This window comes from Notothenia rossii, assembly GCF_949606895.1.
Source record: "Notothenia rossii genome assembly, chromosome: 2".
Taxonomy (NCBI): Eukaryota; Metazoa; Chordata; class Actinopteri; order Perciformes; family Nototheniidae; genus Notothenia; species Notothenia rossii.
This window is the reverse complement of record NC_136904.1, coordinates 81,892,237-82,137,959: the sequence shown is the minus strand read 5'-3', so window position 1 is coordinate 82,137,959 and position 245,723 is coordinate 81,892,237. Positions and strand designations below refer to the sequence as shown.

The window sequence follows — 245,723 nt, the reverse complement described above, 5'->3', positions numbered from 1 at the left end:
ATTGTGCAGTCACATTGACCTTTGACCCAAAATATATAGTCACTAAAGTGCAACACAGGCTTAAAAATGTGCACACGGGAAGCCCAGAAATATTTCCCATAAACTTGTCGTCTTCAGGATTCTATATTTTATTGTTTAACACACTAATTAATTTAATTAAGATGTAACTTGTCTTGGCACGTTGATTATATCAGCTTCACTGTGTACCTGTCTTGAATTTTTAGTCACATCAAGTCTTACATCTTTTTTAATAAAGGAGATTAAATCAGTTCAGTCATTGATGATTTTTCAAGGAAAAACACAGAGACGCTCAGATAAAATTTGTCATTAGTTTATTCATTGGTCGAACTGTACATGATGCAGTGAGAGGGGGGCGCCATATGATGAGTAACATGGAGGATTACATCGATGCCAGTGCTATGGCAGCACCTGGAACACACCAACTATCAGCTGGACTGGAAATAATAGCCCTGCACAAGGAAACTGTTCAGGCCTCATTATGTACAGGCACCATACAGTGTGTTTGTGTACGTGTGTGTGTGCATGTGTGAGATAAAAAATATCAGACCAGATGAAAAACACACAAAAATAATTTTCAGTTCCACAAATGTAAAAGGGTGCTCTCTCGCTTTTTCATTGGAAATATCAATTAATTCCTTGTTTTCTGTTTGTCCATTCATAGTTTGAGTAGGTGGAAGCGAAGTGAAACGAGACGAGGGAGTGGCCAAATACAAAAGATTAGCTGATTAGCAGAAGGTTTTTTTGTAATTCCATGTTCTACATTGATATCATTATTACCCATACATTTGTGCAATATCTCTCTTTGCATAGTAAATAAAAGTTAAATGTTTTTGTCGTTGACATGCACCTATCTTTTGTAGCATATTTTTCTTGCTGATTTTTGGGGACTCCCATATAGATTTATAAGCCCACTATAGTGATTGCATGCAGCGTTACCAGTAGAGCTGACCTTGATTCTACTAAGAGTTTATGAGAGCAAAAGGTTAAGCCAGTATAGTGGGTGTTGATGAGGACTGTTACGTGAGACCTGGCTGGACACACTTCATGCCTCAGCAGTAGGAGAGGCACCACTGGCTGCAGACAGAGGGGAAAGTGCTCTGTGTGCAACAACATCCATATGTTCAGGTGATTGGTTCTTTGGCTTTTGAGTCGCGGGTTGAAGATACTTCCGGGGAGGGGGGGATTTTTTGTGATGTTAATCTGACATCAGTCCGAATCCCTCTAGAACCGGCATGCTTCTCCTCGACCACCACGGCTGCTCTGTCCGCTGAATATGAACTCTGTCCGAAGGAGGCTGTGTGCAGTGTGCGTCAATAATGTTGGCCAATTTTCTTTTAATAACATTGCCAAAAACACCCGCTATACAACATGCTAAGATAAAAAACAAAAGCAATTGATGTCTTGGTAAAATATGCTGTTAATTCCAAACCTGAACTCCTTATCTATGTACAATTCTGTGTGTCTGCATTCACATTGTGGTCTGCACTTCCCTTATGGGTCCTCACATGCAGCCTCCTAAACCTTTACAGCACCTAAAACGTGAGCTATAAGTCTTCAACTGCTTTCCACTGGGTTTGGCTTTAACAAGGCCATCTCCTGCATTAGATAATTCCGTTTTTTTTTCTCTTTGTATGTTTTTTTGCGGTATATTTGTAGCTTTTGTAGCCATGCAGAGCCCTGCAGAGAGGGCTCTTCATTCCAGGGGGCCAGCAAGCAGCACGCTTTTTGTGCGGATAATCATGCCAGGTGAGAGAGTGGTGTGGATTCCGCCTGAACGCCTGTGCACTGGCACTAAAGGATGGAAGAGGAGCTTTGTCACTCTAGAGATCAGGGTGTGGGGGGGGGGGGGGGGGGTTGTGGGTTTGTTACATGAGTGAGATGGAGTTGAAAAGGCTGCATTTCTAACGTCACTACGATGGAATTTGTTAAAATGTCCACTATGTCTTTTTCAAGTAAATCTAATGCCAAAGATCAGCAGCAATAAGTGCAGTCCAGTTGTCAGGTAGCCAACTAAGGAAGCCTTGGAAGAGTCCGTCTGATATTGCCATCTCTCCTTGGGTTAAATGGCTGAGGCGTTGGGGTCGTATCGACGTTTCTTCACATTTCTTTCGTGGAGACAAGAAACAGGAGTCAGTATTTGATATAATCACATCTATAACACAGCTAGTGCAACCTGGACAAGCAAGCACACTCATCTCTTCAGATTAGTAGACAGATAAGTAAAATGCCACAAACAGTTATTTATCTATTGGTATATTAAAGAGCTGAAAAATAAACATATTCTTTGATGACTTCACAAAATACTGAAGACAATGATGTGAGGAAAGGCTGGTCCATGTTGAGCTGGGTGGGCTTTGACTGCAACAAGGCAGTCTGAGGGTTTTATATTCACAAACCTTTACATCCCAATTGATAATATTTGACGGTAAACAAATATTAATTTCATTCAGGATCCATTCCCCTTTGAGTATTATTTGTGACACTGAGCTTTGGATAGAAGTCACCTCAATGACACTGAGGAAAGCACTTAATCTGTGGACCTAATGGACACTTTCAAATGAGCTAATAAATCATTTTGAAGGTTTATGAACATAAATCTCCTCTGTTGCCCTCTTGCAGACAACTGCCGACCAGCTTGTGCGTGCAACATCAGTTTACAAGGTGAAGAAGTGTAGGAGACATGTCTCATTACCAGTTTTGATGGGAAAGACATTAGTTCCACTCAAAACATAACCATCTGGGAGGAAAGAGCTAACATAAAATATATATAAACTCTATATACAGGAGGGAAAGAGGGGACAACCACAGAAACAACAACCAGAGCAGCAGCAGCAGCAGCAGCAGCAGCAACAATATCTACTACCACAACAGTGGGACGACAAGGAAGACGACAATAGGAGTGATGCATAACCTCCCCGTACTGTGGCTTGTTGTGGGGCTTCTATCACTCTCATGCACCTGTTCCAATAGTAGGCCAGTTGAAGGTGGCACTATTGCTGTGCGTGGTTCATGCAGTGCAATGCGCCGTGTCTGTACCAGGTCTGTGAAGCAGGCAGCAATGGCAGCTGGTGTGGGCGGGGTCCAAGAGTCCTGCTCTGTTCTAGGGTGGAGCCTGGCCATCTTAGGTGGGTGCGGCCAGCCATGGCACAAAGGCTGCGGCCAACAAAAAGGGTCCTGGCCTCTGTCTCTGTGTCGCTCTCACACTTCCATTTTAAGTCTCAACCTCAAACAATAACGGACTGAGAAAAAGATCACGGAGGTGATGAGAGCACGACAACCCTGGACCAGATCATCACCCATGGGTCTGGCTCAGCCTTTGTGCAATGAACTGACCTCCTCCAAATAAACAAGTCAACATGCAAAAAAAATGATTCTTATGCTGTTCACTTTCTTTCTTTGTGTTTTTGGTGAAAACCATGATGCTTCGCTACTTGGCATGCTTTGGTGGCTGCAGGATTGTATTTCTCAGTTATTTCTTAGTCCTATTTAGATTAAAATGTGTAACACCCCTGTTGCTCAAGACAGCAGGCTAATCAGCGGTAGATTATCATTTATCAACCTATTGTACTAACAAGTACATTTCCTTGCTATGCAGGGAGGAGTTAGAGGCCTATCTTTGGATTTCAGAGGGGAATACTTACTTATTAATACAAGCATACAAAAGTTTTCAAAAATAAATATTTAGCTATGAGTATTCTTTCCCCTCTTTCATGAAGACTGAACATGCACGTCAAGCTTTGAGCTCTGCCCGTCCAATCAGTTTGAGGTTCTACTACAGATGGACAGACGACCCCCACATGGAGCCCAGTGTCTGAAAGAGAAATCACCCTTTACACATCCTTAAGTTGAGCAGTTCAAATGCATGTTAAGCGTGTGTTTGTGTGTCCACCCTGGAGTCCGTATTCTGTAGCAGGAGCTCAAATCCTGGTGTCTAGAAGCAGCAGGGATGCTAGAGTTACAGCAGGAGAGGCATGCGGCGTGTTGCTTACTTAAAGCCCCATCCAGTCCCCCCCAGCACTATGGCAGCCACAAGGATGGCTCCGGCGATGGAGCCTATTATTAGATTGGTGGCACTAGGACCTGTAAAAGGTTATGGGGAAAAAGACATGAGTTTCTATACTCACTAAGTATAAATAACATGGAACTACACAATGAGGATTTCACAGGGAACAGAAAACATAACCATAAGTACTGTTACAGTAAAATGACTCTTAGTTTTGCATGCCCCCTTCAGTGTGTATTATGAAGTTTATAAAGTAGAGGCCCTGAGATTTTTTTTTAACATGTATCTGGTGTCAGTTGAAGTAGTGATTATCAGTGTTTGTTAGTCTGTTAAAGTTGTGTAGAAGACTAGACCATGGGTGTCCATCACTATAAAGGTTGAATCAAACAGGTTATATGTATATGTGGTATGAGCAGGAACAAATTCTTATTAGGGGTCCCAGTCACCACACAGCCTACCACTGACTGACAAGCCAGGTCACTAACTGGACACTTCTCAGGACTGTTTTCTGTCTAAATGCCCCACATGCCCCAGAAAGGAGAGGATCACAGGAGCAACCACATAACGACTAAGAATTAGAGAAGGAAAAAAGGGACAATAAGAAGAAGAGGGAGGATGGAGAAAGAGGAAACATCAGGAAGAGAGGAGGAGGAGGAGGAGGAGGAGGAGGAGGAGGAGGAGGAGGAGGAATCCATCAATCAATCACACGACACTGAAAACATCCAATCACATGACAATTATATGGTCATCACCAACACACAAGAAAACACAAAGCCACCGGGACGCACACACGGGCTCAGGCCGGCTCACGAGACCGCCCGCACACTGAGGCACCACTATGAGAGGAAGAGCTGTGAAAGGGTTAAAAATGCTTACTCTATTCCCCACCCTGTGCCTCCAAAAATCACCCCCAGGGCCAGAATGGTCCCTGCTACTGCCCCTATCAGCCTGTTAGTGGCCACGCTCACTGTGTGGAGGGAAAAGGAGCATTATTACCACGCTGTCAAAAACAAACAGCAGGCTTCTGCTTCAGAGTCATGGATGAAGAGACAGGCTTCCCGCTGTGACGCTTACCGCTGTGACGCTTACCGCCCCCCCGATCGTCCCCCTGATGTCAAAGTATCAGGTGTACAGCTGGACTGTGTGTTCATTTCATCTTCTAAAACTAAACAAATGTTAACGCTGCTTTTATTTTCTCCTTCCGCCGCCATTTTACATGGAGTCTTTACGACCCCAGTACACCTGTGAAACTGCGCGCTGACTCAGATCTAACATAGTGACAGAGAATGAAATTGCAGTAATGCAGAACAATGTATACAGTGTATTAGTCAGCATGCTAGGATAAATCAGTGCACATAAACATGAGTGTTATTCATTCTATCGGACGGCAGAGGTTGAAAAAGTTTGAAACCGACCCTTGGGTCCTTCGTCCTGAGTGGCCTCAGGCTCTTTAGGCGGGTCAGGCATGCTACAGTCTGTCCCCGCCCAGGTGGTGTCGCAGGTGCATGTAGCTTCATTGTTGCACACCTGCACAAATCAGACAGAAATAGATGAGGTGACGCGAGGAACAAAAGAGCTGTAAATAAAGGTGCTGACACACTGGGAGACTTTCTGGAAATCATCTCCATTGTTTATCCACAGTTAACAGGCTCCTACAAGGAGTGCTGCAGGAATCAGACAAAATCTGTAAAAATATTGAATAATGAAAAGTTAGATAACAAAAAAGTGTATTGTTAATATCATTGTACATTATTGAAGAAGTGTGACTATGCCAGGGTGCTTGTATTGTGCATGATGGACAGTTACATTATAGTAAAAGAGCTGAGATTGCATTATGCTGATGACTGAAGGAAGGAAAGTCCATAATTGATTGTACAGCCGAGTTAAAGGTAAAATGAGCACGATTTGTCTGTTGTGGTTTGTAAGCACATAATTCAAAGATGGACCATCCTCCCCGGCTCAATAAGGTAATGTTGCTCTCCAGCAGCTGAAAGCCAACCGCAGATTCTATGTTTAGGATCAAGCTTTGACCAACACAATATTTGCGCTTTTCTTTGGAGACTATTTCCAAGGCTACCTCTTGAAGGTGTGCTTAAAATCTAAATAAATACAAAATAAGACTTGGTTTCGCCTGAGCCGTTGTATGCCAAACAATCAGTCCTGTTGCAATTTACATCGATGTCTGACTAAAATGTTATCACCTTTTTCTTTCTGTCTTATTAGACTTTAGTGTGAAATTGTCACAAGTAGCATATTCATTCCTAAATTATGGCAACAAAATACATTTTAAAGTTACAGTGAGCTTGACCAGCTAAATCTAATAAATTCATCATTAAGTCCGACTGACGTTTCTAAAACATTTGAAGAAAATCCCTCTACACGTTCGCAAGATGTTGCGTTCATGCGACGTGCAGACGTACAAACTGAAAACAAAATGCCTCAGGGCAAAAAATCCAGGAAGAGGGCAGGGTCTCTGAACTACACTTCTACTGGGTCACACATCAGGACTGAATAGGATGTTTTTGTATGAGTCTGTACATAGTTTTTGTTTTATGAAATCCTACTCACTGTGACTTTAAATTGTGTGTTGATTTTCTTTACTTTGCTTATGTATATACCATTACACGCACAAGTAAATGTCTTGTTAGTGTGTCAACCCATTGGCAATACTGTGAGTGTACAGCATGACTCACCCCATGGGCAGAGCACACCTGTCCATTAGGTCCAGTAGGGCAGATGCTCATGTTGAGAGACTGGATGGGTAGACACTTGCGGTCAAGGCACATCATGGACGGCCCACAGGGAGAACCATCCTCCACGTAGCCTAAATCTGTCTCATCATCCAAAAGGACATGGCCGCCACTGTGAGGAAAGGTTGGAAGGAGGGAAAGGGAGAGAAAAATAAGGAAAATAGGGAAAGGGGGCAGAGAGAGAAGGAGAGAAAAGTCATACATGGAAGATTATACCAAAAGTGACAAAACGGGATGAGAGTAAACGGGGGGCTTATTATATAGTACTCGTGTTTACCTGCAGTCTACCAGTCTGCCTTGATGGTTGAAGGAGGCTGGGGTGATTTCTCCTTTCATAATGCCGATGCGTGGGTTGCGGCCAATGTTGGAACAGAGAAGGTAACCGCAGAACACATCGCTGAAAAACACCACAGAGAGAAGTCTGTACAGAATCCTATTGTCCATTTTATATACATTTTGAGGTCCTAACACTCGACACGATTGAGTTCTATCATGATTGCTTTCGTTACTACCATAAAGGAAGTTATGTTTGTTTGTCTCTTTGGAAAAATATAAAAACTGCTGGCCAGATTTTCATGGAATGTAGTAGAAGGGCGTGGACAAAGGAAAGAACCCATCACATCAGAGCGTATATCTGAATCACGGGGTTGTGAAAAAGGAATGTTCTGTGACTGTACCCTACCCATTTATTTAGTTTGAATTAGTTAGTAGCACTGTTTCAAATGTCTCGAGAATTATCTTTCATTAACTTTTTCATTGAACAAATCTGTTGTATAAATGTAGAAAGCATTTTCATGTTAAAAAGTGGCTCTGGTTTTCCTCATGGGTGTATTCAGAGAGCATTGCTGCCAAAACACGCAGCTGGAAATGAAAATGTGATGACAGAAAAAGCTCCAATTGCAAGTCTTTGGGCGAAGGCACTGATTATGAGATGACAGCTTAACACTGCAGCAACCCTGAAGTATATACAACTTGATGAAAAAGATTTTTATTGGAATGAGTAGCTTCCATCTTGTGGTCCAGTAATAGGTTCTTAAAATATATGAAATGCTTTTAGCGATTAAGTCTCTGAAAACAATGTTCCCTCTGTGGCCCTCTATTGGTTGATTTCAAAATAACATCACTTTCCTTCCTTGTCAGTAAAAAAACAAAGAAAGCCCATCCTCTGTTGAAATAGAAATCATTCTGACATGTACAGAGAAAATTCCATTGTTAATTTAATTTGTCTTAATTTGAAACTCACTGCTTGCTACACTGGATCCATTTGTCTCCATCCTTCCCACAGTTGCCCTTCTCTGTGCCCTCCGTGTTCAGCTTCTCGTAGCAGAACTTCTCCGAGCCTGCAGCCTCTGAAGGAAAGAAAGGAGGCGTTAATTGTCTGTTTAGATGTCTCTGTGTGATGATACTCTAACACTCACGACACAAGAGATAATGCGAGTCAAAATAATTGTTGATCTTACTTGACCCCCAGATGTATTTACACTGGCTTTCTCTGGTTTTGCACTCTCCGTTGAGGCAGCGGCCCTTCAGACAGAGAAAGAATGTTAATATATTTTCAGTCAGCTGCTCCAAAGCTGCTTTTCTGATTCATGTCTGCTGCTTTTCACCACTCTGCGTACCTGGTTAACCTGGCAGAGGTAGCCATCTTGTTTATGAAGATTGGGAGGGCACTGCAAACAGTTAAAACACAAGACTTCTCCTTAGCCATGCACATTGTCATAAACACGGAAGAACAAGGAATGAACAGTGTGAAACGGAAACAAATGTGCACAGTGCAACACAACAACACCTGTCCAGAGTCCCCAGAGCAGGTCTCTGAGATGTCACAGTCGTTCACATTATAGCGGCAGCTGTAACCTCGTGGATAGAACTGGTAAAAAAAAGAGAAGATAAAAGTCCGATTAAAAAAATAATAGCTGCTACGATATGTGATTTATAAGAATAATGTCAATGCTATCAGTCAAATGAATCTTTAACTTTTAGTGACTGTGCCTTTCTGGCAAATAAATACACGGAATATAAGTAAAGAGATTTGAAGAGAGCCTTTAACCATATTATCAACCAGATATTAGTGTTTTTTTATAAGCATTGCTTATTGAGAACAAATGTCAACACTGATGCTTTTTTAAATCCACCTTTAACATGACCGTACGTATATTGTAATTTACATGTAATTGGATTTTGTCATCTGATCTTCTTTAACTCTACTGTATATGCTTTTTACCTCAATGAAGTATGTTTTTAACTGTTTTGCATATTGGATTGATCATATTATTCTAGGATGCCCAAAGACATACATGTTAATTAAATATAATAACTCTGCAAATGCATTAAAGAAGAAGAAATGGAAATTATTTCAGTGATGCTGGATTAATTAAACAATATAATCCTATAAATAAATACTATATAAACATGTTGTGCTGTAAAAAAAAAGAAAAAAAGACCAAACTCATACCAGACATGTGTTATTGCAGCACGGGCCGTCACTGCAGTGCGCCCCGTTGGCGAGGGAACACTTCTTGCAGCAGTCCTTGTAGCACTCCTTAAAAATAAACAGGAAGAGCTTCATCCATCTGAACAAACAACACGACAACAAACAGACCTGACTTTGTGAAGTTAAATAAACTCACTGCTCTCGCTCCACAGTCACACTCCTCTCCCACTTCCACAAAGCCATTTCCGCACTCTGTGGACTCGAACAGCTAACAGAAGGAGACAGCAGGACAGTGTAAAGGATGGAGCTGGTGTCGAGGTTCAGGACAGGTGGGGACAACATGTGAGTCTTACCTTTGTTGGCCTGTTAAACAAACATGAGCCTCCACCTCTCAAAAGGAAGTCCTTGTAGTCTGTGATGCTGCATTTGGAGAATCTCCGTGGGTGTTGGACCCTGAAGAGAGAGAACATCAGGTGATAATTAACCAGAATTGTGAGGGAGGAAGCTTGGTCCAAAAGATTGTGGGATGCCATGTGTGTGATATGTTGTCTTATAATATGCAATACTAATTCTTCACAATGATAAGAGTTCAATTTAAGAGGTTTTAAGACCTTTAACTCATATTATTTGATGGTTTTACCTTTTTTCGTGATCTTACTGTCTAATGTATTTAAGTACTCTGTACAAAGACAAATGTGTAATTTGTGATATTGGGCTATATAAATAAAATGTGATTCATTGATAGGTTGACTCTCTAGCAATACATAATCATTCCTATATTTCTAATAATGTGATCAATGCAACTTAGACCTGGATAGGAGGATAAAGTTCTTGCTTAAAGAAACGTTCCCATGATGAGATGATGAGCTGCTGTAGCTATGACAGTGTTTGCGAAAGATCTTTGTGATCTCCACAAAAAAACAAAAATGTGCACTTTTACTTAAAGAGTTTTAGAATGTCTCCAGACAAATACAAAACTTGACTGCCAAAAACAGGAAGATTAAAGAACTTTGTGAATGAAATGGAAGCCTTTTTTAAACCACTAAATCCAATGCATTTTAGGACTTTTAAAGCACTGTAACAATACTGCCAGAATGTTATATAAAAAGAGAGAAGGCATGGATCAGTTTGAATAAAAATGAGGCCACTAAAATCACAACTGATAACTTTAGGTGTAGAGGCAGCATAGACTTTTCCCCAATTCATCAACAACTAAGGATGTAAATAAAACAAAAACATTGTGAGCAGATACAGCACATTTTGTGCCAAAAGGACAATTCATAATTAAGATTTAAAAAAAGCATGAATGTATTGCCCACTGTAAAAGAGTTCCTGGTACATAACACTTTTTGATAATATCCTACTGATCCCGTCTACACCTTGCATTAATATGCAATCTGTATCAGGTGTTAATGATTAGTATTCTTTTAGTGACTGCGGGTTAACAGTTGTGTAACACTGCAAAACAAATGGGTTGACACTGGACAGAGATTCTTAATCAGAACATTAATTCTGCATTAATTCCAACCCTCCCTGTGCGGTGACTACATTATTAAATGACAGTAAACAAGCATCTGTAATTGTGCCACTTCCCCTCTCGTCTGTGTAAACGTGTGTGCGTGTGTCTCAGGGGTGTGTGAGGTATTACCCAGTGTCCTCCATTATGCAGCCAGCCCACGGGTCAACACAGCCACATTCCTCTGCAAACAGGAAACAGAGGATGGAGAGCCACAGAGAGTCAGAGAGATAGACAGGTTTCCAATTCAAGGTTATATTATACACAATATATGAAATTGATTGTATTTCTACCTTAAAATATCAAAAATCATCAGATTTAATTGGTGGATTTAGCACCTGAATCCTTAAGCTTTCATCAGAGTATTTCTATTTTTCACTTCAACCTCTTCTCCAGCTCTGCCAGTTTTTTGGGGGCCGTAAAATAATCCCTCTGATGGTTGAGTATCAAACATGGCAGCTGTTCGGCTCTGACTTTGCCTCATTAGGAACTGTGATCTTAAAGCTAATGGCATGAGTCATTCTTCTCAAGCCTGGCTGAAAATCTACTCTTGGACCACTTTTTCTCTCCATCTGTTAGGTCTGGCACAGAGAAGAGTTGACAGTTTGTCCCAGTCAAAATGCACTTTGCTGTTTCATAGGCAACATTTCCTGCTTTTAGTGATACGGTTATTTACATTTCTAAACCTTAAATGACACTTTTTCTTAAGTGGATTACAGAAAAATGTACAGACCAATATTCAGGCAATTAATGTGCTTTTCAGAATGAACACAAAACCAAAAATATACTTATGCCTAGAGGGATCGAGGCATGCCAACAGCTTTGTTGTATATGCTGAAGTTGTAAGATTTAAACGGTCATGCCAATGACTTTCTGACGTCAAAGCACAAATCCAGAACAAAGATGCCTCAGGTCTGTCCACAGACCTCTCTGTGGACAGTTTAATTGAGACCCTTTGTCTACCGAACATTAAAAAAGTTGAAAAAAAAACGCCCAAAGTCTTAGTTCATGGCATCATAAATCCTTTGGCGGACCCCTTTGTCTTTTGTCCTCAGTAACTCCCAATAGAACTATCTGCTAAGTCGTATACAACAAGAGGAAAACATGTTTTTTGTCATTTTAATGATGGGAACGTTGTGATTTTGGCTCTGAATAGTCTGACATCCCTACGTTCTTTTAAACTAGCTAAAACTTGACATTGTGTGTGTTCATGTGTACTTCTCTTCGATGGGGGGTCCCACTGGATGCCCAGGTTCTGAGCCAGGCTCTGGGATAGAGACCCCGCCATGGACCAGGTGCTGCCATACTGTGGACACAGCAGAGGCGCGAGATTATTCACCTGCAGTCACTCTCTATGATACAGATACAGTGTTTAAGAGCAAATCTACCTCGTTGACGCCTACTCCTCGGCTCCCAGAACACATGCCTCCAAAGTATGCTGCGCTGCTCCTGCGGTAGTGGAAGGTCACATTTCTACAGAAATAAAAGGAAAACAAAAAGGCAGACATGAACAACAGATGAAAAGATAAAAAACATCACAGAAGATTCAAAAAGTGAGATGTACAAATGTGCTCCTGAAGACACAGCAAAACAACCAAAATACACTTCCATCAGAGAAAAAACCAATGGAAACGAATTGATATCTAACATTTATCTGTTCTTTGTGTTTATATTTAAAAATAGCACATAACAGAAATCAAAGAAAACATAACATTCAAAAGGATATGCAGAAAAAGCTTATTTTATTATGAATTTAATCCGAGTTATACAAAATGTGCAATGTTAAAAGGGTAGATGTAATAAACTAAGGGTTACGCGTTCACTATGTCACTCAGTATTTCTGTTGTATGTTGTATGAAGTAAGGATAATGCAAAGACATTAAGTGAAAATTAATAACTTACGAGAAGAGGTGCACAGCGTCGGCATGGTGCTTGATGCTCTGCTGCCGGTACTTGGAGAAATCCCGCAGCATCTCCAGCGGCCTCACGCTGACGGGGATCTGATCCTTGTCCGTCCAGATCTCCACGGCAACGAGCACCACGCGTGTGTGAAGTTGCTCTTTGAAGATCTGCCATTGAAGCGTGCAGTGAATGCCAGAATAATAAAGGCAGGGACAGAGGATAGAGAATGAAAGCGGCAACAGGGAAAGGAGAACAACGCTGGGTGTGAATATTAATCTGGGGATGCAGCACTCTGGGAAAAAGGAGGACAGGGTGTGTTAATGCATGTGACAAGAACACAGAGCAAACACCTTCACAATACAAAGATTAACACATACGAAAAGACAACTTTTGGGTCGACTCAGGGTTAGAAAGATGTACTCCATTATGAAACACAAGGCTGTCTTCAGCTGTACTAGTAATACATCAGCAAAACAATTATAAAATGTAACTTATGCTATGTGTTAAAGCATCAGTAATAATAGTAAGCCAATAGTTTCATCTATATAATAATATAACTCTCTGAATAGGAACATTCTGGCCAACAAGTACTTTTTCTTTAAAACAAATACTTATTATATTTGACTTAAATTATGTTGTTACTCAAGTGAACATCTGATACAGGGGATTTGTTCATGGAGAAGAGTATTTCTACAGAGTGGGATTACTACTTTGCTTAAGTTAAATGTAGGCATACTTCTTCCAGCGCTGTGGATATAAGCACTGTGAAGCTTTAAGCTAAATGCTAACATATTCATGCTAATATCCTCATAATCACAATGAAGTGCAAAAGTTCTATTATGGTTACATTTCAACATATTATTTTAGTGATTTAAGTTATTTTGCGTTTCCCAGAGCCAACTCATTTTTTGTATGTACATTCTTAGTGGTTGTATATAAAAAGAAATGAAGACTTTACTTACAGCATCCACAAAATTCACCACCGACTTGGCAAAATTCCTTGTGTGCTGTTTGGTCTTGTGTCGTTTATACTGCAGGCACAAAGAAATAGAACAAAGATAAATCAGCTGTACTGATTTAATGATGCTCACTAAATAAACTATTCTACATTCACTGGTCCCTCTTGTGGGAAAAAAAGCAGTGTAGGTCCTAAAATATAAATGAGTTGTTTTAATTTATAAAACGGACAAGTCTAATCAAGCAATCTGATTGGTTCTTAGCCTACTGAGCGTATACCACGGGTAGAATTGTAAGTTACTTTTCACAACAAGTCAGTATCCCTCCACGCCTGAGAAAAACAGTATACAACTTTGGGCTGAAAAGCAAACTGCCTGCTTCGCGTCAGGCCGAATCACGCCCCTTAGCTGTGATATAATGAGCATATACCACGGCCTGTCGTGAGCTATTGCTTAAATATACATATGAGAGATATGAGTATCATACCATACTGTGATCACTGACAATCATGATCTCCAAATACTTCATCTCCTCAAATACATTGCGAGGCATCTGCAAAACAAAAACATCGAACCATTTAATGTCATGCAAAGTTATTTAATTCATAACAATTCGAGGCTGTGTTAAAGTTTGTCACAACAGTACATCAGGGTTAGCTTAGAGGACAGACTTACTGCTCGCTTTTTCCTGCGCTTCAGCCAGGACAAGTCATCCAGTTCTGAGAAGAGCTGCTCCTCCTGCTCAACTACGAACAAACACAAAGACACAGTGACATTATGATGTATTTACAACTGGGTTTGCCTCTTTCGTGAGTTCAAGGCCACAGGGATTCGTTTTTATTATGCTCCAACTCAGAAAATCCCAAAGGGTTTTCCTGAATTGCCCCTTTAGTGCTGTGTTAAATCACGGTGCAGATGCTAGGCTGGAGTCATTCAACTTGGCAAACATTGTAGGAGGCAACAAACACCACCACTGTAAAATAAATTAAAGCAAATTCTCCAGGTGTTATTCCCTTTGTGACTTATCCAAAGTACACATTATAAAACCTTAAACTGAAACAATCATTGAATTTGTTTTAAAGTTCTATTACTACAACCTCAGAGATTAGTACTGCTACCTTACTTGTGAGCTTTGTGGTGGACTATCATAAGCGGAAATTAAAGTCAGGGTCATTCGAAATGTGGCGACAGTGAAGGAAACACTCACCCTGTTCCTCTACATCATTATTCCACTGAATAGAGGCTGTTCTTCTTAGTTTGTGAGGCCTTGCAGCTGTATCCTGCAGGGCGAGAACAACATGTGTAAATTGCTGAGAAATTGATCAGAAATCCAAAACTGCTTGATATGAGGTTACAGCCTGAGAATGTTAGATACGTTTAGCATTAAGACAGAAAACAGGGGAAACAGGTAACCTGGTATCGTCTCAAATTGACGAATCCACAAAGCAGCATTTGTGGATTATAGGCATCTTGTTACTTTATTGGATGTTATCTCTGCTAGAAAATCTTTCTGTTTTTTTAAACCAGGAACTGGTATCCAGACTAGATAGTTCCCTCTACTTTAAGTCTCTATGCCAACTGGCTGCTGCCTGTAGCTTCATATTTACTCAACAGATATTAAAATGTTTTCTCACCTAACTCTTCAGGACAGTGAACAAGCATATTCCACAAAAAGTATATATAAATATTGCAAAATGTACTGCTATTCACATATGAAGAGTTTAGCTTCATGTGATGCATTACAGTTACGTTTGTTGGACATCAGTTTGATGAGATTTTAGATAAACTTGAAATACTACGATGCATAGTGAAGTCATAAATACCCTTATTACTGTTCTGATATTGATATCAACTAGATTACCCAGTTCTACAACTGAAACTAATACAAAACAACAATAACAAGACTCAACATAACCACATGTCCAATGCATTAAGATAAGATAATATTAAAACAGAATTATGTATACTAGAACGTGAGAACATTTACTTGACTACTTTGCTGGCCAGTGCTTCATTGTCTCATGTTATAGAAGTGATTAGCTTATCATCAGTAGAAAATCTAAAAATCAGTAAACAGCTGAGGCTTGTTTTGCTTGCGAGGTGGAGGTGAGCAGATGATAACCTTAGTGTGCTATATATTTAGTTTCTCTGCGTATGGAATAACTTACGATTGAATGAGTCTGCTGTAAGGGCTCAATTAGATACACGTAGACTCCATCGTCAAACATCCCGCTGCCGGGCAGAGAGAGTAAAAAAGAGAGAGAAAGAAGTCGATAGTGAGTCAATAGGGGCTGAGGACCAGAGATGAGTGGATCCAGAAATATTCTGAACACGGCGAGGATTACACACAACACTGCTGTTCACTTACTGCAGCCCGTTGCAGGTAGATAAGGCCACATGGGAGTTATCGTTCCCTCTCACCTGGCCGTGGTAGTAACAGTGCTCACCGCCCTGAGGGAAGAAGACACAGTGCTCATGCAGCATCACAGAAAAACTCAGCTTTAACTTAAGCAGCAATCCTGGCAGCACCACACACAGAACTGAGCCTACAGTAATGATTCACCATTACATAGTGAATATGTCATATACTTTACTTAATGATCATGCGCTGGAATTTTCTAACATCTCAGAGGAGGTAACAGCTTGTTTCACAGATGCCGGCTTAGTACATTAGCAACGCATTTCTGCAGGAGGTCTTTGCTTGTTAAGATGTGAAGTTAAAACATTGCAAAGATGGGTCCTGGCACTATCAGTGACTCAGCTGTCAGATCCAGGCAGGTTGAGCAGAGGACATTCATCCCCCCTCTCTCTCTCTTTCTCTCTCTCTCTCTCTCTCTCTTCACCCATCCCACGCTGCACTGATACTGCAGAGGGCTTTCTCTCCCTTGTCATGTGACCAGAGCTCCAGCAGCAGGAGTCTGCAGGAGAGCAAAACCCTGCTGATTCAGCTACAGCTCGCCCAGCCCTGTTCCTGAATCAGCAGCAGCCGCAGCAGCCGGATCCAGCTCTCATTCCCAACCTGGTCCCCCCCACCACCCCCCCCTCCTGCTTTCCATCTCCTCTTTCCTTCAGTTCTAGGAAAACCATGTACGATCACACTTTATTCAACCTACGCGAGTCCATCTATCAACCTACCTATCTCTTTTTGCTGTACAATTTGTTATTTTTCTTATTCTGCATACAAGATTGCCTTGGTGTAATTGTAGTTATGGGGATGACATGACAGTTGCTGATTTGATAACCCACTTTCAATAGGTTTGATGATAAGAGGTGAAACTGGACTTCAGGAAATCAGCACTCACATCTGTTCCTGTCTTTTTTTTCAAAGTCTATAACCTAAAGTGGAGACCAAGCATATTTGTGTCTTTTACATACCGTCAAACTTGCGTGACAGTGTAAAATAAAAACAGCAGCTGAAGAGAACAAAGACTCCAAAACAACACAGATGTGTCCTGTACCATTTTAGTCACACAAAAAAAAAAGTTACCTTAGAAAGAACAGGTTTCCCCGCCTCATAGTGGATCTCAACGTAATCGGAAGACAGCAAGTCACTGTAAAACACAGATTTGATTTGGTTAATGTGGACGGATGTGATGCAGCGACAATAAAAACAAGTCTGTCTGCCTTTACTTTCTGTGACTCACATATTGTGGTTTTCACTTAGCGGTGAGTAGTGCTTTGGTTGGCGTTTAAACAAGAACACTCATCACCACTGTGCCTGGATTAGCCTGCACAATCACTCCAATGGCTTTTCAATAGTGCGAAAAATACGTTAAATGTTGCCTAACCTCAGGAAAAATGATGACACACGTTATACAATAAATACTGCTACAACAAGATGCGCAGTTCCCTCACAATTTTAGCAAAGTGGGCAGGATTTAACCAAGTGAACCGAGAAGTTGAAACAATCATTCCGAAAACTACATTTTACAAGAGTTCATGGACAGGACATGTTCCTCAAATGTCCCAAAATTGAGGAACAGCTCTCATAACAGGAAAAGAAAGAGATAATGTTTTCTAAAAAGCTACCAATGACACCTAATGTTGTAATGATTTCAAGGCCTCGGCTTCACCTTGAACACAGTGATCCTCCCGGCAGGTCCCTCTATCTGAGTCAGCGTCCCTCACCATTTATCACATTCAATCTGTTAGCCGACAGCTGACTTCAAGAGACTGCCATTTCTGCCACAATAGCGTTTTTTCCCCAGAGTAACCTTGCAAAAAAAAAAAAAAACTCCTCCTCTCCATGGACATGTAGTGTCATCACAGCAACAACAAAAAAAGGTGTAAAACAGATAGAAGTGATGGATCTAGTGCTGTAACACCAGCAGAGTGACATTTGTGAGTGATGCTCGGCAGCATGTGAGCCGGAAGTGCACCATTATGAGAGGAGAGTCCAGGTATGAGCGCCGTCTGTGAGAGATTCCTGAGTGAGGGGCTATTAATAGGGAAACAGATGAGGCAGGGCCAGGAGAGTGGGCCACACTCGTGTATCGGTGTTCGTATGAGTGTGTGAGTGGGAAGCACTGCAGAGCATGGAGGAGTAAAGGCACTACGAGTGAAACGAAGTGTGTGTGCGTTTAAAATGCATGTGAACGTGTGAGGAGACCATGAGAAGCAAGCCCTGGACTGAGGTCTCTCAGTTCACGGGAGACTGCAGCAGCGAGACAGAGGCGAGGCCCAGAAAAACTGCAAAAGAGGCTCTTTCGTCTGACGCCAGATCAAATGCAGTAGTGACACTTAATAATGTTCATTACTCCAACACATGTAAATAATTTGTCTAGATAAATATAGATGCTCGGAAGAAGTAGTTTTCCCTTCTGTTTCAATTATATCAATTTATTTCAATTGACTTGTCTTTAAGTGGAAAGAAACAGCCACCTTGATTTGCAATCCAGGTACAGTAAAAGGCGAGTAGATAAAGTAGCACTCATTGGCAGGTTGTATCTATATTTAGATCGGTACTGTCGCAGCTACAACACCAAGCAGAATTCAAACCCCTGTTCTCACACAAAAAAGGCACACACTGTGTTAGCTCATGTATCTCACAGATAACCTACAGAACAAGCAAACAGCTGGGAATCAAGGTCACACTTTCAACCCTCTCTACTGCTGCTGCAAAGAGTTGCTCCTCTGTTAAGTGGGGATCATTGGATGTGTGGAAAATGTACAGGACAACATCTTTTAGACATGATGTGTGAATGTGTGGGATGGGAGTGACATGGCAAGGGTTACGTTGTACATGTATCTTTCTCCATGCTACTTCACGTAAGCTGCAATCATTACATGGACACTAGAAAGTGTGACTGTATTCACTCTGCTTATATTCGTTTAAAAACCTCCCTGAATTCCTGGAGTATCTCCTATATTATCTAACCTTGTACAGTTACACAATAACACACACTTCACTGCGGATAGTTGCTTGCTGATATCTGCACTTCAGTGGCATTGAAATAACACTCAAACTACTTAAATAGATAGCAAAGCATCCAGAGTAATTTCCTTTCAACACTGTGTTACTACAGCTATTAGCAAGAACCAAAATGTCCAACCCAGTAAAACCTTCCATAATTACTTTTGTTTGCTGAAGTGATCATATTTCCAACTTAAATAAAGCAACCAGACACAGAATACCAGCAAGTAGATAACAAAAAAAACTGCATTCCAACATGCAGATAATATAAATGTACAATATTATGTTACAGAATCCAGCTTGGAATCACATTAAAGGACATGGAATTCAATAAGCATTTTAAAGTCCTTGTACACATGAACATTAAGCCTTCACACATGTAGACCGGCTATTTTGAGAAGACGGCAAATCAATTGCATCGAGTGTCCAAGAGCATCGTGTCTCCAAACGGGACAGTGATCAAACACTACAGACTAACTTTCTCTCTGCAGCTTCTGATGCAAACCGATTAAACCTCATTAAAGATGAATATTTGTGTTTCCAGATCTTTTTCTCAAATAGTCCTAGTAGTCTGGATGCTGAAATAAAATACCTTTAGCACTCTGGAAATGAGGATTCTAGAAACTAGGGCGCTGACCTATTCAATTACAGTTTCCATGATTACATTATCGTCGACCGGCGCTGCATTAATCACTGATCTGACATATAATAGTACGTATCATTTACAAACGTCATCTACAGATGGGAATCACAAGTGTCGTGTGTGTGATGCCCTAAGCCAGGTGTGTCAAACTGAATTTCATCGCGGGCCACATTAGCATTATGGTTGCACTCAAAGGGCCGGTTGTAACTATATAAATATATAATATATATATATAAAATATCGATTATATTACATTATTGCCTCTGAATTGGATTATAATCGGATAGGGTAATAACTGACTACGTTTGAAAGCAGAAGTTCTAGATAAGTCTCTTCAGTGCGCATGTCACAAAATGAGATGCATTGTGGAACATGTAGTTTATGGGCAACCTGCTTCTGTAAAGTGGCATGTAACCGTATAATAAACGTATTATATTCTTTGCAAGCTCTTGCGGGCCACATAAAATGAAGTTGCGGGCCGGATTTGGCCCCCGGGCCTTGAGTTTGACACCCCTGCAGCCTAAATGTAATTGTCGCCTATGAGGGTGTTGATCTTTCCATAGTAAAAAATGATGGTTGATATATTATGTTTGATGTTAGTTTGTACTTACTGGCATGCTTTTTGAATCTTTCTAATATCCAATCTAACTCTATTCTTAATAAGCGTACTAAAGCTCATATTAAGTTTACACTAGGCCTTCATTTAGTACAACTAAATAGCCTTGCGATAGGAGATACAATCCTAAATCACAGCTTTCATATTATGCATTTCTAAAAAGCTTTTTTACAGTATTTTTCTACAATATCCATATGGTGAGTCCAGGTGTGGATCTGTTGTGGCAGGAAGGTTTACACAGCTTCTCTTTAACCCCCTGATGAATGAAAATACTGACGTACTGCAATTTTCAACCATCTGCACATTACTGTCAACATGACCTTGACAGAGGATAGACGTTGTTGTAAAAAACAGATCAACCTCACTGTAACTTCAGCCACACATATGGACGTTTGTAATGATTAAAGGGAAGGTCCGGTTTATTTAATCGGTTTTCTTCTCGTAAATGTTGCTATTATGACTCTATGAGTGGTGCCAACTTTGCACTTGCCACATCTGTTGTAGATATTCAGGGGATTCATAATTTCACAACCATGTATCTGAGTCAGATAGAAAAGTAAAAAAACGGGCCACAGTAGCCGCCTGTGCATGCATAGGGGTCAACATCTGGAGTTTAGCTTTAATGACAACACCAGCTAACTACATCTAAAATCACAAGTTTTAGCTAACCTGGAACCATATGAACATGGTTAGTAGGGATACTCATTTGTTGTTTTGGACTTAGATGACTATAGTTTTTAGTCGTACTTTTGAATGACAACATTGTAGACAAACACAACAGCCCTATAGTTACTGGATAAGATGAGATGGACTTACGTGTTCAATGCTAGATCCAGAGCAAATCTGGAGCCAAAGGCCTCTAACTGGAAACTGGCTTGAGCGAGGTGGACCGGCTGTAAAGGAGAGTTGTCATTAGAGGTGATGCAAAGTTTACGATTATTGTCGTCTACAAACTGAAAATCCTCTAGGGTCCACCTTCAACATCCTCCACAGTACAGTGCACTGATGACAGATGCATAGCAGATGGTAATGCAAAGTGGGAATGCTGGAAGAAAAGGTTTCCTTTAGCTTTAGCATGGTGGCTCTGGCATCCTTCCAGTTTATAAATGCATAAACCGTAATGTGCTGCTTCTTACTTCTAACTTCAAAGCCTTGGCCACACAGCATGCTATTAAGTGAAACACTCCTGCTATTGATTGCCAAGGTATTTCTAGGAAATAACTTCTGACCACATCCCAGTATCAATCACTCTCCCCCCACCCTTCCTTCTTGCTGACTTACCTGCCCGTCTGTGGCTTGGTCTTTGATCCGGGTGTCCAGGTCATGGTAAGTACTCTCTGAGTCCTCGTTTAGGTAGTATATCAAACGGGAGGGGTAGGTGATCACATGCTCTACTGCATGGTGGGTTGTGTTGTCTGTGGCAGGTGCTGCAGTTGCCTGTTGCTCTGGCGGGGCTGGCACTGCGTCCCATTCAACCTTGTCCCCTACTCCTTGAGAATCTGCAAGACAATTGCCACCGCACAGACATGAAAAACCTGACAAACACATACACAGCCAAATGTCATGCTTTATTCATGAAACGCATTGACAATACTGAGGGAAGTGGCCCTGGCTTCATTGCGATTCTTCAGGACATAGTTCAGGAAAATTGGTTACATGCTATCGTATACCGACAGTCAACCACATACGGTTGATTTACAATACAGAATATAAATAGCTTCATTTCAGTAAGGCTACTTGTGCATTGCCTAAGTCAAAAACTCTGCATCAGATGGATTAATGCAGTGTGTATTTTGCAATATAAATCCAAACAGCCTCAGACAACAATAGCATATAATACAATGCACCTAAAGTAAAAAAAAAACACTGTTAATTCATTGTGATACTTCAACATACTAAAAAGCACTATCTGTTTTAAGAGCTGAACGATAGATGCTGAGATGCTGTAATCTGTCCCATGCACCATCACGCTGTAGATGCCGCATATTAAATCAAATATCGTTTTTTTGCGGGGGAACACGATGTTGTGCACCCGCAGTACATTTTCAGATGTTATTTTAGCCCGGCACATAAAGTGAAACGCCTATTTAATAAGATGAAAGTGAGCAAAAAAGAAAGCCAGCAGGCTATTGCAATACATACCGGATGACGCTAGTGATAGATGAAGCCAAGGCGAAAGGATGCTGACGAGCAAAGTGGCCAGAAATATCAAATGCATGATTCATATTTGATAACTGAAATATCTCATTATCAACACAACAACGCAGTATATAGCTTGCGGCCCATCGTGGCAGGGGAGGTGCCGTGCAGGGGGGGCTTCCTTCATGGATCCGGGAGGCACCGGGCTGCTGCTGCAGTAGCGGATGAGGAGGAGGAGGAGGGGGGGGGGGAGCAGAAAGAAGGCGGTGGCCAGGCAGCTACTGGAAGTCCACCAACAGACTCCTCCTCGGTGGAACACAAACGTCCTTCCTCCCTCCTGGACCACAGGAGGCTCCTGCAGGTGACCTCGAGGAGACGGCTGTCAGTAAACATCGACCAGAAAACAAAACAGGAAATGACCCTCTCAGCTCCCTTCAGCCATAGGGATTTTTGTAGGGGTATCAGGAAAAAAACATCTATAAAAATGTATACATACATACATACATACATACACCCACTCACCCACACACACACACACACACACACACACACACACACACACACACACACACACACACACACACACACACACACACACACACACACACACACACACACACACACACACACACACACACACACACACACACACACACACACACACACATACATACATACATACATACATACATACATACATACATACATACTATACATTGTACAATAATGAATTTGAATATTTAAGTTGTTCCTACTTTAACATCTGGGGAACAGACCTATGGGACAATTTTGACCTTTTCATATGTATCTTATGGGAGTCCAAGTCATTCTCGTCAGATAGAGTATTAGTGAGACAAATCACAAAACAGAACACCTTCTTCATATGCAGTAGAAGTTTATTTTTATTTTATTAAATTGCAATCAAACAGGTTTTCATTAATTATAAACGAGTAATAGTTAGTTGTTGTACAGAGAATTTAAGTGACACAATCCCCTCAATGCTATAGTAATGATTTTTCAGCACTAAAGAAAAAGACACTAAAGGAAAATGGATAGAGGTTTCCCACAGAAAACAATTGTGGCTGATCAAACCTGGTCAATTGGTAACATTGAACATTTCTTTATCAGTGGTGGACCATAAGAAATGAATTCAAATATACAATACCATTAAAAGACTCAGTGCAGGCTCTAAATTCCCCCTTTATTCTCTTTCTGAGATGGCAGTGAGCTACATGGGCTTTGAATTGGAAACACACTGCACACACACTCTTGGAGGATGTGACAGCTCCCCCCTCAGGGCTCACAGAGGGATGAGATGCTCATTTTGGGTCGCTGGATACTGAGACAACTGACAGGGCATTCTGGCCATCTGATGAAACAAAAAAGGAAAAGTTAGCAGCAGATTCCACATGAAAGGCTTGAGTCTTTGTTTGTTCAACCTGATTGAAAATGCAAATTTCATTACAGGTCATCTTTAGAAGACCAGAGTGAAAGCCAGACTGGGGAAAATGCTGACCGTGCTCTGGGTCCAGCTTGTTATGTATTTAGTCTCTGTGAAAACAGTTGTATTTGCCTTGTGTGGGGAAGCTTTAGCCTCAGACTTGAGGGTTATCTTTAGTGCTTCAGGCTTCGCATTTTCTACATTTTTAAAGAGCAGGATGTAGTTTAGGAGATGATTGATTTTGAATGTGATTTATATTATTGTTTTGGACCTTCTTTTAAGGCGTCTTGCAGGTCCTCAAACTGTATGGAAATGCGGTAAATAGTTTTAGACATAAACTGTGATGTATCTGCCACATACATAATTTAAACATTGCCACAGAAAACTATTTTATGTCTGGGAATAGGGTTGAAATAATTCTGGATTCATCAAGTTTTAACAAACTTAACAGTGCAATAAGCCTGCTTTCACATAGATTCAAAGCCTCATGTTATATTTTGTTCAACCATGAAGCAGGCCTGCCACAGACAGGTTTACTTTCTGTGTTAATGAGCACCAGTCAAACGTCTGCATAATGAAAGCGATAATGCACGGTAAGAGGAAATAAAATGCAGTTAAAATGTATATGACAGCCGAAAAATAAACTTTGCCTTAGTTGGCACTACATACAGACTGAAGCAGTTTGTGCATTTCAGGGAAAAACAGACACATTTCTGCAGCACTCACACTCACTTTTCCGTTTGTGCACTGACGGGGGGAAGCGATGAGGGTTTACTCTGCTGTTATGAAAAGCAGCCGCTGCTCTGCTGAATGAAAGCATTCTTCAGTGCGGGTGACCAATAACTTTTCTTCACTCCGTGGTTGATGTAAGACGCGTCAGCCAGGCGCGCCCTCTGCACATCACAGCTCCTCTGTACACACAGCCTGGGACGGGTTTTGATCTGGATGGACGCACGGAAACATTACACATGCCGCAGAGAGGCTTCTGCAGCCGAATCGGGACGTTAGGGACCAGGCCCGGCAACACGGAGCTAAAAGGCTAAAAGTTAGCAGTCACTTTCATCTAGCCGGGAGCTGTCGCTGTTTTTCAGCCAAATACTAATACAAGGGAGAGCTGCACTTTTAGGTAAACCATGCTCTGTCTTTCAATCTGAAATGGAAAGCTGTTTATCCCATTAGTATGCGAATAGTGTGTAGCCTATGTGGCACTATGTCTACTATGAGCTACTATTTCCTACTCAACAGGCTATAGTTATTTAAATAATAAGTGTTGATTGCAGTGATTTGGCATACAGTTTCCATCTGGTCTGATGGGTTTTCAACACATGTTCATGTCAAAGTCTGATCTGTCTATTTAAGCTTGTCTTTTTTCTGTGATGAGTGTTCTTATTCTTCTGGTAGTTACTCTTTTTCATGATGCTGTTTCCTAAAGACAGTTTATATACTATCACTTCATGTGTGTTATGCAATGTAGACTAGAAAAAACAGATTATAACACTTATGTGACATAAACATCATTGGTAAAAATATATATATATATGGCTATAATAAAAGGTGTTGTGTTGGCTTTATTCTGGCCTTAGTGATGGTTATACAAGTGTTTGTGATATGTGGAAAACATCTAGGAATGTTATAACCTTGGAAAAGTTGAACAATGAAATGAAAACGGTGCAATGTGTAACAATTTAGTATTTGGCAGATGTTTCAGAGCAAACACTATGAATCATGCAGTTTGATGCCTCTTTTTATCTCATCTGTTGGGCATTTAACTGACCACATTGATGATCCAAATGGTTGTTGACATTATGTTCCAGGGTTACTCGGAACACACCCTTATCTCACTTCAACACAGGAACTGATTTATCAGAGACTGGACAGATAACGGGATCATTCCGGGGAACAGCCCGCCATAATCACACAGTGAGTGTGTGAGGTGAGAACACAGGAATATTATAATGCATTGGGATGTTTTGAATTACTGTGTTTACAGATCATCTTTAAGGAACATCTAATCTTGAGCTTTTCCTCCCCGCAGATCGCTTCACCAGAGGTTAAATCAACAATGGCCGAATTGGATGAGGACTATGGAAACTACACCTACGAATACTACATGGAGTACGGTGACTTGGAGGAACTTAAAGTAAACCACAGACAGAAGGAAACTATGCACATAATCTCAGTGGTCATCTACATTATTTCCTTTGTGCTCGGGCTGATTGGAAATGGAACTGTTATTTGGTTGGTAGCGTTTAAAAGCAAAAAGACAGTCAACAGTGTTTGGTTGCTCAATCTGGCATTGGCAGACTTTGTATTTGTGCTTTTCCTCCCTTTCTACATTGATTACATACTGCGAGACTTCCACTGGGACTTTGGGTTGGTCATGTGTAAGCTTAACTCATTTGTGTCCGTTATGAATATGTATGCCAGTGTGCTGTTTCTGACAGTGCTCAGTATAGACAGATATGTTTCTCTTGTCCACCTGAACTGGTCTCAGAAGTATCGCACTATAAAGAGAGCCTGGGTTGTATGCGGTTGCATATGGCTGCTGGCTGCTGCCACAAGCTCCCCTGCGCTGATTTTCCGTGACACAGTGCGCCTACATGACAAGGTTGTGTGTTTCAACAACTTCCACACACAGGACGGACATACTGCAGTCATGAGGCACGTTATGATAGTGGTCATTCGAACTGCTGTGGGCTTCATTTTGCCTTTTACTGCCATAAGTGTGACGGGCCTTCTTCTGACAATCAAGGTGAATCAATCTGGTGGCTCGGTCCGGGTGTCAAGCTTCTCTAAAACAATCTCTGCAGTGATTCTGGCTTTCTTTTTATGCTGGGCACCTTTTCATACTTTTAGCTTGATGGAGTTATCCGTACATTCCTCATTATACCTTCACAGCATACTGAAAGCTGGCTTTCCTCTCGCCACCAGTTTAGGCTTTTTTAACAGCTGCATTAACCCCCTCCTGTATATGCTCCTAGGCAAAAAGGTGCGTCGTATCCTGAAGCATGCATGCCTGGACATTACTAAGAGTTCACTGAGAGAGCTCAGCCAGTCCATCTCTGCCACTGAGACGGAGTCTGTGCCAGGGGTTCAGCAGGACAGTGTCCCAGAGGAGCCTGTGGAGTCATCCGCTCTATGATTACAGCCATCCTCAAACTGTAGAGGTGGTGTATGAAAAACATCAAAGTAAGACCGGCTATTACTTTGGAAAATGATCATAGCTGTCCCTTCCAGCTGTATGCTAAAGACTGTCTTTGCTTGTTTCACTTCACTTATGGATAATAACTCTCAATGGACAAGCTGAGTCGAACTATGTATAACATGCACATTGAGTTATTCCTAAATCTAATCTAAATATATTTATATTTCATTTGCATAACGCAAAATGATTTGCGAAAATCACAGCTCAAGAGGGCTAATTAGTTAAAAAATTATAATCCGCAAATATTTTGTTAAATCCTTTTATTATTATTGTTTTTTAATAAATTGTATAATTTCATTGTTCCAGTTTCTCATATGTAAGCATTTGATACTTGATAGTATTTGTCTTATAAACAGAAACATTTTGCACATGGACAAAACAAGCATTTTAAAGATTTGACCATTTTCATAATCTTCTCTCAAACATTTTCTGACAAAAAATATTTATCCATAATGTAAGTAATCATCTGTTGCAGTCTTTTATCAAATGTATCTTATGTTTACTATTTACAGAATTGTTTTCACTCTTGAGGAACGACATCTTTGTTTCTTAGAGATGAGATATGTTGCATAGATCTATTGATAGTCTAACATTATAATGTTTTTATATTGATTTACTGATGGCTAGTTACCTATTAATGTGTTTTGAGATATTTAAACTGGTTGAGATTTGTATAGAAACTTTATTCTAATATATTTCAAATAAACAACATATGTCGTAATACATTTCTTATTCTGAACACCTGCTGCACTTTGAATACTTTCTGTATATTGTTTGTCTATTCTTCTAAGAAAAAGAATACACAAGCCTGTCGTAAACCCAGATGTGCTTTTCCTTCCATTTCCTGAGGGTGTGTTTACCAGACGTATCCTGTTATTTCCTTTTAGTGAACTCTGATTTGGAGGGATTACATCACTGTTAGGATAACAGATAGATAGTCAACAATGCTGCATTGCTGCCTAAAAACAACAACAAATAATGAACATCATACATTTAACAAAAGGTTGGTGGTTTTATTTCCTGTTATAGATGTAAAAAAACATGGACCGATGGCATTCTTCAACAACTACAACAGGGGTGTCAAACTCAAGGCCCGGTGGCCAAATCCGGCCCGTGACTTCATTTCCTGTGGCCCCACGAGAGCTTGCAAAGAATATTATATGTTTATTATACGGTTACATAATGATTTACAGAAGCACGTTGCCCATGAACTACATGTCCCATAATGCATTTCAAATTACACTTTTTTCTTCTAAATATGCCTTTTTTCTTAGAATGTGCACTTTTCTCAGAATTTGAGTTTTTTAAAATTATTTTGTGACATTCTCACTGAAGAGACTTGCAATTATTTGCCCCACACTTCTGCTTTCAGACGTAGTTAATTATGAAGTTATTACCCTATCTGATAATAATCCAATACAGAGGCAATAATGTAATATAATAAATTAGTTTATATATATATATATTTATATATGTATTTTGATATAGTCTTAAAGTTACAACCGGCCCTTTGAGTGTAGCCATAATGCTGATGTGGCCCACGATTAAATTGAGTTTGACACCCCTGAACTACAATCATCATGCCCTCGTGGCACTATACGGACAACTCAAGTGGACCTTTGAACCTCAATTTTATGAATTAAGTGATATTTAAAGGGGCTCATGAATGGCTGAAAAGGCGAATTATCCACACTAGATAACATCTGAATACGAGGGCAAGCCCTGCTGTTACTTCCACTTCACCACAGATTGTAACAAAAGGGTCTAGATGAGGGAGAGTGTCTGTTAAAGAGCAGAGATGGGAGAAGTAGCCTAATCATATAGGCTATTATACTTCAGTAAAAGTATCAATACCACAGGGAAGGAATACTCTGTGACATGTCAAAATCCTGCATTGCAAATGTTACTCAAGTAAAAGTACAAAAGTATTAGCATCAAATGATACTTAAAGCACCAAAAGTCTCATTATGCAGAATGGCCCATTTTCGAATAATTATATGATTTGATTATAATTATTGATACATTAATATGTGTATAACAGCTGGTAAAGGTGGATCTAATTTGAATTCCTTAGCTTCTGAATTTAGAGGTGTAACTAAAATAATATTCAGGTGTGGAATATATTTAATATCATAATTTCAACTCTGCAAAGTAATTTAATATATTAAATAAATGCAGTGGAGTAAAAGTACAAGATTAACCTTTGAATAGTAGTGGAGTAGAAGTAAAAAGTAGCAAAACATTTAAGAACTCAAATCAAGTACAAATCCCTCAAATTTGAACTCAAGTACAGTAGTTTACTTGAGTAAATCAATTGAGTTAATTTACACCACTGCACTTCACCGTCCACAGATTGTCACAAATGGGTGTAGATGAGGGGAGTGTCTGTTAAAAGTAGCATTCACATTACCATCATGGCACATATTGGATACCCGTATAATTGCCTTAGTCATTATTTACACAAAAGTACTCTTGGATTATGGTACACGGGATTACTTAATCCGTGACGCAGCAGAATAACAACAGTGCGCCATCCGAGTCGCAGGCAGTTTTATGACACACACTGGCAAGGTAAGCAACTGGTCACCGTGGTGTTTAGTTTAGGGCATATTATTATTACATTTGTAAATAGTGTATAGTCCGGACACAAGAGCTAAATGAAGGTTAGAGTCGAGAGTTTAAAAACGAATAAAGTTTAGTCGATTTGAATTAGGTTGACGTTGCATGTTAGCAGCAAGGGTACACAGGAGTTTGACGTTAACGTCACAAACGTTAACATACTTTTTAACGAGGTGGCATTATTTACCATTAACATCACACATGTTTAATGCATCAATGTTAGACAATGGTTTTAGGACGCAAGCTATCAAGGTTAGCTAATGCTAAATGATATCCATTGTTTGCTAACGTAAACGTAAACGTTAAAGTGGTGTTTCTTTACATTTAGAAGGTAGTTATTAACAGCCTTAAAAAGTGCACGTCACAGCATTTAGCTGCTCTCTAGTGCTGAAAGCCCTGCACGTTATATCTCAGCTAATGTTAGTAAACGTAACGTCTGTTTTTCTTTTGCTAACGTCATTTACATGGAGTTTTTACGTTTCTCCAGGGTTAAAAAAACAACACAAACTTCGAATAAAGCCTTGGCACTTAACAATGTGACAACCAGGAGAGTTAAAGTTTACACCATGGTTTACACGTGATGTTGCCTCTTGCAGCATGTTGCGTTTGCCTGTTGTGAGCCGCAGTCTCTTTCCAGAGACACTTATCAAAGGAGGTGCGGCTGCAACAAACAATGGTACGTTAACAATATGTTGCTTTATCAATTGATTAGCTTAATCATCATGCTCTGATCACTAATGCCTGTCTTGTATTTCTGCAGAACACCCATGTTGTGTGTTGTGTGAAAGCACTAGAACCTTTTTGACTTTGATCACTGATGGATTACAGGCAGGATTACAGATTTGCCAGTCACCATATCTGGTGCCAGGCTTTTGCTGGCTCAATTTAGACAATAATTGTCAGTGGCAATCATTTGCTATTGCTTTGGAATACCAGGGACTCAGGCTGTCTGAGGGGAAAAGGCGAACAATACCACTGTCTTGCAGGTTTCGTTCATTTCATGCATTTAATCACATAATATTGAAAGCTGTGGAGTCTTAATATCAAATGTAACACTGTGATTCAATTTCGTCACAGGCATGCGAGAAGGTAGGAATGCAGATTCCTCGCTTCTGCTACCATGAGCGCCTGTCAGTGGCTGGAAACTGTCAGATGTGTCTTGTGGAGATAGAAAAAGTTCCTAAGGTATGTCATGTCTGTATATGAATTACAATATGTATGTTTTGTTTCCACTCTGGTAGCCAAACTGATCATGCTGTATTCTTCCCCTTTTATGACGCATGAAATTACATGAAATGTTGTTCATTTGCTTTGTAGCCAGTGGCAGCTTGTGCTATGCCAGTCATGAAGGGCTGGAATATTTTAACCAACTCTGACAAGACAAGAAAGGCCAGGTAGGATGAAACTCAAAAGTAAATATATTATATTTGCTGTTGTTCTGGTATTGTAATAAATACATCTAATTATACTTAGTTGTCTTTTGGCAATTTTTTGTGGTATTATGATAACTCACATCTCTCCAAAGCTAAAAAAACATTTCACACTTTTTTGTAGAAAAGCAAATATATATATATTCAAATGGTATGTTTAATTTTAAACAGAGAGGGTGTAATGGAGTTCCTACTGGCTAACCACCCACTAGATTGTCCAATGTGTGATCAGGGGGGAGAATGTGATCTACAGGTAAAGATAATCACCACCAGATGTGAATTTGTAGACCTGACAAAGCATTTTTTTCTTTGGAATATATACATTTAATACAAGATTGAATGATACAACCAATAACTATTTTGTTTGAAGGACCAGTCAATGCAGTTTGGCAGTGACAGGAGCCGCTTCACATAGAGCAAAAGAGCAGTGGAAGACAAAAACATTGGCCCTCTCATCAAAACCATTATGACTCGCTGCATCCAGTGCACTCGCTGCGTGCGGTGAGACACACATCAACAGCAAGAGTGGGTTGAGTTGCTCTGATTGTCTAGACCAGGCCTATTCAACTGGCGGCCCGCGGGCCAGATGCGGCCCAGAACCAACTCCCGAGTGGCCCAGCCTCCCGTTGCCAAATTCCTACACTAGTACAGACCATAAACGCAACACTCCACGTTGCATAGAAACCACCAAACCACAACGAACCCCCTTTTTTTCAAAGTGCATCAAGTGGTGCTAGTAACGGTGGTCCTATGATAGCAACTCTAAAACATGTCTCTCTCAACTCTGAAGCGTAAACAGAGACAAAACGGTCATTGATCTTGTGGATCAAATCCAAGTCAAGCTGGACCTTTTCGCGACCGACTTGAGCACGGGTCAGATGCTGCATTTTCCGACGCTCCCCAAACACATCACATCTCCGGCACAAATCACGGATGTGGTGACAGATTTCATTGCGAGGTTGAAAGAGAACTTTGCCGGTCGATTGGATGGACTTGCTCTGCCCACAGAGGTGATGATGGACTTTGCCATAGACCCCTTCACTGTTGCAATAGAGGGGGACGTATCAACTAGAGCAAAGGAAGTGGTCCCCTGCATCGACAAGGGGAAATATACACTGGAACGTATTGACATGCAGCGCACTAACGGGCCAGCGAAGTTTTGGAGTGATGTCAAAAAACAGCAGTTCCCTAACGTTCAGAAAGTAGCGATCTGTGTGCTCAGTATGTTTGGATCAACATACACATGTGAATCAAGCTTTTCACACATGAACTCAATCAAAAGTAGCACTCGCTGCTCCCTGACTGACAGCACTCTTCACCAATGTCTTAGGATTGCATTGACATCCTATGAGCCAAAAACCACTGCTCTTGTTCAAAACTAAAAATGTCCCTTCTCCCATTGAGAAAGTCAGCGATGACAAATCACAAATGAGGCGATAGTAAGCACCTAGTTTACTATAGTAGACGTGTACTGTAGTACTCATTCATATAGTTACCCGTATCCCTTGTTATGGGTTTGTGCACTGAAGGGTTTGACAGTTCTTTCTGTATTCATTTAAATGCACTTTGTAATGTGTCTGGGTCAAATGTGACCAAAACGTGTGATTTTTTTGTTATTACTTGAAAAGTGAAAAACTAGTATTGCTACAGTACTACCTCTTTGTGTTGCATTGGAGCTCTTTAGCTGTTTTTTTTGTATGTCAGGAAATGTATTAAGACTGCTATTATTGTATTCAGTAAATGCACTTTGTGATGTGCCTGGTTCAAAAAACATAACCTGAATACTTGACTTCTAAAGCAAACAAATGTAATGCTACAACTGTGCAATTTTTTTTCAGATTCTGTTAAATTAATGCTAATTTGTTGTGTTTTTATGCGCTTTTTGACGTACCTTTGTTAGATGAACAATGAATAAAAATTGCATGTTTTTCATCGTAGTAATATGTGTTGGTTTAAAATGTGTCACTACCAGCTTTTTACAGGCCGCTGAATGTCTGGCCCAGCTGAATTTTGTAGTTATAAAATCTGGCCCAACTGAATGTGTAGTTGAATAGCCCTGGTCTAGACTATGTAAATAAATCATTATTTTGCTCCTACAGCTTTGCCAGTGAGATTGCAGGTGTGGAGGACCTGGGTACAACTGGCAGAGGCAATGACCTGCAGATCGGGACCTATGTGGAGAAGATGTTCATGTCGGAGTTATCTGGGAATGTCATTGATATATGCCCAGTGGGAGTCCTGACATCTAAACCATACGCATTCACTGCTCGTCCTTGGGAAACCAGGTTGGTGCTCAACATTGTGATTACAAATGTAGGGTCAAAGGTTAGTTTTACCACTCATGATGTTTCTCTGCAGGAAGACTGAATCCATCGATGTTCTGGATGCTGTGGGTAGTAACATTGTGGTGACCACACGTGGGGGTGAAGTGATGAGAATCCTGCCTCGCCTCAATGAGGATGTTAATGAGGAGTGGATCTCAGACAAAACCAGGTTCCTTTCTTATCACACAAGTTGACTTCACAGACAACAGAGATTTTTGTATGCCGTTTGCATCAAAGCTAAAATCTTCCTTGCTGCTATTCTGACAGGTTTGCATACGATGGACTCAAAAGGCAGAGGCTTACTCAGCCAATGGTAAAAGACGAGGCTGGGCAGTTGGTTCCTGCGACCTGGGAAGAGGTACTGACGAGAGCTGATCGAGCGGTATGTCATTTTTGGATTAAATTACTTCCTCTAACTGTGTGTGATAGTGTGCAAATACTTGTTTCAGCTAAGGCTGTTCTGATTAACATCTGTTTTCTTTGACAGTTGCAACGAGTTCAAGGAAATGATGTCGCTGCTATTGTCGGAGGCCTGGCGGATGCAGAGGCTCTCATTTCCCTGAAAGATTTGCTGAACCGTTTGAATAGTGAAAACCTGTGCACTGAGGAGGTGTTCCCAATGGCTGGAGCTGGGTAAAGCCACAGAAAAATAAAGATAGGACAAAGCATGTTGAACTTTCCCTGTTGATGTTATGTTATCACATAGGATGAGGGTCAGTTTGGAAAAAAAGGAGTCCCAGCACAAAAGCTAAGCAGTGTATTGCTGTAGTTTGGGGCAGCAGCTAAATATATGGTTGCCACTTAAAAAAAAGGCAAAAACTAAAGAAAAAAACAGTTTAAGTGTACACAATATTTAAATAATTTTCACTTCACTGACAATTATGTCAGAATTTCCTCACCGACAAGGAACTGAGATGCTCCATTAACAACTTTGGCCATTACAAACTAACTAAAATGTCACAATGACACAAACAGACTGATTTGGGCAGTGGTAGACCAATAAAGGGAACTTGTGTCTTTGGCAAGAGCAATGATAACTGCTTTAGTTCCCAACCGAAAAGGGCTTAAACTATCACTAAAGTTTTTAACCTTGTTTCCTCAGATCTGAACTGCGTTCAAACTATCTCCTGAACACTGGGATTGCTGGCATTGAAGAAGCTGACTTGCTGCTTCTGGTTGGCACAAACCCACGCTATGAGGCTCCACAGTTCAATGCAAGAATCAGGAAAAGTTACATTAAATAATTTAAAGATTTTATATGTGGTTATTGAGCAACATCAGACCATTGAATCTGAGTTATACTGAACAAAAATGTCCTTTATAACGATGTTGGTATCTCTGATTCAGCTGGCTTCACAATGAGTTGTAAGTGGCTCTTTTGGGAAAGGAAGTGGACCTCAGTTACACCCATCTTGGGGAGTCTGCCAAGGTTCTGCAAGACATCGCGTCAGGAACTCACCCGTTGGCCAAGGTCTGAGTCCTCTTAGTAATTCTAAAAATGTTAAAAGTCAACTTGAATGTCTTCCACCTCTATAGGTCAGGTCTTGGCTGAAGTGAAGCATCCTGTTGTTGTGGTTGGAAGCAGTGGCCTGCAGAAAGAGGATGGAGCTGCAATAATGGCTGCTGTGTCAGCCATCGCTCAGAACGCTCGCGTCAGCAGTGCTGCAGAGGAAACATGGAAGGTTCTCAATGTGCTTCACAGGTCAGGGTCTTCTTGGACAATTAGAGGGAAATCTTTCAGGTACAGGGAAGTGGAGGTTTACTGTATTATATGGACGTTTTTCCTTTCCCACCTCAGGGTTGCCAGTCAAGTGGCTGCCCTTGACCTTGGTTACAAACCAGGCAACTCTGTCTCCTAAAAATTACGTTCCCACAGAACTAAACTGCATTCTGAATTACGTTTAGCAAGAAATGTATTTTCTCCCACGTTACGTTCGTTATAAACGTATCTTAAATACGTTTATTTTCTACATATCTTTGCCATTTATTGTCTTGCTTATAATAATGATAATAGTCATTTATAAATATCATTTTAGAGCACACCTTTGAAATCGACAATCGGGCTCGATATATGGTTAAATTGAAATCAGTAGGCAAGGCTGTAATTTCGCCAGCTGTTACTCTCATGAGCGAGACAGAAAATATTTTTAACGTTCGAGTCCAGTTTTGAATAGTCTGCGTTCCATTTCAAAGAGCTTGACGCTCGGCGTAACCTTGGCGCACTGCCACTCCAACATCCAATCCCAGAGTTTGAAGATTAATCACGGGGTTTGTCAACGGGACTGTAGTCCCAAACGATAGCTGGGGATTATGGGTAGTGTAGTGTCTTCGGCCATCCTAAATCTTGAAATGTCCCGTCTGTTTCCGGTGACTTTATTTACGGCTAAAAAGCATGCTAAAAAGCCCAAGATTATAGAATTAAACGAATAAATAAAAACAAGCATAATTGTGTGTTATTCTTGAGTAAATAACAGTGTGTTATTTAGAAAAGAATAATAAATTAGAAGGAAAAGATTTTTAAAAAATACAGATTTCAGTATTTTGAGGCTCTAAGCCCCATTTCGGCAAAAAAAGTTAGACATTATACGATTTAAAATAAAAACAAATAAATAAAAAGATAAAACACTGGCATGTAATTTACGTTAGAATAAATAGAATGGTTTTGAATAATAGATGATAGTAAAATCTACGTCACTTTACAGCCCCGCCCACTTTTGGGGAAACCAACACTGTCATTTGAACGGCGATCAAGCCTGAAGCCACAGAGATCTTCTGTTACTGTCCTTTCTTAGAGGAAGTACAGAAACACGTAACTCTGGATTTGTTTTAATGTTGCAATAAATGACACAGCAGCTTTTTGTCATGATAAAACTATTATTTTCTGTTTCTAGAAGATATGTAGAAAATAAACGTATTTGAGATACGTTCATAACAAACGTAACGTGGGAGAAAATACGTTTCTTGCTAAACGTAATTGAGAATGCAGTTTAGTTCTGTGGGAACGTCCTTTTTAGGAGACAGGGTTGAACCAGGAGTGGAGGCTAATCAGAAAAAACCCTCCAAAAGTCCTGTTCCTACTAGGAGCTGATGCTGGCTGCATTACTCACCAAGACCTCCCAAAGGAAAGCTTCATAATTTATCAAGGTCAGCAGTTTTACTGCACGGCAGCATAAGCTCTTTCATTTGCATTAATGAATGTATGGCAGCTGTGAGAGGCAGCAGATTCCCTGACTGATTATTTTGTATGTTAAAAAAGGAACATTTTGAAATCCAAATAGTCCCTTTTAATTAAAGAGACATCCAATTAAGTTATTTGTGCCATAACTGCCCAGGTCACCATGGCGATGTCGGGGCACCAATGGCTGTTATCTTGCTTCCTGGAGCTGCATATACTGAGAAATGTAGCACCTATGTGAACACTGAGGGCCGTGCCCAGCAGACCAAAGTGGATGTGACTGCACCGGGGATGGCGAGGGAGGACTGGAGGATCATTAGAGCCATTTCTGAGGTGAACCAGAAAAAAAAAAAGGCTTTATTACAACAATCAGCTTAATTTTTTAGGTCTAGTTAAAAATAAAAAGTTCCCGTGGTGCTAAAACTGCTAATAGTTAGGGTCCATTAAATCTTTATTTACCTAACCAAAGAAAAACGCTTAAAGAAAACTCAATGATAACTTTAAGTTGTTAGGAAAAGACTCAGCCCAAATTAAAATAACAAATAAAACTGCTGGTAAAATTTCCAATTGATGAAGATTTGTCCAACTCAAAAACTGTCTTTTCAATGCAAATGTATAATCCAATAAAATAAATATGTCAAAAGCAAAAATAGAATCCAGTAATGCATTGCAAAATGAACAACATCCAAAAAGGAATTGAACTCTCCGGCATTTAATGAAGGATGGCAAAATGATTCAGGCTCTGGCTGGGTAAGCTGCTCAACCCTTATGGTCCTCAGGCTCACTGGATTCACTGCTGCTACCTGTTTCTTGAGGTACCACTGTAAAAAAGAGCTAAACATTTTTATTTGTTTTACCTTCTTGGGAGCTGCAAGGCTCCCCTCTTCCTCCTTTATCGCTTCTTTCCAAAGTAAATAAAACAAGCATCCTTCCCCCCACAATTCCATCTTCCTTTGTTCCCCAGGTCACACCCCCTTGTACCTGTAGGGAACAACCATAGGGAACAACACACCTGATTATTGCATTTTGTGGGAGGCGACAAGTCCAGCAAGGAGAGGACCAAACTGCATCAGGAGTTTAACCTTCCCAGGTTTTTAACATGTATTCCCCTTCATCTGTGGAACATAAAACTGTTTCTTTTTTGGTCTCTTTTTAAGCTTGTTGGAGTCACTCTGCCATATGACACCCTTGATGAAGTCCGTCAAAGACTGGCAGAGGTTTCCCCAAATCTGGTTCGATATGATGACGTTGAGGAGGCCAACTACTTCAAGCAGGCTAATGAGCTGTCTAAGGTCAGCTGCTATCTTCCTCTAACATGTGTTCAGTTTATTACATAAATCTTATTTAAGTGTAAGCTAATTCAGTTTATTGCTTTACGCTGTTCTCTCTGATGATGGTTGTATCTGGATTATCTCTTTCAGACAGTTGACCAGGCTGTCCTTACCGGACCTTTAGTCCCTCCACAGCTTACTGTGAAGGACTTCTATATGACAGGTAGGTCACTAGTGCTCTGGAACTGCTCTGGAACTGCTCTGACTAAACCTAGTCGAAATGTTTTCTCTATTCCAAAGTCCTACAGGAAGTCCTGCAGCAGTGGTGTATCATCATCCTTAATGTTAATATAATTGTGTTTATGCTTTTGTAGTTGTTATAAGGAAACTATCTAATATTAACACTAATTCAACATAATATAACTATATATATATATATATATATATATATATAACTATATATATATATATATATATATAATATAATATATATATATAAAGCTGCATCAAAATCACAATGTGCGATCATTTGGCCTTTTTTATTTTGATTTGACATAAATACAAAATCTGCAATTTCCACAAAAGTGTTACATTAAAGCTGAATAAAGTAACAACGCAAAATAGTAATGTATGATATGGGGATGTAATAAACAAATTTGATTGATTTAAATGACATCAAGTAGTGATTAAGCACTTCTATAATTATTTTTTTCATCAAATGAATGTCATGTTCTAGTTCAGAAAAAATTCCATTGCAACTTTAGTATTAATTTTCTATGTACATTTCTAATTCATAGAATAATCAACACCCATTTTCCTCTAGTTAGACTCATTATACAGGTAAATGTTGGTCTTCACAGTAATGTTGTGTGCTAGTTTGAAATGTGCTTTAAATCTTTACTCACAGATCCGATAAGCAGAGCCTCCCAGACGATGGCAAAGTGTGTGAAAGCTGTCACAGAGGGAGCACATGCTGTGGAAGAGCCAGCCATATGCTAAAGCACAATGGATAGACAATCATTTAAAAACTAAATATATTCGCACAAAGCTGCAATTTGCACATTTCTAGAAACCTATTTGTTTGCACTGTTTATAATAGCACATGTATTATTATATTTACACCTAATGGACCTAACATACTTTACTAACCTGCAGAAACGTGAATGTGCTCCTTGCAGAGTGAATATATAAGCTTAGGGTTTACCAAATGTCCAAAGATGCACCTTAAATGTTTTCATCTGTTAGGAAGTTGACATTTGTATTGTATATGATCGAGGTTTAAAATGATTATGCTTCAGATTTAGGTATAGTGTTGTTTTTTAAAATTACCAACGTGTACCATGTAGAGATTATATTTTCCTTAAATATGATGTGTATAGTTATAGAGGTATTTGTATAATATTTAACAAACCAGTTTGATGTAGCAGACCACTTATTTTACTTTGTGCTGTTATTTATAAAAATAAAGATAAAAACATTTGAAAAGTGTCAAAATATAAATGCTGGTGCCATGAATGGCACTATTCTGTTTTCATGTGAATACACTTCTCTCAAGCTCCTGTATTTCCTTGGCACGTGGTCCATCATCGGGGAACAGCCGGCAACAGTGACAGCAGGGCTGGTAACTCACTCACATGGAGAACGAGAGCCGGGGTCCAGGTGGATTTTACACTTAGCAGAACCTCTCAGTCGTTATAATTTAACTGAAATGATATAAATGTGAAAAATGTAAAACGGCACACACAAACTCTTATTCCTGTCATAACGATATCAACATAACACTTCTACACTGTAAGGGCTTTTAACAAAGTTGCATTTCCAATATGGTAGGAGAGGTTGTTGTTGTTGAGCGGATTGTTGTCATGTCCTCGCAGTGCCTGTAGTGGTGCTGTGTGGAGTCGGCTGTGGATCCAACAAAAATCCTCAGCAGCCTGCCTACTGCTTGATATTTGCTCTGGATAGCCTATATTTAAATGCATCCTTATTTCCAGATATACCGAGCTCGATGAAGATCACTGCTATTATCTTGTCTTCGATATCGATGCACAAATAGCCTAGCAGATTGCAATAGACATTTCGGCCGTCTATCTGGAGTGAATACCTTACACAGCCCATACCAATTCAAGGTAAGCGAATTCATCAGGGCCTCGGACTCGATTTCTGAGTGTGCCGTTTTGCGCAGGCCTCAGACGGCCAGGCGTTCAACTAGAAGCCGCTGTGCTATCGAAGCTAATAGGCCTCCTTTTAATGGCTAATTTATTTTGTAACTTGTAACTGAATAAATGAGTCCGTGCCTTAAGTACATATGGGATGTTATGCAATGTTGACATTCTCAAGTCCTGTTACCTGCTAATAAGACTCTGTAACGATAAAGGCTATAATTCATATTGATTATTACGGAGGCCTTCGAGGACAGGCCTTAAGCCTCGTATGTAGACCCTTTGTTCGAAAGTATTTGGCCACAAATATATCATATTTATTTATACAGAAACTCCATGATTATCCCCCATTATTGCTTGTAATCTAGGATTCATCTTGCATTTTTTCTTTATAAAAGTAAACTGAAAATAGACCTTTGTATAGTGTTGCCATTTGCTGATGTTTCCGTTTCCTGGTTAGCTACCGCCTACTAATTTGTGTTTTTAGCCTTGATAGCTTGTTAGCTAACTCACCAATTTTACGCTTTGTTCATCATGATAACATGTATTTCTGCCTGAATATGGATATACAGTTGCTTTAATATATTATGATACAGTAGTATAATACGCGTTATTGTGTTTAGAATTTCATTTATTTGTGTTTTACATCTGTCCATCGGCTCCAAGCTAATGATGGCTAGCTCCCCAGGCTCCAAAGGTAGTTCGTTACGCTAGCAAACGATAGTTACCGTTTGCTGTCTGTCCGGTTCTCCGTGACTAACGTTGTTAACGTGACCCCAGGCTACAACAGATTACACGTAGCCAACACGATATTTTGTGTACAACATGTACCTCGGGTTTTACAACCGTAGTGATCCCTAAAACCATATTTTAAACACACAATTATAGTTAAAAGTAGCAGCTAAGCTACTGGTGAACCTCGGCAGCTAACGCTAGAGTGTATCGTGATATATCTATAGCATCCTCCTGTTTGCATGTGTGTTTATTATGAAGCATTAAAAAAGGCAGCGTTCTTGTTGAAAAAAGGCAAATTTTTGATTGAGTTATTTAAGTCTTTATCTTTTTTTTAATTGATGGATGCACGCACACCAGCAAGTCACTGTTTTGAGCGTTAACTTGAAAGTGTTGTAGAACCATAATAATTATCTTGTAAGTGCTACCTTGAAAGATAATACCTGTTTGATAAAATTACATATTCTCTGTTTACCCACCTCAATTAGATATTTTGAGAAAAAAAATTGAAGGTATGAAAGCGTGTCTACTAGATTAAATGTATCTCATAAAAGTATTAACATATCAGTGCATTATACGTTTTCATAAAACAGTCAACTGATAGTTGAATTACTTTATTAATATATATATTCAATAATCAGGTTGTAGTTTATAATTATGTTGGTTTACAGAATTAGTTTTCTCTAAGTATTAGCTAAGAGCTTGGTAAACGGTCACAAGTTGTAGAGGTGGCTATTTTGCATGCATGGTTACCTCCTCAGTATTAAGTGTTAGGGATGTAATTATAGTTTTTTCCCTGATTTACCCCATCAGCTGATGTTGTCAAGAACAAGAGTCACGTGATGTATGAAGGCAAACACATACACTTCTCAGAGGTGGACAATAAGCCGTTGTGCTCGTACAGCCCAAAGCTCTGCAAACAGCGCAGACTCAATGGCTATGCTTTCTGTATACGGCATGTTCTGGAGGATAAGACAGCCCCCTTCAAGCAATGTGAATATGTGGCCAAATACAACAGCCAGCGGTGTACCAACCCCATCCCCAAGTCAGAGGACCGCAGGTGTGTAGTGTCATGTTAATCACTTAAAAGAACATATACCATACACATATATACATAACACCTGTATGTTTGTTTAGAATATTCTTCCACACCCTGTGCTGTGTACAGTTTGCTGAGGCTGTGTTCTTGTTTTCCAGATACTGTAACAGTCACCTGCAGGTTCTGGGCTTTATCCCCAAGAAGGAACGGAAAAAGAAACATGACGCTTTTGAGGAAATGCGCTCACGGGCTCACCTGGAGTCAGTGGCTCTTAACATAACTGTGCCCTCTTTAGCTCTGAAAGCTCAGAATGGTCTAGATGATCTACCGCCATCTCCTCCCTGTTCACGCCTGTTACCCCTCCCTGACGGGGAACTCCTGGACCCTTTTGCCTTTTATGAGGATGACACTGATGGTGAGGAGGTGGGTTCACCTCGGAAGGGCAACGCCATCAAGAAGAAACTACAGAGCCGGCTGGTGCTCAACCAGAAGCTCTGCCATGACACGGACCTCTTCCAGCCACCTCCTGAGCACTTTAATCCCTCCCCAGGCCCCCGTGTCCACCCCTCCTCGCCACTCAACTCTCATCTCCCACGGCAACAGTCAGGTCTCCTCCAGCCGCCCCAGCACTCCAGCGTGACTTCCTTCATTTTCCCAGGACAGCAGCAGGGTTTATTATGCAATCCACCACCACCTCAGACGGTCAACTTTCTGCCTCCAGGGATGCCCGCTAATGCAGCACCCAGTCCAGTGCAACCTACTGGGCCATCACTCAGCAGGAAAATGCCTTTCAATGCTACTCACTTGCCTGTCAGTTGCAAGGACAGTGGTAGTAACAATCAGCGGCACATGGTTGTCATGCGTCCCGCTGCCTTCTCACCTTCTGCCAGCTGCCTGGCCAGGTTGCAACATCTGGTGCAGCTCTGTGCCAAGACACACCAGGAGCATGGAGACCTGTTTCCTCATCTAGGTGCTTGATTTTAATTTCACACTAATTTTTGTCCCCTCTTACTTATACATTAATATGCATTTTCTTTATAAGAAAGATAACATACAGTGTAGCAAATTTAGATTTGAGCCTGCCAAGTACCACGCTCTAACAAGTTCTCTTCCAGGACTGGACTGGTCAGAAGACAGTGCTGATGATGACGATGAAGAGGAGACAGAGACATTTTTTCCTTTTCAGAGCTCTTGGAGACCCCAGAATGGGTCAGTATTTTATGTCTTAACCCCACAGTGTAAACTTTAACCTGACGCTTCCCATCATGAGTGCTATTAACTTTTTTCTTTGAAAATAGGTTGGAAGAAGATAGCGGCTCCTCGCGGCGAACAAGGCTACTTCGGCTTTGCTCGTACCTCCAGGAGAAATACAAGCACATGTGCAGGCAGGAGAGGGCGAGCATCCGCCAAAAGAGATACCGCTATGTCTTCCGCAAAGCCTTGCTACATGCTGCCGGTAACAACCCCAGCTGTGCTGGGCAGCTCATCCAGGAGTTACGCGGTGCCTCTCGAAGCTCCTCAAGGTAGTCTCACAAATGTTCCATTTGACTTATCTGAACTAATCACAAACCCTCCATCTCCCTCCTGTGATTCATATAAGTGCACACAGCAGATGAGACGTGTTGTCAGTGATGTTGCTTGCCTGTATGTTTCTGCAGTGCGGCTCCAGGAAGGCAGCAGAAAGCAGACACAGGGACCTGCACTGGCAGCACAAAGGGCCAGGCCTGCAACAACAGGGCTCTGCCCTTCACACGACACTGCTTTCAGCGTATCCTTTTCACCACATCACTCTTCACATGTATAGCTGGCTGTTACAAGTGAAAAAGAACGGCTGTGATTCTGTTTTTGGTAGTTAAAAACATGATTTAATCAGTTTCAGTTGTAAATGTTTTGGTTTGTGGGACCGGAGTTCATGATTAAATGCCCTCTGCATAGTGTTTGGTGTTATTTCCTTCATTGTTCTCTATAGACATTCTGTTGAATCGTTCCCAGCAGCTCTTTGCTAGTTGCACAGCCAAATTTGCAGATGGTCAGCAGTGCTCCATCCCTGTGTTTGATATTACGCACCAGACACCACTCTGTGAAGAGCATGCCAAAAAAATGGTGAGTTAAACATTTTTAAATGCCAATTTTAACATTTTGAAAATATCCTTTTGAATGTCAACAATAACTCAAGAAATCCAAAAGCCTGATTTCTTGGTGACTGCGTTGTTGATCTTCATTTGGGCTAATGTTACAATGATTAAGTGCTCTCTCATACATAACACACAGGATAACTTCCTGCGAGGGGATGGTAACCGACGAGTGCAGCACCAGCAGCAGCAACAGCGGAAGCCACGTAAAAAGACCAAACCCCCGGCACTCACCAAAAAACACAAGAAGAAGAGGAGGAGAGGGCCGAGGAGGCCTCAGAAACCCATCCCCCCAGCGTTACCGCAGGGGAACCTGGGAATGCCTTCTATAAGCCTCGCAATGCCCTCGCAGGCCAGCATCAGGTCTGCTTCACTCTACACTGTTAACTTAAACATTTAGTGTGCAGAGATCCAGTGTCTGGGAGCATGAGGCTCGTTCACAGTCTCCCATGTCACGAAGCATGTGGTTTTCTTCACTAAGCATTTTGATCTCATCTTTCTGGCAGGAGCCCCTCAACTCCAGACCTGAGTGCAGAGGAGCTTCCTGACGATATCACCAATGAAATGGCAGACATTCCAAATGACCTCGAGCTAAACCAGGAGGATTTCTCCGATGTGTTACCCAGACTGCCCGATGACCTACAGGACTTCGACTTGTTTGAAGGTTGTCATCCAGCTTATTCTTGTGTGTGTCAACAAAGTCCTCCCACATCATCTAATGCTTTACTTTCATTTAGGAGGAATCTATAGACCCAAATAAACACATTTTGTAATAAAATAAACACCCAAATAAGTTTTGAATGTTTTCTATCCACCAGTCTCTGAAAGAAAATCTCAAACTGTCCAAATTGACCATAGCATAAAAAACTATATTTTTGCATAGTGTCTCGCCTTAAGTAAAGACAATGTGTAGAGAATACTGTTAGTCAAAAAATCTCACTTAAAATCATATAAGTATAAGCATCAAACTCAACTTTAAATATCAAAAGTATAACTACGCATTATGTGGAGCAATATATGTTATTATTATGTCATTAAATAATGATTTCATCTGTTTATCACTTTAATGTTGCAGCTGGATATCCTTTGAACTTTTTAATATACTGCTGTGAAACTTAATCTATAATAATACACTATTATTTATTTGTTTTTTTACATTTGTGTTAATAAATGAAATCTACAAAGGAGCCAAAGCTGTCAACCAAAGGAACTGTAAAAGTGAACAGTCCATTATTTATGTCTGAAAGGATCACATTGAAACATTGAAGTACTTTTATCTAAATATTTTACTGCAGTAGTTGAGTTAATGCACTTTTATGACTTTCCATCACTAGATTTCATAACGGTAATTGTTGTGTATTTATAGGGAAGAATGGGGACTTATTGCCCACCACGGAGGAGGCTGAGGAGCTGGTGCGAGCCCTGCAGGCTATGGGCTCCTACCCAGACTCTTTGGTGTGCCTGACCTCCATGGGGGACTTGGCCCCCTCTGAAGGAGTGGACCACCGAGCCATGGCAGTGTTCCCTGGGCCGGTGCAGCCGGGGGGGATGGGCGACCTGCTCAACAGCCGCATCCAGACAGAGAACTTCAGCAGCCTCGAGCTGACGGACAATCTCCTGCAGTCGACAGGGGGTCACTTTACCCCCTCGCCCCCTTCTCAGCCCGCTAACCTGCCCCAGACGTCGTGCTCCAACCTGACCTCATCTTCCTCTACGGTAGCCCCCTCCACCACCTCCCTGCTCACTCAGAACTCGTTAACGGAGCGAACGTTTCCCCGCACACACGCATCCCACGTCCTGGCCAAGTCTGACACACAAACATCGTCCCCCCAGGGCAGCCATTACAGCAGCGAGCACGGGCCCTCCCCATACAGCGACCACATATCTTCTCCCCACGCCAGTTCCTTCCAGTCTGACACCCCCCTTCTGCTGGAAGTCCCTCTCAGCGGGCTACCAGGACCCCCACGCTCTTCATGGAACAATCTCCCCCTCCCCCTCACAGACCCAACACAGTTTGGCAATCTCATAGGATCAGAAAGTCATCTCATATCCACCTCTCTGTCAACGCCCCCGGCCACCACCCACTCTGTGACGCTGCAGCCCATGGCGGCCCTCTCAGCGATGCCTCAGAGCGGCCTGACTGGTTTAACCACGGCCCCCGCCCCCTCATCCTCGCTCCCATCCGCCTCACACGATCTTCTGACCTGCACAAAGCCCAAGCAGCAGCTCCCACAGTTCAGCGCGGCCTTCGGCCATCAATTGGCCTCCCACAGTGGCATCCCGAAAGACGTGCAGCCCAGCCACAGCTCCATAGCGCCCCCCGCTGGCTATTCCATAGTTAGTGCCACCGCTGCAAGTGCCAACAGCGCCACGCCGCCCTTCACGCAGAGTAAATGAGAGCCTGCAACGGTCTGTTGACTCACAGTCACTTACAATCCAGTCCACTGGCTCCGGTTTAACCCCCCCTTTTTCATCTGCTACATATGTGCAATGTGGTAATAGTGCACTATTTGATAATGAGTTTGCACAACCTCAGATTTTCCACAATATTTTCTATTTGTTTTTTTTAATCCTGTAGCCAGGCGGTCTCTCGGATTTTAAGTCAGTGTGAGTCGACTCGTTTTGATGCCTTGTGGTTTCGTCAGCAAGGGGGAAACGATCCGTTCTGAAAAAAACGGGTGAAAATTGGCGAAAGGACCTTTAGCCGAGATTATCTGTCAGTGCTCCGAATTAATTGACGTAGAAGCCTCAATCAGTGGTTGGTTTGTTTGCTTTGCCAGTTCAAGTCGTGTCTTTAAATGATCAACTATACCCTGCCTTGCTCAGATAGCCATTGCATTTTCTTATTTTTCAACCTGCTTCACACACTGCTTCTGTCGCCCTCTGACAAACTAAGGGGTACAGGTTGTGATATTTGTGACCCATTATGTTTCAAGCTATTTAACTGTTATCATGATTATAGAATCTTACTGAGTCCGATTTGTCACTCGTATAAATTTACCAAAATACTTTTAAACGGCTGTTTTTTTTTTTTTTTAACTGTGTATACTGTATATGTGCTCATTTATTGGTTAGCTCAAATGTCTGACCTCACCATTGGTTGTGGCACTCTGAGTGGCCTAGTAGACACTTGAAGGTCAAAATAGTTTCTTAAAGCAATAAACACATTAACATAACTCTAGCATTGTAAGGTATTTTATTGGTCTCATCACATGTAGCTTCACTTGCTGAATCCAGACTGGATCAGGAACATAGTTTGGCCTCTATAACTGTTGTATTTTTTACTTTACTCCGAAATAGAGCCTGCGAAGATCAGTGATCAGGTCAACCCAACATCACTTTTTCTCTCCGGTCATCCTGAGTGGATTTCTAAAGCTAATACATGAGCTTTTGTTAATGATGGTGTAATCCAGGGACTTTAAGTGTCTACTCTAAAAGGTGCTCTGTGGTCCACATATACAATGGTTATTAGTGACTTACATGTGAGGCAATGTAGTGTCAAGACTACAAGGCAACCCACTTTAACACGTCTGAATACCCTGAGATGGCTAAGGTAGGTGATTTAAATGGTTTTGAGGAGTGACAGTTTCACTAAAACTCACAATTTTAAGCTAAATGATGCAATCCTGGGGTCTGGATTTAATTTTAGAAAAATAAAAACCACCCAGAAGCTCCTCCCCTGTCTGTTACCGGCTCATACAGCAGCACAACCATGGCTTTTGATGGAAATTATTATATAATTAGACATTTGACAGACATTGTTGATTATTAGGTATATAGAGCAAGCCTCGATCTTGGGGTTTGTTGGTGAAATATTGAGTAGCAATGGATTGAAATTGGTATTTGCAATGTATTCAGTGGAACATGTGTCTTGTAGAATGAGTCTCTTGTTTATTAATGGCTATCGAAATGGTTGAATTTGGAGGGATCAATGTTTGTATGCTGTCACTTATATATATACTGATTGAGAGTATTTTTGATGGCTATTAAACTCCAGGGAGAAGTCTTGAGATTTGCATGGTGCAGCAACCTTTGGTCTGAGAGCACTATAATATTATTAGATTATGGTCACTGGCTTGATTCTTGGTGGCATAACATTTCATTTTGTGGAGAAAAACTAATCAACGTTACAGTTGTTGTTTTTTCAACATAGATTTGCACAGGAGTGGTTGAGGCCGCTGGTGTTTCACATGTCCCCTGTCCGTCTTGCCTTTTTCTTTTTATATTCTTTTTTTTTTTTGCTTGGACGCCCAATAAATGAACAGCTGCCATCATTACCAGCTCTGAGTCTGCACCAGACTCCCCCATTTCCAGCTGTGAGAAGGCCCAGTTCTGTCTCTCCCTTCCAAAGAGAAAACACACAATGAAGTGTGAACCCGTAGCTCCGCCAGAGACAGCTGGGCCTCTCAGTCACTGCAGTGTTGTAACTAAGTCATAAACAAACTGCCCCAAAAGTTTAAAAAATATATTCTAGTTGGGTGGAAATGTTTGCAAGGCATTACTGTTGTATCCACATAGCATGAGATTAGTCACTGCACCAGTTTACTCTCCCAGAAACCAAGTAGAACAAATTAACAGGGCTTGACCGTAGGCACATTTAACTGCTTGAATTCAGAGATGGCCGACAAATTCCTATACTCATTGAATGTACTGTATTACTGTTTTTAAAGATAGGATGAACTAATCTAGTCACCTTTTGTTATTGGTCCTTGTTTAATTTGTCTAAGGTATTTTTTGTATACAAAGGTTTACATTTTTATGTATATTTTTCTTGTGTACAAATGATGTAATATGTGTACAAACACTGTATGTAATATCTGTATATAGTGTGAGAAATTTGATCTTTTGTTTTTGGATGTATAAATAAAACTTGCTGTGAGGTATTTGCTGACAGTTTGTGGTTTTTTCTTTACTGGTCACTTTAAATTAATTTCCACCAATTACAATGAGGTGAGGCGTCACTTCCAGATGTTTCCATGCACATTGAAACCAGACATTCTGGGTTTTAGTTAACTGTATGCCAGATAGGAAACACAAACCATAAGATAATGTATTTCTAACCTGCTGAGCATCTAATTGTCAAATGTAACTACTAATCAATATTGGCTGTTGACATTTAAATAATGAATTGATAGCATATACTTTACTGCAAGTGTGAGTAGGAATCCCCCTCTTAATGTAAACTATTCTGCTTTGGTTGATAGAACATGGTCTTTGTTAGCAGCTGAAGTCAGGGTTGTCGTCACAGAATTGTAACTTTTGTCACCTTTTAAGTCAACTTAGCTATTTTTCACAACTATATACAGCAACACATTATGCAAGAATGACACAATGTAAGATGAACAACAGGTCTTGTTTAAATGTATGACTCAGTCAAACAATGGCAAAACTCTATGAAATTTGTACTTGATTTTTATTTTTATCCTTAATCATTTGACAACTTTCAATAGACCCAACAGCACTGCCCTGAATTAGCAAACATGTATACTGGACTATAAACTGTCAGCAAAGTCACACAAAATGAAATGCACATTTTAAGTGAGTGCTATCCAGTGTTTACTGAAACTTTAACACACCACAGAACCAAAATTGACTCCCTCTATTACATAATACCGCTCTTTTGGGTTACAAAAATAGTTTAATAGAATATATGCCTACTTGTGCTAAGAAATTACTCCTGGCGTTCACACTGCTTTATTGCCATACATCAACATACCAGGGAGGGGAAAGGAAATAAATCGAGTGTAATTGCAACATAATATTGTAGCTTTTTAAAGTACCATTTTTAAAAAACAAAAATAAATCTGCAAAGTGCCACACATTTGAGATAAAGAGTCATAAGAGACCATGTAAAAGGTGCAAATTGTATTGAATGCGTCTCTGTTTTGGATGGAGGGCTCACATGGCAAATTTCACATGAGAAGTTTGAATGGAGAGTTGAGATGTTCCTTCACAGAAGAGTCAAAAAAAAAAAGAGTGAAAATGAAAATCATTGAATCTGGTATCTTTTCTTGATTTGACTTTTCCTTTAAACATTAACATAAGAGAATCAAAAGAATAATTTGACATTATGGGAAATACTCTCATTTGCTTACTGGTGGAGGGTTAAAGGAAATATAAAGCTACAGCTAGCATAGCAACACATCTGCAGTTTTGTTGAGACTCTAGGAAGTTACTGGTCCAAGCCAAGAAACAGTCCAGTACAAAACCTCTTTTCAAATTACCGCACTATCCTTTCAGGTTTTTACGAATAAAACACACAAAACCTATAACATGTTGATCAATGAGCTTTAAAAAGGTGCTCGATGCGTTTCTTCTGGACAGAGCTAGGCTAACTGTCCCACCCTGTTTCCAGCCTTTGTGCTAAGCTACCTGACATAGCCATATATTTAACAAACAATTGTATTCCCGTACTGTTGAATTCTCTCTTTAACTTGCCCTGTCTCATGTTGTACCGTGTATTGCCCATAGAAAAAAAATATACATCATCTGACTGACTTCATAAGAATCGTGAAAATTCCTCTAGTCTGAGAAGATGAAAAAAATGTGTTCATGCATGCATCATACTGGCAAGGAATTCAATAAATTATTTTTGATCTTTTATCATTTAAAAGCATTGCTGCATGTGCATTTCAATGCAGGCGCAGGAGGGGACAAAGAAAAACAAGAAAAGCATCGGATCTAACATTTTAAAGCTGATACTATTCATTCCATTCATCACAAATACTCTAAGGCTGATTCGACTCTGTTCGGGAGGACTCAACATTCCTGCAGTCCCGCAGCAGTGTGCTACAACGCATACTGCTGGGGCCAACCAATAGGCTTTTTACTGTTATACCATCATGCACATTCTTTTAAAACTACAGTCACAAGTAGACGCAGTGCCGCTGGTCTCTGAACACCGCGTGGCTTTATGTTAATATGTACATCTGACAGCAGTGTTATCTACTATGTGAGAAGTCTTTGTCTATGCATTTACTGTACAACTGAACAACCTATCAGGAGTCCAAATGGAAAGATAGAGCCAGGCAAATATTACACTGCATGAGTCCAAGCTGTGAGACTTCAGGTGGACTTTTTTTTTAGTCCCGGACAGCATACCTGCAAAATACTTTTAAGTCTCGTGCTACTGTTTTATGGCTACTTTGTTTATAGTCAAAAAGGCATTTATACTTGAAGTGCAATTAAAGCTGTAGGTACGCTGAGGAGATAGATAGTACCAGGGCAGCTCCTAGGAAGACTAACAGAGTCTGCGCTTTCATAAACTTGATGATGACATTGCCCTGTTAATGGAATGAATGGACGAAACCTCAGTCGGTCTAACCAGTCGAAACACACAGCAAAAAAAAGAAGGGATGAGGCAAAGTCCAACAAACCAACACGACTCGACGCCTTGTGGAGTCGGCGCTGGCAACAGAGCATCCAGTGTTCAAAACTGGCGGGGGCTTCATGGATCCAGCCTTTTTGTTTTTTTACATTCTCCAACAATATTAAATCCACAGCATCGAGTGTGAAACCAAAAAAGTTAAAAGAGAATCAGGAAGTATAGAATAAATCAAAAGTAAAACATGATAGAGGGCAGACATTTTCATTCACTGGATGAGTCATTTCAAAAGTTTTACAGCTGGAGAAATCAAAGACTGATATACAAAAGAACAAGTAGAAAGGCAAGGCAATCTCATGTATGGCCATTTTAGTCTCTCAAAATATTTACCTCACAACCATTATCTACAGTTTGCATTTGGCCATTTGTACACAGTGGTTCCATTACAAACACTCCATTATTTTTTTTCATGAATCTGTAGAAATTAGCTTATTTACAAGACTGTACAACCACCCTAGAGCTCTTTCCATCTCCCAGAGGAACCAATCCACTTAAAGCAGGATACCTGAGTTTTTCAATAGAATGCTTCACCCCACTCGTCACTCTTCACCACACATTTCACAGGATATCTCGCACAGCCACACACACATGCACACAATTAATCAAGCAAGGTACTCTCTCCAGAAGGATGCCGAGTGTAAACCTTATGTGAAAAAGCCACAAACTCACCAAAACCAATAACTCAAGAGTCCTTGCAGAAAGAGAGCTGACTCCATCATTAAAACAAACAACAATGTGAAGGAGGTATTGAGAGGGGGCATCTTACAGCAGGTGGCAGTCATGGAAGCAGCAGAGCGGCTGGCCACGGACTGTCCTTAATAGGACCCTCTGGTGATGTGCTAGCATATAAACAGACATTAAGTAGGCCAGGATTTGCTTCAGGCAAATGGGTGATGGAGACCTTCCTGGGAGACTTCATCCAGGCTGTGGAGGTCAGAGGGAAAGATCTGACTGCTGCCACCAGGGTGGGGAATAAGAGCGGAGCCGGGTGGAGCTCCTCTCAGTGACTGGCAGCTGACTGGGGCACAGAATACCTGACAAACATCGGAAAGGAACATGTCAAGATGTCATAGAATAAAGAACACATTATCATATACTGTCATACAATCTGGGTTAAAAAGGTTTTTCTTCATGCTACTTCCTGTTTCCCTTTACATGGTCATAATGGGGTAGAACATTCAAATGGCTTGAGTGTCATTTGATTTGACTACATTCAAATGGCAGTGTTTTTATTTTACAGCCACTTTAATATGCCCATGTGCTTAATCCTTTTCCCCCCTTGTAGACCACAGCCTTTGAGATAGCCTTAACGTTCCATTTGAATTTGAACACATACATACTTTAAAGAGAAGAGATATTGTGAACTCTGGTTACCTCTGAAGTCTCTGCACTAGTTCAGCTACGAGAGAGTCACAGATGCCTGGGTGCTTCTCCTCTGCCAGGAGAATGGCCTCCCGCAGCTCCTCTGCTGCCTCCGGCTTGCCATTACGGTTCTCGCTCTTTTCTTTCAACTGCAACAAGGACATCATTAAAAAAAATAATAATAATTAAAAGTGAACTTCCAAATGATTTTTGAACCTGGGATAACTTATTAGAGCCATTACCTCCGTAAACACTGGCAAGAAAATCGATGATAAGCTTTGTGACAAAGGCTTCTTTGGACTCTCCTGCACCTGGAAAAGATGATTTGAAAGAAGTTGAAATTGAAGATACCTTTGACACAGGAAAGACTTGCTCAACAACTATTGCATTACTTTTTCCTCCACAGTGGTGTGTGGCCTCACCTCTTTCTCCTTTGGCTCAGCATGCTGTGCTGCTCCGTTCTGATACTTTTTGAGGTCTTTCTCCTTGATGGTGTTGAAGATCCAGTCGTCGCTGCCAGAGTCATCTCCTCCAGAAGCCTGGCCGTTGGGCTCCCTGCAGACACACAGGGTTTTTATTAGTGTGCTATTAATGTTGCTCAGGTTTAAAGCTCCTTATAGCTGGAGCAAACCAACTCCTTCACACTGTACACTTCACATGTATATTTCATTTAATATGCCATTCTTGCACACTAAATGTAAATAATATCCTACTTTTATATTGTCTTAGCTGTAATTTGGCCCTTTCATAGTGTTTGATTGGTCAGAGAGTTTACAGATTTCTATCTTCACGGTCAACTTTTATATTTCCCTTTTTTAGTTCCGTTTTATTTTCTATTTTGAGATGTTTATATTGTTTAAACATCTCAAAATAGAACTATCTTATGTTCAGTGGCAGATACCAAAGCAAATTCCTTGTATGTGTAAACGCAACAAACTTGATTCTGATAATTGTTTATTTTCTACTCTTTTTTTATTTCCAATTATGTGCAATACTTTGTTTTAAATGATGCTGCAACAATAAATCTCCTTATTTTGGTTCAATAAAGTAAATCTCTTATACAACTGCAGGTTTGTTGCTAATTTAAGGCTGCCGCTGCCTTTTAATAAATCAAATAAGTATTCGAACCTCACATTGCACTTTAAGTCTTATTCTTGTATTTTAAACCAGTCTTATTCTATTTGAGCTTTTTAACATTGAATTCTCCACTATTTCTTAATGCTGAGAGAGTTTTGAAAACCACTTTGAGTTGCATAGTGTTGTAATGTGCAATATCAATAAACTTGCCTTGCCATAATCTGGATGTTGATGGGTGCAGACAACTTACTCATCAGAATCGTCGGAGCTGGACACTTCCCGAGACTGCTCTGACTTCCACCGCTTGTATCTGTCAATCAGCTCCGTCAGATAGGACGTCTTTTTGGCCTGCCTTACAATATACTTGTGTTTTAACAGCTCTTTGGCAGTTGGCCTCTAAAGGAACAACACAGCAAACAAACATAGTAAAGGTTAATCTAAAATAATGGTGTGTACTACTGCTCATACAGCATGAACGAGTCATTTAGAAACTTACAAAGCTAGGCTCCTTATTTAGGCAGGCTTCAATAAATTCTTTCAGTGGTTTGCTGTAGTTTCCTTCCAGTGTCGGGGGGTTGTTCTTTGGGATGAGGAATAAGACCTTCATGGGGTGCAGCTCAGAGTGAGGCGGCTCTCCTTTAGCCAGCTCTATTGCTGTTATTCCTAAAGACCAGATGTCTGCCTGTAATACAAGACAGTTCAAAGAGAAGATCACGTTAGAAACATTCTCACACATTCGCCCCAGAAACACAAACACACACACTGACCGGTGCTGTCTGAAATGACTCGACTCACTAACGCAGCATGGGTGTATTTGAGGAAGCTCTGCAAACTCTAGACACTCACATCGTGGTTGTGTTGACTGACTCATGTTGCGGTTCTTCCAAAAATACGTATTTGGTCATTTCTAGTCTACAAAAACAGTCTTTAAGAGTTTTTAGCACACAGCTGTACACAGAGCATTTAGAACAAGGACAAACTGTACCGATGTTATGTTAGCTATTTCAGACAGATCTGTTTTTCACCACTATTATATTTGTAGACGTGAATGTTGATTTTATTGATGCCACACACACACACACACACACACACACACACACACACACACACACACACACACACACACACACACACACACACACACACACACACACACACACACACACACACACACACACACACACACACACACACACACACACACACACACACACACACACACACACACACACACACACACACACACACACACACACACACACACACACACACACACACACACACACACACACACACACACACACACACACACACACACACACACACACACACACACACACACACACACACACACACACGTTTCCCCTGGGTGGGACAAAAGGTATGAGGGCCTTGGGCCAAAACACACCTTTTTATTACAGAGCATAGTTTGGGCTCACTTTCCTAAACTCCCCTGACTCCAGATGTTCAGTTTCACAGCCAACGTGTTAAACCCACACTAATCTTTTGTGACTCAGCTGTCCGACTCATCGACATGTTGTTACTGTGTCTACGAAAGTTCACTTAAAGTTTTGTTATAAAATGAAAGAAAAAAAATGACCGTATAAAATTCAAATTAGGTCTGGGCAAGTTAACGCATTATTAACACCGACAATTATTTTATCGCACATTAACAGTTTTTTAAAATTATATTTTGAAAGTCTGTTGCTTACTGGCTCTGAATACACATACAGACAAACCATGGGTCAGTGGGATGTTGATCAGTATTGGCTTGGGATGGGCGTCAGCACACGTCTCAACCAATGAGAGCATTTGGGGCGGGGCTAAGACGGCTGCAGCGCCCACATGCTGCAAATGTGCCTATTATAATCAGGGGTGCACATAACTTTCTCAGTGAGGTACTCAGATGAGTCAGCTGGAGTCAGTGTTTGGTACTCCCACTGCACCAGTTGGTGCTAGTGGAGTACTTCATGACCACAGAGCGTGAACGTTGTGATCAGCTGTTTTAGCGCAGTTCTCCAGTGAAGGGGGGGAGTCTCCCTCCGCAGCCGGTTGGCGTAGTTTTGGCTCAATTCCGTGGTACAGGCCGACGTTAACAGCAGCCCTGTCTGTGCACACGGAGACCGACTGTCGTCCGGTGATCTAACCGCCTTCTGGAAAAGCTTCACAAGTACGTCGGTACGCAAATGCGCTTTGTGACACAAGTGACGGTACGCATTTCAGATTGTTGCCGCGCATGCGTACCTGCATACCAGTTATGTGCACCCCTGATTATAATGTTATGATGTCGCCCTGGACTCTGAGGGTATCTTGTTATTCTATAACAAACTAGATAAAACGTTAATGCCCTGGCAGTGGCAAATATATTTGATTAGATAAAAAATTGTAATGGTTACCAAGCACTAGTTAAAATGTCTCGCCATAAAGAATGTATAGTCGTTGATTGAAGCATTTTCTCCAGAAAACTAGATTTGATACCCTGTGATAGCAATACAAGCTGAGATCATTCTGACCTTTGAATCGTAGGCCGACTGCTTTATGACTTCAGGTGCCATCCAGAAAGGAGTACCAACGAATGTGTTTCGTTTTATCTGGGTGTCGGTCAGCTGGCCCGCCACTCCGAAGTCAGCCAGCTTCACTTCGCCTTGTTCTGACATCAACACGTTGGCGGCTGAAAGCATAGCAAACGGATACAAATATAACTTCCACACCCATGATTAGGTTATTGGACCTGATTACACACAGCACACTCAGCTGGTGATTCAACCATAGACAGGACTCAAGCTAAAACAGAGCAATGCTATGAGCCAGTCTAACCTTTGATATCCCTGTGGATTTTCTTTTCAGAGTGCAGATACTCCAGACCTTTCAGGATCTCTCTCAGAATTGTGGCAATCTGCGTTTCATCCAGGGATCCTGGTTCCAACTAGAGGAAGGGAGAAATAAGAGGAGGAAAAGGTGACGTTGGGTCCATCTTTGAAAGATACATGGCTCAGCTTTTACACATCAGAGAACTGTCATAACGGCAAAGCAATTGTGATTGTGATCTGAAGAAAGGTCATCGATTTTATTTTGCTATAGACTTACCAAATCCAGGGCTGATCCTCCACCCAAATACTCCATAATAATCCATAGTTTTGTACCCTGAAAAATAAAAACAGGAATTTAGTCGGATAGTGTTTGATAAAAACAATTAAATAAAAAGATGTGCCCAAAACATATGCAGATTTAGGTCAACAGCTGAGAAACCTTTTGTTTGTTTAAATAAAATGCTCCATTGCTCACTTGGTGGAAAGAAGACATAATATACAGCAACATAGTGGCGACACCAACTCTATGAATTCTAAAATATTCTATAACGTTTTAACATTTACAACAGACTGGTTTATGGTTGTAAATTCAATGATAACAGCTGTGTTAAACCGTAGGTTCAATTTGTTAAAAAGAAAAGGAATATTAGATTGTATAGCAATATGTTTAAAAAGTAGGCATTGCCTTGGGACGCCCTCTCCTCTACAGGCTGACTTTAGTTGGAGTGAAAGCTGCACTAAAAAACACTAGAAGCATGTCTGCGGTCTGGTTCAGTTGTGCACTAAACACTTGGGCAGCACCTGTTTCCTGTACAAGTGCAATGTTGAGAATAAACAACACCTGTCACTCACTACAACTACAGATCTGTGGATGAGGAATCTACGCTTGTGGGTTGAGATTTCCAGGTGCACACAGAATATTTCGAAAATATAATGTTGCCTGGGATACCGTCAATTATTCCGTTGGGCAAAACTCCCTTTTATAAATGTTATTTGTTTACATTTCAGCTACATTAAAGTATACAGAACTAGCTACTAGCAGTTCCTGTTTGCTATGTACAGTACCCACCAATCAGACAACTATCATTTAGGATTACTAATCAAAACAATTTGAAAATGGGATCATTTTTAAAGTTCTTGGGGTTGAAAGTAACATCCTATGCCTGTGATTTCTCAGGAGATTTATGAGCAGAAAGAAAAGCCTAAACTACATCAACCGAAAAAACACAAAACAAACCAAAAGCACTAAGAAAATCTTCCTATACTGGCAACAATTCTTGATTCTCCTATCTATGTGATCTCTAGCAAGGGTATTGATTTGAGAAAGAAGATGGGAACTAGAAAACTGTTGATCACAACAATACCACTTTAAAGTTTGTAAGAAATGTAAACACATACATACAAACAGCACAAATACCACGCTTATGTACGCACAAATAAGCCTTAATTCTCTGCTTCAGCCTGCAGCATAACTTGAGGTAATGGACCACCACTTCTCTGCTTACTGCTGTTAAGTACCAGAGCACTGTAAACGCTGTGAGAGGCACTCTAAAGCCGGGCTCAGACTACAGGACTTTTGAAACCAATTTATAAATCAGGTTGCAACACGCACATGAGAATACAATTCACCAATGTTTTTGCTGCAATAATGGCACAGCACACACAACAGAATATTATCATATTTCAGGAGGGGGTTAAGACTGGATCTGGACCCCTCACATGGTAATATATTATGTGTTATTAATTTGTAATGACCAATGAGTTTATTCTCCAATTGTCAGGGGGGGTTGAATTAGGCCAAAATCGAGACATCTTAAGCACCATCACATGTAGCGTGACTAAAAATGTAATTGACTATACAGAGATGTTAAAAAGCTGACTTCCAGCTCTGCTGTAGTTTATACAAACATGGATATCGCCAGATCTGTCCTCCTATAACTGTTAAGCTTCTTTCTTCTTATGCATAGGCCTACAAAAGGCGATGATTCCTTCCCTGTTGACTTTGTTTACACATGAACGCCCTGATATTAAAGCTGAACACATTGACCTAATTGTGATTTCCAATCCCAAAAAATCTGCTAGAGTATAGAGAAAAAAACTAAAACATATGTCAGTGTCCAAATACTTACAGATCGCACTGTTAAAAGCCCTCAAGCTACAGCATATACCACAGCAACGTTGGCCTAGTTCTTTTTGTTCAACAGCAATCTGTGCAATGTTACACAGGAAATGCTTGTTCCATCGCCCATATGCATTATTTATTGACCTACATTGTACAAACTTGCTTGAAAGAACACACTACTGACATATATGATTTATTTGGAGTATGGGCTATCCCAAATTGAATAAGATATTATTCCTGAGGTCACAGCTTACCTTCAGGTAGGATCCATAATACTTGGTGATAAAGGGACTGTCGCACTGGCTGAGAACGGTGATTTCCTGTTGTATGTCTTCTATCTCATCCTCTGCTTCTTCCAGATCAATAATTTTAATGGCCACAACTTTCTGAGTCCGACTGTCGATGCCTTTGAAAACTTCCCCAAAAGAGCCTTTCCCTATCCTGTCCATCTTGGTGAAGTACTCCTCTGGGTCAGCATGGAAATTCTGTGTGACAGAGAGACGGATGGGAGAGAGAGTAGAGCGCATTTTAATAACACAGAACAAAATGTGACTGACAAGGTTCACGTGTGTTCGGAGATAACACTACACCTTTTCTAGTTGTTGTTACACGGGACAACAGCTGAACATACAAGCAACATATCTGCAAACTATGATGCATTGTTGCAACCGGAGGTATGCCATTTATAATTATTTGATCTGTAAACAATTTTTGCATAAAAAAAAAAATATATATATATTTAAAAAAACAAAAAACAAAACAACAATTTTTGCAATTAATCGTTTTGTCTAGTAAATATGTATATATCAGAGAAATTATTGTAGAATGGTCAAAGTCAATACAACAGAGATCAAGATATCCTCCGGTATGGGCTAAGCTAAAAACCCACTGGTTCCTTTCCACGATGCAATCAAATCAAACTCTTTCTGATATCTTTCTGCCTTTTCAGAGCAAATTGTGTGGCTGTGAGAAACACTTAAATCCTGAGATAATGTAGAACAAACCAAACTTAGCTTAATGACCTCCACCACACAGGCTACACAGAAACTGAAGGACTACACCCTAACTTATTGACTGAAATAAATGGCCTATTTCCCCATGGAGCACCGGGGAGAGTGTAATGGTCTTCATGTTGGCCGGTTCAATTTCACTTCATGCAGAACAATTATTAGCCTAAACCGTCTGAGTCGTGTTTGCATTGTCAACATTTCTAAGACAAATGTAATGCACAGTCTCTTCTGAAAAAGAGTAGCATTTGTAATACACACTTTATATTATGAAGATTATCTGGAAAATGTAAATGAAACACATTTTGCAGTAGCTTTAATAAGAAAGAACTATAGCAATTAAGCCCAAAGTTTGATTTGCTAGGTAATCTAGCACTAAGACCATGATCTGTTGGCTGGCGCAGTATAATGTTGTACAGCCCCCCAGAGAACAGTTTCCTGTAAAAGTGCTAATGGTGGTCAAACCTATATGGAAGGGGAGAAGAGCAGCTGCACTTTGAAAAATTGGCAAAGAGGTGGCTGCTGATTTGATAGCAACGGGACTTTACAACAAAGAGACAGAGCGGCACAGAATAAAGCAGAGTTGGAACAACACCACCAAAATACTATCATAACACTGGTGTGATCAGTCATCCAGGTGAAAATGATAATGTCGAGGCTGACCTGAAACAATGGGAAAAACAACAAGGGCGCTGCGACCACGGACTACACATGATGGGAATGTACTTGCCATATCCACAGTCAGCAGGTTTACTGCGACAACTAAAGCTGCCTGAAGTTCGCTCTAAAAGCATGTTTTTGATGCTCTCCATCTGAAACACACAACTGAGTAGTGTAGCGTCATCCACACACCACACCCTCAGGACACTTCTAAGAAAAGTAACCTCAGGTCTATTTGTTCCCCCTCTGAACCTGTATTTGTCTGTGCATGTGCTAAAGAAGCATTCATAATTGAAGAGAAAGAGTAGTATTGTGTGCAATCAATAGAATAATCATGCATGTGACTGGTTAGGTCACCATACAAGGTTGTCATTCTTACATGGGCTGTGGTGTGGCCTACTTCATGTCAAGTCTTCAAACAGGCCAGACTGGTTCAACTAAAAAAAATTATGTTAAATTGGACACAATACTATAAAAAAAAATAGAAATACAATTAGCCAACACTACAATGACTTTTTTAAACAACTGCCAAAAGCTGCAATCTCAAAACTAGAGCTTATTCTCTCATTTAATATACCTGTCAACCAACATAATATTAATCATCAACTATTTTCTTCTGATAGTAAACTGACTATGTTATAAGAGGTCATCTGATATCATTAGCCCCTTTAATGTGTGGATCAATTATTAAATGACAACTATTTCATAATTAATGAATGATTTACTTAGTTTGTCATTCAAAATGGTTTCAGCTTCTCAAACTGGAAGACAGGCTGTTTAATATCATTTTTGAGTATTTACTATTGTATTTAATATAATAATAATAATAATAATAATAATAATAAGAAGAAGAAGAAGAAGAAGAAGAAGAAGAAGAAGAAGAAGAAGAAGAAGAAGAAGAAGAAGAAGAACGTCATTAGTTGTAGCATTAAATGGAATGGGTTCCACTATTTCCTGAGGTTTCATGCACCAAACAAGTAATTGATTGAGTGACACATTGATCCCCAGATAAATCAACAATGACAGTGACTTTCATACCAATGTGTGTGATATGTAGAGTGCTCTGTAACAGATGACAAGCAGGACTCATGTCATTACTCACCAAGTACTGGCAGTGAAGCGTCAGTTCAGTTGATGACAGTTAAAGAAGGCAGCTATTTTGAAAATTGTGTAGCATTTTTTAAACTGAAAGGCCACACAATGGATGTTACCAGCTACTTCAACTTGATCATGTGTTATTTCCCTTGCCTTAAATTGGAATCAACTGTATACTCAACAGTTTTGCACTGTTGGTCAAATTAAAACGGTGAATATGGACTAAATAGTTGGATGTATCAACTTGTGCTTTAACTGTGATGGGCATTTTAGCCTACAGTGAATGATGTTAATACATTAGGAGTAAACTCAGTCTGAATAGACGGTATACATGTGGTTTGACAGCTCTTCAGTCATTCAGTACACGTTAGATTTAACACATGATTAAACAAGGTGTCAGGCTTCTTATCACATTCGTTCATAATGGACTTTGACAAATAGGTGCATTTATTATACCACAAGAGATAGTGTTAATCTTGATAACGATACAGTGTTCCCGTAGATAAAGTTGTTTACAGGCATCGAGTTAAACTTCCGTAAAGTAAAATGTCGGCTGGCTCTGAACCAAACAAACTTCACTGCGAAAGTTAGCTTATAATATAAAAACATGTTATTTACCTGAATCCCCGTCAGTCCACTCTGAAGAGTGGAGAGAGCCATGGCGTCAGATCAGCAAAAATGACGCCTTTCCTCGTCTTTTTCAGCTTTCCTGATCTGATAATAGTTTTCCGACCGACCCCTGGGTTAAATGTGATGCAAACTCTATCAAGGACAGTGAATGTATCAAACAGAGAGTCGCCTGATCATAATAAAACAGCTTGTCGGTTTGTACTTCGAGCTTCTCTTCCGCAGTTATGCGAACGTTAGCTACGCTAGCTACTTTAGCAGCTAGTTAGCAAACAGTTAGCGGAATAATTATATATCTGTAGACCCGTGCGGTCCCTCGACAGTTGCTGTACTGTGTACCGATGATCAAATAGAGCTCTGATTAAAAAAAAGTCGCACAGGGTAAATAAATGCACCCTGTTTTTTTTTAGTTCTATCGCTTGTTGTTCTATTCTCTCATCACTTTTCTCTGTCGCCCAGCGCCATCTTGGTTAATGTCATTTTCATTTTCCGGAGGACCAATCAGAGTAGAGAGTACATTATGTCGTCATGCGTTAATCAAAAAGCGTCACGGGAAGAAGGACGTTTTTATGAATGTATGTTTGTCTGTATATATTTTTTATTTTTGTACTAAATCCCATTTTACTTCAGAATCAGAACTTTGTACCACAGCGGGGAATTGTAAACTGTTATAGCAAAAGTGGCAAAGCAGTCAAAATAGGCATGCAATAACAAAAAAGAAAAGCAGACTTAAATCAAAAGAAGATTTTTCCAAGCATGGTCAGGTATTATTCGATACCACATCAAAAGAAAATCATCAGCATACAACACGCTGAATGTATGTATTCAATATTTTTTTTTAATCATTCACTTAGTAAAAATATATATATTTACTGGACAATTTTATTGATTGTAAAATACTTTTGAGTTTGAACCTCTTTACTTTTTATGGAAAATATGTTATGGGTCATTCCAGAATTGGAGGACATTTCATGTCCCCCATAAAACAAATCTAATAATCCATGCCCAAAATGCTAAAACATGCACTTGTTGTGTTAAACATACTTGTCTTGAGACAAAATGTATATAAAGTTGTCGAAAAAGTGGTTTCAAAATATCATTTAAATTTCAAATAGCTCTCGAACATACTCTAAAATGGCATTTTACTCTTGTCCCCGCTTCTTGGTGACCAACTTGCATGTCAAATATAACATTTAAAATAGGGATTTTATTTACTTTATTTGGTATTATTCTATTGATATATGTCTCTTGTAAAGGTAAAATCTATTTGTTAAATCATAAACATATTTTAAATAACAGTAATTTTGCACAGAAGGTGTGTCCCTCAACATGCGTTCAACCCTGTTACCCAAACCTTTTTAGATTGGCACAGGAAGTGAAAAAACTGTAACTCAGATGACATAAGCAAGCCATGTGCTAGTGCCATGGGTAGACCAAAACTAAGTCCTCTCTTTTATTTTTCATATTTTTACAATCTTTTCGGTCTTAAAAGAGTGTGGCACTCTGACCCACTCAACCCTGTTACTGATATTATCAGAATAAAGCATATTAATTTCAAAGTTATCTTTCTTGCACTAGATATCCAAGTTTGTCTTTGCCTTGAAAGTAGCATTACATGCTACATCTAGCAATAATTCCTGAGGTTAAAGCTCAAATTAGCATTGATTTTCAACCCTGTTACTTTCAACCCTGTTACTCTAATTATAGTAGAATTCTTTATTGGAAAATATACATTTGATGCCTAGCTGGGCAAATCACTTTTTTTGATGATTTATTATCTGTTTTTCCTAAATACATACAAAAAATGTATAAAATAAAAGGTTCATCTTTCAAAAATGTTGGTGTCTAAATTGTCCTCCAATTCTGGAATGACCCTTATACAAGGGACCCCCTTGAAAACGAGATGGTGCATCTCAAGGGGTTTATCCCTATGAATAAAAATGTCTATATATACTTTTTTTTTTTAATTGTCCTGACCAAAAAATCCAATCATACAGCAAGTCTAAATCATAGGTCTAAATACAAATCAGTCACTGTATTGTAAAATCACATGGACTAAGAGATGATGATGGGATCAAAATATGTAAAACCGTAAATATAATGTAGCCTATTTGCCGCATCACTCCTTGGTAGCCTTTAAGATTTTGGCTTATCCTGTATTTTTGTCGATATGTCGACTTGTGTTTGGTTAAAAGATAATGATTTGGATTATACGTGATACAATAAAACAGTTAAAACAAAGAGGGCGGATGAAGTTCACATAGGTGTGGTTCCTAACATTTACAAGGATGCAAGTATAATATGTGTAAAACACAATGTTTGGCAACCAAATGCAGTGGTTTAATATGGGTAAGGCTTAATTAACAACCGGGCAAACCAAGCAGCTGTCCTGGAGCCCCAAAGGCCTAAAGTTCACTGCATGTCAATTTCGCTGTGGTAATTAGATTTTTTTTGGGGGAAAGCAACAGTCTACACTACAGTAAATTGAGTACACTTGACTGACGAGGACATGTTGAAAGATCCATACAAATATGGGAAACGGATATTGAGTTAAGATAATGTTGTCAAACTACAACGTGGAAGATGAAGTATTGAACTTTACACTCAAATAAAGATAACCGTTGTTGGCCTGACATGTTTTATTAATGCATTCATTTTTTTCTCGTAATCAGAGATCTGTACCAGCCAAAACATGCGTCTTATATAGCTGTAAGATCAAAGCTGAAGATGTGATGTCAAAGTTGAAATAATGCTCAATATTTACATTGTTTTTTGGGCAAAAGATGAAGACAACAATTGTGAAAACATTTAAACAGGATTTATTTTGTATTGCCTACTTGAACACAACTTAGATAAATATAAAACAGCAAGTTCATCCAACGATATGTAAATGGTTCATCTGTAGTTAATACTATAGGCAGACATTATGTGATTGTACTGGATATAATACTAAATAACTTTGAATGCACACACACACACACACACACACACACACACACACACACACACACACACACACACACACACACACACACACACACACACACACACACACACACACACACACACACACACACACACACACACACACACACACACACACACACACACACACACACACACACACACACACACACACACACACACACACACACCTAAAATAATTGTTTTATATATTTGTCTCAATGTTACATGTCAGATATAATTGCATTATGTCTAATCTGCTTTTTAAACTGTTCACATTTTGGTTTGTTTGCCTGGATCATCTTCATCTTTGTCACTTTTATTTGAGTCTTTCCAGACCATCTCTATCTCTGCCTTCTTTAGACTTTTATCATCGTCATCATCTTCATCAACCTTCTTCATGAACTGGGCCTCAATTTCTGTAGGGTCAATGTAGGTGTAGAAATGCGCCATGATGGAAAAGATGAAACACACTGCAATCAAGAGAGAGGCAAACAGGACGTACTCTGCCCACTTTGAAAGAGGAGGAGAGAAGCAGAAGGACACACGTTAATGATGCATGATCCTTTGTTATTGTCAATACATGAAACAAATCCAAGACATGCCAACTAAAAATATCTCTAAGGTTTAGTTTGATGTTCGAGTTTTTACCTGTTTAGGAAGCTTTGCAAGCTCAGCTACAATCAGTACAATGAAGTTGCCGACAGCAACAGTCAACAACCAGCCTGCTTGCAGCACTGCTTTCATGTTACTAGGTGCCTTAAAAAAACAAAAGACAAACACAAGTTAAATAAAACCATAATCAAAGAATGGAAGACTATTAATTATACAATTCAAATCCCACTTCTAATTTTCTCCTGAAATAAAGTGTGAAAATGTGCTTTCTAACAATTTTACCTGTGAGTAGGAGAACTCCAGACCAGTAACCGAAAACATCACTTCACCAACAGTTATGAAGAAGTACTGTGGGATCTGGAGAGCCATGTGAGCTGAGTTGGGCTCGATGTCTTCTGATTCAGTAATCGCCCCCTGACACTAAAATAAATAATCACAATTGGTCAGTTGAGGGCCGTGTTTCTCAACCCGTGAGACTAAAAAGAAGGCAGCTGGATAGATTTGAGCATCTTTTGCCAAAGCGAACACATGACAATATACATGACAATTTGTAATAGGGTGTTTCATCCTTTGTTTTGCTGTATTATTATAAAGAAAATCCCATGAAAAGACCAAAACCAATAATGAACCATCCATCCTGACCGTGTCTGACTGTGGCACTTAAACCAATGTCTACCTTCTTAATAATAATAATAATGATAATAATACATGATACTTGTATAGCGCTTTTCTAGACACTCAAAGACGCTTTGACAGAGAATAAAAAACAACAAAAACAAAACTAAGGAAAATACAAAAAGAGATAAACAAAACAGAAAATAGTGTGGGGGGGGGTGGTCAGTGGTTGAATGCAGTGTTGAATAGGTGGGTTTTGAGTGATGTTTTGAATGTGGTGAGGGAGGAAGAATCGCTGATGGATTGGGGTAAATCTTTAAACACAGGCAACACAAATTAAGTTATATTGTTTATAAGGAACATTTTCCTAAAACAGCTGGGATTTCTGGCTTTTCACTGATATTATTTTTAAGGGATTTGTTGATATAAGATAAATATAGAATATCACCAATCATGAAACTTACATTTTGTCCAATGACTAAAGTGCTGGGGATAAAGAATGTGTATGAACTTCCAAATCCAAAGTCCTTGCTGTATTCACATGACTGTGAACCACTCTGTAAGGTGAAGATGGCTCTGTTCATTAGAAGAAGAAAAATCTGGTTAATAAACAATATTGTCATTTGCATTAAATAATGACTGATATAAAAACAGTGGTGGATTGTCAATACGTTAAATGTCCTTACTTTCCATATTTTAACTGGGAGTAGTTGGAAAAATGAAATGGCTGAATAAGTCCAAAGTCAGCTCCAGCCGTTGAAACATTCAATGTTGTATTCATTCCATTGATAAATCTGAAAAGGGTACATAATGGGTCAGAATTTAAAAAACAACAACAGCAGTATAATCCCATTTTTTTCAAGAATGTACTGTCTGAAACTCTCTAAATGTAAATATGTTTACCAGGTAAGAGCCTGAAACAATTGATTGAATATGAAAAAAGTAAATGACTCATACTATTGGTCAACTGATCAATTAATTGTTAAAGTATAAACATTTGAAATTAAACTTACCGGATTGCATTGTTGCCTTGTTGTGGCTTGGAATTCAAAGCGTCAGTCTGAGGAAATACAAAAATGGATGTTGATTATCATAGCCATTTAAAGTCCTCATGTTTGCTTTGACCTATGTTGTGATTCTAACTCACCAACAGCCAATTGTCATTGATATTTGCAGGAATGAGAAGCTTTTGTCGCTTTCCTTTGACCAAGGGTATACTTTTTGTCACTTCAGGGCTGACAATTTTAACAGTGATAATATCTTCTTTAAATGTAAAGAAGTTCTCGCTGGCCTGCAAAACAATAGATATAATATGTGTACCAATATGAATGCATAAACATGTTGTTTTGACTTTCATGCAACTTTTCAAAATGTCTCAATTTGTGTTTTTGTATGAGGACATACCTGAGCTGCAGGAAGTACCAGAGGTCCGTTGCCAGGCAACAAGCAAGTGACTGGAGTACTGCCCATGTTCATTAATTTCAACTGACTCTCGGACGCTGACGGGAAGATAGGGTATGTTATCTGAAAATTAAGTGAGTTTGAAATAAATGAATTCCTAAACGTATGGGTAATGTATCAGTATATGAGCAGATTATCACAATATCTGTTTTCTACTTACATCGATTTGAAGCTGAACCACAGCAGCGCAGACAAATGCTATGGCTGCCATTACCATCCCTACTGTCATTCTTTTCAGAGGTCTGTTGAATTAACAATAAATCCTGTCAATAATTTGTACAACATATGAGATAACTAAAGCACCAAAGGTCTCCATATTTATAAATGCATAAAAACTATGTATGACAGTAATTTCAACATTTTTAACACTATCGTGGATATTGTTAGGCCTGATTCAGATGCAAGTGCAGTTCCACTGGTATTATATCGAGGTATCATTTTTAGCTTTTCCTGATGAAATTTGTTTGAATACACACTTTGCTGCTGAGCAGCCTTCACAGCTGAAGAGTGTATAACAGGCTTAGTCCTTCAGTTTAAGGAACAGTTTGACATTTTATGAAATGCTAATATTGATACCTAAATGCTAAAACTGTTCCCTCAAACAACTGGCAGAAGAAAAAAAGTGGGGTATTCCAAAACAGATAAGTTTTATTTATCCAAAAACAAGATGACAACTAGATTAGACTTGACTATTGTAAACGAATGTCCACAATCTGAGTTAAAGCAGTACTTACGTAAAGTTTAGACCACATTTTTTGATCAGAGGGTAGATAAGGCTGTCCATGATCGGCACCAGAGTCAGGATCAGGATGGGGTTGACAGTCTTTCAAAACATTTTAAAGAGATTTAAAAAAAGAAAAGGCGTAGTACATCTGTCCGAGCTTACATGACAATATCATTTTATCTCACCTGCATCTGGTCAGGCTGTATGACAAGAAGCCCCTGCAGAAACAAAATATCTCATCAAAACATTGTCACATTGCTTTAGTTAACTCAAATATATCAGTAGTCGGTTTTATCACCAAACTTACAAAGTTTCCATCCATGTTGGTGGCTTGCAGAGTCCATCTTGAACCCTTTAATAGAGATGCAGAGCTTAGCACAGTTTCCACAGCCTATAATTGATGTTGCCTTTTAAAAACAAGAGTAACTTACCTTTTGGTCAAACAGGGTCCAGAACATCGGAAGTGGGATGTATAAAAACAGGACCTTCAGCACCATTTTGATTTGAGCAATGAGGAGTTTCTACAGCACATAGACAGAAAATCAACTGCAATTCACCCCACTGAAAAAAACACTTGTTAGAAACTTTAGAGAACTCATTTTAAAATGCAACTCACTTCATATTTTTCCTCTGACCAGTCCATCCAATGCTGCCTCTTTGGGTATTGTTTGCTTCTGTGTTTGTAGCGATTTTTAATGGCAAACTGATTGACAGTTGAAAAAGGGATAACATATGTTTTTTTTTTCAAACACAGCTAAAGCATCGGTCGTACATGAAAGCAAAAATGTTTCAATGCAAATGTTGTAAACCAGACTCACCCCGATACATTTACACACGGACCCCATGATGTTTCCCTGTGGTTCAGCTTTGTAGTACATACCACTTCCAACGATAAACACCACTGTAAAGGGCATCACATTCACATCATCATTATCAGTGCCTAGTTTGCCATGTATAGAATCTGATTTTAAATAATTTAGACATACCAAGTGCAACCACCATTAGTGCTGCAGGGACACCGAAGGCCAGAGAATAACACTTCTGCTTACTGTAGATGCCACAGTCCTGAGCTGCAGATACATAACCATCATTAAACTACAGTTCAAATCACTCATACTCAAGGACTGTTATTAGATGTTATCAAATGCAGTCATGTTTATGGTTTCTCAGAAACGTTAGGATCTGTTCATATCTACCTCTCAGGATCGGAGTGATAATGGTTGACAGGAGACTCCCACCATTGATGCACAGGTAAAATACGGAGAAGAAAGTTCTCCTTTGCTTTTCCTGCACAGAGAAATGTCAGTGATCTTCATGTGTTGCATGGATGTTCTTTATACAAAGTGTAACATCTTTCCAATGTTATATCTGTTTATGATATTAAATGATTCAATCAGAAGAAATTATAAGCGGCCACTGATAAGACTTTAGGGACGGCAATGTCCAGACCGAGGTATCTCTATTGGATGGTTTGTACTGACATGTTGTACAGAAATTTCTCCAGAGGACAAATACTAAGGGAATTTGGTCATTTGATGACTATTAATTTGGTATTGCATGAATTTGTAATTTGTAATTTTGACACAACTATTGGAAGGTTTGTCATAACATTTAGTGCACTCAATCATCGACCTTTGGGCAGCTTTGATTTTGCATTGCACTGATTGCTGATTTTCCCATTTTTTGCAGACAAATAACAAGATCAAATATATCAAGTAACAGTAACTTCCTTGTCAAAACTGGCTCCTGCATTCCTCACAAAGCCCCTTGACTGCAGGAATTTCCTTATTTGGGCGCATTATTCTAGTAACAGCAAATGTAGCTTAAAGTCACCAGCATCAAGAAGGGATGGACCAGACCAGCATCATGTCATCCAAAACTTGGTTTTAGGAATTAAAATACATTCCTAACACACCCACCCACCCACCCACACACACACACCCACACACACACACCCACACACACACACACACACACACACACACACACACACACACACACACACACACACACACACACACACACACACACACACACACACACACACACACACACACACACACACACACACACACACACACACACACACACACACACACACACACACACACACACACAATCAGCCTAAGCTGTTGTTTCAACTAATTCTCAAATCTATGACATTCGATACAACACATTGTCATTGTCAAGGCCAGAGTTAAACATTAGTGGAGAAGGAGAAATGTTCTAACCTGATGGTTACCAAATTGGTCTCCACCAAAGGCAGCAACACAAGGTTTAATGCCACCAGTGCCCAGAGCGATGAGGAGGAGACCCACCATGGACAGCACGCTAAATGTGAAGAGGAATATGTACATGAGCAGAGAGTACCATAGAAATAATTATGTGAGTAATCCCACATCCTGTACTTAATATGTTGTGTAGTTGAATAGAAACCCACACATGAAAGGTCATGTTGTCTGGTGTCCCGTCTTTGTCATAGTCAGTGATGTCATGGATTGCACTGATAGCCATTGTAACCTGGCCGATCGCATACACAATGGACAAGTAGATGATAGTCCTGCAAAGAGAAGATGGAAAGAGAAGCAGCGTGGAGTTAGTGCATAGTAGTAACCCACTAGTTGTATTAGGTTTAGCTACTTAATAAGTTACTTAGTTAAGTCTAGGGTTTAAACCTAAGGATTGCAATTTGTATTTTGTCTTTGTTCTTTATTAACTGAATTGAAAAGTTATTCAATGAGACCATCTGAGAAGTTGAAATGTAAAACACAACTCATAGCAATTTTAAAAGTAGCAAGAAGCACTAATTAAACAATATTTTTTATAAAGGGTCAAAGTGCACTATTTTAAAATGTTGTGGAGGAGAATTACAAAGTAGAAAAATGTATATACTCAGGTAAAGTATAAGTACACCCATTTCTTACTTAGTAAAAGTACTAGTTAGACCCTTTCCACCACTGACAGATAGTAATCCACTGATTTCTTGCATAGGTTTAATGACACATTTTTTAAACTCACTTAAACTTTCCCAGCCAGGAGTCAGCCACAATGGCCCCAAGGATGGGGGTCAGGTAGCACAAGGCCACAAAGACGTGGTAGATGGAGGTGGCCAAGTCATCGTCCCAGAGCAAGAAGTACTTGAAGTACAGCACGAGTACAGCTGTGGACAGGTAGGTGAGATTATTCTTATTTCACAATGCAACACGATAAGACTGCACAGGGTCAGCTCTAAAACATATCTGGTCATGTTGTGCATGAAACATCAAGTGGCAGAAAAATAACTTAGATATTTAATTGAATAAAAGTATCTATACCACGGTGTAGAAATACTGTGCTACAAGTTAAAGTCACAAATGAAAAGAATGTTAGCACCAACAAAAAACTCTTAGCCTGTATACTAAAATTAACTATTATTTTACAATAGCCCTTTTAAAAAGAATGTCGAAACATATCATCAGATTATGATTTTTGATGCAGTAATGTGTACATCATATATGTAATACTGCGGGATCATTTTTCTTTTTTAAATACATATTTTCATTTCATTTATCTTTTTCGAAGTCTTGAGACTTTATACTTTATATTACTTTATAGGAAGTTTTATTTATATGATTATATCATCATTTTTATGATTATATTTTATATAATTTTAATCTGAATCCTCGAAGCAACTCATATGTTATCAAATGAATACACTGTCATACAAAGTACAGAGTTTGCCCCTGTAGTAAAGTGGAGAAGTACTTCATCAGGTAGCAGAACATGTAAATAATCAAGTATTACCTTCAAAATGTTACTTGAGTCAATAACTTGTTTTTCAAAGCAGCAAATATCCAAACACTCAAAACAAATGTATTATGTTTTTCGAAATCCCTTTGAAAAAATACAGCAGTTTTCTGTTGGGACAACGCTCTCATTAAAGTCTGGCTAATTTGAGGGAAAAATGGTGGTTTGGTTTAAAATAAGTAGTCATGGTTACAAAAATAGTCACATGGTCAACGTGAGACGCAGTTTTCTCACCTCGCATGCCATAGTAGGAGAACCTCTCACAGAACTCATTCACAACAATGAAGAAGATGCTGAGCGGGTAACCAAACACCTCTTTGCTCTGATGGATCAAACAAACAGCAGCATGGTGTTCAGCAGGGAGGACATCTTTTTTATAAATCATATATACCACAGCAAGAACAAATCCATTACACATTTTAAAAAGTGAAAAGTTAAAGCACAAAATTGTCAACAAAATGTACTTTGTGTATACAATTAAATGGGCTCATTTAGCATGATCCCTGCTATTTTATATTACTGGATCCACATTATAAATACATTAACATGTAAGCGTCATTCCATTACTTTAGTCAATTGAGTTGGAGCTAAATTTCAATGCTTTAAAAAAAAAAATAGTACTAGCTGTAGAAATAATTGAAGTGGAGCAAAAGCCCACCATTTTCGTCCGAAATGTTACAGATTAAACTACTTGCTTGGTATTCACTAACTTACTGTAATGGCATATTGAGATGGTTGCTTTGTTCCTATGGATTATCATTTAGATTTAGGGAACAAAAAACCCCACAAATCATTACATCAATGACCAATAAAAAAGATTAAGTACATTACCGTTCCTCTGTTCTTCCTTTCCTTGTTAGGATCCTCGTTATCTGTGGACAAGATTGAACTAGCTTTAATAAACAGCAAGTAAGGGCTGCAGTAGCCTTCATTTTATAATTGAAAACAAATCAATTTCCCCAATGTTTCAGATTGAAATTGAGAAAAACAATACAGCTGCAGTTCAAAGGTTTCGACAGGTTTCGTTCTGACTTGCCATCGGGTGTCGGAAGCTTCTGCAATTCAACATATTTCTAAGGGCGACCATGGAAATTCACAAAAACAAATGTTTGCAAACCTACCCGCCATGATGTTTGAGTGAAACGGCTGCCCTGCAGTTTAAAATCCCTTTGAGAGAATACCTGCAGGGAGCAGTTGACAATTGATCCCTCACTGTTGGAGTGTTTCTGTAATATTGCTTCTTATTAGTACCTTGATCTGTCGTCCACTCTGCTGACTGCGTTGATTTTATGATGGGTGGGAACATGAGATATAGGAGATAGGAAGTGAGCTATGTTCCATAACTGACACCTCATAAAAACTCCACAATTCAACCAAAACAAAATGCAAGAACACACTTTAATGCAAGTGGAAATAAAGTCAGACTTCATGAAAACAAGTGCAGAGAGATGAGTGTGTTTTATTTAAAAGAAAAGCATTAGGGTACATCTCTGTTTACAGCAGAACAGTGACTTTGTGTTAAATAAAAATAAAAAACCCATTGCTGTCCAAATATAAAACAATTTCTTGAACATTTCAATAAACACTAAAATGGTAAAAGCTTCTTATTACTTCCACAGTAGGCGTAGTGTTTGTATCCACACCTCATCGCTTTGGCAAGAAGGTGAACATCATCTTTACAGTGTATGAGCCCCACACAGCAAGATACAAATATTGCACACACTCCTTTTTTATATACATTAATAAACATTGTGGAATATACTATTTTGTTTGCAATGGCTTTAAATATTTAAAAATGCTCCCGTTCTAAGACATTGAAGTGATTTAAGGTTGAACGCTAACACGTGTCATAGGAGGCCCTTTTAGTAGAAATATAACTTCATGTACAAGGAGAGGAGTGTTGACGCAGCATATACTGTCATCATACAGTGGTATATAAAAGTGGAATACTGTACATACAAAAAACACAAGTGAAACATTATCAAAATAAACATAAAATGGACTGTTGGGAGGGTGGTGGGTGTAATGTAAAGACATGCATGTTAAAGGTCCCAACAGGAATGTCTCCTTGGAAACACGGCCCAGTCTTTTCAGGTAGAAACAGGTGACACAATATGTCTGGCCATAAAACAGGAACAAAGTCTGTTCTGCAAGACCCTCAGGCTTCACCTCAGTACTGTCACAGACCTCCAACACAGTGACCAGCCGTGGATATATTAATATATAAAGTAGGTCCAGTGCCTTGGTCATGGTTCTCGAGGAAGGTGGTCAGTGGTCGGTGCCTTTTACAGTTTCTCTTCAGCTGACTGAAGAGAAGCAGGATCAGGGTCAGAAGCGACAGTATGGCATCACCAGCAGGCCTGGTTGGCGAGTATAGCGGGCGCTGAGTTCAAGGCTCAACCAGCATCATACCACAGAGGAAGAGCTGGGGATGCCGTGGATGGTGGCACTGGTTGGCGTGCGGCTGATGGCGTTAAAGATGTGAAGAGAGTCTGGAAGAATGCTCTTCATGCCATCTTCCACAGGACTGATCTGGAAGGGAAGAGAGAGATATTAAAAAAACTATTTTAGATATTGTTAGGTCCCTATTTACTGCCATATAAAGCTTTTATTACTAAATCCACCAAGGAAGTTTGGTTTTGGTTTGTTAGTTTTCCGCAGGATTACAGATTAACTAAAGGCCTCATTTTCGTGACACAAAAACCCATTATGTTAGGACTGGGTCTCTTAAACCCCCTCCATGAAGATCAATAGAAAATAAGTAAAAACAACCAAGCTTCTTAACATTAACACACAAATAAACAGACAAATCATGGAAAGTATTAATAAGAGTGTGCATATTATACAACAACACATGTAAGTATATAAGCACACACTTTTTGTTGAATGTAAATACTTAGACACACGCTGTTTTAAACATGCAAATGTATATGTTCAAATATACATTTCAGTCCATGCATACATAGTACACATTGTACACACATGCAGGAATTACATGTCAGCAATCAAAAGAGATAAGTCCAGAAATGATTGTTGATCTAGACAGCTGCTGCATCCTTAGTAGATAGGTGGGTTTTGAGATTTGACGAGGCTGAAACTATCTGATGATTTATCAATTATTCTTCAACTATGCTGACAAATACATTTTACTGTAAGATGAGAGCACTTGCTGCTTATCTTCGTCTTATTTTAAAGACTAGGAAAAATACTGAATATGACTGAATATCTTTTTAGATAAATCGTTTATGAAAATAACTTTTAGTTTCCTCCAAATTAAAAGAGGTTAAGCCTTTCTTAAGGACAGTGGGCATGCCTTCAATGTGTGACAATACGTAATGTTAGGCTCCTTTATTTATTACAGGTATGTAAAGATAAGGGCTTGTCTGTGATTCATTCAGATAACTCAGGAATATTATCTATGTATTCTGTGCTTTTAAAGTTCAATAGAAGGGCCATAGCTGGAGTTTTACATATTTGTTTTGGCAGGTTAGGAACAGGTAAACTGAGATTTATGATTAAGCCAATCACCCAATTTGACAGATTCTAGAAATGTATGAAAGGTCTACATAGGTCAAAAGGGACTTTGAAATCAGGATTTGAAATGGTTGAACATTGCCACATCCAATAGCTGTCAACATTGAGGGTGATATCTGAAAACAGATGCCCATTGTCAGGCTGGATCAACAAGTACCAACTCAGTCTTTATTGCATTGTGTGCATTACCATCCAATCTGCTCATGTAAGCACAAGGGAAAAACAGAGAATGGTGTTATTAAAGAGCATGTTTTCAATCACAATATTACTTTTAAAGAATGGCAGTCACACTTGCCAATTAACAGTTGTACTATTAGCAATGCAGAATTGAACTCACTTGTTCGTGCATGATGATTGACAGCTCTCTGGCCAGGTCTCTGTAGTTTGCTTTCATCTCATCGTGATACTCCTGTTGGTCTTCTTTTATCAGACGCTCATTGATACCCAAGCCGTGACCACAGGCTTCCACAAAGTGCCTGTTCAACACAAAAATGGTGTGTTTAATGAATTTTACACTAAAAAGTAAAATCACACATAATAACCCGTTGACATCTCATCTCACCTGAAGAGCTCTTTCAGCTGTTTGACCTTGTTATCTGGGTTCTTCTTGGCGCATGCTTCGTCCAGGAAAGCTCGTGCATATGCAAGCGGCCCTGCGTTAACCTGAGGGAGGAAGCAGGACGTGTCATGTCATGTTTTCTTTTTCATGATTATTACAACAGATTATGTCTAACGTATGTGCATGTACATTTTGACACATTTTAAAGCAGGCACCTGCACGCTGATGCTGCCCTGCAGTTTGAGCTGCAGACGGATCATGTCCACGTCAATGGAGGAGCACAGCTGTTTGATCTCGCCCACCTTCTTGCTCATCTCATCGATGGCCACCTCGATGGGACTTAGATCAGTGTGGTGTTGATACATCACTGCGATACGTTTCTTTACGTACGGGAAACAATGTGTGGCTGGGGGAAAGAAACAGGAAAAGAAATATGGTAAACAGCTGGCTTTAGTTTGGGAATCTTTTCTTCTTGCATGTGCCTTTCTGAGATTCACATCTCCGGTTTAACAGTGCATCTGCGAAAGCTGTCAGATAATAAAGATAAGAGTGTAAGGTTGAACTTTTGGACTTTTTGAATGATAAAACAATATTACTGTGATTAGGACAAGAAGTCCTTGACAAACTGCTGACATGTTCAGAATTTAATCAAGATCTTCCAAGAATGCACAGGAACTTTCTGCCGAGTTATGTAATGCCTCAACAACGGATTCCCACGTGACAGACATTCACATGGTGCTTATTTAAAACCCGTTTACGTAAAATGTATCAATAGGCAGACAATTGGAAAGGGTGGTCCACAGTTTGGGAGGAAAGGGAAACATTTACCTCAGATTTCGAAGCAGGACACACTAAATAGTCTATTTTCCCTCTGGGTTCCATAATATAACACTTAAAGATCAGTTCCCTAGTGATGAGGAGATCTACTCAGCCTGTTTTAACACAATCTATTCTGTCTCACTAACTGTTCTGCACCAATATTGACGCTATTTATTATATTTTGTTTGCAAATCCACCAAGAGATGCCGTTTTAAAAGCTTATGTACCACTGCCACCCACAGTATATTTAAAGGTTACCTACTGGTTAGTATCGTCCTGCGTTTGCACTGCTCCTCCACCCCGCCTTGCTTTTTGCCTGATATGGTGAAAGGCATCTCAAACACAAAGCGGCGGATATTGTGGGACTTCTCGAAGTCTGTCTTCCTGTCTACTTCCTCCTTCTCCTCCAGGTAAGGGGTCACATGTGTCACTTGGATGTATGCATACTTGGAGTCCAGGTCTTTGGGGTTAATCTGCAGAGAATCGAGTCATCACAACAGATCAGTCCTGCATTTTAATAATCTTATAAATCAATCCTCATCACACATTACAAATCTTACCCTGCCAGAGTCCTGGATCATCTTCACGTTCTCTTGTCCAAACTTGTCAGAGTACAGCTTAAGGAGCCGCTGAGATACCTCTGACAGAGGAGTGAATTTAGGTTCTTTGTAGATGTACTCCTTACCATCTTCATCTTCAAAGAAGCCCTAAAACAAATGGCCAAAATGAGTAAAAAACAAACACTTTTTCTATTTAAAGAGATATAAAGAAGCCACATCAAACCAAACAAGGAAGGCGGATGGAGAGTCATTCAAACAATTTGCTAAAAGAAAATGGTAGACCCCTTTTTACCACCAAATAGCTTTGGACTGAAATATCGTCAGAATCCACTCAACCCTCTATCTAATGTCCAAGCATGGAGACAGGAAAAGTAAAAAGTCCACTCCAAGAAACCAACCAGTATCAGTTTGATACAATGAGACAGAGTAAAGAACACAGGTGGGAGCACAGATTTCACACTATCAGTGGGAGCACTTGGATCACTCTTGTATGTAAATAGTCAAATGGCCCATGAACAGATGGGCGAATCCATGTATTGACCCAGTGATAGGTGAATCCAGCTATTAGCCCTCTAAGGGTCTCAGATTACTACAACACTGCAGTAGGAGAAGTAAAAGGCTAAAAGATACGCAATACAGATAAGATATCACCGACACAACACAACCTAACACATCACTGCAGTCTAACAACAATGATGGCTTTCATATTGATTTACCTTAGCCTCTGTGTTTGTAAAGTGGTACTGCTACAGGAGTGTGGACAGCAGAAAATACATTCATTGTTATTCCATGACAACTCCTTACAAACTATGAAAAATTCAACACACTGCAACTCACACCAATTCACAAATATGACCATCATGTCAAGATCTACAAAGAACACCATCAGATGAAAACCACATCAAACTAAATATTTATAAACCTAAAAGTCCTAAAATCTGTAACACAAAAGTAGAAAAACTTGTATCAGGGCAAAGGTGAAAGAGCAGCTCAGTTTCAAAAACAGAAAGCTTCAGTGGTGACTGATGTTATCATAAACAGAAAACTATGACTGAGAAATGCAATGATTACAGCTGCAGAAAAACCACACAAAGACTCAGGCTGCTCTGAAAGGCTAGCAAGGTCTACTGCACAACTTACCGCTGCCTTCAAAGAGGATAAAAAGCAGAAAGGGGTATTAGAGCGGATCATAAAATGCCACTGCATGTGATTATGCTACTACAGAAAAAACAGGGTCATTGTGCATTACTTTACAACACCAGTGACCTAATTAATCATTGTGCTAGTTCTTGAAATAGTTAAATCAAGCAATCTGATTGGTTCTTAGCCGTGATATACTGAGCGTATACCACGGGTAGAATTGTAGTTACTTTTCACAACAAGTCAGTATCCCTCCGCGTCTGAGAAAAACTGTATACAGATTGCTTTTCAAACTGGGACAAGAAAACAGCAGAGAAGTAACATATACCACGGCCTGTCGTGAGCTATTGCTTAATTATACAACACTTTTGGTTGTTTAACTCACCTGGCCGAAGAAAGCCACTCTGAAGTAGGTGCCCAGCAATCTCTTTCCTGTGTGCATCACCTCTGTCACTTTGCTGTATGCACGATGCAGCGTGTCATACAGGTGGGCCAGTTTCTGTGCAAAGAATAGTTTGATCAGAATGTGTACACACAACTGAGTAGGGATTGTCGTGGGAGTATAAAAAGTGAAATGTACCTCAAAGTCCCTGCGCTTCTCATAAATGGGTATAATGAGCTTGTAGATGTCAGAGATGAGCTCGTAACGCTCAGCCTTCCACAGTCCATCTGCACACTCCTCCAAAAGCTCCATTAGGACATCCTGAGGGAACGTGAGAAGGGGAAACAGAAATATAACTCAAATAAAGTGTTGGGTCTGCTAAGCCTGTTCTTTCAGGACTAAAGGGGACTGCGGGATGTGAGGAGAATCACATCTTCAATAAGGTAAGTAAGGTGCGGCTCACATGTGTGTGTGATCAGGACAATGAGACAAATGGTTTGTCATCATTTTTGCTAGGATCTCAAAATCACAAGACATGTAATTAAAAAAAAAAAAGTCATTATAAGAGTACTAATTATGTATTTTAAAACAACACAATGTCTTTGATTCTCAGGAAATGTATCTATTTAGTCAGCTAAATCTATGATAAACTATAGAGACACAGTTATTATTACAATGATGGTTAATTATTTTAAATCTGGATTATTATAGATCTGAAGATAAGATGTCAAATGAGTTTGTATTGCATTCACTTCGCAAATACTCTTTTCCAAATATGGTTACAAAAAGTACACTCAACCTCAGTATCTGTAAGAGCAAGGCTACATTGTAATGCATATTTCTGAATAACAATGTAATCAAATAAAGTTATGATGTTGATCCCACAGACTGTCTATGAATTCATGATATTCTACATACTTCATTGAAATGGACGTCCTGCATGCCGACGTCCTCCATCATTGCTGCTTCTTCATCAATGTTTGGAGTCACCACTCTAAAAGCTGAGCAGCCCTGTTTGAACATGCCTGCAAACAGAATAAGATGAGGCAACATTTGAACAATTAGCCAATTTAGGAATATAAGAATCAAACAAGACACACAAAAAGAGCTGCTGTATGGCATGCAAGTGAAAATTATGAAAGTACCTTTTCTCCGAAGATATTCTGCCACAAGTGCTGCAACGTGCACATAGCACATGGCCGCCTGTCAACACACAAAGACAAACGTAGGTCAGAATATACATAGTGATTGTGATAGAATTAATTATATTGTAGGTCTAATCACTCGTATACTGTGACAATAGCCTAAATAACTTTGACAAATACAACATAAATTCAGTCAGTACTTGATCACGCAACACAAACCTAACTACTTAAGTCTATTACATTGACCACAGACCTCTGACATGTCTCCGTTCTTCACGTGGATTCGGGCCATGCTGTCCAGCCAGGTCTTGCGTAGTTCAGGCGTGCTGGCGTAAGACTTGGCGAGGCTGTACTGCAGGTCCACCAGCATCTCTGGATCCCTCTCGTGCTCCTTCATCTGAGCCGTGGCCATCAGGACCGTTCTGATGCGTTTGGTCAGATCCTTCACATCTGATGGGAAAGCTGTGTTCTGTTTAGGAGGATGCAGAAACGGGAACAGTCAGTCATGGCATTGCTAGTTTAAGCATACATGTATTCAACTGTTTCAGTGGAAGCAGGAAATATTCATGCACATCAATTAGTTTCTGACCTTTATAGTTTTGTCACTGTTTGCACAGTTGTTGATTATCGACAGAGACTGCTGGAAGCGAGTACTGCCGATGCCAATCACATCAGCTATCAACTGACTGACAGCAATCACCACCTAAAGAAAGAGAAAGACACACATTATAATCATTATTAAATTATACTTAACCCATGTGTTTTGTTGACATTGTCCTAACGTTTTATTGTTTAATTGACCTTAAGACTGAATGCGTAAATAAAATAAAGATACAAATTGCACTTTGGCTTATGACCTTAAGAAATGTACTAATGTATTGAAGTAATAACAGTTCTTTTTGACAAAAATTGAGCTTCGACATTTGTTGGAAGGTTTAAAACTTATTAAAAAAAGGATTTTAACTTATTTTTGTGATTTTGCTGTGACTTCTCTAACATTACTGTACATCACTTTAAGGCCCTATTAATAAACCATTTTTATTTCACAATAAAATGAAAAGCATTACATATAAGATTGAAAAAACATTACGGTTTGTTATTTGGGATGTTAAACTGGGCCCAGGGTCTTCCACAACACCAGATCATTTTGGTGAAATAATGTGAATATGAAAGATTTATTCTTTTTATCCTCTGGACAAAAGTCCATATATCCCCACCTGTAAGTGCGTCCGGACAAAAGACTTGCGCCCTGTGTAGTCAAAGTTGCTCTTCATGAGGAAGTAGAGCAGATGGGCTGCGTCGCTGCGAATGGAGCTCAGCTTGGAGTTACAACACTTCAAGATCTCACAGCAGAAAGCAGCACACATGTCAGCGCGCCCCTCAAAAAAAGTGCAGGGAAACTAGAGGGTGAAGAAGACAGACAGATCGTCAGTAACAAGCCTTAGACCATAAAGCAACAACAGAGTATTGCTAGGGAAATCAACGCCTTCTCACCTTGTAGATGAAGGTGCGCAGTGAAGTGAAGACCTGCTTGAGGGCCGTCTCTGACTGATTGATCCGGAGGAAACAGAGGTGGACTTCAAACACCTTCTTCATCAGTGGACTGTGGCCGTGGTCTGAGCACAGCTGGGTCTGTGGAGGAAGAGAGTATTATTACAGAAACTCATTTAAAACAAAGCAACCGAACATCACATTTAAATGTAATATAAAACATACATTAGTAAAACCTAAACACTGTATTTCAATTTATGAGTTAAGTCATTGTTTGACAAGTAAAATGTAAGGTATGTTACTTTGAATCCCATGATGAAGATGCTTAGCGTGTCCAGGACAGTCAGACACACTTCAGTGGCGATGTTAGCCTCCAGCAGAGACTGATTCAACACGTCTGCATCCGAGTGACTGTAGGCTGAAGGAAATAAAACAGAAAGCTGTAGTTGGTTCACCCTCACCATTTTCAAATATCATAACTGATATGATAATATAAGAGACCTGTATATATGAGTGTTAAAGGCAAAGCTATAAAATGTCATTATATGATGAAAAGCTTAAGTTTCATTCCAAACTTAAAAAATTGTTCTCTACAAAATCAACACCTTCTGTACAATGAATTGTAATTTGTTGGTGAGGCACATATGATGTGTACAAATTGTAGCAATCATTTAGTGAAATATATATATATATATCATATTTTTTATGAAATACTCATTTTGGAATGAAACCCTTCATGTTTTACATGGTCTAGTTTTTTTGTCAGAAAATGAAGTGTAAAATGAGGTTCAGAGCAGATGTGCTGACCAGAGGAATGGAAAGATTGTCCAGTTAATGTCCAGTTATATTAATAAAGTAGACATGCTCTTAATTTAAACCAAGTGAACAAAGCCAGTCTGCAAACTGCCTGCCAACCTGACACATTCTTACCATGGTCTACAGATATTCCAAGAATACTTGAAATCTTTCTTACACTGAAAACACAAAGAGACTGTGTTAAATCATGCCATTTAACAGACTGAGAGATTAAGCCCTGTGGATAATACCAATATAATGCCACACACGACTACCTTAACCCTCATTAAATCTAATGTATGTGTTCTGAGGCCTTTTCAGCAAGCTGGGTTCAAACAGAGGATGAGAATGATGTTGATGATATTAAAAAGCATGAGGAGATTACACAGAGTGAGGCGGAGGGCGGTGGTCCGCTGGTGGAGGTTTGATGACAAGTATTGAGAACTTACTGTGGTTAAAAGTGTTTGCGTTATCCAGGCTGCTGAGCTGCTGTAAGCGGGCATGCATCATTCCCGCCCTGTTACGGGACACAGGCAGAGTCTGAGACTTCCGCTCATGTGCTACGGGTCCTGCCCCATCCTGGTTCCTGATGAGGAAACAGGACAATGTTAGATGGATGGCCGGTTAGTGAAGCAGGTTAGGGTGAATAATACGCTATTCTTGACACTTGAGTAGGGTAAAGACTACTCAAACGTTTTTATTTTTCTAAATCTAATACCTAATACTCCACTTAGTTCACTTAGTTTGGTTACTCAGTTTACTTGCTGAGTTGCTGAGTCATGATTTAGTTATTTGATCCCATATGCACACATCCATTGACTACAAGACCACACAAAATGCATTAAAAAAAGGCCTGTCCTAATGTATTTATTAGCTTCTGACCCTGGGAAAGTGTGACAAATAGTACATTTCCCCAAAGTTACTGTATCTCTAAACTATCTCTTTAACCAAATGTAATATGTTTCCACTTAAATTCAGTGAGCCCCCCCTTATACAGTTTTGACTCCTCGTAGGGAGGCCAGACTCACACTTTGAAAACCTCTGGTCTAGTTAAATATTTAACTTAGGAGTTTTAAATGTATCATAATTAGAAAGATATTATTCGATCATGCAGTGAAGTTGTCCGGTTTATATTGTATTCCATGCAGTTCAATCATCAAGCAGAAGCAGCATTCGAGCAGTGAGTTACAGAAAACGTCATGCACATTAGGTGAACAGAGACAAATGCTTTAGATGATTTTAAAGCCAGTTGCTGTTTCACAAGTCTCTGCAACTTGTGTCGAGTGAAAATACATCATGCATTAAGGTTGAGAGTCAGTTCCACCTTTAGTCTTACCCGAGCAGGAGAGGGCAGGAGCCAGGTTTTATTTCATTGTGTTAAACTTGCCAGCATTTAAACGAATAGAGATGGAAAGAGTGGTGGGAGGTTAGAGAGAGTGAACACCCAATGCCCTCTGGGAGTTGAGGCCAGAGCTCCCCCATGGTGGAGTCAGTACAGCGTGTGTGTGTTGGATTTTAAATACTCAACATACAGTCGCACCCTTTGTCACACATTATGAATCGTTTTACACTGGGTGATTAAAAATGAAGAAAATAAGTAGCTACATCACGTCGGACATAGACATTTAAATGAACACCAGAATTTCATTTATTTGTATCATTATGTTAAGGTATTCTATCTATATATCTTTAAAAAGACATCATAATATGTATCCATTAGAACTGCAGTTTCCATCCAAGGCGCTTTGACTATTGCTGGAGTTGCCAGGGAGTTTTCTTGAAACAATTGTGGAGAATCTCTTTTTAATAATATGAATGACATTTTCATTGTAAATCAATCGATAATTTGATTAAAAAAGACTTTCAAGAATGAAATTAATGAACCAGAGTCAGATACTAACAACAACATTACCTTGCAATGTATCTCTTCCCCATGTATTTGAACTGATGGAGGCACACTCTGAGAGAAAAGGAAAGTGAAAAATCAGTCACAATATTTTCATAAGCTTTACTCAGAATGTCATGAAAGCAATAGTAGACGTCTTACTCGACTAGAGTGAAGAAGTCCATTAACTCAGCAGGTGATGCCTTGTTCCAGTATGTGAACAGAGCATCTGGAAAAAGACAGATTGACATTGAAGAGACAATTCGTTTTGTTAATGTAGACATGCGAGTAAATTGAGTGTTCAAACATCAAGACAGAAAGATGGTGAGTGCATTTATTTAGGAGAGAGATGTTACCTTCAGACATGCTTTTGAGCACATGTAAGAAGCACATGAGGAGGCTCTTGATCTCTGCCTGGTCCAGTTTATCACATCGCAGCAGGGAACTGCCCAGGTTTGAAGCAGCCTGGTTCTGAGGGACAAAGAATAGGGTCAGAAAGAAGACAAATATATTATTGTTTTAGGGATCTTTGTTCTCTCTTTCTCCTTTTGCTGGTTTAAGATAAACCAAAAGTTCTGTCTACAGAAACTAAATGGGAGTTTTTATTGTGTGATTTTCAAAAGGGAATTTTCCATGGCAATTACAAATATATTAAGATTTTATATCCAGTTTTGTGGTGATTGTCCAACATCAAGAGACAACTGAGGCTTGAACCTGTATTGCATTCAAATACAAATTACATTGAGGGATATTTAGTAAGTGTTTTTTCTGATGGCCTGGGATTTCTGTGTTCAAACTACACTAGTTTTCATTCACTCAGATGTTGCAGGGCTCTATGCATCGTGGAAGACAAACAGCATTTCTCCCAGCTGAAGCAGAGAGGAGGGAGAAAACTAAAACCAAAGCAGTGGAGCAGCCGCTCTACCACAGCGAGGGGTTGGCCACGCATCAAGCACGTTCCTTTGCCAGCAGTTAGTCTAGACCATATAACTGGCTGGGGATGACTTCATGGAAAGCATGAGGCCATGGCCTTGGCTTCTTATTTTGGAGAGTGATTACTTCAGGGCTAAAGATAGTTTTCTCGGAAAGGTGGATACAAACTATACAGCTGTGGTGGAGTCAGTTTCATTTAAATGTGAGCAATAATAACACATGACTTGAGTGTCCTCCTTTTCCCCTTTAGCCTTTACACACACAGCATCTACCGCATGTAAAAACAGAAGATGTTTAATAGAAGATAAACAACACAAACACAGAGACAGTTAAAATCGTTTGTGTTCAAAGGACTTCTTCTCAGATTTAGTTGAGGGTGTTCTTTAATGAAAGCAGAAAAATGACACAGCACACGTGAGAGGAACTCAAAAGGGGAGAATCCCTTAACTCTGCATGCTTATCAACATCTGGGGAAAAAAGCAAAAACAAACCCTGTGAGGCCCTGAACAGAATCTCTGCTTTATGGCACCAGAGAACAAACAGGCCAACGCCTGAGAATCATCTGGCAAAGAAAGGGCTTAGGGTTTAGGAAACTCACACACACTCTAACATTCCCAGATGGGACACTCCTAAGAGGGATGAGGATTTTTGTACTTGAAGTGAAATGATGGGCTGCAGGGCGCTCTCTGGTACACAGGGGACAGAAAGCAGGGAGAAGTCCATGGTGACACGCTTGGAGCGCAGGGAGAGCATGGACTCATCAGTTTCCATAAAGAAGCGCAGGACATTGACAGAGTGTCTCCGTAAAAACTTCTCCGTCTGCCACGACCAGATTAGGTGGGGGAGTTAATGGTACAAGTTAACAATAGGGGACTTTCTGGGGTACTTTGTCACAACAAGGGGACCTCTGTTATGTCTAAGGCACACTGAAAACAATGTCACAGGAGCCTAACATTGATTTCTAATACATTTTGTATGAAATGACTCTCACAGCCTCTTGCAGCACTTTCTGGGAGTTACCTTGTCCAGGGAGTTGCTCTTGTCATTGTGCTTCTCATGTAGGCTGTTTCCAGAGTCAGTGCTGATGAGTGAGCCGCGAGAGTCTGCGTGACGAACAGAGTTAATGTTGGGCGTCGACGATGTGTGAGGTGAAGCTATCAAAAACAAAAAAGAGCAGTTTTATATTTGCATAAAACCAAAATGCTATATATTTATTAATTTTCAGGATCATCTGTCCACTCACATGTGCCAGAGATGACTCCAAAAACATCTTTGTGCAAGCTGGCGTCCAGAAAGGTGCTGGATCTGGGAGGTGTCATCAAGATGTTGGTAAGAAGAGAATCATCCTTTCCATTCTGAGGAGAAACAATAGTTTAATGATTAAAGAAAAACACATATTATATGGGGATGTATTAAGAAATGGAAAACTAGTACATACATATAAGTTGTTGGTCTTATGAGGGCTCTGTAGGTCCTAAAATGTCTTTGGTTGGTCATTTCAGTTAGCAGATTAATGTTTTAAAGATTCAGTATGGCCTAGTAACAGTAAAGAAACCCTTTATTTTGTTATAATGAAATCCAAAGTGTTATAAAAAAATATGACATAACACAAGATATGATGCAGATGTTAAAAAGTGTTTATTGAAAATAACTGAATATACTTTATTGTGCTAAAAGCTTATCATTGCTGTATTTTTGAAAAGATATGTGTTGTGTGTTGCTGAGCATGCTAAATGCAATGTCAAAAAGAAACCACTAGGAGGCGCCCTTACATTGTTGGAGTGGTTAACGGTGAATGGAGATACTTCCTTCACATTCAGCCTGTTGACGTTCTCCTGGAGCAGACCAAACAAGGGAAAGTACAGGGTGGCCAACCTGGCCTGCTGGCTCTGCAAAACAAATAAATCATCTCAACAAAATATCTCAGGGTTACTCACGTCAAACACTGAAGAGAAGCCTCGGCTTACCTTGGAGCAGTAGCGCTCATCAAATGTGTGTTTCATCATCAGGTTCTTCAGCACATGGATGGCTATCTGACGGATCTCCCTGAACTCCTGCAGAGCTGTACTGACCTCCCTGAGCAGCAGCCCGACCAGGAAGTGGTTCTTACAGAAGTCATCTGTCAGCGAGTAATCCATCTGGAGGTCTGAGGGAGAGAGACGAGGACAAAGAGATTAGGTTTGGATGACAGAGAGGTTAGTGAAGGATGTGAAAGGTTCAATGAGTACATTTCTAAATGAACATAAATCAGACCAAATTAAATTGACAAGAAAACAGGAAAGCTTGGACGAGCTACAGATTATTGATGCTATTAAAACCTGGCGAAAAATCTATTATGACAATTGATTATTAGATGCTTTCAGCTATTGATCTATATGACGTTTTGAGTTGGCAGATTCAGGCTGTGTAACAGAGCTGCTGCTCCACATCAAAAGTGATTATTTTGAAAAAGACAAATAGAATAAAAACGTTTGATTTCCAACAATATCAAAAACACAAGTAAAGCATCCCAAATCAGAAAAAGATCTCCCAGAATGGCGGTGAAATCAAGTTAAACGCACCGTTTTGTCTAATCATTAAAAAAAGGTATTTTGGAATCATTGTAATCATTAGTTATTAACTCCAAAGCAATTTAAGATTTAAAATACTAACTGCACACCCATATCTGCACACTCAGCTTATACACACATACAAATTATGAATCAGTATCTTTCTGTAAAGTGTTAGAAAATAGATAAATACTGCCACCTCAACAAGGACGAAGCAACGTTTGGAAATAAGTGACTAAATTCAGATTTTGGAGCAAATCATGTGACCTTCTCTGGTCATGATTGAATGATTAGATTGGAGTCTGCTCTTTTTGGAGCAGACATGAAAGCAGCACATCCTCACACCTACCTACTAGAGTATCACATGACTCCACCGTATCATTTGGAGATAATAAAGCTAATTGAGGAACACAAAAAGGACAAAGCATGTTCTGTAGAATTAAAGACTGCAGAAAACCTGTTTCACTGCTTTTTAAATGCACTTTTATTTAATATCCATTAGATAAAAACAATTACAGCTTTTACATTTTTGCTGGCTTTTTTACAGTTGTAGCGTAAACCACTTTTGGTTTGATTTCAATATTTTTCTACTCAAATTCATGCAATGTTAGCGAACTGGCATTTAAGCACTCTACCATCAGGCATGGTACTTCAACATCATGTACATTTGATGATCTCCTCACCTTGAAATCTCATTATCCGTCCCTTTCCAAAAGGCATGGGCAGGTTTAAGGGGACGTAGTGCTCGTGGTTGCACACCACTCGCAGAAACTCAAACCTGAACTCAAACAGCGTCTGCATTCAGAAAAGACAGAAACCAGGGAGGCCACTTTAATACATCACTCAAACACAAACTTGTCCAAAACTTGCCTGAAGCACACCCTGAAATCCTTCATTAGGGCGCTCGCAAGAAATATTACAAAACTTGTCTCCAAATGTGTTAGTATAAAATCTGTAACTGTTTGTACTGTGTACCTTTGGGTCTCCAGGCATAAAACAGTTGAAATAGTGGTTGATCAGCTTGAACACAAAGCCTCTGTCCATCAGGTTGAAACAGCGCTACAGGAGGATGAGGAAGAATAAATAAATAAATATACACTCGTACATTTTAAAACACACGGTTAAAACCATGCCAGATACAGTTACTGTAGCCCCTGACCTTGATGAAGACCGCCAGACTGTGGTTAGCGTTCCTGGCAGCATCGAGGTTGTCTTTGTATTTCTGAGTGATGTGTGGCATCATCATGTTGACCAGAGTCTCCACAGTGTGATGGAAGGCTGCTGAGAAGCGCTGATTCCTGGACAGCTGCTTAACACATCACACAAGTTCGTACAAAAGGTATTATATACCATAAAACAGCCCAGTTTAAAAGAGTAGTATGGAAATACTTCCAATGAAAAGACCAACATCAACAATTCATAATTAACATATATTGCTTTTGTAGACCAAATGTTTATGATTGTAGGCTGTATACAAACAAATGATATAAGGAGTCAAGGAAAAAACAGAAGTCAATTAATAGTTTTTAACCTGTTAAACTGCAAATAAGGGTTTCTAGACCAAATAAACAAATGACATTTCTAAGTTTGCCAATACGTAACCCAAAAAGTTCAAAGTACTTTGTATATCTAATTTATGGCCCAAGTCCCCACTTATATTATGATGTGTAAATCTCTAAAATGAGTAAAGTTGAAACAGACAGAATTAGCCAAATATTGGTTTCTGTTCATGGCCTAAAGTGCCAGCTTAAAATATTATCTCTCTGTGCCATATACTTATTTTTTGTCCAAATCAATCACTGACACTTTGGTCTTTAGCAGGATTTGTCTGTAGTACAGAATATCCCCAACCTTGTACTTTAACCCTAAGCTCACAGTCTCCACTGAGGCCTCTACTTTAGAGGCCAGAGGCAGTTAGACACGGGGATGTGGTTGCTTATGGGGTACGAACAAATGCAGCCAATAAAACTGCACAGTAGTGCGGGACAGTCTGTGGATACATAACACTTTGGATGTGGTACTGCGGCTGTCCACAAGACGTGGCATGTTGTAAACCACAGTAAAGAACCTAAGCCTTTATGAAACAGACACCCTGAGTCAAACACACACATGTTGTGGCAGACTTACCTTCACTTTACAGCTCTCTATCAAGTACTGAGCCATGGACTTCACTAAGGCTTCAAAGAAATACCAGGAGTACTGCGAGGCAGACAAACATAAATCAGAAAACAAGAAAGAGGACATTCATGGCAGTTATAATCACACACCATATACCCTTTAAAAAGTAGAAATATGTTACCTTGAGGAGTTTGTTACTCGTGAGGAAGTCAGTGGAAGGCTTCAAGATGGCAGTCATGGCTTTAGCCAACTCCTCGTGCACTAATCGGTTGGAGGAGGATGTTTGTGGCTCAGACTTAAATACAAACTGTAGGAGACACAAGCAGAGAGAACTTTGAGTACAAGCACTAACATATAGACATTGAAATGTGACATATGGTTTGTGATTTTTACCTTTACATATGACCTCAGGTAGTGCTCCAACCCCTCCTCGTGGCACTGGGCTACAATGTGAATCATGACTCTAAAACAAAACAATTGCAAAACAAAATGTGTGTTAGGATATGGTCCTGAAAGAAGCTGACACAGCAGGAGGCATCACTTATTAATAGCTTATGGAAATAAATGTTGATATTTAGAAAATTTCCCATGAATATCAGCCATCTTCAGAGTTTTCTTTTGACATTTTAATCATATTCATTTAAATGTGATATATCAACTTGTGTATTGTTATTAACATAAAACAACTTGATGTTTATGATGTTGTTAAGAACAGGATTATCCCAGGTAAACTTGCCTGGTTACATTGACTGCTACATCCTCCTGGGTGGCACTGGTTAGCACCCTGAAGAGTTGATTCAGGGTGGTGGGCAGGAACTTAATCATCACATGGCTCTCCATGGCATGCAGGCTCTGAGGGTAAAACATTGCAGATATATGTTTATGCAGAGTTTGAGTACATGTATAATGAGGTGAATACGTGGGGAAAGCAATGAAATAATTTTCTCGCACCACTTAAAAACAGAGCAGAGAAGGCTAAAAAGAATATGCAAAAAAAAACGAATTCTAATAACAACAAGGGGAGGAAGAGGACATAGAGGAAAAACAATCTGCTAATTACCCACAGCGTATGCTTCAGTTGCCGTTAACATGGCAGTGAAGAGCATCATAATCGTGTACAGGAAACTAACATAGGCGCTGCCAAGTCATTTGGACAGCTGCCAATCAACATGGCTGACCTGCTGTTTGACCCTCTGGCTATTGTTCATGTTCTCTGCTGTGTTTACATTTGCACCCAAGAGATGCATTGGACCAAGTGTTGCTCTGCATGTCTATCTCTGCCAGGGAAACAATTAACTGATATTCCCAAGGATTGGAATAAGAGTATGAGATGGAAAAAAATCCATGGCAAAAGGATGTTTGCACGTGAAAAGGAATTACATCTCCAGTAGAAAAAATCTCTTCCCAAACCGTCCAGAAGAATGCGCTGTTGGCATGCCGCAGCACAAAGCAGAACATTCATCTCTCTGCTGTTCAGCTCTAACCAAGTGTGACTGTCTGCGGTTTTACGGGAGTATGAGCTACGGTTAGCAACAAAATAAAATTGAGAAGACAGTTCTGACCTTTCCCTTACAGATATATCAAATACCATTCTGTTCAGAGTTAATTCCCAATCATACATTTATTCATCCTTGTGCACTCAGTTACACAGCATATGCCAAAACAGAAAAGTAGACTTTATGTCAACATTAATGATTGTGGTTTAAAACATAGCCCACACAGTGTAGCACAAAAAAAGGCTATTTCAAGCATGTACACCGAATGCTTACCAATTAATTTACCTATAAAGCAATAATGCCTTCAATAAAGACACAAGGTCTACACATTTTGTTTGATCAAAACAAATGACATGTTTTACATTATCTCAATTGGCATGTATTTAAGTTACTACCAAATGAATGGCTTAATTGTTATTGGTTTACCTTCAGGTATTTGACCAATTCTCCTCCTGGCACCTGGGGTGCAGCTTCAGTGCTCTGACAGTGATCAAAGAAATTGTGCAAATGTTGATCCTATGAGAAAAAAAAGAATGTCAGACTGTATACGTTTATTCCATTAAACTGCATTTAATTGAATCCACATCCAAAGTAAGAAGGTATGCAGATCAGACAGGTACTACACTCACAGTTTGTTGAAAACCGAACTAACCTGAGTGTAGACAGTGGACACGAGGTGAGTGGCAACCTTAAATAAAGGCTTGCCTCCATCCACCCATTTGACCTCAGGTCCTGAATGCTGTAACACAAAGACAAATCTTTCTTTCAATAACTCAGAATATATCCTGCAGTGAGTTCATGTCAAAATAAAAAATTGATTTTTCCGATTGGAGGTTTTGGTTTTTGGCTTGGCATCTCCAAAACATATTATTAAATCAGTTTTTCACTAAATAATGAAAATAAGAGTTCAGCACATGAACTTTTGAGGCCAAGCCATCACTGCTTCACTTCTCTACCTTGCTGGCCCCCTCCTGACAGCCGAGGTATCCAGCAGGCAGGTTGGCAGCCACAGGGATCTGGCTCTCATTCATGGTCACCCGGCCATCTTTCAGCAGGGGGAGCCAGGCGTAGCCCACTGAGAGAGGAGACCAAGGCAAAGTCAAAATCTGACGCTTCAAGGCAGTCGACATTTACAAAACACAGATATTTTTTTGGTGTTTTTGTGATCTGGCAACGCTATGAAACATTATTCGAGATCTGGTTGCAGTGTGTTACCTTGAGTCTCAACCAGGTCTCTCTTTTTGGTGCTGGCCTTGTTGTTGCTTTCACAGCTGACGTGGTAGAAGGTGAAGAGCAGATGGTGTTTTTCGTGGAGCTGGGTTGGCAGCTCAATCTTAAACTAAGGAATAAGAGATAAACATTCAGTATTTGATTATATGGACTTAACTTTTTGTTTTTATACATTTACTGCAGTGTGTCTTACCTCATCGTAGAACTCAGGGTTATGCTGGTGATGCAATACTGCAGCGAAGGCATTTTTGGTAAACAAGGGTCCTCCAGGTCGGCCATAGATGCACTGTGGAATAATAATAATAAAAGCTAGTTGGCTCCTGTGACTGGAGAGTTTTGCTTTTTTTGGGATTTGGAAAAACGTCCAGGAATGATTTGAGTTTACCTTTAGTGAAACAGCCTCCTCCTCATCTGAGTCCTTGAACTCAATGCAGACAGCTACGTTTCGAGCCTAAAGAAAGACACAACAGACACAGTTAGCCAAACCATTAGTGAAGAGGTGCTGTTACTAGTTTAGACGACAAGAAAAAGGGAGAGTCGTTCCAGTAATAATATTTAATTTGACTGTTTAACAGAAAACTGTGAGGCAACATATGGAGGACAAAATCCTCAAATATCCTCCTCCTGTGTCAATTAACCTACAAATTAAAGATTTTGTGTTACCTTTGCAAATGACTTTTGGCTGTCATACTTCAAATGCCTCGGGTACACATAGAGGTGATTGTTGTAGATGGTGAAAGGCTGAGAACATTTGGCTAAGCACGGCACAAACTCCTCCACTTCAAAGAAGATGTTGGTCTTCTGGCTGACATCAAACTGCTTCACAGGAATGTAGGATGAGGTAACACAATCTATATACAGAAGCAGGGGGGAGAAGAGACCAAATAATCAGCCTGCAGACATCGTGACAGATCTGCTGTGAGCAGGAACAGCTTTCATCTCTCATGTTGACCGCAAGGAACACATTCAGAGCCTTACTTGTCAGGTCGGGGGCTACATTGTCAATAGTAACATCAAGGTTTCCGAGGATTACAGGCAGCTTGGCCATTTTCTCTGGCCTGAGGAAGAGAAAATAAACTCCAGTTAAGCCTTTGCTATCATCTTCAAATAGTTTATATACACACACACACCACATTCACAGATGTGGGCAAACATCTAACTTTTTAAAACCCAACAACATTTGTGTTCCACATTTGCCTTTCCAGAACATCTGTAAGACTACTTATACGGTTTCCTTTGAGGGATACTAACTTTCTGAAATCAGCCAGCAGTTTGAGCACATCGTCATTGGAGAGCTTGTTGCTGTCCTGTCTGTACAGAGGGGAGAAACGAGCACTTTTGTCCAATGTCCCTGAAGCATCTTTAAACAAAGTCCTGCAAGAAGGAAGAACAAGAGTCAGGAAGGTTTTTATTGTCCTGAAAACCCTCATGTAAACTGTTTGAATAAGAAAAAGTACTAAGTATCATATCATAGTACCATATTTTATGAATCTATATATTTGCTCGATAAACCAATTCATTATTTAGTTTGTCAAAAACCAAACTACTAAAAAGCATCGATCCCATTTTCATAGAGCACCAATGAGACATTTAAAACAAATTAAATGTATACTGATATAAAACAGAGAAAGCAGCCAATCTTCACATTTCAGAAGCTAAAAATAGTGTTATTTCTGCTGTAAAAAACAAATCAATTAATTATCCATATGGTTAATGTGTTATTGAAAATAACCCCCAATGATTAGAATGATTAAATAATGTTTAATTATAACGAAAAAATATATTTATTTTTTGTCACTATGTAGTATAAACTGTATTTAATTATAATACTATGATATTTGATTTATATTTTCGAAGCATTCAAATCACTACTGTGACTGTATGTTTGTATGGGCTGTGGTTCTGGTGTAAAGTACACAGAACATGTTGCTGAAAACTGATGGAAAAAAAGCAATGATTAATAATAAAAAGAGAATAAATACCTTGCTGCCCAGGCAAAAGGCATCCTGTACTGCCCCAGCCGGCAACATGCCAGCTTTGCATTTTTCAGGACCTTCTGTGCCACCTAGTGGAAAACATGAACACAGTGTGAGCTGAGCTTCATCACTTCGACAAACTCTCAGCCCTGCAGCACTGTAACATATTCAGCACGCTGCCACACAGACGCAAAGCACATTTTTCTGAACTGAATTTCATTACTCCACACCACGGTCCCCTCAGGGGGCACAACCACATTTGTTCAGCCAAAGTCAATGCTTGTGTTAGATGTCTTTGTGCAACTGGTCAGCACATAAAAACAAGGATGATTATCTGTGTATAATGTGGAATAATATGGTGGAATCTGCTGAGTCTGGGAGACTTGCTGCCCCGTGTTGAGGACAGTGAAGGGAGTTCGGGGTCGGGTCAGTACCTTGGTGGAGTCTGAACTCTTGGTGTACGGCTCGGCACAGTGGTTTATTCCTCCCTGCAGCACCTTCTCTATGCGAGCCACCAGGAAGATATCTGGGTGGGGGCACGTTACTGAGAATACACCCTGTGGAGACCATGAAAATGTTAGAATTTCCATAATGTGCACTTTCACATTTGAATATAAAACAGGAGACATATTTATGTTGGGAAGAGCAATTATGATGTTTTGTTTATTCTAGAGATGTCAATTTCTGTTTCTTAGGATATAACAAAAAATTATTGGCTGAATGACTGTCATAAAATATACATTTATGTACATCAGTAGATGAATCTTAATGACTTCACATTTGTAGTTTCTAAGAAATTCAACATCATTTGTAATAACTTTTGTGAACCCCCTCCTTTCCTGTATAGTACAATCATAAGGTCTACATTTTATGTTTTCCTAGTGGTTTTAAATACCTGCAAAATTAAAATAATGTTATGTGGTTAGTGTTCATTTGCAAAAAAAGGTGGTAAACATTGCAAACATTATACCAGTTAAACCTCAGGGTGTTAGTATGTCATTGTTAGCATGCTGATACAAGCATTTTGTCCAAAGTGTCACTGTGTTCAGTAAAGTGTCACAGAGCCACAAGCATGGATGTTTTAAAGTTTAAAGTTTTTCTCTGTATTTTCTGTACCTGTCTCGGATACTGCATCGCTGCCTCTGGCACCCCATGGACTAACCGCTGCCCTTCAGGGTGGGTGTCCCCTCCCCCGTTCATATACTGACTGGTGTTACTGGGCAGCATGCCTCGTACAGACGGATGGTTTAAGTCCACGTGGAAGTCCGAGGAGATCTTCCTGCCGTTCTGGATGTCAAACAGTGACAGGGTGACATAAAATGGCTCCACCTGGAAATGAAAGAGAGTAGCAATTGAGTATTGTACGGATGATGCTGATTTTTTAACTTGTGCATTTTGTCAACCAGGCTGCTTACACACTATAACTTAAAGAACATAGGAACTGCATTAAAATTAAAACTTAATAGGTGCTCCAACAGCTGTAAAACAGGACTCTAGATGTTATACGCTTTCACAATCACTTATTGTGTTACATGGAACGTTTCACTCAGCAAACTAAATAATGAATGAACCTATGGGCAAAGTGTTATTTTCAGCATTGTTTAGTTTCACATCTGCACAAAATGTAAAACTCTAAATATATTACTACTTTACTAAAATGAAATAAAACTCCATAAAAATAAATGTCATCTTACAGTCGTTGAACAGTGTTTGTTTGTGTGTGTGTGTGTGTGTGTGTGTGTGTGTGTGTGTGTGTGTGTGTGTGTGTGTGTGTGTGTGTGTGTGTGTGTGTGTGTGTGTGTGTGTGTGTGTGTGTGTGTGTGTGTGTGTGTGTGTGTGTGTGTGTGTTGTTTTGACATGTTGATAGACTGTTTCTGTAAGGAGACAGAGCAGGACATCAGGCTCCCTTATACAGATTGCCAACCATTACTGAGCCTCTAGCCTGGTTGCTATGCCAACAACAGTCCTTCCGCAGCTCAAATAATGACAGGAATTCATCCGGCTGCTCTAACAACGCGTCTCCTGCATCTTTAGTCAGCCGGATAATGCTATTTCTGTTATTTAGGGCCTATTGAGGCCAGAGAGAGATCAGCCTTACGTTAGTGGTGGGTCCCTCCTCGTTCTCGGCCACACAGCTTTGCAGGTTGAATGAGAGGTCATTGCAGTTCACCAGCACACGCTTTCCAAACTTCTCCTCAAACTGCTTCACATCCGGCTCTATTCCTGAGAAATCTAGTTTCTGAAGACAGCACAATGGAAGGTATTTCATTTCATTAGAAAGTGTGAGGTTGGATCTCATTTCCACACGGGACTAAGTGAACTAAAATGTGCTTTAGGTTTTATTTACCTGTGTGTCGGGGTCCAGGGTGAACAGCTTCAATCTGGTCTCGTTCCTCATCCTGGACTCGATATCTCTTGCACTCTGAGGAGGAGAAAGGTATTTTTTAAATGGATCCAAACCACAAACTGTCTGAAACGTCAAAAGCAACGTCTGAGACATTTCCAGTCAGTTGGTTTTATCATTATGGCTTCATATTTTACAGGCTGATCACACTGGGCAGACTCAGTGGTGAGGGTCAGGTGGTCCCGGCACACACTTCAGAGCAGCACACTGTAACCTGTCAAACTGTTCCCATTAAACTCTTACCACCAGTTTCCATGCACATATGGCTTTACTATTGCGTGCCACTCAGCACTGTAACAGCATGAGAAGCTGAAATAAAAGGTTTGCAGTCTGTAAGTCATCAGTCAGTTAATCATTTAGAAAAACAGATGTTTTTATCCTTGACATTTTTTATAATGCTAGATGCAGGTCTCATGAAGTAAAAGCATGTGTTGGTTTTGTCCACTAGCGGATCTCTTGTGTTTCTATTTTATTTGTATTTACTATTTTAACTATTGTATCTGTTTTATTGTGTTGCACTGTTGGAGGAGCCTGTGACCTAAGATTTTCATTGATATATCTATACTGTAGCTATGTTCACATGACAATAAAAGCCTTGAATCCTTGAATGCATGTTTAAAGAAGACTACAGTAGAGGTAAATAGCCTAAACAACCTGTAAGGATCCACATTTCTTCTTCCATGAAGAGGATTTTTTAAGTGTTATGTTTCAATAAGTAAATTATATTCAAGGTTCCAGGTTCTTTATTTGTCATACGAACATAGCTACAGAGTAGTTATGTCGATGACAATCTTAGGTCAAAGGCTTCTCCAACAGTGCAACACAATAATACAGATAAACAGAAAAATATAGTGCAAGTAAATATTAAAAAGTAAATACAAAAAGAAAAATTGTTTTAAAAAAAGTGAAATTGTGAAATAAGAGTCTATATGCAAGCTATTGGAATGATATATTAGATACTGACTTGTTGTGAACTTATAATTCTACCCGTGGTATACGCTCAGTATATCACGGCTAAGAACCAATCAGATTGCTTGATTTGACTTGTCCGTTTTATAATAGATAAATAGATACATAATTACTAATAAAGTAGCAGATCAATGCTATGGATGTTGTTTCAACAGTTCAGGTGTTTAACAGTCTTATTGCCTGTGGGATGAAACTGTCTCTGAATTTATGAACAAATGTTGTATATGCTATATATATATATGCTATTGAAGAGATATTGAGAGAATGAGAAAAATATATGTGGTATAAATTCAAAACATCTTTAGAAGTATTTGTTTTCTGAAATACTACGTTTAAACGTGCTAAGGAAGCATTATCTAATTATAATGTCTGGTGGGTTTGGGAGAAATCTGCAGACACAAATAGATAACGTGCAGTGAGATAAAAACCAATGTGTATATTTTTTCCCCGTAAGTCTGACAGTGGTTATAATTTCAGATCAGACCTACAAAAACAAATGACCAACTGAGAAATTAGGTGTGTAACCAGCGACCCTTAAATCCAAATCCAAGCCACATGTTTGTGGCAAGAGGCCCTCTTCCTTCAATGAGGACCAGAGATTTCATGCTGCAGCTCCATGAGATACTTTACTGAATGTGTGAGCACCAGCTGAGAGAGGAGGACCTACCTGAAAGCTTTCCATGCTGCCGGAGGAGCTGTCGGACTTTCCAAGATCATCATCTAGAGGAAAAAAGAAGACACCATTTGATGCAGGCGAAAGTTTGCAAAGCATAAACAAAACCTCCTTGTGTTTTTAAATCCTGCTTAATCACTTTCTGACGGGAAAGTTCAGTAAACAGTAATTCAGCTGCACATGAATCAGTAGGATTGAAATGGAGATACAGCAGGTCTCAAAGGTACATTTATGAAAGCTCGGAGATTACCTCAAGAAGAATTGTGTTTTCTCTGATGCGCAGTGTGATTAATAAAAGCTGAGGAGTTAGGGAAGATTAGTGGGCCGTTTTGTTCAAAAGCATTCAGCCTTTTTCCTCCACGGCTAAGCCTCCTATGAGACAGGAGGTGAGTAAAAGTCTGGGTGGTCTGGTATCACATCACTGCAGGGCAGGGAGAGGTAGAGGAGAAGTGAGCCGCGAGAAGTGAGTGGATGTTGATGAGAATGATCCTCAGGTACAGTATCCCAGAATAAATATACTGATAGTGATGAATGCGTTAAATGGATTTTCAATATCTATGATTATTATTTAGGATATAATAACTGAGGGTATTTGCATTCTAGAAGCTTTGTGTACAATATAGGAACACTGTAACTACTCAAATTAAACAGCATTAGTAAAGTTATCACATGTTTAGGTCTGAAACATGGTTATTTTCATTATGGATTATCCTATTTTTCTTAATTAATGCGTTGTATATAACAAATATTTGGAAGATGTCCATCACATTTTACCAAAGCCCAAACTGAGATATTTAAATGTCGTGTTTTTTCCAACAAGCAATAAAAAACTCATATATATTCAGTTTACCGTCAGAAGATTCAGGAAACCAGTCAATTTCAAGAAGTATGAACTGGACCTTATTTTCTTAAAAATGTACTCAAAGAAATTAATTAATTGTCAAAATAGTTTTAGTTAACATTTTTGGTTGATTGACTAAGCAATTCATTATCACTGAAGCCTTCGCATTTCAAATTAAAATAAATTAAAAAAATTCTTTTTTTAAAAAATTGATAAAGTTGTCTAAACTATGACCAAAAACTTAAAGAAGCAAAACTCTTATATTATTCTCATCATTCTGCTAGCGTCAGCACACAGACTGCTTATGTTTGACATATTTTAGTCTGCAAAAAACTAATTTCATAATTAAACCACAGATATTTTTACAAGACTTTGAAAACACATAATATTCCTTATCATGAACTGGATAATATTTTGACGAACAAAAAAATGATATTCCATTTTATATTTGTGTTCTTTCAGACACTTTAAGAATATGAACCGACAGACAAACACACCATCATGAATGTCTCCATTCCTCTTCTCCGCCATGGCGATCTCAAAGCTGCTGTGCAGGATCTTGTTGAGCAGGTTGATCCAGTCGTCCATCTCTGCCTCGCTTTCCGAGGCCAGCAGGTAGGTGCTCTTATCCTGCATCTTCAGCTCGAAAGCAAACCGTCGAACCTTGGTGTTCTGCAGCCACAGAAAGAAGAGACAAAGGGGGTGTTAAGAAACATTTAAATAAAACAGTTAAACTTGAAAGATACAACATAATTCATCTTTTTTATGCCGTAAAGGTAGCAGCATTCATGTTTGCCATATATAAGTACCTGATTTGTAATGATTGATTTACTTTGTTGAGTTTAAACTAAACTACAATAATAACAACTACAATAACCACCCCAAAGTTATATGCCGCCACCAACGATCCAAAGTGCCGTTTATATCCATATCTGTCCAACTGGAAATGTCATCACTTCATCTTTGATCCTAGATAATTGTGTGATTTTCTTATAATGAGCCTATGAATTATTGAGATATGGCCAAAAACATGATGTAAGGTTACATCGACCGTGACCTTTGAAATGGACCTTTGTGAGGAAATTCCCTCAACGCGTTCCTGAGATATCGCATTCACAAGCAAGGGTGGATAAGCCAAAAAACTTAATGCCCTCTGCCTGGCTACATAAAAAATAAATAAATACCCAAGTGTGGATATTGCAGTCTTTTATCTCACTATCCAAAGCCAACATCTAACATCTGTCGGCTCATCAGAAGGCAGTACATACAATCTAACGTTTACGATCTAAATCATAGCCTGTTTCATTTTAATTCTACCCTCATACTTCCTTGTATAATGCAGTTTGAGCCTGCTAAACAAAAACAATATACTGAGACCGTTTGGCTCCAAACATTTATAAAATGTGAGTCACTGTTTTGAAAAGAAGTGGGAGGCTAACTACAGTTTTAATTGAACTGCCACAAAAAGCTCATGGACAATGTGAGGGAGGGAGGAACAGATTATTTCCATCTGCTTAACAAAACCTCCCTCTCTGCCAGGACCACAGCAGAGAAAACGAGCTGGATCTGCAGCGGGACTATGACCTCAATGATGTCATCGGCCCATTCAGGCTTTTATGTCCCATTTGCTACCTATAACTGCTGATTCAGCTACAGTGTGTCCATGACAGTGCGTTTTATAAAAAAATGAATTCAGTAAATCTTTAGCTGACCATAGACGTCAGCTCATTACTGTGAGCACTCAGTGGATTGTTATGCTTTGGTTATCACTGTTGCTGGCTGAACAGAGGGGGAGTGATAGGGAGGCAGACAGGCCGAGTCATGGAGAGGGGGAATCAAACTGGACTCTTGATAAACAGTCTGATAAGTAGGAGGACTGGTCTCTGTTTCCTAGACAAAACAGCTGCACACATCCTCGGGGAAACGAGTGGACAACAAAAAGAAAGTCATTTTTTATGATATTATTAGCATCTGTGTTCTAAGGAAAGAAAAAATAGGAAAAATGAAAGTTGAAATCCTCAACATTGACGTTTTAAGCGCGTTTTGCTCCTTGTTAACCTACAGGGACTGCCCTCCGAGACCTCATTAATATGTGGGAAATGCTTTGTGCGTTTGAGCATATGTTGGCATCTTTACAAAGGGCATGGAGCAGCTTCAGGCTCAGTATGACGTCACTGCACAGGCCATTACAGCTGCAGAGTTTAACATCTGCATCTCCACAGTCACTGCTGGTTGAGTACCAGTTGCATGATGTTTGTGACTTTAACAGAGCAGAAAGCTCATCAACTGTCTGTGTTACACAGGAGGCTGTGCAGTGAATGCTGCTAAATCACTGCAGAAAATGAATCCCCAACAGACTGGTTTATTGAATACAGTACAGGTCTGTATCAGCGTATAAGCAAGTGAATCGCAACATACTCTAAGCATCTACTTAATTTGACTTAAAACCACGAGACATAATCCACAGGTTTGTTTTTTTATGATATGTACCGTACATGTCGTGTACACCCTTTCTGAACACATTTCCTTTTTAATTTCCTTTTTGTATGATTATTAACTTTATTTCCAGTTTTCATTAGCAGAGTATAACCAATTAATTTTGTTGCAATAAATCTAATATTATTCGTATTGTGTTTAAAGTAATGTGTTTTCTGATAATATAAAGACATACAAAAATGTTCTGTATTTTCTGGCCTTTTCTTAAAAATGTATATAAATGGCACAGAAAAGCGGCAATGTAATCCTCTAATGTTTCCAGCCTAGCCCGATTAAATCAGGAGGTGCTTCCAAAAAAATATAGAAAAAGCATTCAAACATTTAGAGTAAATCTCTCCTCCTTGTAGACATTGGCCTGATAGCTATTCCCATCCACTGATAGGAATCAGACAGTCCTGGAAATACACTCAAATAATATCTGACAGATGCCAGCTGAGTGCCTCTTCAGAACAATCAGCTGCTCTCCATCTATTGAGCTGATAGACAGGTGATAATGCACCCAGTGAGTCTTGGCCTGCACCGAGATATCTGCACATGGAATCGATTGAGGGGCTGATGGAAAGTGCACGGAAGTGAGACATCAGCATTCACCTTGTTTTACAATGTGAGAGTCAGCAGTAAAGAATAACCTTGGGAAGGAGAGCTCCGGTTTCAGGGAAGTGAGCAACAGCAGCAGCAGAGAAATGTATGTTCAACTTTCACCTTTTATAGTTTACATGTTACACTACAAGTCGGAAAATATGTTCAGAGAAGAATTGTGAAGAGGAAGTTGGTATATCCGTATTTCAGTTTATTTCCTGTAAATGGTGTTTTAATATCCATGAGGGACCAGGCCACAGGATATCCCGTTTGGTGAAGTAGGTCATCCAATTTAACTACAGTTAAAAATGTACTTCCTTTGTGCCACAGAGAAATATTTCAGAGCGTACCTGAACCACACCCATACAGGAGTCCAAGAAGATGGTTCCTTTGGGCTCTTTGGAGATCTTCTCATCTTTGTAGAAGTTTAAATTATAAGAGCCGTCCCCGAGCTGAGTAAGATGGAAATACCTCCTCTTGAATGACTGGAACAGAAAAAGGAAATACCATTCAACTTCCATTTATTGGAGAAAAAAAAAGCAATGTTTTGGTCAAAACAGTCTTCTACTCTATGCATTATACAGTATAAGTGTAAGCTGCCAGGAATAATAAGCCTTCCTGTAAAAAGGCAACACATATTGATGGATTTAGAGGTAGGGGGTATTGCATGCTGTACTGAGAGAAAAAGCTTTTGAAGCAAAATTGTGACTATGAAATATATAAACAAAATGGATTTAGGGAAAAAAATGTGATGGAAATTATAACTAAAATAATGAGATGATAATGTTTTTGATGTATAATTAGTAATGATGATAATGGGTGATATTTAAGTTAAGATAACTTTCACTGCAAACACATCAATGTTAACATACATGTCACATTTTTTTTTTTCTTAATTTAAATACACATAAAACACATACACTTTTTCCAATTAAAGCATTGTCGCTGCAGCTTATTTTTATTATAGATAAATGTGTCAATTGTTTCTGGAATTGTCTTGTATATAAAACGTCAGAACTTCTCATCACATCTTACCATCACAAATGAGACATCTATAAACCTCCAAAATCCAAAGCAATTTTGTTTGTCATAATATAACACAAAGAAAACCAAATCCACACATTTTAAGGTGCCATTTTTATTTTTCCTTAGATAAAATATTCAACTAATTGACTAATGGTTTAAATTGAAAATCCTGTGTCTCACCCTCATGGTGACGCTGATGGCACTGTTCATGTTTCCTTTGTACAGCCAGCCATGTTTGGAAAACCCGCCTTTCTGGGATCCTAGGGAGGCCGTATCCTGCAGGGGACAAAGACACAAGACAATGAAATACACACTCATACTGCAAGGAAAAAAAGCCATGTAGTGTGTCATTGAAACTTGCTTATCATATTCTGTCCTCTCCACAAATGTACACATGTAGTTCACATTTTTTCCATTTTGGAACAAGTCTTAATACTTTTATCAACACAAACTAGTCCACTGTTTCCAATAAATTACCAAAAAGCAGAGAAAGCACATTCATATAAAAATGATGGTTTTGCTTGAAGCAGAATGTGAGTTATTACAGATATTCTTTCAGTGGATCCTCATATATTGACATCAGATTGAACACGCTGCCAAAGCCTCGCCTCATTCTGGAGAAAACCCCTTGATGTTGTGGTTTGAGCTGACACAGAGCAGAACAAGCTGTAGGTCCATCTCAGTGCAAACAAGCACGCAGACGCACATTAAACAAACTACGACTGTTAAACTAAATAAATATATCTGTGTTCACAGCAGATCTATGACACACGGAACAAATCATCTCACACTCAAAAGGAGGGGAGCATGAGATCACACACGACAAAAAAACAAAGCTTCTAAGATCCGACGGCTATCGTGATCTGTAAAAATAAACCAATTAGGAGGGTAATGAAGGAAGAAGCCCGGTCCTGGTTTGGATCAGCCCTGTCATTTACAGTAACACTTCCTGGCTTTAAGAGAAGTCAGTAAGAGAACCGTATTCCTGAGAAATTCACAAACAGAGAAGATTGCATTTCAAGATGTCTACATCCTGGTCCAGCACTACTTCTTCTTCTTCTTCTTTTTCCCCAGTCTACTAAAGTAAAATGGGATTTAAAAGTGCTGGGAGGAATTCTAATATTTTCATGTGCCTTGTGGAGTGATTTAAAAAGCAGCTGGGAAGGTAAATGTCTAGACAGAATCACTGGTTTCTTTCTCTATGAACTCCAGAAAACTAGAAACATCTAAAAAAGAAAACTAAACTCAAGTCAGACAAAGAGAAGATGAACAAAATCTCACAACCAATGTTGCATGTGGTCCAAGAACCACCACAAAGAACAATTATCTTAGAGGATGTCTTTAAACGTTTTTTCAAGCTAATTCCCAGTTTATAAATCCTGTTGGAAGGAGTAGAGGCCAGAGAGAGGGCTTGAGGGAATGAGGAGTGATTTGATCGTGTCAGGTCCTGTCAGAGGTGAAGCTGACGGTGAGGCTGAGCAGGACAAATCCTGACCTGTTGCCACCGGGCCCAGCCTTCCTTAATCCCAGCTGCATTAAGCAAACACACAGTTTAGAAGAGAAAGTAAACTTCGTAGCATAATTTTCTATAAAACCCATGAGCCCCTGTGTGTAAACAGAGTATTTCAGCCGGGGTTGGAGCACATTTTGTTGCCTATAGGAGGAGCAGTTTGACATTTTATGTGAGGAGAGAGGGTCAGGATAATCATCATACATCTTGTGAAGGACCTTTATAGTTAGATAACATATCAGCCACAGCTTTTGTATCATCTTTGAAGACTCAATTCAGGAAATCCACTCATTTAACAGGTATGAATAACCAAACACCCACTCCATCATACATGAACTAGAAGAGGGTGAGAAGATCCAAATGAGGCTTGAGAAAATGAAACTTTGTTAAATAAAGCTATTTTGAGAATGGTGAATCAGCAGAAAGTATTTAAGCCTGATTATACTTAATTCCTCCCATTAAATTCAGACCCAAATCTGCCTCTTACTTCTTCAACAGCTGTAATGAAAACAGGAAAGGCAAAACTGACGACTGGAATTAGACGTATTTAGCTAAGTGCTGTGTTTCCTTTGGGCCGGGTTTCTAACTAAGAGATGTGAGAACAAATACACTTATATCAGCTCTCTCTGCTGTACTGTAGGTCGAATATTTGGGGGAATTCAGGGTCGACAAATCTAGACATTGTAAAGAAATAAACTCAGCCTCACCTCATCTTTGTCGACATCTTCATCTACCTCAAAGACATGGACAGCCAGTTTGTCAGGCCTGGACACTTTGCTGTAAAATAAAGAATTATTATGAACAGGCATGTATAATATTTATTTACACAATCAGAAGCTACAGTACAGTGTCAAGAAATATAATAGATTACTACTGTATGTACGGGTAAAGTAACTGCACACTATGCTACTGCACTTGGGTTAGTTAGTTAGTTAGTTAGTTAGTTAGTTAGTTAGTTAGTTAGTTAGTTAGTTAGTTAGTTAGTTAGTTAGTTAGTCAGTTAGTTACTTGACACCCTGAAGATATGCTCTTAATTTACCACTTTGGAAAGAGACAGTCTTCTCAAAAGAAACATTTATTTGGCAGTACTTGGATATGCATGGCAGTTTTGCTTGCTCGCTTTATTTTCAGTTCAATATGTCTAGCAAATGTGATCTGAAGTTGTGTGACTAATGTTTCTCATTATTTTGTAGTTTACTTTGATTAAGTACATTTGTATATTTGTGAGTGTAAAAAAAAAAAGGCTGCATAGACACAAAAGCAAGTTCCAGGAGTGTTAAAATGGAAATACGCTAAGGTGACTAATGCTTGATGGAAAATGAAAATGTGCCAAAGGTAAGAATAACATTCAAAATATTGTGGGGTTTTTAACAGGCGATCCAGGTATTGTTTTAACTTCCCCGGATTCACTACAGTGACAGGACATTTGGCGGCAGTGACAGTGTCGAGATCATAAGGTCATTGTCAACTCATATTCCAACACATTGGCAGTACAACAGATATTCTTCAGGGAAGAGGCTGAAGCTGATGACACAATCTAAAGACAATGAGGGTGGTTTCCACACTGTCTGTAGCCGGGAATTATCCAGTGCATCATTAAAAAGGAAACGCTCTTATGTTGTGGGGAAATAAGAATTATTTGCACGCTGCGTTTCCCTGTAATTAGGTCACAACAGCATTTTGTCAAAAGTAGGAAACAAAAAGGTGACAGTTTGTCTAGGTGACATGAAACACAAAAACATGCGTGACTTCGTGTTTTATTTAAAAACCTCCGGCATGCCTACATTATATACAGAAGCTGTTCTTACTTGGCCATCATAAGAATACCTCGGCACACTACAAAACTATCTCCTCGAATATATTGTACAGAAATGCAGAGGTTCTTCAAACACAGACTTACTTTGGAAGCTGACGAAAGTCTCCAGAAAAGTCCTCATACTTGTAGTTGACAGCATGCCAGTCAGATTTGTAGGTCTTAATGCACTGAGGAGACAATGGAAACACATTACAGACCATTATAACAAACTGTAAAATACACAGGAGAGTTGTCCATCAGGGTTTTGTTAAGTCGTCAGGGCCAAAATAACTACTTTGTGTTGTGTGAGGATGGGGTTTTAGACTATTTTTAGACCACCATCTGCCCTGCACTTTGATTGAAGCATACTGACTTAAAAAACTACCCTGCATGATGAAATGATGCAAAAGATCCAAATATGTATCGTCTTTATGTCTCTGAAAGACATAACCCACAATGCAGCTCAACCGCAGAGAGCTCTGTCAAATGCTCTGGTGTGCTAAGCTAAAAGCGGCTAATCATTTATTTTCAAACTTGAAGGGAAAACGATTTTGCACAGCTTCTTCTGGATCCACAAAAAGCAGTAGGCAGACAAATAACCCTTCCTTAAACCATTCGACTATTTTTTTAATGCACTATTTGATGTATTTTACCTTTATGTCAAATATATTGTGTGTTGCAAGAGCTTAAGACTGAAGACTTTCATTGCCAAAACCTTGATGTAGCTAATGTGAATATGACAAATAAAGCCTTTAAAAATAATGTATAAAGTATTTTCCTACAGTTGTTTTTATGAATCCCAAGAGCGCACACTCAAAATACATTGGTTGTTTTGATCAACAGTTAAAGCCTTTATGAAGTGAAATTCTTAAGGAGTGTACTGTCAGTGGTCACGCTCTGTCAAACCATCCATTAGTACAAACTGGGAGGGAGTGTATCTCTATCTCCCTTTACTTGGAAAACATCTGTTCATTGTTAGAGTCAGTGATGGGAGCAGCTCTCTGGTATCTGTTCTGCAGAAATGAGTGCCATTTACAAGAAATACCCTGACAGGGAGACCAAGTGCAACCTGATCAGGACAGCGATCGGAAACAGAGAGGCTCCTGCTGGGCTGACCCACACAGCTGTCCCGGTGATGTCACACAACACTTGACCGGGAGTTTTGGTATCTTTATGACTTCAGACAATGCTGCCTAAACCCTGACCCCTAACCTGGGAGGTGAATTGCCAGTTGGTGTCTGGCATGAAAAGACAGTAAAAGCAGTGTTCATGGCCGGATGTTAAACTAGTGTGATGTTTAAAGGAAGAAACATTTCCCGTTTTGTAGACATGATTTCTAATTTTAGCTGGAATTAACATTGTTTCAGTCCAACTGCAATGAAGTTACCCAACATACAAAGAAGCGTCAATGTGTGTTTTTAAAAACCTTTGTTTAATAGTAATGTTCTGCATTATAAACCAACACTGACAGACAATAACCAGAAGTGATGATAAACTTTAGGACTGTAGAAATGAATTACACTTATCATTCCTACCTCCATGCTAGATATAACTGAGGAAACACAGTAATAGTCTGGTTACAGTACCTCCTGCAATGATCTGGAATGAATTAAGATACCATTTACAGAACACTTAAAGTTAGATGAATGTTTTTTTCGCTGAAATATGTTGGAGGAGCCTGTGACCTGAGATTTTCATCGTCATAACTACACTGTAGCTATGTTCGTATGACCAATAAAAGCCTTGAGCCTTGATAAAGAGGTTTCCTTATTAGCTGTGATGTCCACATTGCTGCTAATGTTAGGTAACAAATTGGGTGATCTGTCACATTAGTGTCACGATTCGTTAGCGGTGTGTCTGTGTTGTTTACGTGAGAGTGATATACTTTCCTAACGACTACCTAATGTATTTCTTATAGATTTTCGACCTATTGATACCAGTTTTGTAATGCTCTGTATTTAAAAGAAAACATTTTCTATACTTTTGTATTCAGTTGTAGTGCATGAAGTATTTTTTAATCAATTGTCTTGTGTATAATAGATCTTTATTTTGAGAATCTTTTTTATTTGTGTTAATACACACCTGAACAAAGTATATGGCATAATCATCAAGATTATACAGACTTAACAGTGTACATTTCCAAACTGTTCAACATTTTTTTTTTTTTTACTCAAGTCCAGATTGGTTCACTTTCTTCCCTCTGAGCTCTTCCAGGACAAAAACTAAAACACAGATATCTCTAACGTGAAATAACGAAACTGGCAGGCAAAGGTTCTGTTTACATATGACCCCATTAGTCACACTAAGCAGTTGATTAAGTAAATGTGTTTTTAGGGCCTTTAAGTCAGCTTACCTCCTGGACGAACACACTCTGGGCCTCCTGCTCTGCATTTTCCGGCAGCGTAGGGTAGAGGGTTCTCCCTTGGCGTCTCAAAATTGAAATCTGCAAAACAAAACAATGTTTTCTTTCAATAAGAGAAACAGAGCTGGCGAATTACAACAACTATGACTGCAAGAATGAAAGCGAAATGTGGAAGACATTGCTCAAGCTGGACACCAAGTTTATAACAGTTTATGGTCTCAGCTGAACACATTTGATCTTGGTGTTCTTTTAAATATTATTGTATGATTGAAAAATGGCTTTCTGAGTGTTCAAAGGGGTAGTGTGTGAGGGAGGCAGGACGCTGGTCCATACTGTTCAGCTCCAGGAACCACAGACACACCCTGAGTCTGGCTCTCTGCCACTGTTGTACAGCAACACCAATCAGCATCTCAGCACTGCTAATGCTTTATTCAAGCCTCGTACTAATGACCAACAGATCCACAGTGCACTGTAGTCAAACAGCAGAAACAATCAAGACATCTATCTTGTTTTTTTTCATATTAATATCACAAATTACACATTTTTCTAAGGGGGCTTTACAGTGTGTACATACGACACCCTCTTTCTTTAGACCCTTGCAACATACAAGGAAAAACTCCCAAGAAACTCCACAATTAGTGGGGAAAACAGACAACATAGAGAAGCCAAATGTTCAAATAATAATGTGAATGTATACAAAAATAATTAAAGATGGATCCAGGTGGATGTCAACTTACAGGTGCCTCCAAAAATAATAAGGTGGGCATCATCAAACAAGGGGCAACAAGAACAAGACAAATAAGTTAGAGCCTCAAACCAAGACTAACAAATGAATCAAACTTGAGTAAATCTCAGCTGTAAATCTCCCTCTCAGTGTAACCACAAGGCCAGTTTTAGCCAAGTGTGAAACTGAGTAAAATACCGCTTTGTGCAACATCATCACTATGAGGTATTAGCAGGAGGATTAATTTAAAAATAAAGTGCATTTGACCACACATAATCCCTGTAAGCAAGAGTGAAATATGAATACAACCATTAAGTGAAGCATTCAGCTGACTGAGTTAAAAGGGTTTGTGGCTTTGTGCGAGTCAAATGCCGGTCAGCTGTGTTTTCTGGGATGAGAGGGATGTAGACAATAACCCCATTATCTTTTCCCCACACATTTATATGGAAATGAGAAGCACTTTGAGTAGAAGTATTCCATATCATAAGGTTACTGTCCAAATTGCTACACACTTAATCAAATGAAAGTACTTTGACCACATAGTAGTGTGTGTCGCAATTAAAGAAAAACACATTAGTCAAGTTTCTGCCACAATCAGTCAAATGTGTTTATAATCCCAAACCTTTAAAGTATAAATTCAATCCAACTTTCTAGCTTCTATCACAAGACCTCATAGTTTAAGTAATTGTAAGGATTATTAACACACTACGGTGAGTTTTTACCTAATATTTTTCACATTAGTATCTCTTAGAGATTTAAAAACAGTAAACCTCTTGTTTGAGCTTCTTTTAGGCGAGGGTTTGTTGCTGCCTCTCTTTTCTTTGTTTAGACTATGGCAAACTAATTGACTTTGGTCTTTGGACTTTAATGCACATTTTTCACCATTCTCTGACATTTTAAAGACCACATAATTTATGAAGATTACTCAAGGTAATAATCAGCATATTCATCTATAAGGACACTCAAATGCTAATATTTCAGTGTTGTGTCACTCTCCCTATAAATGACCTTGTATTTCCTCCGAATGACCTTGTATTTGACTTAGCGCTGGTTGTGTCAACTACGACAAATTCCACACCGAACTTGTGAGTGTAAACCTGACGTCTCCCTTTCCTCTAACCTAGCCAGGTTTCCTGCAGGGGAGATGATAATCTTTACAATCCAAGCAGCAGAAATAAACAGGCATGGAGGTAAGAGAGAGCCAGGAAGTTGGCAAAGGAAGCATTTAATCGGGCTACAGGTCAACCGGGAGAACCGAGGGATTATCTGATGAAATAAACCCTAAATTACAACATTGTTGTAGTCGATTCTTATTATCAACAAATCCCATTAATAAACTAAATCAATAATACCTTTTCCAAAAATAAAATCATATTTCTATGTACCATAAACCCCTATTGTTTAAAAAAAAAAGAGAAGACAACATGAGCTACTCGTTGCACTGGGTGTTCCTTCATTTATAGTCAATTCCACAAACACTTTCCAACTGCTGAAGATTCTTAGGTATCAATACTAATGCATCAAGTCTGTTGCCGAGTGTAGTCCCAAGAAATAAACATATAACTACAGTTTGAGAAATGTTTGCTAAAAACTACGTATGTTATATTAATAGTAAATGTAATACCATTTTTAAAGAAAGATTAGGAGTCAACACTCATGCTAGCAGCTTTGCATACATGTACCTAAGCACATCAGTCACATGTGCTGGTTTGTTCTCATACAAATGTTATTATTCACCACATAGTGAGGCAAAAGGAGTGCCAAAGTGGCATTTGGGAACAAAATATTAAAAAAAAATGACCAGCTTTGTCCTTTCAAGACATATAAACTGTAATGGCTGAGGTATGGAAAAATAACATTATCCTGATTTGTGGAATTTAAGCTGGGGATGGGCCTTACACCTGAGGGAAGGAAGGGCCCCATCCCCCGGTAATCCTCAACAAATTTCTCCAGAAACCTTGCGGGTAAAGCACTGAACAGAGCTGACTTGTGCCAACAACTGTTCAAATCTAAACCAGATGGAGATTATATAAATACTGGCTCACACAAAAGCCGTACCTGACAACACATGACTCGTAATGTGCCAGCTGGGATAAGATGAGGACCTGATTGTAAATGCTGTCCTTGAGGAGCAGCCAAAAACAGGTTTTACACAAGAATAACAACACAGTCAGAGGAGCTATTTATGCCTGTTTTGGTATTCATTCATCCCCAAGTAACACATGTATACTTTCTACTGTCTCTATGCATTTGAGTTTTCTGCATGACTCCACACTGCCTGTCTCCTCGCACTAAAATCAGCTAACATCGAAAAGGCCTCGACACAGAAGCTGATTGAAACCTTGCTTGAGTCCGTGGGGGTCAAAACAGATGTTTAGTTCAATCACTGTGACTGTGGTGTTTTATTCTCTTGGTCAGAATCACCTGTCAGTCCCTGACAACGCACTGTTTGTGTGTAAAGCTACTATGTTATGTTCATAGCAGCAGGCTGGAGGAGCATGAGACAAGAGAGGACAAAGTCAAGGCTGCCATGCCTTCACCGAGCACACAGCTGCCAGACCTTTATGATCTGTAACAACCAATAGCTTTAAACAGAAGCAAACACATCCATTATCAGCAGTACAGTAACTTAAATCCCTGTTATGCATATCCTTCTGACTTCCTGGAAAGAAAAGCCTTTTGCGTGAACATTTTGAAACTTTTTGTCTACTCTATCGGAGCATTTGACTCCCACTACAGCTGTGGTGGAAGATTTTTAGAAAATGTCTTTATGTCCTCAGTGGCTTTCACTTCAAATCAAAATGCAACTCCTCCTTCCACATGACCATCATGGCACTTTAGAACGTTTTGTAAAATGTGTTCCTGTAAACAGTAAAAGCATTACTGCTTTGTACTTTGTACCGTCTTATGTGGTCGTTCAGCAATAACAATAAAAGAACATTTCAACTGGATCGTGAGACAGAGCTGCAGGGTTCAGATTTGGTTCCTGCACATCTCACCTCTGCTGTTGGTAAAAAAACAATTTCGATCAGGTTTCATTTCCTGAAGAACCAGCACTGGGCCAGATTTCCATTTTAGATTTTCCATCCTCACCGTGGAAAGTGTGGGGGGAGCGTACGTCCTGTACAATGTGGCTGGAGATAACACTCGCTTTGTCACAACATTGGCGACAGAATGAGCCAATTAAACAGATGGCCCCTGACCCCTCTCTCTCGCTACAACGTGGAAGGATGTAAACAAAAATAAAAACCTCTGTGAACAACCCCACCCTGCACTCACAGCGCCGGCCACGCCTGGGCCAACGGGAAAGACGCAAACACATAAAACAAACAAAACACGCAAGTGGGTGGGTTAAAAATGATGTTAGAGAAGCAACAATAAAAAGAGCATCTTCTAAAAAATTACTCTTGAATCACTTACAGTATAAGCAATTAGGCTTTGACTTTTCTCTCCCGTTATTTATTCGATAGTTTCCACCACAAACGCCCCACTATTCACAGCATGAGTAGACACACTGGAAATCAAAGCCCTAACTCTGGCAGTGACCAGTCCCTATACTAAACACGACTACTAACTATACCTCACTTCCATCGTTAAAATCATACTCCTCAGCTATATATTACCAGCAACGATACACACAGCCAGATTTCCTGAATGAAACGGGTGTGAAACTCACCTCAAAGTCCTCCAGGGGGAACTGTAGCATGTCCCGGAGGACATCACTGAGGATCTGTGTCTTCCTCTGCACCAACACATTTTCATATTCCAGCGGCTCGATCACCTTTGGCTTCACCTGGAGAACACAGAGAAAGTACTCGGTTACTTTTCATGTATGCAAAGACATAGGAGGAAATGTGGCTATTTTATTAACTGGATCGAGGAGAGAGATGACAGGAAATGAGGGAAGAGAAGGATGACATGCAACAAAAAACTGGGCATGTTGCAGTTCATTGTTGACACATTCGCTGATACATTACAGACAAAAGATATGGCAGATAAATCCCCCCCAAAACTTAAGCTCAAAGTGCCAAACAACAAGAAATAAGAATATAAATCAAATTGAAAAAAGGGGAAATGTGCAATGACATTTTATTGATAACCAAGTAGATGATAAAAAAAGAAATGAAAGTAAAAATAATAGAAATTAAGCATAGAGTTGTGCAAAGGAGTAGAGCTAATAGTTAGAGTTTTGCATTGACCGGCTTCTACTGTACATTGAGTTTGATAGCCAGCTGCTCCCACGTTGGGCTTTACTAACACATGCTATATGTCATATTCCATAAGTCTATCAGGGCTCCATCTGCTAAGAGTAAATGCATCCGCCTCAGCAGTGGGAAGGTCTTGATGAGCTTATCCCTCCGTGAGAGCGAACACGCATGACATATATGCCAAGGAAACAATCACACTCCACTTCAATTACATGCACCATATGAAACACAATTATGCTTCACATCGTTAAACAAACAAACAAACCTCCAACATCCTCTTTTACTTTCATCCTACTTGATGAGAATCCCTTAGTTTCTAAATGTTGTTTTAAAGCCGACTCTCAGGAGCAGATGTGGTTATTGAGAGGTGATTATGGATTTATGGTACATTACGTCAGTGTCTGCATAATGTTAAAGTATCGACCCACTAAAGCTGAGGATTGATAAAGCTTACACACAGTTATAGTAGCCATTAGATGGAAAGTCAGCTGTCAACACCTTTAGCAGGACGGGAGGATAAATCTTGCGTCCCGAGAAACAGCCGAGTGCAAAATGAACAGTGACGTATCGGCCGATTTCATAGCTGAGCGACGGCTCAGCCCACATGTTGCCTCCACATCTGGGACTGATAATACTAGCATGATCTCAGAGGGAGAGTCATGGATATTGACCTGCTTGAATACATGTTGCTAGCAACTTTGTTAATAACAGCTCACATTGAGGACAGAGGAGGTATGACTGGTTTCAAGGACACGGAGGGGATATCAGAGCAGGGATGGTGCCACCAAGTCTACCAGCTAAAGCATGCTGGGACATTATCAGTCAACCGTCATTCACAGCTTAAATTGAACATAACACAAATAGAGTTACAAATAAACACAATCACACATCAACAAACTGTATTCTCTCTCTTCCATTGAAGGGATTAAGTAAAGGTTTGATGCATATCTGTTTCCAGGCAGGACAGGTACGTCAGGAAGGATTTAAAGATGTCTGAGAGATAAGATGTGTGTCTGTTTCTCGCTTGAATTTACCTAAATTGCGTAAAATCTTTCTACAAACACCAGCCTGTATCAGACAGTGAACCCTTAAAAAACCCAGGCACATACAGAAGCTTTGTCGTTATTTACTAGGTGAAAAAAAACCTTGACTATGGCAAGTAGGGGGAATTAACCAACGCCTTCTGAAAGTAAGAGGGAGTTAAGGTCCGAAGTGAAAGGAGTTGATAATGTACAGCCTGGGGACGTTCAACACCCTCAAACAAAGACAAAGGGAGAGTCACGAGAGAGAAAAACAGCAATTAAAAAGGGATTCTGATATTCAAAGTAGCTTCTAAGATATTTGACCCCATTATAGAGATAGTGCCCTTTTCTCACCAGTGATGGATTCCTGACCTCACGCTGTTGTTGCTGACTATTGTTTCACTCCAAACCCCTCTGGGCTCTCCCACACTGTCAGTGGTCAGTGAAGGTGGTCGACCACACAGTACACTCAGCACTGAGCAAGAGAATTAACAAACATACAGTGCCATGTAAGCAACTGCTCTGTCATTCCCACAAAACCAACATGATGACCCTTGTGAAACACTTTTGTTGTATCATTGTCATACCTCAGAATAGGCTTATTAAGAACACTTGTTGAGTCCATGTCTCTGAAAGTGACAATAGTCCTGTTTTCTAGTGTCTTTATAATACACCATAAACTATTTTGAACACAGTTAATGGTAAAATAAGTCCAGAACAATGCAAGCTGTATGTTTCACATCTGTAGGGTTAAGTGAACAGACAGTCGTGTTTGGAAAGCCTATAAAATAGAAACTTCTGAAGTCATCTCTCTACAGTGATCCAGCAGCTGTTTAGCTGCAGCACCACTCCTCCCATCACTGCACCCTCACTTCCATGAACAATGGTGCTGTGTAGTGCCTCTCCACTCACTGATACATTCAATCTTGTTGCTACTGTCTTCTTCACATGGCCCTGCAGATTTAACACTGGGACACCTTGTTCACAGGGGAGGAAGTTAACACTGTTGTCAGAGTTGACTTTTGATCCAAATAAAGATGTTTTACAAGCCAAGGTTATCTTAAAAAATAAACTTGAGGAAGCTGGTTGCTTCCAGGTGTTGGTAAAGTTCAACATTCCTCTATGCTGGTGCTAAAGTTGCACTTTCTGATAGTGAGTGCAAATGAAAGAGATTTGAAGCAGACGTTCACATGACACCTGTTTTGGGACTTTATGACTGTGGTTAACCTTTGGAGCGATGCACTCTAAACAATCTCCTTACAGATCATAACAAGCTTTTTTAAATAAATCAAAAAGGTCTCACATGTTTTTTTAAATGAAAAGTCTTTCAATGACTTACCACCACCTGTGGCACCGAGTCTACCTCAGTCTCAGCTGCAGCCAAGCTTGTGTACTGCTGCGGACTCTCAATGACCAACTCCTTCTTTGGAGATTTATTAGCCCTTCCTTGCATTGTCAACAGCTGTGGTAAGATATCTCCGAGCTAGATCCCAAAGAGAAGTGAGCAGCCAGCATATCCGATGGAGAAAATCCTAGCGATCAAGTTTGCATTTCTCCTCACAGACTCACACACCCTCCCTTCTCAGACTGCTCTGTCTGACTGAAAGCAGTGGACTCACACACAGACAGAGGACATGGCCCCTCCTACACTCAGCTGTGCTGCCTGGGGGAGTTAAAAAACCTCACACACACACACATACAAAGATATCTGACCCCACACTATCCACCTGCAGTGACACAGGGTTGACAAAAGGCAAACAAAAGATATGCATTCCTCAAGTATTACAGTGTGGTCAGGGACTGTCCACGCCTTGTGTGGGACAGCTGTAATAAGAGCTGGCTTGAGTTTCATAAAGGAGAACAAGCTGGGAGAGAATGGGACAACAATGGGGCACTTCGTGTTACATTCAAAGAAACCGCCCAAGCGTCTACATACAGTGTGAGGGCACCAAGTGAAGAATCGGCTGCAGCGATTTAAAAGTGATTTCTCCTGTAAACATCACAGATAAGCTGCCAGGCTCATCCGATTGTAGCAGGCGCTTTAGAGACAACATGGACAAATCTTGACCCGCATTAACTGCTAAAGACTGAGGAGCAAATCATTAAACTCAATCTGAAGCAACGCTGCTGTATATATCAAGTTAGTCATTATCAGTGTAGCCTGCAATCTTAATGTAGCTCAATGGATAGTCCACCAAATTGCATTTGCATTGAACAATAAAATGTCTACTCCTGTTCCTGCAGACTTTGATTGGGCAGAATGCAAAGTTGCTTCTGGCCATTTGAGGGAAAACTGTCTTCAACCCTTACATAAAAACAGAGTGTGATATGGTAAACAAGAATGTGTTTTACAAATATGAAACTGTCCAAAGAATTGTGGTTTGAGGAGGGGTGGGAGTGCACTGCATCGTCTACAGTGAGCATCCAAAGTGGAATTTTGGTTAGGATAAACATCCAATGAAATGTAGCTCATAAAAATCCCAAATATAATCCTTTTTTTTCTACCATTTTTCTTTCTGGAAAGCACCTGCTTGTGATTCATCTTACTTTAGAAAAATGTCATTTCAACAGTGATATGTACATTATAAAAAAAGTGACTTACACCACACAGGTATGAGACAGGAAGTGTACCTTGACTCACTCTGACGCTTGGTGAGCCCACATGCACAGGAAGATAATCATGTGTAACTCACCCTACGGAGCCTGCTTGCACCTGATGTGGAGGATAAGCTTATATCTCTAAAACACACACAGACAACCAGCACAGATGTGGATCAGTGACAGAGGGCAGCTCACTTTATATTCATATTTTCTGATGCTGTCATCCAAATGTTCTTTTTGATGTGCCAGACAGCAGTGATATGATCTCTACGTCTGTCTGTGAAACCTTGAGGGCATATCATGGTGCACCCCAATACCAATCCCTGTGTGGGGCCCATAGGGTCATGTGACTATGAGAGGGGAGCAGCTGACCCCCCCCCCCCCCCCCGGCCTTAGGCTTAGATACAGGCGTGAAAAGACAACATCCTCCCCTGCTGTGGCCCTCTGAGGAATCTGCAGGTCGGGCCCACTCCTCTGTGGGTCGACTGGGCTGCGTTGTGCTGGAATTCCCCTCAAGCAGTTGCATCAACAAGCAGCGAGACAGAAGCTCGACCTAAACACAATCTCTCTGGTTACTAACGGTTACAATCTCAGCTGCAGTCAGAGCCAGCCGTGAAAACGTCAGTGACTCATTTGACTGTCATAGTTTGTGATGATAACTCACTTACATTGTTGGACATTTCCTTTAATGTAATTGTGCATAGAGAACTAATTGTTTGACTTTGATCTTTGAGTTTAAATAAAGACAGCTTCCTCTCCCAGACATCTCATATCTGCAGTGAGAAGAGGTAACTATCTTCAGACACTTCCCTTTTACTCCGCAGCCCTGGTATAGAGGTGTACACATGGTTGCCGTGGCACAGTTCTTAAATTAAATTCCGACCTTGTAATGTCATGCAGATTTATCCATGGAAACCATTTCAAATGTGTTTCTTTGGGGCGATTTGGCTGAGCAGGAGGGCCCACTGAGCCTTTTAGTGGCAGAACAAACACTTGTGTTGAGCAACAAAGTTTTCCAATGGCCAAAAGCAGATGGACAGGACGTTTTAGAAAAAGTGTTTTTTCGCTCAAAAAAGGTTAAGTATGCCATGTGTTGTAATGAATTAGAAGTAACTATCGGACACAAATAGATTGTTTCTTTGATGACTCAGTACAGAGAAACACAACTGAGGTCTGTAACTGGGCAGAATGTCATTTTTAATTATATTATTCTTCTGGTTTTGGCATTGCCCTATAACGCTATACAAGACTGTGATGTTTCAATTAAGTCAACACTAAGAGCAATAGTGGCTTTATTTGAATTCCCATGCAACATCATCTTGCACAATAATCAAATGTAATCAATCTTTCTTTATACATGTACATATAGTAACATTTGTTTTTAATTACGGTGTTGTTGACCAGTCAGAGTGTAATAAAGCTCCTTTAACATTACCACGCCTGAAGTAATGCTAGACAATGTGTCCCTAGGAAGACATTTACCCAAACATTTTAACTATACTGCTGTTGTATGTACATTACAACACTTAGTGCATAGTATTATAGTTGTCTGGATTGAGGTGGTTTCTTGCTCTCATTGCAGTTTCATTTGTTTGTCGTTATTATTGTGCAACTCTTTTACATTTGTATTTTCTTCTCCATCAATCATGTTGTAATGCTCAGCTTGGACATGACTATGGCCGGGCCTCTTGATTACATAACACAGGCTTGATTCAATCTCCAGGCCATCCCAGCATGAGCCAAAACAAAACAGGGTGTAACCTGGAATGTAACAAAAACACGGCCCACCCCTCGCCGCCCCACTACAACATCACCAGGACCCACCATCCTGAAGCCTGTTTTCAGTCCGTCCCCGAGAGAGGCCTGGACTGTGAGCTGAGAATGAGATTTTAACATGGAGGTAATAATGACACTGTAGCGTGTCTACACCCTCTGTTAATAACGTTACTGCTGTAGGACGTGGGATACAATGGCATCAGAAACAACAGGATGTAATCATTAGGCAAAGACAGTCGTCTCACACAACAATGCAGTTTTGATCAGTGCACGCCTTAAATGTAACAAAAAGTATTGAATATTAATAATGCTGCTGTGTGCAAAACATCTAACTGCTGTTGCCAGAATTTATTTTAAGTATGAGCCAGAGTGCTGGAGATAATGGGCCAGTGTATCAGTCAGCAGGACACACACACACACACACACACACACACACACACACACACACACACACACACACACACACACACACACACACACACACACACACACACACACACACACACACACACACACACACACACACACACACACACACACACACACACACACACACACACACACACACACACACACACACACACACACACACACACACAACAATCCTGAGAACAAAATCAGGGTGGCTGAAACGTCTCAAAAGAAGGATGCAATCACCAAGAAAAACATCCCTGTCGCCAATCAAAGGTTGTTTTACCGTTAATCCATTAAGCTAATGCATACGAGCTGTATTGATGTAATTGGTTGTCAATGTCACCAATAATGTGAGCACGGTTTGAATGTAATGCTAGGTCTCTGTCAAATGTTACATCTTTAACAGGGTATGTGCAGGAATCATGAAGTCCAATGTAATACCTTTTAAGACCTTTTTTAAGACCCTTTCCATACAAGACCTCATCGCCACTTTGAGTTTTAACCGGTTACATTGGCAACACTTTACCTCACATTTACTATATACAGTATTGATTCTCCTTCCTCCTTATCTTCCAACCATTTGGACCCAAACTAGCATTTCCCCATAACAATGTTGTTTAACAACCGGCGTAAACGGACCGTCGCGCGCTATCAAGCAGTGAGCGTGCGATGTCCTGTTCAGATGAGGTCAAATCCAACGGGATGCCATAAATAAACTACACAGAATCACACTACACACCTACGCAATGATTACATTCAGGCACACTTTAGAATACAACCTCTTTGGACAATGTATATACTTATTGAAAACAAGCTACAAAATGTAATACCTTGGAAAATGCCGTTTAATACTTTTTAATAGCCTTCATTTTCAACTTTTAATAGTTTTTAAGACCGATCAAAAATAGCAGACTAAATGTTTATTTTGAGATATAAGAGAATTACGATATAAGTATTAAGACTAAAGTTGATCCATATCGTAATTCTCTTATATCTAAATAAACATTAAGTCTGCTATTTTCGATCGGTCTTAAAAATGTATTAAGAGTTGATCCTCTATGAATAAACAAAAACAAGCAAATAGTAAAACCATTCTTTACAATTGGATATTTCGGTATTGAAATGACGCTCATTAGTGAGGCCAACTTCTTAATTGACATACATACACATTAATACATAAACTGAATACATGTAAACATTTAAAAAAATATATATGTTATTTAACTGCTGATAAAGTTTAACCTTTTTTAATTGAATATTGTAAAAAAACTCATTTATTTATTTTCGAATGTATTTATATATATAAATAAGTAATATCCTCCATTTTATGAGAAGAGGACAACAATTTCACAATGCCATATAAAACACACATGTTTAGACCAAGAGTATGACGCATCTTAGTCAAGAAAGAAAGGAGAGCATTAGTCAAGAAATTCAACTAATTAAATGGATAAAATATGTGAGTGGTTTCTGGTTGATGAGATGCAGACCTGGTAAACTCCCCAAAATGAAGAACTTATAAACAAAGCACAATCGACTCATTAGGCAGGGTTCATTGAAAGGAAAACAATCACAGGTCCAAGTTAGAAGAATTACTCCCCAAACATAATCGGATAAAAAACGCTTTTATGTGTGACCAAGCTGACGTCACAGCTTTCCCTTTCTTTCCCAAAAAAACCATCGCTCTGATAAAACTGGCAGACGATTCAGCGCTTCAGTTACAGCATTCAAACATTGCATAGAAATAAAGGAAGGAAACTGAACTTTTGTGAAAGCAAAGAATGACGATACATTAACGCTGAGAGGTGTAATTGATAGCTTTCTCAAGAGCATGAGAGAAACACAACATTGTCGAAATAGAACAGCATACACATCCATGCATTATCTCAAACCAGTGACTTTAATTTGTGGAGGCAGATCCCTTCCTGAGGGAGAACGAGATGCGAGTTTCCACAAGGAAGGAAAAGGCAGAGCTGTTGCAATCAGCGAGTGAAATAACAGAGCAGTGTAAAAAGCCCTAACAGGTCATTTAATTACTTATATCCATGCATAGAGAGTACAGATCACTTTCCCACACACAGCTTTGTCTCTGAGTGTGTGTGAAAGTGAGTGTGTGCCTGGCCTCCAACCCCATAATCTGGTTTTAAATTCCCCCAAATAATTACCTGCTGCAATCAGAAGGATTGAAAGGATAGACATTAGGGTGTATATCCTTTTATAACCTAATGGATTAAAAATATGCAAATCGTGATGAGGAAGGACATCCTGTACCGGACCGTGTTTAATGCTGCTGTTGAAGTCAGTGTCACAAAATAAGATTTGGACCCTATAGAGGTGCCCACAAACTAAAATAAAATGTTGTCAGATGAGTCGAAGCGGACAACATCTTCAAATAAAACAGTTAGTTGTGTGATAACAAGCACAAAATCGTCATTGCTGTGATATTGCATGCTTACACACACACACACACACACACACACACACACACACACACACACACACACACACACACACACACACACACACACACACACACACACACACACACACACACACACACACACACACACACACACACACACACACACACACACACACACACACACACACACACACACACACACACACACACACACACACACACACACACACACTTCATTTCAGCCAAAGGGTGGGGACATTGTTGTGGGACAGAGCGAGCTATAGAGCTGCAGATAAAAATATGGCACACCTTTGGAAAGGTATGCATCAAATCATTAATGAAGTTATCGAGTTTATTCTAATAGGCCTATATTTGACATAGGAAGGGGAGACAAAGCTGAGTGGCTCGGCAGCCCGCAAAATACTAACTGGTTTGTCTTATTGTGGGATGGTAGGCACTCCTGATTCACATTTGAGTGCACACGCATTGAAAATTATTCGAATACTTCCTATCCATTCGTATTATTAGACTAACTCCATTATTTATTGATGGATTAATTTTTTCGTCTATTTTTGTCTTGGCTAATAACCTTTAACTGCCATACAGTTGCAAACCACATCCTCTGGTAAAACTATTGATTTACCAGACTACGAAATGCTGACGGAGGACTAATTGACCCCGTCCGGATAAGACCATCCCTGAGCCAAAGAAGCAACCATGCCCTTGACCTAAATCCCTGCTCTCAGCCAGGGCCACTGTCACACTGCTCTCTGCTGTGAAGCCGAGGAACCACCGGCGGACACACACACACACACACACACACACACACACACACACACACACACACACACACACACACACACACACACACACACACACACACACACACACACACACACACACACACACACACACACACACACACACACACACACACACACACACACACACACACACACACACACACACACACACACACACACACACACACACACACACACACACACACACACACACACACACACACACACACACACACACACACACACACACACACACAGGAAGCAACACAAACAAGAAGGGCAAGGCAAGCTGGTACGGAGCAGCAGAAGCCCTGCCAAGCCCGCTGGTACGGAGCAGCAGAAGAGCGGTGATTGATTTCCAGCAGACACAGAGCTCACTGTCCCCCCAACACCCCCCCACCCCCCGGCCCATCATCCTCATCCCAGCCCACAGAGGCTTTAACCCATTCAGCAGTGCAGAGGCAAGATCCAGCCCTCCCACTGCCCTACATTTCACACTTGACGGTTACATTCTCAAAAGGCTGAGTGAGGACGATGATGAGTGTTATTGCTTTAGTTGCGTATGTAATCAATCAAATGTGACAGACACCAGAACCAGTGCCAGTAAAATGAGTGATTTGTTGATGTGGTGAAACGGTTGCACATCAATATTCTAATATCAGAAACATTTGAATCATTGATAACATTTATGTCCTGCATTTTGCCGTCCTAATAGAAGAAATCAGGGAAGGAATGTCGCATAAATAATTTGCAAAACATGTAAAAGTGAAAGACCCACTCAGGCCCAGTTCTATAGGAGGAGTAGTGTTTATGTTTTAGAAATGAAAAGGGCAGCACGCTATAAACAGCATTTCTGTGATGATGATTACGAGTTGGATTAATGAGCAAAAAACTATTTAGAAAAGTATATAATTCATAGATTACCGCTCAATCACTAAATGGACACACACACACACACACACACACACACACACACACACACACACACACACACACACACACACACACACACACACACACACACACACACACACACACACACACACACACACACACACACACACACACACACACACACACACACACACACACACACACACACACACACACACACACACACACACACACACACACACACACACACACACACACACACACACACACACACACACACACACACACACACACACACACACACACCTTGAGTACTCTGGGTGTTGGGAAAGCTCTGGACTCTCTCCGGCTCAGCGCCCTCTCAGCCTCAGACGGCCCGATGGGCTCCCCTCCCTTACAGATGTAGTCGCTACAGTTCCTCTCTAACACTGTGCGCAGCCCATCAAACACCACCGCGCTGGTGGTGCACCCCATTCCTCCAGGTCCAAACAGGCATCAGTCAGGAGTGAGTGACCCAGTTTCCTCGCTCGCCCCCTGCTCCTCCCTTGTCCATGATCTCTGACTCTGACCTGCAAATCCACAGCTCCCGACCCGGGGAGAGTGCACTGGCATCCGGGCAAAAATGATCCAGAAAAGAGAGCCAAGGAGCACAGCTGGAGGATGAGTTTATTCAGTCTCACTGTAATTCTTAGCTGCCCCAGTCTGAGCTCGCAGGAATACCTCAGTCAGCGGACGAGATACAGTGAGTGAGTGAGAGAGAGAGAGAGAGAGAGGTAGAGCAGAGAGCGAGGGATGGGGGATGAAGGATGCTGTGTGAGCTCCACTGCAGCTCCAACCAATGCTGAGCCTCGCATCTCGCTTACTATTATGTACTATCTAAATTCTCCCTATCTTCATTCTTTCATATCCACATTTACATAATGTAAAATTGAATAGACATTAAATGAATCAATCCCTTCAATGTTTTACTCCACAAATTGAGATTCCTTTTGGGAGGCGGATGGATAATTGTGGGATAAATAGGTTAGAAAAACAGAGTCTTATATCCAGAGGGAGTCTGATTCCATGGTCAGGCAAACAGCAATATGGCTGAATGCTTATTTAGTTCAGCTGACAAACTAGAGCCACTGGCAGAACAAATGTATGATGAATCACATTGAATGGTGGCATATGATATGCAGTAGTAAAGTAAGCACCCTACTATATGTTGGAGTACAACAACATTTATTCATTTGTGCATCAACTGCTGCATAACATTTTGTATTAAAACATCAGCTATTTACTGCAGTAATATTCAATCTGTTGGGAACCCTGTGACCCGAGTGGGGAGCCTCAAAGAAATCTGTGTTTACAAAACATACCAAGGACATGGGAGGATTTAAACCTTTTAGGCCAAGACATCAAATAGGGAGTTTTTGTTTTTTTCCAGAAAAAGATTAGCTGCTGCTTGATCACAAGCTGGCCGCTCTGCCAAGAACACAGATATATTGTGAGTGGAACGACAAAATGTGATCATACAAGGGCTTTTAAAAGGCCAGGGAAGGATTCATTCGCTAGCTTGGCATTTGATTTAAATGTCTCTGGACTTCAATGAGGAGGGCAAAAGATGAAAGCAGGAAGGCAGCGAGTATATTGAAAAAAGATTCAATCTTGGAAACGGGCTGGAGAAACACTTTCCTGTCTCTTTAGTTTGTCTTTCTGAAGGGCATCTGAAAAACACAGAGTTCCATATTGTCCGTATTACAAAAAGACATTCACCTGTGGGATATATGGAGTTCAAACTTCATTTTTTGGAGAAAAATATTTAGAAAACCCAATGAATCAATTATCTCGAATCTCTTTTACTGAACCTGAAAATAAGCCTCTGCCAAAAGAGCCAATCAAAATGATTTGCATTCACTTCTCCTCCAGCAAGAAGATTAATCCTGTTAAATGTGATGCAAGCCTCCCTCCCCCAACATTTAAACACTGGATCAGAGATACTTGGGGTTCTTCAGCTCAGAAAATATTTGCTTTTCATTGGTCTACTGGCAGATTCTTTAATGTGCTGAAGCCTTTTAACACATATAGTGATTTCCATTTTACTTAGAAATGGGAATTATTCCTATTCTTGCAATCTAAATCCAAATAAGTAGATTTTGGAAAAGACATTTGTCAGACCCATGTTGTCACCCTGCTGTCGTTGCCCGTGCTTCACCCTCTGATAATGAGGACGAGGGGGGGAAGACAAGGAAACAGGGCAGTGTTCATCTTGGTTTATTTATCTCTGCTTCTTCCCTTCCTGCAGCTGCAAGTCGAACACTCAAAGACCCCTTATGAACTCAATGGGTATTGATAAACATAATCCTGCATGTCAGAGGGGCACGCACATGCTGTATTTACTGAAACGCAGCAAAGTCCACCACAGCCTCCATTACGCTTGGAAACAAACGCATGCAGGCATCTATCCAGAAACTTCCTTTTAAAGGTGAAAAACATTCACCTTTTAACAGGTTCCATTAAAAGGTGCTGACACAAGCACACCCTTAAAAATGTTAACACAGGTAAAGAAAAAGTAAAGATCCCTAAATTCATGATGGTGCACTAAGCCGTAACTGCCTGCCTGCGTTTCAGCCTGTGTTAATATTTCAGTAGTGCTTGACACACTGAACTACATTCGAATGTATGATGAAATGAACTGAGAAAAGCAGCTGAGTATATGAGGGGATCCAGAAAGAGAGAGAAATGTAGAGAGATACTGAGAGAAGAAGGGACAAGAATTGCATTATGCATCATTGATCTGTTTGGAAATGTATATCCTTTTTGGTTTATCCCTTTTCCCGCACCTCGGATCAAAGGGATTTTGGGCTTACTCTCAATAAAATAACAAGAGGCAATCATGCAAGAACCGGTAAAACTGCAAAGTCATAAATCCCCTGTTTCAGGCGAACAGAAACTCTTTCTTATTTGTACATTGAGTGCAGATTGCTAACCCAAAATGCGTACATTATACTTAGTTGGAATAATATGCACGTGCCAAAAATCAATGTCATGTGGAAAGTTTGATTAATCTTTTAACGTTATGTTGCATTATCAAGAAGGAACCATCGTTTTCTAATTCAGAATAAATTGTTAGGTTTGCAATAACAAGCTGTGAAACTGCTGCCAGTAATTACTAAGTAGGTAATTTAAACAGGACCTAGAAAAAGAGATCAGTTATGCACAACTGCACACAGACATTGTTTCAATTGTCACAGCTGCTGGGGATCATAAATATTTAGCTCTAAGGACACAGAGTCTTCTTAAACTTGTAGAAACATGACTGTAACAATGCAAAGTGCTTCTGATAATAACTGCTGGAAGGGTGTTGTATACCATTTCATAATACCTTACATAAACAAAGGTCCGCTGGAATCAAACCCACGATGTGGCTTTTATATGATATGCACCTACTCCCTAGGGCCTAGGCCCTCATCACTCAGACACATCTGTTTTGTTGTATGCATGTATCCTAATATAAGACATATATTGCAGGAATAACAGTTGAAACCAGCTGGTCAAGGCCCAATTCTTACAAATACAAAAACATGGTGTGCCAATACATATTTCCCCTCACACCCCAGTAGAAATAAAGCCCTCCAACATAATTCAGCTATAAATTAAATTGACTTGTTAGAGGAACGCCCATGAGGCGTGACAGCTGGTTATTTGCATTTCGAAAAGACCTGTGCTTCATCTAATCAGGAAGCTAAGTGAGCGTGGGGTGGTTGTGACTTAAAATGAGCTATGAAACATTATGGAGTGTGTTGTAGGATCAACTACAGTATGTAACTACCAGGTCTTAGGTTTGAATCCAGCCTTGTCACTACCATGTTTTCTGTCTACATGTTAAACTATCTAGTGAAAAGAATGACACCATAAAGTTTTGCTGTATTCTGCAACAAGCATACTCTACTGGATATGAATTATTAAGGTAAGAGAGAGGATGCTGAGTCATTAGGCGAAGCAGTTTTGTCTACCCTTGTTTCAAGAAACGCTGTCTGCAGCAAGTGCCTTCAAAACAAATGCTTCTAGGAAAGTACAAATATCGTTTAACAGTTTCACATCTCTAGTTGGCTGAGACTCAGTTGAATCAATATAATACGGTTTATGTTACTGCCTGACCATGTGTCCATTGCAGTGCCCCTGTGCAGCTTGAGCACATCTACTGTATACTGTGCATGTCTGTAGCTGACAGATGAAGTGGTTCTGTAGCCTCTGGCACAACACAGTCGGACTTTGTCAGCCATACTAAATGTTGAGCCGGAGCTCCGGGCAAGGCTACAGTGAGGATGGTAGGGGGGTCAAGTGAACTGTGGCAAAGAGTGAGTCTTTCTGTGGTTGGTCAAGTGTGAAGCTCCTCTGTGGGATGGGGAAGCTCTGCAAGAATCTGCAGCTGCTGAGGAGATAAGAGCGGGGCTGAACCACTGCTGTGAGGAGCTGCATGGATTACTGCTGCTGATTAAGGCTTCACTCCACAGAGTGCTAAACTTCCTGGCTTAGTGTTCAATATGATCCCCACAATGTGTTTGACAGTAGGAACTTCTTATAGTTTACAGCTTCAAATTAAACATTCAGAAATATGTCATATTAAGTAAAACATGATCTTCGTCAATATATAATTTAAGGTATTACTTATTCTTTCATTACTTGAATATTGGTAACAGCCAATCAGAGTCATTATTGGAAATTTTAAACCTTCAACACTTCAAATCAAATCACCCTTATCACATAATATTTTCGCAAAACATTCGATTGTTAAAATGAATATATTCTTTTAAAACTGCCTAATATTCTCTAAACAAATATATGTTTTGTTTAATAAAATAATACAAATATACCAATTGTTCAAAAGATTCAGCTGATAGAATGTATTTACTTTCCTCAAATAGCCAAGGTACTTGACAACAATAAGTAAAATGCAAAACCATATACAGTATTATACAAATGTACAATATCAATTATACTTTCAAAGGATTAGCTTATAAAAAAACAGCCTATCTGCTGCATATGGACACCATCACTGGCCCGCAGTAACCTCCAAATAACACCACTTGAACTAACAGAGCATTTTCAAGCTGTTAGCAGCAAGTGGTGGGTGTAGCTGCACAGACAAGATCAAAGACAGCACATGTGGACAGAGAGGGTCAGCTTGAGTTTCCCCTTTCACACTAAGGAGTGGACAATCGCACAATAAAGACAGAACGGTCCCTGCGTGGCTCGGAGGAGGAGAGGGGAGTTTAAGAGGAGCTGGCATCTCATCTGAGGAGAATCCCCAGGAGTAAGGTCAAGTCCGCAGCTGGCCATGTTTCCATGCCCAGGGTCTGCTGTGGCGCTCTGCAGTGTGAGTGTGAGTGTGAGTGTGTGTGTGTGTGTGTGTGTGTGTGTGTGTGTGTGTGTGTGTGTGTGTCCAGAGAGAAACCACAATGTGGGGCACCACAGTGACATCACCCACATGTCCAACAGTGCAGGGCAGATAAAACCGGCACGGCTCCCAGCTGGAAATCTCTGGGGACTCCAAAAAGGAAGTGGCTGTTTCCTGCTGATGTGTGTGTGTGTGTGTGTGTGTGTGTGTGTGTGTGTGTGTGTGTGTGTGTGTGTGTGTGTGTGTGTGTGTGTGTGTGTGTGTACGCTCCCATAACAAAAGCCGCATCTCTCTGACTAATGTCAATAAAAAGTCCTTAACACAAGAGAGTTTTATGGATATTTTGTCAGAACAATGCTGACCTCCTCCAAAGTTCAACAACAGAGATGGAAAGAAGTAAACGTTTTATTGAAGGAGCACAAAGCACCAGAGAGCTTTTTGAGAAGCGTGCTGCCTCTAAGTTTCTCAATAGTTTGTTTGACAGAAGGGTATAGTTACACATGTGGGTGGGCTACCAAGATAGGCCTGGAATTTCAATAAGCCAAATGCTTCACATTTTACATGCCAAGTTTACATTACAATCCCAGAATACTTCTCACGTAACTCAACACACAACAGAGTGGACTGAATAGGATAGCTACTGCACACATTAAATGTAAGTATTTCTTTGACCTGGAGTTGACATCAGGTTATCCTGTCCCTCTTAAAATGTTACAAACCAAATAGGGGCCACATCCTTTTCCTCTTTACTTGGTATTTTGGGATGGTTTATTTATCCGAGGAGAAGAAAATGACCCATTTTCCTGAGGGGTACCGCTTCCTTTTCTTTGTTGTGGTAGGTCGACCAGGAGCAGAATAAGTATATGTTCCAATAAGAACAGAAGCACAAATTAAAAGTATACAACACACACACACACACACACACACACACACACACACACACACACACACACACACACACACACACACACACACACACACACACACACACACACACACACACACACACACACACACACACACACACACACACACACACACACACACACACACACACACACACACACACACACACACACACACACACACACACACACACACACACACAGTTCCTTAGTGAATTGCAGCCTTGTTGGATATGTAGTGAAGTTGTTTTGTAGGTTTGGTTTATCATTAATAGATGTTACTAATGAAGCAGCAGCATCAGAGATGGTCTGAAGGGACGCCAAGGCCCGAGGGCCTGCCGTCACCCTCTCACCCCTGCCAACTGCAGTTTGGCTCCACAATAAAAAACACAGAGTAATTCCATGCAAGAAATTGCTTACTCAAACCGTCAGTGCATGACAAAACAAACCAAACCAAATTGTAAACTTTAAATCTCTGGGAAATAAAAAGCAGTTTGTTTTGCCCATGAACATGAATGCTAACTGTCTGCACAGCACACAACAACAACCCACAGGGGAGCAGTTAAGAAAAACTAAAGTAGAATTGATTTAATTTCTTATCACATTTCAGCTGAAAGCAGAAGGTGGCACAAACACAGACCCCAGCACACAGAGCATATTGAGAGGGTCTACTCAGATGTAAAACATACACATTTAATAGTGAATGAATGATGTTACTGCCACCTACAGGAACATAATGATACTACACTAACTCCGTTTTCACAGCATATATCCCGTGAAGTAATAATTCATTTCTGTTTCATTTCAAGATGATTAAATGAGGGCCAAAAACATACTTTATAGGTTTTGCAAAGCCAAAAGAGTAATTTACTGTAGATGCAATGATGGTCCTTTCTTCAGCTACCCCACCTCCACCGTGAGATATAATACTCTATCGAGACAGAAGAACACTTTCCTCCCTGCACTCAGATTGGCTATTGGTACAATGCAGCCAGTGTTTGTTACATGTGTGTCATTTCCAGCAGCTCAGTGTGAAAACAATCATTCCCAACAATCACTAAACAGGAAAAAGAGGTGACCGTTTACAGACTGGACTGCAGAGGAAGAGAGAGTTACAACAATCCTGCTAACAGTATGTTCACAACTCTAATAACTCAAATCAAACACACAGGCTTAGTGACAACTGTGATAAGCTGTGGGTTTTCACTGAATTTGCTACTAGTTTTGGTTGATGCTTGTTCAATACAAGCTAGGAAACCAAAACATCCAGGTGTTCTGTGTGGCACCAAATAAAAAAATTGACAAGCTGTCATCACTGTGGTGTGTGATTTAACCATAACGACCCTCACCAGGTCAGCGGCCTGCACCCAGGTGTGAGGAGGTTTTAGAGAGAGTGCTGTCATCATGTTCAGGCTGTGACATGCAGCACTGCAGCTGAGAGCTGAGAGATCCTGAAACAAGCCCGTACTGGCACGAGGTGACGCGGAACAGCTACACCATTAGTCACGAGGCCAAACATTGTTTTAAAGGCTGTAACTAAAGAAGGTACTGTACAGCACACAGTGAGCTTCCTCTCTGCATGTATCAACCAGGTGTGGTAATGGAACATTTCCTGCAGTAACAAGACTCATTATGTCACAGAGGGTACTCTATTCATTTGAAATAATTTCGAAACCATTCATATGTGAAACCATATTACTCATTTAATACAATCTACCAGAGAATACATTAATGTTGTTTCACTAAATGTTGATAGTTTAAAAAAAAAAGAGTGAGTAGATTTAAGCTGTATACATCTGGCTAGCTTTCTTAAATGTAATAATAAATAACCAACTACTGAAACATAATACGTATGTTTAAATCCATCTACCAGTAATTGCAGGCTTCAGTTGAAAAAATAAATGACTCAAAGCCTAATCATTAACAGCTAAATGACACACTAAGTAAGAATTCTTAAAAGAAAAATGAAGCAATCAGCAGTTAAACCATAATCCAGATATATTGTTTTCATTTTAGAGCAGTTTATGGATAATATCCTCAAATAGTTTTAAGAAACAGATTTACTCAAAAATGCATCAATGAAGGCCAGTTGGACTGAGCAGATGAAATAGCAGCAGTTGTCTCAGCGTGTTACTGTATGAACATTTAATATTGAAGGTGTCAGGTGAGGAATGAAAAGGCAAACTAAGGAAGTTATTGTTAATCTAATCTAGGGCATTCTGGGAGTTAGGTGTAATTCTGAGCTGTAGTGAGAGGATGGATTAATGTATATAGCCTCTAAACTGCAAAACAGCATGAGACAGGATTTAATGCGAAAGTGGAACCAAAGACAAATAGGATGAGACATAAGAAGAGCACACTAATGGAGATAATAGGTAATTAAAGAAGGAGAAAAAATAAAAAGGTAATGAAACCTTTAATACCTAATTCAAGATAATCCACACATTTTATTATGGTATGGGAGCGACTTGAAGGCGCCGTGTTGCAGGGAGATAATTGGGGGGTTGGAGGGTTTAAGGGGCAGGAGTGTGGGGACCTTAAAGGATCGGTTAATCTTAGTTGGCTCTTTGTTTGTAATCAGTGGCAATCCTCTTGAGTCTGGTTCAATGAACGCTGCTGACAATCAAGGGAGACAGAGAATGGAGGAGGAGATGAACGCATGTCCCTGCACCTGCACCACTGAAGTGGCGGTGGATTTAACCGTAATAATACCCAGCAAAGCTCCCTGGGGAGGACCCAGTCAGATACCAGAAGCTGTCATCCATCATGGTGACTGCAAAGAGGATAAGATATTTTTATTTTCCAGACCCAGGAATTGTTTTGTAAGTCTAAACTGCATCAATCTTGCATGTAAAATCAGATGATATGATGATATATATTATACACAATAAGGGGATGAAAAATGTTTAACCATCTATGACTCACAAGCGCAATATGGTTATTTTAACGATACACCTCGATTACATCTTCTAAAACCGGTATACAAAATAATATACTTGACACTCCCATTAGTATGTTGATGTCATTTGAGTCCCTGATACGACAGCTAAATGTATTATTTTTGAAGTGTAAACTGTATTGGGACAATGCGGCATTGTTATCGGTAAATAAAATAAATTATATAAATGTATATAATACAATACATACTGGCAATAGACTTAGATATCATGATCATTTTGGTGATTATTATTTAATAATATACGTTATCATTAGGTTATCTCTCCTCATAAGATTGGTATTGAAATTGTTTTAGGATATCCAGGAATGGCACCTCGCCTTCTTCCTGTTGTAATCACACTTTGTTGGCACAGCCTTAGCTCACCAATCTGTGCACCGACAACCCCTCTCAGAGCCCCCCACCCTTCCTGGCAGAGGAAACATGTTATGGGATACATTCCTATTGTAGAAAATTCTGTCAATATTGAACTGAATTTGGTCTCATCTCTGTCCCTTGATTAGACAACTTTTTAATGATAGGAACACCCCTCTTCGTCCAGTAACACACCGTGTCCTGTGAAAAAGAACATCTCATTACTTGTTGCTGATCCCATCTCTGTTGTTAGCATTTTGTGAGATTTAACCAGCATCAGGGATCAGGTTAATACCAAAATGAGCAGGGTGGCTGCTATAGCAACTAAGATGGATTTGGATGCATTAGACATTTTGAAGTCTTAAGTGACTCACTTGAGAAAGCACCATTTAAGAAACAGAAAATGGATAATAGCTGCAAAAAAACTATTCTACACTAATCTTAAAGAGTCCAAAACTTTTGTTTAAGACATGTTTGACTTGAGAATGAAATATCCGATATCAGTGGGGGATGGTGTTGTTGGTTTTCAAAGACTGAGTGGAGACACTAAAGGAGATTAAGTCAAGTCAGGGATACTGAGCCATTTATCTGCACAATAAAGAACAGGGATGTGATACTGCATGCTTATGATGTTACACCATGCAGGGCGTTTTAGGCACATAATACAGCCTAACACGTGCCGAATGTCAACAATGCACCGTCCAGGAGCACTTTGTCCTCCTCCACCAAACAACTGTGATTAGGAGCAGGCCTTCAGGCACACAGCCACACTGCTGCTCCTCCACAAACACCACACAGCTATCTTTATTTATCCACCCAGGCTAGGGACACTTCCACTCTGTAGTGCACACTTAGCCAATCCTGCCTTACGATGCTAAGTCCCTTGAAAAACAAACGGGGAGCAAACAAAAACAAAGGCCCCAAAGAGAGCTCTGCCTCCACTGTATGCACAGGCTTTGACAGAAAAACCAAACACTGGCTACCACAGTCATTTCATTTCATACTGTGTAAGACTTTCATTTATTTCTTCATGCTTATGAACACATTTTCATCCCTCTCATTTTTCTGAATGTCAGCTGAAATAACTGCAGACGAAAGGGATTTATAAAAAATAAAGGGCCACAAATATCAGTGGATTTGTCCCTTTAACCAGAACTCATTTGTTTATTGTGGGCAGCGAGTGCACAATGGCCTGTTTCAGCTTTTTAAGACGAAAAAAAAAAGAGCTCAGCGTTCATGTACATTTTTCTTGAATGGGAAAGCAACTCATCAGGATTCCTTTCCCATCTGACAGCTTGCCAAAACTTTGTTTTGTGAGTGCTTATCATTGAACATAATGTCTCTGCCAGTGGAACAGTACATTTTTCTAAAGTACTCCATTTATGAGCCTTGAGGGAATATTTGATACTTTATGTGTCAAGCTTATGAAATACAAAGTATTGCTAGTAAATCACAAAGTTTTTGGCTCAGCAGATTGTCAAAGAGAGATTTCCCCTCTAAAATTCATAGTCTTTTTTAATTCAAAGTACAGCCCAGCAAAGGATGACTGAAGCACTTACCTGTTGTACTGTTATGTTCCCTTAAAGTGGACCTATCATGCTATATTTGAATAATATCGTGTAGGACCATACCTATATAAGGCAAATTTATACTTTTTATTTTTCAAAATACCAAACAGATCATGCATTTGAGCCATTCCTTATTTCACTCAATTTAACACTGTCTTTGCATGGGCTGATTCTGTGAGAACAGCACCATCTACAGGCCTGGCATATGTACTACAGCGTCTCCAGCGCTTTCCAACGGCAATGTCCGTGGCTGTCTCCTCCTGATTGGTGGAGTTGGCCCAATAGCCGTAGCGCCACTTCTGTGACGTCATAGAAGTGTTCAACTCTGGATCAGTCTGTATCAGATCCGTTGCAGCCCCTTTTTAAGAGATTTGGGTATGGAGGAAAATAGAGAGGGTTGTGTTTTCTGACTCTTGGTGAGTTCCCTGGAACACCGGGGACACATATTGATGTATAAAAGACGTACAAAAGTGCATTTTGCATGATAGGTCCCCTTTAAGTAAATGATCTGAGTAATTCTTCCATAGCTTAAATACATGTTTTGCTAACTCAAAAATCTCCCAAAACAAAGTTAACATCCAAAGGTGAGATTCAACTCCTGCCCAAAACCACCCAGGCTAGGCCCGCCTCCTCCAGGTTGAGCCCCTCCCCCTCACTCCCTCTCTGCCTACAGTGTATCAGAGGGAGGAATGTCAGCTATGCAGCCGGCCTGGTGAAAAGTCATTAGAGTGTATCCCCTCCGGCTGTGGCAGGTCCCATCCACACACTGCACAGTGCACAAAGCCACAAGAATGAGCGCTTAGACGAGCAGAGATTCTCTTTAATTAAGCTAACAGCATGCACTGTGGGAAAGAGGGAAACTTCCCTTAGAGGAGCCTCTTACTTTTTTCTATTTACTTAAATACTGATGCATTTGCCCTCCACTGCTTTGGTACTTTGGGGGAATTTAAATAAGAGCGTGAAACTTTCAGGGAAATCCCATATGAACGCCGATAACCTCAGTGGTTACTTACACTTTCATCTCTGCATGCTGATAGCAGGGAGGCAGCAGCGCAGCAGGAATTTTAAGTAGTTCCACAAACACTTCACAGCAGCCCTCAATCCTCATCACAAAAGAATATACATATTTCACAATCATTTCCAAACACACCTAATATTTGACTCTTCTTGGCAATTCTTCTTGGTAATCCTTGTATTGTAAATGTTTAAACATTCAGTATTCTCTTTTGCACAGATCCCTTATAAAAGGTTTAGCTCTAAATCTCAGTACCGGAAACTAGCTTTTGTATTGGCATATTGTATGCTAATCCATCCCTCAGTGTTACAACACATCCGACAGCTGCTGATCCTGGGTTGATCCGCGTAGCGAGTGTGAATGGGAGGTCACTGACCACAACCAGGCAATGTCAGAGGGAGAGATATGGTGAGTAAAGCTGATTAACCTACTCTGGGAATTGGTTGTTAGCTTGACACTAAATCCCAGGAGTTACACAGTAGAGTCAGAGATACAGTAATACCACAGGTGCACAAATAACACAAACAGGAGGGTTTTTTTGTAATTATAATTAGCCATATTGTAATAGTGATAGCTGTAACGAATAGTTCAAAGCTTGATAAAAAAAAAGTTGAATTTTTTTAATTCGGCACAGTGCAGATAAAGATTAAATACTTATACTTAATAATAATAATAATAATAATAATAATAATAATAATGGGTTTCATTTATAAAGCACTTCATATTTTACTTCAAATCCCGAATACAATACGGTAAAATTTATAAAAAGCAATAAAAACAAACAATAGAAATAAAATAAAATAAAAGGGGGGTAATAAATAAATAAATAAGAGGTCTAGGGAAAGGCTCTATTGAACAGATGGGTTTTGAGGCCTTTTTTAAAAAGGCCTCCATGGTGGCTATTATAAATACTATAATACTTTAATAAATAGAACTGCGGCTGCATAGCACAATTTGTAGTTGTATTGTGGTCCAGATAGTTTCGATAACATAGCAATGTAAAGTCAAAAAGTGAAGATTTAATAAAAAAATTGGTCGGCATGAACGTGTATTCTCACAGCACTTAAATGTACCCTTATATAATCACAAAAATAAGAAAATGTTGAATGATTTTTTTAAAGCTTTATTTGGTAAAGCCCTAATATGCTGAAAATGTCACTACATAAACCCACACATGTCAAACTCATGAGGCTACATAAGTGTTTCTAAGACTTAAAGTTGATCAAGGTTATCATGGCTCAAAAGGTTCAAAGTGCTAAAGTGTAGCATACATCAAGGGAAGTCACCTCCACACACATCAAGTAAAGAATTGAGTGAATGCAATTCATTGGGTGGAAAAAATAATGACAAGGTTAACAGAGTTAGAATACCCTCCAATCTCTTCTGTCATGGTAACAGCCGTTTTCCCACAATTACAAGTTAATGGTCAGTTGCAGTGAAAGATGGGAGGGTTCATAAAGCATTACTTTTATAGACAGCTCAAGGAGGCTCTGGGAGTAAATGCACCTCACAAATAACATACAAGGACTTAAAAGGAAGTCTGTTAGTCATTAGTCTGCTCTTTCTAGACATTTCTCCATCAGCCGACATGGATGTTGTTGTTCAGTCAGGAGTGCTGTAGTGGTTTACAGGCTTTAATCCAATGAGCCTAATCTGTAGGATAGTGCATGTGTGCAGAGGAATGATGGCTGCCTTTGGAGCTTTATGCTTGACCAGTTTCACCCCATGGCAAACACTCAGGGCGGCCTCTTTCAAATCTAATGAATCAGTGGTGGCGCGAGAAGCAGTATCCACCTACACTTTATATATTTCTCTCATTCACTTGCTCATGTGTGGGCTGGGCCCTGTAAAGACCTGTTGTACTGCCGCAATTCATGTGACTGTTACAAGCAGCTTGGGGCTAATGTGGACTCTTCATGTTTGACTGCACTCCCTCACAAGGCTTTGCAGAGTAGAGCTGTTGTTTCCAATCAGGCCCTAAGTTAAGATGAAAATAGGTGACAGGAAGGGGATATGGAAAACTGCATTTTGAATTGTTAACACACTCCAACAAAGCATTGTAGTTTCTTTTATAGTTTACCAGCATTTAGAAATGGTTAACTGGAAACCTTTTTGAGATGGTCTTGACTTTTGACATTGTACGAAAAAAATTCCTGTTTCTCCTACCTGGCCCATTCATTAAGTATGTCTGAGAGAAATTTTGATATTTAGCTGGTGTAATGTTTGTACAATGATTACCATCTTAGTTTAACTTGTTGCTTAGTACCAACAGTTATTGGCAGTAAAGGTGTGGCTGATGGGGTGATCAGGTTTACATATTGCATTAAATGGAATAATGACTCAATAATTATGCTATCTGACACATTCACCAACGTTTTCCAGAAGAGAACACAACACATAAACATGATGGCAATCCTTCTTATAAACGCAGAGCCGAGTGGTTGACAAACTGACAGAACGACCAAAAAGTTCATGACATCTCTGGAGCCACAGAGCTAGCATGAATCATTATCAGCTAGATTTGATTTCTCCATAAAGATACCAAAGATATGTTGTGCAGTTTTTTGCACATCCTGTAAACTGCATTCTCTCACCAATCTCATTCTTTAACAGATCAAAGACGATGATGAGTTGATATCAGTTAACAGAGCAAGGCCAACTGGATTAACCACATAGCTGACAAACCTCAGAAATAGCAACCTTAATGACTTAGAGCAGGGGTTCGCAAAGTGAGGGTCGCGACCCCCGAGATGATTACAAAATAAAAATGAAAAAAAAAAAAAATGTATAAAAAAAAATGTATGATTTTTTAAAATAATTTTTTATTATTATTAATAATAACGTTTGCATAGACATTTTCAGGAGCGGACTAGCCATCTGTATAATTTCCCTGCAACGAGGCTCCCCCTTTGACAATCCACTAGTCTCTGGCACTGTTATTTTGGGGGTCGCGGGCTGAAAAGTTTGGGAACCCCTGACTTAGAGGATGGGAACAAAGCAATACTTCACTTGATTGCTAAGCTGTTGATGGTAATGTGCTGCAACCAATGGCTCCAAAGCAGGATGTGAGAGAAAGTTTAATTCAGACTGATGTGTTGTGAATGTATGGAGGGACTTAGACAAAGCAGCGTTAAAGACTTCCATAACATCGACCACCCAGCAGCTCTATTATTCCACACTATTCTCCATGTGTATAGAGAGAAGAGCATTCAAGCTAAACAAACCAGAGGTGGTAGTATTCCAGCATTCAAAACAAACTTCACCTCAGCAACAAGCCTCGACTTATAAATCACAAATATAGTTGGATAACAGGGGTGTATATGTTCTCAGGAGGTGAGTGTAAAACAAGTCCCAGAGTGGCATGCACTTGCTAACAGGAAAGGACACACTGGCCAGGCTCTTCTGTTATGGTAACCTCCTCCATAACAGCTCTGCTCTATCAGGCAGAACGCTCAGACAGAGTGGGCGTTTTAACAGCGAGCCCTGCCTAAAACTTCTGGTCAGTCCAAATACAGCCACAGGAAATCTGCTCTATCTAGTAAGCGACAGGCCTCTGCCTCTCCCACAAGAAGATGAAGGACAGGAAGTCATGGGCACTTCCTGTTCAGGCAGGCAGGATGGAAAGAGATTGGAGATTTGGGGGTGGCAGTGGCCAAAAAGAGCCCTTTTCTGTTTTGAGAGAGTCCAAATGAACCATCGTGTTCATTTCTACTTCTGCTACCCAAGCATATTGTCTGTGTAACTGAAATAGCAATACAAAAATATATATAAAAATAGCCATGAAATAAGTACACGTTCATGGATGCCTGTGATCAACGGCTGAACTAAATAAATCAACGTATTGCAGATTACACAGTCAATGGGAAACAGTAGTTTCTCATTTCCCACGCCGACTCGGAAATTGTTAAATAATCTTGTGATGTGACCACAAACCAAATCCTGGGATTCTGTCTTGGCTCAAAATTCATATTTAACACTTATTTTTAACATGTGGTTAACATACTTTCTGGCACACCGAGTGGTTTGAGAAAAACTAAAAAACGCCCCAGAGAAATTGGCCAGGTGTAAATCTAGTCCATTACATTTAAGTATTTTCTTCATTTTCACTGGAACAGATTATGTCTGTCTGGGAATTTGATCCTTTGGGTTGGATTTGCTACTGTAGTAATTTGATATGTGGACTAACCAGGCTTGGTCAAGGCTGGATGAAGGAAATCCTTTCAGTTAAAAAAAAAACAAATATCTATATTATATCAACCTGCGTGTGCAAAATTAAGGAATCCTCCCAAGCCCAGCTACTCCGACTGCAAGAGCATTGAGTGGCAAATCTGGTTTAGATTATAACCGCAACTGCCAAAATCCATGCCCAAACCCAAGCAGACACATTTTATAGTGAATTTGATGGGTGCGTTTTATTTCACACTTTCCCTGAAGCGTTTTATCACTGCTCATATCTGGAGTTTAAATGTTTCCATTCCAGTTACTGTAAGTTACACATTCAGAAACGTTTAGAGACAATAGTGGGTAATTACTGGACTGTATAACAGCTGACAGTTGGAAAAGCAGGGGAACATGTGTCTTGACATGCCAAGAGGGGACTGTATCCCTGCTACAACATTCACCCGTCAGCTGTTAAAGTGTACCCGTCAGTATTATGCAATACAACTCAACAGCACCACAAACATGATCAACAGGGTAAACCAATGACGCGCTTAAACTGTTATAACAAACAAACCAAACATTCCTGTATTAGACTGCATTCGTTTTTTCCCAAATGTGCATGAAAGACTTGAAAGAAAAAGAGTAACAGAAAAAAAAAATCCTCCTCGCTTTACACAACATATGCGATAATGTCAGGCCCTTACACACTGGGGATATTACAACAAGCATTAACCAGACTTATGGTGTGACCTATGAGGTGTTGGAGAGTTTGATAGGTTTTGTGGTAGTTTTAGGCTTGTTTAATTAGAGAGAAAGAGAGAGCGAGAGAGTCTCTTAATCGGTGAATTGGTTACAGGAGCAGCCTCATGTATTATTGACCCATTCAGAGAACTCATCTGTTCTCCTAGCCCCCTGGGTTTGTTTGTGTGGAGTACCATTTACCATCACAGTAACAGAGATAGGCAATGCACCCTTTTAGCCTGATACCAACAGGCCTTAGAGGTAGAGGAATAAAGAGGGAGGTCAAGCTGTGAAGGCCTCACAAAACACTGACAACCTTCTGACCGGCAGCATATGTTTGGGGCCTGCTCCCATCATGCAAACAACTAGAGAAGTTGTTTTATTTTCAGTTCTGCTAGACCTAGAATCAAATCGACTGAGCACATGACGGTGAGTGGCATGACTAACAAATCCGGTTCACTGCATGAGAGGACATGTCTTCATCTCAGTGAACAAACTAGGAAGAAACATGTTCTTTCAAAACCAAAGTTGAAAATAAGTTCATGGCACACTTACTGAAAAATACACTGAGCACTTGGGGTAATCCTAGGACTCACACATACAGTACATGTATTGGGACATTTCAGAACTATGAAGATAAAAGCAGAGGCGATACAGATTGGATCAAGAGGGCTGTTTAAAGTGAGGGGTGTTTATCATGTGAAGCTGAAGGGGAGGCCATGGTTTGTGCAGTGATCTCACATTTGGTGAGGTCACTGCACAAACTTCATATTCTGTGCATTGCAAAAGCGGCTCGTCATTACCGGCAATGTTTAACTTGAGTAAACGCTGGCTTCAAAATATAGCCACATGATTCAAGGGGAAATGGAACAGGTAAGAAAAAGGGATTATGAGATAGAGGACATGGGGTGATTACATGCATGAAGGAAGGATCAATGAACTCTACTTGTTTAAGTCAAATTGTAATTGGGTGAAACCACAAGACAGGAAATGCTGTCCACCTGCCAAACAGATTAAGAAGCATCTCAATTGTCCATCGGCCATTTTGACAAGAACGAAAAAGCCTAAGAGGCGCAGAGAAGCTTGTCAATTGAGTTTGCAAATAGGACTTTTCCCACAGGCTTTAATTCCTCACAGCGAGGTTAAGCAGCAACATGTGTGCTCTATTGAATATTGACCATGTTGTCAATATTTTATTCATATTTTCTGAAGCACACGTGAGACCTCCACTGCTTTCACATTAGTCAGTTGTGTGTTCAGTGGCCATGGGCAGCTAATGGCATCACTCCTACATAATGATACCCATCTGGTGTACAGCTCCCTCGGGTCAGGAGCACTGAGGATCTGAGTGGCAGTTAGGACTATTAATTACAATTGCCCTCCAGCTGTTTCATACACCTAATACGCTAACTAAACATTTCCAACTGCTATTGATTTTTTATGTACCCATCAGTCGATTAAAAAATGACATAAACAAAACTCATCATGTGTTTTAAAGAAGTGAATCGGCAGTAAAACAAATTCAAAGCTGTTGACAGCCATCATGGAGCTAATAGTGTTCTCAGCATGCTGTAAGTGTGGAGAAATAGAGGGAAGGCACAGCTGAGAGCTCTGACCTATCACTAGTCTCTTCACTCTGCACTCAACAATAAACAAAGAGGCTCTTGCCAGTGTGTGTCTTCACGAAAATGCACACATTGTTAGAAGAGGAAAAGAGACGCTTACTTGACTTCAAACTGTGTTGAGAAATTGTAGTGTAATTGTCAGTAGGTATGCATGTACTATACTGTATGTTATAATCTAAATAATATGTTTCTGGGAGTTTGAAAGGACAGAAAAATGTGTGTTTTAAATCTGTGTGTGTGGTTAAAGCTACAATCCCCCCTTTATAGCCCTGGAACAGATCCCTCTATTCCCGCAGAGGTATTTACATGTTTCATGGAGGAATTAATTAAAATTGCGTGGAAGGCGGTCTCGTGTACAGTCACATTCTTGTCCCACTGAAAAGCTGTAAGAAACACTTGAACAACACAGCAATATGTTCACTCCAACAGATTACATATCCACACCAAGAGCCAGAGGGGTGGCCAAAGGCGACATGGACCCCTCTGAAATCAGATTGGCCCCTTTGATGCCCCACTACCGTGCGAAGATGACAGGTAGTTCACTGGTTTATAAGTAACATGGAAGGATTACCTAACAGGCCTACCAGGTAGGATGCAAAACAATTCAAAACGACTCAAAGTGACCACAAAGAGACACATCACAACTCCTAAGAGACGCGAAACAACGATAAAGACACAAAATGATCAGAGAACGATGCAAAACAACCATGAAGAATCATTGTGTCTTCTTCTGCTTCTGTGTAGGAGCATTTGATACATTTTTGTATATTTGGACTAAACAATGTTCAGTTTACTTTTGAGTTTACTTTTCAGTTTACTTTTGCAAATGTTACAAATGTTTCCTATATACTTCTTTAACACTGTACACCTTTTAAAAGTGTCTAAACCTTTCCCCATAAGATATCTGGATGCCTGCTTATAATAATACAAAAAAAAAAGTTCAATGCCGTTTCGTCACATTAGCTCAGTCCTCCTTACATATGTTGATTACCCAACATGCATTCTTGTATTCATTTCTGCTCTCCTCCCTCAGGCTTCTCTGGCAGTGGACCCCAGTGAGAATGAATAAATAATACAAAGGTGTGGTTGGTTGGATGTCTGTGATCCTGACTCAGGATTCCATTTCCCTGACAGAGAGCCTGGACGGTGTCCATTTCTGTTACCTAGCAACTTCTTCCAGGAAAGCTGGAACAATCAGCCGGAGCACCAAACACACTCAGAGGCAACAAAAGGGCCGACTCCTTTTTCCTCCTGAGCGCAGAAGAAAACTGATACTGAGGAGGTAGGTCCTCGTCCCCCAGATGTTCCAAAGTGCACAGTCCAATTCAGTTTCATGTCACTGTCACTGAACCCTTTAGATGTGTCTGAAGCATGAAACTGAAGCCACATGCTTTCTCTGGTGAGGAGGCATTATGTCATCTCGTTGAAATTGATGCCCTCATTGACACCAAGTACAAAACACCTCGATCAGGCACTGATTCGGTAGACTTTCCAGGAAAAAAAACACTTGGAATAAATAGAATAAGCAAGCCTGAACGTTTTCAACCACATTGTGGCTTTTTACGAAGTGAGGTTATATGCTAGAAATGCAATCATGACAGATAGTTGTATTGTGCAACAACAGTGTATGAAAAAATCTTACAATATCTTATCATTTGTTCACTTCTATTCAGTTTCTCTCTCACATATTTGTAGATCAGGGGCACACAATCAATAATATGATATTTTTTCCACACAGAAATCCAACATGTGCTCCCACCCAGCTAATCTGAGGTCAGCTGTATGAGGATTCAAAGGATGTAAAGAACTCTGTAGCCTATCATTGCTCACATTACCATTAATACACTGCTTTATAGTTGAACATACTTTTTATGATGTGGTTATACAACGGTCCATCATTTCGTTTTGTAAAAGTTCCCCTTTGTGTATATATTTCTGACAGGCACACGCCCTTATCCATCCACTCCTCACCACTCTCTTGAGGTAACTACACATTTCTGGGCGTACACATGTGTAAAGGTCACACACGCAACAACATGACCTGCCCTTTTCACCCAGCAAAACCCACATGTGCTCACCAAGTTGATCTAAAGTCAGCTGACTTTTTGCTCAAAATGTGAGTAAAAGCAGGTAGTTCCCCAGGGCAACAAAGGTGTAAACTGACACTATACCACTAACCGAGATTAAGGTGGACAAGAAGAAGAGGGGAGGGGGGGAGAGATAAGGTGTGTACTTACAATCAGCACGGAGGTCCTAACCACCTCAGAGACACTTTGCCTGAGTTCAGCCGCGGTGCCAGGCTTCCCCAAACCCCGCGTAAACCTCCTGGTCTCCGGATGCGCTGGAGTACCCATCGTTGCGCACCACTTTGCATCAATGACCGTCCAATCCACAAGTTAAACAAGGTTTAGAGCAGAATCATTCCCGGTGTATCCGCCTCCCCGATCCCCGCTAGTGAGCACGAGTTTGAAGCTGAGTCATGTTGTGGTGTTTCGGCTGATTCACTCCCACCTCTCGATCTCTTTTCACTTTTAAAATACAACGCGTGCTGCATTATTCCGGCGCGCTACCTTTTTCCATCGGATTTAATGTTGTCATAACAAAGTATCCTCTTGAGAAGTGTCTCATTGGCCGTGCAGCGCCAGACAGGAGGTGTATAATCTGTCTCCCCAACGCACTCCGCCCCTCACCGGTTTAAAGGCCTGCCCACTGCCGGCTGTGTGAGCTGCTGGGCCCGGACTTTGGACTGGCAGCACTCTGAATGACTGAACCAATATTATCATAATACCACCACAATTACACCAGAGTTCAAGTTTCTGGTGTTACAACCTCTGTACCTTGTGGCATGTGAATTAGGGTAGACTAGATTACACTTTCACAGAATAACCAGATAAAAGGCCAGATCAAATTGGGTCATATGAAGTAGCTGGTTCACTGACATTAGATTCTAAAACAAGATAAGATAAGATTGACTATTTTCTCTGCTTGTAAGTTCATGCTTTAGGATTATTTTCTGATGTCATTGGTAAAACATATTTTAACAACTTCAATTAACTATTTTGGTGTTGAGGAGAAGCACTATTTAAGAAAAGAGGTGCTAAATCTGGTCATATTTCTTATTTAGAGGCAGTAGGTTCATTATGAAGATGTGGAGCCTAAATCACAGAACTAAATAGTTTTACTTCGTTTAATTTCCATATTTCAACATTGCTAAATTGTTGCTTTAACATGCGTTGACCCTTATTTCATGAAGAACTAGATGCAGAATGACATACACATGAAGTATTGGTGTCAGTGTGCAGAGCAAAAATAATACTTTCTATTGGTTTTACTGTGTTTACTAAACGAGGCTGTGGTTATGGTTTGACTGAACCAAAAAACTTGATCAATGATGCCCTCTGTAGGTCACATGTGTAAAAACACTGAAGGGCTGCCCTGCTTTAGATTTACTTAACATATTTTCCCTGTTGAAAACATCATCCTAGCCTCTGGAGCTTCATCAAAAAGACACACATAGCACAAATCCAAGTTTGAATACGTTTCTTTTATTGCTTTCATTTCCAAAGAGCTCTCTGTTGTCTGCGAAAAACATGCTGCAATTCTAAGAAGAACTGAGGTTTTCCATTTCATTTTCGTCACTGCAAAACCCTGTTAAATGCATATTTCCATTCATTTCGACCCATAAAAAGATCTGGTTTCTGTATACAGGAGGCAGCCTAGTTCACTGAGGGCGGCAACGCTTGGAACTGAAAGTTTCTATTTCGTTTAACACATAATCTTTAAAGCTTTCACTTACACTCACCTTCATCACACAACGATTCCGAACAAGTCTCACATTTCCTCATACAGCTGAAGTCGAACTTTAGTTGATAAAAAAGAAAATCTAAACAGTCTGAGACTTATTCATACAACAAATATCAGCGAATAGAATATTTACTTTACTTGAAATGGCATTAACCTGGGATGGCAGCTACCCATGGCCACATCGTGAGCAATTCAAGGGTAATTTAATAATACAACAAAATAATATTTTCATTATTTCTTTTTTAACACGAACACATTGTGCTGGGCCAGGTGTGAGCAGAGCATTCACCGTTAAAGGGTTGCCTGTTTAAAATGTCATAGAATACAGTATAAGGAGACACTCCCCAATGTTATAAAATAGCATTAAAAAGTCCAGGACATTGATAGAAACCGGTTTGGCACTGAAGTTGCAGGATATTTTCAAAGCAGCAGTTTTCAATAAGATGAAAAAGTGGAAAAAACATTATGACAATGCAGTGATAGTTTAACCATCCAAGAGGGAATGCTGACTATCTAAATATCAACATATCCTGCTGTAAAACAACAATGATCAAATGTAAAACCAGAAAGATAGGAAGTGGTTCAGACCATTAGAAAACAGTATAAAATGACATCCTTCAAAAGAGGTTTCAGAGTTGAGAGTAAAAATGCCAAAAAATGCAGTCTCTGATGCAGTCTAAACCAGCGGACATGTCACCATTAAAGCATTAAAAAGCACTAAATGTGCATGGACACATAATACAAATGTCCCAGATATGTGTAGAAAATAAAAGCAAAGAGTCCAGAGGGGGAAGAGCAGAAGACACCCGAAGGATCTGTTGTTTTTGAAACAAGGTGAGCCATCTCAGAGAGGATGGGACTCTTTGCTGTTCGGGACACGAGCGCCCCCGGTGGGGACCGTGGCACTGCGGATCACCTCCATCCACCTGCGGGAGGAGAAGGGGTTTTCATCCGTCCTCTAAATACCAGGACTCAACATAACTGTGCATTTGAATGATTATACAATAGCATACCTCTCAAAAGTGTATTCGCTCTCCGATCGGAAATAGTAGACGTGGGACTTGAAATGCAGTTTGAAGACGTAGTCCTTGTGGATGTTTTCAGAGTCTTTGGGGACGGTGACTGAGTAACCCAGCAGAGGAAGGCTGGCCAGTGGATAATCATCCTGAGGAACAAAATAAAAATGAAATTAAGATGCACGTTTATTTGGGTCTGTTATTAATTGCACAAACGATTTGTTTTAAAAAATTAACAATAAACAGATCCATTGCTCCCAATAAAACGGTTAATCAAAAAATCATCCAACATTGGAGGAAGTATACATGAAGTATCAATGAAGTACTCTGCCCCTGCAACTCATACATTTTCATAATACAAATATAAGACAGGCCCAACTACACTAATCTCTATTTACATTTTGGAAGTTTCCCCAACTGTTCTCTTTTTGGAAAAAAAAGGTTGGAAGGTTTTACTTCTGTGAGCTTTAGACAGTTATTAAAATCAGGGAAATGTCTCTTTCAACCATCAACTCAAACACATCTGTAACATGACATGGAGCCTCAACTATTCAATGCGATATTGTAAGGGGTAAAGCCTTTAAAAGAAACTGGTTTTATCTTTAGAAATGACATTTTTTGTTATAAGCCTTTTATGTTATAAGCCTTTTATGTTATAAGCGACATTGACTTTCCTATATTTCAAATATGTTGGAACCTTTAATTTAAATAAAACAGTGGATTTGTTGGTTCTTGATAAGCAGTTGTTCAGAACATTTGTTACTCTTTCCAAGTATGAAAATTGGTTTTGTATTAGTTTCATGATATATTTGATTGAAAATCAAACTTGCTTGTGGAAAATTGACCAGCCAATAATTGTTTTGGTGGAAGAAGTAAGATTTAAAAAAGTTAAAACTGCATGGGAAAGCCTGTAACCCTGTGTCATGGCACAGAGATGAGACATTCTACACAGAGATGTGATGAGAGGAGAGTAAACACAGCAGAGCGGGGAGGGAGGTAAATGTGTGGGGGGGGGGGGGGGGGGGGGGTGGGGTGTGGGGGGGCTGTGATGCGTTCGCTGGACAGAACTGAGAGTGAATGTCCATCACCTGGTGGGACTTGTAGAAAAACAGGCTGAAGTTGGTGAAGACCACCCAGAGCTTCTGCCAGCCGTTGCTGTTCTTGAACTTCCTCAGTAAGTTTCCAGACAGCTGATTCTGCAAAGACAAAACACAGCCTTACATCTAGAGCTATGGAAAACAAATACATATCATAAAATCATTTCTAGCGTTAAATACTTTGATTTTGACTAAAAATGTGAAAGAAGGATTATTAAAGAATATGTCTGGTTATTCTTTCAATACTTTTTTTATTGCTAACAATAAAAAGCCAAAACCAAAAGATGACCGATCCTCTGAAGACTGATATAGATTATTCCCTTGTGCCATAAACCTCAGTTATTGTCTAAAAATGATTAAAGACACACATTTCATTCATGCGTGAGAGTGAACATATGCACTGTTGTTTATTTTGAGTTAATCCCGCATTCACACTCCTGCTGCTGTAAATACTCACTAGACTAGAGGATCGAATGTGAGTTAATCCGCTGCTGAAAATAGTCATGCTGCAAATACAGTATTAACACCTGTCTAAGAAACCTTTGGTAAGAACTATCGCCTAGCTGTTAAAGGAAATCACTTGTGGACAATATATTTGTGGCCTGATTTTAAAGAATGAATGCTGCAAACACTCCAGGAACATCAGAAAGTATGAAAAGATCAGCTAATATCTTGTTGGTTTTGGTCATTTTATGCATTTGCTGACGATTAAATAAATATAAAATATGGCCAGCCTCCATTTTCCTTGTTTGTACTTCTACATAAGCTATAAATCTACTGTTACTAGCATGTTTAATGTGTTTATATTTGAATAGTTTCCAAGCTAAAGTCATTTTAAAGCAAGGGCTGACCTGAGAACAATATCAAACAATTATTGGCCCTTCTATGACATTATATTTCATAATCATAGGAATACTATTGTAAACCACAAGGTTGTATAAAACTAATGAATGTGTCACTGATCTATATGTGTCTTCCTATGGTGAAGTTCAGGGGAACACATACACAGGGCCTCTCCTCTCTGCCTGACTACTTTACCTCTAGACTCCTGCAGGATTCACTAAAGGAGAGGCTCTGAACTCGGTACCAGCAGATAACAGACAGAGGAACTGGTCCCTGGCCACTGGGGGACCCCACCATGGGGGCCTTATTCACACTGACTGGACTAGGGTCCTCTACCACGGAGGAATGCACAGACGCATGGGGAGAAGAGAGAGAGAAAAAACAGACAGGGAGGGAAGGACAGAAACACAGAGACTGAGTCGGTGAAACACAGGCATGCAGTGGCAGGGTAAACACGGAGGCCGACCACAGTGTGTCCAGGCAAAGCTGTGAAGAGGACGTGGTTACAGAGGAAGAGCAGAAGTAGATCAGGGCAAAACAGGATCCATTCTGTGTTAGATTAGGACCTTTAGCAAATCTACGTACTGCTCTCTCTCTCTTTGTATAGACGGTCGGAGACTTCAGGTGCCAAGGGAGGAGAGAAAATACAGAACCACACAGGAGAGCCACACTCTGAGTTTAGATTAGGACGTCACGCAGGCTGCTGTTAGCCAGAAGAAGGAAGGGGGAACAGTGTTCTCACTGAGGCTGCAAATAGAGCAAATCGGAAGCTTTCATCATATTATCTGGTATAAAGATTGCAAAAACTAAATTGATTCAAATTGTATAAGTTCAATCATTTTCAGATTTCGGGATAAGATGAATTTAGAATGTATCGTATGGAGTTTTTGTCCGTTAGTAGTGGTTCCATATTTTGTTACAAGAGTATGAGGAAACAAATTCATATGTGCTACCAAACTGTTGTTATGATTCTTATCCAACCACTGGTTTCATAAATAAACTGCACCAAGTATAATTATAGAAATGTGAAATTTGTCACCAATTTCCTATCATAAAAATGTGACTACGTATTTTGAAAAATAAACATTGAAATTGATGAGCCTTGAACTCATTTCAGTTCATTTGCCCACAATTCGCAAGAAAATGTTTCAAAGTAATACATATTTAGTTTATGGAGTACAGCGCAGGAGGATACTGTTCCCACTGAGAGAGAATAAAGTGAATTAGGACACAGCACACTCAGACACAGAGAGAGGAAACAGAAGCAGGAGGGGAGCGGTCTGAGGCGCTGAGGTTGGTCCGGTACCTCCACAGCTACGCTAAAGTCCACCATGGACACACTGGTGTTCCTGTGCCAGCATACGTGCACCATGGTGTTACCACGGTGAGGGCCGGGCTTCTCCAGCGCCGTGTGCAACGCTGTAATGTCGTCCTCAGACTCCGCCTCCAACGAGGAGTCCTCAGGGCATTCTGGGAAAGTCAGGAGGTTGTTACTGCTAGACAATAAGCTGGGTGATGAGGGGAGAAGGAGGCTAGAGCAGACACAAGGTCAGATCATTCACAAATCAAACATGGTCGCATGTATCTGGAATTACAGTTGTTGGTACTATAAAATGTATTATCGAATTGCTAGTGTATATCCACTGTTCATTTTAGTAGTATACATTTTATACGTGAGTGTATGTGTATGTAGTAACTTACTGTTGTCTATCAGATTGCAGATCAGTAGTTCCGATGTCCCATTGCTGGTTTTCGACGTATCTATCGCCATCTGTATGTCCTCCATCCACTTCTCCCTCTCTATCAGTGAACTAGAGTAAAAAAGAAAAACACAAATACATAAAGTGTCCCATCATTACTCACAGCAGGATGGCCTTGAAGTGAGAAAGAGTCCAGGGAACAAGAATGTCACAAGTTTGATCAAAGTGCGTCCAGGTGTCCTCCCAACTTTTGCTCAAAAGACACTTAGACGCCATCTGGTCATCCATGGAAGACTGGATTAGCAACATGTAGTTTAAAAGCAGTAAAGAGAAGGAATGTTTTTTTCCATCTAACTGAAACAAGTGGAAATGAAAGTACTTGAGAGCAATGTGCATAACAAATCATTTCCCGCAATAATTTATGCGACAAGCCTCAACATTTCTACACAAAAAAATGCTACACAGCCACTTTGGTGTCACATTTAGGTTCCAGGTACAAGGTGTCGAACGCCGCTCTTACCTTGCTGCTACCACCACAGACTGCTGCTGTCCAACCAGCGTGAAGGCGTGTGGTACGCCCCACTCATCCTCACTCTCTCTGATCTGGAAGAAGAACACAGAAAAAACATTAGATAGCGGCGGAATCTGGGACAGCAAGGACCAAAATAGACTGAAAGGGAGAAACGGAGGGAGGGATGATGAAAGGGAAGAGAGACAGAAGGACAAGTGAAGTTATCCTGAAAGTGTGTGTGTGATTGCGTCTGTGTGTGTGTGTGCAGGGTTGTGGGAAGACATTGGAAAGAGCTCAGCTCTTTGAGGCGGCTTATTTGCAGTAATGACAAACTGGTGACAGCTGTTTGAAGCACTTTGTTTTCAATTGAGAGAAACAGCACTTACTGTCATGCCATTGAGCAGCATCTGCCCGTGCACTTTGAACTGATTCGTCGCAGTCATCCCTCGACTCGTGTACAAAATGACGTCGTTGAACTAAAACGAGAGAGGCGGGGAGAAAGAAAGTGAAAAATGTACATTAACAACCTTTCAAACCAAGTGCCATTAAGCCTGTTTTTGTATGAATTATTACACTGAATGTATATGATCTTATTTATAATCCCAGAGAAGTACAAACAACTTGTTCTCAACCACATAAATACTTTAAAACAACTGTCAAAGTAACATGCGGTACATTTCCCATAATTAAATGTTGTAGTACATCTGCTATCACCACCTGAGTGTTGTATAGCTGAAAAGGAACAAAGCCTAATTACTTTTCTACTGAGATCATTCCACTAAATAATTCAATAAACAATATGACATGAACTAAAAAGAGAGTGGGTGTTACCAGGAAAAACATCCGTTGCTGTAGGCCTTTTCCAGACAGTTTGTTGAGGCAGCCTAACCTGATGAACTCCTGGGAAAGTAAAAAAAAAAGCATGCATCATTTATCAGACTTACTTTATCTTCAGAGAATCAAAAAAAGATTTGCCCGTCTTTTCTTTAAGCTTTGAACTCACCCGACTAGGAACAACAAGATCGTTGATGCCAATCAAATCCTTTTTCAGCTCCAGAAGTTTCTGGAAGTTCTCCATCTTGTTCAGGCTTCCCTGGAGCTGCTCCACCACCTCGGACACATCCGCCAGAGCAGCTACAGACACATCAGGGGTAAGAGAGTATTGGAGATACATGCTACAGCTCCAGAACACCTACATATGCCTCTATGTTCACCAGCCTGAGCGTAGTACCTCTGCAGTCCCTGAAATCCACATGAGTTGCCGGGTAGTGTTTGCACAGGCGCTCCAGGATCTGCTTGTAGTGACTGAGGCGGTGCAGAGGCCTCAGGATGAAGACGTTGAGGGGGACGTAGCACACCTTCTGCAGCTCAAAGTCCCTGCAGAGACCCTCCAACCTGTGGGACCCCCTGGTCGCCTTCTCCAGCTCCAACAACACTTCCGACTGCTTATGCAGGTTTGCAGTCAGGGGCTATGGACAACATCAAAACAAGGCACATATAAATACAATATCATTCATAACTGTAATTGCAGATGTTCAGGAGTTAGGCCTCACCTTTAAGCCTTGAAGGTTCTTATACATGACATCTCCAATGCGCTGGTAGTCTCCCTTTATGTGAGCATTGGAGCGTCCTTCCCTAAAACAGATAAACATCAGCAAGTTGTTTTATCTCTTAGACATTGTGCAGCCATTTGTAGACACTGAATTAATTAACTAAGCAGCGCAAAAGCACTTTAGGCTTATTGATTATTTAGACAAGCTTCACTTTAGGCAAGTGAAATTCCAATGGAGTTCACACGGGCTCTTTAACTTTGATAAAATTATCCACCAGCAGGTGTCTCCCTCGAGCAGAGTGAAGGGCTGCCATTACTGGATCCATTCAGAATATTTTTTGTTTGATCCAGAAGTTACTTTAAGGAAACATATCCAGTCTATAGAACACCTCCATCCTAATCTATGATAGGAAGCTTTCTTTCATCTCTCGTATAATTTTTGAGTATGCAAAGCTAAAAAGGAAACACATGCAGCGCTAGATCATTTGCATACACATTTAAATGCGGTTCTTATCAGCAGTTCGCCTCTAATATCACTCTCTGCTTTAATTTAGAGTTCTCAGGATGACTAGCGAGGCTTTGAAATAAAAATAATTTATGTCTGCAGTTAATGAAAGTACATTCTGACACTCTAAGAGACTTCTTGCATCACTGCCTGCATGGCTGTATGCATGTGTGTGCGTGTGTTTTAGTGTGTGTTAAATAAAGCACAACATCATTAAAGGGGATCAGACAGCAAAAACCCACAGGCAGGAAAAGGCCGGCCTTGGTGCAGTAAGACTGTTGCCATGGAGATGATAGCTCCTCGGGTCATTGAAAGGGTCTGGGTCGCTCTCTTAGACTAAATGCCAATAAATCTCATTAATAAAATGATGATAAATTGGGCTAGAACCAAACCACCCCATCTCTGGATGTGTTTTCAACCCACAGGGAGTGAAATGAGTCTCACCACAGCGCCAGCCTCTGCTCCACCTCCCTGAGAAAACCTGTGTGGAACTTGTGCAGCGGCTCGAAGGTGGAGAGGACGGTGTTCTTCAGAGACTCCGGAGTCGCTTCATCTTGTCCTACAGCGCTCTGGAAAGACTAAGATTACAGAAACATGCATCAGAGTACAAGTAGGGAAACATGGCCTAAAGCTAGATACATTTCCAGACATGTTTTAAGGTAAATACAAATACTCTGCTGTTAATATAAATATAATATCTGATGTGTTTCCCACAAAAAAGTTCAACCACAGAGGTAATAATTATGAAAATGATATCGCCTACTAGATTGTATATTCAAATATTTTTCATTTCAAAGATAACAATTCTTCTACTTCTATAAAAAGTAAACTCTCAGTTGACACATCACACTTGTCATCACACAATATTATACATGTGAAGTAACAATATTGAGTGGCATGTGATCAGCTCATAACAGACCATGTAGCAAAGCCAAAGTTATTCCTAATTTGTAAAAGGTGAAACATTAAGTGTTAAATTGCAGTGCACGGGTATCTTTTGATGACATCAGGTAAGTTCTGACTTTCTGATCACAAGCTTGTAAAGATAATATTTCTCCCGAGTAGGACACCTCAAGACAATGTGTTAAATCAGATATTTCCAGGATATAACCTAAATACCTTTATCTGTTTCTGCTGTTGCACTTCAGTCTCATGATGTCGATTAAATCATTTAATTGCCTGACTGATGTGAGAATCCATATCCAATCACTCCTAACACTATTATTCAATGAAGTCAGATCTAAGTCAAATGTTGCATGTTGTGTGTTTGGCCACAGCGGGCATGAAAATAGCTTTATTTAGCTGACGTGATGGGAAATGGAAGTTGGTTTCAGGAAATCTGAGTGTTCCTAAAAGGGTTGGACAAGAAGTGCCAGCTGTTGTCGGGATGACTTCATCCCAACAGCAGCCCCAACCGGTGAATGAGAAGAGAGACTGCACACACACACAGCTGTTAAAATAACCACGACACAAGCCAACCCAAATATTGATGAGATGTGTGAAAGGATTCTCTAAAGAAGCTGCCACTTTTAGGAAAGCCAGATAAAAGGGGTGCTGCATTTCCCCAACATGTGTGTGCCGAATCAGCAGCGCTTCACTACGGCCTTGTGAGAACTCCTTGCTCGTTGTTAAATGAGCAGCAGCGCGCGTTTAATATCCTGTTTTCTGCTGCATTTCCTGTGGGATACAATCAAATGAAATGGTGTCCATATGCTTGTAACCAGCCGGTGAAATCTAAAGGAACAGACTGAAATGACGAGTCACATGCAGAGGAAACAAGCGGCAGATTAGTATTCACAGCCTTGAGTTAGACCGATAAATGCATTTCAGAGCGCGGATGTGGAATAAAAAATAAAATTGGATCTGCCAAAATATCCCTATGTCACTGCCTGACTCTGTGTTTTGGCGGGCCTTATGCAATGGAGCAGCTGAGCGGAATAATCAATGTTTTCTCCCCAGAGGACAGTGCAGGAGAAAACTAACAGTGGAGCAGCACGCTGGTGAGCAGACTTTTTGTTTTCTTACCACAGTCACCACCTCCAGGTCCTTCACATACGTCCTTTCTGTGGTCAGCAGCTCCTTGGCGATGAAGTAGGCTCGATCTGTTGGGAACCTCTGCAAAAAAAACAGAAGAGAGAGGAAATTGTGAGCAACTAAGCCAGGGGCGGCCAAACATTGTTCACCGAGGGCCATATACAGAAAAATATATATGAAGGTCTGGGCCACTCACTAGAGGTATATTGCCTCATATGGTAAGTTATAAGTTAGCAAAATCAATAAAATGTAGGTAAAGTAATCTTGACACTTGAAAATGCTGTAAGAAACACAGCAGCCTTCATCACAGCTTTCCATAGGGTTTCATTTAATTTAGTTTGCAGCTCATGCCCGCGGCCGATTTCAAAATGGGCCGCGGGCTGCATTTGGCCCCCGGGCCGTAGTTTGGACACCCAGGAACTAAGCAATTCAAGTTAGGTGTATTGCCTAACCTATTTCTGTAAGTAGACTTGGAGAAGATACTCTCCTTTACTCCCTGTGGAGTTATTTAGGACAGGTAATCTAGGTCTATGCTATTTTGAGTTAAAGTGACTAAGTGACATAATAATGAAATGGGGTGTTTTCTGGTACTTTTATCAACAGAAGCTGAAGCATTTTATCACAAACCTTCCTCCGCACCTCGTCTTCATCGTCAGTGCGGATGCTGCCGGCGTCGTTGAGCAGTGGGCTGGTGAGGGGGGAAGGTAGTCTGCCGTCGGGACTGTGACTGCCCAGATCCAGAGACTTCTGACCGTTGACCATGCCATGGGAGTGACCAGAGGACGCAGACAGGTGGGGGCTGTTACACACCACTCCTGCAGCTGCACGAGGGCAAATAAAGAAAAAGTGAGTTATTCTGATAGAGATCGAAACACAACAGGAGATCAGATACATTCTTATCATTTGCATTCAGTCTCAGATGAGTGGAGTTTGGGACACTGTGAGAATTCGTATGAAGTCAAGGCCACAGTAAGTTACAGCAAAAGCAGCTACTGTTGTGAAAGGCAAATCATCCCTGATGTAATTTAAGTACAAGCTCCTTTCTTTCTCCAGTTCCAGCTTTTGCAATAAAAGGATCTATCGCTTTCCTTTTATATATTATTTAATATCTGTGGATTGCTGATCAGACCAAAAATTCAAGACGTCACCTTGGACATTTTTCATTATTTTTGGACATTGTGAAGACTGAAACTGTGATGGAAAGAATCAGCAGATAGATAATGAAAATAGTTGGTTGCAGCTCGAAAGTAAAGTAAATTCAAAAGACACTGGTCAAATGTTGATAATAATGAAGCTTTCCAACATTGAACTCAGCGGCGGACTGGCCATCCAACCCCCGTTGACAATTTACTAGCGGTAATTACTTGCGGTACCGAGGTGGGCCGGCGGTACCGAAGTGGGCCGGTCGAGAGTCCCGGGCTGATTTGTAGTCCCAGTCTGCCCCTGATTGAACTCATACTCTAACAAGGCAAACGTCACCCGTTGGTAGACTTAGCAGGCTAGTACCAAACTCTCTTCAGTATTTACACACACAGTGACCCTGGATCAGTCTTCTTATGCCACACACGAAAAACTGCATTCAGAAAGTGAAATATCCGCCATGACTCACTCTACAGTCCAGACAGCTCTGGCAGTCTCCGTTCAACGCCAATCAATACGTGAGCCGAGACACATACCGCAGGATGATTAAAAGGAATAGCTTACTTAGTGTCATCTTATTGGACAACTTCACTGAGATTACTTACTATGTTCCAGATGCAACTTGCTCACCTCTCTCTGCTGTCCTCTGGTGTGTCGAAACAAACACAAACAGTGATTACTCGCACACAAACCAGCTAAAAGCACCAGCACAACTCTGGGAAGGATTTACTATACACTCTACGGAGGGAAACTACTAATGCACATTTACACAATTGCTAGAAATGGGACCAACCAACACTAAAAAACGACAGGGAGGATAAGCTTCAAATACGAGTACCAGACAACAACTAACTGGGGTCTCAAAAAGAAGATTCAGAAAATCCTCACTTCATAAAGGTCATCTTTATTGACTCTAAAAGAACATATATGTACACGGTTAAATGATTATTAATATTGAGAAAAAGCAGCATAAGAGAGACAGTCAGTGTGTGAGAGACAGAAGGGAAGGTTTAGTAAAAGAAGTGTGAATTCCCGCAGTCTCCTTCACCTTACCTCACATTACAAATAAAAGAGACCTTGGTGAATATTTAAATAAACAGCATTTTGAGACTTTTACGATTGTTATTGCGGTGCTGAAAAGTCAGTTGGCAATGGGGGGAAATATGCATTATTCAGCCCATGAATACAAATCGGTTTTAAATCCATCTACTTGTAATAGTGAAACAGTGAGCCGTCAAAGTACTTGATATTAATGAGCTGTTTTGAAATTCAGTCTCTATTCATTGTGCATGATTTCCTAGTCATGAAATCTGCTTTAACCTCACATTCTCCAGTCTCTTCTACTAAATTAGGAAGTAAGAGTGAAAGGACTGACAGCGTTACCTTTAAGGACATAGAGTACATGCAGAGAGCAGACATGGAACAACACGATGTGCACCACGCCTCAGTCCTGATTTAGCGCAGCATGCATTGGAAAAACACCCTGAAGGACACCAGTGGTTGAAAAATAAACCCACAGACCCGGGACCTTGAACCAAACCAACATATTTGATGGTCAGGAGGAGCAAGTTCACACACTGGTATTTTCAAAGTGCTCCAAGTTACTGGGTCTTTGTGTGGCAGAGCGTCATTCCCTATGATATATGGTTGAGGTTTGTTTACCAGAGAGGGTTTCCTAACACTGCAGTGATCCAGTTACTCACACAAATGGAGATATTTTCTTAGCTTTCTTAAAGCTGTACTGATCTATTTCGTGCAACTTTGAAACTTTTGCTATTGCCTATAATCATATTATCAGTAGAAGCATGCATAGTCCAAGTTGTTTGCAGGAGCTGCAAAATGAAATGCTGCTTTGTCATATTGGATTTGTCATATGTTTGACTTACTTTCAAAAGAGCATTTTTTTGTTGCATTTAATTAATAGATGAAAGTGGAGAGGCAGACAGAAAATAGTAATGTAGTCAATAGCCACTTAAATGGTATCTGTATTTAAAAAGGAAAATAGAGAATAGATATTGACCTATAGAAATAAAACCACAAGCTGCTTCACGTCAATGCTAAAAATGGCTTGGGAGCACAGACAGTGATGGATGAGCCGAGAGACTCGGTGCTTTAATGCTGTTACCTTTAAATTGCCTTTCACACATGTGTACACACATACAGAGCACGATAAGCCTTCCTCTATTTCCCTGCATATTTCCAAGCTCCTGTCATGTTCAACCTGACGTTATATCTGCTCTGGAAGAATTATCCGTGAGCTGGATCATTGCAGAGCAGGCAACCCAGATACTGGTAATCTCACCTCTTTCCACAACACAGACAGAAGTGAGTAACAAAACAAGTTGACATGCAGCTGGAAAGAAAAAGAAAGAAACTTAACAGAAATAAAATGACAGTTTCATGCTGACAGACAAGTGCTTACATTGGACAAAGACAGAAAAGAAATGTGGAAACACTTTGTCAGAAACACACATAGGGCAGAAGTGCAAATTAAATCTGGAAAAGTGATGAAAAAAAGAAAGTGCTGTGCGGTTTTGTAATGAAGATTGAGAACTTTGCACTCTTTGGAAACGAGTAAATTGTTAGTGGACACCATAGCTGTTGGAGGACTCAGCTTGATATCAAATTACACCCAGAGATATTCAAGTGTGAGTCAAAAGCAGGGGGGATGTCAATAGTGAGTAAAGAGCCGTACGCTGTTAACTCAGCAACACCTCAGCATGACCAATAACCTTATGAGACAATATTCACAACACTATTGTAAGCTTATATTTACGCCTTTTGGTGAATTCCTTACAGATTCCTGCCTCCTCAGTGAATAAAACATGATGTTTCTGTTTGTCAATGGCATTGGATACAAATGAGGAGTACAAATTAGTGTTTGCAGCATGCCATATAAATTAGTATCCACTCAACAGCAAATAATTCAGACTACTCTCACAACAATCACAAGCCAGATGCAGCATCAAGAGTGTCAATAAATCAAACAAGACAGCAGGACTATTCTGTACAAAGTCAACCATTAGCGGCACAATTATACATCCACAGGCTTTTAGGACTCCACAGTAGACATGTAATGAGTACAAAGTGTGTAATGCACAAAACTGTACAAGATTTTACAATCTCTAACATAAATATCTACGGACAATAAAGAAATGATATGTATTTCCCTATGGAAAGTTGTAAGGCATTGGAGACATAGAAATTACATGACTCTCACTAAGGTTGCCTCCTTTTTAACATCCAAGCGAGTGCAAAGTATGTGAGTAAAGTGCAACAGTAATAATGAATAGTCTTCTGATCAATCAAGTTTAAACCGGACATGAGCAGAGTCACTAATTCTCTGTACTTTTTGATTAGTAGCTATTTGGTGTTCTAACATGGCACATGTTATCCCTGAAGCAACGTGCTGAAACGATCAAAGAACTGTGAGGCTGACAGATATCCGCCTCTATGTAACAAACAAGAAAACCCCTATCCTGATTCTTCACTCCATCATCTCTCGCAAAAGGGAAGCTCCACTTTATAAAAGAGAGACTGATGCTTTGCTCAAAAAGTGCTTCTAGTATCTGTGCGTTAAAAGACTACTGTGAACATCTGTCCCCCATTGAACCCAGGTTTCCTTACTCTATAGATCCAAACCCTCCTGAAGAGATCTCTCTGTGCACTAACAGCTAAAAAACTGTCCGCCATCCTCATCACTGAGCGCTTGGTATTCGTCCTCATCTGCCTCGTCATCCAGCTGGAGGCTGCCAAAGGAATACTTGTTCCTGGGCAGAGGGGACGTGGAGTTAGCCCCCACTGGGTTACCGACCATCAGGGGGCTGCTGCAGCGCCCCCTGCTGGTCTCCACCTCAGACTCACTGGACTCTGACCCGCTGGTGGAGAAGCAGTCGTTCATTTGGACCGCTCCCACATGTGTCCCAGCATGCCTTAGGGGTTTCCTCCCCGGACTGGCTCTGGACCTGCTAGCTACCGTGAGGCCATTGGCCACCATGCGTCGCTCAAGGGCAGCCATACGTTCGGCCCGAGAAAGAGAGGGAATTAATTCATTCCCCTGGGAGGACGTTCCCGGGTCTGTCTCAGAATGCTGGCGTACTTTGTGGCGCTTTTTTTGTAAGCGAGGATAGTGGCCTGAGGCGGAGGAATGTATACCCTCTTCGAAGTGAGGCGGAGTGGCGCTGTAGCCATTCTGCTCGGAGTAATCGAGGGGGTGATGATTGTCCATGGCGGGACTTCTTGAACCCGAACTGGGGGATGTGAGAGGGCTGCTAATGTGCCTCTCGGTCTTATGGCCACTAAGATTAGCCATATGGAGAGGATTTTGGTCAAACTTTTGGTATGTGGAAGTTACATGCATGTTGAGGGATTGCTTAGAAGAGGAAGGGGCCTCCCCGTACTGCAACCCACAAGAAAAGTGCTTCTGTTGGACCTGCAGAGGCCCGTTCGTGCTCCCAGAGCCGGGCCCATGCAGGACCATGGGCGGCTCCCTATGGCTGTGATTCAACCTTATAGTCTGGTTATATTCACTATCTACATCAGCGCAGTCAAAGAAGGGGAGGGGGCTTTTAGCACCCCGAGTTGCTGGACCTGTATTCGGATGATCTTGGTGGGCCTGTCGTGACGAGCCTCTTCTTTCCTCGGTCCTGGACACGGACCCTGCTCGGTTCTCGTGGCCGTTTCTCTGGAGCGACGGGCTGGCCCTCGTGGTCCTCAGAGCGGAGGGGTCTTCTGCACTCACCAACGCCGACTCCTTCCAGTGACTCCGAGAAGGAGAGTCTACTCTGTCCCTGGGAGCACCACTCTGACAGAGGGAGAAACAGGAACAACATTAAACCATTTAAAGGTTTTATTTTATTCATGACTATGTTTGATTTGATTATTTATAGTAACTTAAAGCTGGTGTTTTGTGGAGGACCAGCTGTGGGGCCATGTGGTGCGGTTTAAATGAGCACGTTAGATTTCTGTGCTTCAAGTTCTTTTCAGATGACAAAATACTACATACAGGATGCAAGTTTAATATTGATTGTTAGTAAAAAAAAAAAAAAAGGTTGACAGGGTACCATTGAGGCCTTGGTTGTGTAAATGTAGGGCAAATATAACGACCATACTGAGATTCATAATGCTGATAAATGTGTGGTACAGATGCACTGAAAACGGAGACACTCACTTCTGTTGGCCCTTCATGGTGGCGTGGCGAAGGCAGCGGCGACAGGCGGATGTTTTGTTGGACCCGACTGTGTTTTCTGGCAGACAGGATGTTGGAGGTCAGTGTTAAACACTCACATCATCATCGCCTACACTAAATGTGTAAAAAATGTCTGCAGTCTTTACCTTTCAAACGGGATTTTCTTTAACTCAGACTCCCTCACATAATCAATCACCTGCTTCTGAGTGAGGCCGCTGCAGAGACAGGTACAGGAGGGAAGATAATGAGCTCTCTGTAGTAGACTGTTAAGTGATGGGGAGAGCTGTGTATCTGCAGCTCTGATAGTCAAAGAGCAGCTTTGGAATAAAATCTCACCTGAATCTGAAGGAAGAGCCCCGGGTGAAAAGCATAGGCTTGGGTTTGGGCTTTGGTTCTTCAAAGAGGCGGAAGAAGGCGTGGTATTCGACACAGATCTTCCAGAAGACTTTACAGCAGTCCCTGCTGCCCATCATAAACTCCAGAGTGTCCTGATATGAACTCTAGGGAAGGCATACACAGATAACTTAAATCACCAAACACTGATGGTTTTTTATATTTTCCACAATGAGATTCAGAGACATCACTTACATTTAGATCCGGCCTCAACTTGATGAGGAAACGCTTCCTCTTGAAGCTCAGTTTACGCACTTTAGACCAGTTGAAGGCGTTAATCTTTGTGTGTCCCTGCAGGGATGAAAAATAACTTTTATAACTCAACATTTAAAAATGATAAATACATGTACCAATACACTTTCACAACCAACCTTATCTTTATAGGTAAGCACAAATAACTTATGTAAAGCTGCAACAAGCAGTTATATTGCATCTTTGATGGTTAACATTTTTTTAAATCCCAGTTTCTCAGATTTCATGATGATGTATTTAATGTCTTGTTCTATCAATCCAGATCCCAAATATAGTCAGTTTGATATTATGCAAAGCTGATATAAGCAGGACATTTTCCATATTTGAAAGGCTAGAAGAAAAAATTAGGCAATTTTGGAATAAGAACTTAAAAGATCGATTATCAAAATCGTCGTCATCGATCGATTCATTGATTATTTGACAAATCATTACAGCTCTATCCCCAGGTTTTTTTTTAACATCTGTACCATAGAGACAACTTATCACGATAACCTTCATTAAACACCCCACGAGTTGATCTCCAAACGTGTGACTGACCTGAAGGACCAGGACACCGGTGTGCGCCACCGACAGGCTTAGCCTCGTGCCCTCTCGGTCCTTGGCAGGATGGAGACGAATCCCGTACATCTCCAACCTGCGCGCCACTTCCAGTAACTGGAAGTCTGATACTGCTGGTGTTTGACCTCTGGAAACACAAAACACAACAGAGACCAGTTTAAATGTTGTCTGAAAAGGGTTGGAAACACAATTCAGCCTGAATGCTACATTGGGCACGCTAGTTTATTTAAACTTATTCTAAATACATCATCCTGCTGCTGTTAATACCCCCTTGAGCACCACATTTATTCATATGCAGCTGAAAATAGTCCTCAACAAATGCACTGCAGCTGTGTCATAAACCATATATTTTTACTGGGCTTTTAAAGATTTACATGTAAGAATAATTGGTGGTTGAGAGCCACAGAAAGGGCAGGGAAGTCAGGAAGTATTGCATTTTGGACGAGCTCATTATTGGGTTTAGTTGTTTCATGAGAATTGTTGACATTAAGAAAAATATACTGAATAAAAGCGACCTTATCCGTAAATCTATATATTGGTATTGTACAAAAGTCAGTGGGTGACTAGAGACACAGCAACATTAAAAGAGCTTTTAATATGTCTTACGGAGTTCAAACCGTAGCATTCATTATCCTTTCCTCACATTTTTTTGGGACAAATAAATGAAATCCTGGCTTGTCTTCCTGCTGTGTTTCTCACTAATTGAGGTGAAAATAGCAAGTCTGGGTGGAATCGAGGTTTCTAATGTTTATCAGAGTTTTTGGAGTAATGATGAAAGGTTGATTTCTAAATCAACCATCCACTTATCGGTGGATAAGCCTTCCTGTTTCCTGTGTGTTACTTAATGAGAGGTTTAACTCAGCCTGGAACCCAGTGAGAAGAACCACAGTTACAGTTATCAACTAAGAAGAGCCCTGGTTGGAAAAAGGGCAAGTCAGAGACAACAGTCAAATCTAATGGAGCTCCTTTCATGTAGCAGCCACCCACTTTGTGTTCACCTCTGGCATGCCCCCATGTAACGTAGAGGTGAGACAAGGTTTGGCAAAGCTTGGATTCAAATATGTGCCCTGATGAGGACCTTTGAGTCAGGATGGTAGGAGGAAATCTGGAAAGTTTCCAGCAACATACTCCGAGCAGCGTACCACTCTTAAACTTAAGGCTGATACTTAACTTGACACCAACTCCTGCATTAGACTCTTTGTTTTTTAACCTACTAACCCAGCTCACAACAGCTGTGTGAGTCATTCGCTTGCTAGGAGGAAGATGTGAGTTATTTTTCCAGAAGCAATGCAACCTTAAATTGATAGAGTGTTAGAGAAACTCATATCCACTTCTGGCCAGAAACTGTAAAATAACTCACAATGACAAGCTTTTTCTAAGTTGATGTAGTATAAAGAACTGCACACAGCACTCTTGAGAAAAATAACTCATTCATTCTATGTTTGACTTCCTGAGCGTGTCACCATAATAAAAATTGCCCGTGGGACATGCACAGGCTCTGCAACAATTGATCCTGTTCATGGGTGAAGAGAAATGATGGTCGTTCATTCAGCCATGGTTCAAGTGACATTTTGAGCAGGGCTTAAGAAAGTAAGAGTGGATCAAAGAAACTCACATATTTTTGGAATGAAACTCCATTATCTTGTCGATCAGGGGCATTTGATCTTGGATGTAGTTGTTGTTGAGGAGGTGGGACCGGGACTGGCTCTCCTCAAAGTCCCCAATCTCAGCTGAAAATGAAGAGAGCAGAAAGGAAACACATATTTTAATGAAGCAATATATGTTGCTAAATAAAGCTAGGTGATTAATTTAAGAGAAGAATAACATGAAATGCCTTCAGTAGTAGCCTAAATGGCACAGATTCTCCAAGTCTCGGAACTCTACTGGGATAAACACCAACATAAATGTCCTTGTAAAACATAATTGTGGTAAAAATACACTCTTTTGGCTAAACATCTACATATATAGGCACAAACTGATCCACGTCAACATGTATGTTGTCTTTGATCCCTTTTTGGAAACAGAGATATCAGGTTAGGAAAATGTTCGGTATTTATGTGCGAGTTTGTTCTGAAGCAGTCTTGCAAGATTATTTTCAAGCCTCCGACTCAAAGGTATCCATAGCAACACACAGATAATCAATTTGTAATGGTGCGCAATGTGCTATATGACAATGTTTGATGATAAGCTCTGTGTGGGAAAAAAAAGAAGCATAATGTGTCATCAAAGACTTATCTGATTAGTCTCTGGAGCTAAATTAAGAAACAGCCATGGGGAACTCACACTGGACGATATGGGAGACCATCAGAGCGGAGCTGGTGTCGTTACTGGTCAGACGTCCACAGGAAATATCCTGCTTGATCTGGAGGGCAAACAGGTATCTGGACACAAACACAAATAGCCGTTTCAATAGAAAGGAATGATGATAGTTTCCAGCATCGGTGCACGATCAAATGAAACTTAATTAGAAACACCATGTACTGCTGAATTTAAACAGGAGATCCTAGGGAGTTGCTGTAACGAAATATCTGATTAAATCAAATGTATCCTGCTGGCTCTGTTAATTTCACACAAGACGTCTAAAGGATGTTGGCAAAGGTGCGCAATTTGATTCAGTAATAATAATAAGTTAAGTGAGGTCATTAATCAAATTGACTGACTGCCTGGTGTTACGGTGCAGCTTGTCTTGGATATAAGCCAGAGCAGGAACCAATTTCGTCCTAATAAAGGGTATAGTAATAACTTTGAAAAATGATTATTAAGTGATAATTTAAAATACAATTGAATGGAGTAGTGCATACCTATAAGTCAGAGTAGAGTAAACTAATTCCGTCAATGGACCTGATGAAATGTTTATGGTAAATGCATAGTTCTGCTCCCTGACCTCATGATGATGGAAGCCTCCCTTTGGCAGGAAAAACTAAGTATATATCTAAAGTAAGCTTTTCAATAAAAGGTGAGGCATTAATAGTACATCCACAGGAGTGTCAGTACGCCTATTATATACACATGTTAAAACATGCTGGCTCCACGACAAGGAAAGAGGAACCAGAAAATCATTAGCTCCACGCTAATCTCCAGAGGGCTAAATCAGTACATGGCAGCCATGACACAAGTGCAAAGCTGAGGGGGGAATAAATCTTCTGGGAAACTGGAGCACATTTTTCATTTGTGATTCATTTATGCTCCAACAATCAGTTTCAGTCACAGCAGAAGTCTTTAACAGTGACAACATTTTAATAAATGCACATTTGTATTTCAACTGGAAGACATACATGAGGCAGAGATAAAAGGAGTTTAGTTGTGTGGAAAAGGAGCTCACCTAGTTAGCTCCTCAAGAAGCTGGGCATGGTCCGGAGGAAAGAACTTCACAGCAAACCTCAGGGTCGTGTGCTTCGGCCCTGTGTGGGATAGATAAGATTAATGATAATACAAAATACACTCAGCGGCTGGATAAAACTAATGCAGTCATCATTCAAAAAATAGTCAAATAAAAACCTTTTTAAAACTACTCGAAACCAAAAACATTATGGCATTCATAAAAGTAGGTTTTTCTTGGTTGTTTTGAGCTACAAAACTGTGTGGGTCTCCCATTTCACTTTGCTTGGTTACATAAAACACAAAATAGATTCCGCATAGACCTTACTGTTAAGTTGTCGTTAACTGATTTGCCGGCGATTTTCTACACATAACACAGTAAAACAACCAACAAGAAAGATGCCTTGATAAAAACTGTGTAAACCATTTAGAAACACTTACGTCTGAGCTGCTTCATAATGGGTTTGATATGGTCTAACCAAACCTGTGGGGGAAAGGAAAACGATTATAAAAACATCACTAAGTAACTGGTTATAAGCAACACTTATTCTGAGATGTATAAAAATAGGCTACATGTTTTATCCTCACTCACCATCATCTTTTGATGATTCTGAAACTCCAGACCAAAGTAGTCGCCCTCGACGAGGTTCATGTGGGAGCACACCAGGTCAAACAGCACCTTGCCTGAGGCTTTTTGCTGTGGACAGGAAGAACAACACATTCTTAGAAAACGTCTTGCGAATGTCAGTGAGCTAACAGGCTCAACGTTACAATGTTAAAAGCTAATGTTTATCATGTTCTATAATTATCTATGGTAATTAAGCATGCTTATATTAACACTAAATACAATGTACCCCTCATTTTTGCATGCACTCGAAATGTGTGATAACTGTTTTTTTTCCTAACCAAATTTCATGGCAATCCATCTGCTGGTTTTTTTATATTTTAGACTTGACCACATTTCAGACCATCCAACTTACCAACTTCGTCATACACATTTTAATCATCTTACTTACTTGAACTAGCGGTTAATCAAATGTTTTTGAGGTAATTAAAGTAAAACGTCTCGTCTCAGCAATATCAAAACTAGTGAGAGACATTGTATGTTCTTATCTAAATGAAGGACAGCCACACTAGATGAAACCTCAATAAGAGTTTGACACAGAAGAGCAGCGAAAAACCAACTGCTCTTTAGTCCCGTCAAAGCCTGTGAAAGTCATTGTCAGTGAAAAAGATGGCAACTGTGTGTTTAAATTCCTCTGCTGTCCTCCCTCCCTTCTCCTATCCTGGCACACAACAGCACAGTAGGCCACAAAAAGCTCCTGCAGCTGGAGGGAGTTGGAACCTGTCTTTGATCTGAGTTTTCAGTGTCATTGCTGTCACTGATGATGGACCAGAAGCCTTTGAGGCTGATACATTATCAGGATGGGATTAAAAAGTCTCCCTGACCACCTCTGTCCTCACTCACCCCACACACAGCACACATACACACTTTGAAGACTGACTAAGCCTCCCTCTTGCAAAGCGACAACATGAAAACCTCAAAAAGCCAAAACAACTTTGGAGCGAGAACTTTCCCATGGAAGGTCAAATTCATGTCAGGGATTTCCACTGAAACATGGCCGCCTTAACAGAAGCCCCAGGGAGAGACACAGAGCTCTGTGAGGCACACAACAAGAGCATTTCTGCATGGCTGCTTCCTCGTGGCTGCCTGGTTGCACCAGTGTGGAGCGTATCACAGCTACAGAATGTGTTTATAGTAGCAGTCCCTACTGGCCCGGATAATGATCCAGGGCTGCGTCTGCGTTTGTTTAAATGACTTTCTCCTCTACTTTTTGGACAAAAGGACAGCGAGTCATAAGCTACAAGAATTCCCTTCAGACAACTGTGTTGCTGTAAATCTGTGGTGTTTCTAAGAAATGACTCTCTCTGTGTTCCTGTTAATGCTTAGAGAATAAAAACTTAAGCTCTACCAGCTTAGAGGGAGGGTTACACTTCCACAGCCAAATCCATCATCTTTCCTTAAAACAAGACGTCACCAATCCTCCCAGAGTCGGTCCTTCCTGTGTGAAGCACCACTTTCTCTCTCAGTGCTGATTCCTGCAGCGCAGAGGGCATCCCACTATGGAGCACCAGCTGTTTAGATATGGTGATGAAGAGAGAGGCCAGAAGGAGGCTTGAGAGAAAAAGCCATCAGCCAAAATACAGCCTTCCCATACACCGAGCGCTTCCTAATAGGCAAAACAACCTTTACATGAATTCTGCGAGTCATGTCTTCTGTATTGAATTGAACAAATGTGCAATGTAGAGGCTGCAGGAATCAGAACAGCAGATCTGAATACAGTAAAAGCTGAAGAGTGTGTCTCTCTTACTGTGGCACTCTCATATCCAGCCCTATACATCAGCTGTCAGTGTGAAATGACCAGGGGCCAAGCGGAGATGGGTAAGGCAGAGGCTGATTAGAGGCAGCCAGAGCTTGATTAAATGCAGCTGTTGCAGAGTGGAGTTATGGTGCTGTCATGTGACACTGCCGCAGCAACACAATAAGGCCACTGTCGTTAATGAAGCACAAGGCGTGACGCAGACAGTCAGAGGACACCATGTAACACAGACCTCTCTCTAAAGTCTCTAAAGTCTAATTGCAACAATGTAATGATGACACTTGGTGTTTCATCAATGTCTTACACAACTGCACTCTGGTCAAAACACATCAAAAAAACACATTCTTACAAAAGTATGTAGATAGTGGTGTATCAAGGGATTTTTTCATCCGTACTGAATCCCAGCAGATGTGACTTCTGATAGAAGGAAAAGCACAGGTGCAATAAAAACGTCTCTTTTATTTATTTATGTATCTTTAGTTTATAGCCTATGCCCATCTGCAACAGCCGCCCCACGAGTGCTTTCTGAACAATTAGATTAAAAACATTGATGTCAAAAAAGGTTAAAACTGCTTATTCGCCTCGTATAACAGTATCTTGGCACTTTATCTCGATCTCCATCTGTGTAGGCAACAATGTCTGTTCAAGGAGCATTCAGTGACAATAGAACACTTTATTGATAGCTGGTAATGGCTGCCAAATGCAACGGCCAAATGTTCTCACAATACTAAGGGTTTACAGCCAGGCCAGCAGATGTGTGAGACACTGCTTTTTAGATATATGCGAATGTCAGTGAGCTAACAGGCTCAACAATACAATGTTAAAAGCTAATGTTTATCAGGTATATGATCTATAATGATCTATGGTAGTTTAGCATGCTTATATTAACACTAAATACAATATACCACTCATTTTTGCATGCACTCGAAATGTGTGATAACTGTTTTTTTTCAAAACCAAATTTCATGGCAATCCATCTACTGGTTTTTCAATATTTTAGACTAGACCAAATTTCAGACCATCCAACTTACTAACATCGCCATTTTAATCATCTTACTTACTTGAACTAGCGGTTAATCAAATGTTTTGAGGTAATTAAAGTAACACTTGAGATTTGAAGCCAAAAAATATTTACCGTACTCTGTCATTCTACTTTTTTAAACCAATACGTTTCAAAGAGTATAAGAGCAACTGCAATTTCTCCTTCTGATCCTGGCATACAGAAATCCCTCTGTGACAACAGAAGCTATTACTTGACACGTACATGATGTGCAGATGACGCATTATTGTTTATTCTTCTCCATACATGCCACGCTGTCCCTCCCCCAGCAGAAAGGTTATAGTCCTAAAGAAACATCATGCTCAGCAGCTGCAATGCCAAGAAAATTACACCAATCTCCCTTTTTATGACCTCTATCTATAAAAGCACTGGAGCTGGTTTACACACGAGCAGCCAATTGCAGAGTGAGGCGACGCATCCTGATTCAGCGGTCTCAGTCTCGGGCCTGTCCGTCTGGGTTTATTGGTTTGAAACGCAGGCTGGAAGGATGCTACCACTGTTTACATGTGTGTGAGAGCTAGCATGCATGCATTGCTACACTGACCTCCACATGCTCCCACTGACAGAAGAAAGGCTAAATTAAGATGACAGCGATGTCTACACACATGTCCACTTGGGTTTTTGCTACAGGGTAGACCAGGGTACACCACCCACCCAACCCCCACCTCTTGTTAGTAAGCTCCTGTCAGCATAAAAGAAACACATAAAGGTCAGGTGTAAAGTAGCTTTGTGTTTGCTTTACGGCTTCCCTCCAGGAGTTCTTGGTAAGGTCCACTTCACTTGAAATAAGCCAAGGCGGGCAGTGCTCCCCAAATCCTCCTGGGGGGGGGGGGGGGGGGGGGGGGTGGGGGGGTAAGGACTGCCAATGCCAGATAGATGGACAGAACAAAGGGTATATGGGAATATGGGATTCATGGTGTTTGGAGTACAATCAAAGGAGGAGTTGATGATATTTTTCAAGCCAAGTGGTCAGCCATTGTTGGACCAGATGCCAGCAGGGATTTCAACCTTTTATTCCATTTAGTCTTGTCTTGCCATAGTCTGGGGCCATGTTGGTTCTGTGGCCCCTGCTGGTTCAGTTATACCTTTAAAATATATAAAGGAGATGACATCTCACGGCAGGAGATTTTCAGCTGTGACATACAGCATCATCACAGGAAGCTGATCGAGATGAAAGAGACTGTGTGATTTAAAGGGAATAGGTAGATGGATAAGTGGGGAAAAGGTCAACCTTGGAGTGAAACTATCTACAGTGCTCATCTGAAGACAGTAAAACGCTTATACAAAATAAAGTTGTAGATGTTTCATGTCTTAACAAAAACCCATTCTCAAACCGACTTTTGGTGACCTTTTTTACTATTTAAAATGTTGCCCTTTATATTCAAAACCAGAATCATGGTTCTTCTGAAAGTGCTGCTCAGGGGTCGGGCTGAGATTATAGAACTGCACACAGTAGCAGGCAGATACATTCCCACACTAAATCCTCCTTATGCCGTTGTTGAAAACACATGTGGAGACTGCACTGACTGCCCGTCCTATCCTCCCATGGGTTCACTCACCGTAAGGCAAAAAAAAGAAAAACAGCCATTTAAAGTACCTCACATCACATGTCGGCATCTTTGCACGTCCTGTGGTGAAAACTGTGTATCCGCATGAGCAGATGTATACAGTGCGCTGTAAGGACAGGGTAGGACAGGGAGGTCAACGGCAGCTGAAGCTCATTGTGATTCAGGTCATGTTCAGCAGAGGTTCCCAGGGTGACTCGGCTGCAGAGAGGAGCTGCCAAAGAGAGAACAGTGGAGGGAGGCAATCCTGTCAAATCACCTGCATACCGTCACACAGCACATATGGACGTGTGACCACGCATATGTTCGCAGTGGCGTGTTCATAATTAGGACAGCCTTAGTATAATTAGAACAAAACTAAAACATGAATCCGTTTAATCTAGCTCTATACTAGAATATCTTAAGCAGTGTTAGATTGACAAGAAGTCATTTAATTATTTAAGTATCAAGGATTCTCCCTCCTTTGTTTCTTATATCTTCCAAGGAAAATATCAACAACAATACAATGAAAGGAAAAGTGATGATTTGGCTGCCACTGCTGTCAGAATAATTTTGTCACAGTACGCGAGCCTTCAGGCCCCGAGAGGACAACCATGAAAAAAATATCCCCTGCCTCTACAGCCGCCTCTACAGCCACCTCCTCCCCCTCCTCCCCTTCATCCTCTCTTGGACATTTCTCCCCACTTCGCCCGCCTGTATGGGCTGCTAGTAACATATTGATTTTGCATACAAATAATTAAGCGTCCTGTTGAAAACGTTGTGCTGCTGAATACCTAACAGCACATGGCTCTGTGCGTTGGTGACATGACCTCCCACTGTTAGTCAGAGCGCCATCAATCAGAAGACAGATCAAATGTTAAGGGTTTGCATCGTTACTGCAGACCCTAAACAAGCTGAAACAGATATTCAACCCAACATTACATGCTGTGCTTGCACATATTAAGTCACGGTATTATGTGAAACATGCACCACAACATTTTTTCATGCCTGAACCTAACGTAGGGAATCATTAAAAATAAGCAGAGGGCAAGTGGGGGTTTCCAGGCTGCTGGAATTACCAAAAAGATTGGCCTCGTTTTCCTTCATCTGTCTGAAGCCCTTTCAGGGCGCTCCACATTTTGAGCCCATGCTGCTTATTCTCCAACACCACCCCGACCCAGAGCCAGGATTACTGTCACTTTAGGGGGGGGGGGATACGTCACTTCACATTTAGGCAGAAACTCCACATTTAGTTGAGCTAGATAAAAGCAGACTGAAGAGCTGAATAATACATTTTAAACGGCTATTATAGAATTACCACAGAAAGATATTCAAGAATAAAATGACTTGAAAAGACTTCCTAGTTCATTTTATGTAGTTTATAAATTATGATTATTTTGAAACAGCTTGCTAAACATATCTTTTTCATCTACAAACCTAAAAGGACATGCAACTCTGTAGAATACTTGCCTTAAGTTTCTTAATAACATTTTTAAAAGTGCAACAATTTGGAGAGCTCAAAAACAAAGGAAAACTGACAAAGGTTGACTGCTCATATAATATTTTTATTTTCTTACAAATATTTGTTGTAAAGTAAAGTGTATTAGTCATGTTTGTGTGAAAGGAACCACCCACTACCTGCAGAATTAGGAGACTACTGTGAGTACTGTAGAGCACTGTAACTGAAAGCGAAGGCAATCAATAGGTTAATTAAGAGATTAATTAGGTGTAACTGGGAGAGACAACTCCAACAAGGTCAGGCCAAGAAAAAGACAAGCCTTTCATATAGTCTGAACACAAAGCATGTCAACGGGGTAATTCTTAAATGATTTTGATTGATTAAACGGCCAGAAGGCGCCGGCCCTGCCTTGCTTCACCCTCAGGACAGATGGTCTTATTATAAAACACCAGAGAGCTGAATTAATAGATCATCTAGTGGATAATACAGTTATGACAGTAGAGCAGGTTCAAGATTACATCTTACATTAGCAGTGTGGGCCAAAAGATTAAGAAAAAACGCAACATGATGAGGTTTGTCTGAGATGGCAGTTACAACCGACCACAGAAATCAAGAAAATTAGGAAAAACAGAGATTAAAAGAGACATAATAGAACCAAGGAGTAGGGCTGAATGATTAATTGATTTTAAAACGAAATCACGATTTGAAATGATGCGATTATCAAATCGCAAAGCCTGCAATTTTTTCTTTTGTTCTTCTTGTGTGTCATCCACACCAATCAGAAGTGCTGTGCTCCACATGTACCAGCCATTGTTAACCAATCAGTGGCCCATGATTCATCCAATCACCTGCCAAGTATTTTTGAAAGTGCCTGCCCTTTCCAAATGGCTTCCAATGGAGCTTTCCTAGATCGTTTGTTGAAACAAACCATCACATGTTTTACATCTATTACAGGGTGAATCTTAAACTGAAGATTGACTTTAAAGCAACCCAACGGAAGTTTCATGTAAGTTTAGTTCTTTCACTCGTAGCTCGGGCTGCGGGGGTGCTAGAGACGGGAGCACGTTGATACGAACTTCCTAGCCGGCGATATGGCCGCATTTTACAATAAACTTCCGTTGGGTCGCTTAAAAACAAATATCGCAAATCGAATCGCAATATTTGTCAGAAAAATCGCAATTAGATTTTTTCCCAAAGTAGTTCTCACTCTGCATTGCAAACTGGAAAAACTGCAACCTTGAAAAGTTACATCCAATCCACAATCTGTCACAGTCCACCAAGCCCAAACACGAGCATAGCAGAGCTCCAGTTTCAGGCTCCTATATTCTCAGTAAACCAAACCAGTAAACACCAGTATCATTTACGTCTCCTCTGAGCCTGCCACACCCCTAAGAACTACATTTTCAATCAGTAGTGGAACAGTTAGCAGAAATGTGGGCGTCTGTATTTGCATGGGCAACTGTTGCAATGTTTAGTTTCCTAATTAAAGAATGGGACACTGCTGGGACTGTAAGATTATGTCAGAAATCTCAAATTAAATCAGACTATGTTTAAAAGTTAGAGGAACAGCTGTGAATAAGCGACATGGGAATTTACCCTGACAGATAAAGATAGGTTAGGTATATACTGCACTTACTCAAAAGATACAAAAACAGATTGGACATACTTGCAGAAACATTAATATCCCGTGTATGTTAATTAACATAAGTCCATGTACCATCCTGCCTGTGTTAACAGAAGCTTGCTGATATTGGAGCAGACCCACTGATCTACATAATCACTGTGATGTCGCTAATGTGCTGTTTGTTAGCTGTGCGTGCGTGTGTGTGCGTGTGCGTGTGTGTGTGTGTGTGTGTGTGTGTGTGTGTGTGTGTGTGTGTGTGTGTGTGTGTGTGTGTGTGTGTGTGTGTGTGTGTGTGTTTGTGTGGTGGAGGGATCAAGACACAGAGAGCACGCAAATAATATGGGATGTCATTAACATGTGGTGTTTAAGCATTAATAGCAACATAATTATTATGTAGATCCTGGCTTGTAAATTCAAAGACATTAATAATCCTGTCAGGTTTTGATGAAAAAATAGCAGCTACATTAAATTGAAAAATGTAAACAAGAAAGAGGTTGGATACTTAAATACTATAAATAGCAAATGTGACAACTCGGGGACGTATGGGCGAGTTTGATCCATATACCATGGAAAATAAATGGTTTACCTAACCTTGTTTTATTGAGATAGCTATCCCATAAACGTTTGTTTTCTTCTTTAAATCATAAAAAATGCCTTTTATAAGATGATAAGATATCCAAATGACTCTCATTTATGACATATAAAACCAACTCACATCTGGATCCAACATAACATTTTGATCACTGCTTGAAAAACGACTAAAAGAGCGAATCAATCATCAAATTAGCTGCCAATTAATCTCAGGCAATTGACTAGTGGATTAATTAAATAATTGTTTTGGCATTTAAGACTACACCATGACAGATTATAATATCCATATCACCCACTCCTAATTAAAGCTGAAACTAATGATTATTCTCATTTCTTAAAATCTCTCAATTAGTCCTTCAATCTTTCTTGATTTAATTATATTCCAAGTCACAGTCGGAATCTAATTGATGAATGAATTGGGTTCAATTCAGGTTAAAGTGACACATAATAGAGCACTTAAATGTAATTGAACAAATACAAAAGGCATGATTTTTAACTGCAACAGTGACACTTAAAGGGTTACGCAGTGTCCAGCGGCATGCGTTGAAGATTGCCGGTGAGCTTGTCTGAAACTCGACCAACAACCAATCACATGAATCTCCCGCCCCGGACACACAAGGACGTGGTTTGATTGGCTAGAGCTTGTACTGGCATATGATTTGATTGGCTGACGCTTCCGCCGAAGCTTCAAAAGTTGAACATTGCTCAACTTTCGAAGCGAGCAACGCCAGCAAAGCGAAGCAACGCTCCCACAATGCAGTTCGGCAAAGCGTGACGTCGCCCCATTCAAAGTGAATGGGCAGAAGCGTTGAAGCTTCAACGCACGCCACCGTTGTGGACGGGCCGTTACTGTCAGAAAACATCACTCTGCTCAAACTCCTTTCCTGGGACAACGTGTGGCACCAACACTCTCCCCCTCCATTTGCATTTACACTTCCCTCCAGTCCTCCACAGGTTAATTGACTGTGATACAATGCTAAGGTGAAGAGCTAAAGCAGGCTCTGGAGGAATGTGTTGGTCGCTGTTACTGTCTTGATGCACCTTCCCTTCGCCGTAATCTCAGTAATAAACCAGTAATAAATAATGACAGCTCCCCATGCTGCTTTACTAGGGAGGCCAATCAATCGGCCTCCCTAGAGATTAGCCTTAAACCACTTATCTCTCAGTGCAGCAAATTCAGAGGCCCTCTGCCCTGTGATGTAGTCCAGTCACGGTACTGATGATAGGCAATGTGACCTAACATCCAAACCTTGTAAGTTAAAAGCAAAATCTCATCTCAAAAAGGAAAACATTTTATAAAAAACTCCTTCTTCATATAAAACAATTACCAGGTGCATTGTTTAAATGAATCTACGCAGAGGTGTTAAACTGTGGCAACCATTGGGCAGCCTGCATTAACCTGTTAAGCCCTGAGCCTGTTTTTCAGGTCTCAGGCTCACAAATGACATTCCCAGAACAAATGACCATAACTTCACTTCTAAAAAGGGGTAAATTAATCATCTTTTTTCTCAAAGAAATAATAAACCTGTGAGTTGGATGTATAAAAGTCAGAATCAATATAGAATTTTTTTATTTTAAAGTAAATTTAGATTGAACATAGTAAAAAAATGTAAATTATAATGTCCGTCCAAAAAGAAAACATTAAATATAGTGAAAACCACCCTTGAATGATGGGATAGTAGACTAAAAGCTTTAGGAATCCAAACTATAACAACAAAAAAACCTTCTGGGGTCATTTGGGTGCATTCTCCATATCTATGGCCCCCCTCGGTCGATTTTGATGATTGACAACTCTTTTTAACCGTTAGAGCCAATATAATCGAGGGGAAGTTCCTAAAATCCATCTAAACATTACCCATTGGTGAACGAGTGATGCATAGCCAGAATGCCCAAACCCGGAAGCTGTCATACACTCTGGTAGCTCTCATAGCAACTATATATGAAAACTCCGTTATTGACATAAATATGAAGATGGATTATCAGTAATCATTTCAGATACATTGGATTAACCTATGGATTAACCTTCAGCAGCGTCTTTATCGTTTTAATGCGATTGAACACAACTTTTGATCAGAACAACAGCATAAGTAAGACAATGTCCAGTTTTTGCTCTGTAAAGCTCTGTGTTGTGATGTCTGTGTTTGCTTCCCCTGTCGCAAGTTCAGATCGCCCTAATCTATGGAATCTCAGCTTGCTAATCGATATCTTGTTTGTGCAGATCCGATATGTAATAATTAAGCAATAGCTCACGACAGGCCATGGTATATGCTCATTATATCACAGCTAAGGGGCGTGGTTCGGCCCGACGCGAAGCGGAGGGTCGCTTTTATAAAAACGGTTACCAAGTGTGGCAATATGAAAGAAAAATACACACTCTAATTTAAATAGTTTTTATTAGTAAATAATGATGTTCAAAATAAAATAGTCCCTCCGTTGCCTTCTGCACGAAACATTGCTATGCGACAACACTAACAGCTAGCGAACATATTAGACAGAGAGCGTTGATCCATTATTTGGCTATTTATTTACATTCATTTGTATGTTGCCATTTATTGTGCAGCCACTGAAAAACTGTCCAGCATCAGTAGCATGGCTTACGTGGTTACTTGTATAGGTTGAGGTTGTTCTAGGCCAGGGGTCGGCAACCCGCGGCCCTTTAAGCCCTCTGCTCTGGCTCCCTTGAGTTTAGACAAAAATAAGAAGGAAATAAAATAAAAGTATTTGTAGGACTATTTATATTTTGTTGCATGGTTGAAAATGTTTCGTATCTTGTATTTTGAGGTGATACTGTGACACATAAATAAAAAACAAAACGGTTTTAATTAGGTCAACTAAAATATGCGTCACATCCTGCTACGGTCCCGCGCGAGCGCCTTTTCTTGGAGGCGAATAACCTGACCCCCGGATCGATGAGCGAACTATGGATAAATCAAAGAAAAGTACCGGAGGAACACAGGATTTAATTCTGTGCGGACAGAGTTATATGCTTTCACAGCAAACGATGCTGGTTTACCGGTATGTTTGATATGTGGAGAGAAGTTGTCAAAGGTGCTGCAGCCTTTACGTGTCGAGGAACAACACGGGAGAGGAAGACAGCTGACGATCTTCAGTCATAATTCAATGGGGTATGTCATTTATTTCAGAAAACAGTTTTTGTTATATTCCATGGAATGCTCTTAACGTCCCGATAGCAATGAATATATTAAATGCTTTGACAATAAATACATAAACAAATTAATCTGTGGAAACCGTAGCGCTGTAAAAAGCACGACCAATCATTTTAGCCGGCCGGGCTAAAATGATTGGATGGCCTACCTGCCTGTCAGCCTTCCATCTGTGCACAAACTTATCCCGTGCCCTCATTGGTCATGTGTGCGTTCGTGTGTGTTGGAGGAGGGACTCTGTGAGAAAGTCTGAAGGAAGAGGCATATTTGTTCCGGTTTCGTATTTTCAAATTCTAGCGCACTCGAGCTGGTTTCTCCATTCTTACCTACCTTTAACTCTTTTTAGGGTGCAGCTATATGTTTTATTTATTTCAAAGTGGGCCCATTTTAATAATATTTTTTTTTCCTTCAAATGTGCAGATGACTCCTCAAGTGCTGTGTTTAATTTATTTTAAAGTAGGCCTGTGTATTATTTCTAATTCTCCTTATAGGAGTTCTCTGTTTCTTATTAGAGGTTAACAGTTTTATATAATGTAATAAATAGCCTAATAAATGCAAAAAAAAAATAGTTTTTGTCTGATATAACAATAAATACAACTTTATTAGCTATCAAGCTATGAAATATGTTTTGCGGCTCCAGACAAAAAAGTGTTTTGGAAAAAGGAGCAAAATGGCTCTTTTGGTCAAAAAGGTTGCAGACCCCTGTTCTAGGCTGTTGCTTGGCATGGCGAGAATATTGCTCCACTTTCTCCGGTCCCCGAGATTCGGCTTCCAGTAGCTTTTCGCACCTGTGGCCACTAACGGTAATCATTTCTCTGCTTTGTTTCAAGACCCGCATCAGAAAGCTTTTGAATGATGCTACTTTTCCAGTTGGTCTACCTGCTCTTTACGTAGCTCTGCATGTCGTTGTTTAGGTGCATTTTTTCTGGAGATACTAGGCACTCCTCAATCCACTCCTCCATAGTAAGACCCCCCCGGAGGTCGAAGTTAATCTTAAATGTTTCCATCTTATGCTTTGTAAGTTTGTTTCGTAACGGAAGAAATGTAAATATATTTATAAAACGGACAAGTCAAATCAAGCAATCTGATTGGTCGATAGCGTTTTTGCGGACCTCTTTGATTACAGATTTGAAAACATTGTTGCTTGCTTTAAAAGTAGCACAATTCATTATGTCAAAGCTTGGAAAGTATCTAGATATCCCTGCCTTAATGCCAAAGGAACTGCACACTGAATATGTTTTGCCGTTTGATGTCTATGTCTGGACCGCTGCGTAAAAAGGAGGGTTTCTGCCCCGTTACTTCTCCGCTGCTTTCTTGTTCCAGTTTTTTTCAGCCCAACGGTATACTGTTTTGCTCAGACGCAGAGGAATACTGACTTGTTGTGAAAAGTAACTTACAATTCTACCCGTGGTATACGCTCAGTATATCACGGCTAAGAACCAATCAGATTGCTTGATTTGACTTGTCCGTTTTATAAGGGTATTTATACCTAGAGTTCTGTGCTAAGTGTGTGAGCATTTTTTCGCTCAGGGCTCATTTAGACGCTTCTTGTGAGACTTGTGTTTTGTTTCAGTAAAAATGGTTCATATCGTCAGTTAGCCGAGTTTCTTCCCGTTAAGTGGGTATGACACATTAATAGGTTTTTAAATGTTAAGAAGCCCTGAGACACAGTTTCGTGAAGAAAAAAAAAACCCGCAGCCCGGCCTCCGGGTTGAACAGGTTAAAAAAACAGATTTTGTAAAAATATGAAAGATTATAATCAGTCAAATCCGACAAAACAAAGTCTAACATGTTCCTTTAAAATGTCTTAGTCATTAGCTCCCGATCAAACTTCTCCAGGGATGCAAAGAAGCCGAACATCAATAAGTCAAAAAATCCTATTCAAGGATTTAAATGTATTTACAATAAAGCTCTAATTATCACGTGGCCAGTGTGAGGGTGTGCTGGGATTTCCCTGTCAGAATATAGGTGACCTTAGACCAAGCAGATGTAGAGACAAAAGCCTCCTACCAAGACCGCACTTCCTGTGGACGAGGATTAAGGTCAACAACCAAGAAAGCAATCTCGGTTTTATAAAGTACCCGTAATGCGGCTGCTATAACCGGTGTACAGTCAGATGCCTATTGAATTCAAAGTAGGTGGTCATTAGATGCTTAAAGAATACTGTATTTGTGCCTCTGTGAACCCTGGATGGACACCAACAGACTTCTAATTAGTAGCTTTTTCTTGGATAATGCTAGAAGAAATGTCAGGGGATCCGGACAGACACGCAGTTGGATGTATCTCTGGGGACCATGAGTGTCCCTATTAATTGAAATCAATCCAATCCAATTAAGTTTTGCTGTAGTGTTTTCCCTCTGTTTGGGTTGGCACTGACAGTGTATTTGTGATACTGAGCTGTTGTATTACTGATAAGGAAATAAGCTCGTTGGTAGGAGACGTGCATTAACAAGATGGTGGTTAAGATTCAGAAAGACTCTGAGGCACAAACCTGATTGCCTTGGTCCAGGAGTCAAGTCCCATTGACACATAACCTTCACTGCAGCATTACACTGCCCATTTTAAAGCAGCACAGTTTAAACCTTCAGCTTTCTGCGTCAGCCGCCCGGTGGCAGGAGCATGCGTGACAAATGTGGACGCTATCCTGAGGTGAAATCTCACATTTAGGGTTGTCGCCGGAGAACTTGTGCGCAATCACAAGCCTGCTCACAGAGCGGAGAGCAGGCCCAGCCTCTGTGAAGGCAGCTGTTGCTCCATGTCTGCAGGCCACCAGGTCCAGCAGGAATTTCGGCCTCAGTGACTGCAGAATACCAATTCCTCTCCACTGGAAGTCGGAGCAGAAACCCAGTAGCCATGGCAACATGAGGAAAATTGTAACTGGTAATCTTTGAGAAAAAATAATAATCATTTGGATCTGAAGGGAAGCATGCGGTTGAGGTTAAATAGTGAGTGATTATCTTTTTATTTTAATCATTATACGTTGCAATGTTCACTCTACTTTTAGAGGCACTGCGTTTTGCTCCATTTCGCCGTGTAATAATGTTGCAATTACTGCGACCATAACCGTGGTTTCTGGAAGCTAAAATACATGGGGGTGTAAACGCCACTCCCTGTTCAAGCACACCCAAAACCATCTCTATGAAATTAGTGTGACTTTAGGCTGACTAGCAAGGATCACACACACACACACACACACACACACACACACACACACACACACACACACACACACACACACACACACACACACACACACACACACACACACACACACACACACACACACACACACACACACACACACACACACACACACACACACACACACACACACACACACACACACACACACACACACACACACACACACACACACACACACACACACACACACACACACACACACACACACACACACACAGGTATGGGAACACTCTTTGCTCTCTCTTGCTTTAGAGTGCTGTGTGAAGGGTTCCCAGAGACAGAAACAACCCACTCTGACTTATTTAACAACACATCAACAATAGATGAGAAGCGAACATGAGTGTTTCTGGGACTAAGAGGTTTAAGGCAGAGATTAAGAGGTGCTGGCTGGAGTGTTTTTGGTTTGAATAAAAGCCTGGGGCTTGTCTCACCAAGTGAGGTTAGAAAGCCAACGCTGGGCACAACCCAGGCTCTAACTCGCACATTGCTGGCTCAATGTTTAACCAGGGACAGATCTCCATGGTTACGAACAGTGTGCAGGAGCATGGCTAGTTGGCTACCCTGTGCTTTAGTTCAGAGGATCAGATCAACAATGTGTTTACAATCTGTCTAGTAATATTGCATGTCATTTATCCAACGTTTGCTGTTGTAATCTTATGTTTTGTTTAATTTTATCATATTAGATACATACACTTTCACTATTTACAACACATGGCTCACAATTGACTCTGCAATGTAATCATTCCACTTTCATTACTCATTTAGGTTTGATTCCACTAACTAAATACATGTGTATTAGGCTAAATGCTTCCATGCTGTTTTTCCGTTTAAAAGGTCAACTGAGAGTATGTAAGAGAGCACCCAGACAGACAACATTTCTCAGTAATGAACTTAAATTAAATGTAGCAAGCTAGTCACACAAAAACAACAAGGCCTTTGTCTCCAGCAGAAAGTAAAAACAACACAATTAGACATTTTGTTACTCTGGAAAAAGATTAACATCTGTAGAATGTCAAAAAGACGAACATCTGTAGAATGTCAAAAACACGGAGGATGTGTCAGCACTTAACATGTTTGTCCATCTTATTTAACTTCTGTGTCTCACAGGGACACAAATCAGGAATAATTCATTACGACTTTGACAACAGCCTGTGAGCTATTCTGCAAGCCCTTTCAATTACATACTCTGTGTCATTTGCTGCCGTCCAGCTCCCTGAAATGCACAACAGACCAACCCCCACTGGTTGTGTGAAAGTGGATGTCCCCCAGGACACATCCTTTGATATCTATCAAGGGGCATTCCAACACCAACCCTCATTGACAGAGCCTTGATTCTTTTGCTGCTGGACTTCCGTGCATCAATAGAGACTGATGGAGAAAAGTTGTGATGCCCCATCTAAAAAGGAGCCTAAACACCCTTATAGGAGAGGAAAGCAAAAGCAGGACAGATTAAATATTCTAGTTTGCTATTCTCCATGGTATCTTATGCAACAGTACCCATTTTAATTATGGAGGCTAGATGGGAGAGTGTTGTCAGGTCAAGATCTATCCAGCAGGCATATGTGCAGCTGGGGTTTGAGATTTCACTCTCTTCCGCTATTCTTCTCTCTCAAAACACATTCATGTCCCTTACTCAATCTTTTGGTTCATTCATCCTCTCTCTCTCCCTCCCACACATCTCCTCTATCTACCCAAGAGACCCCAAATTCAATTACCGGCAGGCAGCAGTGGGAGGCGGACTCAGCTGCACAGGTACAGCTGCAAGGAATTCTAATGGGCAAGCATGTCAAGCAAATGCATCATGGGATCGACTTCACTGCAGGCCGAGCTACAGCACTGACCGGAAAACTGAGCTGGGATGAAATGCAGCGTTTCAGTTTTAATTACCACTGGAGCATGGCAGAAAAATAACATAAGGAGGAAAAAGAAGCAGCATGGGCCTCTTTGGAGCAGCCCCACGCCACTCTAGCTGATAAGAACATTTCAGGATATGAGAGCAGGGAAGCCAGAGCACCTGGAGTAAAATAAGGCACTACAGGATAAGGATAATCCCATGATATCACACTGCTAGCCGGGTCTGACATTATAATTAGCCCTCTGAATCTCAATGAGAAATTCATAATTCATTGAAGAGGGGCTGTGAAGCTGTTGAGCCGCTGAAGGCTAAACGGCTCCCAGGAGGGCTTCACCCTTTATTTGAGACTATAGGAGGACATCACAGAGGGAGTGAAGGCTAGCTAGGAGCAGGACTACTGCTGCCACACCCATCATGCACTGTGATGTGTCCCAACCCTGCTGCTGCTGCTGCTTAGTCAATGGGATGCTCTCAAGAGCTTAATGAAAGGATCAGAACGCTGTCATCAAAGGGAAAACCTTCAATGGAATAATGTATGTGCTTGAAAAGTCAGAGGATCCACCTCAATGCTGCTGTCAGAAAAAAAAAAACCCACAAAGAGATCACAGGTTGTGTTTGCCTCATCCTTTCTCTGTGGATTGACAAACGGCGACACAGGCAGATAGAGTCGACTTCACTGCTGTCTGAACCAAACAAACATGAGGATCCTGCACAAAGAGACATCCATCTTTGTTACCATAGAAACAAGCCTTATTATAAAAAAGGCATCACTTTTCCCAGAGCACCTGTGCACCGTATAGAAAGCATTGAGGCATAATGGTGGCAGACATAACCTGACAGCAAATAGTGACAGCTTTCATCAGTAGCTCTGAGCTGCCTGTCCTTCAAGGAAACAGCATGGATGATGCAGAGCAAATGGCTGGTGGCAATGTAGTACTTAATCTGTGTTTACAACAGGTCTGTGGGTGCTTCACGAAAAAAAAAGGAGACATGATGGAGGTATTAACATTCAGACAACAATCCCTCATTCCCCTGATGGAAATCCACCAGGCCCTGCTCCAAAAATGATTTTTTCTTTCAGTTGCAGTATCTCTCACAGGAAACCGTTTAGTTATGCACATTCCTACCGGATGCACGATGCATATCTAATTTCAGCATGCTGTTAAGAAAACGCTCACAATAGCTGGGCTGATGATGGACAGGCACTCATTCATAGTATTAATCCACCACTGCAGACCAGACCTAACCGACATGAAAACACAGGTCCAAAGAATGCACAACACACATAGCGACTCTAGATTGATGGCTCATCTCCAGGTTGCCTTAGGCTTGTTTGAGTTCACGAGTTTACTTCTAAAACTCGAAGTAGCAGTAGCTGGATGTTGCAAAGATTTGTGCATTGCTTTTAGCTATCCATTTTGAATTTCCTAAGCTAAATCCTCAATTTACCAAGACATTATTAATGTTTACCCAACATAGATCAGTGACTGTGAGACAATGAGGTATGCGCTGTGCAGACGGCCATGGCTGAAAGCTTACTGGTTGTCGTGATAATGCAGATACTTAAGATCACACAAATTTGCAATCATAGTCGCGTGCCTATTCATCTCGTAGATGTAGTTAAGATCTATTATTTTGTATCAAACCAATCTGTCCAGATACCACCCAGTTTAGATGTAAAATGCTTCAACAAATTGAACTGATGAAAAAGCCGTTTATCTGTATGACTCAAATGAAAGATTATGATTCCCAGCATCCTCTCTAGCATGTTAGTATTCTTAGCCATCAGCCACCGCATAATTCCCAATGTTGCTTCTCTCCTGCGTCTTCTTCGACCCAATTACATTTTTAGGATGTGAAGAAGGAAGATGGCTGTACGTGGGAAACAACCCCATCCCCTGCCTCATAGCAGGATTTCAATTTCATGCCATGGGAGAAAGCCAATGAAGGGTTCAGAGTTCATGTGAGGAAAGGATGAGGATATTTTCAGCAAGTGCAAGAATGATGAAAGGGCTCTAACTGAACACTGCTCATATTTTCCAGCTTCAATGTGTATCATTCACCAGTGATGTTGTATTGCATTTGTGAGCCTTCAAAACTACCACAGCGCTGGTTTTACAGAAGCAAATCATGTTATGGTGATCACCTCAACCCCTTAAATTCTTGCCCCCCCCCCCCCCCCCCCAAAACACAATTCCATCGTTCAGGGAAACTAGGTCAGACAATCAGCAGCGTAACCAAGACACTAAAAATCCCCCCAAAAAGTTATTGTCAGTCATATTTTTAGCCAAGGAATTTGAATATGAAAACTCGTCTTGCACACGTCCCCACAGCCCACAGAGAGGTAGGCTGTGTCTCCTGAATAAGTCAGTCCTAATTGGTGTGCAGCGGCGCATCTCCATGCTAGCACACTAAACTCACATTAATGCTCTGCATGAATACGCCCCCCCCCCCCCCCCCCTAGATATCAGAGGAAGACAGAGCTCTGCAGCATGGCAACCGGCTCAGACGCTCCTCGTCCACCTCTATGTGTAGCCATGGCAACCCACGCATAGGCCAGCGTGATTCCATGTGGCCTTTACAACATGCATCCATAGTGCTGAAGCGATGTATATTCACAAAGAGGGCATCACCCAGGGATCCAAACTATCACCTCAGAGGGAGTATATACACACACAGCTCAAATGTATTGGCAGTGGAGCCAACAAGGTGCTTTTCCAGCAGCAGAGGGACGGATTATAAACATCAAATAATTTGTTTCCATGGCAGGAGGCCACGGAGAATAAGAGAGAATAACAACGGATAAAAGCAGGAGGAAGCAATACAATTGGGAAAGTGGTCTTCAAGTACAGTAGCAAGAAATGTTTCCATTTTATGGCTCCCAAAAGTGAACAGATGTCATTTGTTAGTGGAACAGACAGCAGTGACAAACATCAGACGTCTGGATGCCGGTAATTCCCAGCACTCTCACTGAATCAAGGCATCGTTCTGGTTGTCTCCACGGGCAGGCTGCAAACACTTTCTCGGGTGACATAGGAGATAAAATCAGAGAGGCGCTGTTTATCTCTAAATTGTCTCTAACAATCCTTTCATTCACAACTCTGTGTAAAGACCAGCTCACTGTAAGAGGGGGGAGGGGAAGTTTGCCTTGGTCAATCTCCTTTCATCTTTTTACTAGTTTGCTCATGTAGCTGCTTTAAAATGACATTTTCACAACAGAAGGACACCTTAAAAAACTAGAAATGGGCATGAGGGTATTGCTACAGTCACTCAGGGAAGTCAATGTAAAGAGACCCCACTCTTTGCTGTGCATGACTCATATTAGAGAACAGGGAGTGACATTAATGGGTTTAGAAAACTCATTGACATGGTGGGAGAGTTGGATTTGTTGCTTTGGGGTGCATAGCTGCTGCCCCATTCTTCCAAGCGCTCTTACAGCCAATCAAATCTCCTTTGTATTCATATTCTGCCAATGCCAGCCCATCAAGAAATATTGGTGCCAAATCATCCTCAGTGCCAAAATCATTCAACCACCACCTCTCTCAGTTTTCTTCCCCTAAAGAGCAGTGAGGCTGGGGAAGCAGAGCGTGTCCCCAAAGCAGCTCAGAGTTTAACAGGATTTAGCACAATGCTGCCAGACTAAACTTTCTTCCCCTCTCTGAGCTCTGCCTTCGTGTACATGTCAGGTTGGAAATTTGCACAACAAGAATGTGCTTTGTCATTTTTACAAAATAATAAGTAGCTTGAACGCTAGTCTCGCCATGCAGAGGCAATTTTGCAGAAGATGAAACACACACACGTGAGCATTAATTTTCTAAGAAGATGTTTAATAAGCATGGGGGATTCCCACTCTTTCTATACACACTGTTGCTAACACAAAGTGAAGTCAACACAGAAAAGCAACAATCTAAACGTAAGCGGTTTAAATATGCTTATAAATCATGGTAAAAAAAAAAAGTTAAAGTGTACAATGGTCTGGTATGACCCCTTGTAAAAAAAAAATATTCAGTGATTTAAAAGGAAGATTGGGTTACCTTTGGACACACTAAGGCTAGCTATTACAACCTGTTTCCAATCGTTATGCTAAACTAGGCTAAGCTAAGCTGCTCGCTGTAGCTTAATATTCAATGTACAAAAATAAGAGAGGTATTATTAATTTCTGCAGTGAGAAAGCATGTGGTGAGTAGATTCCTCACATTGAAAACATAATTTACACACAAATGAATGTAATTATCTCATTGTATTATTAATGAATATTGTATAAATGTCAAATGTAATAAGTGCATTAGCCACTGGAATTAATAGAGTAATTGCTATTCAGATATATGCTGAAAAATGTAGCTACAAATGCATTTCGTACAGCTGACTCTTTGCATCCCAGTGCATCCGGGAATTGATCTACAGGTAGCAACAGAACAGAAACATCCCAGCGATTCCTACACACTGCCAGTCACTGAACAACCACTCTGAAGCTGCAGGAGACACCGCTGAAAGAAGCCCTTCATCATGTTTCTACTCATTCATTCCAGACCTCATTGCCATTCAGCCGACAACAAGGTACACTAGAGCTGTTCTAATTGCTTCCAATCACAATGAATGGGTTAGGGCATATGGGGGATAGAGCGGCAAAGGGTGGGATGATGGGAAGCTCTATGGACTAATGTGAGAGTCGTGCTCTAAAAGCCATGCAGGTCCTTCTATTTGTGACATAGCCCCCTTTATCTTGGGTGGTCCCCACTGACCTGTAAACAATTGAGTTATGGGAATAGGAAAAAGTAAAAAAACATCTCCCCAAGCATCATGTCAGTGTCCCAAAATAGGCTGCATATCGCTGGTCACAGACATAGGGGGGGGTTTCATCTCTCAATCACTGCCTCTGTATCTGCTCTGCTGGGACAAATGTTCGAATTGCAAGTGATAAACTATAGATCTGGACATGGGGATGATGCATCGAGATCACAGACGGCTAGTCAGCTTCTCAGTGAGATTAATTACCCCCTGTCACATGGACTCTGTAGCTAATACTATTGTGGGTCGAGATGGCTCATTGAATTAGTATTTTAGAGGCTACCATAGTAATCTACGCTTCGATGTTGTATCTTTAATATCTATTATGTTAAGACAGATGACAGTGTTATACGTTATAATGATGGATTGGAGCCTACAAACAAGGCTAAAAGGGACGTCCAGAAACATCTTTAGCTGCTGATGTGTAATCTCAACTCACTGATCAGCTCTGATGCTCCACACCTACTACATGCTGTGATGAGAAAACAATCAGAGTTTTACTCTATTCATCTGCAATGTCTTGTGAAGTTGCCTTGGATGTGAAACAAGACTAATGCATCAGGTATATGAAGCTGTAGTTACTGGTAAAGTTGCACTTTGGGATACAAATGAGCATTTTAAAATGTTCACAATGACAATCCTGAAGTACGTACTGGCGTTAAGCGGGGCTCAGTGAATTTCATTCATTTCTGAATTATTCATTTGATTTAAAGTAATGGACACGTTTAAATGTTGTTTCCCTGGATATAGAGTCATAGGATCAACAAAGTAACTACAATACATCTTCAGGAAACCATGAGAGTCTGTAAAAAGAATGTATGTCAATCCATTAAGATGTTATTTATTATAAGATAAGATAGTTATTATATACTTTACTAGATCACTGAAAATCTTAAACTGCTAATGTTGGAAGAGGAAGAAGAAGAGGACTACTAAAGTAATTCATATTTATCCTAAGGAACCTTAATTATTCATGGTAATCCACCCAGAAATTATTGTTAAGACATTCTTTAGTTTTAGTTTAGCTGGTGGACCAGGCAAGTGTGGATAACATTGTGTTTTACTTGTGCTTGTGCATTAACTTCCTGGAGACTTAATCAGTATTAAGGAAAGCAAAAGTAGTATATTGGAGTTTAAAGAGACAGGGTAAAAATCTCATATGGAAAGCAAATGAAAATGCCAAGAGATTAAGTGATCTGTAATCAATGAATTCTACATTTTCTCTCTTCACGGTTGCCCTTTTAATAAAAAGGCCTTTACCGTGAGTGTAATGGACAAAGTAATGGCTGGAGAGGACATACTGCAGTCCTCTCCGGCTCATTATAGTTTAACCCTGTAAGGTCCACTGTTGTAATTTTACAACATTACTTTAAGCTATCCTAAAAGTCAGTAAATGTTTTTGTTTTTTTAAAGACCACATTTACATAGTCAAAAGGTCCTTTTGTTCAGCCTCACAATGCTATTGGGTAGTAAATGTGTTTATAGGTCCTGCCCTCTGGCCATACACTCACACAACTTCAGAATCTTCAAACGAGCAACATCTCTTTGTTTTATTGGCCTGGATATGTCAGATTCAAGTACGTAAAATGCCTCAAATATGTTTTGATTATTACAATGTCTAGAACATGTACATATTTAGTTATTGTGGAATACATTCATCAAATTTTATTTTGAGCAGCTTATGTCTTTGTTGTAACATTCCAACACTGGGTCAGTGTGGTAGTCAAAATAGCGTGTGTCCCTGTCATGGAGATTGCCATTCTTATATGTTCACATATGGAAATAAAACACTAATAGAAATATAATGCCTTTGATAATTCACTATAAATAAGTTCTAAATGTGTCCTCTGTAAGATTTTGAATTAAGACCAGAATTGAATAAATTAATACATTATTTCTGATAAAAGTATGTGAAATTATATCTGTAGCAATATTTTAAACTCTACTTGTATCTTATCAGTTAATTAGTTACAACAATACATTTAACTCTGGTTCTGGCAGAAACAGTTCTTTGGAAACAGTGTTGGGACACTTGGATGTATCCCTTTTAGTATGATAATTATCCTGTTATCAGCATTGTGTGACTTGTTGAACTGGTTTACCTGCATGTGTGGGTGTAGGTATTGCTTTTATTATGATAATAGGCTAAGCCAGGTAGTATTGTGTGACTCAAGAGTACAATGTAAATAGGATTCAGATACTTGTTGCATCGGGACACCTGGAAGGGGGTGGTGAATGCATTCCTTTCAGTATGATAATAGGCTAAGCCAGACAGAATGAACACTTGTTCCACCACCCTATCTATTCCTTCAGGTAATCTATCGCAATATAATAAGCATAATTATGTATGATTGATACATACTTATTAATTACTTTTTCCATTTCAGAATGCCACCAGCAAAGAGAGGTCCTCGATTCAGTGTGCAGGATGTGATTGCTGCCATCCAAAACGGAGAAAGTGAGTTTCAGATGGAATCAGAGGACAGTGACACTGAAATGAGTGAAGAAGAGGCAGATGAAGATGAAGATGCCTGTGGCCACATGGACAAGGAAAACCAACAACCCAATGACCCCCCAGTCAGTGATCATGTGGACATCGAGCCCCAACAACATAAATCCACAAAGCCCTGTGACAGGTATCGTTGGCTGAAAAAATATTTCATCAGTCCCAATACTGACTTTTATGGTTACAACAAGTACATGGGAGGTGTGGATTTGTTGGACTCGTTTACGGCCAAATAAAAGTTCCCCATGAAGTCCCGACGCTGGTACGTGTACATCTTCTGGCACACCATCATCCTTGCTATGATCAACGCCTGGCTCCACTACAAGAGGGAGTGCAAAGCTCTAAAGATGCCAAAGCAGGAGATCCTGAACAGGACAGTTTCAGGCAGATCTAGCATCCTCTCTCATCCTGGTAAGAATGCATTTCTGCTATTTGCCGTTTGTAATATTTTTTTATATTTCACTGTAATATCTTTGACTTGTATCCTAATGTATTTTTGACATGTATCTTGATTGATTCTGTTCTAATCAGGTGAACACAACTCTTCTGAAAACACCCGAGAGAGGACGACCATCTTCAGGCAACGGGAGCCCAGCAGCGACGGTGACATCAAGGAGCCAGTTGAATGCTCAGAAGAGACCATCCTCAAGTTATGGGAGTCCACCAAACGGGGCCCCATCCAAGAGATCACAACCTCCACTGGATGTACGCAAGGACCTAATGGTACATTTTCCAGTGAAGACGCTGAGAGGACGCTGCAGACACTGCAGTAAAGGGTACACAAACACACAACGCACCAAGTATGACTCTGCTTTTCCGATGGTAGGAACTGTTTTTGGGACTACCATTGTATTAATATTTAATAAATGACTATTCATAACAAATATGACTGATGTGTGATTATTATTCATGATATTCTGATATAGGGCTAAGTAAGCAATCAATCCTGCAAATCAACCCTTAGTTATTCAATATATTTATTCAGACAATGTGAGTAGAAATACAGAAATTCTGCTCCCACCTAAGCCCAATGTAATATTACAACATTTCCCTAAAAACTAACCAAAACTTAAAAAATTTGAAAACTCTTTCATTTCTGCTCCAGAGGCTCCTTACAACAACATTTAATAGGTCAAATATATATTATGAATATATTTGGGCTTTACAGGGTTAAGAGAAAGAACAGAAATGACAGAGAGAGTTGTCTCTGAGTTTCTAGTCGTAAGCGTCTGTGTTTCTAATTTCAGCCTTAAATAGGAAACAGGACATCACATGTTGGGTTGTATTAGTTGGTATTCTAGCAGTAAGGTTCAGCTAATGGGGCCTGACTGTTTCCTTCATTCATAAGAATGAGCATGACTCTTCTCTCTCTCTCTCTCTCTCTCTCTCCACTCTGCTCATCATCCCATCCCCCACCTCCCAACCCCTTAATCCAAGCTACAATCACACTCCTTAAAGGCAACTTCTGCACAGCCTCCACCAGCCATCAGCAAACATAAGCGTCAAAACATGGGTACAGACAGAGTCACTGTATGTACGCCTGAGGACTACAAGACAGACAGAGGGCTACCGTCTGGATAACCTGCTCTGCTGAACTCTGCACGAGCATTATGGACAGAATCAGAAAATATTCCATTGGAATTTAGAGAAGGCATAACCGGGCCATTATTTTGACCCCAGTGTGCTTATTAATCAATGCAAGTCAACCGTTATCAAGGTTCGCTCAGCCAGACATCATCAGCATCAAAACAAGTGTGTTCACGGCCAGAGTGCTAAGTAGGCCACAGCATGGTATGTGACCCAAGAGATGGCTCGATGGCCCCTTTTTGTTACTCAACCATCTGATATTCTGCCCGCTGAGGTGGAAACTTACCCCTCTGAACCAGAGGAGCGGGAACTGAAACCTGCCCTATCAGTTACAGGGTGAAGTTAGACCATTTGTCTTAAAGGGATAGACAGAAAAATCAAACCTTGAGCCTTTCTGACTATAAAATCACCTAAGATGAACTGCCTCTTCTCCAACATTACTGTAGGTTCCTGCTGTGAAAATAAAGGAGTAGATAATTGCTTGACAAATGTAGTTTGTAGACCGTGCAGCTATCTTTTCACTTCACTGCTGCGGGGGATAGATTAACATCAGCAGGGAGATCTGGGCTAATTTGACGCCCGTCTTCTGTCTCAGCTGGACCAAAAAAATAAAACGGAGAGTTTTGAGATCTAGCTTACGCAATCACAAAGGAAGGAACTGTTTAACAGCCTTGGCAGAACAAGTTATTTCGAGGCATCTATGGGCTCCAATGGGGCTTTTCTCCGTCAACTACACAAAATATGTTGTCTTTAAACACTGAACTTTAACAACACTGAATTGAATGCAGAACATGTTTCATCTATTGCATTCTTTTTTCAAAAAGATAACAGATCTTTCCACTCTGACTTTAAGCGGATGAAAATGTACTCCTCGCACACCTCTAGGCAAAACCAACTTCAATGTGTATTTCAAGTGCTTACTTGGGACAGTGGACATAATGTGTGTTAAATTGAGCATGAATAAAGCTTTGTGTTCGCCTGAGCCTTGTGTTCCCGTCTCCTGAGCAACACCTTCAGCCTTCTTCTGTCCAGCCTGTCTGCTGCAGTGACAAAAGCTGTTTCTAGTTCACCATCACCACAGCTCAACTGTACCTTCATGGCCACCATGATAAGTCCACGAGAAGGCCAATAGAGTGGAAAAACCCCGGGTATGAGTTATCCCTTCAATGCAGCTCTGGTCTCAGAAAACTCACAAGATTTATTTCACTTTTTTTTTATTCAAGAGACAGTGCTGTAGTTCAAACTGCTTGAAATCTGACAGCAAGTCAGAAAAAAAAATAAACATGCCATAAATACAGATCTGACATTTATCATATGAAAAATGAACAACCATCAGTGTGTTGATTTGTTGGAGGGTAGAGCTGTCTTAATCTTAAATCTTTGTGGCATCTAAACTCCATAAAAATGGGCTTGATAATATTCCCTATTAAAAAAGGTAAGTTTAGGCAAACTAATTGTTTTAACCCAAAAAAAAGAAAAAGCAGATCCAGCATATATTCCAATATAAGAGAAAGTGAGATTGAGTGAGGACATCAAGAACCTTGTCTTGTAAAACAAAAACAATCATGGCTTTAATGCCTCACTTAACCCATAGTACACAAAAAGCAATGTGGGTTAAATGAGGGAAATCAAACAGGACCTCACGGTGAGAATCTATTGAGCCTTAAGTATTAAGTACAACACATGATACCTCTAGAAAGATTAGCAGTCATGCACAGGGAGCTCCGCCACCTGCCTTAGGAGCAACATTTACCCATACTACCTTGGGAAGCAGCCAGAAGGATACATCCACCCTGCACCGCACGCTCACTAACCGTCAGGAAAGCTCAGCAGCTTTAGGCCCCAGCCACACGAGGACGATAACAAAGTCTTCCGTCCACACGCAACAGGCACCAGAAACGTGTCCGTTCACACGAGACCACTCGAAAACGCTGGTGACGCTGTAGTACATATGCCAGGCCTGTAAGTGGAGCCGTTTGCCCCCCCAGAGCGTTTCGTTTGCAGATCTACCCACCTGGGACCCGTTATCGTTTTCTGCGTTTCCATGTCGGCCTCGTGTGGCCGAACCGTCTATCTGATATTGACCTGTAGCAGATACGACCGTTATCGTCCTCGTGTGGCCGGGGCTTCAGTGCCTGCCCAGCCCCATTCATACACATTAAATGAGTCCTCTGTGGCTGCTGTATCTGTTTCCCTCCATCACCACTCTTCATGTTCCTCTATCTACTCATCTCGTTCTTCTCTTCCAGGCGGGAAGGACTGTGGTCACAGAATGGGGCTTGTTCTTCTATTCTAAGACAAATAACGGTCTTTTCACTTCCTCCACCCAGTGTTTCTGCCATTGATTCAACACCTTCCCAAAACACCACAAGTTCAGAGGAATGCTAGAGGGATGCTGGAGGAAGAAGGGCCGTGTGTCATTGCCTTCAAGGATAATGCGGGTGTTATTCTATTTTTTCTTCTTTCAACAAATCCCACAAACTTTACAACCAACCATTAGTAAGTATTTCAATATGTTCTGAATAACCAGACTACCCTCATTCAGGCCCAACCCCCTCAGTTCTCAAGGATGTAAATCTTTAAAATGAAAGAACATATACTTTTATTTTCTTATATAAGGCTCATTAACTGCAGCTAGTCACTGTAGTTTTGAGCAAATATTGATTCAACAGGAGTAAATGGTGTATATATTTAGGACTAATTTCATGTGTGAATTCCAATTGTGAACTTGTGTGTATTTAAGGCAGCAGGACATTGTATGTGGGACTGACTAAAAATAGCCTACAGAGCCCATGTTCATCATAATGAAGGAACATGTCATTTGGTCACTCTGTTACCTCATTCACACCAACGCAACTCCGTGCTAGAGCTTTTCAGGTTCAGAAACGGTTCTTCGGTTTAGCTCCGGCTCTTTTCACACTGCCTAGAGTCCGAATGGTGCTGCGTTATTGCGTCATCGTTTGCGTCATGACGTAACCGTTTGCGTGCCTGCTTCATAAAGCCAAACCGCGCGGAAACCCCTCACAGCTGACACCGACAACAACAACAATGGCCGATTGTGCTCCAGCTTCCTCTGTACCTCTTCAGAAGACCAGATTCCCAGTAGGTAGCTGGTCTCTTCAGTGGACCACTGCTGCTTGTTAAGTTTCTCCATCGTTGTGTACAAACTGGATAAAACGCAGGCTTTTTGTTGTTGTTCAGGAGTTGATCCCGCCCCTGCCCCCGCCTCGACGTAAGCGTGACGTATATGGTGCTTTTGCTCTAGCCGGACAATTTTTTGGTGCTCGAAATGAACCGGATTCCGGAGCTAAGAGGCTGATCCGCTGCGGTGTGAAGAGGAAAACCCGGTGCTTTTCAAGCTCCAGCTCTGAACCGGCCCTGAAACACCGTTGGTGTGAATGAGGTATGTGTGGCTCATTTCTGTGGTGTATCACTTTTAGTAGTTTTGGAGGATGGAGCACATAGTATTGTGCACTGGCTCTAGGCTTTACACAGTCAGGCTTTTCTTAAAATTCACTAAAGTTCTGGTCATTCCATGGGATTTGTTGACAATAAGCCTAACACTTTGAGATGATAAACAATGAAACCTATTTCCAGAATAGTTTCAGTTGTCCTGAAGATTTACATTTTGGAATAATCTGCATCCACCCTTTTACGTGTAGTTTGTTGAACTTAATGCAGTGGTTCTCAAAGTGGGGGGCGCGCCACCCCTGGAGGCGCAGAGGCATGCCAGGGGGGGCGCCCCGGTAGAGGCCAGGAGGAAAAATGGTTATTAAAAAAAAAAAGATTAAAAAATAAATAAATCATAAATTGAAAAATTATTGATTGAAAAATAATATGATGCAGTACAGTACTATTACGTCTGGGTTTCATTAAAGCTCGGCTCTGTGTGTGTGTGTGTGTGTGTGTGTGTGTGTGTGTGTGTGTGTGTGTGTGTGTGTGTGTGTGTGTGTGTGTGTGTGTGTGTGTGTGTGTGTGTGTGTGTGTGTGTGTGTGTGTGTGTGTGTGTGTGTGTGTGTGTGTGTGTGGAACAAGCCATTTTGTGATCGAGAGAGAGAGAGAGAGAGAGAGAGAGAGAGAGAGAGCGCACCGGTACCGGAGATCGTTGTTGTTAGCTTCTGGTGCTAGCGAGCTACGCTAACGGATATAAGGAGTTTTTTCAACAATCAGGTGGAGGAGAGTCCTCTCCTGTCAGACTGAGAGACTCAGTGAGTGGGTCTCAAACGTTTTGGTCACCATTAATATAAAAAAATTATTTCCGAGGCACACGTTTATATGATCATTATAGTTATAAAACAATAAGAGAATAAATGAAAAACAGGTATGAAATACTATATGACAGTAAAACAAGAACAAAGTTTGAAATGGTGATTTGTAAAATATCCATAAAGAAAAAGTAAATCTGTTTACAGTTCTTTATCATATGGGTGTTGAGAGAGGTATCCATAGATCTCTTCATTTTGCTCTCAAAGTGCACCAGATTGATGCATTTAACTTCAATATTTAAAAATAAACATTCCCGGGGGAGCTTGCCCCCGGACCCCCCTATGTGTGGTCCACACACCACCTATAAAAATAGGACTTTACCCCTGCTTACACCTATATGCCGTGAGCTGATTATCGAGCCTTCATGGTAACAGTTGTGTATATGCGTGGGGATGGTTGCATTAGAAAACTCCACTGTAGCGACCGGTACATTAATGGGAAACCCTAAATGTTTGAGAACCCTCTATGAAACGTCAAGCCACAGCACCCCCAAAAGAAATCTCTGGCGCCGCCACTGAGCCTGACTATTTGTGTTGGGGGTGCCCGACTTTTTTTTTTCTCCAAAGGGGGGGCCTGACAGAAAAAGTTTGAGAACCACTACCTTAATGTGTCTTTATTTTGCATTTAAAGTATTATTAGCTTATAACATAACGTTCACAATTAGTATGGGATTCAAGCTCAACTTCTAGATAATCTGCGCAAATAGCTAAGACTTTAATGTCTAAATGCAGATCTCTGCAATGAGAGGCGTATCCTCTAACTCCATAAAACATGAATGGAATTCAAATGGAAGTCATAAAAAAAAAAACTGTTGTACTCTCTTTTGTGTTCCTTCCTGCCTTCATAACATTATCTTAACAAGCACATGGATTCCTAACACTTCTTCAACACATCAATGTGAGACAGAACTGTGGAATAAAATAATGTCTGTGGTCCCCCAAAGTGGAGGAAAAAGTGTTTAATAATAGATAACAGCTGTATTACGGGTTTGAGAGATTAGGACACAGAGAATAAATACCACTACAATAAACTGGAGGACCCTGATATACTAAAATTATTCCTCCAGTTTCATCTTTGCATTCAACAACTTAACATCATGCAGTTGCCATGCCAACTGGTTTTCAGACGGCTGCTGCTATAATGAAAACGGGAAATGCTTCTTGGGCACTGTGCAAGAATAAGGAGTCCCAATCCGACATTAGTATTCACATCAAGAAATGCGCCTGAGCGAGACGGCTTTAACAACTCACCGAGATGTCAAAGAGCTCCTCAGTGTCGTCCAGCATGCGGACCCTGACGGTGACGAGTCGCCCAGGGGGCATGGCGGGGGGTCTGTGCCCGGGGTCCAGCGTACTGATGCCAAGAGTCTCCGGGGCTCCAAGACGATGTCCTGTTCCCATTGGCTCTGGGTCTGGCTCTGCCATGCTGAACTGTTAATGCTCACTGCCCAGCCTGCACAGAAGCAAAGAGAGGAAGGTCAGGAAACACATGTACGTGCAGTCATTCTCTGCTCCTGAATACAAAAGATATGAACACAGATTGAGGAGTAACAAAAAGTAGTAAGTAACCTCGTCTTACAAAGCGTTTGTGGTGCAGCAGGTGAAATAAATGTAATGCATCATGGAGTGCATATATAAAAAGGTATACGCATCAGGGCCAGGCTGCAAAAACATTCACACTAACACAGTAATTGCAAATGCAGTTTTTACACTCGCCACTAATAGCTGATAATTGTCACCTGTGGGAGAACCAATTATTGCGAAAAAAAGAAAAACGATCCGAGGATGTTCTAAATTTCAAAGCGGAAATCAAGTAGCCCTAATTTGGTTTGACAAATTAACCATGAGGCCAGAATGTAAAAATCAAAGAGTCAATACAATGACGGGTGATCGGTGAAGTTGTAAAAGCAAGGCCTTAAAGCCAAAGACACACACACATACATTTGGTTGGGTTTTAATTGGTCTCATGGGGATCAAGGAAAATACGTGAGGACACTGTAGGAGAAGTGACCAGAATGAACAGTGGATTTTGGTTATCAGAGAGCAGAGTAAAAAACATTGATTGCAAATATTTTACAGTTATGACTATATAAAGTCCAATTATTGATTTGCTACTTTTAAAGAAATGCAGTGAAGACTTGCATAGAGTGGCTAACTTCACACATCCCTTACTGCAGCAATTTCCTACCAGGGGGTACTTTTGCAGTTTCCAGGGTACATAGAGTGTAGAGTAGCCAAATTAATAGATGGATGGATGGATACATGTTATCGATATATTATTCACTTTTAGTTCATCATTAAAAGGTTTCATTTCTTAGTAAAAAGTAATGGATACATTTTTGAAATAATTGATGTTAAGTAATGGATACATGGTTAGAAGATAGTGAAATGACTGTTCAAGTTAGCTTAAAGGTGGGGTAGGTAATTTTGGAGAAACCAGCTCGAGTGCGCTAGAATTTGAAAATACACTGCCGGAAAAAATCTGCCACTTCCTTACAGAGCCCCTCCTCAAACACACACGAATGAGGGCACGAGATAAGTTTGTGGACAGATGGAAGGCTGACAGGCAGGTAGGCCATCCAGTTATTTTAGCCGAGCCGGCTAAAATGATTGGTCGTGCTTTTTACAGTACTACGGCTTCCACAAATGAAATGTTTGCAAAGCACTTAAGATATTCATTTCTATCGGGATGTTAAGCGCATTCCATGGAATATAACAAAAAGTGTATCTCGAGCCAGTTTCTCAAATGTACCTACCCCACCTTTAAGATAATGGATAAATGATTAAATAAATGCCGTTGTAAATCCTTGAGGCGATCCTACAAGATTGGGCAAGAAAAAGTCAACTTCTGTAACACATTAAGCCATATAGGGTCCCATCTGAATGTGACTCTGTTTTTGTATCAGGTTGAGGACTGTGTTTGGACAAAGTTGTGGACTCATTCACTCTTGGTTGACACCAGAGCGTCTGCTATCCCCCCCCCCCGTCATGTATCCACAGATCCCCCGAGGCCCTGCTGCCCAGCTTAATGCTCTCTTCATTGCACATTCCAGCAGGCTGATGTCATCCTGAGACCTAACTTAGTGCTTCATCGGAGCATCGAGGCCAGTGAGCAGTTGTTCAGCCGCCGCAGAGGTGAATGACTGCTGCCAAGTTTAAGCTGAAAGCTGAATAAGGCATTTGAAAAAGGAGTGGATAATGTAATCCAGCAGAGTGCATGGAGAAAATAGGCCAAGGACAGTGGGCACTAAATTCTGTCTGATGATGGTCTGTCTGATATTTAGGAGAGACACCAAAGACGTTTCCAGTCCAGTAGGTGTGATGAATGAGGTAAGATGCGTCAAGGCTGACAAGTAGGGCTGCAACTAATGATTATTTTCATTATGGATTAAAATGTCACTTCTTTTTATAATTGAATGATTAATCAGTTGGTCAATAATTAACTAATGGCACAGATGTCACAAATTCCTAGAGCTCAAGCAGACATCTTTAAATTGTATTGTCTGACCAACAGTACATTAAAGATATTCAATTTCCAGTGTGTAAAAAAGCAAACCTTCCCATTTGGGAAGATTGAAACAGCCAATACAGGTTAATGAACAAAAAAACTAAACAATTTTTAGAATTTATTAAAGTACATTTTCTGTTGTTCAGCACTAGCGATACACGCTCTGTTCAGCTGGTTCCAAAATACACAAATATATTAAACTCTGTTGAATACTAATCTGTCATTAAGTCCTTTTGAAGATCCATTAATAATGAAACTTAACATTACATGTGTAGTTTTTTATCATTGTAATGTCATGTTTGGGTTTCAGTCCTTATCTAGAACTTTTATGTAACTTTGGTTACTGACGCTGAAAGCTAGGAAGATTTAAAATTTGATTAAAAGCTAAGAATCCCCAACCATAAGGGCAATGGAGTTACAAGAGCAATGTCTCATTATTTCCACCTGCCGTACAGTCATCAGCAGACTAACACTCCCTGGGGCTGATGGAAAACAGACCAAATGCTGTCATCAGGAGCATGAATGGCACATTTTTCAATTGAAGCCCAGTCATTTCTGACATTTGATCCTCCCACCGTCATCACTCAGAGGCCTTTGCTTTGATTATCGGCAAGTGTCTCATGCCAAGTCTGCAATTCATGTCTTATATGACCTGTGCATGCATGCCGTGTAACTAGACACTCTTTAAACAAAGCACCAGTGAGACAGAGGGCAGTGAAAGAGTAGACAGTGATTATTTCGGCCAACAGGGATCATTTATCAACCAGTCTTTAGAGTATGTGTTACTATGAATGGATAACTCCAAACAGGTCCAAACAAACACACAAAACAGTCCCAACTTCAACTGAAAGCACCTTGTTTCAGGGGCCACAGTGTGACATAAAGCATAGCCTCCCAGGACCCAGTGTCACAGGGACATTTACAGACCCCTGAGTGTTTCCCACCCTGCCTTTGAACTTGTTTGCCTTAAATTCACCACAACTGTGTAACATGGAGCTGTGACTGCTGGCTCAGAGTCTCCGGGGTTATAACAGTGGCTCCTCTGTGTGTAGGGGCACAGGGGCCCCCTCAGTGCACTCCAACACTGCACAGCTGGAATCCTTTAGTGACAGCTGGATGGCCAGAGGCGTTGCTGATAAAGCCAGATTTCTACCTGAGGAAAGGCCCACAACAAAAAACAGCACAATTTCCTCTGTGTTTTGCAACAGTCACTGATACCTGGGTGTGGCTGGCTTTGCCTGAATAAGTTCCCACTGTATTATTGGCAAGGTTATGTGTTGGTTAAGTGAAAATAATGACAACTACCTGAGAACATGCATGTTGTAACCAGTGCTTGGCTGACATCCAAGCCTTTCCTAGAACAATCATGAATGATAATTGAGAAAATAGTGAAGTCAGGCACTCATGAGGGTTTTTTCCACCTGACACTGTCTGGTAGTGTGTTCACACCATAACTATAATGTAGGTTAATAGAGCAGGCTGCTGTAATCCTCTTGACATTATCAGCCATTACAGTATGTAACATTAATGCAAAGCCTGTGCTCACCTGGACACCTTTGCTTAGAAATATAGATGACAGATTCAAAATGCTCAGTTCCTGATCATTAAAATGTCACTCAAGAGGCATGAAGCATTACAGAGACTGCGGCGTCTGCACACATCCATACAGCTAAGGTATATCTGCAAACACACTGGAGGACAAACAGGACAGTTACTGGCAGCACATGACCTTTTTTTACTAACAGTGGTAGTTTTTTGCCTCCCTCGAAATCCACAGGATCACAAAACAACACGGCAAAGATACTCCCAGGATTTAACCCTAATCTCATCAAACAAGTTGAATCACTTCCCTAAGAGCAACCAGGGTGAGGACTCTCTGCACGGTTCTTACCGCTTCTCTCCAAATGCGGGCTTGTCCACACGTATGTATTTCCCAGCCGAAAGGAGATATAACATCCACGTCCAGCGGTAGAGGCTGAAAAATGAAGCCCGGGTGAGTTTCTAGCAGCCGCTCGGACTGGAGAGGCTTTCTGCGGTCGCCATGGTGGACGACTGAGAGAGTGAGCCAGGGAAAGACGGGATTACATTGAAGCGAGTGGCGGATCCTCTGCCGGTGCCTTCCACTCAAACAATGAAGGAGGCGCAGCACCTCCACCTTCTCAGCGGCAGTGACACACGGAGGAGCAGCGACATCTAGCGGGGTTTGCTGGAACAACAGTATTCAGATATTAAAAACTAGAGGTTTATGGCCTTAAAGAGCAACTTGCAGGTTAGACACACCAGTGAATAAATGTGTAGGAAAATGATGTATACACTAGATTTTCAAAAAAATATGAGCCTGCTAGGCGTCCAAGAGACCAGGAGCAGCCAAGGATTAGAAGAAATAACGGCCATCGGCGAGAAATGTAGCTGTGGTGTGAGGAGAGCCAGTGCAGAACAGGGCAGCTGTCTTGGCGAGTGACCATCAATAATACAACGATTTATGGGATGAGGGGATACAAAAAAAGTCGCAATTTTGTGAGACCCTATCAACTGTTTCTAAAGTATATATTTAAAACTTGAAAAGTTATTAATAGGGGGATCATTATGACTTTTAAAAATTGCTCAATAGGTTTAGGCTTGGCAAAAGTATTATCTTAATAAATATATTTAATAGCCACCTCTAAACATATGACTATGTCACTGACGAAACCATGCCTCTTACATTGCCTGTTAAACACATTAACATTCAGCTTTCAGCTTTTCTTATAAATAGGTCATCTTTTGTGTCTATCATAGCATTAAAATGATGTGGGTTTGAACATTTGTCTACACTTTGTTATGACTGAAATACCGCTGAATCAATGAAGTGTTGATAATATTTTGGTTTTACCAACTAAAGCTTTGTCCTTGGAACATTTCTTATTTTGTACTTCAGAAAGTTTCCAGAACAATGACCTATATAAGTTAGTATGCGGGTCAAGATGCTAAACATTCATAATGGCACATAAATACAGGAATGCAGAGTCTCTGGCTGATACATAAATGCATATTTATATTCCAAATACTGTCAAACAAGTAACTGCCTGTAACCTGCCCAAAAACTACTTTATTTCTTGTTTATATCATGTAAGGGGGAGTGTGTGTGTGTGTGTGTGTGTGTGTGTGTGTGTGTGTGTGTGTGTGTGTGTGTGTGTGTGTGTGTGTGTGTGTGTGTGTGTGTGTGTGTGTGTGTGTGTGTGTGTGTGTGTGTGTGTGTGTGTGTGTGTGTGTGTGTGTGTGTGTGTGTGTGTGTGTACTAACTTGTATGTGGCCTGTTTATTGTCAGTTTAGTAAGACAGGGTCAGCCATGCAACATTCACTGAAGCTGCCAGAGATGTTTTCCCTTTCTCTTTTGCAGCATACCACGTTTCAACTTAGCTTTAAATAAATGTTCCACAATGTGGTGACATGAAGCCTGGCTTGTCTGCTATGGTGCTTGTGGGTGGCCTATAATACCACCCAAGACCACTGGAGGGGGCTCTGGCTGACCATGAAGCATAAATGACATGGATCACAAACCCTGGCCTTTAAGTGGGCACACAGGATAACATTACAAGTGGTACATTCTGCAATAAAAGGCTGACTCTTCCTTCCCATGTTGCATAAAAACAGGACTGTGTAAATCTCTGCCACATACTGTAAACACCAGCTTGAGCTGCAGTCCTGTCACCAGGCAAATAAAGCCAGTGACATCAACATTGGTACAATTGTGCTGATTTAACAGCACCAAAGAAAGAACACCCCAACCACAGAAAGTATTCCATCTCTGTAAACCAAGAAGAGATCTGTAATCCTAATCAACTGAGTTATTTATATGTCATGGGAAAACTGATGGCTTCATTTGAGGTTTACACTTACTTACAGTAGAGATCCCTTAAATACTAGAGGTCCTGTTGAGAATCTTTTGAATTGAGGGACAGACTGGGGAACAGTTTTAAAGAAGGGAGTGCATTGGTAAAGTGCCCTTTACTTGTTTTATGTAATTATGCGTTACATTGAGATAATATTGCATCTCTCTGAGGTAGTTTTTTTTTCATTTCTTTAGTGGTTTTGTATCTCTTTGTGGTCACTTTGCGTATTTGTGGAGGGTTTTTGTTTCTTTGGGGTCATTTTGGACATATTTGTGGTCATTTGTTGTTTCTTGCTGTTTATTTTAAGTGTTTGTGGCTGTTTTAATGTCTCTTCATGTTGCTTTTTGTTTCGATGGGGTCTTTTTGGACATATTTGTGGTCATTTGTTGTTTCTTGCTGTTTATTTTAAATGTTTGTGGCTGTTTTAATGTCTCTTCATGTTGCTTTTTGTTTCGATGGGGTCGTTTTGAGTCTCTGTGGTTGTTTATTGTGTGTTTGTGGTAATTTTGTGTCTGTTTTTGCCCGTTTAACATCTTTTTTTGTTCTTTACAGACACTTTATGCCTGGTCCATGGGTCTATGAGCCCCGGGCCTGAATCCATAGACCCATTCAGTAACCAATGCAACGATACTAACAAGCCAACTAGCTCTCACTGCTGTGCAACCTCTGGCAATCCTTCTTGCCTCAGTCTATTGTCAATATTATATAATCATTACAGTAAGATGAACCTCCCATAAATGTTCAGTGCTTTGTATTCCCTGCTTCTCCTGTCCTTTTTCATGGACGACAGTGGCCTGGGGCTTTGGCTGGGATCAATGCCTTCACATTGCCCACTCCTCCGTGTATGTAGCTGCATGCATGATAAAAGACAAGCAGTGTGATGCAAAGCTAAAACTGTTTCCCCCCACTCCTCTCTATTTCATGTCTGCTACTCGCCTACCTTCTCATTGGCAGGAAGCAAAGTCTCCTACGCCTTGGTGTTGTGGGATTGAGGATGGAGAAATCACACGGAGTGTCTTGGCAGCTTCAGAAGCCCCCTGGAGGCACTGACTTGGAACTGAGGCAAAGATGAACATTTCAACAAAAGCGTGAAACCCAATGAGAACTGCAGCAAAATAGGAGAAAATAGCCAAGAGACAATGCTGTTTTGGATTAGTTATGTTAGGAATTACGATGTTATGTTGTTAGTAATCTCAGTTATGTAATATTAAGTTAAATCACAATTCAACTTCGCACTGATCACCATAGGGTGTGAGAATACACTGTACACATAGAATAATTACTTTTTTAGATGACTATTAATGTATAGTATGATTTCCACTCAGATCACTGTACATGTATCTATTAACTTCACAGTTAATTAATTCCTATTTACATGTATAATCTACTCTAAGGCCCCGGCCACACGAGGACGCATACGGCTAAACGCATAGGATTAACGCAGACGCAGTCGCAAAAAAGCTTCCGTCCACATAGTGTCTAAACCAGGGGTCACCAACCTTTTTGTCACCGAGGGCTACTTCAAGGGTACTGAGTAATACGAAGGGCTACTTGTTTGATACAAACTTCCTGAATAACATAATTGCACGGTTCACCTTTAATGATAATATTATTATTAATAATAATCAGAATACATATTCATTTACTGTATGTGAAGGACTGTCTGATCACATGTTAATGTTAATGATTCCTCACAATAATTATTAACAATGATTTACCATTGATATAGTAACCCCATTGTTTTGTTATGAAAATGTATCTATATTTATACACATTCTCGCGAGATCTATCAGGGGTCGTTGTTCACACCGTTCACACCGGACGCGACTTCGCTCTAATCGCTCGAGTTTCACCGCTGCTGCCAGCTGTGTTTACTCGCATCATTCAAACAAGACGCGCTGGCTCGGGAGCTACAACTACAACAAAATGAACATATTTTACCTTGATTAAATTGTAATACCCGTTTCTAAATGATGCCGAAGTAACAATATACTGATACCGCTTAGTAAAAACCATGAATTAATGCCTGACAAGTCTGCAGACAAGACGGCAGGCGAAAAACCTTTTAAAATGCTTGTTTTCTGAATGGAGATTGGGTCGACCAGGCTAAGCTAACGTTGTATATGCTCATTCCACACTCATAATAACGGCCTACAGACATAAATAAACCAGCGACTGTATTCGCCATGACACAGACAGTCTGTGGTTTGTAACTTTTGTCCAGTTTCTGAAAAGATATGAGGAGCTGTGATCTCTGTTTGCTAACTGCTAACAGCTAACTGCTGATGTTTTCTGGTTGAACGTCAGTGGCAGGCTGAGATCCTCACCACTGCTGTGTGTGTGTGGTGATGAGGCCCATGATCGTAGCTGCTCATGCTCGCTTGTCTCAGCTAAAGGTGGATCGGAGATTTGGTGCGTGGAGTTCAACTCTGAACCTATCTGGGGTCAGAGTTCAATTTCACGCACCAAATCTCCATTTCACTTACATATGTACATACAAAATGTGTGCTTTTAAAATGTTATATTCAATATTGTCATTTTAAAAATAAAAATGTATTCAATAATTTTTTTAGACGGAGCTCCATGGTGACTTGTGCTATTTTTAGAACATGCACGCGGGCGACCAATTTCCCCCCTGCGGGCGACTTAGTGCCCGCGGGCACCGCGTTGGCTACCCCTGGTCTAAACAGTCTATGGTCTGTCCACACGAGACAGCTCCGTTTAGCTCCAACCGCTGGAGAAGCTGCAGTACATATGCCGAGCCTGTACGTGGCGCTGTAACTTCCTCCACAAAAGCAGCGAAGAAGCATGGTTGTCATGGTTGCCCTTCTGTTTATTCTCCGCGGTGGGGGCCGAGGGAACCGGGCAGAGTTTTTCGCAAACGTGTGTTAAAGTTTAAATCTTCCGGACAAAATTATAAAAGTGCCGGTCAAAGGTCTTCTTTGTTATTTATTGAGCTTTAAAACAAATGAATAACGAATCTATGTAATATAAATAATATAAATGGAGCCTCTCTTTTTCCTCCCTCTCTTCGGACAGCGTCAGTGTCTGTCTCAAGCAGCAGCTGATCCAGTAATGACTGACCCAACAGTAAAAATAAACATATTTATAACTAGTTTAGGTAGTTTGAGAGGTAATTAAAATAGCTAAGGGTGATGATCTGACTTGAAGTGTGTGTTTTGCTCCGTTCACCGCTGCATCACAGCGGGAGGAGCTGCAGGTGGGCAGAGCTGCGTGTCTCCGTCCTGTCAGATTAGACTTCACTCGTTTATGTCCATATCGGGAGAAAGATAAATAATCTGAATTCAGTGTGCAGTTTACTTTGACGCGGGGGTGAGCAGCAGAGGTGGGGAGAGGCGGGGCTATTGCGTCATCATTATCAGAAAATGATCGTATAGGGCGCACACATGGAGCCGTTGGACCTCCCAGAGCGTTGCGTAAATGCCGTTCTATCCACCTTGGGACCCGTTATCGTTTCCGCAGTTGTTTACTGTCATATTCGGTCGTCCTCGTGTGGCCGAACGGTCTATATGACACTAAACAATAACGCAAACGACCGTTTTCGTCCTCGTGTGGCCGGGGCCTGAGTGTAGGCTTCTTTTTTGATGTAACACTGCACTCAAGGTTAAGAGGTTCAAATGCCCCCCCCCCCCCCCAACCTGGTTAATCTGCCAGTGGCCCCCCAGAGAAAACTATATGCCTCTGGGCCATTATCAACCCACACTTTCTCCCACTCAATGTGCAATGTCTTTCTATACTGGAATACTGCATACCCATATGTTATGTGTGGTAATGTGATTAAATACATTAATTCAGCTATATATTTAAGCACAGGATTAACAATAATAATGGACTTAAAAATTGAGCCCTGTAGCAGTTCAGGCAGACAGGCGATCGTTCTAAAGGCACATTGCCCATTTCAAGACAAGGCATCAAAACCAGGTCAGCCTTGGGTCACCCCTGAGTGGAAGGTAATATGGATCACAATGGTCTTTTGGATTAAAGTGTTCAGAGAATTCTATAACACATCTCACAGATACATACATACATACACAACTTGCATATCATTCTCCAGTGTTCTTTTACATTTCCACATAATATGCTTCCCTGAGGATGTATTCCCCTCAAGAAGTGATGTAAGATGGAAATAAGAATCATTTTCCTTCTATCTCTGCACTAGCAGCGGCTGAATCTCATGCCCTGTCACAGTTTCCCAACAACTTTGAATACCAGTTCATTAGAGCCAGGGCTAGACTTGTACATTTCTCCCACTGTTCCAGTCAGTCAGGTCCCACACACACACACATACACACACTAACTACAGCTTAATTGCCTGTTCTGCTAGGATCTTACAATTCATTATTTTATCAAATGTAGGTGTGTGTGTGTGTGTGTGTGTGTGTGTGTGTGTGTGTGTGTGTGTGTGTGTGTATGTGTGTATGTGTGTGTGTGTGTGTGTGTGTGTGTGTGTGTGTGTGTGTGTGTGTGTGTGTGTGTGTGTGTGTGTGTGTGTGTGTGTGAGGGGAGTCTGTGTGACAGGCTGTATATAATTAACAATTATAGACATTCATGTTTGTATGTCGTTAAAGAAGGAATCTGAAATCAGCACTATTGTAATAATTAAATCTTGCTTTCATCACATTTCACATTAGTTTTTAAAAGTGTTTGATTGAAGCGTGCACTCTTTGCCTACAGAGTTCCCATGATGCCATTTTCTCTTCACAGCTTGCACACAAAACGTTTATTGTATTGACTATTGAGTCTCACTAACACAGTATGTATCACTTACAAGACATTAAAAGGCTATGTAGTACAATTATTTTCCTGATTTCTTAATAGCTTACTGTGTACATTCCCTCCCTTATTAAAGCAGGAGCTGGAGAGTTGCTACAGCTGATCAAGCAGAGGGAAGGAATCTGTTTTACAGAGAAAGACCATCCAAAGCTGGAGAATGAGGCTTCCTCCCCTTAGACATGAGCAGAGCTCCTGCAGAGTCCTCCACCTCCACAAGACAGGAAACCCAGCATGGGGGCTGCTCATCACAAGTTAGGCTAGAAATAATTCAATGTAGGAATTTTCTGCCTGCATTTATTCAGGTGCTGATAAAAAGACGTTGTCAGATTTGTATTCTTCATTTGGTAGGGTTACCAAACTGCCATCAGTACTGCAACACTGCCGCGCCATGGTGCCACGCATTCCTTTAGTCTTTGTTTTAACAGAGGGAAAAAAATGGGAAAGAAAATGGCAGTCTGGAAGTATTTAGTCTTTGTCCTGTGTGTAGGAACACACCAAATCCTTCAGCTGTACAAATCCATGCAATTAGAAATCCAATTTCAAATTTTAGAGGACTACATAGCGACAGATGGTAAAGATTTGGGTTCTAAAGTGTGTGAGAACAATTGAATAATGATTGTCAATAAGCGGCTGCGACAAATCTAAAATATCAGAGAGATACTGCATGAAACTGTTACTGTCTGCTGTCCCAAGGGTTGCTTTAAAAAATGTGTTTTTCTCTTTTGAACCGATCACGTCGGAAAAATTAGAAACTGGGAACACATCTTGTTAGAATTTCTGAAACAACTTCATGTAATTTGCATGGAGAATGGAATTTTGTTGACCCCTTAGAACTGGGAGAACTCCCAACATTTCACAAAAAGCACAACATGTTTTCTTGCTTTGGTTTAGCGACTTAGTGCTCCAGGTCTTCGCTTCTATCTAGTAATATGTTTACATATAAAATCATAGATGGTTGTTCGGTGAGCTCAATTCAACTAAATTAAGCACACCAAGAGTCATTTATAATAGAAGATAATAAATTACGCCTAACAGACTGACTGGTCACCAGAGCTGTACAACAGGTAAAAAAACAAACAAATAAATACTGTTTTTTTTGTGTTAGGACTGAAGGACAAAACACTTTTAAAATATGACTAAGTTTTCCATTAGAATGCATTATGAGTTAATTTTATGTTGTAGACTATGGTCATATAATATATATTTTGAAAAGTGTACTCAACTGAACAAAACCAAAGCAGCTGAGCGAAACAAGTAGCCTAGTCTCATAGAATAATCAAGTAATGTACCTGGTTACTTTCAACAACTGAGATGTTGGAGATATCTGTTCAAATGTCAAAATACTATATTTCATGATTTGGCGGTACTCACCCGTTTGCCTGATAATGGCAACATGGATTGAAACATACATATATGTCAGGAGAGGAATAATCCTTGTTTTTCGTTCACAGATCACACACCCACACCCACACCCACACACACACACACACACACACACACACACACACACACACACACACACACACACACACACACACACACACACACACACACACACACACACACACACACACACACACACACACACACACACACACACTCCTCGGTTACAGCTGCAAATTAGACTGTGAAATTGACAACTCGTGTGTTGCCATCTGGTTGCCATGACACCTAGTTATTAGGCCTTTTGATAGTCCTAGCTCGGCGTGTTTGTCCCATCTTCCCCCTCCTGCACATCAACATTGTTTCCGATATAAAAAGGCACAAAACGGGGGGGCGGGGGTGAGAGTGTGGGCTGAAAGCAGCACGGCTCTCTTCAGCGGTGGTGACATCAAGTAAGGTACGGCAAAAGCAATAAATAATGACTTGATGTTCACTCAGGAGTACGTTCTGTAGTAGTCCACAATCCTAGAAAAATAAGACACGGTTACCATCAGGGCAAGGGGTATACCTTGAATGTGAAGTGTGCTGTTATGCCCCAAAGTAACTGAAAAATGTTCCCTCGAAATGTACAATTTCTCCCTCTTACATCTCACCCTATTGATTTCCACAATACCTCTCTGCTGCACAGGTACAAAAGCATACTTTTCACACATTTCAGCCCCCGTCTGGACCGCATTGAGACTTTAATGCTCCAGTGATCAATGAGATGATTAAAGCAATTTAAAGGCTCCTTTGTTCAGTCTGTGCAATGGAATTTCCTTCATCCTCCAAACTGCTGGGCAGGCAGGGTGTTCCTCTCCTGCTCAGGATAACAACCCCATGAACTCACGTCCCCTGGATTAGAAGTGCACAGGGCGTACATGGCCTTTTTGTCGTATCCCACACAGTCTCCCTAGGGACTGTGCTGCTGCAGTCTGGGAGAGAGGAGGGGTGGGGGTGGCAGTGGCGTGACTCATGCAGCGTCCCCCCTTTCATCTTGACATTTGACATACTGAAGTAGAGGATCTCAGCTGGAACAAACACGCTGTACTATGTCACAGCTGCAATGTCTGTGCCTCTGAGCCCCCGGCTTACAGAGCCGAGGAACAGGTAACAATGAGTCAGCGCCTATTTAATTCATACACCTACGCTCAGAGACTCAGGGGGTTGTTTTCAAGCTGATTTTATTTTTTATTTTCAAGTCTTTTTCCCCATGGGAATCCAACATCTCATAATGCTATCGTTCATTGAAAGCCAGTATTGGTTCAATTGCAAGGACTTGAGGGAAAAGGGAGCCAGAGTTGGCAATGTTATTTTTTAAAAGCTCAAGAAACAAAGCTGCAGACTAACTATAAAGCTGAGTCCTGCAAAGAATTTGGTGATCCATTCTCATTAAATCCTTTTCACTTGACAACAAGGACATTAAAGTGGACAAGGACATTAAGCCACAAAACACAAATGATGCTGCCGAAGAGTAAGGGATGCCAGAAGGAGGGTGGTTCCTAATTAAACCCACTGAGACCCTTCCCTATCAGGTGCTCAGTCCTCGGCCCTGCCTCATCAGGGTAGATAAAGCACCTCAGCAAGCAAGACATTAGAAACAGACCACACAGGCTCGCTCTTCACCATCTCTGCTTAGATCAGGTCGCTGAGGGCGGGGGGGGGGGATGTTGACAAGCGTCTCAGAGGAGATGCTATCATCCCCTCGATCTATGAGCTGTCCATATACCCAACAGACCAAGGGATACAAAAACAATCTCTACAATGAGTTGGCAGGCAAAACAAGGAGACACAAGAACCAAAAGCATGGAGAAGCTAGTTGTTTAAACCATCTCTTAAAACTCTTTAGTATTTCAATTCAAATGTGGGTTCCTTACTTTCACTCAAGGATTCAATTCAAAACCATGTTACCCAAAACTAAAGGATAAAAGGCGGTGTTCAATCTTAATCTGCATTCATCAAATTAGGGGGCCTTAATAGGAATGTCAGCTGTCGTAGTTTCAGAAATAAAGACGTCACTAATAATAAGTCTCAAATAACTGAATTCAACAACAGTTGCATGTAAAGATCTCTAACCTTAAGCTCTAAAGCTAAATGGATTCTATATTGAAAAAAACTGGGGTAGACTCATTTGAACAAAGATGCTGTTGTTTTGTTGAAAAGTCCCTTGAGCTTTTGTCAAAGTAGAGCATTCAAAGCCTGATGGGAGCTGTAGTTGCTGAATAATAACAGTTTTTATGTTATCTTTAGTAGAAGCTTTCGACAGGGTATTACCCATTGCCTGAGATGCCAGAATAAAAGAGATCCAAACTAATAAAAGCACAGGTATCTTCCATTACTCGAGAGCACAAAGTGTGTCCGATTGTCCTTCTCTAACTCACAAGGAGAAACAACCAAGAGCCATCTTCAGTGACTCAAATATTGACACATTGGAAGTGTGTTGCAGTTGATAAAGAAGATAGGATGTGAGAGAGCCACCTTGGTATGTCCTTAGCTTTCACATTAACAAATTGAATATCTTCTGATCATGTTCGACCAACAATTCAAACAGAGGCATAGTCTCATTTGTTAAAAACTGTAATTAATAAAAATAATGTTAGATTCAGCGGGACTTACAATTTTCAGGGATATCTTAATTCCCATGTCCATCGTGAATGACGTCCGCTTTATTTATCCACAGTAAAAATGACTCTTGGCTATAAATATGGTGTTTTAAATCGTCTGCAGTGCTGTAGCGATTTAGTTAAAGTAGTCGGCGTATTTTTCAATTCAATAGGCTCGATTAAGATGTGGCTAAAGTTGTAGCTAACACCTGACTTGGCCACCACACGGCAACACGAGTACTTCCTGTTTACATCTGTTTACATCTTACATCAGCAAAATAGCCATTTATGGGAAGTGTAGTCCCAAAACGCAGGGCATAAAGTTCCCCCAAATCAATGCAATACTTGCACATTCAATGCTTTAAGTTTTTACATCGCATTTCAATGGCTGAATATAAAAGTGAACAATAAAATGTAAGAAAGAGTACAGAAGAAAACAAGCGTTTTTTTTACGATTGAATCCCAGAGGACAAGAAAGAAACCCATGTTGCTGGAGCATGTCAGTGGATTCACTTCAAAGTGAAGTCTCAGTCGAGTGTTGAACGCACTTTTATTGTTTAGGTGTCAAATGTAACAGTGTCACCATTCAGAGAGGGAATGAAGAGTAAATGGTCACATAAAAAAATATAAAATCAACAATGAAAATGGTCACATGGGGAAAGTCTGGTTCCCGTGGCAGTACAGATGTACATTTGAGACAGTGTCCAGATTCAGTTTGTACACGTTTGTTTTGCACATTTCCACAGTCTATATTTATCTCACACTAGAGTCCTTTTTTTGTTTACTAGCCATGCATACAGTTGACAATTCCACATGTGTTGAGTCAGTGTCTTCACAGGAGCTGGCACTTTCAATACAAAATATTTACACTACCATTTATTATTCCTATTATCTTCTCATTCATCCTTACTACGGATTTGAACACTGAGCACATACAGAAGGATCAGGATGTTAAAAACTCTTGGGCACCCCATTTCATATTGAGCGGAGAAGTCAAAGAAAATGTAAAGTATGACAAATGTTGGCATCTTCACTTTAAATGTCATCCATTCCTGAAAGAGTTTAGAGATATCGTCTGTAAATATTCAAACACTGAAAACATCAACTCTTAGTCCCATCAGGATGAAGCTGATAGCTGTATTTCTACTCAGCAATGTGCTGTCAGTCTCCCAGAGAGAAAAATAAAGAGATGACTGCACCAATGTTTCAAAGATAAATGCTGACTTCCACCATTTTCTCTCCATTCCTTTTTTAATAACAAAAAAAAAGAAAAGAAAATGGTTCAGCCCTGTGATGAGTAGAAAAACCTCAGCTGGGAGAAAATGTGTGCATACTGTAAATCAAATACTCCTTAATATTTAAAACAACGGGATCCAAGAAATATGATTTTGGATTTGTGTACGGTAGATACCTTCAGATCAAGGTAACAAAAAATGTATTTTCCTTGATACAAATACAACCAGGAGAAGATGTTGTAACTCATTTTGACAGATTGTAAAACAACACAAGGGTAAAGATCCTGATTTGTGACTGTTTGCTGATGATTTCTCCCTACAACTTGAAAGGATAAAAACAAATCCAAACAACAGAGAGAGTAACATAAGGCGAGGGCATGTTCCGTTTTTGTCATTTGACAATTTCTCTTTCTGCAAATTCCTGGAGTTCCTCTTTCAAAATGTATTCATTACTCACATGTTGTCATAAATATTCATGTCACTGCCGATGTTATGCTCAGTGGAGTTCAAATCCATCGCGTTCAACAGTGAATTTTCCTTTATTTTAATTGGCATGTGTGTCTTAGTGTGTGTCTCTGCTGCGGGGAAGGTAGCTTTCTCTAAGTAGACATTTTGCCTGGGTGGTTCCTGACGGGCCCCCGGGGCTATTGTATATTGCAAGAGGAGCAGCAGGGGTCGTCCTTGTCTGGCTGCGCGGCGTAGTCCATCTGCCGAACGATCTCAGCGAACAGTTCGTCTACCATGGTTTTGCTCTTGGCCGAGGTCTCCATGAACGGGCAGCCCCACTCCTCGGCCAGGGCCTGACCTTCGCTGGACGATACCTCCCTCTCACTCTCCAGGTCCACCTTGTTCCCCACCAGAATCACAGGAACCTTCTCGTACCTGAGGACAGATAAGGACACACACATGAGAAGATGTATACAGATATATCCGCCATCAGTCTTGTTCATTATCTATCACTGTTTATTACAGAAAGCATTTTATGGTCCATCGTCATTGCAAGAGTACATTGTTGTGAACATGGAATTAAAACTACCTTGTGCCTCAGAAATGGCTGATTTGTATTCATTTATAATTTAAAACTGACTGTTTCATCCAAGAAATCCAGATGTTTTCCCTGACAGTCTGTAAACTCCCACCCTATCTTATAACACCATCTAAAGCTGGGCCCAGTAGAAAGCAGGAAATGGGCGGTAGAGCTCTGAATCCTGAGGGTAGGAAGTGGCCATAATCCTTTGAGCTCTGAACTCTTGGACTCGTGCAGAACAACATGTCACTGGTCTACTTAGCGGACAGCAGGTAGAGACAGCCGGTTAAATTAAATAGGTAACAGCACTATAATTATTAGAAGAAACGTCTCTGATGCAGTGTCACCAATTTAATCACTACATCAGTTTTGATAAGGGGAAACATGGCGGGCCACTGAGACGGTTTACACATCAGAGGAGATAACAAAGATCAAAAACATTGGAGAGATATCAGATCATGCATATCCACATCCTTTGATAAACAACAGGTTGTTATTTCTTTCATCCTTATCAGTGTGTCAGGCTGGCAAAGGACAGATTTATATCCGTCCGACACATCGTTTGAAATAGGTTTAAAAGTGTCTGTTCGCAACACTGAACAACATGGCTGAATCTAAGAGTCATGTACCCAAACACCCATCAACATCAGCAGGGTTTTCAAATCCTGCCCCTTGCTCTATTAAATATATATGCTGCTAAATTATTTATAGAAAGAAAAACAACCTCCTACTTCAATTACTATGGTAACAGGTATACAAGGACTTAACCAATGAAGGTGAGATGGGCAGACAGCAGAAGATTTGTTCCGAAGTGGAGCAGCCTGAGTAAGTCAGAGGCCAGGGGCTGCAGGTTTCACCATTAAATAAGCTTACACTTTCCGAGAACAGGGAGCCGACTTTGATCTTCTCATGAATACTTCATCCAGAGTGAACTTTAATCTCGACTATCTCGTTCTGTTCCCAGGGTCGGCTTTGCAGCGCAGAGGAACTACCAGGATTTAGGAGACGATCTTAGAGGTCTGCCGGTGCGGAACCAAGTGTGTGATAGTGTTCTACGAGCTTGGAGGCAACTTGAATGAGAAGCTACATCTTACTGTAGCCTCTCAACTTTAACATGTGGTGGATTGCACAGGTCTCATTCATTGCATTCCTGGTGTCAATTAAATACAAGCCAAGGCCATTATTTTCCTGAGAACTATTTCGGACCACATGTCGTTGGTGGTAGGCAGCTCTTGCATTGAAGCTAAAATATATTTTGTTGAAAAAACCTAAACATAGTTGTGGGTGAGGAGATTGAAAGGCAAACATTTGATTTGATAGCTGCACTTGTTAAGGAGGAGCCATGGGGGCTCAGCGTTTATTCGAGGTAATAGTGCCGTTTCTGTTCTGCCCCCGGATGTGGTTTTAGCTCGAACCTCCTGCTGTAAATCCCTCAGAGAGTCCTATGGAAAGCAAACTATCTTATATTATCTACCATTACATTCTGTTTCATACCCGCTCTCACTTTCCTGTCGGAGTTGTGGCTTGCTTCTGAAAAAAAACGTTTCAGGCTGCTTATTACCTGAGCTTTCAGTATAGAGTCATGCTGGATTCATATAACAGCAGGGCTGCAACTAAAGTAATATAATAGTTAGTAAATAGTATAATAAGTCAAACTAAAACTAGTTGCCAATACATCCTCTGTCAACACATTGATTTACTTGTTTATTGTTACAGCTATATTTAATGGTGATTAATCATTATCACATATTTTCTTTGGCATACCACCCTGTTGATTCTTTCCAAACCACAGACAGCATGTGAGCAGGTATGGATTCAAGTAAAGTCAGTCCAATAAAAGTCTGCTGAAGTGCTGTAGGTTTCATTTTATTTTTAACCATAATGAAGGACTTGACTTGGTCAGGCATATGCAAGTTATGCAGCTCATTTAGTACCACACTGAGACATCTGGTACCAAAGGAGAGGGTCTATATTTAGTCATAATAGCAGAGGAGGAAACCGGCAGTCCCATGAGGTGTGAGACAGTGGCTGCCACGGATACCGATGCTCCCAGGGCCGCTACATGAAGGGTGTCAACCACACTTTGACCCAACAGTGGCCGATGCAAGAAGGCAACGCATGTCCGTAACAGAGAACAAACACAGAACGGTTTAGACACGGGCCTCAAAAGACAAATGAATAACTGCTTGTGTTTGTGCTGCGACACAAACAGCCCAACAACATGTCATGCTTTAGCCTGCAGCTTTTGAGCTTGACGATGCCCCGCATTGGAGCTGTCTGACTTCAGACACCCTTTCGAGCTCGCCCAGACACACCTTATCTATAATGCATGATGCATCAACTCACATAGGCTTTGCTGACGGACGATGGAACCCAGGGGGCAAGACGTCTCTAGACCTGGCCAACAATGTCAGGATGAAGGAGGAAACAGGCTGCGTGCTGGGCCTTCTCCCAACGGCCCTTTTGTGAAAGGGTCTTCGGTTAAGTCAGTGGAGAGGCATCGGCTGAGTCATAGAGCACGCTCCTCTCTTCTGGCGCAGTTTCAGGGCCAATAAAGATTTCATCAGGAATAGATATTTGTAAAGTCTTTGGTAAACACGCCATGGCAAGCACATACATTTTTCATGATATTTTCAGCTTATCCAAAGAACGAAAGATTAAAAGAGAAAAAAGGGAGATTTTCTCAAGGTTGTACAAACCAATTCTCTGCTTCCCTTTTACTCCAAAAGCCACGAAAATGTTTTCAGATCGCTTTCCAGTAGCGGTAAGAAAGGAGAGTAATATGCTTTGAATACTTCAGTAGCTCATTCATTGATCTGAAAATTAAACATTAGACTCAGGATATTATTCTATTTTGGCACTATTGGCCTAGTTTCAGAAAAATCTCTACGTTTTTCTTTCAAATCACTTTACAAATATACAGTACACATTTTTACTTTGTTGATCGCTGTTGGACATCATGTAAAGGTTAATGTGCACACTTTGCATAGATTAGGACACGTAAAAATAAAGAGCATATGAGCTGACTGACTTTCAGGGATTTTCAGAAAGATTTCTTAAACATTCATTCATGATTTGACTTTACAAAAAATAAATATATAAACCACTTATGCCTAGAGGGATGATTGCCTGGCTGTTTTCATAATTGCTTGTTTTTTTCTATGTGATTATCCATTGGAACAGCTTAAAAGTCAATTTCAGTTTTTAATGGGCTTCTATAAGAAGAGCTCAGTGGCATTTTGTTAGTAACTAACACACACTGTGTGAGTGCAGTGCACAGTTTGACATCAGCCTTTGAGAGAAGCTCTGTGATACAGAACTGGACTTTATGGGATATATATTCAGTTTGTAGCATCAATGAGAGTCTTGTACAAGATAATATGAATAATTGTTCGAGCTGCCTTAGTCAATTGGTCTTGTATTGGTAATTGTGTATCCTCTTTTCATGTTGAATGATCTATTTCCAAGAAATGAATGAGCAGATACAGTAAACAGCAAATTCCAAATTATTTGTGGAGAAACTCCGCTTTACAGATCTCTGCATTAAATCAACTATTTGATACATTACTTGATATATTACTAGCACATACAATGGGTCACATGGATAGCTTTGTATGTTTGAAGACGCAGTTAAGCTACAGATAAATAGGCATTCAACAATTTAGCTTGACAAAACCGTAATAAAAGTCATTAGAGGAAGTGTTGTATTTTGGGGTACACTGTCTTCTAGTTCATGCTAGCATGGCAAAATGCTGACAACGACAGTGCTGACATGGTGATATTTAGGCTGGCCTAGCTAGCAAATCATTTTCACTAAACTTAAAGTACAGCTGAGAAAGATGGCAATGCTTTTCCTCTGAGCACAATGAGCACACAATCTTAGCACAATCCATCCAATAGTTGTTGAGATTTTCTGTCTGGACTTTCCAATCCTAAAGCCATGCCACTAAAGATGTCACTAGTGTTTTGTGTTAGTTAATGTGGGATTCTATCCCTGTACTGTATATCATTTGCTCTTACTAGTGACGCCCAAGATAGATTTGAAACAACTTGTTGGATATAAAAGAAACACCTTTGTGTCCTGCCTTAAACGCAGACTTTTGAAATCAATGTCAACTTTGAAGTAATCATCAATTAACTTAATCTCAGTTATTTTGCCCAGTTCTCTCAACAGAAACAGAATAAAGGGGATATCTCTGGGAGACTGATGCTTCTCCAATTATTGATCTTGATCCTTTCAACCAGTTGGCACATGAACAAGTTTGCAAGCCTTAGTAGAATGCTGACTTTACAGAAGCAGAGGTTTATAACAGTAACCTATGTCACAATCCTCTGACCATGTCACTGCTTTTTAACTGCTCTGTTAAGTCCCCATATATCCCTGGTGTATAGTTAACTGCAGCTGAAGTGAGGAGTGATGAGGTCCCCAGTGGATACAGGCCAGTCTTGGTGTAATCATGTGCACCCTTGGCCTCTGTGCTAAAGCCACTAACAGCACAAACTGATAGATGCTGACAGGGTTCAGAGTGAGAGCGACGCACAGCCGTGCCTCTGACCTGAGAGAATGCCAAAACTGCTGTGACGTGTCACCAGTGTTATGTCAGCAATGGAGACAAACAGGCGTGAGAAGCTATGACAACAGTGTATTGTGCAGCAAAAGAATGACTGCGGAGGTTAACATAACAAATGCAATAGTTCAAAGAAATTAGAGAAAACTGTCACAAGCTGTGGTCCAAGTTCTACTGGTTCAATTTAAACCATCTCATACACAATGTTGAAGAAAAATGATAGTTCTCAACCGACAAATATATTCATCATGTAGTAATATACTTATATAATATATTGATTTATCAATAGTTTAGTCATACCTTTGTGAAAAATGCCACAAATCACAAACTTCCCAGAGCCCAGATGACATATTTAAAAGTCTTGTTTTGTCCAAAATGTATTCAAATTACGATGACACAAGAAAGAGAAGAAGCTAATTCTCCCACCTGAGGAGCTAGAACTGGAAAATGTGTTATTTAACCTTTAATTTGTTTGTAGATCAACTAGAACAATCTGGCTATATTCCACCCTTTAACCTCTTTTCTCTCATTGGTCTGTGATATTTTGAACAGTGGGGCTTTTTCGATGTGTCCGTTCTGTTTGATGTGTTAGCCCGTATTGTCCTCTATTGCATTTACAGATTGCCTACATATCCCACAATCCCCTTCAACAAACCCAAGAACATGCCTGGACTTGTTGCATTTCACCATTAGTTTTTAAGATTGCAATTAACGATAAGGTATTTTTTTTAAGTAAGGAAAGAAAGCATGCTATTAACCTTCAAATGTAACTTCTGAAATACATTAATGTTGGCTTACACAGTCGGTCATACAACTGTGGCTTTACAATGCAGTGCAAATAACAAAGTGATGATTACAACACACCGATGCTACTACTAAAATAAACTACTTGTGGTACAGTACTATTCCAATTTTCAGACAAGAAAATAATTCACGTCAACTAAAACAGGAGACAGTATTTGTAGACATACTGAATGTGTTGTGTTTACTCTTGTGTGTTTGCATTCTATCAGGAGCAGAAGACATGCTGTCAACAGAAGCTTCTAAGAAAATAAATCTTCTGTGCGTAGTTTTGAAACGGCTGAAGCTTTACTGATCTTAAACAAAATATTTGACTGAAATGTGTTTCTTGGCTGATGTTTTTGTTTTAAGTATATCACATAGCTTTGATATATTCTTTATAACAAATAAAGAAGTATTTGAATAATCAAAGAAAATACTTTCATTCAGAAGACAATTAAAGGAGAACTGCACAAAGGGCATTGAATTACGGACCTGACATTTCTATCCTCTATTTCCAGCACATCTAAAGTGTTCATTGTCTACACGAAGCATAGGATTCAGAATCAAACTATGAGCAGCAGTTTTGATGTTTTTGCTACAGGAAATAATTTCTGCTGTGACATTAAAGATCAGCACCAGACTCAGGGTTAAATATGAAATCACATAACAGCCTGGCAGCTGCTGTGTGAGCGCACACATTTACATATAAAGAAGACACACACTCACACACACACTCACACACACTCTCACTCACACACACACACACACACACACACACACACACACACACACACACACACACACACACACACACACACACACACACACACACACACACACACACACACACACACACACACACACACACACACACACACACACACACACACACACACACACACACACACACACACACACACACACACACACACACACACACACACACACACACACACACACACACACACACACACACACCATACATACCTATCCTCATTCTCAACTCATATGGGGGAAACATGTTGACCTCATTCTTTCAACCAGAGCCAGAGATTTATAGGACTTTTTACAAGGTGCACTTAAAAATCTATCTTGATCCAATTATATGATAAGGACTATAAGAAAATAACAAAAATAACGTTTGATGATTACCTTACAGAAAATAAACAATAAAACCAAGTTACAATACAACTCTTAAGCCTGGACTGGCTGCACTGTCCTTAGGCTGAGTCTTATCTTAAGTAATGAGCTGTATCAGTTAACAGTATGAGCTTTAAGCTGCACTGCTTTAAATATGATTTTTCTTAAGAACATCTTCTAATGGAACTGGACTCCCTAGATTGACTGCAACACATCTGCTGACACATACAATGACGGATGAACCCACGCTGTCACAGCCCACTGGTGCTGCCACCATTGATTTAACCCGCAGCATCCATGACAAGGTCTATCAAGGCTCTCACTGGGTTATCTAACATCATGCCATATTTCCAGGTGAATGTACAGTAAACAGCACATCACATCTTCAAATTGCATTGGCCCAGAGGTTTAAAACACCAATAACACGACAAAGCAACCACACAGCCTCAACTAACCTCTTCTGTGTATCAATCAGCAGCTGACCTCATATCTGGATCATCTGTGTAACAGCGCTCAGACATTAGATGATTTCATGCTTTCCATTGTGCCGCTCTTCCTAAATACCTTGTGCGGCTTGTTAATTAAAATCATGGCTCCTTATTCTCCGTAGAACCCCTACAGAATATCAAGCCATGCTTTCTTGAAGCTCTCTGCACTGAATCGTGAGCCTGGTGTTTCACAGGGGTTGCAGCATCTTGCTCAGTGGGTAGAAGCTTCACAGACGGCGTCTAGCGTGTTATGACTGGAGGACTGGCTGGACTTCAGAGTGCTGATGGTGGACAGAGTGGATCAGTACTGGTGTCCTGCTAGTTACTGTCAGATCAACTGTCTATAAACATTGCAAAGTCTAAAGAAACACTGAGAGTTGAGGGTTCTCTTAAAGATCACATGCTATTACTTTTAAAGCTGTAGTGCAATTTGCCTTTTCTACAAGCACTGTGGGTGGTTCACCAAAACAGATCAGGCATGTTGTGTTGCTCTGTAGTCTGCCCTGAAGATACACAGCATCTTCATTCAAGCAGTTCTGAGACCAGGCCTAGGCCCACCCTTAACTGCAGGCACTGATCAGCTAGCCCTGTGTGTGAAGATGAAGAATAACATACAATATACACACTGAACAATCTGGTCATTATTAATACTTCACCGACCTTTTCACTCTTATGATCTGATCTCTCATCGGCTTTATGTCCTGGAAGCTTTGCTGGTTGACGAGGCTGTAGACCAGAATGAATCCTTGACCATTTTTGATGTAAAGGTCCCGCATGGAGGCGAACTGCTCGGTACCAGCGGTGTCAAGGATCTCCAGCACCGAGGGTGATGAGTCCACCTCGATCTCCTTGCGGTAAAAATCCTCTATAGTGGGGTCGTATTTCTCTATGAACGTCCCGGTAACAAACTGCACAGTGAGGGCGGATTTCCCGACCCCACCGCTGCCCAGGACCACCACTTTATACTCGCGCATCGTGGATTAAATCAAGTCGTAAGGTATCAAATCTCCGCGCGTCATTGACATGAACTCAAAATGTTCCAGCACGAATCACAGTCACCATTCGCTTCCCATTTTGAACGGGTTGTCAATAATACAGTCTTGCTCGTCGCTGCTCAGCTATGGTAGAGCACAAAGACTCGCTGCCCCAAGATGGATTTCATTGTAGAAATTCCCCCATGCAGGCCAGACACTGACAGCTACCCGGGCGTCCGAGGACTGCAATTGTCCAAAAATGTGCACAGGGAGGAAGAAAATATTGCCCGCTGATAAGGAGCGTGATGGTTTTCATCTGCTCAGCTCACCCCTCTCTGTGGATCAGAAAAAAACTAAGTTGCTCCATCGAGGGCACTGGTAAAACGCTGGCGTAAGCCCCGTAGTGTAAACTGCAGGCGCAATGTTTCAAGCCGGAGGCCACATCAGGAACAGAGCTCCAACTAAAACTGTTCACACAAATAATTAAAGAACTCTTTGTTTTCTTTTTCACCATCTCTGGTATGTCTCCGCGTCTCCCTCGCTCTCCGGTGCAATCCCAGCCGCCATACTCTCGGGTGGAGACCCACGGCCGCTGCGTAACCAGCTGGTCCCCACTCGGCTCCCGTACCGAGGCAGAAAAAAACCCTCAGTGACCCTCCCTCTTCCTCAGACGGGTGTGCGGGCCGTCCAACGGGGAGCCTCCTCTCTCTGGAAACATCACTTGTTTCTGAATGGAAGCCGCTTGGAAACAGCCATGGGAAACAGCCAGTCACATTCAGCCGTTGCATTTCCGTTCATGTGATAAAATTCCCCATCATTCGGTTGCCCCAGTGACATCCAAAGAGAGCTCGACCAATCACAGGCCTGGCTTGAGGATGTGTATCCAGGAGGAGGAAAAGGCACCGGATGCTGTTGCCATGGTAACGCTGCGTTTTGTTGCTTCTGCTGCTGCTGTCCAAATGTGAGCATGTTGAATAGCAAGTCTGACAATAAAGTCTGATGATTTAACTGTTTTTAGACCAGAGCAGGCTGCAATATGCTGGGTGGCAATTCATTAAATGATCGCACTGTAACTGTATTTTGGTCTAATTTATGTCATTGTATACATCATATATTATTAAACACATTTATAAATCGCATTAATTCCCTATTTTATATTTTATTGAAGTTATTTATTTGTCTGTGCCTATATGATCACTGAAATGCTTCTGTTTTAAATGTGCTATATAAATAAAGTTGCCTTGACTAAATTCATCCCAAGATAATTTATTCTAAATAATAAATGTATTATAATAATTATTCCGGACATAGCCTACTACCTGAAAACTACCTGAAATAAATAATGTAAAAAATTAAATTATAGAACAAGTCATATAAATTAATATGATATATGTTTCTGCTGCTTTTATTGGTCTTTCTACGATTATTTAATACATAATTGTTCTACCCACCCAAACAATGGGAAAAAAATGGAAAGTGCTAAATCAAAGAATAGAGCTCACAGCACAGCATTAACTTGACATTTATTTATTTGCAATATTAGATTTAACACAAGTTTGAATTTACAGGAACAAAACTATCCACATGAAATGTTTACTTAAGCACAAATAAAATAACTTTAACACGTTATAAAAAAAGAGGGACAGTTTATATTCAGGCCAGGATTTAACCGAATGGTACAAGTATTCTTTTACTGTGGGATATCAGTCAACAAGCATTTTAGTCAGGATAATGTTTGGATTGATTTTGCAAACTGTCATTTTGGCCTCAAACTCAAAACCTGTGTAGGAATCATTTCAAAGAAAAGTTCAGTGAAATTTACTTTATTTATTAGATAAAATGAAATTCACAACTGAACAAGACAGATTTATGAATAGATTCAAGATAAGGCAAAGTTGACAAAAAGCATGTCCTCTCAGTTTGACGGTTGAGAAAGTGCTTCAGTCAGTCAGACTAAACATTCTTACTGTCAACATCTTTTTGACTGGCTGATCCAAATCTAAGACAACCTCCATGTGCATGACATTCAAGCTTTTTGCCAAAAGGTGAAACAAACATTCGGTTATATGCCTTTTTATTTGCATGTAAAATAAATAAGGGGAAAATGTCATATATCTAATAACAACCTAAACTTTGAAAGCAACTATATCTTGAAAATAAATGTTCAAACAGTCGCTGAACCATCAGCTCCTGACCTTCTGACTGCAGATTCCTTAAGGGTGGATTATACGTTTGCTGCAAGATGTTGACATGCAGTGGAAACCATATAAAACACAACAAATCACATTTCAAAATATATTCTCATGCACTGGATCACTTACAGTGTTTCACAATGGCATAATAAAATCAAATATCTGACAGTACAATCCAACATGTTATTGTGAGGGGAAAAGACAATGTTGTCCCCTACAAAAAAAACAGTTTTTAAATCACTGCAACTTCAGATTGCCTCAGCAACACATCAAAACAATTAAATGACAAACTATTGTTACCCTATTATGAAAGTTACTTTCCATAAAATGTGGCCTGTACAATGCACTTTTGTACATAAAAAGCAATTCTATGGCCTTGCTCATACAAAGGTTGTCCCTCACAGGTGACAAGGCAGTGACAGGGATGAAATGTTTTAAGCTTCTCTTTGCTCCCACATTTGATCCCTGGACACAAGACGGCTTATCATAGGCTAATACAGAGCGAGGCCCTTTAAAGGAACCTCCAGCAGAGCTAAATTCAGTTTAATAAATTACATTCGTCATAAAATAGAAGAGAATACATTTTAAAGTGTTCTTTCCTAATATTAAACTAGTAAAATATGCAAGTATGCTTCTTATATACCAACCAATAATGTGTAAAACCTTTTGCAATGAATGAAAACATTGTGAACAAATGAAACATCTCTTGGTGGATTGTCTGAGTTAATCACTTATGGGTGTATACATCCTTTTTCATAAAAAAACTCATCAGTCACTTACAAAGACATCGGAAACATTTAAGGAAAGGTTGATGTTGCACAAGCTGTTTCCAAACCTGCAAACTAAAATGGATATTAAAGATGTTTAAGAGAACGTAACATATTTGAGTGGAAATGTTTTTTTTAACATCCGTTTAGCTTTTCAGTTAACCAGACACAATCCCCACTCTGTCTGCTGTCAGTGTCAAACAAAGATGGGTAATTGCATAATGTGGTACCAACCCTACACAACTGAACTCACCACACTTCTAACTCCGTAAATTCTACTTTACTACATAAAGTATTTTACTGCATGAAACTAAATAGGAAACATTGTCATATACTTATCATCTTAAAAGTGAAAAAAATGAACTTAAGCAGGATATAAACTCTTATACATGGAACACACATACACATTTGAGCATCAGTGAAAGTTAATTGAAATAATTACTTAAACTATTATTTGAAATACTAATGCACTGCAACCTGTCTCCTAAAAATGTCAATGTTTAGGTCACAGGGTTGTGCACTGAACATTTCTTTCTAAATGTGACTTAACTAGAGTAGAATAAATCAAGTGATTTTTTTCACACAAAGCCTTTTAAATATGCACGGATATCCTCACCTGCACAATTCTTCAGGCACTTGTAACATTCAAATAATACAGTACTGACAACCGACTGTAACATTAAGACTAACATTTTACACATTACTCTACTTGTCCCTTACAGGATTACAGGAGCTTTAGTTTGAATGTGAGCTGCAGTAATTATTACACCCTTTTAGCCAGTTGACTTTGATGGCTGTGGAGCCTCTTCTTAAAAAAACGGTTTGCTTTATGTTCAGCCGGAGCCAGTTTCACAAAGACATTTCGGACTGGTCTTGAATTTTAGGCCAGTCAAAATTGAATTAGACTACACAAAAACAACACAGGCTTATTTTAAAGCCTGAAAAGTGAACCACACTACCACCAGGCTAGAATTAAAGTAATTCTATGGTAGTAATCGGTGACACCTGCTAACCAGTGTTTCCATGGTAACAATCAGCAACACATGCTGACCATTGTTTCCATGGTAACAATCAGTGACGCCTGCTTCCTGCTGACCAGTGGCACCACACTTAAATAGAGGGGAACATTTTTCCCAGTAAAATATCCCTGTAATTGTTCAATCCAATCCTTTTCTGTTGATCTGATTGTTGTTATTTTACCACTAGTCCTACATAATCATTTGGATCTGAAATCTGAATATTATTTTGACCTAAGCCTAGTCAAAGTCTATCTTTGTGAAACTGGCTGCAAGGTAAAACCGGTGCATCAACCATCACCGTTACTGATCATTCCAAAAGTTATTTTTAATAATAATAAAGTGGGGAAATGTAAATGTTTGAATCATTTTTGCTTGAATGCAATAAAGTATTTGCGATAAATAGATTATACTGTTTTTTCTCTCAGCAAACGTACTGGATTTGCAATGCAAAGGCACACCAGGAGGTGGAGCACTGTTCCTGTTCTGGGATGGGGGGGTAAGGTATTAGCTGGAATAACCTCAGAACATTTAAAAAGGAAACTTTACAATGTGGAGTTAAAAGTTCAAATAAGTGCTTTTTCTAGTTTGTTTGACATATTTAAAGCTGGCACTAGATAAACAATCATTAATGTGAAAAACCTTTTAGCTAACATAACACATTCAAGAAAGGAAAAATAAATTGTTTCTCAATATTATGAGGATACAATTTGAACAATCACCAATAAAAGGACCCCTTTACACCTGGTCTTAACATGTATTGTTTTCAGATTACATCTGTCATGCTTGTCTCTTGTATTATTTACATACATTTCAGTGAATAACGTTCCTATGTGTTTATATCAGTTCATGTTTAGGTGTTGCTGCACAACCTGTTTCTGTTTGAGTTCTACGTGTTTCCTGGTCAGATTGATTTCGAAAATGACATTTCTATTCATGAGCATCATATATGTGAACTGGAGACACATTGCATTAGAGCTGATTTAGAAGCTAAATGCACCCATGACCTTGTCAGAATTGCTTTAGGAAATAGAAACCAGGATATTATGCAAATTAGTGAGGATGCATGTTAATGCAGGTGCAAAGGTGCGTGCATACAATAATCTTCTGTGACACTTATCTAACATTGTATAATCCTACTAATGTAATGTATTGTGAGAGATCAAACCACAACCTTCTCCTCAGCGATGTTATCTGCATGCAGCTTGTTGTACGTTGTGTGTGGTGTGAACAGAATATTTACAGAGCAGTTGTTTGGCGTCTTTATCAGCAGCAACACGGCACTGACTTCTGTTTCTGGCGGTTACTTGAGGATGATCTGTTTCAGGGCAAAACACAGTCACTTAGTGGCAAATAAATAAACAATCACCTTAAACCAGATAATTCATGAATTATCTTTTTATATTTTGTGCATATGACACTAAACATACATGTATGGAACACATGTTTGAACTCACAAAGGAAGACAATTAATGAAGGTTTTGTTTTTGAGGAGCAGCTAACGCTAACGCTAACGCTAACCCAGCCATCGAACATCATATGCTTTAGTCTGGGCGAAGGGAAGTACTAAAACATAAATAAAAGAAATCAAACCCCTTAATCAGGATGGTATCTTTTCACAGTTGTTGATGATAATAATAACATTAATGATATATTAGCTGAGGAATACAACCAGTTTGACTAGTATTAAAGCTACTACTAGGCGTTAAGACAAACAGTGACATGGAACAAAGCAAACACATGCTATAAAGAATAAATGCAACACCACCACTTGCAGATGGAAGACTCTAAATAAGTGATGTCTGTCATCGGGGAAAGAGGTGAGATGCAGACCAGTTCAACTGAAGGTCTACAGGTAGATGAAGCTTAATGGCAGGCAATGCAAGCAGGGCAATGCTATGCTGATGAAGCAACTCCCCTGATTTAAAGATGAAGCACTTATTCTGAGCTCAAGGATTTATGACAGAAAGCTTTAAAAAAGGAGCAAACCTGATTGGCTGGTGCTGTTGCTGCGTAGGCGACACTTGTGGCGGGAGTAGTTGCTGCAGAGACAGTAGCAGGCGTAGCACTGTACATCATGGGGACTTTTTCAGGAAGGGAACCATGAAAGCAATGAAAAGGGAGGTGGAGCATTATGGTAACCATAGCAATGTATCTCTCTCTCTTGCCAGGCAAATACAATATGACATTAGCAGCGAGCCATCATTGGGTTAGACCAGCAGATGGCATGTGATCACACGGCAAAGCGAGACGGCAGGGAAGAACATAAAAGGAGAACTGATAAGAGATCTAATTAGGAAATCTGTCCAGAATTTGACATCCCGAAAGAGACGGCATGTATGGCAATGCCATCAGACACCATCGAAGTGTTTTTTACTAGACATTAAAGGAATTTTGAAGATGTCAAACATTTAAGAGTATCAAAAGTGATTCTAAGGGATGCTGATCAAATTTCCTAATCTGTGGTGCTTTGTAATTCCACAAGCAAAATCCGCAAAATGCTTTCATTTATATATTATCTTTGACTACTCTAATACATTATTATTGATATATAACAGTGAGTATATATCACAAGACTTGATTATCAAAAACAAACCATTATGCAAATAAAATCCTTTTAGGGAAACACTAACAAAATCTGCATCTCCGATCATTTTAACGAGTAGTTTTGTTGTTATTACAGGTTGATTTTAATTTAAGGTTTTCCTACGCTGCAAAAACAAAAAAGCCAGATAAATAAAAAGCTCCATTGATAATAAGACATATTTTATAAAAACATAAGTAAAGGACTTACCCATGTTGTTACCGGGAGCCATGCAGAAGACAGAACCTGTGTGATTATCAAATGGAAAGGGACAGTCTTTTAGTGTGGCTCATACATATGTTCAAAACTGGCATGAGCCCACATGACAACATCTTTAGTGCAGTAAGAATACACAAATAAGAGCCATAGCGTTCAGTCAGTAAAGATTGAACAGATATGCAGCTTCATTAAGTAAAGTACTACATGTTACAATATAATTAAGAAAAGTGTATTTGATAGCGGTTTGGCTTTGAATCCACGTCATGTTTAAAGCTCACCTGTGGGGTAGTATGCAGCCGCCTGCTGCTGCAGCTGGGAGTTGGCCAGAGCTTGTTGGTAGTGCAAAAAACTGGGACTGAGGAGAGAGCTGGCCCAGCTGTTCTTCTCAAAAGCTTGTCTCTTTGGTAGGGGCACGCTGTAGGGAAAGCCCTGAGAGAAGACAAGAGGAAACATGAAATACCAACCTGTCTCCTCTCTCTATCCAGCTTTATTTTAAACACTTATTATTTAGTATGAATTTATAAAAGATATGGAAAAACGGCAAACATGACTACACAATAAAGGTTATCACAAAGTGGAAAAATCAAGCATGTTTTAGGATACAAATATGAATGGAATAACAAAAGGTATTTCAAATTAAGCACTTAAAGCTACTGATGATGACTGTGTACACAAACTACATGAGACTGGAAGAAGCTTTAAAAACACAATGACAGAAATGAAAAGTTATCACAGTACAATTAATAGCTACAACCAAAGCAAAAGGTGAAAATACCAGGTCTACAGTTGCCTCGAGGGATCGCTTCATTGCTTTGGCAGTCGACTGAGTCTTTTAATAGCAGGCAGCGAGCACATGATGGCAGTGGGCCAATGGGATTCAAGCGTTTAACAAACAGGTAACAGCAAGCAGAGGTGCGTCATGGGGGACAGCATTGTGGATAGGTGAGAAGGGGAAAACAAAAACAAAATAATCTGAATGTAGTTTACCACATAAAACACAATATGCATGCACAGTGATCAAAATAACTGATTAACAGACACATTAACTAAAGACTTGTTCATTAGTAGGTCAGCATGTACAGTTAATCAATAGCTATGGCAACACAGATTTATAAAGATAGGGCACAATCTTCTGCTCTAATTAGACTGTCATTTGTTATTGTATATAAAACACTACCACTACTGTGACGCTAACAGGGCTATTATGCACACTATATCATTTGGAAATACCGTATAATATACATGGATTGGACTGCTTCCAGGAAGCGATAACAATGTAATGCACGTCATCAAGCACTGAACATTTGAGTGTTGACTGAAAAATGACTTGGTTGTATGAGAGATAGTCAAAGGCTCAAGTAACCGTGTCTGTAATGTCATAAAACACAGAATGTGGAGCTCTATCTAGTAATACTTGCGACGTAAATTTCATGCAACAAATATATTATGTATATTTACAGTAAGAATACATAAAAGATGATGTTAATGAAAGGTGATGGTCTATGGAGGCCAAGGAAAACACAATTTACTGAAGTAAGACACCTTACAATGCATTACGTTTAAAATAACTATCTATAGTAAGCTGTGGTTAAAACTGAGATCCAGACCAAGAAAAGCTATAGAGGCAAGAATTGTAGTTAACAGATGACTTTGCACTATAAATATAGGGTAATAATAAAACCATTCCTCAGTTGCTTTGTAGCACCGGTTCCTGAAGTGTTTGGTGAACAAACACAATGCACACATTTTGATTTGGCCTGTTTAGAAAACACAAGCCTTGTAATGTCAGCAGAAAGCAGAGCTCCTTCATTAAAACGGAAAGGGCTAGATTGGAAGCTATTTGATTGACAGGCCTTTTAATAAAAAGGACTAACTCCTGACAGCAGCTGAATCTAATCTAATGTCATCGTTCCTTTTCGTGTTTTCTGGCGTCATTAAAGGTCTGTCTCCATCCCTGGTGTTTGTAAACACAGGATTAAAAAGAAAGGCATGTGTTTTTAATTATCAAAGGAGAAACAAAGTTCAGAATTTGCATGGATGATTAAGATCCTTCCTTTTCATTTAATTTAATTTATATGTTTTAATACAGAAGATTTAAAAGTTGGACATCCAGAAAAAGTCTCTATGCTATGCCGTTACATTAAATGTGCCGTTCTTATAGTATAAAGACTGATAGTGCTCCACATTCGGTGATATCATGGCAAACCAAATGACCTCTAAAACACCATATTATTGGCAGGGTAATGTGTTTGTGTGTAAAACATATTGTTTAGAAGTCAGGAGGGTGGGGTCTTACCATGGCTGCGGCGGCGGCCTGGGCTGCCACGGCGGTGTGATTGACTTGCTGTTGACCGGATTTGATTTTTGCCTGCAAGTGTGCAGGCGGGTGAAAATACTTGCACTTCTCCCTGGAGCAGCGGCTCTTAATGTAGTCCATGCAAACAGTGACAGTGTTATCTGTGGTGTCAATCATGGGGCTGTCACTGGGGTGAGCGAAGCGGCAATCTGTCTCCCCTCTCGCACAGTTTCCCCGCTGAAACTCGCGACACACCTGAGAGGAGACATTATAAAGACAGGGACACAGGTTCAGCATGTAGTCGGATCATGTCAACCACCAAGCTATTACTTTATCTTCTCATGTTCGATCATTCTTTGGGGTACAAGAGTACCTCAAGTTTGTCTGTACGCTGCAGCTTCTGTGAGGGAGAAGAAGAAGATGAAGAGGAAGAGGAGCTCTGGACCGTGACAGGTGGGCTTCCAGAAACGAGGACCTGGTTGTTGGAGAGGTTGTCTGTGGAGATGAGGCTCATTCCATGGCTCAGCGGTGTCATGTATGAACCGTAACCAAGACCAGTGTTGTTGCCCAGTCCCTGTGTGAATTGAAATGTTGGCTATAAGAAAAGATGTCAAATATTACAAGTGAGACAAGCAGTAGGGATGCACCGATCAGGCTTTCTCAGTCACAACAAAAACACCTGTGCTCTGGGGAATGGTCAATACCGAGTACTGATCTGATATCAGTGTTTAGTAATAAGCTAAGTGACTGGAATCATTCTTTATGTGCATGGCAACATCAGGCTTCACTTAAAGCATTTTTCTTTTTACTTTGGAAAACAAAATGTGTAAATAATAAATAAATAAATAAATACACATTTGCTGAATTGTCAATAGCAAGCAAAAACTACTTCCATCTGCTGACGTGTTTGTTATTAGCTCCCTCAGTCATGTGGTCTACTCGTGTGCTGCTGACCCATGACTCAACATGTGCACATTTAATCAGCTGTAAACAGATAATTGAATAGATAGACCCCATAGTCACCAGGTCAGCTATTTGTCGGCCCAACAACAGTATCATTCTAACAAGAACACATTTAGAAGTTCCTTCTTAGTGTTGATGAGGCCTCACCATAGACTGCAGGCTGGGCCCTGGGATCATGAGCTGCATCTGTTGGGCGAGCACGGCGGCTGCTGTCTTCTGCTGGATGAGGTTGTTGCGCCCATTAATCTCTAACTGGGTTTTTAAGTGGCAAGGTGGATGGAGATACTTGCAGTTTTCTCTTGAGCATCGACCCTGTGTTCAAAGAAAAGGCACAAAGCGGATTCATCATCCTTATATTCCTCCAAATAATATCTTTGCTTCTTATCACGAGAGATTACATGTGCTTTTTGAAACAGTAGCTTTCATATTTGTTTTAAAATGAGATGCAGAATATCGTCCTCCGTTATTATAGTTAGTTAGGTTACACAACTATACATCTGCACAGCTGTATTTTTCACCCCGATACATAGGGAACACATGTTCACACATTGGCATTGAAGCTTTGACGTATGTCTGCACTGCAATATCATTCAATATAAATGCAATATAGAGGAATGGAAGGACTGAAGGCCATTCAGATATCAATTCACAATGTTGCCTTTATGACTGCACTGAAACTAATATGAGAGCAGCAGTCTCAGTTGCTACCTCCTGTTAAACGTATAAATGAGCCAAACCAAACCATTTCTGTCAATCAAGAGATGTTAGCATAATGACAGGTTAGCTTCCTCTGCTCTTCATATTCAAATTAAGTTGACTAATTTGACATCATTTGCATTTCTCCTAAGGGATTTACTTGCATTATTTTGAATACATTTCCATGTAGGATTAACTGTCATCAATGCTTCATTAGTCTGGATAAAGCTCAGAGTAAACACAGGGTCAATAGAGCTGTTCATCCCCCCTTCTAATGTCTAAATGTTTTACTGGTTTGCAACGTTTGCACAACTTTGCAGTTGCTTCAAAGTAGGGAAATGAAAGTATGCCTTGTGTAATTCAGTTCCCTAAAAGTGAAGGCGCCACAGATATGGGGAGAGCTTAGTTAAACTGAGGTCAAAGACGAGGAATCTGTTGCACATGAACCCTTCTGTCTTGGCATAATGTTGCTAAAGTTGCGTTTAATGTTATGAGTTGGTATGGTCACTTCTCTGCTGGCTCAGGGGAATCCTCTAACATATAACAGATCAAGTCTGTGTATCAACAAGCCTCTCCGAAGCTTTAACAAGGAGTCATGAGATCCAAGTTAGCAAAGCAGCAAAGGATGTGCTCATTCTTCTGTATAACAAAGTTTACTCTGTTGGGAGTGGTTAGTGGGTAGAGGACGTGGACGGCCATCGTTTTGAACTAATCACGTGTCAATAAAATGCCCCAGTGGACAAGACGAAACAGCAACACAAGAGCAAACAAATATATGTTTATAAAGCACAACCTGGGCATTTAGCTCTATTTGATATCTTTTTATAAATAAAGGCTGATTTGAATTACACCCAGCGAGTTAGTACCAGTTGACATTTTACCAGTAGCCATACTGTGACAGACATTTGATGACTCCTCGGACAAAAGCCTATTCATGAGGAAGAGCTGTGACATCATCACATGACTGCAACAACTGTTGGTTGACCTCAGATTTGTTCTTTTCTCGAAAAGACTGAAATTCTAGGTTGTATTTCTAAAATGAGATAAAACTGGATGAAATGTAATTTAATTCACTCACTTCATCCTAATGGTATTTCGTGATTTCCATTATGTATAATTGCTCTGTTGTTCAGTGTTTGACTATAAACATACGCCAACATCAAGCACAATTTAATCTGGGCCTGAGTGAAAATGTATCTTTTATTAAGAAATTGTACATCTAATACTACTTTTTGACTTTAAAAACAAAAAATGGATGCAAGCAAGGCAAAATCAATAATGTTGTTTGTTAGATAAAGGAATAAGGTAGCTACTTTGCGTTAAGCCTCAGGTCCGGGCCCTTGACCACTGGGGCACAGAGAAGGCCTACAGTAAGGAGATAAGACGATGACTCACCATAAGTATAATCCTGAGGGCAAAGCTGTATTGTGTGGTGATAGTAAATGTGTGAGAGTGGATTAAGGCAGCATTGGTCTGATACAGGGCAACTGAGCAAACAGGAGGCTCAAAACTGGCTGCCAGAAATAATTGTTATCGTCGACATTAGATAAGTGATGAGACAGGCATCTGACATGTTAACCTATTTTTGGAAAGGGTCATATTACATATGATTTCACAAACACTGGAGCATGTTGGAACATCAACAGCATTGAGTTGACAGTTTTCTGTGCAGTTTGACATATCTCTGCAGGGGAAAGGATGTAATAGCAACTTAAAATTAGGGGGCATATTCATTTGAGAGTTCTCTAGGGGGAGGGGTTAAAACGTTCAACTGACAGTAGCAGTTAAGGATCTTTCCCTCCCCTATTTAAAACATTTAAAAGGGAGGGGGGGCTTGTTTTTGTCCCATGCTATGTAGTAACTGTTTGAACATTGCTGTGTAGACAACAAGTATTGATAGCAGGACTGTATAGTTATTGTTATTCTGGTTATAATGGTAGATATGCACTGTATTTGATGGGACATGCTAGCTAGATGGAACCTGCAAAGCACTTTGAGTATTTAAAAATAAATGTAGAGCTATTCAAGAAGAGCACATTTCTTTGCATTATTTCTGATTTGGCATAATACAACAGAGAAACCATTCACTCAGGGACAAAGGTAAGAACTACAGTAAAATGCTGCATTACATGAAGTATTATTCCTTTATAAAGGGACAAATGTTCTTAACATTCAGCAAAGTATCAACCAGGTTTCACAGATAATACCGTGTGGACAGCATTTCTTACCTTCAGTGAGTCAAAGCAGGCAACAACTCTCCCATTGTCAACTTGGCAGCTCTTCGGTGGATGAGCAAATTTGCATTCCTCATCACTACGTGAACAGTTTCCTCGCTGGAACTGCCGACAGACTTCCAGAGTTAACCATTTTGTGTCTCTGACTGAAGAAAGGTTTAACGCCATGTCCAAAGGTTATAATCATAAAGTTTTTACTTTTTAAAAAGGCAATCGGTCGATTTAGTTGTGTCTCATACAACAACAACAACTGTGGGTTGGCTCTTTGTGCAAAGTCCTCTTTTAAAACAACCTTCCATCAGCTGGAGCAGAACGATGAGATGTTTGTTCAATCTCTGAGGAATCACCCATCAAAAGGAAACCACTGTGTTGTTTTTTTTACTGAGACACGTTTGAGTGTATATTCCACAGATGATGGTGCACAGAAATATCAGACAAGTGAGGGAATATTAATGCAGACCTCATACATTCTCATGTCATTATATTCTATTCTTATATATTATGGCTCTATTTTAGGTGCTGAAGTCGAGCAAAGAGGAGGCAAAGTGCTTGCTGCTGAGGTATCCTGCGGGTCTTGCCTTAAAGAAAGCATAGGTCGGCAATGTACACAACCACCTTCAGGTCAGGGATATCTTCTCAAAGGCACTTTGTTAGTGATCTGAAAGATAAAAGACAACAAAAGTGAGAATGTTTCCGAAAAACAACACTAGAATGATGGTGCTATTAGTCTACTGTCGGCACATTTAGAGCTACCATCAATTATTCTTATAACTGCATCTCATGTGATTTTTTTTCTTCTATTCACCGGAGACTGTTCATCCTCTAGAGTCATTTGTTCGTTAGCACTTTACAGCAGAAAATGGATTAGGTCAAACAATAACAAATGTTATAATTTGTAATTAGTCTGGTTATATTTTTAGTCATCAAGTCAGAATCCCAAGAGACTACTCATTCTCTGGTTCCAGCTTCTCCAATGTGCTGTCTTTTGTCACCTTTATATCATTCTTAAATACAAATAAAAGAATACAATGTTTTTACTCAACAATACATTCTAATCAAGATGATCTCTCTTAGTCCTTCTGCTTTTGTTATGTTTGCCCTGTGTAAAGATTTAGATATTTGTCAAGCTAATATTGCTAGTGTTATCTTGTTAGCAGATCCTTCAGATGTTAATTATTAAAATGGCATCTCAACTTAAAACACATTGTGAATGATGGTTGTTATATTATGTCTGCACAACCACAATTGATTTCTCCCAGTCATGCCTCTTGAAAAGGAACAATGTTAACCGTGTTACAACGAGAGCCACAGTTGTTGTGCTAGTCTGGGCTGAGTAGCCGGATGGTGTCATGGTAATCAATCAATCAATCAATCTGGCAATATGAACATTTACAAAGCTCAAACCCATCCAACCATAGGATGTGTGTCATGCCTTGATTTTAACACATATTGTTAATCAGTATCCACCAAAACACACTATTAGATTTAATCCTGAATCACACACAATTTCTGCACTTCCTCTCTGCTCGTGAAAACCTTTTTTCCCACGACATAGTTACTCTCTATTTGCTGATTCTGTAGGATGACACAAGCACTTGGTGCCAAATTGCTACCGTCAGATTTGCTGACTGAGAGCACAGCAAGCACATACAGAATACAAGGAAAGCAAGACAAAGCTTAAACACACATCATGTTGGGAGTGAAACCCAGAGCAGTATAGTCAAACCAGCGCGCACACTGGTAAAACACACAGGAAGTTGCTGAGGAGGCAGAAAAGGTGGCTAACTCGTGAACAGAATACAAGAGTTTAGAGGTTTCTCTATTGAGAATGTAACATGGCTAACACATGTACAAAGACATAAAAGGCACGGATCAGAAAAACCTCTGCTGTTGTTAACCCAGACCTTCTGCTATAACAGCCACACAGCTTTACTGCATGCTATCGCACAGCATACTGCAGCAAATTCCTTTGGGCGCAAGTCAGGAAACTGAGCAAGAAAACCTACCTCTCTCACTCCATGTAGCAGTAAAGAAGACTGTCCATAACTGAGAATCTAGGTTCAAGATGGAACTTTTCAGCAGCCAACTTGTACAAAAAATACCCAAATAACAGCTTTTAACCTCCTCTCTGTCTCACGGAGTCAGTAACCAAAGATTTTCTCTCCACAACAGTAAAAACAGATTGCCTGTCCAACTCTGGCTGAACATTTCCAGCCACCCCCCCTTCCTGCTTTGCTGCCTGCCCCCAGGAAGACCCTCCCAGTCTGAAATTAGCCAATAGAAAGGCAGGAGCTGATGCACTGTTTGTGCACAGCTTGGAGCAAGACACTGCTGGCAGCTGACTCTTTATCTATGAATACAATTTGGTTATTTAACAGAAATTAAATGCATCATGTGTAATATAGACATGACAAATTATCTACCAACACCCAGTCACCGATTTTGAAGTGTGGTAATGTATGTGGTGTCTGTTTGTTATTTAAAAAGGCGTAACTTTTTGTCTGTAATCTTAATTACATTTGAAATTGAATGTAATTAATCATGCAAAGCAGAGTAGAACATTATGTGGACTGTTGTGGGCTGGGAGAAACATACATTTGTTTTTGTTTGTATGCCACCATACAAAATACTGAAATGTTTAGTAATAACCATTTGTGTAATAACCATTTGTGTAGCATGTTTAAATCCAAAAATCCTGCAACCCCAACTAATATTTCTGTGTTAATTCAAGATTTTACTCCTAGATGTTGCTTGTGCATACATAATCCATTCACTTTCCATATATAATGACTTCTTACACTGAATATGTCTCACTGCAAAGTGGATTTTATGTGAAATACAGCATGATCAATCCCAAGATTAACAAATTAACTGTCACAAATGACCACAAAGTTGTCTGACTTTAAAAGAGAATGATGTTGCAATAAAACACAGTAATGACATGGCAGTAAACTGAACTGCTAGAGCAGATTACTTATAACAACTCTGCCTCTTCTCTAGTTGTTTAAGTACTGATAGTTAAAATAAATTAAAGTATTTTTCTAAATGTTAGTTTGGTTGACCTCATTTGGTGTACGAATTGCATTATTATTGATAATAAACAGTAGTTATTGTGTATTAATGTCTGTTCCACACACATTTCCTGGAGTGAGGAAGAGAAGATGCACACACATATGTCAAGCATGTAAACAAAATACAGCTATGTATATATTTTAACAAGGAACAGAAAATGCACTGACTTTCAACACACGTTAGCATGACCCTTACCTGTCACCACCGTGTTATCTGCACAGTTTGCTACTTCGAGGGTAGCATGGTCTCTGATTTGCATTCTCATCCTCGGCTACTTTAGCTAGCTTGTCGAAAATACTTAGTTACAGTAACGTTAGCAAGCGAAATACATTGCTGTCATAGGGCTAACATTGAACATGACGGGTTATTAGCTTACATTAGCCACACTGTTAGCTGGGAAGCACACCTGCTTACCTCATCATCATCACGGATGAACCGCTTCCCAGAGGAAACAGCTATCACGCATCAGCTAGGACAGACGACGAACTAACGAAAACACGATGTCAAGTGCTCCCGAAATGTCTGCTCACCAACAGTTTAACTCTTGCTCTGTTTGCAGATATATAGCTTGTTACTTCGATCTCGTTTCGTTATTACTTTACTATAGCACTGCACAGATTTAAGCAACAAGCTTTTGACAGCTTACTGTACGATCCTCCGTGTGATGACGAGGTTTCCCGGGGTGAGCTGAGATGCCTTAAGGCGATATATTTCAGCATACAACGGGAAAAATATCAATACATGCAAAAATATGTGATATTGCAATCTAATTTGCTTTAAGTTGAGTTTAGCTTAATTTTCTTTTGGCAAAAGAGACCATTCTATAACTTACATATTCTAATATTACCCCTTCGACTGCAAAGTGGTACGATCCACACGAATGCCAGTAGGCTAAAAGGGCAAGGGTTTGCTTGTTACCAAGGGAACAGCAATAAAACCATGTGAGTATTTCTGGATTAGTTTATTAAAAACACGATTTTACTTGCACATGTAAACATCTTATAAGGTACAAAATCAATATGAATTTGACAGACATAGTGTCAAAATTCAGCTCAATTATTTGCATTAATTAGTAGTAAAATAACCCATGCATCATAAAGAGGCTTGTCTTCAATGTAATTATGTAAGGACTAATGATACTGAAAGGCTTTTTATTAATTATAATGACAATATATCAGAATAAAAAGCAAAGCAATAGCTTAGTCATATAGGTCTGCTCAAGGTCATATAAGATGGATGCTAACCCGGATAAGATCAGTCAGGAGTGTCAGAAGGAGGGAGGCAAGAGAGGATGATTTGGCTATTATTTAAAAAAACATATTTCTGCAATGATTTAAAAAAACATCAACGTTTTTGTTCAGTGCCACTTTCATAAATACATTGTGTCTCTTCTGGTTTATTAGGCTTCTACCACACTTCTAAGTAGGCCACTATGCCTCAGTTGAATGGCTATCTATTTCATTTATTTTCATTTCAAATTGGTAGGATTACTAGAACATTATTTATAGGGAACACCTGATTTTTAAGTACATTTAAAATAACCATAGTCTATACTGTATGTCTGAAAGCATCAGAACATTGACAAATATAATTAGCCCTTCATTTAACACATTACTGGTACAGTGATGGCTATGCTCCACCTAAATGGCAACCATCAATTTCTGTGTGATGAGGATAGTGCAGGAGCACCTCTGCCATGATATTGAATGTGGATGCTTTGATTGGCATGTAGATGCTTTCTCAGGATAAAAGACCATTTAGAATATTCATGTATTAATTAAAATGTTATACCTTTGTGGTCAGTCCTGGAATAGCCTTTAATCAAAACAGAGCTTTATATAAAGAATAAAACAAACCATCAGTGCAGATGTAATATTCAACTCCCACATGCATTTAGTCACCATGCAACACACACACACACACACACACACACACACACACACACACACACACACACACACACACACACACACACACACACACACACACACACACACACACACACACACACACACACACACACACACACACACACACACACACACACACACACACACACACACACACACACACACACACACACACACACACACACACACACACACACACACACTTGAACTGACTAACTGATTGATTATCCCTCTTTTGTGTTTCTCTTGTTGTTGTTATTTTGCTTCTTGAAGCAACAGATGAGTTTGATCTGACCTGTCATACTCAGTCTCTTCAACAAACTGGAGATGTGGCATCAATGGCCACAGGGAAAGGTCACAATTGCTCCCTTTGAGGAAAATGCCACTGTCAAAGTGAGTCAGATATCAAAGAGAATACAGCAATACAGGCTTCTATTTATCTTTTGACCTTAACCATATTTGTTGTGCTCATAATTAGTTATTTAATCTCCATTTAATATTGCATGACTGTGATTGTTGTCACATTTATTTAGATGCACATTCATACAACTTAAGTTACAGTTTTTCTCAATCGCTAAACCCACTATTTAGAATCAAAATTCCTTTCATCAAACCAACAGCACAGCCATCGAAACAGAAAACCATTTCTCTACAACAGTATACCATTTCTCATTGATATCACACAAAATGCAGATGCTAAGCAGTGTTTTGCAAAACAGATCACACAATTCTCTAACTGAAGTTACAATTCTCTACACAAAGATCAAAAATCTGTTGTGTAACTCATGTCTACAAAACAACAAATAATCTTCTCACAGTGGATAACACTTCCTCATAAACTTAGACCATAGCTACACTAATTGACACTTGATGTGCAAAATATTAACACTTGTTATCAGTCAATCACCCCATTGAAAAAGGTAACTCCATGGAATGTACTGTATACCTTACAGTAATGATGTTACATTGAAAACATTTACATGATAGAATTTGCATGACTGTACTTAAAATATTTTTTTAAATGGTGCCGGTAAAGCTATAATAGTGTTGATATGACTTGCATAGGTCTTTGAGATGTTCATATGGGGAGGATTAGCTATAGCTGATACAACATTTTTACAGTCAGTAATTGTGGTCTTTTCCTTTTTGCACATTGAGAAATGTTTTTTTTTGTATTGGGGTGAATTGAGTACTTCACTTCCATGTAAATGAATTGCTCACAGCTGACATCAATGAATTTCCTATAGTAATTGTAATTAGTGAGAATCCTATAAAAGACCTCCCTCACTTCAGTAAGATGTTTGTGTAAACAAAATGGCTGATCGAGTAGGTAGAGGAGCTCTGAGAGGAAGAAGGAACCCTGTTGTTCAGCGAGGAAGAGGGAGGGCTGATGTTCAGAGAGGAAGAGGGAGAGCTGATGTTCAGAGAGGAAGAGGGAGAGCTGATGTTCAGAGAGGAAGAGGGAACCCTCATGTTCAGAGAGGAAGAGGGAGGGCTGTACGTATGCGTGGTGGAAGAGTTGAAAGGGGACCAATGCGAACAGTAGTTTCGGACAACACCCGTGCAACTATTGTGGACCACGTCATAAACCATGGCATGTCCCTCAGTGAGGCTGGCCAAAGGGTTCAGCCCAATATACCGAGATCAACAGTGGCATCCATTATTAGGATCTTCAGGCACGAAAATAGGTAAGCTACTGTAACCCTTTTTTACAGCACTTCATGCATTTCTATTTTGATGTAGGTTTCGATCACTGTTTTTATATTACAGTACATAACATTCTCAAATATTTATTGATAGAACTGAAAGAGCACCCCGCTCTGGTGGCAGACGAAAGGCCTTTACTCCAGAACAAGAGTCTGCCATTGTTGATATGGTTGTGGCCAACAATGAAATCCGCTTAAGGGAGATTCAGGCCAGAATAATTGCAGACCAGGATGTCTTCAGTAACATTCAGTCTATAAGTGTTGCAACCATTGACCGGGTGTTAAAGAGGCAACACCTCAGAATGAAACAGATCTATAAGGTTCCTTTTGAACGCAACTCTGACCGTGTGAAGGAGTTAAGGCACCGGTATGTACAGGTAAGGACCTCAATCACACTGATGGCTTGCCTATATTTTTAGTATGTCTGACTGCTTACAGTAATGTAAAACGGTCCTCTGTTTGTTTCATTTTCTTTAGCGAATGATGGAGCTGGAAGGCAATGCATTACCACATGTTTTTGTATATGTGGATGAAGCAGGCTTCAACCTCTCCAAAGTGAGGAGACGTGGGAGGAACCTTATTGGGCAAAGAGCGACAGTCTTTGTTCCAGGCCAAAGGGGAGGAAACATAACATTGTGTGCGGCTATCTCGACACAAGGCGTCCTTGCTCACATCCCTTTAATGGGAGCATATAACACGCAACGTGTCCTTGCCTTCCTGGATGTCCTGTATGACGGACTTGTGCCACCAGAAGAGAGGGATCAAGTGAGGTCGGTTCACGTGGTCATATGGGACAATGTGGCATTCCACCACTCTCGTGACGTGAGGGCATGGTTTGAGGCTCATCCACACATGGCCATGGAGTTCCTCCCTCCATACTCCCCATTTCTAAACCCCATTGAGGAGTTCTTCTCTGCCTGGAGATGGAAGGTTTATGACCATCATCCTCATGACAGAATGCCCCTTTTGGACGCAATGAATGCTGGCTGTCGGGACATCTCTGCGGAATCCTGTCAAGGGTGGTGTCGACACGCAAGGAGATATTTCCCACGCTGCCTTGCAAGGGAAGACATACGCTGTGACGTAGATGAGGCTATGTGGCCAGACAGACGCCAAAGAGCAGATCAGTAAAGTTATATAGATCTCATTCTCTGCTTTACTGCTGATTTACATCATTTACCCATGTTATTTTTTTCCAGTGTATTGCTATTCGTCTTTTGTTTCTGTTACGGTGCTCTTCTGAAAATGAGACAATAAAAACAATGGCATAGTTACAGTAAGACTCTGTTTTTCCTATATGTAAGTTTGTTTCTCCCAACTTGTCAGTTTTCCGTTCAGTTTCCAATATCGATAGCTTGAGGTTTGTGTATTGATGATTGTAGTCAGTATTTAGTGTGCCACTTAGTAATGACTGTTCAAATAGTCTTCTCATGAGCTGACAAATGTTTGTTTTTGGAGAAGGTATCTGGTTTTGGAAGGGGTATTTTTAGTTTTGAGTGCCTTAGAGCACTTTGCAAGAAATGTATATTGTTATGGTAGAATGGGTTATTATGGTGACCGGAGTTTCAGTTATGAAAACACATTTGTCTCATTAGAGGACAATTTGTTCTGTTTCGATCGACTTATTCTTTTTTGTGACCAGTATTTTCAGTTTTGGTCATGTAAGTGCATTTTGCAAAAGATATTCAGAGTTATGGCAAGTGTGTTTCTGTTTAGATGGCTATGTTCTTGTTTTGAAGAAATGAATTTTGATTCTAAAAAGTGGGTTTAGCGATTGAGAAAAACTGTAAACTAAACTGTGCAATGTCTGTTGAAGTGGTGTTTTTTTTAGACTGTCCTTTGTTTTTGAACATTTAAATATTCTAAAGTGTGAGACCACTGGTGAAAAGGTAAATAGTTTGGTTGTCCTGTACACAATCCTGTGAGTGGCGCACATGAATTCGTTGAAAGCATCACTCCCATCTAGTGGTTAAAAAGGCTTTCAAAAAAGCAAAACAGTAGTAATGTTTTAGTTTGAGAAAAATACGTATTTAAATAGGAGACAAGCTTATTTGGTTTAACATTCGTTGTTTTTGTAAAAAAGTCCTGAAGAAGACAGGGTGTTTCTTGTGTTTTTATAGAAATGAACAGCCTGTTTAGAATGAACATGTGGCACACAATGAGCAGCAATGCTATCTTTTGGCCTGTAGATGGCCCTCTTCCCTTAAATATATTTCTTAAAAAATTGAAAATCCAGAGGCTTGTGAGGTGCATTGCTGGTTTAGAAACCCAATTCAGTGGTTTCAATGTATTTCAAGCTGTGTCACATCCTGCTGTGATCAGTGAGGTTGTGCAGTGTGGCTAAAAAGCTGAACTATATGGTAAAATGAGGATCAAATACTTTCAATATTGAGTTATTTCTGGTACCTGTCCCTGATCTGAATATATCCAATCTGGCAACGATTTCCCCCCAAACCAGCTAACCCAGGTTCATAAGGATTAAATGAATGTCAATTGATTTTCTTGTCTACTTTCACACCAAGGATTTGGTTTGTCTTTTGAGTTGTTGTTTTGTGGAACAGCCAAATTCTTGTTTTTTCCCCCATCTATAGGAAGTAATAAGATAGATAGATTCAAATTCAGAGTTTAACAACTTTTCGTTGGTGCA

General features: G+C 40.3%; 10 protein-coding genes and 1 pseudogene across 38 annotated transcripts; 4 read left to right on the top strand and 7 right to left on the bottom strand.

Moving 5' to 3' along the window:
* Positions 1 to 315: 315 nt before the first annotated feature.
* Positions 316 to 22,640, bottom strand: adam23b (ADAM metallopeptidase domain 23b). 3 transcript variants are annotated; one of them, XM_079666853.1, is made up of 26 exons: positions 22,397 to 22,638; positions 21,536 to 21,789; positions 21,071 to 21,147; positions 17,070 to 17,133; positions 15,951 to 16,033; positions 15,751 to 15,814; positions 14,790 to 14,862; positions 14,258 to 14,328; positions 14,070 to 14,135; positions 13,589 to 13,657; positions 12,627 to 12,793; positions 12,113 to 12,197; positions 11,943 to 12,030; positions 10,857 to 10,908; positions 9,562 to 9,661; positions 9,405 to 9,476; positions 9,230 to 9,316; positions 8,564 to 8,644; positions 8,394 to 8,444; positions 8,235 to 8,298; positions 8,018 to 8,123; positions 7,052 to 7,171; positions 6,718 to 6,886; positions 5,440 to 5,551; positions 4,011 to 4,101; positions 316 to 2,126 (listed from the first exon to the last, which is right to left on the bottom strand). In XM_079666853.1, the coding sequence occupies exons 1-26, from the start codon at positions 22,470 to 22,472 to the stop codon at positions 2,081 to 2,083; spliced, it is 2,388 nt and encodes a 795-aa protein (XP_079522979.1). In that variant the 5' UTR covers positions 22,473 to 22,638; the 3' UTR covers positions 316 to 2,080. The 3 variants fall into 3 exon arrangements, with proteins under 3 accessions (XP_079522979.1, XP_079522980.1, XP_079522981.1); XM_079666854.1 differs by having other exon boundaries at positions 21,536 to 21,753; XM_079666855.1 differs by lacking the exon at positions 4,011 to 4,101 and having other exon boundaries at positions 22,397 to 22,640.
* A 2,025-nt stretch (positions 22,641 to 24,665) lies between these two features.
* Positions 24,666 to 27,760, top strand: cmklr2 (chemerin chemokine-like receptor 2). Its single transcript, XM_079666856.1, has 3 exons — positions 24,666 to 24,960; positions 25,649 to 25,767; positions 25,870 to 27,760. Exon 3 carries the CDS (start codon positions 25,897 to 25,899, stop codon positions 26,974 to 26,976), a length of 1,080 nt encoding a protein of 359 aa, XP_079522982.1. The 5' UTR covers positions 24,666 to 24,960; positions 25,649 to 25,767; positions 25,870 to 25,896; the 3' UTR covers positions 26,977 to 27,760.
* Positions 27,761 to 29,432: 1,672 nt separating this feature from the next.
* On the top strand, positions 29,433 to 39,343 carry LOC307028398 (NADH-ubiquinone oxidoreductase 75 kDa subunit, mitochondrial-like; annotated as a pseudogene). The gene is made up of 18 exons (XR_013810614.1): positions 29,433 to 29,610; positions 30,736 to 30,843; positions 30,976 to 31,052; positions 31,260 to 31,341; positions 31,459 to 31,589; positions 33,188 to 33,373; positions 33,447 to 33,581; positions 33,680 to 33,794; positions 33,900 to 34,045; positions 34,515 to 34,643; positions 34,760 to 34,883; positions 34,954 to 35,114; positions 35,211 to 35,262; positions 36,454 to 36,556; positions 36,745 to 36,920; positions 37,745 to 37,879; positions 38,009 to 38,081; positions 38,766 to 39,343. The product of XR_013810614.1 is annotated as an NADH-ubiquinone oxidoreductase 75 kDa subunit, mitochondrial-like (transcript).
* On the top strand, positions 39,341 to 48,813 carry ino80da (INO80 complex subunit Da). 3 transcript variants are annotated; one of them, XM_079663382.1, is made up of 11 exons: positions 39,379 to 39,517; positions 39,850 to 39,984; positions 41,563 to 41,809; positions 41,947 to 42,758; positions 42,904 to 42,997; positions 43,087 to 43,311; positions 43,447 to 43,556; positions 43,758 to 43,891; positions 44,060 to 44,283; positions 44,427 to 44,584; positions 45,287 to 48,813. In XM_079663382.1, the coding sequence occupies exons 3-11, from the start codon at positions 41,592 to 41,594 to the stop codon at positions 46,315 to 46,317; spliced, it is 3,006 nt and encodes a 1,001-aa protein (XP_079519508.1). In that variant the 5' UTR covers positions 39,379 to 39,517; positions 39,850 to 39,984; positions 41,563 to 41,591; the 3' UTR covers positions 46,318 to 48,813. The 3 variants fall into 3 exon arrangements, with proteins under 3 accessions (XP_079519506.1, XP_079519508.1, XP_079519507.1); XM_079663380.1 differs by lacking the exon at positions 39,850 to 39,984 and having other exon boundaries at positions 39,341 to 39,517; XM_079663381.1 differs by lacking the exon at positions 39,379 to 39,517 and having other exon boundaries at positions 39,689 to 39,984.
* A 503-nt stretch (positions 48,814 to 49,316) lies between these two features.
* stk24a (serine/threonine kinase 24a) lies at positions 49,317 to 62,554 on the bottom strand (the record flags this gene model as incomplete). Of its 3 annotated transcripts, none has more annotated exons than XM_079663383.1 (11): positions 62,056 to 62,552; positions 58,930 to 59,160; positions 56,831 to 56,887; positions 56,561 to 56,669; positions 56,257 to 56,414; positions 54,240 to 54,425; positions 53,994 to 54,139; positions 53,059 to 53,221; positions 52,909 to 52,977; positions 52,679 to 52,815; positions 49,317 to 52,338 (listed from the first exon to the last, which is right to left on the bottom strand). In XM_079663383.1, exons 1-11 carry the CDS (start codon positions 62,095 to 62,097, stop codon positions 52,305 to 52,307), a joined length of 1,332 nt encoding a protein of 443 aa, XP_079519509.1. In that variant the 5' UTR covers positions 62,098 to 62,552. The 3 variants fall into 3 exon arrangements, with proteins under 3 accessions (XP_079519509.1, XP_079519510.1, XP_079519511.1); XM_079663384.1 differs by having other exon boundaries at positions 53,089 to 53,221; XM_079663385.1 differs by lacking the exon at positions 49,317 to 52,338 and having other exon boundaries at positions 52,675 to 52,815; positions 62,056 to 62,554.
* Positions 62,555 to 64,867: 2,313 nt separating this feature from the next.
* Positions 64,868 to 73,502, bottom strand: slc15a1a (solute carrier family 15 member 1a). Its single transcript, XM_079666954.1, has 23 exons — positions 73,351 to 73,502; positions 73,061 to 73,101; positions 72,464 to 72,551; positions 71,462 to 71,603; positions 70,884 to 71,003; positions 70,675 to 70,774; positions 69,640 to 69,730; positions 69,430 to 69,513; positions 69,262 to 69,344; positions 69,060 to 69,146; positions 68,875 to 68,964; positions 68,751 to 68,795; positions 68,629 to 68,661; positions 68,454 to 68,542; positions 67,880 to 67,961; positions 67,663 to 67,782; positions 67,406 to 67,549; positions 67,272 to 67,318; positions 66,945 to 67,052; positions 66,723 to 66,834; positions 65,926 to 66,063; positions 65,680 to 65,787; positions 64,868 to 65,541 (listed from the first exon to the last, which is right to left on the bottom strand). The coding sequence occupies exons 1-23, from the start codon at positions 73,355 to 73,357 to the stop codon at positions 65,302 to 65,304; spliced, it is 2,199 nt and encodes a 732-aa protein (XP_079523080.1). The 5' UTR covers positions 73,358 to 73,502; the 3' UTR covers positions 64,868 to 65,301.
* Positions 73,503 to 73,668: 166 nt separating this feature from the next.
* Positions 73,669 to 145,725, bottom strand: LOC307029003 (dedicator of cytokinesis protein 9). Of its 16 annotated transcripts, none has more exons than XM_079664519.1 (54): positions 145,306 to 145,724; positions 113,897 to 114,013; positions 109,488 to 109,577; positions 107,240 to 107,322; positions 106,047 to 106,116; positions 104,010 to 104,105; positions 103,154 to 103,288; positions 100,226 to 100,400; positions 98,882 to 98,934; positions 97,189 to 97,263; positions 96,940 to 97,080; positions 95,958 to 96,170; positions 95,276 to 95,398; positions 94,848 to 94,930; positions 94,117 to 94,239; positions 93,844 to 93,923; positions 93,529 to 93,716; positions 93,251 to 93,316; positions 93,059 to 93,151; positions 92,851 to 92,974; positions 92,592 to 92,710; positions 92,288 to 92,374; positions 92,062 to 92,151; positions 90,876 to 90,991; positions 90,533 to 90,602; positions 90,321 to 90,446; positions 90,149 to 90,220; positions 89,181 to 89,327; positions 88,997 to 89,080; positions 88,705 to 88,816; positions 88,371 to 88,418; positions 87,440 to 87,618; positions 87,245 to 87,361; positions 86,716 to 86,827; positions 86,493 to 86,626; positions 84,896 to 85,010; positions 84,702 to 84,768; positions 84,567 to 84,614; positions 83,104 to 83,240; positions 82,162 to 82,277; positions 81,863 to 82,000; positions 81,586 to 81,768; positions 80,958 to 81,071; positions 80,622 to 80,837; positions 80,369 to 80,426; positions 80,142 to 80,248; positions 79,422 to 79,544; positions 79,227 to 79,340; positions 77,702 to 77,848; positions 77,404 to 77,614; positions 76,538 to 76,728; positions 76,326 to 76,426; positions 76,101 to 76,239; positions 73,669 to 74,761 (listed from the first exon to the last, which is right to left on the bottom strand). In XM_079664519.1, exons 1-54 carry the CDS (start codon positions 145,420 to 145,422, stop codon positions 74,636 to 74,638), a joined length of 6,309 nt encoding a protein of 2,102 aa, XP_079520645.1. In that variant the 5' UTR covers positions 145,423 to 145,724; the 3' UTR covers positions 73,669 to 74,635. The 16 variants fall into 16 exon arrangements, with proteins under 16 accessions (XP_079520645.1, XP_079520657.1, XP_079520646.1 ...); XM_079664531.1 differs by lacking the exon at positions 145,306 to 145,724 and adding an exon at positions 124,667 to 125,073 and having other exon boundaries at positions 89,181 to 89,330; XM_079664520.1 differs by lacking the exons at positions 83,104 to 83,240; positions 145,306 to 145,724 and adding exons at positions 82,790 to 82,833; positions 124,667 to 125,073 and having other exon boundaries at positions 89,181 to 89,330.
* Positions 145,726 to 146,593: 868 nt separating this feature from the next.
* On the bottom strand, positions 146,594 to 202,676 carry LOC307028076 (FERM, ARHGEF and pleckstrin domain-containing protein 1). Its single transcript, XM_079662829.1, has 27 exons — positions 202,407 to 202,676; positions 198,259 to 198,460; positions 167,572 to 167,676; positions 167,421 to 167,463; positions 166,984 to 167,062; positions 165,945 to 166,042; positions 165,277 to 165,391; positions 163,641 to 163,788; positions 163,047 to 163,142; positions 162,795 to 162,958; positions 162,605 to 162,673; positions 162,441 to 162,516; positions 161,861 to 162,074; positions 156,758 to 156,951; positions 156,122 to 156,211; positions 154,541 to 154,674; positions 153,593 to 153,674; positions 153,271 to 153,508; positions 153,043 to 153,173; positions 152,871 to 152,939; positions 152,426 to 152,515; positions 152,049 to 152,131; positions 151,530 to 151,639; positions 151,135 to 151,298; positions 148,977 to 149,084; positions 147,886 to 148,037; positions 146,594 to 147,798 (listed from the first exon to the last, which is right to left on the bottom strand). Exons 2-27 carry the CDS (start codon positions 198,430 to 198,432, stop codon positions 147,717 to 147,719), a joined length of 3,108 nt encoding a protein of 1,035 aa, XP_079518955.1. The 5' UTR covers positions 198,433 to 198,460; positions 202,407 to 202,676; the 3' UTR covers positions 146,594 to 147,716.
* LOC307027930 (uncharacterized protein) lies at positions 191,320 to 191,928 on the top strand (the record flags this gene model as incomplete). The annotated part of the gene is made up of 2 exons (XM_079662625.1): positions 191,320 to 191,566; positions 191,687 to 191,928. Exons 1-2 carry the CDS (start codon positions 191,401 to 191,403, stop codon positions 191,926 to 191,928), a joined length of 408 nt encoding a protein of 135 aa, XP_079518751.1. The 5' UTR covers positions 191,320 to 191,400.
* Positions 202,677 to 213,737: 11,061 nt separating the features above from the next.
* On the bottom strand, positions 213,738 to 224,109 carry rap2aa (RAP2A, member of RAS oncogene family a). The gene is made up of 2 exons (XM_079664682.1): positions 223,108 to 224,109; positions 213,738 to 215,323 (listed from the first exon to the last, which is right to left on the bottom strand). The coding sequence occupies exons 1-2, from the start codon at positions 223,419 to 223,421 to the stop codon at positions 215,086 to 215,088; spliced, it is 552 nt and encodes a 183-aa protein (XP_079520808.1). The 5' UTR covers positions 223,422 to 224,109; the 3' UTR covers positions 213,738 to 215,085.
* An 823-nt stretch (positions 224,110 to 224,932) lies between these two features.
* On the bottom strand, positions 224,933 to 240,118 carry LOC307029020 (muscleblind-like protein 2a). 7 transcript variants are annotated; one of them, XM_079664569.1, is made up of 10 exons: positions 239,875 to 240,118; positions 236,383 to 237,046; positions 233,606 to 233,770; positions 232,869 to 233,090; positions 232,496 to 232,750; positions 230,975 to 231,028; positions 230,478 to 230,628; positions 230,191 to 230,226; positions 229,386 to 229,480; positions 224,933 to 228,714 (listed from the first exon to the last, which is right to left on the bottom strand). In XM_079664569.1, exons 2-10 carry the CDS (start codon positions 236,554 to 236,556, stop codon positions 228,700 to 228,702), a joined length of 1,167 nt encoding a protein of 388 aa, XP_079520695.1. In that variant the 5' UTR covers positions 236,557 to 237,046; positions 239,875 to 240,118; the 3' UTR covers positions 224,933 to 228,699. The 7 variants fall into 7 exon arrangements, with proteins under 7 accessions (XP_079520695.1, XP_079520697.1, XP_079520691.1 ...); XM_079664571.1 differs by having other exon boundaries at positions 230,975 to 231,022; XM_079664565.1 differs by lacking the exon at positions 229,386 to 229,480.
* Positions 240,119 to 245,723: the final 5,605 nt, after the last annotated feature.

Bases quoted from the DNA above. Each gene is read 5' to 3' on its own strand.
- adam23b (XM_079666853.1), bottom strand. From the start codon at position 22,472: ATGCATTTGATATTTCTGGCCACTTTGCTCGTCAGCATCCTTTCGCCT. The intron at 16,034-17,069 runs GTAACTTTTTTT...TTCTTCCCTCAG, and splicing joins GGAAACCTGTTCTTTCTAAG to GGCGGTGAGCACTGTTACTA. The intron at 8,299-8,393 runs GTACGCAGAGTG...CTCTGTCTGAAG, and splicing joins ACCTCTGCCAGGTTAACCAG to GGCCGCTGCCTCAACGGAGA.
- cmklr2 (XM_079666856.1), top strand. From the start codon at position 25,897: ATGGCCGAATTGGATGAGGACTATGGAAACTACACCTACGAATACTAC.
- ino80da (XM_079663380.1), top strand. From the start codon at position 39,493: ATGGAGAACGAGAGCCGGGGTCCAG. The intron at 43,312-43,446 runs GTAGTCTCACAA...ATGTTTCTGCAG, and splicing joins GCCTCTCGAAGCTCCTCAAG to TGCGGCTCCAGGAAGGCAGC. The intron at 44,284-44,426 runs GTCTGCTTCACT...TCTTTCTGGCAG, and splicing joins CCCTCGCAGGCCAGCATCAG to GAGCCCCTCAACTCCAGACC.
- slc15a1a (XM_079666954.1), bottom strand. The intron at 69,345-69,429 runs GTATGTCTAAAT...TGCCCTTTACAG, and splicing joins ACTAATGGTGGTTGCACTTG to TGGTGTTTATCGTTGGAAGT. The intron at 68,662-68,750 runs GTAAGTTTGGTG...TTGTTTCTGCAG, and splicing joins CCAACATGGATGGAAACTTT to GGGCTTCTTGTCATACAGCC.
- LOC307029003 (XM_079664516.1), bottom strand. From the start codon at position 124,834: ATGGGGTGCACCACCAGCGCGGTGGTGTTTGATGGGCTGCGCACAGTG. The intron at 97,264-98,881 runs GTAGGTCCTCCT...TCTCCTCCTCAG, and splicing joins GCAGCATGGAAAGCTTTCAG to AGTGCAAGAGATATCGAGTC. The intron at 87,619-88,370 runs GTAGGTGTGAGG...TCTCTCCCTCAG, and splicing joins GTCATGTGATACTCTAGTAG to ACCTCCAGATGGATTACTCG.
- LOC307028076 (XM_079662829.1), bottom strand. From the start codon at position 198,432: ATGGCAGAGCCAGACCCAGAGCCAATGGGAACAGGACATCGTCTTGGA. The intron at 162,674-162,794 runs GTGAGATTTTAT...CTGTCTCTGCAG, and splicing joins GGCTCTTCCTTCAGATTCAG to CGGCCTCACTCAGAAGCAGG. The intron at 156,212-156,757 runs GTTTGTGATAAA...TTTTTTTTGCAG, and splicing joins AAGACGAGGTGCGGAGGAAG to AGGTTCCCAACAGATCGAGC.
- rap2aa (XM_079664682.1), bottom strand. From the start codon at position 223,421: ATGCGCGAGTATAAAGTGGTGGTCCTGGGCAGCGGTGGGGTCGGGAAA. The intron at 215,324-223,107 runs GTCGGTGAAGTA...ATCTGTCCTCAG, and splicing joins CAGATCATAAGAGTGAAAAG to GTACGAGAAGGTTCCTGTGA.
- LOC307029020 (XM_079664565.1), bottom strand. From the start codon at position 236,556: ATGGCGTTAAACCTTTCTTCAGTCAGAGACACAAAATGGTTAACTCTG. The intron at 233,771-236,382 runs GTAAGAAATGCT...CTTTGAACACAG, and splicing joins CCTGCTTTGACTCACTGAAG to GGTCGATGCTCAAGAGAAAA. The intron at 233,091-233,605 runs GTGAGGCCTCAT...CTTTTCTTATAG, and splicing joins GGCCCAGCCTGCAGTCTATG to CCAACATTTCAATTCACACA.